This window comes from Panthera leo, chromosome C1, assembly GCF_018350215.1.
Source record: "Panthera leo isolate Ple1 chromosome C1, P.leo_Ple1_pat1.1, whole genome shotgun sequence".
Taxonomy (NCBI): domain Eukaryota; kingdom Metazoa; phylum Chordata; class Mammalia; order Carnivora; family Felidae; genus Panthera; species Panthera leo.
In genome coordinates this window covers 12,911,978-13,195,284 of record NC_056686.1, presented here as the reverse complement: position 1 = coordinate 13,195,284, position 283,307 = coordinate 12,911,978, and the positions used below count along the sequence as shown (strand labels likewise).

Sequence of the window (283,307 nt, the reverse complement as noted above, 5' to 3'; positions counted from 1 at the left end):
CCTGTTTTGCCCGCTCAACAATTGTGGAAGGTAGACATTCTTCTCCCCATTTTACAGCGGGGGAAACCGGGGCTTGGCTACAGTCTTAGAGCTGAGCAGAGCCAGGATTCTAAGACGGGCCTGACTCTCAGGCCTCTGCACCTGTCTCTGCCCTTCGTTGCCCCACGAGGACCACAGTTCTACTGGTTGATGTGAGGGTTGCCTTGCAAATGGTCACAAAATGCTGTTGCTTTGCAGGGGGCAGGCGACTGGAAAGAGCAGTGGTTTCCAGCCTGTTTGGGGTGATTCAAATCCCCAGGGAAGAAACACTCTCACGGGGGTTTGTTCCTATTCTAACGCCCATCCTGTTCACACTCTCCCAGACATTGTTGCCATTGTAGAGTTAACCTTGAACTTACTTTAATGCATGTATTCTTTTCTTTTTTTATTTGAGAGAGAGAGAGAGCACAAGTGAGGGAGAGGGGCAGAGGGAGGGAGAGAGGAAATCCCAAGCAGGCTCTACACTCAGCACGGAGCCCGACGCAGGGCTCGATCTCACGACCCCAGGATCATGACCTGAGTTGAAGTCAAGAGTCAACACTCAACCAACTGAGCCACCCAGGCGCCCCAAATTCATATATTCTTTAGCGGAGCAATTAACTTGCAAATGTTTACGCCCTGCCTCTTGTTAATAGCTAAGAGCTTGGGGACTCCCGCTGGTGGGTGTGTCCCCGGCCCCAGATTGAGAGCCAGGAAGGGCATTACAAAAGATTTTGGAGCTGTGGACAATAGCCCTTGAAAATCCCCACACGAAAATTCCTGCATCTGGATCAGAAGAGAGACCTTCAGCGGATCTGGTTTTCCCTCTCTTTCCTGGGCGTATAGAAGACTACAATTCCCAGCCTCCTTGGCAGTCAGACAGGGTCACATGACTAGTCCTAGCCAATTGAATATAAGCAGCTATGTCACTTGCAGGCCAAGGCATTTAAAAGCGTGGGTGACTTCTCCACACTCTTGCCTTACCATGGAGACGCTGGAAGCCACATGTTGGGATGGCAGCGTCACCAAGTGGTGGCACCGCCATCAGCCTGGGCTCCTGAGTGACTCTGGACACATAACCTCAGAGAGAAAGAAACCTTTGTGGTGTTGAGTCCCTGAGAGTCCAGGGATATTTACTACTGCAGCAGAGCTTACACTATGCCTGATTGTCACATCCCTACCTTAGAACCCGGCCCCCGGCCGTGCTCGTATTTTTTTTCCTTGTCCCCTCCCTGGCTCAGATAGGCACAAACCACATGCGACTAGAAAGGGCAGGTATCGGGGAGAAAGATCTCACCAACATGGGCAAAAACCTGTTGCCTTAAGACAGAGCCTTCTGAAAACCGCAAGGGCTGTACCCTCCCAAGTTCTGGGTTAAGAAGAAATTGCTCTTGGTTGATAGCAAATAACAGATCATTTTCACACAACACCCCGAGAGGGTTCTGTGGACATGATTGTCTAAACGGTCCTACCAGAAATGCTCCTTCCTCACTTCCCTTGTGGGGACTTAAGTGGCCTCATTACTTCGTCCACTGCCAGCCGAAAATGCTATCCTGAGAATGACAGAGAATCAAAATCAAAGGCTTTGAATCCCAGAGTCAGTGCCGAACGTTTGCTCTGAGATAATTCCTGGCGAGGGGACATGGGGTTTGCGACGGTTATGTGTCAACTTGGCGGGGCTACTGTGCCCAGTTTCTTGGCCAAATACCAGTCGAGATGTTGCTGTGAAGGTACTTGATAGGTGGGATTAACATCTCTGGTCGGTTATCTTTAAGTAAAAGAGATTACTTTCAATGATGGGGCAATTGCAAGCGGTTACCAAGCAATCAAAGGTCCTAAGAGCCAAAAACTCGGAGAACTGCTCTGCCTCGAGGTCATCACGCTGAAACCCTGCCTGGGCTTTCGGCCTGCTGACCCTGCCCTACAAATTTTACACGCGCTAGCCTCTGCAATCGCACGAGCTTATTCCTGAAAATAAATCTCTATAAATCTATGTCTGTAGCTACATCCGTAGCTGTATCTTATTTTTCTGTGTCTCTAGGGAACCCTGGCCAATACGGAGTTCGTCTCTCAAGCTGGTCTGATTGGTAGTGGCTGCCTCGAAGGCTGTGTTGAGAAGGATTCTGAGACCACATCGAGGCACGGTGAGTGAAGTGAATACGAGCTCTCCAATAAGAGCAGAGGACGGCTCTGTCTTGTAAATTGTGTCCCCAGTCAGTGTCTAGGACCCCACCTATGGCGTGGGCGGTACCCTGTGATGATAAATACGTTTTGTGAAGGAATGAATGATCTTTTAGCAATGTCTGCCAGGGACACAGCAGTGGAGAAGCGGACCATTGCTGATGCGTTTCACCAGAGGGGAAATTGAGGCCCCAGGAGGACTTTGCTCAAGGTCACACAGCTAACTGAGAAGTGACACGTTCAAGGGTTAAACACACGTCTTCTGACTCTCTCACCGCAAAGCCCTTCAGTATCCTGTCTGAGTAGGGATTTGAAGGGAACAGTTTTCAGGACAAAGGAAGCACCTGCTGGAAAAAGAGGCTCTGTTCCTTGTTTAAAAGATTTTTTTTTTACATTTATTTATTTTTGATCGAGAGACAGAGCACGAGCAGGGAAGGGGCAGAGAGAGAAGGAGACAGAATCGGAAGCAGGCTCCAGGCTCCCAGCTGTCAGCACAGAGCCCGACGTGGGGCCCAAACTCACAGACCTCGAGATCATGACCTGAGCCGACCCAGGTGGCCCCTCTTCCTGTTTGCTCCTCTGTTTACTCTTCGGGCCTCTGTGCCCTGAACGCCCCACACTCTGGGAGCCTCCCCACCTGGCTGCATTCTACAAGTCACCCTTGCACCCGGCCTGCTGCAGGTTCCCTCCTAGAAGGACATTGCCGAGTGGCGGTGAGGGGCTCCCCACCACAGGCCACGATGCCCACGTCCCTCAAACACCTCTGGCTTTGCCCAGGCCTGACGGCTGGGTCCGGAGGTCCAACCGGCCCCTCCGGGAGCATTGCCTAGGTGGGTGGGGCTTTCTGGGTTGTAGTAATGGGGTGGGGGGCAGGGGAGCCTGACAGCACGAGGGCCTACCTCGGAGCCTGGCGTGCAGTGGGGCTCCGGTGGAAGTGTGCGGAATGACTGAAGGAACATTCAAGACGGATGGACGTGGGAATCGAGAGGAGGTGAGGGCCACTGTGTTCGCTCCCTACTGCGTCACCCAGCTGGCCTAAGCGGCTGGCTGCTGTCATTTCCAAAGGATGGGACTGGCTTCCTTGCTAGGGGATGGCCCTTCGTCCCCCTCTCCGTGTCCCTGTGTCCCTACCGCACCGTGGGCCTATGGGGATGGCCGTTTTCCCCTGTAGGCCAGGACCCCGCTGGGTTTGAGTCCTGGCTCTGGAAGATAGGGGGCTGCTTAGTAAGGCTTCATGTCTGCGTTTGTAGAAAGAAAATGGGAACCGTAATACTTGCTTTCGAGGGTTAAGAATTCAGCGAGTTAATATAGGGACAGCTCTGCAAATTGAGGCTGATAGGTAGGGAGTGTTCAACTAACGTTAACTACCGTGATGGTGGTGGTGGGGACTGCCACCCGTCGTTCAGAGAACATTAAGGCTCAGAGAGGTTGAGTAACGTACTTCAGGTGAACCAGCTCCTAACAGATACAAATGTGCCTCCACATCCGTTTCTTCCTCAACCCAGAAGGCGTGAGCATTCCCAGGGTCCAGAGAAAAGTTTAGGAGGAGTGAGTGGGAGTTCCCACTTCTCTTGGAAATGCTAGGAATTCTGCCCCCCACCAGGGTTCTGAGAAGTTCCTGCAGGTGTGAGAAGTGATTTTGGTTCTTTCCTGGGAAAAGCTGGGCCAGTGTGTGTGTGTGTGTGTGTGTGTGTGTGTGTGCACGTGTGCAGGTGCACCCATGTGTGATCGTGGTGGCGGGGAGAAGCTGTTCTTTGTTTCTCCGGAGACAGATCTGCCCGGCCAGAGCGGGCCCGATGGCAGATGGCGGGGCAGGGCAGGGGTCTAGCCGACCGGAGGACCGCTGCAGACCTTTTCAGGGTCTATATCTGGGGTTGCTGTGCCCTCTGGGCCCCTGGATCCCAACAGGGGCTGGCTCTTTGTGTCGGCCAATTTCAAACTGTTAGATGCACCCCGGGGGTCACGCCCCCAGTGGGTGCCCAGGGCAGGCAAACTCATTTCAGTATTAGCTGACGTCGGAGAGGATTCAAAAGTGAAATCTGTGGTGGGGGGGGGGGGGGGGGCAAAAATTAAGTTCATCGAATGCATTTCAAAGCCAAATAAAAATGGCTTTTGGGTCCTCTCCTGTTTTTGGATTATCCTTGCCTGGATTCCCATCTGCCTGCATGGATTATCCGTGTCTGTGTGAATGGATGGTTCCTGGAAGGGCTGGGGAGGGTGGGGCTGTGACACCAGGCTCGGCTTCCTTGCCAGCGCAGGGCCCAGCGGGTGAGGCAGGTCAACCTCTGTTGGCAGCCGGATTCTGTCTGATGGGCTCGGGCGATGGGAGGGAAATCAGGGTCCTTTGATGGAACTCCAGGTGCAGCAGCAGAGAGGGACTGATTGGAAGGAAGAGGCATCTGTTCGGAAAGGCAGGTTGGGGAGAAGAGAAAGTCTAATCAGGCCGTGGATGCTGAACTCCGGGCTGGTGCTCATCAGGGGGCAGGTGAAGGGACAGGAACTTCTCCAAGCAGAAGGAACTCCTGGCCACCGCCGTGGCGAATCTACTGGTGGCTCAGGGGGAGCGGAGAGGTATGAGCATTTCCTCTGTGCCAAACAGCGTTCCAAGCACCCTGCATACATTTTCTCATTTAACTTCCAAAACAAGTCTATTGTTACCTCTGCTTCTCAGACAAGAAAACCCAGGCAGAGGGAGGCAGTTTGCCAGGGTTACAAACTGGGAAGTGAGGGATGCTGAAGGAGGGCTGAAGGCTGGGGGGAGAGGGGTGCTGCTAGCAGGAGGGAGTGGCTTATGCGAGCCGTGGAGGTGAGAGGGAGCAGCGCCGGGACAGAGAATGCAAGGGCACAGTATGGGGAGCAGAGAGGCTGGGGCAGATCCCCGATTCCTACCTTGAAGGGAGGAGGACAGTCTGGGAGGGGCAAGGGGGAAGAACCCCAGAGCTGAATTATACTCTGGGAGGACAGCAGGCTAGGAACACAGGTGGAAACTCCCCGGGCCCCAGCTGGCTGTGAATTCTCCCGGAAGCTGGGGACCTAGCTTAGACCTCCAGGGAAGGGGAGAGCCCCAGGGAAGGGGAGAGGTTGAGGGAAAACTCCATCCCCCCAAAGCAGGGGCAGGCACGGCTCCCAGTATTGTTGTATCACTTAGAAGGGGCCTGCCGCTTTGCTGTGTCCCCAAGAAGGGAAAACGCTGGATCCTGGGATCCAGTCCTGGGATCTAAGCAGACAGGGAAGGCTCCCAGCCTGGTCACCAAGAGCCCTGGAGTTCGAGAGGTCTGGGGTCCAAGCCAGGTTTCCCCGCACATGAGCTCTATGATCTTGGGCACATAACCGAAGTTCTCTGAGCAGACTCTAGAACATCTGTGACACAGGGATGATAATGCTGTGGTAGATCTCGTTGGCTGCCTTCCCCAAATCCACTGCCCCCTTTCTTCTTCCTAAGGACACTCCTGTTTTGTTCAGGGATTGATCGCTCCTTGATGAAGCCCGTTTCTAGAGGGGAACAGACCCTATCCCCAAGACTAGGCATATATGACCCTATTAGAGTCATCAGACAGTCATGGTTTCCAGTAATTGGTTAGGAGTCTGCGCTTAAGCTGATGAGCACCCCAATGGGTGGTCCTGGAAGACCGGAGGAAACATTTGGGGGTGGGGAGCGGCGGGTAGAGACTCTCTATTTCTCTGTCTCCTGGGTGGGAACAGGGAACCAACCCTCTTGCTCCCAGTGCTGTGGGCAGTCATTGCACGCCTTTGAGAGAAGCCGGTCTAAGAATAAGTCCCACGCTTGGAAAAGGGCCGGGCTGAGGCATCCACAGACAAACTGAGCCAGCGCCCTGGTCGCCCTATACCTGGAACCCACCCAACCTCCTGACCCCATTATGTGAAATAGAAAAGTCCTCATTATTTAAGCCAGGCTGGAGTCTGTCTTCTGTTATTGCAGCCAAAAAAGAACGCAGGGGCATTTCTCCAGGTTGTTCATTTTTGTTTTCATTTATTCAGTCAGCCAGTGTTTATTGAGCACCTACTAAGAACCAGACAACGCACCAGCCACTGGGAAGGCAGCGTCCCGCATGGGGCTTCCTCTCTGGCTGGGAGGGGCATTGAGGCAGGGGCCCCACCACCATCAGAGACAATTACCAGAGCAGCGTCTCAGAGGAAGCCGCTTTCAATGTTGAGTAAGAAGGAGCCGACAGAAACCCAGTCATGGAAAGCCTTGTAGGTCACCGTGAGAGGTTTGGATTTGTTCTGGGGACACGGGAAGGCCTTGGAACATTCCGAACAGAGGGACGGCGTGCTCCGGGGTGCATTTGTAAGCGATCACTCTGGCTGCCGCGGGGAGATGGGACACAACCCGAGGGGAACGACAGAGGCAGGGAAGTCACGGACAGTGGCCGCAGAGGAGACAAAGGCGGACAAAAACATCGGGGTGTATTTGGAGGCATAAACACCGCATTTCCTGGTGGACTGAAGGTAGGAGGTAGGAGAAGGGATGAACTGAGTCCTCGGGGTTTGGGTCCGAGCAGCAGGTGGAGGTGAGGATGTGGCCGAAGGAATACCAAGAGGCCGTACCTGACGACACAGCAGAAATGTCTACACTCTGCCCGCTCTGCATCTGTCAGAGAAGCTGGTTGTGCCCGGGGATTTTAGGCTCCGCCTCCGAGGTGGGCTCCACAGGGGCCAGACCCAAGTGTTGGGCTTTTGCGACGACCTGGAAGGAGAAGAAAGAGGAAGAAAAGCCAGCAGCTCAGGGGGAGGGACTTGGGGACACGGGGAGAAAAGCCACACCAGGAATCCTCCCGGCGGGGGGGGGGGGGGGGGGTGGGCGGTGGAGAGGACAGCGGAGAAGTTAAGAGTGGCTGCTGTGGTCCACGTGTCCTGCTGCTGGAGACACGCAAAGGATTTGAATTCTTTTGAAAGGACCTTTTGGTTGCCGGGCTGGGTTCCTTCGGTCTTGGCCTTGGCGTGAGACTGGACCACGGTGGCTGGTATTTTATTAGGGTTACGGGCGTAAGCCGGGGCCAAGGGGTGACTGGTATCACTATAGAGACTCTTCCCAAACTCGAAATGGGGGGGGGGGGGGAAGCGTGGAGCAAACACCCCCGGAGCCCACACCTCCCCATCCTTGGTGGTGGGTGCAGTTCTGGGCTGACTCTGAAGGGGAGTCCATCCAGTCGTGCAACACCCTGACCTCCCCCTGCTCCCGGGAAACGTTGTCCCCCTCTGACACACACACACACCCCAAAGCCTTAGCTTTCCCTGTATAGGAAGAGGTTGTCCCCAGGAGACCATTTCTCTCCCTGCAGGTCGATTAAGATGAGGACCTTAGGCGCCCCTGAGTGGCTCGGTCGGTTGGTTGAGCGTCCACCTTTGGTTCAGGCCGTGATCTCGTGGTTCATGAGTTCAAGCCCCACACCGGGCTCGATGCTGTCAGTGCAGAGCTCACCTCGGATCCTCTGTCCCCCTCTCTCCGCCCCTCCCCCGCTTGCACGCTCTCAAAAAGAAACACACATTTAAAACAAACAAACAGACAAAAAGATGGGGACCTCAGATCAAGGTGGAGGGCGGGGCTGGGAGAGGGAGGCAGCCTGGGCGTGTGTCTGAGGGGCAGAGCTGGGACTAGCGAGGGCAAGTGACGCATGTAGGCTCTAAAACGGAAGCAGGCGCCCACTCTCGGGCCCCGAACCCGAGAGTGAGTACCTCCCTGGGTCTGTATGCCGGATGCCTCATGTGCCCCACCCCAGTCCCCGCCCTGCCGCCGGGAGGAGAGATAGGCCCCCACTGCAGCCCTACAAGTGTCTCGCCAGCTGACCTGGGGAAGACACACGTCTCTCTGAACTTTGGTTTCTCTGTCTGCAAGTCGGGTGCTGATGCCTACCTCTTAGGGCCCTTGTAATAGTTTCTAACTAATGGGACGGCCCAGGCAGCAATCGAGAAACCCGGGAGGCTGGGATTATGTTCCCATTTTACAGTTGGGGAAACCGAGGCAGAGAGAGGTTAATTGACTGGCCCAGGGGTGCACGGCAGCAATCACGAAACCCGGGAGGCTGGGATTATTTTCCCATTTTACAGTTGGGGAAACCGAGGCAGAGAGAGGTTAATTGACTGGTCCATGGTGCATGGCCACAATCAAGAAACCCGGGAGGCTGGGATTATTTTCCCATTTTACAATTGGGGAAACCGAGGCAGAGAGAGGTTAATTGACTGGCCCAGGGGTGCACGGCAGCAATCACGAAACCCGGGAGGCTGGGATTATTTTCCCATTTTACAGTTGAGGAAACCGAGGTAGAGAGAGGTTAATTGACTGGCCCAGGGGTGCACAGCAGCAATCAAGAAACCTGGGAGGCTGGGATTATTTTCCCATTTTACAGTTGGGGAAACCGAGGCAGAGAGAGGTTGACTGGCCCAGCAGTGCACAGCCTGAGAGTGGCATGGCTGGGCCTTGAACGCACACTCCCAGCAACTATCGCGTGAGGTTTCTCTCCCTGAGGCAGAGAGAAGGAGAGCTGAGAGGGACGGCCTATGCCAGGCAGCAGGGGACGTTGGAGGTGATCAGGGATGGGGTCCCCAGGGACGGGGCCCTCCCGAAGACAGGCTGGGGCGTTTTGTTTTAAATGTACAATTTACTACTATTCAGGGACAGTAATGGTGAGGTCACCGGATCAGGGGGTGGCCTCTGCTGGAAGACAGTCACAGATCCCCAGAGGAGGGGCACGCCCCCCAGGCCACAGGAGGAAGCCCCAGGTCGGTCAGAGGGCAGCCAGACAAGGGGAAAACACGGGCCAGATGCTTTATCATGGTTTTCGCAGGAAGGGATGGGCGAGGCAGGCCAAGCAGGTTTAGGACTGGCCAGTGGGAATCATTCCAGCAGACTCTGGGGTGTGAGGAATGCTTGCCTGGCACCTGGCCCAGGGGGAATGGGGCAGGGGTGACATGTGAGAGCCCCATGGAGGAGGGGGTGGGGGTATGGCTCTGGCTCGGTTGGCGCACGTATGAAAGGCACACGAGGAAGGGGACTTGCTTGCTCCATCTAGGAATCCGCTAGCCCTGTGGGGACCTGCCTCTCTGCTGTTGGCAAGGCCCCCAGGGCGTCAAAGCATCAAGAAACCAGGGAAACTGGAGGAAGTAATAAAACGTAGTTGATGCTCGTTTCTGAGCTGGGAAGCGCTTGCTTGTTTGGAGAGTTTGGGAAGGAAAGAGGAGAAATGTTTGCGCTCTAGAAACACCTGTCAAACGAGGCGCTTAGCAGCTCCCGAGAATTAATTAGGCTGAGCGCTGCTGGGAGGGGAGGGAGGCGGCCAGGGAAACAGAGGCACAAGCGACCCGAGGCTGCTGGTTCCGCTGGATCACAGCTTTGCCAGCCACTCACCACCGTGTGCCCCGGGCTAGCAACTTACGCACCCCACACTTCACATTCAGGTCGGCACTGGGGTCGTGGTTCTGGAATCTGGTCCAGACCGCCTGGGTTCAATTCTTAACATCCACCGCTTATTAGCTTGGTGACCTTGAGCGAGTTGCTAAACCTCTCTGTGCCTCGATTCCCTCACCTGTAAGAAGGGGATAATGACAGCATCAGTCATACAGGTGGTCGTAATGCAAAGTTAACACGCATAAGACATTTTATGCGTCTATGGGATGCAAAGCCCATGGTGGCCCCACACGTATGTTGGTGGCTGTCATCATTAGCCGTGCAGATGGCCGTCACTGATTTGGATATTCATGGTGGCACCACGGGACAGGGTAGGGGGGCGGGGTGGTGGTGAGAATCCAATTTGGTGACACATTCAACCAGGCGCAGAACGAACATTCCGTACATGGGAACTAACTTTACTGTTATCCTGCCGACACTTTACAATTAGTGTTGCCCTAGTAGAAGTAATTCAAGGGGCTTCTGTCCCTCAGTCACCCAAAGCCGGTGTCTTTGGACGGCTCTTTCCTCTTTAAAGGCTCCTTGGGTGATGCCCTGGCCTCTCCCACCAGCGGGACCCCCTCCCCCGCAGGAACCGCTCTCAGCACCCCCTCCCCTGCACCCTCCCAGAGTGGGATCGGAAGCACGGGCCAGTCAATTGCCTATTCATGCTCCTCGAGTCCTTGTTAATGTAGAACCTTCCAGAGCCTCTGAGCTCTCATCAGAAAATGAGGATCAGAATGCCCAGCTGGCCAGGGAACGGTGGGGATTTAGGAGAGACGGGAGACACAATGCCCGGCGCCTGGCACATAAGAGCTTCAACAAATGTTCTCTCGAAAAAAAAAGCAAGCAAGCAAGCAAAAGTGCTCTGTAAACAATGGTTCTCTGATTCTCTGCCAACAGAGGGATTGCGTCGCTAAGCAAGTGGAGAGGAGACATGGGGTCCCTCCTGGGGAGGTGAGGAAGGCACCCGGTTTGGCTCTGGTTGGGCATAGTGGGCTGCAGCCGGGCTGGGCCAGGGGGGCTCAAGGGGGTGGGGCTGGGGCAGAGGGGTGCAGGCTGGGCCGTTGGGGTGGAGGGGCTCAGAGGGTTGGGGCTGGGGCAGAGGGGTGCCGGCTGGGCCGTTGGGGTGGAGGGGCTCAAGGCGGTGGGGCTGGGGCAGAGGGGTGCAGGCTGGGCCACTGGGGTGGAGGGGCTCAAGGGGGTGGGGCTGGGGCAGAGGGGTGCAGGCTGGGCCGTTGGGGTGGAGGGGCTCAGAGGGTTGGGGCTGGGGCAGAGGGGTGCAGGCTGGGCCTTTGGGGTGGAGGGGCTCAAGGGGGTGGGGCTGGGGCAGAGGGGTGCAGGCTGGGCCTTTGGGGTGGAGGGGCTCAAGGGGGTGGGGCTGGGGCAGAGGGGTGCAGGCTGGGCCGTTGGGGTGGAGGGGCTGAGAGGGTTGGGGCTGGGGCAGAGGGGTGCAGGCTGGGCCTTTGGGGTGGAGGGGCTCAAGGGGGTGGGGCTGGGGCAGAGGGGTGCAGGCTGGGCCGTTGGGGTGGAGGGGCTCAGGGGGGTGGGGCTGGGGCAGAGGGGTGCCGGCTGGGCTATTGGGGTGGAGGGGCTCAGAAGGTTGGGGCTGGGGCAGAGGGGTGCAGGCTGGGCCGTTGGGGTGGAGGGGCTCAGGGGGGTGGGGCTGGGGCAGAGGGGTGCCGGCTGGGCTATTGGGGTGGAGGGGCTCAGAAGGTTGGGGCTGGGGCAGAGGGGTGCAGGCTGGGTCGTTGGGGTGGAGGGGCTCAGGGGGGTGGGGCTGGGGCAGAGGGGTGCAGGCTGGGCTGTTGGGGTGGAGTGGCTCAGAGGGTTGGGGCTGGGGCAGAGGGGTGCACATCGGCCTCCCAAAGCAGGAAGGTCTCTGCCCGGCAGCCAGGGTGGGGTCCTGGTGAAGATTCCAATATCCAGGACCCAGGGTGATGCTGGGGCTCAATCACTTCTGCATCCTGAGGTTGGTCAAGGAGATGTGTGGCTGCTCCAGTGAAGGGACCGTGTGCCCCCCACGACAGCACTGCTGAGACAGTGGGCTCGGAGTGGGGACCCGAGCTGGGGGCAGTCACAGCTCCATGTATGGACAGGTGCCAGGAAGATGATGGTGAACAGACAGGATCCCTGCTGCAGGGCGCTTACCTTTCCAGTGGCCCCAAAGGAAGACCCTCTTCTGCCTGCCCCTTGCCGGGTGAGCTGGAGGGGAGAGACTGGAGGCGGGGAGGCCGGCCGGCGCGGGTGAGGGCCTGGACGGTGAGGGCGGCGGGAACGGAGAGAAAGGGCTGGAAAGAGAGGGCTCTAAGAGGCGTCGGGTGTGGAAGGAAAGAAGGAAGACGCCTGGGTTCATGGGAGAAGGAGAGCTGGGGCGGAGGGCACAGGGCATTGGGGAGGACGGGAGAGATGAGTTGGGGGTGCGGGGGGTGGGGGTGGAGAATCCAAGGAGCATTTGCTTGGACAAGGCGGCAAGAAAGAGAGCGGCCCCTGGAGGGAATCTGCTGCCAGCCTCTCTGCCAGGGCCCAGAAGCGCCCTTTGGATGGAGGTGAGATCTGGGGGCGGGGCGGGGCGGGGCGAGGTGGGTGGGAGGTGGGAGGGACCTCAGTGTGGGACATTGAACTACTGGGAGCACCCGGGCGGTGGAGACGCGGGTTCTGGAAAGCCAGTGCCTTCCTGGAACCCTGGGGCGTCTTCAGCACCCCCAGGGGCTTCTGGGAATCTTTTGATATACATCAGAACTCCTGAAATGATCCAAACGCAGCCCAAGTGGGAGGTGAGAGCATTACCAGGCTGCACAGTAGCCTGCTCGCAGCCGAGAACCCCCACTGTCAGCCGGGGGGGCCCCTGGGGGCCCCTCTTAGAAAGAGAAGGAATTCTTCCTTTCCTGGAAGTGAGGTGCAGAGGGGTTGAAGGACTTCACGGGGGCGGGGTGGGGGGGAAGACTTGAGGGGCCCTAGCCAGAGTGGGCCGTGAGAGAGTAAGGAGGGAGAGGAAAAGGGACGTTCAGAAGCTTGGGGACTAAACTTTGGGGCGACCTCGAATGTACCTTGAGAGACTCCAGTAAGCAATATACTTACTTTTAATTACCTCTGGTGGCTAATGCGAGTTTTGGCAATTCAACGCGGCTCCGGGATTGAGCCACAGAGGTAACAGGGGCAGCACTGGAGCCCTAGTAATTAGAACCACCCCCATTTATCGAGGGTTTTTGAGCCCAGAGACCCTGGGACCAGACCGCCTTGGGCTCAGCCCCCGGGATGCCTCGGTTTCGCAACCAGGAATGACAATACCACCCTTCTGGTTACCTGCAAAGCAAATCACCCCACGACTCTGTGGCACACAATTCCCACCACTTTATTGTGCTTATGGGTCAGGGCTTTGGAGAGGGCAGGGAGGGGATGGCTTGCCTCTGAGATCTTGGTTGGGGAGGCGTGAATGGCTGGAGGCTGACACAGCGGGAGTGCTCCGGTTGGGGGGTGGGCACCCCAATTTGGCCTCTCCGTGTCTCTTGAGCTTCCTCGCAGCATGGCGGCCTCGGGAGAGCCGCGCTTCATACGCCGAGACCCGGCGCCCCAGGAGCCACCGTTCCCGCCGGCGAGGCAGAAGCTGCTTTTCTTGGGCTGACGGAGCTTTGAAAGTCACACGGCGTCCCTTTCTATTGGTTGGAGTGGTTATAAGCCCCGCCGACTCAAGGAGGGGAAGGGGACACAGACCAGGGCTCTTGATGTTACAAAATCTGCAGTCAAGCTTTACAACGGCTGCAAGTAATTACCGCACAGGGTTGTTGTGGGGATTCGATTAATTAGTTAATCCGTGGGAGGCGCTCAGAGCCTAAGAGCTCAGGAAGTGGCAGCCATTATGGTGGCCGCCACTGCTGTCATTGTCAGACGCCCCAAGTTCGCACAAGGGAGGCAAAGGGGCTCAAGGTCAAGGGCTGGGCTGCGGCTTCCTTTAGCCTGAAGGTCCTCGTGCCCAGTGACTGCCTTCAGATCGCTCCCCGCTGGGTGCCTGTCCCCTTCCACCCTGAGGCAAAGACGCCCTGGGAACCACTCCTGGCTAATACACTCCATTCCAAAAGCACCCTCTCAGGTCTGTAGCACCATTGCTATTAATTAAAACCGAACCATTATTAGCAACCCCTCAAGCAGGTGGATGGGGCCCCGCTCCAATTCCAGCAAATGAACCTGCCTCTCGGCGGACGACTCTCGGATATGGACGTTAGTCGTTTGTCTTGGGCCTCCCTGGCCCAGGGATGGGGTGCTGGGACCCTGGCCTCAGCCTGCTGCTGGGGTGTGGACGGCACCGATTCCCAGCTGGAGAACCCAGGTTCCTGACAGTGGCCGCGGTAGGCACTACGTGTCCGTGTTACTCAGTCCCGCGGGAGCCTGGACTGGGTATCTGAGTCTCAGCTCTGCGGCTCCTGAGCTGGGTGACCCTGGACAGGTCCTTATCCCCTCTAAACCTCAGTGTCCCCAGCTGTGAAAGGGAAAGGGTGTGGATTTCTGCCTGGGTTGCTGGCTAAAGTTTCGGTTTCTCGGTTCCCACCTGGTCCTTCCCTTCCAGAAGGAGGGGAACTTTCTGGTGTGTGGAGGCCTGGAGGAAAACGGAGCAGGGATCTGGGCTCTAGGATCCAGACAAAAGCCACGATGAGGCTAGAGAAGGCCTGGAAATGCAGAGGACAGGAGCTCGCGGGAGGAGGGGACCTTCTCTCCCTATAAATCTAGCTTTTCAGTTCATCGGGAAACTTGAATGTGGGCGGCCGGGCAGCTACGCGGCCAGGCAGGCCCCCGCTTCTCTTGGGGCCTCAGCTCACTTGGGAAACCAGATGCCTGGCCTCAAAGTGGTTTGACCATCTTAAATCTCCAGCAAGACTGACTGCTCCTCGGCACCCCCCGCCCTCCTCCCAGCCTGGGCCCCCGCCCTTCGCACAGAGCCGAGCGATGAAGAGCCCAGAGCAGGGAGTCCATGCGGCTCAGTCGGTGAAGCGTCCGGCTCTTGATTTCGGCTCGGGTCACGGCCTCACGGTGGGAGAGTTCGAGCCCCACGTCTGGCTCTGCCCTGACAGCACGGAGCCTGCTTGGGATGCTCTCTCTCTCTCTTTCCCTCTCTCTGTCCCTCCCCTGCTCATGCTTTCTCTCTCTCTCAAAATCAATAAACATTAAAAAAAAAAAAAAAAAAAGTCGCAGAGTGTGATGGCTTCAGCGTGAACCTCTGCCCTGACACTCCTTTCAGCCGTGTGCCTCTCTGAGCCCTGGTGGTGGGGGGTGGGGGGTGGGGATCATCTTCCCTGGCCCCCATCACACAACGGATCCAGACTCCCTTAGCAAACCGGCAAGCCCCTCGGGATGAGGGTAAGGAGCAGGGACCCACCGAGCACGTGAACAAGGGGACGTGTCTCATGGCAGAGGCCACTCAGCAGGCTGACAATGAGCGGAAGAGTCACCGCCTCTGTCCCCAAGCTGCTCCCCCCGCCTCCATAGTCCCGGTGAGTCCTGTGGAAGCCCTGACTGCGGGGTTAGCCCCGGCTACACGGCTCTCCTTGGCCCTTTCCCAGCATCTCCACTCACAACATCCCCGGGGGTCCAGGGGAGGCGCGAGTGACGCCCCAAGAGCCTGACGCAGACACAGGGAGAAAACAGGGGGCCCCGGACAGCGGCCGCAGAGGTCAGGGAGCGGGGTGGTGGGGGGGGGGGGACGCAGCCACCTAAAGAGCCCCTTACAGCCCCAGAGTAGCCCTCACCACGCCCGGCTCAAAGTCTCCCATATAAACGTGAACGTGATACGGGTGTGACCGGCTTGCCCCGGTTTGCCTGGGACTTCCCTGCTTTTATTGAAGGTCCTGTGGCCCAGGCCAACCAGACAGTCAGTCGGTCCCCCTAACCTTGGAGCGTGTTGGGTGAAAGCACAGCTCAGAAGCCCGAACTCCCCGGGTTTGAGTCCCACCTCTGCTGCTTGCTGCCCACGTGACTTGGACGAGTCAGTCGCCTTTTCTGTGTTTCAGCGTCCTCATCTGCAAGATGAGGTAAGGCCCCGCTCCCAGGGGAGGTCCTGGTGTGTTGGCTAAGCCACGCACGGAGGACAGTTGGAACGGGGTCTGGCGTCCAGCAGCTGCCATGAAACCCCAGCCCCCGTTATCTTTCAAGCCCTCCTTCCCGCAGGGGAGATGACGTGTCATAGGGACTCACTCGCCTGTCCAGCACCCGAAGGCGCAAGTCCTGCTGGGTCCCGCCCACGGCGGGGAGGCGAGGGTTGTAATACCTACAGCTAGACGTGGGTACCTGTCAGGGCGGGGTACAAACACAAAGGCTTGATCTTTGAGTCTTTCACTTGGCACGGGTGAATCTTACGGCACGTACATCATGCCTCGGTAAGGCTCCGAAAAGAAAAGCAAACCCAGACCCATAAACAAAGGCTCTGGTGGCCTTTCAGAACGGGAGGCACTTGTTCCGATCGGGGAGATAGTGATCGTGGAAGGCTCCCCGGAGGAGGCGACGTTTAAACTGGATGTCTGGGAATGGGGAGAATCTGGACACGGGGGGTGATGAGAAGTGGGGACCCTGGGCAGTAGTCTCCGTGCGGGAGCCTGGGTTGATATCCACAGGCTGCTGCTTTCAAGCTGTGTGACCTTGGGGAAGATGGCTTTTACATCTCTGAGCCCCTACTTCCCTCATCTGGAAAATAGAAAGGGTCTCAAGGAGCATCGAGAACAGCTCCCCAGAGCGTCTGGCCCAAAGATGACAATTTTTCAGCAACAGGATCGTCAGAGGGGCCGGTGGGGGACGTCTTTTGTTCCCTCAATAAGCTTATATGCGGTGTGGCCGAGCCATGCTGGCTCCCAGACCCTACATTCTAATGGGCGTCCGGCAACGAGGACCAAATGGAGAAGGGCCAACATTTTGGACGGGCTGGAGCCCAGGGGTGCATGGGGGGGGCGTAGAGGGAATAATGTGGGGAGAAGCTGAGGTTCAGTGGAGGGCCTTAAAAGCCGTAGCCTTGATTTCTCTCTGTCTGCGTTGGGAAAGCAGAGAAGCGTTTGGAGTAGATTTGCAATCAGCCCTCCCTCCCTGCCTTCCTTCCCTCCTTCCTTCCCGAAATTTCGCGTGCCAGCCCCGGGGTCACCAGCCACAGTCTGTCTTCGTGAGGCTCACGCCTAATCGGGGAGGCAGACGCTAATCAAATAATCCCGCGAAGAAATGTGAACTTTGTGAAATTGCAAGTCTGATTAGCAATAAGAGAAGGGGGTCAGGGAACACCTCTGGCAGATGCGGCCACGGGGCCAGATCCGGAGGAGGAACATGAGACCCAGAGCAAGGGAGGCTGGGAAAAGGGCACCGGGTAGCAGGCACAGCATGGGCAAAGGCCCTGTGGCCAGGCGGTCATGGGAACACCCGGGGCTGGGGGGCGGGGCGCATCACAGGAGATGGGGCCGCAGGAGGCAGAGGCTTCGGGCTCTTGGAGGCCACTTTTGGGTTTTGCTTTTATCTGGAGAGTACGGGGAAATCTCAGGGGGTTTAAGCGGGACAAAGACGTGACCAGACGCGTGTCTGTGAAGATCATTCATCCAGTGAGGGGAACAGAGTGGAGGAAGCCGGACCGGAAGCTTGGAACCACTCAAAAGCAGAGCTGAGACCCCGACTGGGGGGGGCAGGGAGTTTATCTGGGAGCGGGCCCTCCCCCCTCCCACCCCCTGGGAACAAGAGTGACCAACCAGGGGGACAGGACAGCCATTGCCTGGGTGCTGCCGTAGGCCACAGGGGCTCCATCTTCCTGAGAAGGGAACCCAAGGCATTCCAGAACTGCCCATCCGCCCCTCGGGGGTGCTGGGCACGAACCCAGACACCCCAGGGTGAGAGGTGCCCGGGACCGACGGGAAAGACACTTCTGGAGCACACATCAGGGTGCAGTGATTCGAACCCCGCAGGCGCCCGCCCTCCACTCCAAAAGGTGAAATCAGAGGAGAGGAAAGGTGGGGGTTGGGGGGGGGGGGCGGGTGGTGGCTGCGGGGGGTCGTGGAGGAAAGTGACGGATCTCAAAATGCCCAGGAGGGGAGTCAACGGGTCGCGGTGATGCAGCTGGGTAAGGGTGCTGCCCGGATCGCGGGGTGGGGAGCACCGCGTAGGGACGCCGGGAGGGCGGGGGGCGGCCGGGAGGTCACGCTGGAGGTGCCTTTGCGACATCCCGGAGGTGTTGAGAAGGAGGCTGACTAGAGGGACGGGGGGCTCCGGGGAGAGGTCCCGGCCGGAGCCATCCATGCGTTGAGTCATCGGAGGCCCGGCGAAGCCACCGGGAAGCGTGAGATCACCTGAAGAGAGAGGACGGGGCGGGAGGAGCCTCCGGGCCGCGTCCACCTCCTTCCCCTCCCCCCGCCGGCCTCTCACCCCCGCCCGCAGCCTTTCCCTCCCCGCCCCCCCCCCCGCCCCCCGGCGGCCCCTTCCTCCCCCGCCCGCCTCCCAGGAGGGAGGGACATTCCAGCACTTGTGATTCTAATTGGGTTTAATTGTCTCCTCCAAGTTGCGCTAAAACCCTTTCAAAGTCCCCTGGAATTAGGGAACATCGATAACGCCGCTCCTTGGGGTTTTAATCTGTGTCCTCCCCGAGAACGGTGATTAATTTTTTACAAGCTAATCATATCTCTTAGGCAGGCTGTCAGCAGAGGACCCGTCATCTCTCATCAATAATGAAGCGATCCCAGCTCCCGCGCTTCCCGCAGCCTCCTGCATAATTCACCAGGAGGGCTTCCAACAAAGAAGGGGAAGGGCGGGGTCCCCTTAATCGGTGGCCTTCATAATTAGGCCCGGGTGCGGGGAGGGCTGGGTGGGGCGGAGGGGGGCGGGCAGGGGGTATAAAAACTGATCCAGGGGCCCACAGCTGGCTCCCCCTTTCACCGTGCTCTCTCTGCCTCCGGATCCCCCTTTCTGCCCAGCTGGCCCCCGCCTGGGGCCACCTCATCCATACTCTCAAGGCCCCTGCCCTCCCCACCCCTCCTTTCTTCCTGGCCGGGACACCACTGCACGCCCAGGCTTCATCCTTTGGCCTCACAGCCAAGGTCCCGTTTGACAGATGAGTACGCTGAGGCCCAAAGAGAAGCAACTTGCTTAATGAAGGTCACAGAGCAAATCAGGGGCAGTGAGAGCCAGACCTACAGTTCGGGGTCTCCCAGATTGGTGCTCCCTCTGTCCCCCTAAACCTTGGGCCAAAGGAGTGGACGGGCCACCCCCCATCCCTTCCCCAATACCGACCGTGTCTATCCTTGGATGCTTAAGAGGAATCTGCCTTTTCCTTCCCCACCCACCCCGGCTCAGGCCTCTCCCCGGGGGACGTGCCGCTCAGCGTGCCCTGGCCTCTGTCACTCGTGTGGTCCATCTCCGAGGACAAAGGTCAGAAGCAGACAGCGGCTGGAGACTGAGGTGGCAGGAAGCGAAGAGATCGCGGAGTTAGAAACAGAAATCACTTGCCCTTTCTCGTCTTTGGCGCCATTGAACAGGACTGCGCACGCTGGCCTGTTGGAGAGATTCCAGAAACCAGGGGGAGCCTGAAACTCCCCCCATGGGAACCGGATTTCTTGCCTCTAGGCCCTGAGCAAATGCCCCGCGAGGACCAGTAGCTAACGTGTTTTCCAGAGAAGAGAAGCGTCGTCCCGGACCCCCACTCAGGAGGCGGGCTCTCTCGTGTCATGTGTCTGTCCTGGGAAAGACCCCTTCCTGTGGCTCCCGCGACTGAGCAGATCCCGAGGGCCCCTCCGTCCCCTACGAGCGCACCCCGAATCTGGGCCTCGGGCCTGACCTCCTCGTGCCAAAGCAGTGGCCAGGCCTGCTCCTTGGGGACCCAAGTCGACATGTCCAAGAGTTTGTCCATCACTCCCCTGGCTCCCCACCCCCCTGTCCCCTTGTCGCTTTTCCGGGTCACCACCAGGGTGACCAGTTGTCCGGGGCTGCTCAAGACGAGAGAGCGTCTAGGGACGCTGGACTTGGTTTTCAAATCGGGAAAGTCCAGAGCAAACCAGGGTGACTTGGCCACCCGAGCGTCCCCTTTCTTCCAGGCGCTGACTGGAAACGTCAGCGTCAGAGAGAAGCAGACAGGGCTGGACAGCGTGTTCCCTGTGCTGGCCGCTCGCTCCGCCTCTCCTGGCTTCCGAGCCACAGTTGACTCATCTGAAACATGAGTAAGAGTAATAAAAACCAAACTAGATTGCTCGGAGGAAGGAGCGAGAGGGTGTATGACTCAGCACAGCACCTGGCACGCAGCAAGTGCTCTGTGAACGGTCACTCCCGTGACAGTGGTCCCTGACACCCCCCTCATCACGTCCTCTGTTGCCAGATCCTGCCACACTCACCAGAGTTTCCACTGCCTGCAAAATACAACCCCCGTTGTCCTAGTTTGGCATTCAAGGCCTTTACAGCCTGGACAGCGAACTTTGTTCCCCGCCCCCTCCGCCTCCTCCCCCTCCAGCGCTTCTCCTGTAACTGCCACCAGCAGGGACCTCAAAGGGCAACTGCCTGTTCCCTGTCTGTGTCTCACACTCTCCAGCTGTTTCCTCTCCTGACTCCCTCCCTGCCCACCCCTCAAGGCCCAGGACTAGGGCTGCCTCTTCCAAGAAGCCGTCCTAGATTTAATCACCAGGGGATGACATCTGAGTCCCCTTGAATCCACTCCTACCCACCCCCCCGAACCCCGCAACCCCCCAGCCACTGTGTAGTTTCCACCTCTCGGGGCACTGGCACTTTCTTTTTTAATGTTTATTTATTTTGGATAAAGAGAGAGAGACACGGAGGGTGAGCAGGGGAGGGGCAGAGGGAGAGGGAGACACAGAATCTGAAGCAGGTTCCGGGCTCTGAGCTGTCGGCAGAGAGCCCGACGCGAGGCTGAGGCTGGAACCGTGAGATCATGACCTGAGCTGAAGTTGGACGCTTCACCGCTTAACCGGCTGAGTCACCAGGCGCCCCCAGGCAGTTTCTGAATGTAACTAAGCGTAACTACTACTAACTATCGCTGATATCTGTCAAGTTCTTTCTGTGCGTCACTCTCAGTTCTTTGACTTACGTTAACTCCGTTAGTCCCCGGATCCGAGACCCTGTGAGGTGGGTGAGATTATTATACCCAGTTTAGATGCAGAGGCAGAAGCCCAGAGAGGGCAAGTCAGGGGCCGAAGGTCACACAGGAGCTGAGTGGGAGAGCCAGGAGAAGTCCTTCGGGGTGTGGATCTGGGGTCCGGCAAACTGGAGTTCCGTTCCCACCTCTAGGACCTTCCCCAGGAACGACCTTTGAGGGCTGTTCGCCACCCCCCCCCCCCGCCGAGGCTCAGTTTCCCCTTTAGAAATAAGGATCCTCAGGGGCACCTGGGTGGCTCAGTCGGTCGAGCGTCCGGCTCAGGTCATGATCTCGCGGTCCGTGAGTTCGAGCCCCGCGTCGGGCTCTGTGCCGACAGCTCGGAGCCTGGAGCCCGCTTCGGATTCTGTGTCTCCCTCTCCCTCTGCCCCTCCCCTGCTCATGCTCTGTCTCTTTCTGTCTCAAAAATAAACATTAAAAAATAAAATTAAAAAAAAAAAAGAGAAGGATCTTCAGACCTACTTCACAGCGCGTTGGATGGAACAGGTTTATCCTCTGCCGGGCACAAAGTAGGTGCTCACGAAAACGGTCCCTCCGGCTGTTAGCTTGGCTTGAGTGGTGGCTTCTCACTGGCTTTCCATTCAATGACTGTTTCCTGGGGCCCAAGCCAACTCAACTCAATGGCTGTTTCTAGGCCCTGGGCTGGGGAGACCAACAGGAGTCTGGCCTTCCTAAGGCTGGGGATCGTGTCCTGGCTCCAGGTTTTCCAGAGGGGTGTGTGTGACCTTGACAAGGTCGCGCTGCCTCCTCGGGCCGGAGGCTAACATCTGCACACCCACTGTGGCCAGAAGGGGCAGTGAGGACGGAGGAGTGCGGCCCGGGGTGGGCCCTGTCCCCTTCGGATTAAATGCCCCCCACCCCCACCCCGGGGGGCCCAGCCTAGCGGGAGCTACCGGACGTGATGGCTTTAATGCCGCTCAGACCTTTGGTTCCGGGCGAGGACCCTGCATTTGCATTTAAATGGAGGTTTGCAAGTCTGTAAATCTCCATTTCCCTACCGCCGAGGCCTAATGGTTGTTTAATCATGTTTAGATGAACCCCCGGAGCACTGGGGATTGGTGCCTCTTAAATCCTTAAGCGCTGAGACAGATCAAATGAGGGGCATTCGGGGCAGCCGGTTCTTCTTCACCGCCAGTGGGGGGCGGAGTGGGGGGCGGGGGGGATGGTGGTGGTTCTCTCCTCTGGCCTGGGTAGACCCTGACCCCGCCCCTTCCAGGAAGGCCTCCGGGATTGCACAGAAGGAGCCGTCGCCCCCAATTCCCACAGCCTTCCCTCTAACTTGCAAAGAGGAGAACCCGTGGCTGAGATGTGGCTTCAGAGGGACCTGGAATGGAAGCCGGACCAGGCCCCCGGGGTGGGGGGGGATCCGTGGCTGTGGGCAGGGCGCTCACCCGTTCTGGGCACCCCCGTTCCTATCTGGAACCTGAGGGGGGGGGTGCATACCTCCAAATCGTGTATGTAAAGCACCTGGCACATAGTAGGGGCTTTTCACACAGTGGTCAGTGTAACTCCAAATTGCCCTTCACCTTGAGAAGGGTTGGCCTTTGGGGGACTGCTCGACGTCTTGGCCAAGGGCACCAGCCGCAATGACTTGTCCCGCTTGTCCCGGATTTCGAGTGGCACCTTGTGTCCCTGCTGAGGGCCTGCATTCTCTGTGATCAGAATAGCGCCTGACGCTTCTGAGGCCCCGGACAACGTATGAAGCCCGTACCTTTAACATGACACAGCCACACGCACTATCTAGCGACGGACTGCCAGAACCCCCGCTCTACATGGGCCACTATCCCTTCTTTGGGGATGAAGACGGGGGCTCAGAGAGGGAGAGCCACTTTCCCGAGGTCACACAGCTGGGGAGACGAACTCAAGCCGGATGGGTCTACCCGCCTCCAGGGCTGCGTCCTGGGTCCTGTGCCTCCTTGCCCAGAGCTCCTCTTTGAAGGAGCTTTCGCCTCCAAAATTCATTTCTTTCTCCTGTGACTTGTGACTTCCTCGTGCTCTTTTTGTACCTGTTTCTGCAGCTCCTACCTGGAACCTTCGGGGAGGGGGGGGTGCGGTGAGGGAAGGCTCGGCAGGTGGGCTCCAGGGCTCCCACCCCCTGTCCAAGCAGACAGTTCTGCTTCCGTCTGCCCTACATTTGGGGATTTGGCATCAGTGTCTTTTTCCCGCCCTTCCCTTCCCTTCCTTCCTCTCTCCATACCTTCTTTTCCTTCCTTTCATTCCTTCCTCCCTCCCTCCCTCCCTCCCTCCTCTCTCCTTCCTTCCTTCCTCCCTCCTCTCTCCCTCCCTCCCTCCTTCTTTCCTTCTTCCCTCCCTCCTTCCTCCCTCCCTCCTTCCTTCCTTCCCTTCTCCTCTCTCCCTCCCTCCTTCCCTTCCTTCCTTCCTTCCTTCCTCCCTCCTCTCTCCCTCCCTCCCTCCTTCTTTCCTTCCTTCCTCCCTCCCTCCCTCCTTCCTCCCTCCCTCCTTCCTTCCTTCCCTTCTCCTCTCTCCTTCCTTCCTTCCTTCCTTCCTCCCTCCTTCTTTCCTTCTTCCCTCCCTCCCTCCTTCCTTCCTTCCCTTCTCCTCTCTCCCTCCCTCCTTCCCTTCCTTCCTTCCTTCCTTCCTCCCTCCTCTCTCCCTCCCTCCCTCCTTCTTTCCTTCCTTCCTCCCTCCCTCCCTCCTTCTTCCCTCCCTCCTTCCTTCCTTCCCTTCTCCTCTCTCCTTCCTTCCTTCCTTCCTTCCTTCCTTCCTTCCTTCCTCCCTCCCTCCCCTCTCCCTTCCTCCCTCCTTTCCTGTCTCCATACCCTCCTTCCTTCCTCCCTCCCTTCCTCCCTTCTTTTTTTTTTTTTTACAATAGTTCTAGATTCACAGCAAAGTTGAGGAGACAGTACCCGGGTTGCCTCGATGCTCCCTGTCCCGACACAGGCACAGGCTTGTCCACCGGAGAGGCACGTTTGTCATGATTACTGAACGTGCACGGACACATCATTGTGAAGTGCACCGTTTAGTTCACTCGTGTTGTCCACTCTGTGGGTTTTTTTTTAAACGTTTATTCATTTTTGAGAGACAGAGCATGAGCGGGGAAGGGGCAGAGAGAGAGGCAGACACAGAATCCGAAGCAGGCTCCAGGCTCCGAGCCGTCAGCACGGAACCCAACAAGGGACTTGAGCTCACAAACTATTGAGATCATGACCTGAGCCGAAGTCAGACGCTTAACAGGCTGAGCCACCCAGGCGCCCCTCTCCTCTTCAGGGCACTAATCCCATCACGATAGACCTACTCTCAAGACCTCAACTAACAGCTAAGTATCTCCCAGGGCCCCGTCTCCTAATACCGCCACACTGGGAGTAGGGCTTCAACCTGCGAATGTGGGAGGGGGCAGAAACACAGCCTGGAACCGGTCGTTTTCCCCGCTGCAGATGAGAGAGCCGCTGGGTGTCCACAAGGCACCTGTCGCAGCTTTTTAAGTCTGGGAAGCAGGAAGCAGACGCTCAAGGTTGAAATCATCCAAGACCCGCCTGGGCCAGGGGCCGGTCCGCGCCAGCCCTCTGCAATTCACCAACACCTCACCTCGTAGGAACCCTCGGGGAACCCACTGCAACCCTAGGAGATTGTTTTTTTTAAAAGAAAACATTTTTTCTCTTATTAGAAAAACCACGCTTCTTTAGTGAGCAAACATTAATAAATCTAGATTAGCAGAAAGGAAGTCAACATCACCGGTGACCCCACCATCCGTAACGACTGACGTACCTACGGTGGTGTTCAGACTTTGTGTGTTTTGTAAGCAAACATACCTTTTTCTTTTTCCTTTTTGTCTTTCGACAAAAATGAGATCTGGCTGCAACAGGGCTTGGTGACCCAACTTTTTTTTTTTAACGTTTATTTATTATTGAGAGACAGGGTGTGAACAGGAGAGGGGCAGAGAGAAAGGGAGACACAGAACCGGAAGCAGACCCCAGGCTCCGAGCCGTCAGCACAGAGCCCGACGCGGGGCTCGAACTCACGAACCACGAGATCATGACCTGAGCCCGAGTGGGATGCTTAACCGACTGAGCCCCCCAGGCGCCCCTCCACTCTGTGAGTTTTGACAAATGTAAAACGACACCCACCCACACCCGCTGCTACAGTCTCATCCAGAAGTTTCCCTGCCCTAAACATCATCATCCTGACCCCCCAACCCCTGCCAACCACTGATCTCTCTACTGTCTCCATAGTTTGCCTTCTCCGGAAAGTCATACGGTTAGAATCGTACAACTTCTCCGACTGGCTTCTTTCACACAGTAATATGCATTTAAGTTTCCTTCCTGACCTTTCAGGGCTTGAGAGCTCATTTCTCTTTCGCGCTGAATAATATTCTGGGGTCTGGATGAACCACAGCTTGTTTATCCATTTATCCACTGACAGGCTTCTTGGCTGCTTCAGATTTTGGCAATTACGAGTAAAGCTGCCATAAACATCCGTGGGCAGATGTGTGTGTGGATCTGTGTGGGGGAGAGAGAGAGAGAGAGAGAGAGAGAAAATCTCAAGCAGGTTCCATGCTCAGAGTGGAGCCCGACGTGGGGCTCGATCCCACGACCCTGGGATCATGACCTGAGCCAAAACTAAGATTTGGATGCCCACCGATTGAACCACCCAAGGGCCCCTTGTGTGGCTTTTCTCTAAATCCCAGTTTGGGGGACTCTGTGGTTCCCCATGTCCCCTCTGCGCAGGAATTGTGTGGTCAGGACCTCCAGGTGGGGTGGGTTCCCGGCAGCGGGGGCCTGACTCCCCTCTCTCCCACCCTCGGCAGCCCCCTGTGCTCGGCCACCGATTGGAAGTGTTTGCCGAGCTAGATCGACTTGGTTCCACTATTTCAGAAACGACACAGCCCCCCGGGAAGGGCGGAACCCACTCAGAGGAGCTGGCGCCTGGAGAAGTTTTCCTGAATAAGAAGGAAATACCCCTGTGTCCCCTCTTCCCCAAGTAAGGCCGCGCCCTCACCATAGACCAGAGCTAAGGGGCGGCAGGACCCCGGGGTCCTGCCGACTGAGGTTGGAATCCTGGCTCCTCCCCCGCCCCCAATTGAGAGATCACGGGCAAGTTTCCGCTTCTCCTCCACGCCTTGGTTTCCGCATCTGCAAAATGGGAAGAATGATAGTATGAAGATTCGGTGAGACGCCACCCGCAGGGCGCTTAGCACAGAGCCCAGCCAGCCCTTGTCCCCCCAAGCACTCAGTGGCGCTTGTCAGCAGTACGATTTAAAACAATTTTTTTAATGTTCGTTTTTGAGAGAGAGAGACAGAGCACAAGTGGGGGAAGGGCAGAGAGAGAGGGAGACACAGAATCCGAAACAGGCTCCAGGCTCCGAGCTGTCAGCACAGAGCCCGACGTGGGGCTCGAACTCACGGACCGCGAGATCATGACCTGAGCCGAAGTCGGACGTTCAACTGACTGAGCCACCCAGGCGCCCCCCCCCCAAAATTTTTTTAATGTTTATTTTTTGAGAGAGAGAGAGAGACAGAGCATGAGTGGGGGAGGGGCAGAGAGAGAGGGACGCCTCAACTCGAATGTGGCCCCTTCTGTTTGGCCTGCCTTAACCTCCGCAGGCAGAATTAGGTGCCGCCTGCGTTCCCGCCCTTCTCTGTTCGCCTTTTCTAGCCCTTATCACCAGTGTCTTACGTACAGGTCACGGGCTTCTCAAGGGCAGGGACCCTCTCTCATTCCTAGCCTGGCATGGAGGCCTGGGGGCCTGGCACAGACTAAGCGCCCAACAAACTTGAGTCGTTGCTTGGCCGTGTGCAGCAGTATTCAGGGACGTTGTCTAGCTTAGTGGTTAAAGGCACAGTCATCAGACCTGGGTTTGAATCCCAGTCTTACCCTTTATTACTTATACGAGCATCATTAGTCCTTTAACTCTCCGCCCGGTTCCCTCATCCGGGAGGTAAGGGGCAGGACTCTGCCGGCTACACAGGGTTGCCATAATCCACTGTGCTTGAAGCAGGTGACAGGGCAAGAGCTCAGTAAAAATGGGGGTTCGTTGAATCAACAGGCCCTTGGTCTCGGAGTGGAAGGGCAAACACTTCCCCCCCGTGTCTTCAGCGAATTTAATAAACCTTCCATTTTCTCATCTGAAACACCAAGATGGTGGTGTTACCGTGGGGTCCTTGCGCCGATCAGATAGTGAATTCACGCAGAGCACTCGGGCCGCTGCCCGGCCCACGGCAAGCCTCCGCTAGGACTCTGCCCTCCAAGAGGCTCTGCCCTTGCCTCTGCCTTCCCCTGCGGAGGGGGGCGCCCTGTGGCTCCCCTCCGCCACCTGCCTCCTCCCCCTCCCCGGGTCAGAACCCACTGCCCAACCCCCCCCCAAGCTCCGTGCTCCCAGCCTTGGGTTGTGCTCTTCGTGGCGGCCCTGACTGCTGGCTGGGGGTCTGTTTTATTTCTGTGCCTGCCCCTCCCCCTCGCCCCTCTGAAAAAGCAGTTAAACTTGTGTTTCCCAGAGAAGGGGGCCGTAATCTGTTGTTTGCCCATCTTACCCTGTGGAGCTGCCCTGCTTTGCTTAGGCTGGGCCCGGAGATTTGCATAATCAGTAGAAATGGAACTGGGAAAAGGGGGGGAGGGGGTGTGGGTGTCAGGCCGGCAAATTGGGAGCACAGCTCTGGGGGGGGGCCCTGATGGACCTGGGAGGGTTGCTGGGTGGGCGGGAGATCCCTTTGCAGGGTCTTGTCTTCCTGTCCCTACTGGGCAGGACGGGTCTCCTCCATCTCTGACCCGGCTTGGTCCGTCCCCAAGGGCCAGGCCAAGGCTCAGAGGGGCTGCAGCTGTCTGCTGATCACCCCCCTCTCTGCATGCGGCTTTCAGTGGCTCCCCAGTACCGCGGTACCATGTTCCCGCCTCATTCTGTCCTCCCCCCCCCCCCCCCCCCCCCGAGTCCTTCCAAGAGGCCAGCACAGCAGAATGGAACGCACGCTTGGGATCCCAACTCCTGGGTGTGCCACGGTCCCCTTTACGTTTCCCCAAAGCTGACCTGGAGACAGGGACTTGTCTGGGAGGGGGTTTCAGGAGGCTCAGCGAGGCAGTGCGGAGGGGAGCCCGGGAAGAGAGAAAAGTCTACCAAAGACGCGTCAAGCGGTGGGTCATAGCTGAGGGCAGCTGGGCTCAAACTCTCTGGAGACCCCCTGAGAGCCGCACAGAACGTGCCTTAGAATTGTCCCGTTCCAGGTTGAGGAAGCTGGCCTGCTTGTCCACGGGGGTAGGCAGCTCATCGATGCCACCCCGCACGACTCTTGCCTCCCTGTGTTCAGCCTGGCAGAGGCCTCATCCACGCCGACGCTTCGGCCGGTTCCCATCCGGCAAGGGCACTGTGTTCCCGTCACCTCAAACAGCTCCGAGGAGTCCCATGAACACCTGCTGGAAGAAGGAAGGAAGGAAGGGTCGGCGGAGTTGAAATCGAGTAGAGATCAGCCAGGTGAAGAGGGGGAGATCTCCAGGCAGGAAGAAGGACACCTGCCGGGGCCGGTGCGGCCGGAGTCGAGGTGGAGAGCGGGGTAGGTGAGACCTCGGAGACCAGGCGGGACCTCGGAAACCCCAGGTGGCTCCCTGGAGGGGGGCTTTATCACATTCGCTATTTTTCGGGCCTCGATCAAAGCAGGAGGAGCTTGACGAAGGTTTGCTCGGGAGCTGCCGCCCCTCCTTGTCCCTGCCTGCCCTTCGTCCCGATTCGTCTTCAATAGCTTCTCGCCGGGAAGCCTTTACCAACGCCCACCCCAGGCGCCGGCCACTCTGGGTCCCCAGGGACGTTATTCCCTGTGATTGTGCATCACACAGTATGGTCCGCTTGTGATAGTGCTGGGCTCACGTCAGCTACACAGCTGGAGTTTCCTTCCTTTGTTCGCTCTGTTCCTCTCTTTTCCTGCCCTCCTTCCCCCCCTTCCTTCCAGCTCCCTTCCTTCCTTCCTTCCTTCCTTCCTTCCTTCCTTCCCTCCCTTTCCTTCCTTCCTTCCTTCCTTCCTTCCTTCCTTCCTTCCCCCTTTCCTTCCTCCCTCCCTCCCACCCCCTTCCTCCCTTCCTCCCTTCCTCTTTCCCTCCCTTCCTTCCTTCCCCCCTCCCTCCCTCCCTTCCTTCCCTTCCTCCCTCCTTCTCTCCTTTCCTTCTTTCCTCTACATTCACTGAACCTGGCACCCAGCTCCCCGTCAATATCACCCTCCCACCCCCAGCAAAGAGGTGGCGTGGGAGAGGGGACAGAAAACAGTATTTGGGGCCAGAAGATTATGAGTTTGGACCCAGCTCAGCTGCTTTACCAGCTGTGACTTCCTGTCAGCCTGAGCCTCAGTTTCCCCCCCGTAGGACGGTATGTGCATCTTACAGGACCAGCATAAGGAGAGGGCACAGCGTATGTAGCACCCGGTAGATGTCCAGCAGGATAAGTCTGCTTTAGTCCTAGCGAGAGGATGGGGAGGAGGCAGCCTTTCGCCTCTTCTTGGAACTCACGCAGCCTGGTGTCCCCGGGTGATGGAGGTGCCCCTTCTCACATGAGGAGCTGGGCTGAATCGGCTGTCCTCCTGGCCTGGCTTGCGTCCCACTTTCCCTCTTTCGTTTGTGAAGCCAGTTAGGAGAAGACAGTCCTTTGTTTTGCTTTTTTTTTTTTTTTTTTTAATTAAATTGAAAAAGTACTACGGGAATCTTTGAAATGTTCAGATCGGTGGCTTTTTAAAATAAAAGGGAAGATAAAGGACGCTGTCCCAGTCCCTGGGTCACACAGGAATTGCATGGCCACACAAACATTGTTTGAAACGACAACCGTTGCCGCCATCCAGGGACCCGCTTTGTTGTAGAGAGAATCCTAGGGTTTGTTATAAGGGGTTTGCCCCCCGAGTCCTCTCTGGAGAGCACTTCCAAGGAGCTGTGCATTTCATATCCATTACGGTTTCACTTGTCAGATCAGGGATGTTATAAAAGCAGTCTCCGATGCTTCGCGGAGAGTGTTGGGTGAGGACGATCGGATAAAGTTAAAAGTGTTCGACAAATGTGAAGGTATTATTAGCGGTGGCTGGCATGCCCCGAGAAGGGAGGTGATTTTCCCAAGGTCACGGAGCAAGGGGGCCGAAGAGCCAGAGACAGCAGGGGAGCCTCCTCTCCATCCTGAAATTCCGAACCCTGTGTCGTTTTACTCACATTGTATCCCTGGTGCCCCCACTCGTGAAGCTTGTTCATTCATTGACCAACGAACGGACGAATGCATGAACGGTGCTCCAACAGTCCCAAGAGCACGAGGGATCACTGTGACCCATCCCTCCAGGACCCTCCAGTGCCATAGTGAGCATCCCGGACTGGACTTCAGTGTCTCCTGCTTCCTCTGGCCTCCCGCCCCAAGGAGCAGCCCCTGCCCCCTTCCCAGGGCCCATCTGTGGAAGACTGGGATTTAATCCCGGTTCTTCGGCCCTCCCCGCATCTGTGCCCTTCGCCGTGGGACCTTGCAGCTTGTCCCGTTAAAAGGCAGGGGATACGGCCTCCCCTCTGGCCTTGAATGGGGCGATACGACTTGCTTTGGTGGCTAAAACGAGGCAGAATGGACAGGGAGCCTTACTCTGAGTCTGGGTCTCAGGTTCTGATCGCCCTTTGGTCCTCTACCAAAGTCTCAAGAAACACATGGCTGAGCGAGCCCGCCGACCCCAGAAGGAGGATGACGGACAGGTGGGGGCAGAGCTGCTCCGCAACGGCCACCACCACGCCCTGGAACCCAGCCCGTTGCACAGCTCCCAGCCCGGCCTGCAGACGAGGGGGCTGGATGGGTGCTCTTTGGTGTATATCACTGAGACTGGGTGCTTCTTTGTTACACAGCGTAAGCGAGGCCAGAGTTCACCGACACACCGCCCACATTCTCCAAGTCCTCCCCAGCCTGGGTCAGCATTTACCTCCTCTGGGAAGCCTTCCCTGACCTCCCCAACCGCTTACATTCATTAATGCGTTCGTTCGTTCACTCACTAAACGCCCGCCCTCTGTCAAGCCCAATGCTGGAAGCTGGGAGTGATGAGAAGATATAAGACAGTGCCCTGAGGATCTCCAGCCTGGAGGGGGAGACGCACGCCAGCAGATGTCATGGTCACGACCCCGATTATTAATGCTCTTAATATATTAGCTACCATTTGCTGACCATTTCCTGCACGGGGCGCTTTGTATCCATTACTTCCTGTAATCTTCAGAATAATTCCAGGAGACTGTTCTATAGTCACCAGTCGGGGCGGAGACCCGGCACCCGTAGTTCTGGTGGGTTCCCCGGGTGCACCTGCTGCTCCTTCCAATTGAAAAGCCTTCCTGCTCTCCCCATGTCGGCCCTGCGGGTACATCCTGTCCCCTTCCTCTGACCTCTCTCATGACTCCTTGTCATCGTCCCCCAGCTTGGCATGGACTTGCTCTCTGAATGTGCCCCCCGAGCGTCTCCCCGCCCCGGGGGGCGGGGCTGGGGGAACTGTGCTCGTCCCAACCGGAAGGATGCGCACCTGGCTGGACCGGTCAGTTGCTCGAGGTAGTTATGGAGTTTGAAAAGGTCGGGGTGGCCCTCAAGAGGTCTAGAGTCTGTTGAGGCATCATTATTGTCCTTAAAAAAAAATACTGTAATTATAGAGCACATCCCACTCTGTCGCTTTCTCCATGACTTCATGTCTTTCTTGCAACAGAGTAGTTTCCCCATCTGTGAAACTTGCCACGGTCTCAGATGGAGCTGGTAAGCCAAAGACCAGGGGTCCTTATCCTCTCTAACCTCCCTCCTTGGCAGGGGCTTGGAGGTAGGGGCTGCGAAGCCGGGAACTTTTCTGGGAAGTGTGGGGGTCAGGTGCAATCAGCCCCCACCCAGCCCTGGCCGGAGCAGAGGGTAGAAGGGAGGGTGCCTAACCAGGCTCAGAGCCCTGAGTTCCAGCCCGGCCTTTGTCACGAAGCGGCCAGGGCACCTTGACAAGCCCCTCCCGTTCCCTGCCTTGGTTCCGGAATCTGGGATAAAGCCCGCTAAGCGTCCGACTTCAGCTCAGGTCATGATCTCGTGGTTCATGAGTTCAAGCCCCGCGTGTTCCAGCTCAGAGCCTGGAGCCGGCTTCGGATTCTGTGTCTCCCTCTCTCTGCCCCTCCCCCACTAGTGCTCGCGCGCGCGCGCTCTCTCTCTCTCTCGCTCTCAAAAATAAACATTAAAAAAAAATAAAGAAATAGTAGCTTCAGGCCCGGGCGCGGGGCTCTCATTCAGAAGGGGAACAAGGTGGAACGTGGTGATGTGGTGCCACGAGCACACCTCCACAACATTTTCTGGTCCATTCCCCTGCCCCCCTGGTCCCCCGCAGGTGGCCGCGCGGAGGTTTTCAGAGGAGGCGGCTCCCCGGGCAACCCTTTCTTGGGCGAACTCTCCGCGCCAGGGAACGAGTCCATGGTGTTTCTCAAAACAAAGCGGGCCGGCCCCCCCTCCTAGAACCACCCAGAACGGGTGCAAACCTGCAGATTCCTGAGCCTCCTCCAGACCCCCTGGATGGCAGTTCGTGGGGCAGGTGACCCAGACTGTGTGTCGCAATACCTCTTTGTGTCGGTGGGGGGCGGGGGGCAAGACCACCTCCAGCTGGTTGATTCATCAGGAGGACCCTCAGGTCGCCGCCACACTTGTGGTCGCGACCGACAGCGGAAGGACAGAGAGTAAAATCAGCAGAGGGAAAAGGCCCACGGGGAAGTCCGGAGAAAACCAAACGCCGGCTTCCAAGAGCCCTCGCCCTGGGGAGTCACTCACCACGTGCTTAATTCCTCCCGCAACGCGTTTTGGCTACACCCGTGGAAGCTCGTCGTAGACCCGGTGCCCAGGGTTTTGGCTGGGGTCTCGTCGTGCAAGCGCCTTCTTTCGGGCTCGCTCCAAAATTCCAGACTCCCAGAAGACAAGCAGGCAGGACACGTTGTTTGCCCAGGGCCAGGCTGGCAGGGACAGCAGTCTCAGCCGGCTTCGCAAACACCTGTCTGCCCCACCCACTTCCTCCCGAGGGATTCTTAACACACATCCAAGTTTGAGAGTCACTGGTCTGGTGGATAAAGCTGGGTCAACAACTCTATTTCTGGTTACTGCGCGACTCATGATAAGCTGCTTGAGCATCCTGAACCTGACGTCCTGATTTGTACCAGAGAGGATATATTTCCTCCCCAGGAGCTTAAATCCAAATCCCAGGTAACCTCTTCCAGAAGTGAGCAGAAGGGAGAAGAGCCCTCCTTTAAGGGGTCTTGCCTTACCTAGGCTGCTGGAGCAGAACTTGACCCCGGAGGCATGGAGAGAAGGAAAAGAGCAGAAGCAGCGGCAGGAAGGGGGCGATTCTTCAGATATATGAGGATGTGGATCCCCAATCACCCCTCTAGTGCCCTCCCTGGGGGGAGACCCGGCACCCAGAGACCAGGCTCCCCTCTGCATGGCTTGGTCACTCAGGTGCGGGTGACAGGGCCACCGAACTGAGCAAGACCAGGTGCCGTCCTTGAGGATGGGTGGGGCCCTGGCCAGGGATCAGGATCTTGGGACACCAGGAGGGACCCCTGCTCAGGCATCGGTGGGACCGGAGACGTTAGACAAATCACGTCACCTTGTTGAAGCCCAGTTGCCTCTTTTTAAAAATGGGGCTCTGATGCCCAAAATCTAAGGGAAGATTGTGAAGATTAAAAACGACAACAACAGCTTTGTGAAAAAATGACAAAGCATGGTTTTGAAAGAGCTTTAGTAACCCCTGGAAATTATCTATGAGCAGATTTTCACCCTCCTGACCTCAGCCTTAAGCAGAGGAAAGAACCCTTTGTTGATGTTTAGGACTGGCTCTGTCACAAATTTTCCTGCTGACCTGGAAAGTCTGTCTGTCTCTCTCTCTCTCTCTGGACCTCAGTTTTCCTCATCTGCAAAATGGGAACAGTAATACCCTGCCATCACCTTATCAGCATTGTAAGTTCTTTCCTTTTTCTTTCTTTCTTTTTTTTTAAAGTTCATTTATTTATTTTGAGAGACAGAGAGAGAGAGAGAAGTCGGGAGAGGCAGAGAGAGAGAGAGAGAGAGAGAGACAGAGAGAAACCCAAGCAGTCTCCCCACTGTCAGCGCGGAGCCTGATGTGGGGCTTGAACTCACACACAGTGAGATCATGACCGGAGCAGAAACCAAGAGTCAGATGCCTAATCAACTGAGCCACCCAGGCTAACCGGTTCTTTCCTTTTTTCATCTTGTTCCAGAACTGCCAGAGACACATCTGTGTTCAAGGATGTGGACCAGCATCTCTTTGAGGAACATTCCAAAGGAGAGTGGAAAATAGTCTTGGAAGGGCCATTCTTGGACCCTTGTGGGGGCACATTAGCGTCATAAGGGCTCTGACAAGTCCTGCAGGAAGGACACTGTCTCAAGTTTTTATGCTCAGGGAACTCCTTTGGTCAGAACCCCCACGGGCACCCTACAGAACAGTCCATGGCATTCTCTTGGGGGTTGCTAGGCGAGGAGGACTCGAACAAGATGAATCCCAGTTACGTCCACCAGACACAGCCTTCCCAGGTCGGTGGCAGGCCATCCTTGCCCTTGGCCTCGGTCCCCCTTGGGAGGTGACCTTGAGGCCGGCCTCACGGTCTCAGCTCCAACCTCTAGCAAGTTTTTTGTTCCCAGATGCCTGAAAGTCCCGGAAAGTGCTGCCTGAGCCAAAATTCAAAAGACATGATGAACCAGGTTCATTTTAGGGCCGTGGCAACAAGCAGGCATGCTCCCCAGTGGGTTGCTTGGATAAATGAGTTAATTTTGTCCAAGCTCCAAGCCTCTCGAGAACTTTGGTGCTGAGGGTGTATATATGTGTGTGTGTGTGGGGGGGGGCACGGCATGGAATGTGCTCTGGGGTCTTCTGGGAGCCGACAAAGGGGGGCTGCATACTCAGCCCTGCAATGAGTGGCGGTAATAATGGTGCAGGGGTCAGTCCCAGCCAGGGAGCTTGACAGGTGGAAAAGCCTTGGAAAAGCCCACATCGGCAGCTTTGCCAGGGGGAGCTGGGAGAGGGGCTGACTGGAGGCCTTGGCGCCTCATCTTGAGGCTGAGCCAGGCGGTCCGGGGCAGCAGAGGTGGGGAGAGGTGTCCTTCCGAGGGACCTAAGCACGGGCAGGGACAAGAGCAGGGCTTCTGAGGCAGACAGCACTGGGTCTGAGCCTTGCCCGAGCCCCGAATGAGCTGTGTGTCATTGGGCAGGCCCTTGGCCTCTCTGAGCCTGTTTCTTCATCTGCAAACGGAGACAGTCAGCTCTCTCTCTGAGTCATGAGTGGGACGACTTGGGCAGAGCGCCTACGTATCCCTGGCACACAGCAGGTGCTCCGTGGACGCCGTTTCTCTCCTTGTCCTTTGGGTCGGCGCTGAGACCGGCAGAGGCTCGTTTTTTTTCCTCTTTTAACTTTTAATTGAAGTATAACATGCACGCGGCAAAGTGCGTAAATCTCTTTTGTTTTTTAATTTAAGATTTATTTCAACTCTTCTGGGTCTGAAAATGTAAAACCTTAAAATAAGCCTCCAATGATTTCCTGGATGGCATTAAAAATTGCTTTGAAATAAGACTCACAAGGAGTTGCAGAAATAGGACCGGGTTCCCCTTTACCCAGCTTTTCCCCGACGACAGCTTACAAAACCACGGGACACCGTGAAGCTAGGGAGTCGATGTTGGTACAATATTATCAACTAAGATAAAAAGTGCGTGGGTCTTACGTGGACAGCTCAGTGGGCTTTCACGGCCCTGACACCAGCGTCCAGACTAAGACCACGAACATGACCAGCACCCCGGAAGTGCCGCTGTACCTCCTCCAGTCCCTGCCCCCTCCCGGAAGTGCACCGCTGTGCCTCCTCTAGTCCCCTACCCTCTCCCGGAAGTGCCCCCCCACGCGTCCTCCAGTCCCTGCCCCCTCTCGGAAGTGCCCCCCACCTCCTCCAGTCCCTCCCCCCTCCCGGAAGTGCACCGCTGTGCCTCCTCTAGTCCCCTACCCTCTCCCGGAAGTGCCCCCACGCATCCTCCAGTCCCTGCCCCCTCTCGGAAGTGCCCACCCTGCCTCCTCCAGTCCCTGGCTCCTCCCGGAAGTGCCCCCTGTGCTTCTTCCCATCCCTGCCCCCTCCCGGAAGTGCCCCTCCATGCGTCCTCCAGTCCCCTGCCCCCTCCTCCAGGGTGACCTCGGTGGGTCCTCCCTTCCTATAGCGTAGATTCGCTTTGCAGGCCTTTGAACTTTCTGTGCCCGTGTTCCCGTGTACAACTCCTGCTCACCTTCCCGTCCAGGGGCTCCGCTCCCCCTGCGGCGGGTGCTCGGAGCTGCCTCGTTCCCGCTGCTGTGCCGGCAGAGTTTTAGAAAGGGGTGGGGCGCCTGGGTGGCTCGGTTCGATTTCAGCTCAAGTCGTGACCTCACGGTCCGTGAGTTCTAGCCCTGTGTCGGGCTCTGCGTGGATGGTGAGGGGCCTGCTTGGGATTCTCTCTCTCCCTTTCTCTCTCTTTGCCCCTCCCCTACTCTCTCTCTCTCTCTCTCTCCCCCCGTCTGTCTCTCAAAATGGATAAATAAACTTTAGAAAAGAAAAGGGGACAACCCTGCGTGACTGTGGGACAGAGCCCTGCCCCCCGTCCTTAGCAAGGTCCTTTGCCGCCCCAGTCCAGAGAAGCTGGCCAGATGGCCTCTCCTCCAACGGGTGGCGGTGTGGGCTGAACTGTGTTCCCAGTTCCCCAAATTCGCGTTCAAGTCCTAACCCCCAGTGCCTCAGAAGGTGACTGTATTTGGAGACAGTCTTTAAAGAGACAATTAAGTTAAAATGAGCTCATTAGGAGGGACCCTGAGGCAGTGTGACTGGTGTCCTTATAAGAAGAGACTAGGGCACAGACACCCCCGGAGACACTCAGGGAGAAGGTGGCCGCCTACTAGCCAAGGAGAGAGGCCTGCACCCCCCGCGGGCACCCCCGACTTCCCGCCTCCAGACGGTGAGGACCTGAGTGTCTGTGACGCTGTGTCGTGACAGCCCCGAGCACACTGGCCGGGCGTCCACTCTCTGGCCATCTTCTCAAACCCCTGGGCTGGTGCTCACAGATGACAGGGGCACAGGGCCTTTCCGCCGTCCCCAGGCCTTGCGTCTATAGGCCCAGTGGAAGGGGAAGCAGCGATTGTATCTAAAGTCTCAGCACAGGGGCCAGAGAGTGTCACCCGGTCTGTTCCCTCGACCCCACAGGACGTCAGGGCCACCCTGCTTCGGCCTCTGGAGGGTCCCCCGGGGCTGGTCCCTCGTTCTCTCACTCTGGCTCGCCCTGCCCACCACGCTCCTTCCTCCAGCTTCTCCTGACCCCACCAGGCTCCTGTCCTGTGCCCTGATCCTCGGGTCACCTCACTGTCTCGAGCAAAGGCAGCCCTAGGACGCCGGGGGAAATGCGCGCCTCGGGCTTTCTGTGCGGCTCCCTGGGCTTCCCCTTCCTCCTGTGGGATTAGGGCTGGGGCAGGGAGGCTGCCCCGCTGTTGGAGGAAGATGTGGAAGGCCTCCGGGGACCCAGGCGTGACCCACACGAGGTGGCAGGAGGAGGGTGCTGGGTGCAGAGGGGTCTGGCCCTCCCCTACTCACCCCCTGACCTGCAGGCTGGCAGGAGGTGGAGGGGAGCCTCAATGCCGCGGAGGGTTGAAGCCGGAGGCCTCGGAGAGGAGGTGACTGAGGCAGACGGTGGGTCCCAGGTCCCTACTGCGTTTGTGCGTGTGTGTTGTGGGATGCGGCGTGGGCGGGAAGGAAAGCGTGTGATGAAGATGTTCGTTAGAAGTAAGGCTGGTGGTGATTGACGGCAGGGCTTTGTCCCCTCTCCTACACGTGCTCAGGACAGCTTGCTTTTCGTCTCTCTCACAGACAGGCGTCCCACGGTACATCGGTCAGCTGTGGCCGTGCGACAAACCACCCGGAACCTCGGTGGCACCGAACAAGAAGCATTGGTTTCTTACTCACGGCCCATCGGGCTTCAGCAAGATCGAGGCTGGACCTTGGCCTCCCCCTGAGGGCCGGGCCCCGGTCTGCCCATGCGTCCCTCTCGCTCTCTTTGGACGCGGCTACCCAAGGCGTGTTGTCCCAGTGATGGCAGAAGGGCCAGTGGGAAAGCCTCGTGGGCAGGCACATTCGAAGGTGCTCATGGCGTGGTCACCAGCATCCCTCTGGCCAAAGCAAGTCACATGGCCATGTTGGACACCGACAGGTCGCAGAAAGGGAAGTGCGCATCACCTTGGAGGAGACGGGCAGGGAGAGAATGTTTTTTGCCCAATAATCTCATCTGTACATTCTATAAACTTTAAAAATATTTTTAAAAGTTTGTTTATTTTAAGAGAGAGAGAGAGAGAGTGCGAGTGGGGAAGGGGCAGAGAGAGAGAGGGAGAGAGAGAGAATCCCAAGCAGGCGCCGCACCATCAGCACAGAGCCTGACACGGGGCTCGAACTCGCGAACCGCGAGATCGTGACCTGAGCCGAAGTCGGACGCTTAACCGACTGAGCCACCCAGGCGCCCCTGACAGTGGAACTTTTCTAAGCGTTTTTTAAGTTTTACTTTTAATGTTATTTATTTTTTGAGAGAGAGACAGAGCGCAAGCGGGGGGGGGGGCGAGAAAGGGGAAGACACAGAATCCGAAGCGGGCTCCAGGCTCCGAGCTGTCCGCACAGAGCCCCACGCGGGGCTCGAACCCAGGAACCGTGAGATCATGACCTGAGCCAAAGTCGGACGCTCAACCGACTGAGCCACCCGGCCGCCCCGAGAACTTTTGGTCTCGTGAGGATGAAGTTTGCACAAGAAAGTAAAGCCCTTAGTCGAATTGTAGGAGCCCAGTAGGCTTTTGGTAGGTATGAGGGTACAGCAGTCACACGCCCCCACACTGGGACCCACCATGTCCTTCCAGGTAAGTCCTGTGATGCTAGCATTCAGCCACCGAGCTAACTGGCTCCGGGGACTGCCCGAACCGCTTCCTGTCCTCTTATCCCAGAGCACGGACCCAGGGCGCCTTGACTGTGGCCGCCACAAAGATGCCTTTCCATGGGTTCTCGCCACCTGTTCAGGGACAGAGCCTTGAATGTCACCTCCACTTTCAAATCTGCCCCCTTCTGTGGGCACGGACCATCTGGTCCCGGCTTAGGATCAGAAAAGCTGCCTGGAGGCTGCCTGGCACGCACCTGGGCGCCGTGGGCAACGTGGCCCGCATGCCGAAGCGGGCAGCAAAGCCCCGGGCCCAGCCTGGCACGGCTCGAACGTGCTGGCGCACTGCGGTAAGACCGCCTTCGACTTAATATATGCTAATTCGATTTTAATGGCATTCAGATTTCCAACAGTAGTGCGGCGTTAGCCATGGTAAGTTATAATCATATCTAATTGGTAATTCTAACATAACAAATTTCTTGGATAAATTATTCTTAGTTAATAGTCCCCCAGGAACAACCTCAGCGCGTGCACACACACACACACACACAGGCATATATTTTAGGGGAAACTGAGAAAAAAAGAACAAGGTGGAAGCAGGCTCGCGGTGAGGCAGACTTATCTCAGACCTGGACTCTTCTCGGGACCTCAGCCAGAGCCCCCAGTAACAGTCTTCGGAGGTGTTAGAACCCGGGACCCTCGGAGCAGCTGAAGGCTGGGCGTGGTGTTGCAAAGTCAAGGCTGTTGTCCGACAGACTGTGCCCAGGCCCAGGAAGGGGCCACCAGGCTCAGGCCTCAGCCCCCTGCTGGACCCTGTCACTGGGGAGGCCCGCCTTGGCTGCACAAGCTCCTCCCCCAACCAGATTGGTCCGCCCTACAGGTCTTTCCTGGCACGGATTCCAAGATCCGCCCCCCCGCCCCCCTACAAAGGAGCCAAGTTACTATTTTCTTTACCAGGCAGAAATAGCTCAGTTGGGTGTAATTCCAGAAAAAGGGATGGGGGGGGGTGAGCCCACCCCGCTTCCCGTCTGCACTTTGTTGCTTACCTGCGGTAACCCCTGGGGAGCTGCCCGCGACCTCAGTTTTCCCGGCTGTAACATGGGTTGAAACTCGACATCCCTCTCTGTTTCAGCTGTCAGGAAGAGGCCTTTTCTCTGGTGTTGGGGTGAGGAGGCGGGCCCTACTGTAGCAGGCAGAGGGTCTGCCCCGGGGCATCCGTGGAGAATGTTCTCTCCTGTTTCTTTTGGGCCGCCCCTGGCCACAGGAGAGGGTGGCATTCATCTCCCGCTGGCAGGGGTTTCTGGCTTGTGCCCGCAGAGGGCGGGTGTCAGGGCGGCCACGTCACCCCACCGAGGGGAAGCAGGAAATGGGGGAGAGAGTCACTTCTTACCCATAGCTTGTGATGCCGGGCAAGTCCCCTCTCCCCCTTGGCCCTCCCTTCTTGGTCTACTTATGACACGAGCACAGTCGTGCTCACCTTATGAGGCTGTTGCGTGGACTGACTGAAACAATGCCAGCTGGTAGATGGGCGTTTCTCTCTCCTTTATCCTTTTTCCTTCTCCATCCCCTTCCCCTTATGCTGGGATGATCTGAGGGCACAGCATGACCTTGGGGGAAGGGGAAGGAACCCCACGAGGTCCCTTTTGTCTAGCACTAAAACCTGGAGACCGATATTATCATCTGTGAGAAATGACAGGTAATATTTATTGAGCACGTACTACATGCCAGGCAGCATTCTAAGTACTTTCTATAACCTCTGCCTTTCGGCCCTAAGGGCAGGTACGGTTATTACCCTCATTATACAGACAGGCCACTAAAGCACAGAGAGGGTATGTGAGTGGCCTGAGGTCGCACAGCTAGTCAAAAGCCAAGCCAGAAGGTGAACCCCGCAGAGTTGGGCTGCAAAGCTAACCTTCCTAACCACCGCACGGTACTGCCCCTTTCACCGGCCAGCTTGCGATCATCAGAATATTTAGGGGAACCATCTGCCTCGGTCCATTTCACAGTTGGAAAAACAGACTTTAAGAGAGGTTGAGCAGTTGGCCCGAGATCCCGCGGTGGGAATACGGCAAAGCTACAGTTATTTTTAAAAAATGTTTGTTGATTTATGTTGAGAGATGGAGAGCACAGGGGAGGGGCGGGGGGCGGGGGGAGAGAGAATCCCAAGCAGGCTCTGTCCTCTCAGCGTAGAGCTCAACGTGGGGCTTGAACTCACGAACCGTGAGCCCATGACCCGAGCCCAAGCCCAGAGTTGGACGCTTGACCGACTGAGCCACCCAGTCACCCTGGCAAGGCCTGCAGTTTGAACCCGCAACGCTTTCTACCCCCAAGGTCGTTGCATCCCTGGCCCTCACTGTGGATGGGGTGAGCTTGGACGGGGCAGCTCCCGGGCTTCTTCCCGCCCGGCTCCAGAACATTCCCGCCCCCGCCCTGTGCCATCCAACCCCGAGGACATCTTCCTCACAACGAAGCCCCTTTCTGGGTGACGTTCACATTCCAGCCGCGCCTGGTAGCTCTCCGTGGGCCTGGGCTTGGGCTGCCTCGGGGTCATTAGGCCTTGGGGCGAAGGGCTAAATTAAGCCCCTCCCCCCAAACTTCCAGCGTGGGTTATCCATGGTTTGGCACGAGTGCTTTATCCCGGCAGACGTGGCCTCGGATCTCAGGGCTGTGCCCGTGGGCTGTGTGACCTTAAGCAAACGACCTACCCTCTGAGCCTCTACCTGCTCCTCTGTAAGATAGGGGGACACCTGTCCACAGGGCCAGCGCGCCGGAGCGCCTGGCAGACGGTCCGTGCTTAACGCCTGTTTGCTGTTCTCCGGACACATGAGGCCACGTCGGCACCCCGCTTGAGCCCCAGACCTGCCGGAAGTCACCCGGAGCACGGCCCTCCTTCCGCGCACTCAGGGTGTCCAGCGTCAAACTTAACCACCGTCCCCCTGGGTTCTCATTCCGGACCCTTTATTCCGTCTCTGGCTGTGCGGACCAAAGGACCTCTGGCTCGTGATCACGGCTCCCTCGCCCTCCCTACCCACCCTTCCCGGAGGTCTGGGGGCCCCTCCTGAGGCTCCTGCCCTCCCCCAGCCCCACTGCCTGGCCCCACCCCTGGGATCACCCAGGCTGCCTCCCCGGTGCTGCTGCGCAGGGCGTGTTGGTGCCTGGGCGAGTCCCACGGCGCCTCTGAGCTTTGTCCCTGCGTTTGGAAAGTGGGGGACAGACAGCATTGTTTCAAGGGCTAAAGCCTCCAGCCCAGTGCGTGGTACATAATCAAGGCTTCGCACACCCTTCCCCTCCAGCCGGCACCGCTGACCTTCACGGAACCCATCCCGGGAGCTACTTAAGTAAGCACCTGACTGGCTTCCCTGTGCCAAGAGCAGGCGTCTCAAACTTGACTAGGCCCACGAGCATGTGGGATCTTGTTAAAATAGCGCCTCGGATTCAGCGGGTCTGGGGGGCGGGGGTGGGGCCCAAGGCTCTGCACGTCTGTCAAGTTCCCAGGGGACGCCGATGCTGCTGGTGCAGAGACCACGCCGAGGAGCGAGGATCTAGAACTCTCCCCCGGCAGTACTCTCCTGTCTGCTTCTGAGCATCTTCCATGATTCTGATGCTCTCACCCCTGGCTCGAAAGTTTCGCTGGCTCCCTAGTGCCTTGTGAGGATACCAGTAGCTAACGTTCACGGAGTACTTCGGCCATGCCAGGCCTCATCCTAAGTAAGAGCTCCCCAGTCTTTCATCTGACTCTCTGGGATGAATGCTGTGAACCCTGGCAGGCCCATTTTACAGAAGAGGAAATGGAGACACAGAGAGGGTAAGTCGAGGGCCCGTGTCACAGCGATAGCGACGGAACTGGACGTCGGGCCCAGGCCCGGTCTGTGCGCTTGGCCGCTCTGGGGGCCCCTCTTATGGCGTCGCATCCCCCCTGTCTGGGATTTAAGGGACTTTCCCTTGGGTCGGAGAAGGAAGTTCCTGCAGGAAGTGGAGTGTGGGCATCAGCTTAGGAAAGGACTCCTCCAAAATGCTTTCTCTCTGTGGCCTTGGGGACTCCAGGGTCAGTGAGATTCGAGGCGGAGGGGGGAATGTGGGCCCGGGTGGGGAGAGGGAGAAGATCGGGGGGCAGAGTCCGGGCGGTGGCCAGGGAAGCTCCGCCCCAAGGTCAGTGCAGCTGGCAGCCGGGGACTCCACTGTGTGTGCTGACATTTCGGCCTGTCGCTGACAATTGAGCCCGTTTGACAAAAATGCATGTGTTTCGCGCATCTGTTTCCTTCCACCTATCACTTAGGGCTGTCGCTCCCGGAGGAGGCCAAGGGCGTAATTGCTGACATAACAGCTTAAGTGCTTTCTGGAAAACTCTACTCCCGGCTCTGGTCTGTGGCTCTACTTTCCTGGCTGGGCTGCAGGATCAGGCTCTTTTGTTCCATCTCTGTCCCTGTCTCTCTCTCTCTCTCATTCTCCTTATTGTCTCTCCCTCTTTGTCTCTGTGTCCTCCCCGCCCCCTCCTCCTCTCTATCTCTCTGTCTCCGTGTCTGTCTGTCGTCTATCTCGTCTCATTTCCATCCGCTCCTGACTCTTCAGCTTTCTCCTTACTTCATTCAGTCCCGGCGTTGGTCTCTTTCTGTTTTGCAAGAGCCCAACTGGACGGGAGGGTCCTCTTCCAGAGTCTCCTCTGAGTGACCCCCGTCACTGCCCCCTCCATCCGTCATCTGCAAGTCCCTCTGTGGAGCCTCCTGTCTCCCCAAGATCTCTGATCCCAGGGTGAACCTGACCACAGTGTCCCAAGCAGGCTTCCTCGGTCACCAGCCCTCCCTCTTCCACCCCCTCCTCCCCGCCCCAGCTTTCCTTTTTGCCAGGAGTCAGGGCTCCTGGCCGAGTCTCCCTGACGCTGGCCACCCATCCGTGCTGCCCTGGAGAAGGATGGGTGAGCATCCAGCTTGAGGGACCGTCTGGGGCTGTCAGCACCCCCGCAGGGGCAGAGACCCCCCCCCCCCCCGGGCCCTTATTTTTGGTTTTGTTTCCCCAGCTGTGTGTATACTTGTACATTCCCTAAATCCTACAGCTTTTCAGGACAGCGACTCTGAAAGGCTGGGTTCCTGTCTTGGTGTGACACCAGAGCCCTGAGGAGGGGCTGTCCTCATCTCCCCGTGGACAAGGAGGCTGTGAGCCTGGGAAGAGAGGCCGGCGGTGTAGGCGGGTCTCCAGATCCGCTCCTGCTTGGCCAATGGCTCAACCAGGGCAGAAGCAGGAGGGGGGACCGTCTCCAGTCTACGGAGGCACAGGGCAGAGGAGCCATGTGACCCCCCCCCCCAGGGTCCCCATGGGAAAAGAGCAGATGGTGACAAGGGACTGCCAGCAGAGCCGTCCCCGGCCCTCCTCCCCAGAAGGGGCAGCAGCGGGGTGAATGTTATGTGCCTCTCCCACTTCCTGTGACCCGAGTGATGGGGGCACCCCCGGTGTCCACAGCTTGAGAACCCAGGCCACAGAAGGGTGGTCCCGTCTTGGAGCCACGGCAAGAGACTGCGAGTGGCAGCCGTGAGCACTTGCCGTTGACGAGCCCAACTCGGAGAGCCCCACGGACCAGGAGGAGGTGGGCTGCCAGCCTGGCCGATGGGCTGGGGGGGGGGGGTGGGGATGGGAGTGGCCTCAAGGGGCCTCTGCACCTGCCTGGCTAGCCAGGCACCGCGATCAGCGGGCATCACGGGAGCCCTCTGATGGCACGGCCTGGGCCAGGGGGAAGCTCAGTGTCCGTCAGCGGAGTGACTAGACAAGCAGACAAAGAAATGAAGAATCCACCCGCCCTCTCCGGCTGGGCTCCGCCCTACTCATCCCACCTTCCTTCCCTTTGACCCCAGCTTGGAGAAACCACCATTTCCAGTCTGCTCGGGCCGCGAAGTGCTCAAGTTCAGAGCCCGGAGCGGGCGGCCGCCCCCATCCCTCGTGGCACTCAGCTGGCTTTCTTCGGGCGTGTCCCCTGCCACTTTATGCAGTCCATCCACTTGCTGCTGAGATATTAATGCGCTTCAGGGGTCAGTGGAGGCCAACAGCCGTGCTGTTAATAGGGCAAAGCAATTCCAATTTCATGCCTACATGGGCTTCCCTCTATTAAGGCAAAGAGTGGGAACAAATCTTTTTTTTTTTTTTTATTCTTTCCAGAAAACAGGCAAAGGCGTCGTGTGACAGAGGCTTAGGTGAGATGGCTGGCAGGCAGCAGAGGGGGCAGGTTGGCTCATGTGAGACAGAACAGAGCCTCGAGGAAGAAGGAAGTAGGGTGAGGAGACCGGTGGCACTGTGTGGTTGTGGCCTGCTGATCCGGCCTGGATGTTTATCCCGATGAACATCTGACAGCCCCCAACCCTTGAAAGTCATGTGCTTCAGTGTTGCTGTCAACCTGCCAAATGCAGGTAGGCAAATATTCACTGAAGGAACGGATGGCGTAGGTGGCAAAAAATGGCCCTACGTCTGCCTCTTGCCCCGTGTCCACACAGTATGCAATGGGACTTAGCAGCTCTTCTCAACAAAAAGTCCAGTCTGTTTCTCTGCCCCCTGAAGCTGGGCTGGCCTTGTGACTTGCACTGGTGAGTGAAATGTGGTACAGGTGACGGAGTGCGGGTTCCCCGGGATCACAAGAGGCCTGTGTGCTTTGGCTCTCCGTCTTGCTCCTCGGCCCTCCGTGGGCTGGCCTGCTGGAGGATGACAGACGGGACAGAGCTGGGTCATCTCAGTGAAGGTGACCCTCGACCAGGCAGCCCCCGGCTGACTGCAGACACAAAAGGGAGCCCAGTCTCCATCAGCTAAGCCTGGCTCAGCTCAGCAGCGTGACGAAAATATCGAATGGTGGTTGATGTTGACGATTTGGGGATGTTTGTTACGCAGCAGCATTGTGGCGATCGATAACTGATACAAGAGCCGCACGACGGTGTTCCTACTGAATCTGCAGCCCTCGTGCTCCTTGACCCATGGTGAGGACTTCATAAACATTTGTTGAACAAGTTGATGTACTTTTGGAAGTGCTGGTGTAACTACTTGCCTCTCCCCTCAGTGCATAGTGAATTGTCCTACCTCTAAGCTTTTGTTCATTCTGTTCTCTCTGTCTAGAATATTCTCTGCCTGGCCAGCCTCTCTCTTTCCTTCTGGCGTCCGTTCTCTTTGGTTTCCTCTGACCCATCTCTCCCACCCCGGCAGAATGGATCTCTCCCACCTCAGTGCGCCAGAGCTCTGGGGAGGTGCTGAACACTCATCCCACTGAGTCACCTTGGTTAGTCGGGTAAATGTCCTCCCCGCTCTAGACCATGAGCTCCCTCAGGGTAGAGAGAACATCTTGCTCATCTCCACAGCCTGGATGCCTAGGACAGGACCTGGTCCATAGCAGGTCTTGGAGAGGTGCTGATTCATTCATTCATTCATTCATTCACTGGCTCAAGAGTTGTTAAGCACCTGCCATGTGTGAGGCTCTGGTCCAAGCACTGAGGACACAAAAGTGAATGATACAGACGTGGCTCCCACGCTCAAAGGCTGCCATTCTGGCCAAGGGTAGGGCAAAGGCCCTGAGGCAGAAGTGGGCTTGAACAGTTTGAGGAACGGAAAGATGAGCGTGAACGGAAGGGGATGTGTGTGAATGAGACCGGGTCACCAGGCGGGGCTGCGTCCCATGTGGCTTGTAAAGGCTTTGGATTTATTTCCTGCATGGGGGTGCCTTAGTCCAGTGGGGCTGCGATAACAAAATACCACAGACTGGGTGGCTTACGAACCAACAGAAATTTATCGCTCACGGTTCTGGAGGTTGGGCATCCACGATCAGGGGTTCTGGTGAGGCCGCATTTTCCGGAGGCGGACTGCTGACCTCTCGCCGTGTCCTCACACAGTGGAAAAAGCAAGCTAGCTCTTGGGGGTCTCTTTCTAAGGGCACTGCTCCTATGTATGAGGCCTCTACTCTCATGAACTCAGCACCTCCTAATACTATCCCGTTGGGCATTAAGTACCAACACATAAATTTGGGGAAAGCAGAGACATTCAGTCTGTGCAGTTACTGGAAACTGCGTTTTCTAGTAAACCATTGGAAGGTTCTGACCTGGAGGGTGCTGTGTGGTGATTTCTGTTTAAAAGCATCCTCTGGCTGCTGTGGGTGGGGGGCTGGGCAAGAGGGGAAGCTGAAGACCGGATGAGAAACCCAAGGTAGTGTCCCAGGCAAGAGGTGGCTTTGCGTAGAGGGCTGGCAGCGGAGAAGGAGGGTAGTGAATTCGGGATGAGAGTTGAGAGTCAACCCAACAGGCCGTCGGGTCGGACGTGGAGAGACGAAGGCAAGAGGTGGACGGATAAAAGCCAAATGTTTCGCCAGGTCAACCGGGTGGATGGGGACCATTTTCTGAGAAGGGCGAGTCTGGAGGAGGAGCATGTACGGGAAGGCAAATCCAGAGCTGAGTTTCAGCCCCCAGGGAGTGGGAGGGGCATGTTAGACACCCATGCGGGGAGGGGCCAATTGTAGCCAATTGGCTTTCTGAGCCTGGAATTGCAGGGAAGTTAGGGGGGTAGAGATTTGGGAGGCAATATGGAAATGAATAGAATTGGCCATCCAGGTCCTGACTTGGCCAGAGGCAAAGGGGCCGTGAAGACAGCAAGGGGGGCAAAGCCACGGCTTAATTCCCAGCCTGGCATGTCTGGGGTCTGGAGATTTGGTAGGGATGCCCCCCCCGCCCAATTCCCCAGCACAATTCCTGGGAGAGGCACAAAGAGCTCACTGACGTCATGGGGCAGAGGTGGGGGCCACTCCTGGGGACAGGGCCTCCCCCTCTCCACCCCCGTCCTGTGCTTCTCCGTGGCAGACACAATGCTCTGTGCTCTCCGCTGCATCTCTTCTCCCAGGGTACACAGGAGACCCATTTCCCAGCCTCCTTGCAGTTAGCTGGGGCCACGGAAGTACGTCTGGCCGATGGGAAGTGGACACAGGTGGCCCGTGGCACCACCAGGCCTGGCCCCTCAAAACACCCTGTGTGATCGGATGGTTTCCCCGCGGCTGCTGTAACACATTACCACAAGCTTCGTGGCTCCAAACAAGGCACATTTATTCCCGTAGCGTCCTGGAGATCGGAAGTCCGGAAGAGTGTTTTGGCACGTGAGTGACCGCAGAGGGCCAGCTCCTTCGGGAGGCTCTCGGGGAAAATCTGCTTCGGTGCCCTCCTGGCTTCCAGGGCCACCTGCACGGGTAGGCTCCTGGCCTCTCACTCCAGTCCCTTGCTGCGGTTGTCACATCTCCTGCTGCGGACATTGACCTTCTCGCCTCACTCTCGAAGGACCCTTGGGATCACATGGGACCCACCTGGAATAACCCAGGTGAATCTTCCCACCTCAAGATCCTTAAATTAATCATATCAGCAAAATGACTTATGTCGTGTGAAGTAACATATACACGGGTTCCGGGGATTAGGGTGTGGACGTCTTTGGGGGACCATTGTCCTGCCTGCCGCGGCGAGCCTCCGGCCCTCCCCTCCCCCACCCTGGAGATTCCAGAGGCCCCATGTTCTGGTTAGTGTAGCTACAACATGCAAGAGGCTGCCCGACCTGCATGAACCCCAAATAAATTGTTATTAGGCTAAGCCAGTGAGACTCTGGGGTTACTGTGTTACTGCAACATGGCCTGCCCTATCCAAACTAATACAGTCCTCTGTGGGGTCCCCCCGATGACCCTCAGTCTTGGCTACAGCTCAGAGGGGCCAACCCCAACCCTCCCCAGGGTCTCTCAGTCCTTCCCTCTGAGCGAATAGCCGAATGGCATGGGGAATCTTCTCATGGTCGGGTAGAAAGTTCTGGAACCTCTGCCACTGGCTTTTGCGTGATCGTGATTGATGTTGGCTCTGGCCAGGTGACTTGTTTTGGCTAAAGAAGCATTCATAGACACGACAGGCAGATGCCTTGCCCTTGGCTGTGGGGTTTGGGTTGCTCCTTGAGCTTTGGTGAGCCGCCGTAAGAGCATCAAATGTCGGAGAGCCACTGCCCCTGTAGCCTGGGCCTAGAGCAAACACCTGTGGTGGAGACCTGAACCCGACCATAGCCAAGAGTCCAGCCCAGTCGACCTGTCGCCTGAAGCAAAGCTGCCCAACTGAGCTCGGACTAGACCAGCGGAACGGCTTCATCGTGAACACAAGCGTACTAATAAATGCGTGTTGTTGCGTAAATTGAGGTTGGGTTGGTTTGTTACGCAGCAGTACTGTGGCAACAGCTGACTGTTACACTCGGCCCCGAAGAGCCTTGCATTTCCTGAGAGTCTCCGGCCACTTCTCGCATCTGGTCGCTTGGACCGAGACAGTAAGCCGCACCTCCGCTCCTCTTCCCGGAAGGAGCGTGCCTTCCGTCCCCTCTGTCACCCCCTCCCCAGGGCCTGTCCTGACACTGGGTGCCAGGGAGTGCCAGTCGCTGCCACAGAACAAAAGACGAATTCAGAGCCACAGACTAAGGTGGGGAAAATTGTTTCGTTTTAATTAAACTGATTGAAGAAGCCAAGACATAGACAGAAAGAGACGAAGAACAGACTGGAAATAGTTTAGAAAAGAAAAGAAAACCGATCGCGGCGAAGTCAGCGCGGGGTGGAGTGGCGGGAGTGGCGGCCGGGCCTTCACGTCAGCTCCAGGACCACTGTCAGGGCGAGCACCAAGGTGAGCCGGACGCCAGCAGGGCCAGAAGCGGAACCTGTGTCAGGGCGGCAGGGAGCGGGGTCAGGATCAGGGCCGCGGACCCTGATGGGCGGGGCAGGAATGGATCCCGGATGGCAGAGCTTCAAAGGGCCCCAGCAGAGTCTGGATTCAGCCACGGGATGCCCTGCGTTCAAATCCAACCTCTGCCACCTGTCCCACCAAACTGGGCGTGACCCCTTCCCTGCCCCGGGCTTGCTGGACTGAGCTCAGGCTCCCTGGTGGCCACTGGGACCATCTAGTGGGGACCGGGTGTGGGGGCCTCCATTGTGAAATGTGAGATCAGCCCAGTGTGGGGAGGAAAGGGCTGGTGGGCCAGGGAGCGGTGTTTGGGTCCCGTGGACCGGTGCTCAGGTTGGGCAGGAGCTCAGGGAGGGGGGTATAAGAGTCTCCAGCCGAGGCACCTGAATGTGCTCCCCGCTGCCCTGTGGAGTGGTCCCGAGCCCGGGGGCACAAGCCCATGGTCAATGGCGACACATCCTCTTAGGGCCAGGGCAGCTAAGTCCTCTGAGCTGAGCGACCTAGAGTCATTGTGGATGGTGGCGAGGGGACACGCTAGGTCCCTGGAAACCCCCACTGGCTGATTTCGGGGTGCTGAGTCCCCCGTAGTGCCTCAGCACCCGTTCCTGACCACCCTTGACCCAGACTCTGTTGAACCAGAGGACAGCCGCCCGCCTGAGGCTTGAGGCAAAGGCAAGGGTACACGAACGGGCCGCTGGGGAGACCGGGGCTGCCCGGACCCTTGCAGATCCCTTGGGTTTTAGCGAGAAGCTCCGAGGGTGAGGACGTACCATTGGAGTCTTCCGTTCCTCTTGGAATATTTGGGTTTTCTGTTGGAAAGGACGGAAAGAGAACCGGCTTGGGGTGACATTCAGAGCTCCGCAAAGGAACCCTCCCGTTTGCGGCACCTGCCGTGTGGAATCGCGGGCGCCCTCTCGGGGCAGCCCAAAGCCCCTGTGCGGACGTGGCATTAGGTCTGCTTCACAGACGGAGAAATGGGGGAGGTCGAGCGGCTCGCCCCAGGTTGCCCGGCTGTGAAGTGATGCGTCCGGGATCCGAACCCAGAGATCTGGCTTCAAGCACCGAACTCCGGTGCCTGTGTGTGGGGCATCCTCGCAGGCAAACTTAGGGGCCCCGGGCCCCGGCCGCTCCCTCGTCCTTGGGACGGCTCCAGCCAGGGCGCCACCCCTGGTCGCCCTCCCAACCCCCGCTCAGGGCAGCGTACCAAACACGATGAGCCGGGTGTGTGTGTCGGTGGACCCCAGGGGGTTCTGGGCTGTGCAACGGTACATGGAGCCGTTGAGCTCGGCAGGAACCCGCTCCAGCACCAGCTCCTTCCCGTCAAACTCAGTGCTGCCATCCAAGAGGCGGCTTCCGACCCGCGTCCAGGTGAACATGGGCTCCGGGAAGACTTCGTTCTATGGGTCGGGGTGGGGGGGAGAGTTGGGTCACAGGGGGAACCATTCTGCCAGAGCAGGAAGGGGTCAGAGGCATGGCCTGGCCGGGGCTGGACACACGCTGCCTGCCATGCGACGGGGCAGGAGCGGCTGCCCGGAACCCCAGCAAGAGAAGGACTCCGGGGCCGGAAAGGATGCGAAGTCCGTGAGCTGGGTCTGCGCTGGGCTCTGGGTGGAGAGCAAAACCTTGCCATTCCTCACCGGAGGCCATTCCGCCTCACCGGCTGGGGGACTGAGGTCAAGGGAAGTGTCTTAGAGGGATACCGGTGACCAGTGGTGTCCCTGTCACCTCCCACCACCCTTCCAGATGCTCGGAGTCAGGCCGACCTGAAATCCGTGGACCAGAATCCTCACTGTGTCCCCGACCCGGGCTCTGCTGGGTGTCATCATGATTTTGGGTCCTTTCGGGGCAACTGTAGGGAGAGGAAGGCCAGGTCAGAGAGGTATGCGTATATATGGAGAAGGGGAGACTGAGCGAGGAAAAGGAGGCACGGGGAAAGTGGGAGAGAAAGTTCCAGTCCAGCAGCGAGCATCCTTGGGGGGAGCCGCCACTGAGCCAGGAGCTCTGACGATGCCCATTCATCCATCCACGCCTGCCTTCTTGTGCACACTCAGTCCCCGAGCCCCTGCAATCAGTCCGACCCTGAGACCTGGGATTCAGTGGTGGTGCTCAGAACGCGACCCTGGCCTCGTGGGGTTCACTCTCGGTGTGGATGAAAGACAAGCACAAGGGGCGCCTGGGTGGCTCAGTCGGTTAAGCGGCCGACTTCGGCTCAGGTCATGATCTCGCGGTCCGTGAGTTCGAGCCCCGCGTCGGGCTCTGTGCTGACAGCTCGGAGCCTGGAGCCTGTTTCGGATTCTGTGTCTCCCTCTCTCTGACCCTCCCCCGTTCATGCTCTGTTTCTCTCTGTCTCAAAAATAAATAAACGTTAAAAAAATTAAAAAAAAAAAAAAAAAAGAAAGACAAGCACAAGCCTGATCAGGGTCAGGTCAGAGAAGCCCAGGGGACGGTGGAGGTGGGGACGCCCAAGAGAAGTCTACCCCACAAACGACTCGGCTGTTAGTGGCAGGAAGCCTGTCCCAGCAGCTGCGACGGCTTGAAGCACCCCAAACTGCCACCCACACTAAATCCTCATGAGGCGGGACTCTGCCGTTATCACCCCCTGCACGGCTGGGTTAACCAGGCCCAGAGAGGGCAAGGGACTTGCCGAAGGTCACGCAGTGAGTAGGAGCCAGGACCAGACTCAGCTGTCTCCCTTCTGACCCGATGCTCCTTCTACTAGGTAATCTGCCCAGTGGGGTTTTTCTGGAATCCCTAGATTGGAGGTACGGGGGGGTAGACAGGTGTGTGTGTGGGGAAACCATCTCCTCCCATCGGCCCTTGTCCTCCCTGCCTCTTTCCTCACCTCCTGTATCACTTCTTTCAAGGCCCTTTATATCGTGAGCTTGGGGGACAAGACGCCCGGGGCCTTGCCGTCCTGCGCACAAGAGAATGTCAGGGCTGGGAGAGCCACCGGGACCTCTGAGCCCGTCCCCTCAGGATCAGATTGGGAAACCGAGGTGCACGAGTAACAAAGGGGCTTATCCAAGGTCACCCACGCGGTTAATTTCCCATGTTTCCTGGAGCTCTTTCCCCCAGACTCATTCAGTCATTCAACAGGCGATTAGCGAGCCACTCCCGTGCCAGGCTCTGGGCGGTGCGGGGGGCACGCAGTGTGGGCAAGCCAGGTGCCTGCCGGCTGGGAGCTCACACTCGAGTCGGGCACACGTTCCACGCACAAGCAAGTGCACAGACGGGAAACCAGTATGCAGATGCTCTGCTCACGCGGAGGGTGAGTGCCGGCCAGAGTCTCCTCCAAGGAAGGTGACATTTCAGTTGAGACACGAAACTCCTGAGGAGGGTTCCGGGGGGGAAGGAGGAGCCAGGTCCCATGGGCACTGAGGCCGAAGGTCAGGGGTCATGGGGGAGAGGCCTCCCCAGCTGGAGGGAGGCCTCAAGGCTTTGGTTAGAGCGCCACACCCCGTGCCTTCTCTGCGAACATCTTCCAGGGGTGACGGCAGGAGAAAAGCTGTGTCCCAGGCCCTGGGGCTGGCCTGGGCTCTCCCCGACCCACCCCTGCCTCCTCCCCAGCCTCTCCTTCCCGCTCAGCTCTCCAAGTGGAAATCAGAGCAGCCCGCAGATGCGGGTGGTCTCCCTGGCACTGCGAAGTTCATTCTCTGAGAAGGAAATGAAAGGACTATTAATTAAACCACGAGCCAGGCGTCTGAAGTGCCACGTGGGGCTGAAGGACGCACGGGTGGGAGGAGTGGGGGCACAGGGAGGGCTTCCGGGGCCGCCTCCGCCAGCCAGCGTCAGAAGGGAGGGAGGCTGGGGCGGATTCCGGTCTAGCGTGCGTGGCCTTGGTTGGGTCACTGCACGGGGCTTTCCCCAGGTGCATGATGGGAACAATGAGAACAGCCCGGCCTGCCGGCCCCCCCCCCCCCCCCCAGTGCTAGCGGCCGCCCCTTCCAGCGGAGGCCTGGGCCTAGCGAGTGAGGTGGGAGGAAACCTCACATGCTCTACACTCCTTGTTACGCCTATCGCCCCATCCTCAGGGTGCTTATGAGGCAGGGTTGCATGAAACCCATTTTGCAGGCCATACACCTGGCCCTCTGGAGGGCTGCAGCTTGCCAGAGGCCGCACAGCAAGGAAGTGATGGGAACAGGGCTCAATGGGTCTTCCGAGGGAGGCCCCGAGGCCAGGGCTGGTGGGGAGGGAGGGGTGCTGTCTTTCACTCGGGCAGCCAGACTCTCTCCGTGGCTGCCTGAGCTGTAGGTTCCCAGAGGCTCCTGTGTGGAGCTGACCCTGGGGGACGAAGGGGGGCAGGTGAGGGGTCTGTCCTGCCCTCACTCTGAGCTCCATCCTGGCAGCTGCTGACCAACCAGCACCTTGGCGGAAGATCCCACCCCCGCCCCCGCCACTGCTGCTTCCGATGCTGCTTCCACAAGCCAGGCCAGCTGCTGTCACCCTCCCCACTCACACCCCTACCGACAGCCACCAGCAGCTCCTGGCAGTCAAACTCTGCCTCCCCAACCCCCACCTGCTCCTAGAACACAGCACTGAGAGTCTCCAAAAGGAATGTTCTGAGCCCCTGGGCTTTCCCTGCCCTCCACCCCTGGATACACAGAAAGAGTGGGGGTCCAGAGACCCAGGATTGGGGCCTAGCCTTCTGCTCTCTGACAGCATGACTTGGATGTATCAGTTCAACTTTGTTGGGCCTCAGTCTCCTTACCTGTAAGTGGGGGACAATAGGTTAGTACACTTTTTGAGGAGTTACTCTGAAAATGATAATGGAGGACAGATGGGAGGCTATAATGTGAAATGGAAAGTGGTGTGCATCTGTCTAGGGGAGTATAAACGATCCTGATGATATAAGCTGCCCTCCTTCTTATCTCTCCTGAAGATTCCACTGGAAGAACAGCCTTGTGAAATCTCATGGAAAAGCTCCTCTAGGTTTCCCCCAGGAATTCTGGGTGTTCACTAAAACCATCCATCCATTCATCCATCTATCCATCCATTCATCCATCCACCCATCCATCCATTCATCCATCTATCCATCCATTCATCCATCCACCCATCCATCCATCCATCCATCCATCCACCCACCCACCCATCCATCTGTTCACCTTTCTGTCCATCTATCCACCTGTTCTTCCATCCATCCATCCATCCATCCATCCATCCATCCATCCGTCCATCCATGCATCCATTCATCCATCTATCCATCCATCCATCCATCCATCCATCCATCCATCCATCCACCCACTCACCCATGCATCCATGCATGCATCCATCCTTCTGTCCATCTATCCATCCATTCATCCATCTATCCATCCATTCATCCATCCATCCATCCACCCACTCACCCATGCATCCATCCATGCATCCATGCATCCATCCATCCACCTACCTACCCAACCACCCATCCATCTGTTCACCTTTCTGTCCATCTATCCACCTGTTCTTCCATCCATCCATCCATCCATCCATCCATCCATCCATCCAACCATCCATCCCTCCATCCACCTTTCTGTCCATCTATCCATCTGTTCTTCCTTCCACCCACCCATCCATCCATCCACCCACTCACCCATGCATCCATCCATCCACCCACCTGCCCACTCATCCATCCATCCATCCATCCATCCATCCATCCATCCATCTGCCCACCCGCCCACTCATCCATCCATCCATCCACCCACCCACCCACCCACCCATTCATCTGCTCTATACATCTAGTTATTTGTGGTTCACCTAAACTGTGCCGATTACTGTGCAGGGCAATGCTGGGGCTATAACAATGAATATAACAGTAGCTGATATTTACTGAGTACTTACTCTGTCTGTCACTATGCTAAGCACTGGATATGTACTGCCTTATTTAATCTTCACAACAACCCAGAAAAGTATGACTTAATTCTTAGACAGGTGCTTACTGAGTAATATGTTAGGGATCATTCTGAGCCTTGTACCGTGTGAACGAGGCAGGTAGAGACCCTGCCCACACGGACTTTAAATTCCAGTGGGAGATCCAGGGAATAAGGAAACACGTAATATACCTGCAGGTTGAGCGAAAAGTGATGCCAGAGAATAAAGTGAGATAAGCAGCTGATGGGGCCAGGAGGAAGAGGCTGTCTGAGATACGGTGTTCAGGGAAGGACTTTCCGAGTAGAAGATCTGAACAGGGGCCTTAGGGACAGAGGGCTTAAGAATATCTGGGGCAAGATTATTCTAGGCAGAAAGGAAAGCCGGTGCAAAGTCCGTGGTGGGCCCGAGCTGGGTGCATTCACGGAAGAGTTAAGAGGACCCCGTGGCTGGAGCGGACAGAGCAGAGGGGGGTAACGTACGGACATCGCTGGGATTTGGTTTTAAATATAATGGCAGTTGTGCAGGGAAATGCACTCTTCTGAACACGACTTAGCGAATCCTAATGCGAACACCTGTGTAGCCACCGTCCCAATCAAACTCTAGAACACCCCCATCCCTCCGGAAGGCTCCTTTATGCCTCCTTCCACCCCACCCCCACCCCCCATAGGTACACACTGTTCTGACTTCTCTCACTGGAGAGTTTTGGTAAATGTTCTAGAAGTTTACCGTATAAACGGAATCCCGCAGTGTGCACTCTGTGCCGTCTGGCGTGTTGCACACGGTATAATGTTTTCTGAGCTCTGTCCACGTGGTTGCGACTAACAGGAGTTCATTTGTATTGATGAGAAGTAGCTCATCGTAGGCCGATAGCACAGTTTTGTTCTCCCCCCTTCCCAATTGCGGACATTCGGGTTCCTTACAGTTTTTATTGTCGTTGTTGTGAACATTCACCTCCAAACGTTTGTGGACATAATGTTTCCATTTGTCTTGGGTAAACACTTAGGAGTGAAATTACTGGGTCATAAAGTAAGGGTGTTTTCATCTGGGAAAGCAAGTGCTAATCGTCCAACATGGTGGCACGGTTTTATGCTCGCACCGGCGACGCACGAAGGTTCTGATGGTTCCACGTCCCTGTTGGCATTTGACATTACCCGTTCTTTCCACGTTAGCCGTTCTATTGCTTGTGCCGCGGTACCCCACCGAGGTCCTAATCTTCATTTTCCCGATGACTAATGATATTATAAACCTTTTCATATGCTTATGGGCCATTCGGACGTATTATTTCTTTCTTTTCTTTTTTTTTTTAATGGAGTTGTCTTACCATTCGTGATCTGTAGTAGTTCTTTATATATTCTGGATACAAATCCTTTGTCATAAATCTGTAGGGAGAGTATTTCTTCTCAGCCTCTATATATATTCCTGAAGGTGCCTTCTTATGAGCAGAAGCTTTGGATTTTGACTCAGTCTCATTTACCAGTGTTCAATTTTTCATTTGGTGCCTTTTGTGACCTTTAGAAGAACTCCTGGTCTACCTCGACGTCACAAAGCCAGATTCCTATGTGTCGCTTTAGAGGCTTTATGATGTTGGATTTCACGTTTAGGCCTGTGATCCATCTCAAATTAATTCTTGTGTGCGCGTGAGATAGGGGACTGGGGTCATTTTGCCCTTAAGCGTCTCTGGTTGTTCAAGGCTGTCTGTTAAAACAACTTCTCCTTCCCCATTCAACAGCCTTGGGGCCTTCATCAAAAATCAAGATGGACTCTCTCTCTCTCTCTCTGGGTCTATTTCTGAATTCTATTCTGTTTTGTCCATCTGTTCGTCTACCATTGGAGGGGCTGGGGTGGGTGTGTATGTGTGTCAGGATCTGATTTATATCTTAAGCTGATCAATCAGCACGAAGAGCAGAATGGACGAGGGTGGGAGCGGAAAGACCAGCCTGGCGGCTGCGAAATCCAGGTGGGAACTGGGTGGTCGGAGAGGAAACCACCAGAAGCAGCAGGTGTGGGGGCAGGTTCTTGAGGCTTAGACGCGGAGCATGGGAAAAGAGCGGGAAAAGCAAGCGACTCTGAGGGTTCAGGCTCCGCCAATGGGAAGAACGTAGTCGCCATCTACTGAGATGGGTTCTGGGACCACCAGGCATCCGTCTTCTTGTGGGGAGCAGTGTCTGAGCTGGGGGAGGACATCCCGGCAGAGGGAACAGCAGAGATCGCGGGGAGGCTCTGGTCCGCCCTGGCCTGACCTTCAAAGTCCTGATCAGATGATTGGATTCTGTGTCCCGAGGTCACCTGCCCATCCTACTGTCTCCCCGCCGTGGCCAGAGGGCGGGGTGTCCTCCACTCTCCCTCGCCCCGCCCCCCAGCTCACAGCACGCTCCCCTGGCCACAGCCCCAGCAGATGGCACAGTGGTGAAGAATGTGGGCCTGGGGTCGGACCTGGCTGGCTGACCTAAGGAGAGTTACTCCAAGCCTGGCTGGCTCCCCTCACTTGTGAAACGGGAATAATGACAGCGTCTCTCCCTGCCCCATAAGCTCACGGCACCTGTGCCAGGAGAACTTGTAGGCAAATCATCCTGCGGAGAGCCTGGTTCCTGATATTTATGAGCTTACAATTATTCTCTCCATTCAACAGGTCAGAAAACTGAGGCTCGGGGACCTGAGGCCTGAGATCCCACCAACAGACGGCAGCCAAGGTTGGATGGGAAGCCAGCCCGGGGGTCTGTGTCATCCCCCCGATTTGGCACCTGCGTCTTGGCAGCCTTGCAGTGTCCCCCGCTCCCCGCTTCCCCCGGGGGTGCACACACATGACCGCGCATGCCCACTGCCTGCGAAGGGGCCTTGCCCTGGCTCCGATGGGGGGGCGGTGGGGTGCACGCCAGCACGGCTCCGGTCAAGGGAACCTGCTGCGGTCAGGGAGCGGGCAGGCGAGTCCTTAATCTGGCTTGGGGTGCGGGAGGGCAAGGGGGTGGGGCAGGCCAGGGGCAGCACGCCCTCATCACTGCGATTTTATCTGTGAGCTGCACACTCACTTTTCCAGCTGCTCTCAAGTCCTTGTCTGACGCGTCCTTTCCCCGTGTCGGTGGGGGTGGGGCAGGGCACCATCCCAGGGAAGCCGAGCTTTGCTTGGGCAAGAGGGGCAGGGGACGGCTTTCCTGGGGGAAAAGCGAAGGGGTGAGGCTGCTCTGCCTCCCAGCCCGGAGCAGATGGCATCCTGAGGTTCACATTCGCCAAAGGACAGTGGAAAGCGCGGGGGTCCGGAGAGGGTGGTAGGGCAGGCTGCGGGTTGATGAGGTCCCAGGGCCTAGCACAGGGCCGGGCAGTAGGGGGAGCTCGTGAGGTCTCCAAGGAATGACACGTGAAAGTGCTCGGGGGCAGCTGCCCGAGACCACGGATGTGGCACAGCGAGAGGCTAAGAGCGAGGCTCTGGGGCCATAGTGTCCACCTTTGAACCCTCCTCTGCTTAATTACTCACTCAGCAAACTTCTTCGACTCACATATTCGCGATACTGACGGACCAAATTCCCCTGATTTCTAGTGTTCCTGACCCCGTCCAGCAAGCTCTCCTGACCTCCCTGTGACCACCCACGTTCCCCAGTCCAGCTCAGCAAACCTCCTTAAGAACCCAGGCCCTGATCTCTGGGCCTGCCCCGGACGCCTCCTTGCCCCACCCCTCCCCACGTCCGTGGTGGCCGGCGACCCAAGGACCCAAGGCTCCCTGCCCCCCAGCTCTGCAGGGTCCCCGCAGAGCGGCACCCACCAAGTCTTACCCAGCGTGACCTCTGCCTGCATGGGCATCGACAGCGCTGGGTGCTTGACCTCACAGCTGAAGAGGGCCTCATTGTCGATCTGTGGGTTGAGCGTCCAGGTGAGCAAGGCACGGACCTCCACGGTGCCGTCACTGCCCGGGGTGTGGCTGTGGCGCAGGAAGTAGATGGGCTCGGCACTGTGGACCCAGCGCGGGAACTCGCGGCTCACCACCGTCTCTGGGACGTTCTCGGTGGTCGGCTGGAGGAGGACGCCGGGGTCCGGGGTCAGGCTGCGGGCGGGGCGCTCTGTGTAGGGGCGCCCGCCCCGGTTCTCGGCGTCCAGCAGAGACAGCGACCTCTGCATCTTGGTGTCATCTAGGTCACGGTGCAGGAGGCTGCGGAAAGGCCTGCTGTCCTGGAAGGGGCCAGAGCTTGCCTCCAGCGGCTCCGTCAGGGGCACGGCATCGATGGGTTCGCCATCGCGTTTGAAATAAACCTGAAATTACAAGGAGGGTGCGGGAAGCATTTCATGACCGACGGTGGGACCTCAGAGGACCTGGCCACAGAATGCCAGTTCTTCCAAGGCCGCCTCCTCCTTCCGGATGGACTCTCCCTCATTCCTTTCCCTCCAGCACCCCAAGTACTCTGAGCCAGCTCAGGTCGAGGGGGACACACACAGCTCCTAGTGGCAGAGGCCAAGCCCACCTCCGTCTTTACCAGCAGGTGAGCCTCTTGGAGCCCCAGTTTCCTTACCTGTAAAGGGGAGTAAGGACAGCTGCCCCGGGGGCTGTCGGATGCTTCAATGAAACAATGTACTGAAACAGGGGCCCAGGGCACAGCCCCAGCAGCCACCTGGGCTGCGGGGGAGAGGTCTGTGCCCACCTGGGGACAGCATTTGGACGAGGGAGAAGGTAGGAAGGCGCCTGAGAGGAAGTGAGCCATCCCAAGAAGAATGAAGAGGAAGGGATCTCCGTGGGCGCGTTTTGGAGGTTTGCAACCAGAAGGAAGGAAACAGCTGCATGTGTGGGAGACAGCGAGGTGTGGGGATGGGGTGAAAGCAAACATCTTCTCGCTTTCTCTAATGGGGAACCCAAGTTTTGAGAGGCGGCATTTAATTTAATTTGCTGTCTTTTATGTTGGTACGTGTGCCCAGAGGCCTGTGGGGATTGGGTGTATTTTTTAATAAATCAGGTAAATAAATCGATGGGAGACAGGGAGAGAGGAGGGCAGGAAGCAGCTTTCTCAGGATGCTGGTGCAGGTGAGGGGAGGGAGGAGGATGTGGGGGAGGAGAGGAGGGGGGCTGCGGGAGAGGGGAAGGGGGGGGGATGAAATGTGGGACCCAGAGAATCTGTCAGAGTTTATAGCTCCAGCGAAGGATCTCATATGCACATAATAGCCTGCTTTGGGTTTTTCTTTCTTTCTTTCGTTTTCTTTTGAAAAGTGCTTCAAAAGCAGGTTTGTAATTTATACCAAAGAATTCTTTTAAGTTCTGATGTCCCAGGCAAACGTAAGATGCCTGGAATGCGGGGAATTAAGGATCTTGTGTGTGTGTGTGTGTGTGTGTGTGTGTGTGTGTGTGTGTAGAGAGAGAGAGAGAAATGTCTTTTACATCTATGTGCAAGTATATATATATGTGTATATGAATATTGAATATTTTATTGCCATATCTTAAATGGCAGGAGCAGGCAGGGGTTGGGGGTGGGGAGTCTTCCTGCAGCCCCAGGGCCGTGGGGAGACTTTCTTTGTGTCCTCTGGGAAAGAAGTTGTTCTTTGGAGAAAAAGACCAGCTTGTCTGATTTTAGAGAGGCCAGACCTCTTTATGGGCTCCAAAGGGGGAAACTTGGGGACCATTTCCTGCTCTCACCAATCGCTGGGGTTGAAGTTGCCTTTTTATCTATCTGTCTCCTTGGGACCATGAGGTATGGGTGCAGGGAGATGGGCCTTACCAAAGCCTTATTTAAGCACCCCTGTCTACTGCCCCACTTGTGTCTTTGCACACCTGCTTACTGCCCCACTTGTACCTATGCAACCTTGCTTACGGCCCCACCTGAGCCTGTGTGCACCTGGCCACTGCCCTGTATTGGGTTTCTCTGCACCTGTTTACTGCCCTGCCCTGAGAAGCTGGGTCTGTCTAGGTCTAGATCCTGGGGTGAGACTGGCCTGGGTCCCCAGGTAACCCCACTGCATCACGCCTATGAGACAGAGTCTGGAATTCATTGTCTCCCACCTTGAACTCTAACCCTACCTATCCTCCGCTCGAGCCCAGCCCCTCACTAATCCTAGTGATACCTGAGACTCACAGTGTCAAGTGTATTATACAATTCTCGTGGAGGGAGCCTTCACAGCACGTAGCGTGTGGATTCTCAATATGGGTTCAGGGAATCAAGGGTTCCACACAGGTGCTTCGGGGCTCCATAAGGGCAACCTGACCTTCCTTCACTCTTACATGTTTTACACGTGGGGCTTCGTGTATTTCATTTGGACCAAAGAGGTCCTGGTGCTGCTAAAAAAAAGCTGAAAATGTTAATGTTGTCCACTCCCTAAGCCTCTTTGCAGAAACTGGGAAGCAGAGGGGAATCTTTCTGCTTAAGGCAGGGCAGGGGCTAGAACCCAGTTCTCTATGTTAGCGCCCCCACCGCTTGAAGTGGCCGTGACGATAATGCATGAGCTAGGCTGGTGGACCTCAAAGCAGTTAGGGTGGGTCGGAGCTGGTCCAAACAGGAATTCTCTCTCTTACCTTCCTTCCGGTCTTCCTCCCTTCCCTCCCTCCACAGTGGAATTGGAGCTGGAGGGCATGAGCTTGAGTCCCACGTCCGTCAAGAACATTGTAGGTGACTCCGAACACGTCCCTTCCCCTCTCTGGGCCTCATTTGTCCCCATTCTGTCCGATAAGTGGGGCAGGGCTCTGCTTGATGCTGGGCTTCCCTAAGGACCCACTGTGCAGTTCTGGGACCCCAGGGTCCAGGAAAAGTGGGGTTCTGTGCTGGGATCTTAGGAGCAAAGCAGACACCTCGGTGGGTCAGATGAGTAGATGGGGTCAGACCAAGGCAGATGGCTCAAGGCAGGGGCTCCCACCCTCTCCCCTTTATTCTGCAAGTGGAGGCCACGGTGACCTCTGCACCTGGACAAGTCACAGAGCAGGGTGGCCCGGCAGGGACGGAGGAGGAAGTGGGCACTCCAGAGGTACTCACCATGGGCGCTGGTTTCCCTCCGGACACAATGCAGACGAGCGTGAAGTTCTGGGCTTGGTAGCGGCTGAAGGGGGCGGGCATGTCTGCGGCCATCACTTCGATGGAGGTGGGGGGAGCTACCCAAGAGGGAAGGACAGCGAAACAAAGGTTTAGTGGAAGATTCAGGAGGAGATCCCCTGAGATGGGCCAGGTCCCGTGCTGGGTGCGGGGAGCAGGAAGGGGAGGAGGGTTGCGTGACTCCAGGTGGTGTTACTGGCACCAACTGCAGTCGGGACGATGTCCCTGCCGGGCACACGGACAAGGGCTCGACCTCAAGGGGCCTACAGCCTGCTGGGAAGAAGGGCACGAATCAAGGGACCATACAGTTAAACGTGGGAAGCGCATCAGGTGCCGGGAGGTGTAACAGGAGGCAAGGGGCCCCTGCCCGGGTCTGAGCAAGTTCTGTGACCCGAGGAAGCAACCCAAGGTAAAGGACAAGTGTGGCAGTTGGAGGGAACAGCATATGCGGAGGTCTGGAGCATGTCAGCCCGGGGCAGGCGGCAGGGGGAGGGCAAGGAGCTGGGGATGGGGGCGGGGGGGCCCTGGGAAGTGTGCGGGGTGCAAAGCAGAGCCGCTGACCGTAGGTTACCGCTTGCAGTGGTGCGCTAGGGCCGGTTCCTAGCAGCGCCTGAGACCCACATGTGCCATTTCCAGGACTGCTCTGGTAGCCTGAGATCGGCCACAGTAGGCAGCTTTACGCCACGGAAACTGGCCACCACCACAAATCAAGGCTTTTTGTGTGTTCTCTTCTCTGCCCCAGCCCCCCGAGAGGGGGTTTCCCAGCACGCCACTGGTCATGTGTTTTCTTCTTTGTCTTGAGAGCAGTGGGGAGCCATTGAAAGTTTTAAGCAAGAGCAGCGCCACGATCGGAATTGCATTTTGGACGCTGAAAACACACAGTGTGACTCAGGCTAGACGGGCTGTCCGTTTAGAGCAGGGTGAGGGCAACAGAGAGGAGGTGACTTTGAGAGGCATTTAGGGCCAAGAGCTGCCTCTTTCCTTTCTTTCTGGAAGTTGGTGTATTTTGGCCGGTCCTGCCTCCCACTGGCTCACTCTGCTCAGCAATCACTGGCTGGTGTGACAAAGCCAGGGCTCCTGGGTGGGCACTGTGGGGTAGTGGAGAGGACACCCGTGGAGCCTTTGGGAACCTCTGGATCCAAATCTCAGCCAGGTCGCCAAACCTCCACGTCCTGGGGCAAGTTACCAAAGCTCTGAGCCTCAGTTCCCCAATCTGCTAAATGGGAGTAAAACTTGGCAGATGCATGTGAAGGAGGGGCCAGCTCCTAGGTGTGAAAGGGCTTAGCACATGGTAGGAAGCTGCTATTCTTTTTTATTCTTTTTAATTTTTTTAAATATTTATTTTTGAGAGAGAGAGAGAGAGAGAGAGAAAGGGAGAGAGCAGGGGAGGGGTAGAGAGAGAGGGAGACACAGAACCCAAAGCAGGCTCCAGGCTCTGAGCTGTCAGCACAGAGCCCTACGTGGGGCTCGAACTCATGAACCACATTCTCGTCCTGAGCCGAAAGAGGACGCTTAACCGACCGAACCACCCAGGCGCCCCAGGAACCTGCTATTCTTCGGATTCACACTATTATTTCCGCAGTCCCCTTGCATTCAGGAGGACAGGAGCCAGGATCTGAGGACTTCACTTGGGAAGGGCTGTCCATTTTGGCTTACCCAGCCTGGGGTCAAGCGCGGCGGGGGGAAACGGAGAGGATGAAGAGCCGGGGCCTTTCCTTCCTGCAGGGGGTTTTCACTCCAGGTAAGTTTAATTAAGCTCAACGAACATTTCCTGACACCTACTAGGTGCCGGGCATGGTGCCAGGCGCCCGCTGTAGGCGCCCGGTGATAAAACAGAGAAGCTCACAGGCTGGGGGGTGGGGGTGACAGCCGCCTGGCCACTCTATTTTGAGGTCTGGTGAAAGGAAGCCAGGTATGAGCCATTCATTCATTCGCGCAGCCACCACGCGCTGTGCAATTGGCAAGGGAAGCGGCATGAACAGGAAACAATGGGAAAACAACAGATGCAGAATTGTAATTAAGTGTAAGATTGTATAAAGCAGGTGGTAAGTGGGGTAGGAATTCCGCGAGGGGAAACATACAGGGAGCGCTTCAATTACCCAGAAGTCCCAGGTTCTGCCATCGAACTTACTCTAAGACTCCAGTGAAACACCTGGGGCCCCACAGCAAGAACCCACGATGCAGCCAGGAGCTGTGCTAAGCCCTTAGCCTGGGTGAACGCATGCAATCCTCCCCATCAGTCTACGAGGTGGGTGTGTTTACTCCCATTTTACAGACGGGAAACTGAAGAGGTGCGGGAGGCCGTCCCCGGGTTCACAGAGTCAGGATCTGAACCTGAGCGCCCCGACTCCAGAGCCCCAGCTCTGACAAGAGGCTGCGCCTCCGTGGTCTTTGGAAAGAAGAAAAGAGCTCGTTTCTGTGGGTGCCTTTAGGCCCATGTGGGCACGTTTGAGCCACGGGGAACCCTCACGGACGCCTTGTGACCCAGATCCCTCGGGAGCTCTCCTGTGGGTGGCTCTACTTAACTCGGCTACCCCGGAGATGAAGGGACCACGCCAATCAGAGCTTTGGCGTAAAACTCGGGCACCGCTCGTGGTCGTGTGCACGGATGTAAGTATACCCTCCAAGAATCCGACAGGCTCAGAAATGACACGAGGCACCTTCGATATCTCTCATCCTTTCTCACTTTCATTGAGACCCTTAGAACCTTCCTCGATTGGACTGCTCTGGGGAGCAGAGATGATTCTTACAAGATGCCTGGGGTGGGGGGGGCAGAGTCTAGCAGTTTTCATTATTATTTGCATCGCTATTATCAGGAGGTAGGACAGGACAGTGGTTAAAACTGTGGGCTGTGAATCAGCCTACCTAGAGCTCAAAGACCAGCTGTCCCACTTACAGGCTGTGTGACCTTGGGCCAGTTACCTAACCTCTCTGAACCTCAATTTCCGCCTCCACAAAAGGGGATTACAGGGTACCTGTGATGATTCAGTGACATAGTACCTGAAAGGTGTTTTGAAAGTGCATCCTGTACGTGTCATCGGCACTCATTAGCAGGATTCATTACTAACGTTCTTTCTGGAGGCTCCCTGCTACTGGGCAGGAGAATGAAAGGTCTCTGCCTTCGGGGGCATTCACAGGTAAGTGAGAAGCCCAGAAGGTGCCACGGGGCACCTTCCAAAGCAGGAGTCACTCACCCCATGTGGCTGTTGTGCACTCGAAAGGCGTTTTTGACTTCCTGTGTGCTGTCAGCGTAAAATACCCACTGGAGTTCGAAAGCCATTTTAAAAAGAATGTCAAAGGTATCGCTAATATTTTATAGTGGTTATCTGCTGAAGCTATATTTGGGCTCTACTGGACTTCATATATTATTAAAATTAATTCACCTTGCAACGCTTTTCTCAATGTGGTGATTGGAAAACTTATAATTACATACGGGACTTGCATGGGGTCTCTGTTGGACAACACTGGTTGACACCTTCCATTTTACAGGTAAGCAAACTGAGGTCAGAGAGGGGGAAATTTGCCTACAGTCACACTGTAGGTCCGTTGGCAGAGCCCAGACTGGCACCCAGCACTTCCAAAGCCTGGCCAGGGTTCTCTGCAGAGCATGGGCGCCCCTGTCCCCAGTCACACGCACGCGCACCCACACACACGCACCTTCGTGCGTGCCCACATCCCCATTCCGGAGATCTGCACCCGCGTCAGGCACGCTGCCCACACAGACCCTGATTGGGAGACGTGTCCCTGTCCCTCGTTATGTTTCCGAGCAGGTGTTAGCAATGTGTACAGTTAATCAAGCTCCTAAGACAATAACAGATTTCGGTTGTACGGCCGATGACACAGCAGAGCTGTAATAACTGTGGACGCTCATTTCTGCCTCCATCCCTTCCCAGACCCCAACGCCATCCCCACGCTCATCCCCACACCTGTCCCTCTTACAATCTCTGGCCGAGGTCAAAGCAAGCAGCCCCCAATGCGCCCCCTGGGATTGGCCCCGCGGCCCCGGGAGCACTTGTCCAGCCCAAGGCAGATGGCCAGCGGCGGCCCAAGCATAACTTCCATGCAGCTTCCTGGACAGGAACAATCCCGAGGTCCAAGCTGGGCTCTGGAATCAGCACGATAAAGCAGGCCACCTGACTGTGACCCACGTGGCATAGAATGGCAAAGAATCCACCAAGACCCCTGGCTCAGCAGTCTCTCCCCCGACTCTTCCGGGCCAGGGTCCCGTGCACCCACCAGGAGTGTCTCATTCCTGTGGATCTGAGGGTGCGTCTTCAGAGGTGTCTGTGCCGAGGCAGGGCTCTCCCGGGGGGCGGGGAGCACCCACCTGCACCGTTTACCTGAAAGGACCGTCCTCAGGTGAAGAGACACCGAGCAGGTGTGTTTGGATCGGACGCATGGCTGCGGCCACGGCAGTAAGAGCCCGGATATGGGCGGAGCTTCAGGGTTTACAAGCCACTTCCGGACACGTTAGCGCACGGTCTGTAGGAAGACCCCGCCCCCCAACCCCGCCTGGCTCTACACGTCCATGGTCAACACAAAGACCGCCACCACCAAACTCCCCCGGATCCCCTGTCCCCAAGTCCAGCCGGTCAACGTCTCAGTTTTGTCTGACTTCTTTGTCTTAAGCAGAGAGGGTTGCTGCTGGAAGTTTCTTGGACCCATTTTCTCCAGCATCGGGACAGGTAAAGTGTGCCTGCCCGTCCGTCTCCGCGGCCGCCACAGAACAACTTCTGCTGCCTCTGTCCCACGGCCATCCAGGGATGCCGTTATTTTCTCCTTCACAGTTAACATCGACACAGTGAGGTAACGGTCGGGTGATCAGTTTTATGAAATTAACTCTGAAATATTGCCTGTCTTTATCTTGAAAGCAGAACTTTGTTTTGGTCATCGTAACTCACTTTGAAGATAATGCGATCGTTCGCTGCTCTGTAAACCGTCTGGTGGCCTTTGAAATTCGGGAACACAAACCTGTCCTCATACAAACCCCAGCAGGCCCGTGTCTAATTGCATCTCCTAGAGTCGGGTTCTCTCCCCACCCGTGGGGTCCTCTCCAGCGCCTGCCGGGGTCCCGGCTCGGAGAGAGCCACACCGAGGTTCCGGTGCAGGCCCTGCTTGCTACCAACATCACATGGGACCACGGGCAAGTCAGCTGACCCACCGGATGTCAGTCTTCCCATCTATAAAATGGGTTCAATAAAACACACCCTGCCAACGTGTCTGCTTCCAGGATTTTTGAGAGGAGGAGCAAACGAGAAAATGGACACAAACCTTCTATAAGCTGCAGGAACAGAAAGGGACTATTTATATTACCCCTTTGACTGACCACGCCCCCTCCTGGGCTGAGGGAATTTCTTTCTCTTCCAGGAGTGGCCCTTGTCTGAGGGAGGGATAATCCGTCGTTCTCTGGGTACCGCTGTGTGACGGTGCTGGGCACATTCCTGCTCTGAATGTCATTTATCACGGGGTGGTAATCAATTAGACGTGGGGAGGGGCGGGGGGGGGGGGGAAGACAAGTTCAAAATTGTATTATTTGCAAAAAATCCATTCTTTTCTCTCAGCATGCCTGCTCTATTGACTGCCTTCCCTTCAATCAGCAACCAGTCATTATCCCGAATTTCAAGGAAAAAGAAAGCCACCCTCTTAATATATAAAAGTGTCCATGCGTGAATACAAATGTCCCTCCACGTTCCCTATTTTTTAATTTCTTCCTTTTTTGGGAGGGGGGTCTCCCATCACAGTGTCTTTCCATCCTCTCCACCGGTCTCTCCGGCTTCTACAAGACGCTGCTCGAAGGAGCACCTCCTCCAGGCAGCCACCCTGCTCCACACTGAGCTGCCCAAGGTTCCTTCTGCAGCTCGCCTCCTCCGTGCCCTGCACAAAGCGATCCTTCTGCTGGTTAACTCTGCCTCATCCTTTAGGGCTGGCCTTAGGGACTGCCTCCCTCGGCAGCCTTCTAGGACGCTGCCAGACTCGGTCAGGGCTTATCCTCTGGGTTCCTGGAGCACTGTACACCTGTCATTCTCACAGGTGCCCGTCATCCTGTCCCGGGTCCACATCTGTTTCTCCAGGAGACTGTGCTCCCGGACGTCTGGAGCTTCGTCTTTTGCCCACCTAACCTCAGAGCTGGCGCAGGCCTGCCGCACAGGAGTTCAAGTTCAATTCTTGTTTTGTTTGTTCCTTCCCTCCTTCCTTCATGTCTCCCGGCCCAGGCAAGCACACAGCCCGTTTGTGGAAGGGATCTCTCGAGACCCTGGAATGCTGTGGGCCCTGCCTTGCTTTGACCAAGGCCACCTTCCCCAACGCCATGCTCTGACACACTGAGAATTTTGGGGGAGGTCCGTGAACACCCTAAGCTCCTTCTAACCCCAAGGCCTCTGCATCTGACACCCCCACTAGAATGCAAGCACCATGAGGGCAGGGACGCTTATCTATGGTCACATCCCGAGGGCCGGACACACAAGGATTTGTTCAGTAGTTATTGGTCAAACGAATGAGTCGGGGGGAGGGACCCAAGGGTCGTGCCCCCCCCATCCCTGCCCCATTTGGAAGGGCTGAAATCTCTGGCCCCGCCCAAGGCCCTCCCTCCTAGCAGGAACCCAAGAAGGAGGGAGACCCCACCAGCGGGCGGGGGCCTCCAGCAGGAAAAGAGAGGAGAAAAGCACAACTCTTTGGTTTATGGGAAAATTAAATATCGAACTGAGGAGTAATAGCAGCCCAGGGAAAAAAAGGCCTGACAAAAAGCCCCCGAATGGAGCCAGACAAACGCCGCGTCTGTGCTTCTAGGGGCGGCAGGAGGGGGCTCGGTCACGCGACAGCTGTTCAGCCGAACCCACCACCCCCTCCAACCTGACACTGGGTAGAAACCCACGCGCCGATGCCATCAACGGATGGGGACCTGGGTCTAGGGCGTTGCCAGTGTGGGTGGGCCCTGCCCGGGACCCTTCCTGCCCCGGGGTGGGGGCCTTTCTGAGCGGATGGGGTCACCAGGGGACTTCTAGTAGCCGCGGGCATAATCCGTCCCCCCGCCCCCAGGCCTCCCCCCTCCGCGGGAGCTGGCTGGCAGCATCGGTTCACCTGCCTCGGCCCTCCCCTGCCAGCTGTTGTGCTTTCGCAGTGGCGGAAGATAAAATTAACAACCCCAACTGGAGGCTCTGGCTGACTGCTCTGGGGGAGCAGGGGGGGTGCCGGAGGACGGGGGGGGGCGCAGCCTGTGAGGCGGAGAATCGGTGGGGCTGGGACAAGCAGGACCCAACTCGGGTTACTGCTGACGGAGAAATAAAAGCCCGCATGCACGCGCGCGCACGCGCACACGCACGCACGCACACGCACACGCTCCGACACACTCGAAGGGGCGGCGGGGAGGCCAGGTGCAGAATCGTAGACGGCGCGCTTAACCTGGTCGCTGTCACAGTGTGGTCCCCGGACCAGCAGCATCAGCCTTACCTGGAACTTGTAAACTGCAAACTCCCGAGCCCCCTTCCAGACCGGCCGAAACAGAACCCCCGGGGGCGGGGTGGGATCCGGGCTTCTGGGTTTTAAGAAGCCTTCCAGGAGATTCTAATGCGAGCTCAGTGTGAGAACCACTCTTTGACGCTTGTGAGCCCCGGTCTGCTCATCTCTAAGTTAGGGGTACTAAGACTCACTGGGTGGTGATGTTAGGGGCACCAAAGACTTGGGCCACAATAGGTGCTCGGTGAACAGAGAAAATTATTGCTGGCTGGGACAGCAAGATTCAGGCAGAGTTAGAGAACCTCTATTCGGCTTTTCCCGGACCCAGCAGACAGGGCAAGGGTAGAACTCTCTGCCCTGAGTCAAAGGGCCTCAAAACCCCCAAGTCCCACCCCACAAGCAGTTCAACTTCAGGCTCATGCCTTGATTGGCTGCTTGGCAATGTTCCCCGTTTTTTTTTTTTTCTGATTGGCTTCCTAGGCCACCAGTCCCGTGTGGACCCTCCCCCTGCCTGGGGTCTCCTGGCTGGAGGCAGCCTCTGCCCAGCAGCCTGTCTGCAGCCACGCCATTGTAGTTTATGTGGCAATAGAGCAAATGTGTTCAGGCCCATGATAGGTGCCATTTCTGCAGAGACGAAATCTATGGGGTGTGACATGAGTCCGTTTTAAATAGCAGCAAGGCTGGCTATTCGGAGGATGTTTTCAATGTATCCCAGAGGTATATATTACACACATGGGCGATTTCACCAGGTGCCATATTTGCAGCTATATGAAAAACGCCTGTGGAAGCTTGCAGAAGCCTGGGGAGGCCCTGGCTGGTGGGGAAGCACGTTCGAGGTCTGGCCAGGGGCAGTGGCATCCAGCTCAAGTTCTTTCTGCTCAAGTTCAAGTTCAGCCTGCTCTCTACTTTTCTCCCCCACCCCCACGCCCACCAGAGAGCAGTGGGCTAGAGCTTAGAGAACAAGTTTGGAGGAAGCCCCCCCCCCCCCCCCCGTTTCCCCCCAGAAACCTCTGTCCTTTCCAGCAGAACTGAACCCCCAAGAACCGGGGCCTTTGTGTTCGGGGGCTCAGAACAGGGCTCACCCTTGGCCTTCCCCACCCAGGCCTGGGGCACTTGGCCTGAAGCCACCGCCCTCCTTAGGCACTTGCTAGTTTCCTGGCCTCACCCATAGAGCAAGGGTGACTCTGGAGTCACTGGCCCATGCGGGGTGCTCGTGGGGACTGAAGAACATAGCAGGTGCCACCCCAGCCAAGCTCCCAGCAGGGCCCCAACTCTGCACCCCGGCCCCAGGCTCTGAGCTGTCAGCACAGAGCCCGACGCAGGGGCTCGAACTCACAAGCCACAAGATCATGACCTGAGCTGAAGTCGGACGCTTAACCGACTGAGCCACCCGGGCGCCCCAAGGATTGTGTCTTTTTAAAGAGCTGGGTGAGGCAGAGCCATGCTTCATTCCCAACGGGACCAACTCTTGGCTGGGGTGGAGGGGCTCGATTTTGGTGGGGGGGCAGCACGTGCAGCCTCACCAGGGCCCCATGGGCGGGGCCAGGGCCACTTATTCATCTCTGACCCCTCTAACCTCGTCCCTCCCCAGGTTCCTTCCCACCTTGGTTCTCTCATCTGTAAAGCGGGGACTGCCATAGTACCTAGTCACAGGTGTTGGTACCTTGTCACAGTACCTGGGCGTCACGGGGCCATCGTGAGGGTGAACCGAGCTCGTGCTTTGCAGGATGCCTGGTACTGGTGAGACCATACCCCCACCGGCCATCATATGTGTGAACAGCAGCCTCTATCGCTGGCCTGGGCCAGTGGCTGGCCTTTGCCTACACCACTCACTCTGGCCACCGGCCTGAGAGGCCCTCACGCTGGGGACACTTGTTCATCCTGCTGACCGGGGGCCCCGGGCGTGGGGGGCACAGGGCAGCCCTCAGCGAGCATGCGATGAGTTGATGTTTGCAGGGGTGACTGGGAGGAGGCTTTGCTCAGTGAGCATCCCCCTGCACCCAGAGTTGAGGGCCCGCGGGGTCCCCAGGCACACAGTGGGTGGGGGTGAGGGGTGGGGAGAGCACTTGACCAACATCTCCACTCACTGGTGAGGCAGTAACGGGGCTGGGCTGGGTCACTGCTGAGGTCTACGGCTCAGATCTGGGCAGAAGCTACAGCAGGAGGGCTGGAGATTAGAGAGGGGGAGACGGTCCTGAGCAGCTGTGTGTGAGGCAGTGGGACTGGTCAGCAGAGTGGGGCCGGCCCCTCCCTGACGGCGGCCCTCAGGAGTTGGGGCCTGTCCTCTAATGGGCCCGGGGTCCACAGGAGAGTCAGCTGGGAGGGTGTGGCAGGGGCCATCATTCCCATCAAAAACCTTCTCTACCCAAACTCCTGCTCTCAAACCCCAGGCCCATCCGGCTCCCATGGCCTCCCTGGACACACGTCCCTGGATTCGGGGCCCTGTTCTGGCCTCGCCTTTCCTCTCTGCCCGGGGCCAGGCCTGGTGGACGAGGGCAGGCAGGGCCCGCGGTAGCCTGACATGCCAGGACCGGGCACAGTGGCTGGCCTCATACGGGCTCGGGGACCAAGCTGCTGTATCCTGGCCCTACCACCTGCGAGCTGGGTGACCTTGGCAAGTCACTTCCCCCCACCGTGCCTGTTTCCTCATCTGTAGCGTGGGGATCATCGTATCTATGTGACAGGTTCTTCTGTAAGGTATTTAGGCCCTGGCATGGCACCTGCAGGCACTGAATAGAGGTCAGCCATTGTCATGACTGTCCCCTCCTTACCCCGGCCTTGGGGTCCTGCCACACAGCAGTGCTCTCCACTTGCCAAGCTTTCCCTGCTCCTACAGCCCCGCCTACAGGGCTCCTTCTACCTGAAATGTCCCTGTCCTGTCTGCCCCCAGCCCGGCCTACGAGGCCCAGCTGTATACCACCTCCTCCATGAAGCCTTCCTGATGCCTCCTCCTGGAGGAGACCCTCTCCCTGGGCACGCCCACAGCTTGCAACCTAGCCCTCCCCTTACCTTCACTTGCCTTCTGCTCGGTTCTGGAAATCTGCACTCTTCTCTGTCTCCCCTGTCCTTCGGTGACTCCTTCAGGGACTCCCCTATCCTGCAGGGACTCTGCTCTGGACGCAGAGACAGGGGCTGAGAGTCTCCGTTCATCACTTGCTAGCCGCGGGATCTCGGGGAAAGTTGCTTCCTCCCCCGGAGCCTCGGGCTCCTCGTCTTTGAAATGGGGATACGTACAACTGCTCTCCCCCCGGCACCGGTGAGAATCAACCACGAGAGTGTTCGTAAAGGACCCGGGGCAGCGCCTGGCATGTAATAAGCCCTCGGTCGGTGCTAGTTTCTGCTGTGAAGGTTATTGTGATTATTAGGACTTATTTGCTTTTAAGATGATCACTCCTAGAGCGCGCGTGAGGTATTCCTGCCTCCTCAGGTAACAGATGGGGAAACTGAGTCCAGGGGCGCCCTGCAAGCTGGCGGCAGAGACAGGACCGCTGACTCCCAGGGCAAAGCAACCTGCGGAGTTGATCTCAGTGTCCCCTTCTGTACAGGGAGGGATTAGGTCCCTCCCAGGAGCGTCTGTCCACAGGAAGCAGACCCCGCTCCAGGAGCCGGCTCACTGCCTCCCTCGGCGCCCCTGCCCTCTTTCCCAGCTCCGATATAGCTCTGTTAACTCCTGTACCCTCAGACTCATGCCTGCTCCTTAAATCACTGGGCCCGAGGCACCGCAGCTTCAACGGCCACATATCACTTGTAATTAAGGGGCCTGTCCCAGGGACGCGAAGTTTACCTTCTGCCGGAGACACTAAATCCAGCTCCCGGTGGTGGAGGGGATAAGGCATCGCACTGACCTAACACCTGTCAAGGTTTAATGATGCGCCTGCGGGCCTGCGCTGGCGGGACCTGGGGGGGCGGCCAAGAGGGGCAGGCAGTAGGTGGAGAGAGACGACCCCAGAACAAGAACTGAGCCTCCTGGTCTGCGAGACACAGGAAGTCCAGGGAGCTGGTGAGGGTCTCGGGAGGCGGCAGCCACCTGCCTGGACGGTTCAGGGAGCAGGTGACTCTCTACCGCTTGGCTCAAGAGGGCACAGAGGGCCATTCTGTGAGAGGCTGCAGACAGGCTCCTTCGCCAGGCGGTCTGGGTTTGAATAACAAGGTCTGCCGCTCGCTTGCTGGGTGACCTTGGGCAGGTTACTTAACCTCTCTGGGCCTGTTTCCTCATTATCAAAATGGAAATGCTACAAGTCCCTACCTCCTAAAGTAGTGAAGAGTAGAGGAATTAACATACTTAACATATTGGAAAAAGCGTGGCATATGGCGGCTGCAAAATTCACCTTCATTCTAGTATGATCTGGCCGACCTACATGAACACGAATCTCTCTCAGTCGCTCCCCCAAGGCAGGCACATGGTGGGGGCTTATGATATTGGGTGAAGCGGGACGTGTGTGCATAAGGAATCAATGGGCAAACGGTCCGTTTCCGTCAGAGAGAGGCCGGTCACGTCAGCTCCACGGCCCTACGGATAAGACGGGCAAAGCAGCACAGGACGCTTGGCTAAGCCGTCTGCTCCTTCCAGGCTCGTCTGCGGATCAGAGAGGTCACGCAGCTTTCCAAATCACACCCAGCGTGCACTTCAGAGGCCTTGCCTCCACCCCAGCCTAGGGCTCCGGGCCCCCCCCAGAGGAAGAAGTCGGAGAACATTTGGGTTCTTACTCTAGGCTTCCCTTTATCAGCAGGCTCTGTTTTCTCTTCTGTGAAATGGGGACACTGATCTTGCTGACTTCCCAGACGGCTGGAGGAGCGGCCGATGATGCAGCCCAGGTATTCCCTGCTGTCTCTGTTGAGAGGCTATGTGGCCCAGGCCCCTGTGGCAGCCCCATGGCCCCACACTCGGAGAGGAGAGGCGTCCCTCCGTCTTCCTGGCAGCCTCGTGTAGCGGGGAAAAGGGGGGGCTCCTCCTTCCTGCAGATCTGAGCTCAAATCCCATCTCACTCACTGCTGTGCGACGTTGGGAAGCTTCCCTGCCCTCTCTGTGTAGGGCATGTAGTACCCACTGTAACTGAGGCAGCATAGGTCCCATCCGGGGCGGGGAGACCAGAGGTGGGGCAGTGGGTAACAGAACGCGCTGGGCCCGTTGCCGAGTACACAGTGAGCTTTGGTCAAGGGCGTGCCTCCTTTGCAGGGCTGTGTTCAGTGAGGGAGGGACGGAGGGTTCCAGAAGCCTGTCCAGGAGGCGGTCAGCCTGCTCGGGCCTTTGGGGCTGACACTGGGAAGCGACCGTCCTTGGTAGATGACCCAGTTAGCTCCAAAGTGCTCCTCTGAGCCGCAAACCCATCTGTCTGGCCCCTCTCTGAACGGGCTCTCGGCCGGTGACCTGAGTTAGCTGCAGGCCTGTGGGTGGGCGGGTGGCCAGGGCAAGCATCCTTCCTCCAGGTCCCTGGCCAGGCTGAGGCGCTCAAGACGGCCGTGCGCAGTCTCCCAACATGTTCCGCGGTCCATCTTGGAAGACCCTGGCCGCGCTGGCCCCGGCCCTCTGGGCCGCAGCCCCACTCCAGCAGCCGAGCCCGGCCAGCTGTCTCAGGCCCCTGCTGCCTCTCGAGCTGTCCCCTCGGAAGCTCCAGCAATCGGGACGGAGGCCTGCAGACGGCCTTCAGATGGCGGCCCCGGCTTCTCCACCCCTCAGCCCGTTTCCTGAGGTCACCGTCTGCTAAGCGGGACCGCAGGTCTCCTTGGTGACTTCTCAGGGACCATCTCCATCCGGTGCCGGGTCCTGCTGTCTCCTCCACATCTGCTCCCAGCTTTCCAATGGGTCCCCAAGTCCTCTGGCTTCTGTTCGGAAACCCAAGGCCCGAGCTGACTGGTGCCGTCCCACCCGCTGTGGCTGCCCGCCCTGCCCTCCGACCCAGGCCGGGTGCCGTCCGTATTCGTCATCTCGTTTACCCCTCACAACAGCCCTGTGGGAGTAGTGACCTTCACTGCCCCAGTTTCCAGAAGACGTAAAAGAGGCTTGGAGAGGACAAGTCACAGCGAGACTGGGGAGCGGGTGGGACGGGACCACAGCTGTGACCCCGCTCTTTCCTGCCCTCCTCTACGAGTGCGAGCGTGGGACGCCATGGTAGTCGCTGCCTGGTGTCTTCCTGCGGCTCTGACTCCATTCCCTGGCCTCACTGACACTTACAGGGGGGAGGTCAGGACACCATGGGTGGAAGGTAAAAAACGACAACGGTCCTGTTTAGGGGTGCTCACTAGGAGCTTGGGACACGGGCCCAAGAGGGGAGGTGCTACGGTAACCCCATTTAGCAGACAGGGAAACTGAGGCTCAGGCGGGGAAATAAACCACCTGCCAGCATAGTGTGGTGGCTCAGCTGAGGGCTCTGGAGCCAGCCTGCCCGGGTCTGGATCAAGCTCAGCTGTTAGTTGGCCCGTGCCCTCGGGCCCATTTGTTAGGGTTTCGGCTTTCACACTTGTCAACTGCGGAAGGTAATAGTGGGGCCTCCTTAGAGGGCTGTTAGGACAATTAAATGAGTTAGCAGGTGCGGGGCAGAACTGTGCCTGGCATACAGCAAATGCTCAATAAACATTTGCTGCTTTTATTATCGGGAGTTGCAGAACTGGGTTTAAAACCTCTTGCCTGAATCTCAGGTTCATCCCCTTAAATACTCCCCAGCTCTCTAAGGGAGTAAACACTGTTTCTCGTCAACCTACTTGGATAGAGGGCTCATTCTTCACTGGGGACCTCCCAGCCTTCTCCTGGTTTCAATTTGGAGGACTTTGGTCACTCACTGTCACTTCTCCAGATTGAGGGGGGGGGAAGGGGTGGGGGAGGGGAGGGGGCTTGGAGGGGGGCCTGCCTGGATGGACATTGGCTTGGGAGACGAGAGTGCCCAGGCCTGGTCCTCAGGACCCTGGGGGCTTCGGGAGTGGGACGTGGGGGTTTGCGTTTGCAACCCGTCAGCACCCCAAACTCCTCTGCGGCTCTGGCGTGGATCCCAACCCGCCACGTCTCCTCCCCCTCCCTCTCCCCCTCCCCCTCCCCCTCCCCCTCCTCATAGCAGCCTTGCTCCCTGGAGCCTGTGGCCACTGCAATCGCCTGGGGCCAGTTCATGTAATTAGCGTAAGCCCAGCAGGCAGCTTATCCGCTCAGGCTCCAAGGCAAGGAAGGAGCCGATCATTTCCCACCAGGCAGGCATCGTGGGCTAGGGAGGGGGCTGCGCGGCAGCTCTGAGTCTCGCCTTCCAGCTACCCTGCTTGGGGTCCCCCAGGGATTCTCAGACCAGCGGCCTCCCTTCATTGACCTAAGCTGTCCCCTGGACCGCCATATACTCTGAGCAGGAGCTGGATCTGCCTGGGAGATACACATCTCCCCACGGCTGTCCTGCACGCAGGCAGGCTTCCCGAGACGGGGTCTGCAGACCGCCGCCTGCTTTTCCGCTCGCGTCCTTCAGAGAGAAAGTGCTGTGTTTCTCCTTTTTGCTCAGGCCTATGGCGGCCACACCAGGCCTTTGAGGGGTGCAGGCTCAGATCCCCCATCACTTTTGGAGCCGTGGACATTTCTCCTTCCCAGGTCAGGAGAGGTCCTTGACACTCCAATTATTGGCCCTGGGAATGTGCTGCTTCTTCCAGAGAGGAGCACTGGGCTGGATGTCCAGAGAACAGAGTTCGAGCATCCGGTCCCAGAAAGCAGAGCTCCAGGCCTCTAGAAATCCTAGGTTCTGGCCTGGCCTCGTGGAAGTGAGCTCAGCTCCATCACCCACAGCGTGCCACAGTCTCGTTTCCTCTGAGAGCACCGGCCAGCCCAGGGTGAGCTTCTTGTCACAGGGGAGCTCGAGCAACTGGCCCCAGGAGGACTTCCTGGGGACCCCCCCACCCCAAGTCGCACAGCAGGGGAGCAACAGAGCCAGACTGGAGATGGCCAGATGGCTTTACAAAGCATCAGAAGTATGTAAGGACAGACGTAGAGGTCAATGGAATAGGAGGGAGAGTCCAGAAAGAAACCCTCACATTTATAGTCAATTGATTCTTGGCCAGGAGGCCAACACAATTCAGTGGGGAAAGAAGAATGTGTTCCAAAATGGTGCTGGGACAACTGGTCACCCACGTGCAATTGAGGGAGGCCGACCTCTCCACAGCACGCACAAAAACTCCCTCAAGATGGATCGTACACCTAGACGTAAGAGTTTAAACTATTAAAACTCTTAGAAGAAAAGCAGGAGTGAACTGTGACCTTGGGTTGGGCAGAGCCTCCTCAGCTGGGAGACCCAGAACACAAGCAACAGAAAATGAGTAGATGGAGTGAACCTTACCCGGACGAACACCCTCCGTCCTTCACAGGACGTCAGCAAGAAAGGGGAAAGGTAACACACCAAAGGGGAAAATGTACACAAATGTGACACACGATACGGCCCTCACATCTGAAATAGAGGACTCTTAGAGCGTGATGATGAAAAGCCAAATCACCTGGTTGAAACGAGCAAACGATCTGACGGTATTTCTGCAAAGCAGATCTCCGAAGGGCTGCAAAGCCCCCGAAAAGACCATCAACACCATTAGCCATCAGAGCAGCGCAAATCGCATCGCAATGAGAACCGCTTCCCGTGCGCTAGGACGGTCGCCATCAGACAGACAGGCAGCAGGTGCAGGTGAGGATCTGGAGAGACGGGGACCCTATGCCGCTGGAGGAAAAGTCAAAGGGCACAGCTGCCTGCCCGCCCTCAAACGGCCATGCACAGAGTTCTCACTCGATTCAGTAATTCTATGCTTGGGTCTGCACCCCCCCCCGCCCCCCCCCAGAGATCTGGAAACTATCCGTTCACACCAAAAGCCTGCACATAAACGTTCACAGGAGCATCATTCGTAACAGCTGGAAGGTGGAAATGTCCATCAACCGGTGAATGTACAAACGGAATGTCAGGCATCGTGCAATGGAATATCATCCAGCCACGACGAGGAACGGGATCCCAATACGTGCTCCAATGTGGATGAACCTTGAAAACCTTACACTAAGTGTAAGAAGTCCCAAGAATGACAAAAGACCACGTTTTGTATGACCGCATTTCTAGAAAGTGTCCAGACCAATCCACAGAGAGACCAAGCAGATGAGTGATTGCCTAAGACCGGGCGAGGGGTGCAGGAAGGGGAGTCATTGCTGATGGGTACGGGGTTTCTCTCGGGGGCAGTGAGCATCTTCTGAAATTGGTTACACGACTAAACGTGTTTGCAGAACTTGGTGACTATGGTAAAACCCATTAAGTTGTATCCTTTAAACGAGTGAATTGTACGTCATACGAATGACAGCTCAACAATATAACTTTTAGAAAAAAGCACGCCGAATGCACGTAATAAAAATTTAGTGAAGGGGCGCCTGGGTGGCTCAGTCAGTTAAGTGTCCAACTTCAGCTCAGGTCATGATCTCCCGGTCTGTGGGTTCGAGCCCTGCGTCGGGCTCTGTGCTGATGGCTCAGAGCCTGGAGCCTGCTGCAGATTTCGTGTCTCCCTCTCTCTCTGACCCTCTTCCACTTGTGCTCTGTCTCTTTCTCTCTCTCAAAAATAAACATTAAAAATTTGGTTCTAAAAATTCAGCAAAACATACCTAAACAAACAAACAAACAAATAAATAGCAAGCAAGCTATGCAAAGTTCATTAGCAACTGTTCCCCGGGATGGGACCTGTGTCCCCTGGCCCCACGTTTGGAAAGCATCTGGTGTGGTCTGGTGCCACTGTGGTCTTGGGTGCCAAAATTCTACCTTTATCTGCTGACCTCATTTGGAAGCCTACGGAAGACAGACAGGGATTCCCGAGGTAGAACGTTTTACGAATGCTTATTAATATGTCGTGACTTCTGGTAGAGCGGAGTGGTTAAGCACGTGGGATGCCCTTACCCTTGCTTGGCCGCTGGCTAGCTGGGTGTGCTGGGCAAGCGGTGTACCTATCCGTTTCCTCACCTGGCGAAGAAAGGGCAGTACCCATCTTTCGGAGCTTTTGAGATGATCTGATGTTAGTCTATGAAGACCTCAGCACAGTGCTTGGCGTGGCAGTAAATCCTCAGTGAAGGGTGACCTAGGTGGTCGGGAGGAGAGTGTCGCCTTCAAAGTCAGAGGGTGACTCCTCCACTCTGCCCCCTCCTGGCTCAGTTACTTTTGTGGGTCAAATGGTCTCCGCAAAAGATGTGTTGAGATCCTAACCCCCAGTACCTGTGGATGGGACCTTACTTGGAAACAGGGTCTTTGTCGATGTAACTAAGGTCAGGCGAGGTCATACTGCCTCAGGGTGGGCCTTGATCCAATGCCTGGTGTCCTTATAAAAGGGGAACACGGACACCGAGACACCGACCCATGGAGGAGGACGCCCCGTGAGGACACAGGCAGAGAATGGAGGGACGCATCTACAAGTCAGGGAGGGCCAGGCATTGCCAGTCACCGGCAGGAGCTGGAAGAGGCAGGGAAGGATTCTTCCCTAGAACTTTCAGAGGAAGCGCAGCCTCGCCAATGCCTTGATTTCTGGCCTCCAGAACTAGGAGAGAAGATAGTCTCTCAGTGTCCTCATATCCCCTCAGTGTCCTGGAGCCCCCACCGCCTCAGCTCTGCACCCCGCCGCACTCTCTTGACATCTGCGTTACTAATAGCCTTTGTGTCAAAGGGGGGACGTGTCCCTTGGGGGCTCAGAGTGGCTGTCAGGCTCTCCAGCTCTGATCTCAGGCAGCCTGGCGGGACCCCCGGCTCTCTCGCTCCCATGGGTGAGCCCCTTAAACTCTCAGAGGCTCGTTCCCTCGTCTGTGAAGCAGGGGGGGTGACCGGGCCCGCCTTGGAGGACCCTCGTGAAGGTCACACGATTGGGTTGGACACTCAGCACACAGCCACACATTCAATGCTTGACGGGAAGCGGCCTTGATCATTAGCCGTGGGTCCAAGGGGTGGCAGAGAAACCTGGCCTCCCGCTCTTCCGGTGGGAACAGGAGAGCAGCGTCTTTTGGCTTTGGTGCGGGTGGGGGTGGGGTGTCCGGGCTCACATTTAATTGATTGTAACATCGCACCCTTAACATGCTCCCCCGCATCACCTGCACCCCCGAGAAGAGCCGCGGCAATCCTTCCGTGACTGTGTATAATGCGTTCCTGGGGCCCAGCACGCGACTTTCAAATTGGCTTACAATTTATCTGCAGCTCGGATAAAAACATTTTAATGACTGTGTGCGGCATGAACCCTCGGTGTCACCCACGGGGCTCCCAAATGTCTTTTCCCACCACATAGCGGGGATGTTATAGGCGTGAAATTACAGCCGCTCTCGCATTTTGATCTGCACCCCGAGGCCTGTGGAAACGGCGCATTAGAATGTGCTAGATGCAGAGGCAGCCTGGGTGCGGGCTCTCCAGCACAACTGCTCCGTGCTTTTGATGCACGTGGGGCCGTGCAACGTGCCCTGCGCCTCATCTCCCTTCCCTCCCCCCACTGCTGTCCTACGAAGCTTCCCTTTGACCCCCAAATTGGGGAGGGGGCTGTCTCACCCCACCGTTGGCCGCCACAGTCCTTAGGGTCCCTTGGTGCATAAAGGAGACCCCGGCTTTCAAAGGCCTCCACTCACTTGGAGGGAGGGTCTTGGTGCATGTGTGTGTGTGTGTGTGTGTGTGTGCGCACGCGTGTGTGACCAGAAAGGGTCTAAGGTATGTCACAGATGGGCCAGAACAGTGAGCAGATCGTAGTGTTCGAAATTTCCCTGAAACATATTGAAAGGGGAGGGTCAAGGAGGAGGAGGGGGGAGTCACACAATTTTCAAGTCTTTCTAATTGTGCCTAATGTTTAAAAAATTTGTTTCAATGTTTTCGTTTATTTATTTTTTTTTTTCCAACGTTTTTTATTTATTTTTGGGACAGAGAGAGACAGAGCATGAACGGGGGAGGGTCAGAGAGAGAGGGAGACACAGAATCAGAAACAGGCTCCAGGCTCCGAGCCATCAGCCCAGAGCCCGACGCGGGGCTCGAACTCACGGACCGCGAGATCGTGACCTGGCTGAAGTCGGACGCTTAACCGACTGCGCCACCCAGGCGCCCCTGTTTTCGTTTATTTTTGAGAGGCCCAGAGAGACAGAGTGTGAGCAGGGGAGGGGCAGAGAGAGGGAGACACAGAATCCGAAGCAGGCTCCAGGCCCTGAGCTGCCCGCACACAGCAGACATGGGGCTCGAACCCACGAATGGCGAGATCCGAACTGCTTAACCGACTGAGCCACCCAGGCGTCCCTTATTGGGCCTGACGTGTAAATGACATGAGGCCTATTTGTCGTGAGAGGCGCTATTTACTGAGCACTTGGAACGTGCCAGGTGCTGGGCTCAGAACACTCTGTTCTGGGGATCATCTCACTGAATGGCCCGACCTTGGCCAAGCCACTGCCTTCTCTGAGCCTGGGTCTGGGCAACGGACGCAGTGTAGTTTCTGCCTCACAGGCCCGCGCAGCTGCTGGAGCCCCGGAGCTGTCCCCGGGGGGGACAGCCTCACACTCAGCCCCCTGTCTCTCCCAGCCCGCCCAGGACCTTCCCGACCTTGGTGAGCCAAGGAAGAAGGCATGCTGCTCTGGGACGGGGACAGCCACAGCCCCGCGGGCCCAGGCAAATCCTTTCCCTTTCCCCAGCCCCAGTCTCATCCTGATCCCGAGGGGCTCTTGTCAAGATCAGGCAAACCCCTCCATTGAGAGCACTTTACAATTGGCAGAGCTGGCTGAGTGGGAGGTGTGGCTGTCGTTATCAAGGTCAGGGTATGTGCTGGCTCCTCCCCTAGGCCTTTGGGAAGAGGCCAGGAGGACGGGTAGCAGAGGCCCGCTGTCCTGCCACTCCCAGAACCAGGGCAGACCTGGGTCCCTTTGCAGGGACTCAGCGCACGAAGCTGTGAACACTCCGTTCTCAGACTGGCTTGAAGCTCCTTGGAGTCATGAATCGTCGACGAGACTTCCAGGGGCAAGAAGGAAGCAGCCACCGCTGTGCCCAAGAGGGGGCAGGGCCCGCGACAATGACCCTAAAGATGCTGAGGTCTAACCTGACGAACCTTGTGGCTGCCTCGTCTGGGTTTGGTGCTTTGCAAACTTTATTTCAATAAGAAAAAAAACCTCACAGCCACTCTGGAGGGTAGCCACCCTTATCCTTATTTCACAGATGGGAAACTGAGGCCCGGGGAGGCTAACGAATGCAATGACCGATCTGGGATTCAGCCCGAAACCTGCGTGTCCTAAGCTTGTATAAAGGGATTATAAGATCTCCTGGCTCCCAGGGCTGTGGCCGGGATTCCGTGAGACAATGTGCATGAAGCCAGGAGCTCACGCCCTGTCAGGCACAGGCCAGGGATGGGCAGTAGCTGTGTTATCAGTTCAGCTACAGGCTTAGCGAGCACGGGGGTACCTGCCGCATCCGGGGGACAACGGGGCAGGGGCGACCGCTGACAAGCACAATGACCTCTGAGCAGTGGGTCAGTCAGAGGACTGACCAAGATGAGTGAGTGCTATTTCGGGAAGAACCCCGCCCGGGGAACACCCTGAATTTCCAGGGGTCAGAGCCTTTCCCTGGGTTGGGAGCCACTGCGTGGTCCTGCCCCTCCCGGGTCCCCACTCCCCCACCCCCCCCCCACCCCTGCCAGCCTTCAGCCTCCTGTTCAGTAACTGGGATCACATCATCTGTCTGTCCCATCCCAGATGGCTGCCACCTTGCATCGAGAGGACCCCAGAGGTTCACCGTTCCCTGCTGCCCGGACAGTGAGACCCGAGGAGAGGATTCTCAGCTGGCTCATGCTGGCCAGGAGTATACCGCCTTGCTCAGCCAGGACCATCAGGCCCGCCGTGCGGTTCTGGTCGGCCCCACGAGGTCTCTCTGTGCCTCAGGTGCTTGCTTAGCGGACGGGGTAACAGACTCACGGATGTCAGAGCTAGGAGGACGCTGAGGACCGTCTGGTTACACCCCCTCACCATAAGGAGAGGGAAACTGAGGCCATAGAGGGAGAGTACACCTGCACAAGGAGCTCTGGTGAACAAAGGAGGGAGCGTAGGCCTCCTGGAGGAGGTGGCTTTTGAGGATGCTGTCCTTGCTCACATAGAGAGAAGCCTCACCTGGAGCATCTACACCTGTTTTCAGGGGCGCAAAAGGGGGTGTGGGAGTCCAGATGCCTGGCTTCTGGCCCCAGCACCGAGCTGCTATCACAGGAAGATTTTGTGATCCTGGCTGGGTGACCTCAGGCAAGTGGTTTGCCCTCTCTGTGCCTCCACACCTGTGTGTGCACCTATGCACGTTTTATGTTTGCATCGCGCACTGGATGCAGCTCCCCAAGGACCTCGTCCTATTGAAGGAGCGTGTCCATTACCTAGCGCGTAGTAGGTGCTCAATAAACATCCGATAAATAAATGGTTACGTGCATGTCCCTCATCGGACTGGGGCCCCTTGACGGTGCAAACCGAGTTTTGTTCTTCACCAGATTCCCCGGGGCGACCAGCCCTGGGCTGAGCACCAAGACGTCTCCTTCAGGGAGTCGCCGCGTCCCCGCCGCGGCCCATCCCCCAGGAAGCCAGAACACCCCACGTGCCGCCGCTACGGGAATCAATGTCCCTCTGGAGGTCTGGCCTTTGGAGGTTTTCCATTTCCCCAGAAGCTGTGGCTTTCCACGGGGCCTTTATGCTCTCACTGATTGCCTGAGTACGACAAGCTTTGTTTCCCTGGTAAATATCATTTGATAAGAAAATCAGAGAACCCTGGGGCCCGGCATCAGGGCCGAGTCCCTAGAATTCTGGCAGCAGAATCGGAGAGTGTGGCTGACGAGAACGTCAGCACTGGCAGGGGCTCCTGAGACCGCTTGGAGCCAGGCCCTTGATTTACAAGGGGAGAAACCGAGGCTGGGGTGGTGGACAGCGCCACCCAGAGACGGGCGCTGGCATTACTATCCGCGTGTTGCAGATGGAGGCAGACACAGGGTCAGAAGGCGGGACACCCCGAAACCCAGTCCCGACACCCACTTTCTCACTGGTCACTTGATGCTTCAATGTCCTGGGAAAGGCCGTAGGAGGTCCAGCATCAGAATCATTCTCCATAGCAGGTGTGTATCACCTCCCCCAGGGAGGCTCCCAGATTGTCCTGTCCCTGGGGCGGGGGGGCGGGGGGGGCCTCACCCCCCTGCACCGTCCCCACAGGCACTTCTATGAACGTGGCTCTTGTCTTCCGCCTGGAAAGGTACTCCCACAGGTGCCCCCACAGTGTCCAGCTTCTTCCCCCCCGTGTCCTCATGGGGTCCCAGGGCCCAGAGCTGGGGGTCCATGAATGACCCATCAGGCCTGCATCCCACCCCTGCCTTACAGAAGTGGACGCTGGGGTCTGCTGCCCCTCGGGAAGCCCTCATTCCTCCTTCAGTCCCTCAATTGTCCCAGTCAACGTGTCAGTTGTGCCCCTCCAAAGTGCCCAGGCCACGAGGATCTGGGGACGAGCCACAGCCCTGCGTCCATGAGGTCAGGGTATATCAGTGCAGGTCGGAGAAGGGGTTCCTGAGAGGAAACCTTTGGGTGGTAAGGCCACACCTGTCACACCTCGGCAAGGCCACTCTCCTCTCCCCTCGGAGGCAGGAGTGGGAAAGAAGAGCGTTCCTAGGACAGCCCCCCTGTGCACACGCACATGAGCAAAGCTCCTCGCTGGGACCCCGGGGCCAGGGCCCCTGTGCTCACCCATGACGTTGAGGAAGATGTTGCCTGATGCCAGGACCACCTTCTCTCTCGTGGCGCGGTCGTAGATGCCCACGTGGCACTCATAGGGACCGTTGTCTGAGATGCGGACTTCGGGCAGCCTGGGGGAAGGCAGAGGGACAGGATGAGGCCCCATCGTCCGGGGCTGGAAGGCGCAGCCCCCCAAAACAACCCCCAAACCCCACTGTTCAGCCTCGGATCAACAAACGCTTCTGAATCGATCAGGTGCTCATGCGCTATGCTGGGGGGAGCAGCAACATTTATGGAGCACCGACTGTATGCCAGTCCCTGTGTTTTATTCTTCAGGAGGTGAAGGGGGTGGGGGGCTGTGTTCAGCCGGAGTTACACCTGTGCTTCCATGAACGGCGGATGGTAACAGTGCCCACACCTAGAGGGCCCCGAGTAGGACCGGCGTGTGGTACAGGCTCAACACTGCCCTAGGGCATCACATCACTCAGCCCTCCACAGAGGATCGCCATTCCCGTCTCATAAGCATGGAAACTGAGGCTCCAGAGGGGGCACGGGTAGCCCCCCCCAAGCAATATGGCTCATAAGAGCCAGGATGGGAATTTGAATTCCTCTTCCCACACTGCCTTTGCTGTCCCTTCACGCCCAGTCTTGGGGGCTTGAGAAGAAACACAGCCAACTTCTCATCTCCAAGGAGCCCCTGTCCTGGGGGACAAGGAGGCAGGGAGGCAGCCGCACTGCCAGGCACGTGGAAAAGGGGGGGGCCTCTCTGAGCACAGAGCAGGGAGCAGCTGGTCCTGCCTGAGGTCGTCAGGAGGGAGCCTTGACCTGGAGGCCGCCCGCTGCTGGGTCAGGGAAACCTGGGGGGTTCTCTGGCAAGTGCCAACCTTCTCTGGGCCTAATCATGCGGCCGAAGGACAGCCTCTCTGGCCACACCTCAGAAGAAGCGGGGTCTCCGTCTCAGAGGTCCTTGCACCACAGCACGACACAGGAAGACGCTCACGGTCAAGGTCACGGTCACGGCAGCCGTAGTAAAGGGCCAGCGTGGCGCCCTACCCACCAAATTGGCCCCGTGGTCTGATCAGAGAGGCCCCGGCCGGGGAAGGCGAGGGTGGTGGCTAAGAGCACAGGCTCTGGGTGTGGGTCCCGCCCCCGCCCCCCCCCCCCCCCCCGAGAAGGGGGTTCCTTCAATCCAACTCTTTGTTCCCACCCCCTCGTGGACACATTTCCACCCCACTCAGCGAAGCTGCCCGCTGCGATCTGCTTCTGCTGGGCAGTCTAACCTCAGATTCCCTTTCTTCCCTTATGTCAGCTGCCACGCCCCCCCCCCCCCCCCCCCCCCGCCCCAGCTTTGCCTCCGAGCTCCGGTTCCCTCCTGACTCAGTGTCCCCCACCTCCCTGCACCTTGCCCCCCACACCTGGGCTCTCAGCCTGGGTTCCTGCTGCTGGCTCCGCTCTGAGCCAGCACGCATTAGCATAAACACCTTCATTTACATAGAATACGCAGAGGTTGACATCTGGTCTACCGACTGTCATAAAAGGACTCCGAGAGAACAGGAGCTTCTCACCAGGGAAACTTTGCGGGGAGAAGGCTGCCCTCCTTCCCTCCCTTCCGTGCTCAGGGGGGCACCGCGTCGATGGGAACAGCGGGGGCCTGTCTTCCCTTGGGAGCGATTTCCTTTGTTTGTAACCCGGCTAGACTGGAAAATCAGCCCCTCTACGGGCACTGGTGCTGAGCCACAGTCGCCTGGAGTGACATATTTAGGTGACACTCATAGGGATCAGTTATAGGGCCGACCTGCTTGAGTGACTTGTGTGCAGGCAACACGCTCAGGGGACAGCCCCATAAAGACACAGGCTCAGGAGACGCGCGTAGCTGGCAGGCGCCCAGGTGATGTAAGAAGGTAACAGTGACATGGCGGGCACGCAGGTGGAGACGCGCAGGTAACCGCCATGTGGGGGACACACGCAGATGCGTTTATGTGACAGCAGCACAGGTGACATGTTTAGGCCATTGCTCCGCTGATGGCACGCTCAGGTGACAGGAACATAAGCGGTGTGTGTGGGCGACTCATGTAGATGACACAGCACAGGTGGTCGAAGACGTGACGCCTGGACTGGCGCCTCGTGAAGAAAGCGGCTTCCCACTTGGGACTGTTTCTACAGACTCGTGTGGTCCTTCACGGGGCTCCTTAGCTCTCCCAGCGGGTCCCGGTCCTGCTGCTGGGCACCACCGTCCACCTCCGCCACCACTCAGGGACTTGAGCACGTCCCGGTCCTGCTCTATCTCCTAAATGCACCCTGGATTGTATCCACCTCCCTCCAGCCCCACGGCCACCATCTTTGTTCACCTGGAAGGAGGGCCGGATGGCCAACTGGTTTTGCTAATCTTCCTCAGATCCGTTCTGCGGGTAGAACCCAGATCTTTGCAAATGCAAACGGAATTAATGGCACTCCCCTGCCTAAAGTCCTTGGGAGACTTCTCTGGGCTCTTCAGATGAAGACGGGAATCCTTATCTTGGCCAACCAGGCCAGCGTGGCTGCTTCCTGCCACATCTCCAGCGACCTCTTAGCCTCGTCCTCCTCTAGCTACGATGGCTTTCTGTCTTTCCATTCCTCTCATGCGCCAAGTGCCTTCTTAAAAAATAGACTTAATTTTGGAATCGTTTTAGATTTACACAAAAGTTGCCCAGACAATAGAGCATTCTCGCCCATCCCTCACCCGATTTCCCCCATGGTTAACCTGTTCCAAGACCACGGTACAGCTGTCAGACTAAGAAACCAACACTGATACATCACTGTTACCTCAAGCCCAGACTCCTTCCGGGTTTCCCCAGTTTTTCCACTAATGTCCTTTTTCCGTTCCAGGTTCCCATCCAGGACCCCTCAGAGGTGACCCTTACAGGTGCATTTAGCCCAGTGCCTTGTTTGATTCAGTGCTTTCGCTTGCAATGTTCTCTCTTCCTGGGGCTGCTTCATTTTCTTTCCCTGGCTGCATCCTTCCGATTACAAAGGAACGGTCGCTTTCTTAGCCACCACCCGGACCAGGTGGGTGTGGGGAATTGGTGGCATTGGTGGCCCTGATTAATAGCCTCCCTGCATCCATGCCTCTTGCAAACAGCCTCGATAGTTTCTCCTACCTAGGAGTGGAGTCTCTTTCCCTATCCTTGGCCTTATGACCTGCGGGTCATAAGGTCGGAAGTGACGGTGTACAAATTCCAAGCCTAAGTCTCAAAAGAACTCTCTCTCTCTCTCTCTCTGTAGCCCCACCTCCCCCTTTCACTCTCTCTCCCTTTCCCTGCTTCTTCCTGAGAACAAGCCTCTGATGTGGACAAGAGCGCATGGAGACACGGAAAGAGACCCCAGCTGGCCCAGCCTTTCCAGCCAAGGTCACACTCAACAGTGAGCCTAGCCAACCCCGACTCATGAGCAATCATTCATGGTTGTTGCTTGACGCCCATCCAGGCTTGGGATGGCTTGTTATGCGGCAACAGCTGACTGATACAGCAGTACTGGTCCAAACTGTAACTTGATGCCTTTCCTCTGTGACTCTCGATCACCCTCCTCCCCTGCCACGCACGGTAAGCTCTGCGAAGGTAGGGTGTGCCCCTGTCTGGGTCGCCGGCATGTCCCACGGCCTCGTGGGGCACTTGCCATCATGGTAGGTACTCAGTCAACATTCAGTAAATGGGTGGCCTGGGGCGAGCACGGAGAACCCCGTCTCCCCCTGTGCTGGAGAGCAGGCACAGAGTCTAATTCTTACCTGCGGACCCCAGGGCTTCCAGGGAGCTGCTTTGATTTGGACCCAACGCCTCATCTGAGCTTGTGCGCTCAGTGCCGTCCTTCTAAAGTGGATTAAGCAGCCCAGAGATGCCCTCTCCCCAGATTTGAGCGGCATTGATCTGCATGCTGCATAAAAGGCCTTGCACAGATAGCGGGGCCCCGAGGGGGCTGGGGTAAGAACACCAACTCTCATCAGCGTTGGGCTCCGATCAATAAACTATTAATAACTGCAAAGGTTTCTGGCAAAATCAGTGTAATGCAGTTTAGCGGCTGGAGTTTACCAACACTGACAGCAGCTTCGAAAGCCATGTAATTGTGTTTTTGAGAAACTGGAGACCCAGATAGTGGGGGCCCCGCTGGCTGTCCCCGGGGGCCGCCGGAGTTCGGGTTAGGCCATGCAAGGGCTGGTCCCTGGGTCGGGCCGAGGGCTAGCACGAGTATGTGCACCTACTGTGTGTCATGCCTCGTGCCGAGCCTAGGGGCCGAGCGGCCGATGCAGAGATGCCAAGGACTTGGTTCCTGCTCCCCCGCCTTTGCCTGGGCTGTTCCCTCTGCTTGGACCCGTCTTCCTCTCTTGGCCACATGGCAAGCCTCTAGCCGTCTTTCAAAGCCCAGCAGGTGGGTCTGACTTTCCCCACCTGTGATCTCACCCCATCAGAGAGTTGGGTTTAGCTCAGAGCTGACACGGCGCGAGAGACCAATGGACTAGAATCACTACGTACCGCAATCCTCAGGTTCTACATCGAATGCCACCTCTTCCAGGCAGGCTGCCCTGACTGCCTGCTCCCTGTGCCAAGGCTGCATGCCTGGGGGCACCTACCTGTCCACAACACGCTACATTGTTACCTGTCTGTCCTCCCTCCCAGGGAAGCATAGAAGCTCCTTGAACGTGAGCCTGGCCACGCGGTGGGTGCTCAGGGAAGAGCCACCGTACGGATGAAGGCGGCGGAAGCAGTCTAGGCCAGGAGGTGGGTGCCCTCGGACTAGTCTGGGCTCTGCACCCAACTAGCTGTGTGAGGTTGGACAAGCTCGTTTGGCTTCTCTGAGCTTGGATTTCTCCATCTGATAAATGGGTGTGATCATACCGGTCTTGTGGGATCACAGGGTAATTTTCTCCCGAGAGGAGTTATGCTCAGCCTTTTTCCGCATCTTACCGAATCCTCGACGGGACCTTGCTGTCACGCAGTACACAAAGTATGCCCAAATATACTAGAGAGCCATCATCATCTTATCGTCCCTACCTTGTACAGATGAGGAAACTGAGGCACCCACCCAAGAGGTAACAGAGAGTAAGCAGGTGGGTGCCATGATTTGGAAGCAAGAGCTGAAGACGTGTCTTCGGGCCCCATCGCCCCGCCCCCGGCTGCTCCTCGGATCTTCCTTTACCAACTGGCAGGTGAATCCAGGCTCCTTGGTTGCCAGGATTCGCCTCCACGGCTCTTCAGTGCGTTTCTATTCTGGGCCCTACCACTCTCCAGGTAACGAGAACCATCTGCTTCCTCCCTGCTGGGAGGAACAGGACGGCCTTTTATTTCCCTAAATTCCCTCCCTCCAGCTTCCAGTGGGCCCCTTAATTCCGCTGACGGCGGCTCCCTGAACAAGTTGTGCTCACATTCTCCACACCTGACCCGACTTCACAGCCTCCGCTCGCCTCTCCTTTGCGCGCTTTGTCTCTCCACTGGGAAGAATCCCAGATTCTCACAGAATGGAGGTGGTGGACGTGGAACAGGGGGCAGGACTGGGAGCAATCCGAATGCATCTCCGAGTTTCCCCGTCCTGTATCGCTGGGGAATCATGTGGTCGGGCGAGGGACTTTGGCTGACAGCAAAAGGAAGCCTGAATGAACGAGCTGGACCCAAGTATACTTAGAGCAGAGCCTGGTGGGTGGCAGGCGCTTGTCAGATTCTTCCCCCTCCACCGTTAAATGATTACATTTTTAAAGTGTATTTATTTATCTTGAGGGAGAGAGGGAGCGAGCAGGGGAGGGGCAGAGAGAGAGGGAGAGGGAGAGAGTCCCAGGCAGGCTCTGCACTGTCAGCACAGAGCCCGATGCAGGGCCCAAACTCACGAACCGTGGCGGGGATCAAGCGTCAGATGCTTAACCAACTGAGCCACGCGGGTGCCCCAAATGATTAAATTTTTAAACAAATTATTAAGTGCCTCCCAGATCCCAGGCACGGTTTGCGGTGTCGAGTACGAAGCAGGGCATACACGGCCACCGTTTTCAACAGCAACACTGTAACAACATCCTTTCCATCCAGCCTGCACCTATGCCTCCCTGCTTCTTGGAAGAAGAGCGCTGGACATTAATGCAGCTGCCCTAGGATCAAGGTCATCATGAGAAACATCAGTCTCACCTCGCCACGTCCTAGGGGTAGAGCAGCATGTCAGGTTAGGTTGTCCCTGTACTACAGGTTCCTGGGATCTGTGCCTCTTAAAAAATATTTGTTTTCATTTATAGATTCATTGTGGTTTAGGGGCGCCCGGGGTGGCTCAGTCATTTAAGTGTCCGACTTCGGCTCAGGTCATGATCTCACGGTCCGTGGGTTCGAGCCCCGTGTCGGGCTCTGTGCTGACGGCTCAGAGCCCGGAGCCGGCTTCGGATTCTGTGTCTCCCTCTCTCTCTGCCCCTCCCCTGCTCACGTGCTCTCTCTCTCTCTCTCAAAAATAAATAAACATTAAAGAAATTAAAGAAAAGATTTGTGGTATAATTGACAAACAATAAGTTGTACAAAGGCTACATATTCGATGGGTTTTGACCTATGTGGACACCATTGAAAGCACTCGCACAATCAAGATAAGGAACAGCTCTAGCACCCCCCAAAGTCTCCCTGTGTCCGTGCGTAACCCCCCAGCTGCCCAGCCCCAGGCAACCACCGATGAGCTGTTACTGTAACTCACATTTCCTAGGATTTCTGGTCAATTGGTTTTCTCTGAGAAAAGTATGCATGGCATTTGTGCAGGTGCTTCTGGCCCTCTCTTGCTCTAATCTCTCAGGCGAGGGGGGTTGGTTACAGGGCAGGTCACAGACACCCGGTCGTTTCCTTCTCTCCATTCTGCCGGTGCTGCTCTGCCCGGAACCTTTCCACCTGTCCACGCTTCTGCCAGCTCTCGCTGCCCGAGGCTTCTCCAGGCCATCCCCTCCCTACCCTGCTGCCAGAGTGACCTTATCACACAGCGAGCTCTGGCGGGTCCTTTTCCGACTTCGAACCTTCCCCTGGCTTCCATCCACTGGAGCATCAAGTCCAAACTCAGTGACACTGACACCCTCCCTGATCTGGACCCAGAGAGGAAGGAGGGACGGGAGGGAGTTGGGGGGAGGGAGGGAAAGGAGTGTGTGGCCTCTCGCCAAAACTCCCCAATTAAATAAGAAGACTTGTCAGGACCAAACTTTTATAATCCACCCTATTTAAAAAGCATTTTGTAATTCAGATGTCTTCATTTATATACACAGTGCCTCATTCTGGGCTAATGGAGCAGATTCAGGTAGCGATTGGTCCTTTGAGGCTTTGCTTTAATGAAGAGAGGAGAGAACCTTTTCATTTGTGTAGCCATTGTCTGCATGGAAACGGAGCTTCTGAGGAGCCGGGAGATACTTCCTTCTTGCAAGTAGGTTAAACACCCCCCCCTGCAATCTGATTAGCCTAGCGCCTGCCTCAGCGCTGCTCTCTGTCACCCCTGCTGGAAAGATCTCGAGTGGGAAGTAATAAAGTTTCACTGTTCGCACATCTGCCACGCTTCCCCCATTGGCTGCACAGCCCCTGAGGTCCAGACCTTTTCTCTCCCTCCCTCAGACACCTGCTTACTCTCCAAGTTCAGGGCCGTGCCCCTGCAATGCTGGGGCAACTGTTGTAGAATGCCCACTGCGAGGCAGGACTAATAAAAATGGCCATAAAGTCTCTGGCAGCCATGGGGCTATACTGGGATGTTTGCTAGTAAGACACTTGGAAAAGGTTTGCTGCTCTCTGGAAAAGGGCAGGGGCGGTGGGGGAGAGCAGGGATGGGCCCAGGCCCCCTCCCTCGCACCTGTGCAATTTGCAGAGCCTGGCTGGGAGCCCGAGGGCAGCTCAGGTCCGTCGGTTTGGCCCAGTGGCCCAGGTGAGCACCTGCTCAGCCCCAGCCCCAGCTGCTCCCCCTTCCCAGCTGCTCTTGCTGCTTCTGGATTTTCCTTCGCCACCCCGGGTGGCTGCGTGAACCCCTCAGTGCGAGGAAATGGACTGGCTACCAGCGGGTGGGGTAGCGTTTGAGGAAACCGGCAGACCCGGGAAAGCGGCCAGGGACAGGCGAGAAAGCGCCTTGTCTTGAGATGGGATCCTCTACGGAGACTCTGGGAGGGTGCGGGGGCACAGGCCTCAAACTCGAACGTACTCAAGACTCCCCGGGGGTCTGGCTCAAATGCAGATTCTGGTAGGTGTGCGCCGGGCCTCAGAATTTCCAACAAGCTCTTAGGGGACCCTGTTGCTACTGGCCAGCAAACCCCAAGTCTCAGGTTCTCGGTCCTTCTCCAACCCCAGTAGGTCCATCCGTCTGTTTGATCTTACCCTCCCCCACCAGACACACTGGGTGGTCCCTTCCATCGGTTCCACCAAACCCCAAATGCCAGAACCTAGAGTTTGGAAGGTCAGACGCACACCTGTGTGTCTGTTAGTGAGTACTGTTGAGTAGACATTATTTGAGGAGAGATTTTGCCCCTCTACGTGGGTCCTTTAAACCACCAAGGGGCACCTGGGTGGCTCAGTTGGTTAAGCATCCGGCTCTTGATTTTGGCTCAGATCATGATGTCATGGTCGTGAGTTTAAGCCCCTCGTTGGGTTCTGTGCTGACAGTGCTGAGCCTGCTTGGGATTCCCTCTCTCTCTCTCTCTCTCTCTCTCTCTCTCTGCCCCCCCCCACCTTGCACACTCTCTCTGCTCTAAAATACAAATAAACTTAAAAAAAAAAACAACCCATGGGGGCTGCCACAAAGCTGGCCACACACAGAGCATGGCCTCTGTCCCCCTCATTCTGCCCTCCCGGACCACATCCTGCACCTGCTCCCTGTCCTCCCGCTTCCGAGATGACAAATTCTCAAGCTTTCCTGGCCCCCTGCAGGGGAGTCTAAACTCAAGCTCGCCCTGGAAAGTGGAACCCAGACCGTAGGCTGAGATCAAGGCCAAGTTGTGTCTCCTTCCACTCGGCGGGAACTCGGCTAATGTCACCTAAAGTGGTAAGACCCGAGCCACCTGTCATGAATACATTCCCCGGGGAAGCTGCCCGTGGAGAGAGACGTTTCAGCCCCAGTGGGATGGGAATGGAACATTCTGAAACCCAGAAACCACTCCCTCGCCTCCTTTTGGTCCATTCCTGGAGTTTCTCCTCCAGCGAGCCCTCGAGAGGAGCGGACTGGGGAGACGTTTGCCCTGGGCAGGTGTGGAGCCACAGGGACTTCACCGGCAGAGGCGCCGGTGGAGGAAGGAGACTCTCCTCCCTTACGCGGTGGGACGTGTCCCGTGGGCACAGGGTATACGAGGAGGAGCCTGGGACTTTTGCTCCAGATTTCCCAGTGCATCCTGGTCTTCACCAGGGCGACCAGCTAGCCCTGCTACGTCTAAGACTCTCCCCTTTTAGCACGGAAATACCCACGTCCCAGCAGTCCTTCAGCTCCAGGCAAATCAGGCTGCTGGTGGCCTTATATTTGATACACGAGAAAACTAAAGACAGACGAGACACCCGCCCCGGGCCAGACAGCAGTCAGCAGCGGATCAAGGATGGAGAGGCCAGGCTGCCTGTGCCTGCTGATCCAAGAGGGACCCGGGAGGGAGACGGGCCACAGGTGGCCCCTCTGCAGCGTGCCTTGAGGATTGTGAGAGCGTTACAGACCCCTGGCATGGGCCCAGAGGATCGGCTCTGGAGCCACGGCCGCTCCCAGCCAGAAGCCTCAGTGAGTCGGGGGCTCAACGAGCCTGAAATACCCGGGGCTCTTTTCGTACCACAAAGCTGGAGAGTTTGGGGCCAACTTCTCCTGCCCCCAAGCAAGCAGGAGAAGGACAAGAGTCAGAATTGCTGTTTGGGGGCTGGAAGCCCACAGCACCCCGCCCCCACCTTCCGGCCATTCCCCAGCTGGGGAGCCAGTCAAGGCTTTGTCCAGCCTCAACGTGGTGGGCTTACCTGAGAACATTAGGGCCGGCACCAATTAGGGGCGAACAGGCTGTCTTGAATGGGGGAGGCCCAGGGACCAGGGGGCAGGGGTGGGTTAAGGAGAGGGAGGCAGCGGGGGCGGGGGGGGGGGGGGAGGAGGGGGGTGTTGGGACTGCCGGAAAAGCCCCTTCGCTAAGGGCCAAGCCCCTCCCTCAGCACTGAGAGTTTCATTACCTTCTTCCTTGTGTGTTTTTCCCCTTTCTTTCCAGAAACTGCCTGAACTCTTTTTTTTTTTTTTTTTCTTTCTGGGGCCTTTGAAAAGCCATTAGCGATTTCTATCCCCCTTTCAATCCGAAAATGGTTTCCATCATAAAACTGCTCAGTGGGTGCAAAACATCTGTGGCTCCCAATCAAATTGCTGGCTGGGAGGGAGGGATAATGGGGAAGCAGGGCAAAGGGTGGGGGGAGGAGGAGTTCCAGAACATGCCAGCCCCCTTCGGCCCTGCCCCCAGCTCGCCTCCCCAGTCCAAGGAGCCTGGAGGACCCACCTCAGGCCCTGCCTGGCCCCAGACTTTGTGGGTTGGCAATCCCGGCCCCTGAGCAGTTAAGGAGGTTTAACTGGGGCCCCAGCGCTGCAGGGGTCTGGCCAGGCAGTGGGCGGTGAAGGGTGAGCCCCCAGGTGAGGCCCCAGGCGGCCCCTCCATTGTTAATCTTCCTCTGCTCTCCCCCTGAGCTGCACCCCCCCCTACATTCTAGCCTTTCATTCCCTTTCCTCCTGGACTGGAAGGTGCTGGGCGCTCATGCCAATCTGGCTCAAGCTCCTAGGGGCGCATGACCTCAGACAGGTCACTACCCTCTTCTGGATCCGGGGGAGCCTTTGTTCTGAGGCTCATATGAGGTCTCTGGGGAAGGCCCCTCACCCTTGCCCAGAAGAGTGCTCCAAGGATGGCCGCTGTGACTTCCCAGGTGCCACACGGCAAGTGACCTGTTTCCGAGGTGCGAAAACACCTCTCAGAAATCAGATTTTATCCTCCCACGATGCATTCGCAAAGGAAAAACCTCAGAGCCTCGCCTGGGATCCTTAGACTACCCAGACCCTGGGAAGTGAGTACCTGGGACCCTGGATGATGACAGATGGGGGCTCACTGGCCGTTGCTGCTCTGGCCTCCTTGACCCCCGGTCGGTGGAAGGTGGGGGTCGCTGCGCCATCCATCCCGGCCTCTCCCACCCCGTTCAGCCCACTCCCACCCCTACTCCCGCTCTGTGGACCCCATTGTCCTGACTCTCTGGTCTGCCACCTCCCCCTCCCCGGGCCTCCCCTTCTGACCCTCCCTCTCTCCTCCCCCTCCCCTTCCTCTCCTGGCCTCTCATCCCCAGCCTCTAGCTGCTGCCATGGAAACCTCTTCCTCCTCCAAGTCCTGATTGATCCATTTCTCACGGTCAGGGCTCAGCTCAGGGTCTGGGTGGGGAGGCAGGCAAGGGCGGGAGGGGCCAAAGGTTCAGGGCGATGCTTCTGTCCGCTTCACCCCGTGCCCCACCCCAGGCCCGGCAGGCACAGGGTGTGGGGTAGGTGCCGCCTGGAAAGACATTGGACGGTGGGGAACCAGAAAGCAGGCAGTGGGCCAAAAGGAACCCAGACAAAGGAAACTGGGTGGTGAGCAGCTAGATGGGAGGCGGAAAGGCTGGTGCCACATGTCTGCGCCCGCTGTCCCCTTTCTGTCCCTGTGAATGCTTTGCTTTCTTTTTTTTTTTAATGTTTATTTATTTCTGAGACAGAGAGAGACATAGCATGAACGGGGGAGGGTCAGAGAGAGAGGGAGACACAGAATCCGAAGCCGGCTCCAGGCTCCGAGCCATCAGCCCAGAGCCTGACGCGGGGCTCGAACTCACAGACCGCGAGATCGTGACCTGGCTGAAGTCGGACGCTTAACCGACTGCGCCACCCAGGCGCCCCTATTTTTTATTTTAATAAAAAAATTTTTTTAATGTTTATTTATTTCTGAGACAGAGAGAGACATAGCATGAACGGGGGAGGGTCAGAGAGAGAGAGGGAGACACAGAATCCGAAGCAGGCTCCAGGCTCTGAGCTGTCAGCACAGAGCCCGACGCGGGGCTCGAACCCACGGACCGCGAGATCATGACCTGAGCCGAAGTCGGACGCTCAACCGACCGAGCCCCCCAGGCGCCCCGTGAATGCTTTGCTTTTTAACAGAAATTTCTGCCTCCCTGCTGGGCGGTGGTGAGACCCCCAAGCCCCTTAGGATCGAGCTTGCCTTCAGCAGGAGCAGGAAGGCGTGGGACGCGGCCTTTCTCGGGCTCCCCACACTTCCTGGCACCAGTGATCACTCTGGTCTTGTTCGGTGAACACAGCCGACCCCCGCTGTGTGCAGGGGCGGGACTGGACCGCTGGACCAAGGGTTCTAGGGAACGGTGCATGCCTCGTCCCTGCACACCAGTGGTTCATTGAGTTGAGTGACCCGGGACAAGTCATTGTCTGTGCCTCGGTTTCCCCATCTGTAAAACCCAATCCTCACAACCATCCCACGAGGCGGGTATTCGTGCCATCATGCCGATTTCACAGACGAGGAAACCAAGGCATGGGGATGCTGTTTGGAACGTGTTGGTGCCCACTCGGCCAGACGATGTCAGAGATGGGGCCCGTGTCCCGGCAGCTGGGCCCCAGAGGTGAGGCCCCGAACCCCCACGCTCATCGCTGTTAGAGGTGAGAGTGATATAGGCTTCTGCAAGGTCAGGGCCGGGGGGGGGGCGCGGAGACAAACCTGCGCAGACCCCCTCCAATACGGGACCGGAGTGGCCCCGAGGCCGATCTCTTCAACCACAGTTTGAACAAGGGATCAGAAAAGAGGCTCAAAGACATGGTTGTTGACCCCTAGACGGGCAGGCGGGCGGCGCACCAAAGCCCTGCAATTCACAGAAGCCTCGTCGGCCCTCCAGGGCGACCATCAAGCAGCCCAGCCTCCTACAGGGAGATGACTGGGGGACATATTCTCCGGGGTCTGAGATGGACACAGCAGCCAGCCGAAATTCTTTCATTTAGTCCCTGCAGCCGCCCCGCGCGATCAAATGACGAACCGCTTAGCGGATCAGGACACTGAGGCCCAGAGAGGCCAAGCAACTTGTCTAAGGTGTGCGGCTAATGTCTGTAAGAGCTGGGGCGGAACGGCAGGTGTGTGGGGCCCCAAGTGTCCAGCAGGAGGATGAAACGCGAGACAGTGGCCCGCAGCTCCCCTTCTCCTCCGGGATGGCCCCGGGGGTCGCTTCAGAGCAGGACCAATTACTCCGGTTGAGTGAAGAAAGCCTTAACTTTCCCCGAAAACCTGCAGCCAGGCCTGGGGCCTTGCAGGAGGCCTGGCCCATCCAGGTCAGCTGACGGGCGACCCGGGGCCGAACCCGATTCCTGCTGTTTCGTCAAAGCTGAGCTGAAAACAGCCTTGCTTTGGCGGGGGGGGGAAATTGAAACTCCCAGCCTCCTCTTAAGGCTCTTAAACAGGTCAGCCCACCAAAAAACCCAATCCTTCAATCTGGGTTCTCTTAAAAAGTAGGGCAGGCCAATTATGTTTTACTGTCCTGAGCATGTGGGGCTGAGTGCGGGGAAGGTCAGGCCAGGGCGCCTGGGGCTGCCGGCAGATGGGAGCCAGTGGAGCCAGCCAGCCTCTCCCATCAGCCTCTTTGTCAAAACAAAATTAAAACGCCCGGACTCTTGCTGGCACCGAGATCCCATCCAAGGTAATAGGTATTTATCTTAGTGTGTGCGGCTTTAGGCCCGATGCCATGGGGATGTGGAAACTGGAAGGGATCTTGTTCCCTGCTCGGTCTCTCACCCCAGCGCCGTGTCTCCCACCCAGAGGACATTCTAGAAGTATCCGTTCATTGGTACACTCGCTCGATGTGTTTTTACTGAGGACCTACTACGTGTCAGGGCCTGACGGAGGTGCTGGGATGCAGCTGTGGACGATGCAGACGAAAACCACTGTCTTTGTGGTACTGACGTCCCAGATGAGGGAGACCGGCCAGTCCCAGATGAGGGAGACCGGCCACAGACAAAGCCATTAAAGAGGCAGCATGTGGGTGGTGATATGTGCGTGAAATAGACGGGCAGCGAGAAAGAGTGCTGGGGGCGGAGGTTGGAGCTTACGTTTTAAGTGTTCAACTGCAGGGTGGTCGGGGGAGGGGACACTTGAGCAGAGACCAAAGGACGGGAGTGAGTGAGCCGTGTGGGCATCTGGGGGGAAGAACGAATGTGATTGGAAATCACTGCACTGACACCCAGCGCCACAAATTTTGCTAGGCACGGCTCCATCCATCGTCTCCTTGTGACTTCCTTGGACGGACTTTACAAGATGAAGGACAGTATGCAAATTACCAATGAAGTAACAGAAGCTCAGAGACAAAGTCAAAGACAAAGTGTCCTCTTCACGGGCTTACCTTCCGTGTAAGGAAGTTAACAGCTACTCGCTTTTCATGGTAAGAGAACCCCTGACAGCTGAACGCATGGCTGCCTGAAATAAAGACTACATTTCCCAGCCACCCCTGAAGCAGTGGCTCAGCTGGCCATGTGACTCCATTCTGGCCAATGGGCTTTAAATGCAAATAGAGGTACTACCTACAACTTCCTGAAGGATCCTCGGGAGGGGGCGTGTCCTTCTCTTTCCCCTTCCTGGTCCTCCTGGCTGGAATGTGCTCCCAAGAGCTGGAGCTGGAGCAGCCTTCTTGGACTTGGAGGCGACCTTGAGAATGGAAGCCAGTCACAGGGGAGCTTCAGGAGTGAAGCAGCCTGAGCCCCTGACACCATGGAACACCCCCCATGCTCTGGACAGGCTACACGGCCTCTCAGGAAAAAGAAGAATAACCTTTGATCTAGTTTAAGAAGCATCTACTTTGGGTTTTGGTTGCATGTAGCCCAAACAAATATTAACTGATTCAGTTTCAGACAACAGAAAGTGGGTGGATGGTGGGGAATGAAGACAGGATGCCCTTGTTTAAATCCAGCCACTATTGATGGCAGTAGATTTCTAATTTGGAAATAACTGGTAAAAATTGGATTTCTAATTTGGAAATAACTGGTAAATTATTTCTAATTTGGAAATAACTGGTAAAAAAGGCCACATCATAAGCTTCTTTTTTTTAAATAAAGTTTTTTAACGTTTATTTGCTATTGAGAGACAGAGAGAGACAGAGCACGAGCAGGGAAGGGGCAGAGAGAGAGCAAGACACAGAACCCGAAGCAGGCTCCAGGCTCTGAGCTGTCAGCACAGAACCCGACACGGGGCTCGAACTCACGAACCATGAGATCATGACCTGAGCCGAAGTCGGACGCTTAACCGACGGAACCACCCAGGCGCCTCACATCTTCAGCTTTTTAAAGAAATGTCGAAAATGAGGATACGGATGTGCGATCTCTTGGTTTTCAAAAGTTTCCCATTGATGTAATTAAAACTTTTTTTTTTTTTTAAATTCACAAACCCCCTCAGTGCTGGTCAAACAACTTGTTTACTGGCTGGCTTTTACTGCCTTTTACTGTGTGCCCCCAGTTTGTGAGCGAGACCCCATGGGAGGAAGGACTTACAGGAGAAACCTAACGGGCAAGCGAGTGGCAGAGCTGGGACCGCCAGGTGCTTGCTGGAGCCTACCGTGGAAGAGTTAAGGTGGCTGTCACCTGCGTGGGCAGCGTCCATGAGCCTTGCTGAATTGGAGTCCTGGAGTGGGCACCAGGGATCCCCACCAAGGCCAGACAGAAACAGTTCTGCTCAGCCAAGCACACACACACACACACACACACACACACACACACACACACCCCTTCTCAGTGGACACAAAGCCCCAGAAGTGAGCACTGTCTTGGCCGGCTGGTGCGTTTGAAGGGACACGTCCCTCTCAACCAAAGGCTCCACTGTCTGCCCCTTCTGCTAACTGCCAGGGTAAGGAGGAGATGTGCTCTTGGTGGTGGTGTTGGAAAGTGAGAATGAGGAATGGAGTAACTGTCCACCCGCCTGTGGGCGTGGGGGGAGGGGGCAGGGGCTCTCCCTTATGCCCACAGCAACGTCACGTAACGCTTGCCTCGACCCGGGACAGTGCCGGCAGTGGGGTGTGGGGTGGTCCCCAATCCCGGCCTGGGAAAAGCCATCTAGAGTCAACACGTCCACCCCCCGGCTCTGGGGAAGGCCTTTCATTTTACGGGTGGCCTGTCCTGGGCGTTCTCCAGACCCACAGCTCATGCCCGTGTGGACACCGTGCACACCAAAGATAGTAGAGTTCAGGGGGCGCCTGGGTGGCTCAGTCAGCTGAGCGTATGACTTCGGCTCAGGTCATGATCTCATGGTTCATGAGTTCGAGCCCTGCATTGGGCTTGCTGTTGTCAGCTTGGAACCCATTTCAGATCCTCTGTCCCCCTCTCTCTCTGCCCCTCCCCCATTTGTGTGCTCTCTCTTGCTCTCTCTCTCTCTCTCTCTCTCAAAATAAATAAGCATTAAATGGGAGTGCAGCCACTCTGGAAAACAGTGTGGAGGTTCCTCAAAAAATTAAAAATAGGTCTACCTTATGACCCAGCAATAGCACTGCTAGGAATTTACCCAACGGATACAGGAGGGCTGATGCATAGGGGCACTTGGACCCCAATGTTGATAGCAGCACTCTCGACAATAGCCAAATTCTGGAAAGAGCCTAAATGTCCATCAACTGATGAATGGATAAAGAAATTGTGGTTCATATACACAGTGGAATGCTACGTGACAATGAGAAAGAATGAAATATGGCCTTTTGTCACAACGTGGCTGGAACTGGAGAGTGTGATGCTAAGTGAAATAAACCATACAGAGAAAGACAGAGACCATATGTTTTCACTCTTATGGGGATCCTGAGAAACTTAACAGGGACCCATGGGGGAGGGAAGGAAAAAAAAAGTTAGGGAGAGAGGCAAACCATAAGAGACTCTTAAAAACTGGGTTTTTAAGGGGTTGATGGGGGATGGGAGGGAAGGGAGGGTGGGTGATGGGCACTGAGGAGGGCACCTGCTGGGATGAGCACTGGCTGTTGTATGGAAACCAATTTGACAATAAATTCCATATTAAAAAAAAATACGGCAGTGCTTAGAGCAGCAGGCTCTGAACTCCAACTCCTCTACTGACGAACTATGTGACCTTGGGCAACTTACCGCACCACTCTGCGCATCTGTTTCCTCACCTTCAAATCTGGGACCATAACAATACCTTCCCTCTGGGCTTTTGGGCTTTTGGAAGGACTAAGTGAGATAATACGCGGACAGCACGGAGCGCACTGCCTGCCCCGAAGCTGCCTGTTCATTTTTACCACCATCATTAGCACTGCTGTTCACACTGCCTGGAAGTCACCCAGCTGTCCTCTGCTGTCCCTTGAGGGGCCTGGGGAGGGATGTGGACTCGCACCCAGGGCCTGTGTGGGGGAAGGAAAAGGACCAGGGGGTCCTGGAGCCGCCAGGGTGCGCACAGAGAGATGTGGGGGGGGGAGGGGGCTGCCCTTGACCCCATTCAAGACCAAACAGTGAGAATTCACTTTTTCCAATGAGTCTGGATGTTCGAGGCTTTGTCCTGGCGCGACTCTGGTGGTCCTGATTCTCGGAGCTAAGGAGTGGCTTAGTGGCCAAAAGCACAGGCGGGGGCCTCTGAGAGAGGTCACCTGTGGTCACCTCTCAGCTCTGCCACCTGGAAGCACCGTGACCTTGGGCAGGTTGCTGACTCTATGCTTATGCCTCCTGATCTGTGAAAGTGCGTGTCTGCCTTGTCAGGACCGTGGCGAGGAGTGCGATAATAGGGCTGGGAAGGATGGAATGTTCTCTCCCTGTTCTTAGACCCTGGAGTAGAGGGGTGGGTGCCAGTCCTGGAAAAAGTTGGCATGAATAAGACTAACCACCATTTACTGAGGAGGTACTGGGTCTAAGCACCACACTCGTTCTACCGCTGAATCCTCACCGAGACCCGGAGGGGCGGGCACTGTACACACGGGAAACCGGGGCTCTGGGTTACAGGACCTGCCTCAGGTAGACACGTCATCAGTCCTGCAAAGCGGAACAAGGGGTGGGCCCTGCCCGTTGATGTTAACTCCATGAGCCAATCTGTCCACCTGTGTCCCCAGCATCTAGCACTCTGCTAGGCACGTATCGGTGTTCAATGTCTATTTGTTGAATAATAACGCAGAACACACAGCGCTTAGCGTGCCAAATACTTCCGCCTAGTGGCTCCTCGAATCTTCTAACAACCCTGTGGCTGTGACTATGCAGTTACTACAGGATGCACATTTATCATCTCCGTTCCACAGCTGAGAAAACTGAGGCACAGAGGGTTAAGCAACATGCCAAAGATCCCACCGAAACTCAGTCTCTGGCTCTGAGGAGGAGGGGACAATGACAGCTCTGCTCTGACAGGGCCCACGGTCTCCAGGGCATCCCACCCCCACTGCTCTGCATCATTGCTTGGCAGAGCCCAGGCCTGGTGACTGGCACAGGCTGTGGACCCCAACTGGCTCCTGTCATACTTCTGTCTCGGGCTGACCCTGGGTCTCGGTTTCTGATCAGGGACTCTGACTTCCAGAAAGTGAGCCTGAGAGGCCGACAGCAGCATGGCCAGACTTTGTGTTTCCAACCACAGAAATACTGAAACACTTTTCTGTTCCAGGCACTATGCTGGGGGCTTCTACATAGGATCTTATTAAATCTTCGGTGCATCTATCTATCCCTTCACCAGTCCATCCTTCCATCCGTTTGTCTGTCCATTTATCCATCCACCCATCCATCCATCCATACACCTACATCTCCACTCATCCATCCCTCCATCCATCCATCCACACACCTCTCCATCCATCCATCCATCCATCCATCCATCCATCCATCCACCCACCTCTCCATCCATCCATCCATCCATACACCTACCTCTCCACTCATCCATCCATCCATCCATCCATCCATCCACCCACCTCTCCATCCATCCATGCATCCATCCACCCACCTTTCCATCCATCCATCCATCCATCCATCCATCCATCCATTCATCCATCCATCCATCCACCCACCCACCTCTCCATCCATCCATCCATCCATCCATCCATCCATCCATCCACCCACCTCTCCATCCATCCATGCATCCATCCACCCACCTCTCCACTCATCCATCCATCCATCCATCCATCCATCCATCCATCCAACCACACATCTCTCCATCCATCCATGCATCCATCCACCCACCTTTCCATCCATCCATCCATCCATCCACCCATCCATCCATCCAACCACACATCTCTCCATCCATCCATGCATCCATCCACCCACCTTTCCATCCATCCATCCATCCATTCATCCATCCATCCATCCACCCACCCACCTCTCCATCCATCCATCCATCCATCCACCCACCTCTCCATCCATCCATCCATCCATCCATCCATCCATCCATCCACCCACCTCTCCACTCATCCATCCATCCATCCATCCATCCATCCATCCAACCACACATCTCTCCATCCATCCATGCATCCATCCACCCACCTTTCCATCCATCCATCCATCCATCCATCTATCCATCCATCCACCCACCCACCTCTCCATCCATCCATCCATCCATCCACCCACCTCTCCATCCATCCATGCATCCATCCACCCACCTCTCCACTCATCCATCCACCCATCCATCCATCCATCCATCCATCCAACCACACATCTCTCCATCCATCCATGCATCCATCCACCCACCTCTCCATCCATCCATCCATCCATCCATCCATCCATCCATTCATCCATCCATCCATCCACCCACCCACCTCTCCATCCATCCATCCATCCATCCACCCACCTCTCCATCCATCCATGCATCCATCCACCCACCTCTCCACTCATCCATCCATCCATCCATCCATCCGTCCATCCATCCATCCAACCACACATCTCTCCATCCATCCATGCATCCATCCACCCACCTTTCCATCCATCCACCCACCTCTCCATCCATCCATCCATCCATCCACCCACCTCTCCATCCATCCATCCATCCATCCATCCACCCACCTCTCCATCCATCCATGCATCCATCCACCCACCTCTCCACTCATCCATCCATCCATCCATCCATCCATCCAACCACACATCTCTCCATCCATCCATGCATCCATCCACCCACCTTTCCATCCATCCATCCATCCATCCATCCATCCATCCACCCACCCACCTCTCCATCCATCCATCCATCCACCCACCTCTCCATCCATCCATGCATCCATCCACCCACCTCTCCATCCATCCATCCAACCACACATCTCTCCATCCATCCATGCATGCATCCGTCCATCCATCCACCCACCTCTCCATCCATCCATCCATCCATCCATCCATCCTCCCACCTCTCCACTCATCCATCCATCCACCCATCCATCTAACAAGTCTACACTAAGTGTCTACCATGTGCCACTCAATGCCCTTGATGTGGGCACTAGCACTCCCATTGTACACATGAGGAGAGGCCTCAGGGAAGTTATGTAATGTGCCTTGCTGCTGGGTCTATCCAAGCTCATCTCTGGCGAGAACAACATTATCAAACCCTGGATTCAAGTGTGGCCAGTCTTGCTGGCTGGAGGCAGAGTTTCCCTCATTCCTTGGTTCCAGGTGGTTCCAGGTGAGCCAGCTTGTGTCAGCCTAGGGTGTGGACGGACCAGAGCAAACATCCCCCACCACTGAGGTCCCTCTCACACGGTGCTTCACACTCCCCTGCCTTCACTCCAGCCACTGGATGCCCGCCTGGCTTTTGCCCCTACTGTGCCCCCCAACTGGAAAGCCTTCCTCCTGTTTCTTTGGCCATTTCCCACCAAGCATGGCCTCTGATAAACCGCCCAAGCCCCTCCCCCTCCTGCGCCTCTGTCAGCCAGGCCAGGTGGTTGCTTGGGGACTCCCAGGGTCCCCACCAGGCTATGAGTGCCTCCCACAGTTCAAGAAATGTGTCTCATTGCAGCCGGAATTCCAAGCCGCTCTCCCGGGCCTGATGCATCACTGGCGTCTGTGCAAAAGCTTGCAGAGAGATAGGGCGGCAGAGGGTGAGGACCAAGGCTTTGGCCTCAGATCGCCCCGGCTGGTCATGGCTCTGCCAGAAGTCATTCTCTGTGTGGCCTCAGGCAAGGCACTTGCCTTCTTGGATCCCCCATTTGCTCGTCTGCAACGTGGGGTCCATGAAGGATGACCCTCACGTGCGTATTATGGGGCTTCCACCCGGAGCAGAGGGCCCAGCCCACAGTCGCGGTCACACGCACTCAATAAATGTTAGTATCGTTATCACTATTAATTAGGTGTGAATCATCTTTGTCCCTGACAGACGGATGACCTGCTACCCTCCAGAGAATGAGTCAAGTCTCTAAAGGTGGAACGTGGCAAGAGACAGCATCCAGGCTGGGCTGGAGGAGGAGGAGCAGGCGGGCTGAGGCTGACTAGACAATGTCTTTGTTAAAAAAAAATAAAAAATACAAAATAAAAAAAATCGGGCTACGTTCACGGAAGGCACATGCATGAGAATAGGTTTATCAAGGTGGTTTTCAGTTCCACTGTAATTTAAAATAAATAAGTCAATTTAATGTGTATAGAGTGAGTTATGCCTTATTAGGGACACGGTGAGCTGAGGAAACTTGGCCAAGGCGAAATTTGAGAAATTGGCCCCGGCCGCGAGAGTAATTACGGCAACACTTTAGTGCAGTCCTGCCCGATGATATTTTCATTCTGTCTAATTTATTAGTTTATTAGCTTTATGGTGAACGTAGAAAGTTAGACCACAACACGGGTCTAATTTGATCAGAGCCAAATTTTCACGTCTTCCCGAGATGGCTGTAATAAGGCAAGAGACCCCTGCTTCGGAACCATTTCCAAGTGTTCCAGAAAGATGCAGGGCAGAGTTCCAGGCCTCTGGGTACTAAGGATGCAAATCAGGAAGCGACAGAGGACCCGGGTCCAGGCAGAGCGCAGACCATCTGGTTTTTAAATGCCAGCGCCTCGGCTCTCCAGTCACGTGACCTCAAGCACTTGGGATGCGTGGGTCTCAGTTTTCCCACCTCTGAAATGGGACCAATAGTGATTCCGACCTGAATGGTAACGGAGAGCCCTGTGTAAGCAGGGCCTATGTGGGGTTGGTCACCACTGTCTCCCTAGAGCCCAGCACCATGCGTGGTCATCACAGGCATTCAGTAAAGGTTGCTGGGTGAGTGTGGCAATGGCTGACGTCCGTGTAAGGTGCTTAACCCACAATCGTCACCCCACTCCTGCTTCAGGTGCTTTGTGCCAGTTCTAAGAGCTTTCTGAGCTCATTTAAGCCTTGGAAGCATTCTTACAAGGTAGGTACTGTTATTATCGTTAGAGGGGGGAAACTGAGGCACTGTCTAGGGTCCCATAGCCAGGGTGGCAGGGCTGGGATTCAGACGCCAGGAGCCTACCTCTAGGGTGACCCTGTCATGCCATCTCCTGTCTTCAGGGTTCCTTATGTTTTGGCTTGATTATTTCTAACAAAGGCTCAGTTCCATGACACCCTGGGGGTGTCGAACTCGAACCCTTTCATTTGGAGCCCAAACCCCGCCTGAGCTGGCCGCCTCTTCCCTCTCCAGCTGCCATGCTTTCTGCTTCCTCTCTCCCTCCGAACTCCTCCCCAGGCCCCCACTTCTCTACTCAGGCAGTCTCTGCGCCGGCCCCACCCAGCACCCAGTAGGTCCACTCAGTTCAGCAAACGCCTTTGAGCCGCTCAGCCTGCTGGGCCAGCCCAGGACAGTGTGGGGAGGGGGGGCATGGGGATGGACAGCAAAGCTTCTTGTTCTCAAGGAGCCCATGCCCAAGTTCGTGAGCACCTACTGTGCGCCAGACCCTGAAGAGGGAACTGGAGATACAGAACCGGAAGGGATGGTCCCTGCATCTTACATACGGTCTAAGGGGCTTCACGGATGGGGTTGAGTATCCTGAGATGGGGAGGTTCTCCTGGACTATGAAATCACGAGTCCTTATCAGAGAGGGGCAGGACGGTCAGGCTCAGGGAAGGAGAGGTGATAACAGACGAGCAGGTGGGAGCCACGTTACTGCCACAGGGGGACCGTAAGCCCAGGCATGTGGGCCCTTCGAGAAACTTCAAAAGGCAAAGAAACAGGTTCTTCCCCGGAGCTTCCAGTAGGAACTGACCCCCGATCTTAGCCCAGTGAGACCCATTCCAGACTTCTGAGCCCCGGAATTGTAAGATCCTAAATTTGTGGCATTTGAAGCCCCTGGGTTTATGGTGATTTGTGACAGAGACGGTAGGAAAGGAATGTAACAGCCACATGGATGGAGTTAGTTGCTATTGCGTTAAAACCCGACCAAGCGAGAGATCTCGTTGCATTTCCCAGCGGCCACCCTCCCGGGGGTAAGCGGGTGCTCACCCCATTCTATAGATTCAGTTGACTCGTTTACTTAACAGGTGTTTATCGATTGCCCAGGAACCTTCCAGGTGCCGGGGATGGAGAGGGTGAGCAAGAGAGCAGAGGAACCGTGATTTCTAGAAGACGAGGGAGACAATAACCAGGCAAACCTAGAAGTATGTATCACAGCACCGGGCAGTTACATAGATATATTCTATGGGGGGAAGAAAAAGGCAGAGTAGAGGTGGTGATGGGGATGCTGTGTTAGGCAAGGTGGTCAGGGAAGGCCTCTCTGCAGAGGTGACAGCTGAGCAGAATCTCGGATGGACCGGAGGAGGGAGCCACGTGGACGTCTGGAACGTTCTAGGCAAAGAAACTGATCGCAGTGGCTCCTACTGAATTTGGCCTGGGCAGGTTCCCAGGGGCAGAAATGGATGAGTTTGGCCTGGAAGGACTGTGGGGGATGTGACAGGCAGGGGTGGTGGGTGCCGTTTCTGCGAAGTCAGGTGAGGGAGAGGCACGGTGGCTGCTTTAAGAAATGGAGTCACCCCTGTGGCTGGACCAAGGGCAGGAACACACAGGATGTAGAGCGTCTAGAACTTTCCTTCCCTGCTGGTGGGGCTGTGAAAGGGGCAGTGTTGTAGGCTGAACTGCGTCTCTCCGAAATATAGGTCCACATTATAACTCCTGGTACCCGTGAATGAGTTGGTATTTGGAAATAGGGTCTTTTGTGGACGTAACCAAAGTAAGATGAAGTCATACCGGATTAGGGCCCACCGGAACCCGCCCTAATCAGCGTGGGCCCTAATTTCTACTGTCCTCGGCCACCCAGCTTGTGGTATTTTGTTACCGCGGCCCGAGCAAATTGACACAGGCTGCTTCCGCTGAAATCGAACACCTGCCTTCCCGACCTTCCCGAATCTCCTCTCCTGGGGACGCGTCCGAGAGAAACCCAACTCTCACGTTCAAAGCGACTGCCCTTGCCAAACCTAGAAGCAACAACCCCAACGTCCCTGCGCGGAAGGACGGACCAAGAGACGGTAATCGATCGGCGCCACGGAGCGCTACGCAGCAGCGTGAAAGGGTCACCCGCCGACGCGCGCAGCCACGCAGACGAACCTCCCAGACGTCACGCCGAGCGAAAGGAGCCGGACGCCGCAGGTGTCATTCTATTTACGTGCGAAGCAAGGGCGGGAGAAACTAGCCGAAGCTCATTCGAGAGTTCGAGTCCTGTTTCCCTCTTGGAAGAATACCGGTGGGACGCTGGAAATGTGCTGCGTCCTGATCTGTGCCGGGGGCGGGGCGGCGGGGTACATGTGTGTGATTCCCTGAGCTGGACCCTCTACAGGAAGCACTTTACTGTGTGTATGTCTTCACGTAAAAGGGAAAGAAAGCGATGGGGATCCCCAGGGTAAGGCCTCAAAAGTTTTACAGAGGCCTCTGGAGTTGGTTTTGCTGGTCTCCAAGAGGCTGGGGATAGAGGGATGCTGAGCAGAGGGCGAGGTGCAGGCAGCCGTGGGCAGGACTGGGGGCATTTAGTGGCATCGAGAGAGGATTGATGCGTCCAGGCCCCCCCCCCCCCTTCCGACTTGGCCCAGAATCAGCTGGAGCAGCCGGCAGGGCCTCCATGTGCCTGTCCCCACCCCAATGGCATCACAGCCTGGGCGAGCAGGGGAGAAACAGAGCAGAGAGAGGTAATGATGCGGAGACAGCCCGGGCTCTCTCCCTCCCCTGCCAGCCTCTCCTTATCAGCTCGCCGCTGCGCCCCGCTCGGTGCTCATCAGCTCCCTCCCTCCCAGGGCGCCCTGGGGTTTGCTGTCAGACCTCTGCACCCACCCGCTGGCTGCTCTGGGACCCAGCCTTTGTCACGAGCCTCCTCCACGGGCAAAAAGGCCTTCGGCAGCTGGCTAGAGGCAGGGGATGGAACACCCCTGAGTGGGGCTGAGCGTGGGGCTGAGCATCCTGTCACGGGACGGGTGGCAAGTGCTTGGCCCCACAGCCCCACAGCCCACGGCCCTGAAGGGGCAGGCAGCTCTGTGCCCCCCATTCCGGCCAGCCTCACCCCAGAGCCCGGCCCCTCCCCAGAGGCTGCGCTCAGATGAGTGAATGAACTCACAGGCCAGTGGTGGTGCGGTCTCGTTCGGAAGGACACCTGTGGACTGCCTGGGTTCAAATCCCGGCACGTACTTAACCTGGGGCAAAACATTTGAGCGCTCTCGGCCCCTCGGTTATCCTATCTGGGAAATGGGACCAGTGGCGACATTTTCTCCAAAGCTGTGAGTTTTTACCAATAACGTGCATGGGCTTGGCACCCAGGCGGCCCCAGCCAAGTGCTTGCTGTCGTAATTAGTGTGGTGGCTACAGAGACGAAGGCCACAAAAGTCACCTTTCTGCTCGGGAGCCCTTTGAGGACCTCAGACCCACAGACAGAGTCTGTGGGCGTCTCTTCTTTCTCAAAGTCTCATGAGGGGGAGAAGCTGGGGGTGGGAGCAGGGTTCGGTGAGGGTGGGGGAGGGTGGCGGCTCAGGGGTCACAGCAGAGAGAGGGGCCCCTCCCCATGCTGGCGGGGCCCTGAGGCAGAGCCCAGACACAGCCTAGCTGCAATGTGGCCGCGTGAATGCGGGGTGTCGTCGCTATCTGGCACCAAGGGGGACCCTAAGCCTGAGCTCCAGCCATTCGCGGCTGCCCTGGCCCAGCCTGACGCCTGCTTCAAATTCTGGGCGGTCCCTGCAGGCTGCATGGGTCCCGGGTGTGGATCTGGGCTCTGCTGGGTCCACAGATCTCAGAGGGTCATATCGGCCATCCCCCTGCCTTCTCACCGCACTCATGTCAAGCCAGAAAAGCGGGCTTTTTCTGCCCCTTGTCAGAATCTCCAGAGGAGGGCCCCCAGGCAAGGTGGGAAGGGGGGCGCTGGGGCTGTGGGTGTAGAGGAGACAGCACCCTCCAGGCAGAGAGCAAGCACCCAGGTGGAGGCTCCAGGGGCTGGGCCTCTGACCCCTCCCCTCCCATTGCCTCCAGACCCAGGCAGCTCTCGTACACTCGCTCTGCAACCCTGGCATATGGGCAGCCTGGGCATGGAGAGGCCCCGCCTGCATGCCTCGGGCCTCCTGCCCATCCCAGGGCCCCACACGCGGTACTGGAATGGTCTCTTTTCATGTCTGCCTGGGCCTCAGTCTCCTCATCTGTAAAATGGGGCATGAGGCACACGGCCTGTCTCCCGGGGTGATGTGAGGCTGGAATGAGAAAATCCATGTAGACTATTCACTCTCTCTCTCTCTCTCTCTCTCAAAATAAATAAACTTAAACAAACAAATAAAAAATTCCTACAACCTGGGCATCTGGGTGGCTTAGTTGGTTGCGCATCTGACTTTGGGTTTCGGCTCAGGTCATGATCCCAGGGTTGGGGGATCAAGCCCTGCGTCAGGCATGGAGCCTTGCTGAGATTCTCTCTCTCTGTCCCTCCCCTGTTGATGTTTTCTCTCTCTCTCTCTCTCTCTCTCTCTCTCTCAAAAAAAAAGAGAATCCCTACAACCCTCCCCACTGCCAAGGGTGATGGGGTCCCATATCCCCATATGCCAAGCCTCCTGGGGCATTTACAGAGCACTGGCTGAGAGCCCAGTGGCCTGCTTCTCCCCTCTCATATGGCTCGGGTACTCACCTCCTGTGTGACCTTGGGCAAGTCACTTAACCTCTCTGAGCCTCATCCTTTCACCTACAAATGGGGATAGTAATAGCCCCCCCCCCCCCCCCCCCCCCCCCCCCCCCCCCCCCCCCCCCCGCCAAACTGAGGATTTGCAAGTCAACGTGTGTGAAGTGCTTACAGCAGTCAGAGCTTGACAAACACTGGCCTTAGCTTCACTATTAGTCCTCAGATCGCAGGGCTCTGGCGGTATCATCACTCTCGTGGGGGAAGCAAAGGTCCAGGGAAGTTAAATTAAAGTGCTCGAAAGCCCCTGGCAGGGTTGGCGAGTGGGGGTGGGGGGGAAGAGTTATGACTGGCTTTGGTCCCATGGTCCCCACAAAACACTCAACATGCCCAGGAACATTAACTTAGCAGGGGAAATAGAAAAAAGAAAACACACACACACACACACACACACACACACGCGCGCGCACACGACCAAACAAATGCTCTGTCAAGGAAGGAAATATGTAATCAATTAACCGAGCCTCCCCAAACCTCTCCAAATAATAATTAGGACTGTCAGCCTAGCTCACAAGGAAACTGCCATTGCAAGGGCCCGTCGCTCCCCTGAGAATCCGGACGAGAAAACGCAGGACCCATTGGGTGCCGAGGTGGGATCCCGGCACCTCTCAGGACTCTGGGCTTCCTGTCTCCCGGGCCCCAGCCTTGGCTGTGCACGGAGACCAGTCACCCTGCGGACTGGGTCCCCCTCCTGTTCCCACCGAGAGTACAGCAAGGAAGCGGCAGGTAGGGATAGAGCTGGGAGGGATGCCCATCACCTAGTGCTCCCTCCCATTTGTGCGCTGGAAAAAGGACGTTGGGGCTCAGAGAAGCCGAGACCCTGGCCACTGCAGACGCGCGACTAGGCTCCTGGGCTCTTGTCTCAGTGCCGGGCTGTGGTCTAATAACCCGACCCTCTGACCGGGAGTTCACGTCTCTGTATAAGAAGTTATTTATTGGTCGCTGACTACACAGATGCCTGGCATCGACTGGACACCGCGGGAACAGAGGAGAGCTGGAAAGACCAAGCAAAAGCGAAACCACGTATGCAGATACATAAAAGAGAGAGTTGCACTGGAGAGTAGTCAAAGCCATGAAGAGCAAAGAGCAAACAAAGGGCAACAAAGGACTGGATGGGGGGAGCCCTTCAGATGGGGGATCAGGGAGACATCTAGGCAGAGGTGACATCTGATCTGAGACCTGGCATGGGAAAAGAGTGTGCTTGGCAGAGGAAAAGCCTGAGCAAATGTCCTGAGGTAGGAAAGGCCGAGGTGACCAGAGGATGGCCAGGGAGCAAGAGGGGTGGGCCATGAGGCTGGCCATGTGGCTGGGATCACCTGGGATCTTGCAGTCCTGAAGCGACAAGAAGCCAGGATCCTCTCCCAAGCGAGTTGGAAAGCCCCTGCGGGGGCTTCACGTAGCAGGTGACGTGATCTGAAAGCTCCCTCTGGCTGCTGGGGGTAGAAGGCACCTGGGCAGTGAGGGGCCCAGAGGCGCGGAGAAGGGACGCAAGCTGTCGGGAGCCGGGAAGAAGAAGCTAGCACTCGACTGGACGCCAGGAAGCCTGGGTCCTGGCTCCTTCATTGCTACTGGACTGTGTGACCTGGAAGAAGTCACTCAACCTCTCTGGTTGTCTCTTTGGCTTTTTCTGAAATGAGAAAGACCTCCCTGGCCCGCGGCCTTGTTGGTGCTACTCCTTCATCTCGGCTGTGGTCGGTGTTACCTGCAAATAGACACGTGTCTATTTCCTACTAAAGGCCAAGGCCCCCCCCCCCCCCCGCCCCCGCTGTCTTCTCACTTAGTTCTCTCCCTGGCAGGTGTTGGGTGACGCCTTCTCCCTCAGTCTACAGCCACCCAGGGAGCCAGCTGGGCACGCTTCCTCTGTTCACTCATTCTCTCCCTCCCTCCCTTCCCTCCTTCCTCCCTCCCTCCCTCCCTTCCTTCCCTCCTTCCTTCCTTCGCTCACTCGCTCATTCATTCCTCCATTCATTCCGGCACCTGCCATCACTTCAAGCCCGCTGCGAGCTCAGCAGCGCGCACACGTCTCCTGCCCTCTCCTTGCCTGACTGAACTTCCAGGACCCTTAGGCTCACCAGACCTTCCATTCACCGTCAACCCCCCCCAATCCTCACCTCCTGAAACAAAATTACCTTCCGAGGCAAAGAAGATTCTCCCAGAACCTAGGAACTTTATTAGGGCTGCAATAATATATTAAAGAGGAGGTCTGAATCACCCAGAGCAAAGTCTAATGTGAAGAAATACCGCGGCGACAAATACTTTGTTCTGAACCGTTTACTAAATTAAGTCTTTCCTGGACATTTTTAGCCTTCAATTTTTTTTAATACCAGTAATAAAGTAGTTGCATAATTAGTAATAAAGCTGACAGCCCAGTTACTGATTTTTTACTTAGAAGGAAAAGGATAGTGTGTGTGTGTGTGTGTGTGTGTAGATAATTTCTAACAGCCCTGGTTGTCTGACTGCAGATATAGAAATGATTTGCTATCTCAGCAACTCTGCCCCAAGGGCTGGGGTGGGGGAAAGCTGCGCTGAGCTCTGTGGACACGGTTGTCTAGGCTGTGGACACGGTTGTCTAGGCGTCAGAAGATGAGCTTTGGTTGCCCAAAGCTCTGTGACCTCAGGGAAGTCATCCACCGTCTCTGGTCTTTTGGTTTTCCCACCTGGAGAATGAGGGGGTTGGGCTGGGTGATGCCCGAAGGCTCCTGGCAGATCTGCCCGGAGTCTGGGAGGGGACGGTGACTTTCAATGGCATCTGTGGCTCCTATAGTTGTACCTCTTGACGGAAACCTCTCCCCCGCCTTGTGCTTCCATCCACCTACTTGCCGTCTTTGCTCAGGGGTCTCGCAGACATGCCTCACCTGGCCCAAACAGAACTCGGGAATCCTGTACCTGTCCCCAGCCCAAGCTGGTCCTCGCTGGTCTCCCCGTCTCGGGAAGGAGCCCCTCCACCTACGTGCTCTGGCCATGGTCCTGGAGGCCACGCTCAAGCTCCTGTCCCTCTGACGGCCTCCACTTCCAGTCCATTGGGTTTCCAAGCCCTTCCCCCATCACTTCCGCCCCCTCGGCCTGGCCAGCCCAGCCCCTCACTTCCTCAGCTCCCTGCCTCCACTCCAGCATCCTCCCCAGCAGCCCAGGCAGATCTTCCCACAGCCCAAAAGTAGAAAAGGGATCAATCTCAATGACTCCTCCTCACTTCCGGAATACAATTCAAATGCTAATGACCCAGAATGTTCTACAACAGTTCTTAAACTTGCCTGCCTATGGGAATCCCCTTGGGGAACTTTGAAAACCTGAGGTCTGTGTCCCCACCCTCTTGCCCTCAAGGTTCTGATTCAACCGCTGGGGCTTGGCCTGGGGGTGAGGAGTGTGCAAAGCTCCCTGGGTGTTTGTAATGGGGGCTGCAGACCGCAGTACTGGGGTCACCTGGGAGACGACCAGAAACACAGCATGGCAGGGCTCCCCATACCCCGCCCCTCCACTGAATTTGACCAAGCAGGGCCTGTGCGCAGTCAAGTTCAAGAGGCCTGCTCCGTGAGATGTGGCCTCATCTCCCACACTCCCTGCAGAGTCCTTTGGCACCCCAGCCACTCGGCTTCTCTCTCCTCTTCAATGACACATCAAGCTGGCTCCCAGCTCAGGGCCTTGCTCTCCTCCTCTGCCAGAATGCTCATTCCCTGACCTTCGTGTGGTGGCTTCCTCTCTCTTCCGGATCCCAGAGAGACCTCTCCCCCAGCCCCTCCCTGTGTCACAGCCCCGGGAATGTTGGCTCCATGGGCACAGGGACCTTACCTCCCTTGTTCACCTCTGTCTCCTGATGTCCACGGGTCACAAAGAAACACTTTTCAAACGGCAAACGAATAATTAGGGCGAGCCGTACCCGAGGTGGTTGAAACGTTATCGCGGTGCGTGGGACACGTCATTGGAACTATCCCCTGCCTCCGGCCCCAGGGTCTGTGTGATGTGAGTCTGCAGCTCCTTGTGGTTGATTGTGGGTGGTGGCACTGACTCTGGAAGGCCCTTGGTAAGGACGGCTTGTTCCCGGAAGAGGGGAGGGTTACCCCAGAGGCCCCCATTCCACCGGCACAGGGGCTCAGCCCCATTCACTGGGGAAGCCTCTAGGGGAGGAAATTTCTGCTTGACGGGGAAGCTCTCCCAGCTCTTGGGCTAGTCACCCCCCCTCTCTGGGCTGAGCTTAATCCCCATAAATAGGGTCTGAGATCTGCACTCTATAGGTTGTCGTTAGGGTTTAGGCAAATGATGAATGGGAAAGAGTTTTGCTGACCGTTTGAAATAATAACTCCACATTTGGATAACCTGTCAGATCGTTAATTTAACAAATCTCTACTGACATCCCGTGCTGGGCACTGACGCTCTAGAGATGAAGAAAGGAATGTTCCCTATTCTTAAGGGACAAGACCCATCCTGGGTGATTGGAGGGGCCACAGGCGGGGCACCCCCTATTGCAATACCCCAGTGCATCACCAGAGGGCAGCAGACAGCTTTGCAAGCATTTCCCTCCCCAGGGGGACCGACCTCTGAGAGAAGGGCGCGTCCTGGGAGCCCCAGGGGCCTCCTCACGGGTCTGGGCGCAAACACAGAGTGGGGGCAGCGGGTGGAGGAGGCTGCCCAGTGCTAGCTGCCCGCTCGGCAGGGCACACCTCGGTCCCCCGCATCAACTCTCCACCAACCCCAGACCCAACGTGGAGAAGTGCTCCTGCCCTTGTCAGGGAACAAGAGAAAAGAGGGTGGGCCCCCCTCCAGGCCGGAAGAGAGGATCCTGGGGAGGCTTGAGCTGAGGACGCGTCTGTGGCGAGAGGGCCTCGGGGCCTGGGTGGCGGGGGCATCTGTGTGAGCCGCCCAGGGCCCCCTGGCGCGGGAAGAGCGGCGATGCGCCGCCCAGCGTGCTCCGGGAGCACTGCCACTGGCAGAGCACTTCTGCCGGAGGGAAGGGGCTGGGGGCGGTGCCGGGAGGGCTGTGCGAGGCCTTAGGAGCCTGGATCCCAGAGGCCAGAGCAGGACTGGCCAGGGCTGGGAAAGGAGGGAAGTGGGGAGCTGCGTGACGCCCAGGACAAGGGGCGGTGGCGGGTGTTGGGAGGAAGGCCACAGGGCAGGGGGAGGGACCTGGGGGGGGGAGGGGGGCAGGAGGCGTGTCCCGCTTGGGCCGTGGAAAAACGCAGGTTAAGCGGATCTCTCTGCCAGTCAGTGGGATTGACACCAACAGCTGAGCGGACGGGCGGCTCCTGGAGACCCACTTTTGGAGCCGGGACTGGGCATCACTTGGTGTCCTTGGCGGGGGCATCCAGGGGCCTGGAACTGCCAGGCAGCAGCTATTTTTAAAGTGGAGACTGACTCTGGCAGCTTGCTACCTGGAGGCACCAAGAATCTTGGGCCACAGATCCAGTGTGTGTGTGTGTGTGTGTGTGTGTGTGTGTGCATGTTCACCATGTGCACGGGGGGATGGACACACAAGGTTGCATGTCCTTACTAAGTTCCTCAGTCTGGAATGCCTGGTGCTGGTCCTGAGTGGGTAGGCACTCCGTGACTGTGTTGAACGAGCCTGCCCCCGACGGCCCAGAGACCCAATCTGGCCTGGTGTGTGAACCCAGACTTCACCATGTGTATGCTGTGTGACCTTGGACAAGTGACCACACCTCTCTGTTCTTCTGTGCCACCACCGACTACAACAGGATTCCATGAGTCTGAGATCTGTACTCCCCGGGATGGTTGTTAGAGTTAAACCAGATGCTGGGTTGGAAAAAGTTTTGCTGTTTGAAACGATAATTCCACATTTGGATAAGCTGTCAGTCTCTTGATTCGACAAACCTTTACCAAGGCCCTGGGTCCCCCTCGTAGGCCCTGTGCCAGGCACTGAGGACCTAGAGATGAACTAGGGAGGGCGCCTGCCCTGAGAGACAGGCCCGGGAGGGAAGGCTGAGGGCCCTGCCTGTGGGTCTGACACGGACACGGGTCCAATAACTCCTACTCTGACTGGTACACTGGGGGCAAGAGGCCTGGGGTTGGGTCAGTAGAGCTCCTTTGGGGAAAGTGCCAGGGGGCTATAGGGAGGGCACCTTGCTCCTGGGCCCCCTTGTTCCCTAGCCAAGGCCCTGTTTTCTGAGAAGATTAGCACAGGGCCACGCACACACCAGCTGTTTTCGTTTCCCTGGTGACTGTGCCAGCTGGGCATGGAGGTATGACCCGGGCTCGGGAACTGGTGGGTGCCTGTGAGGTCACTGGCTGGTCGACTATTTTGTCACCTTCGACCTGAACGAGCCTGGCCCCCGGGGGCCTTAGGACAACCGTTGGTTGGCCACCGGCTATCAGCAGGACCTAGAGGTGTCTGTGCCTTGCCTCTTCCCCCTGAGTCCTCTGGCCCCAGTCTGCATATCGGAGCAGGTGGAAGGTGTGTGGAACAGATGCTGCCAGAAACTTTATCCGGAAGCCTTTTAAAAAGACGGATTCCCCGGGCCCCGCTCCAGAGGCCTTGAATCAAATTCTGTCTTGGTGGACCCAGGAATTGGTATTTTTAAGCAACTCCGAAGGCGATCCTAATGCAGGTGGTCTGGGGGGGGCTTGCTGCTGGGGCTGAGTGGGGGTGGGGGGTGAGGAGCGGGGGGGGTGGGGGGAGGGAACCTTGCAGCCCAGGCTCCGAGTGCGGGGCTCGCGGCTGGAAACGCCCCCAGTGGCCGGGAGGAGAACCCCTGGGTTTCAGATGGGGACCCGGCTCCCGCTTGGGCTGTTCAATCCAGATGCGGATAAGAGGCATGATCTGTTCTGAAAAAAACTGAAGAAAAGGGCTCAAGGTTATCCTCACGTCACTCTGGCTCTTTTGCATTCCTAGAGGCTCACTGGGTAGGAGAGGGGAGAGGGTTTCCAGTGGGTCAAGAACGGGGCGAGACCTAGCACAAGCCCGGCACGTGAGGTACTCGGCGTGTATTTGCCGAGTGGTCAGATGAGCGAACAAATGAACCGCCGTTTCGTGTGCTATGTGAATCCTGGCGAAAAAAGATGCACGGCTCATGATAACATGCAGAAAAGGACAAGGACGGAACTCAGACTCTCAGATCAACCAGGGTCCGACGGCCCTTTTCTCTGTACGGAGAGTGAAGGAGGAGCTTGCCCTGCCCCTTCGAGATGAGTCTGCAGAAGGGCCAGTTACCTTCCCAAAGGGAAGCAAGCCCCTCTGCTCTTTGGATCAAACCGTGCATGTGTCTAAAAACCAGCACGGTGTTCCGTCGAACAGATCCCGGGGGCCTCTTCTCTTCTGCGGTCTCTGCCTGCCTGCTTCGAGTGGTCCAGTCCTTAGGTCCAACGCCTCCCCTACCCGCACGCTTTTGCCCAGGCAGTGCTCTCCGCCTGGAGTGTCTGTTCCCCGCTCCTCTTTGTCTAAAACCTACTTCTGCTTCTAGGGCCACTTCAAACGCCACCTTCTCTGTGATTTCCCCGGTCTCTCCAGCTCTGATTCATCACCGCATTATATCGGAATCTTTCCTATGACAGCCATCACTTTATTACGCGAATTGTTAGCTATTTATCTCCATGTTTTATCTCCCCTTTCTCTCCCTTCACTCCACAAATATTTATTGTTCCTCTCTAAAGGCCGGGTGGGGGCCTGGGGTTACTGAGATGGAAAAGACAGAGCGGAGCCTTGGGGGAGCTTCTGGGCAAGTGGGGGTGGGGGCAGGGGGCAGGCTTTAAGCTCCGAGGAGGCTGGGGCCGCATTCTGACCGCCTCTGGGCGCCATGCCCCAGCTCTGTGCCTTGGATGCAGCAAATGTTCAATACGCGCTGTCTCGAAGTCGTAAAGGAAGTGGCATTTCTTCCCGCGTCTTTTCTCCTCCGGGGTCTTCTAGCATTCACTTGATTTCTCCCACATCTCCCCCCTCTGATAAATATGAATCAGGGAGATATAACTGTGTACTCGCGCTCTCCACGAAGCCCCCAGGCTCCTCCCCACCCACCCAGCTGTTCTCCGCCTCCTGCTACGGCTCCAGGGGAAGGCGCACGGGTTCACGGGAATGGTAAGCAACCCTTGGAAGGAGAGCTGGCTCTCTGGCACCCCTCTGCCTCCTGGCCCCTGCCAGTCCCATGCCCTCTCCCAGCTCACTCAGACTTGGGAACTTAGTCCTGAGCAGAGGCTCATCTGGGGAGGGCTTTGTCTTCCTTCCCGGACATCTCCAACCTGCCTTCCACTTGGCAATGGGGGTGAGCTTTACAAGATACATATCACATCAGATCATGACCTCTGGTCGCTTCAGCGGCTTCCAGGACACTGAGAATGAATGCCAGCTTGCCCCCTAACTCCGGTCACCCGGCCGTCCAGTAGCCCCGAGATCACGTCACGCTTCCTCACCTCAGGACCTTTGCACTTGCTGTGCCCTCTGCCTGGAATGCTCCCCCTGCCACCCCAACCCTGCCAGTGACTTCTTTTTGTCCTACAGATCGCTGTTTCGATGTCACCTCCTATGAGACACCTTGTAGCCCCGCCTCCACATAGTCCGTTATTCTCGTCCTTCTCCCATCCAAGTACTAACCAGGCCCGACCCTGCTTAGCTTCCGAGATCAGACGAGATCGGACGCGTTCAGGGTGGTATGGCCGTAGACTGTTCCTGTCCTCCTCTATCACGTTACCTGATTTCCTTCACACACTCCTCGCCAGCTGTCAATATTTTCCCTCATTCTTTTAAACGTATTTTTATGGTCTGTCTCTCCTCACCCCCTACACCGTAAACCTCACAAGAGCAGGTCTGATTATGTCTTGCTCACCATTTTATCCCCAACACTGTCCCTGACATACAGCAATTGCTCAATTCCTTGGTGATGAATGAAGGGCGAAAACGTTAGAGAAGGCACGGGGGCCTGAACTGCTCCCTCCTACGTTCATCTCGCAGCAGGGACAGCTGCGGTGGAAGAACGCCAGAAGAACTCACCCACTCCACGAGCGTCTACAAACTGTCTTCAGTGGGGTGGGGGTGGGGGCGCTGGGCTGGGGAGACAGTGGGGAAGGCCACAGACCCAAGCCCTGTCCACGGGGCTTCGAGTCTAGTGGCAGAAGCAGACTTTGAACTCCTAGTTGTCAGGGCCGGGAGTGTACGGGGGGGGGGGGGGGGGGAGCACCCTAGGGTATCCGACCCAGTCTGGGCGGTCAAGACTGGCTTCCTGGAGGAGGTGGGGTTTAAGCGGGACCCGAAAGGATGCTCAGGCCTTGGCAAAGGGAGGTGGGCGAGGTGCGGGAGGGGCAGGAGCACACTCAACCCCTTGAGTCTAGATTTCCTAGACAGCGAAGGCTGCTTGGCGCTCCTCACGACATCCTGAGCAGACAGAACGGGACAGGGGAAGCAGCGGACGCTGGGGCATGGGTGGGCGCGTTCTGCAGGGATTAGTGAGCCTTGCCCACGCGGTCTTCCCCTCGGTGGGGGGGATCCATCCATTTGGTCCAGCTGTTCTTGGTCTGGTGGGACGGGTGAACGGGTGAACGGGGGCCGAGGCAGGGCCTGAGAGGGCAGGTGTGGAGGATGGCCACGCGCAGGAGGCCAGCTGGTGGGACTGTCACCCACTCAGGGCGGCCCCTGAGAAGCAGACCCTGTGACCAGGGATTCCGGAGCCAGTGGCCTATGTGGGAGGGTGTCCCAGGAAGCCAGGACGGGAGGGAAGAAGCCGATACAGGTGCATCCCGGAGGGTATTGTGGGCAGCCTCTCAGCCTCAGTCCTGCTGGGGAGCTCGAGGGGACAGCGAGCACCTGTCTGAGTGGTCCCAGCCAAGGGGCAGGGGGGCCAGGAGATCCATCCAATATCTCCCGTCGGCCGAGGCTGCTCTGGGGATGCTAGTTCTCTGGCACACCCGCCCCCACTCCTTGAGCAAGCTGAGTGGGGCTACGGCTGCCTGAGAAGGCTGTCGAGGGGTCAAGGGTGTGAGTGGGTGCGGACACCTGCCACATCGCCCTCGTCCCTACTGGGATGGCTCCTTCCCATCCCTCAGGCCTTGGCCAACCATGTGGATGGCACCCCAGCACGAGGGTCCTTCCCGGGTCTGCACCCCGCTCGCCCCTCATTCAAATTCACACCTTTGTGGAATGTCTGCTGAGCCATTCACTTACGTCTCACCCCCCCCCCCCTTGTTTACTATCTTCCCCCCCACGAAGGTTTAATTCCCCACTGGATTCCCCAAGACACCTTCTACCATGCCGGGCTCCTAGTAGGTGCTCAATTAAAACGTCCTCGGAAGGAATGAATTACTGCCAATTCCAAGCTGGGAAGTTCTGGATTCTGAGGCTCATTCGACAGACATGTGATAGATGGGGCCTCTGGGGCACTGGGAGGGGCAGTGACTTGTCCAAGGTCATGAACCGGGGTGCTACCCCAGGCGGCAGAAGCCCCGTCACCCCCACCGGATGCCCGCCCCTCCGGAAACCCCACCAGCAGGCCGAGACGCTCTGGGAGTCCCTGGGGCTCCTTCCGCTGCCTGAGAATTGCTCTCTGCCAATTCTTGGTCATCCAGGCTTCCTTCTCCCCCTACTTTTCCCAAAAGCTGAAGAGCAAGCAACTCAGACAGCTGTGGAGCTGGGACTCTCTCTAGTTGAAATGCATTAATTTGTAAATATCTTCATTTATATGTAAATGCGGAGTCCCCGCGCCCCTCCGCCAGCCCTAATGGGGCCCTGCAGCCTGGAGACGCAGCCTCCTTCGGCACGGCTGCTCTCCGTGATCCGATTAGACTCTTTCCTTCCCTTCTGCTTTCGCTTCCCCCAGGCTCCTTGGTGCGCTCCACCTGGGAGGCCACCGCCGGAACCGAGGCTGGGGAAGGAAAGAACACTGGCCACGAGTCAGCACTGCTGTGTGACCTCGGGCAAAAGCCACCTCCCTCTCTGGGCTTCCGTTTCGGTCAGGCGTGAAATGGGCAGGGCAGCAAGGTGTGGGCACAGGATGAGGTGGCTTGGGATCCGATGGGGTCTGTGTCGTTCCAGCAGGGAACCCTGGGCCTTGCGGAACTTTGACCCCGTCTGTAAACCAGGGCTAGAGAAAACAGCAAATCTGCCTGCATGTACAGGGTTGTTCGCGGGGATTAGCAGAGATTCAGGGCGTATAAGACGCCTTTATGAGATGTGAGGAAAGGTGGTTTTTTTTTTTGTTTTTTTTTGATGGTGGAAGAAGGAGGGTTTTTTCTGGGCAAGAACAGCAACACACAGCCATCGCTCAGCGACTGAGGCAGCGCTTTATGTGAATTAACGCGGGGACCCTCCCAAGGCTGGAGCGAGCTTCTTACTGTTGTCATTGCCTTCTAGAGACTGGGGAAACTCAGGCAGAGTCCCCAAGCCCGGGTGACACTAATGCAAGGTGGGCGGAGGGGCAAGGATTGGAAACTCAGGCCGTGGGACAGAACTCTCCCTTAAACCCCACGAGGATTGTACGAAGCAGATCCTACGAAGTCTGTTGACAGGTGAGGAGACTGACACAGAGAGGGGTGAAGGCCCTCGTCCAAGGTCACTCAGTCGGGAGTGGCTGAGCTGTGTTCTGGGAGAGGGTGGGGGGGGTCAGGGCTGCTCTGGTGGTCCCGGGCTTCCTTCTGGGCGTAGGAATCAGATGGAGGGGGGGTTGGAAATGATGGGACAGTCTGTGGGGGTGGGGTGATGGTAAGCACGTGGGGAGGGCGCAGAGGGGGTGGGGGTCTGGGAACCGTGGGGGGTGATCTGAAGGTGCACTTGCCCCAGCATCATCTGTGGTTCCCAGAATAGTTGTTTTCTTGTCCAAAATGAGTTTTTCATCCGGACTGTAACTGGCTTGTCTTAGGTGTGCCTTAATACCTTAAGGTGCCCCAAATCCTTTTTGGAAGCAGGTCCGGGGAAATCATAAACGTCAATAAAGGCATCTGTGCGGCCATTTGCCCCCCGCCTCCGTGTCCCTTCGCGCCCACGTGCTCACCAGACCTCCCCCCGCAAGGGCTGGCTGGTTCTCAGCTCCTGGCACAGAGCCCGGAGAGGAGGGGGACCCAGGAAGGTCCCACCTTCCGGCTTACAAAGTGCGCAGCAGATGATCACCTGCCAGAATCCCCGTGCCGGGCTGGGTGAGCCCTGGCCAACCTTCCCGTCCCGTTTTCTTATCTTACCCGCGGGGAGACTGAGGCTCAAAGGGACGAGGAGCATACGCAGGGTCACCTAGCCAAGGTGCAGATTTCACTGTGCACCTACTACGTGCCAGCCCTGCACACTGCTGCCTTCTGCCTGGGCACTGGGCAATGCATTTGCCTGTGTTGTGTGGAAAAACACACATACACGTGTGTGTGTGTGTGTGTGTGTGTGTGTGTGTGCAAGACTATGCCCGTTCAGTGCCAGTCTTTAGCTTTTCATCAATGCAGCGGGACTCCCACCCCTCTCGCGGAGCCGTCGGCTTTGGGGGAGATTCACTCTGCTACGGCGGGGGGGGGGGGGTCGTCCGAACAAGGTGTCCTGAAGGAAGGCGTCTGCTTGAGTGGGTCCTGAAGCCTGGTGGGGAGTTTACCAGGTCGCCAGAGGGAGAGGCACACTGGGAAGTAAGCGTTAAGGGTTCGAGATGTAAAACAGGACCGGGGCCTTTGGAAAGTGCACGAGAAGCGTGTGGGGGCGTGGCACCCACACACCTAGAACACGGCAGCGCATGGGATGGGATCTGCTTCCTTCCGGAAAGAGGGTAGGGGTAGAAATATTAAGTGTCTCTGTCCCCGGGGGCTCTTCCTCCCCAACCTGCTGCCGCTTCCGACCTGGGGTCCAGTTGTTTGGGGTCGGTTTTGCTTGCCGGGCAGGGGCCTGTGGGGACGGGGAGAGCGTATTGCACGGGCTTCAGGACCAGGCAGAACTGGCTCACATCCCAGCTCTGTCCTTCCCGGCTGCGGGACTTTGGGGAATGTGGCTCACCCTCTCTGGACCTCAGTGTCCCCACCTGAAACAGGGTTTGGAAAACCCACTTTGCGGGACTGCTGGGAGGAGCTGGCTGGGGAGGCTGACGTCGAGGGGCACGCAGCAGGGTGGGGACGTGACCGCTTTCCTGCTCTTCCTTCCAGGGCACGTCCCTCTAGGCACCGGGTTCCCTTCTGCAGCACAGCCCCCAGCCCTGCCTTCCAAGCCCATGGAAGGTGATCCAGAGAACCGGCAAGAGCATCGCAGGGCAGATAAGAAAGGGCTGGGGAAGTGGCCCCCAGCCCCCGGCCCCCAGCCCCTGGCCTCGACCCCTAGCCCCTGGCTCCTGGCCCCCAGCTCCCAGCCCCCGGCCCCTGGCCCCCGGCCCCCAGCCTCAACCTTTAACCCCCAGCCCCCGGCCCCCGGCCTCAATCCTTAGCCCCGGCCCCCAGTCCCCAGACCCCGGCCCCTGGCCCCCAGCCCCCAGCCCCTGGCCCCCAGCCTCGACCCCCAGCCTCCGGCCCCCGGCCTCGATCCCCAGCCCGCGGCCCCCGGCCTCGATCCCTAGCCCGTGGTCCCCGGCCCCCAGCCCCCGGCCCCCAGCCTCAATCCTTAACCCCGGCCCCCGGCCCCCAGCCCCCAGCCCCCGGCCCCCGGCCCCCAGCCTCGACCCCCAGCCTCCGGCCCCCGGCCTCGATCCCCAGCCCGCGGCCCCCGGCCTCGATCCCTAGCCCGTGGTCCCCGGCCCCCAGCCCCCGGCCCCCAGCCTCAATCCTTAGCCCCGGCCCCCGGCCCCCAGCCCCCAGCCCCCGGCCCCCAGCCTCGACCCCCAGCCTCCGGCCCCCGGCCTCGATCCCCAGCCCGCGGCCCCCGGCCTCGATCCCTAGCCCGTGGTCCCTGGCCCCCAGCCCCCAGCCCCCAGCCCCCGGCCCCCAGCCTCGATCCCCAGCCCCCGGCCCCCGGCCCCCGGCCCCTCACCTCACGGTGGACTGGTACACCAGGTCCTCCCTCTTGCGGTAGTTCTCCATGTACGAGTAGTTGGTGGAGAACATGGCGTCGAAGGTGAAGATCTTTTGCTTGATGGTGCCACCGTCCGTCACCTGCAAGGCAGCACAGAGGCAGCTACAGGGGAGCGCTCGGCCGGCCTCGCCCCTTTCCCCCAGACAGAGCGCGGATGCAGGGACACTGGAGATGCAGAGCCAGGACGCCCGGCCCCCAGGGGCCCTGGGCGAGGCCGCCAGGAGACACGTCACTGCCATCACCAGAACGCTCCCAGGTCATCCCCACTCCGCTGATGTGTAAGCCGAGGCTCTGGAGCAAAGTGACTTCCCGAGGTCCCACGCCGGGAAGGAGCACAGCTGGCTCTCCTCTCTGGCAATCATTTCTGGTAAATTCTGTAAGGGGCAGGCACAGAATGGCAGGGGAGCCCAGGCAGCCCCCGTCTGGGGACGGGGTAGTCACAGAGGGCTTCCTAGAGGAAGGGATGTCTAAGTTGCCTTCTGAAGGGAGAACAGGAGGCAGGCAGCCTGGCAAAAGGTGGGAGAGCTCTGTAAGCAGAGGAGACAGCAGGAGCAAAGGCCCCGTGGTAGGAAAGAGCAGGTATGCTCAGGGAAAGAGGATTGTGTTCAGCGTGCCCGGTAGGCAAGGGAACTCAACTGTCCCTGCAGGCAACGTGGAGGGGGTCACCTTGGATTCCATTTACAGGTTCCTTCAGGCCGTAGGGTGACGATGGTTGGAGGGGCCTGTCTGGGGGCAGGGGGCTCTTAAGAAGGCTGGGGAGAACCCACTCTGCTGTCACGGGGCGGAGGGAAGAGGACAGCTTGGGGGCTCCCTCTCCTCCAGCTGCCCTCGGGACGGGAGGGAGGTCACGAGGCCCCCACCTCCCCAAGCACACGGAGGCCCAGAGAAGTCAGGGGACCTCCGGAGGTGACAAGAAAGCCTATAATGGAAAACAAAGGCTGTTCCGGTGCCCAGCTGTTTGCGGCTGATTGAAGGCCGGACCCAAGTGTCCCGCGCTCCAGCTCGCCGCCCGGCACATCCTCCCGCCTGCGCTGCCTCCAGCTAATGAAAGTGTTACTCCACAAAGCAGCAAGGTATGTGTTGTCACTGTTTCAATTATTTATCTGTTTACTCGGCTGCAGTTTTCCCTACAGTTTTCCGCCTGCGTCAGCAACTCTATTATAGACCGGGAGCTTGCAGCCTCTCGCTGCTCAGCTGGGCTCCGCGCTAACAGCCTGCGACCAGGGAGGCCTCATGCCTGGGCCTGGAGAAGTGGAATTAACTCCCCGTGGCTCTGCATGCTGGAGGCAGGGGGGGGGGGGGGCTGGCTGGGAGGGCTTTCTCCAAGGGGCTGGGCTGGGGGGCACCCTGGAAGCTGCTTGGATCTGTAGCCTTCCTGGGAGCCCCGGCCTGGGTGCAGCTGGGCCCCTCTGGGCACATCTGGCTTGGACCACATCTGTCTGGCCCAGCTGGTGTCGTTACTGGCTTAGGGGACACAGGTTCAAGGCAAGCTGGCTAGCATTTATGGGGCGCCAGCTGTGTGCCAGGCACGGGTCACATCAGTGCGTGTCACCCCCACCCCCGCCACGGTCTGCAAGCTCATGACGAGTCAGGAGGCCCCTGACAGTCCCGGGACCCCCAGGGAGCCCCATAGGCAGGGTCAGAGTGATGATAAGCTTCCGGAACCCGGGGTGCAGGATCAGCGTTGGGACTCCCCTCTGCAGGGTTTCTGCTTACCCCTTGCCAAGCTCAGGTCTCTCTGACTCTCCTCTGGGCTTATCTTCCTTCAGCTCATACTTTTCACTTATCTTCCCCTCTGGGGGCTGTGTGCTCCCCTCTGGGGGCTGTGTGCTCCCCTCTGAGGCTGTGTGCTCCCCGCTGGCCTCTTCCGCAGCACTGGGCCTGGCTTCCCAGAGAGGGATGGCCGAGACTGAAGGACCAGGGAGGAAGAGGAGCCAAGAACCTTCAAACCAGGACCCTCGGTGGTGGGGTGGAGGGAGGGTATGATATTGCCCAACCCCCAGGGGACAGTTGGCCACAGGTGGAACCATCTTTGGTGGTCACAACCCAGCGGGGGCGCGGGTTTCGTACTGGCATCTAGCGGCAGAGAGCGTGGATGCTGTAACCAGCCCACGATGTGCAGGACGGCCCCAAAGGTGATCTGGCCCCCCCATGAGAAATGTGCCTTAAGCCTTTGCTTCCTGCTGGCACACAGGGTCCTGCGGAGGGAACGGCAGAGACAACAGGTGGCCCGTTTTGCAGATGAAGAAACTGTGGCTTGGAGAGGAAAGGAGATTTAGCCACGGTCCCACGCGGGGCCCCTGGCCGGGCTCTGGCTCCCACGGGGCGGGCCCCCAGGGGCTGAGGACAAACCAGCCCCCCCCCCCGCCCCCAGCCCCCATGACCCTCCGCTGTCAGCAGGAGGATGCCTGGAGCCCAGCGGAGGTTTGAGGAATTTTCTCCCGAAGTCATAAAAGTGGAAGGCGTCCTGCCCATTTGACTTGCAGCCTTGCCTCTTCTCTCAGGTACTGCTTTTTATCTCCTCCTAAAATGCGGCAGCCCTTATCGTCCCAATCTCGAAATTCACTCCATTTTTTTTATTATACAAAGGAGAAAAAAAACCTGTCGGTAAAACTGTCTCCACAAATTTATTCGCAGGGACTGAGGGTTTTATTACTAGGAAAATACACCTGCACCCCACACGTCCACACATTCCCACACACCCCAGATAAAGCGCGGAAGAATTATCTGAGTCGTAAATCACTGTTTCAGGCCGAGGGACAGGGGAGTTTCAAGGACGCACCTAGTTTTCCTTTGGTTTTATTTACATCTTTTTTTTTTTTTTTTTTTTCTTTCCTGGGGCCAAGTCTGGGGCCTTCCTGTCAGCCTAGGAGGAAATAACTGCTTCCCATTAAAGCAGCCTGGGACAGCCAGAGCCGGAGGCTTGTGATGTCCCTTCCCTGGGGCTCAGGGAAGGCTCTGGAAAGGGACTGCCTTGGAATGCACCGTCAGGCCCCAGGCCATGGGCCAGTGGCTATTTGCGAGGAGGATATTCTGTGGTTCCTGGTGACAGCAGTCCCTGAGGTGAGGCTGGGTGGGGGGAGAGGGGTTATCACAGGCCATGGGTGGGCAGCGGGTGTGATGAGTGACACCTTCTCTTTAATTCTGGAAACATGTTCCAGGCCTAAGACTTTCAGGCACTGTTCCAGGCCCCGGGGGAGAGGATGAACCACATTTCAGATGTGGCCGCAGTCCGTCTGGTGGGGATACACAGCCCACAAGGACCTGAGACAGCAGAGCCAGGGAAGGTGAGGCTGTAGCAAAGACATTTGCCAACTGTGACCTGACACCCATGGAGGGGCCAAGGATTCTTCTGGGAGGAGGGGTGATCACAGAAGGCTTCCAGGTGGAGGTGGGCCTCTTCAAAGGGTGCTTAGTCCCAGCCTGGTGCTCCCGGCCTGTGGGAGGCTTTCGGGCAAGAAGCAAGGCTGATTTTCTCCACCCCCAGTCAAATTCTTGATTTCTGTTACTAACTTTCTGCGCCTCGCCTCTTCAAGCCTCAGCTTCCTCATCTGTAAAATGGGATAATGCAACCTACCTCTGTCCCTCTCAGGAGGATTAAATGAGATGACATTTGTAACAGCACCTGGTGTGTGGTAAGCGTCCGTACAGACGGTTATTTTTACGCATGCTAACACTTTTCCGGGTCATCCCTGCTTCTGGGTCCCTTCCCACCATCCAGAGCTGGGGCTGGAAGGCAGAACAGTTCTTACTGGAAAGTCCGAGGATGTAGAATGTCAGTAAGTGACAGAAGGGGGCCTGCCTGGCAAGCACGGACTGGAGACCCGGTGGGCAGGTGGGCGCGTAGAGCCGGGGCCCAGAGACTTGTCCGCACTCATGAGATCAGCCCAGAGAGAAAATGAAGGACACTCCGAGCAAGCACCTGGAGGCAGGCTGGTCCCTGGGGCTCTGACACGCTCCTCTGGTGCCATCGCGGCTTGGGACCGTGAGATCATGGCAGGCAGAGGAAGGCAAGGCTGGTGGGAGCAGACGAGGTGCTGTCCTGGAAGGCCAAGGCCCAAGCAATGTGTGTGTGTCCCCTCCCTGGAGGATGAAATGCTTGAGTGTTCATTCACTCCTGCGACAGATTTTCACCGAATCAGTAAATAAGTCTTTGCGTGTGAGCTACTCCTAGAACATAAACCCTACGAGGGCCAGGCCTTTATCTGTCCCGTTCGTTGCTCTGTCCCCAGAGCCCGGAACATGGTACTCGCTCAATAAATATTTGTTGGATGAATGAATGAATGGAATTGAGTCCTTACCACGTGCCAGGCACTGGGGTACCACGAAGAACAAGGAGAACACTCCTTGCCCCAGGATGGCCCGCTGTGTCCACACCCCGATCTGACCGCGGCTGCCTGGTGGGAGCGGGCTGGTCCAGCTGGGAAGTGGCCTCGGACCGACCACGAGGCAGTGATCCCAGGGGGATCAGCAGGAACCTGAGCTGTGGTTTCTCAGACGTCCACCTGCTACAGGAAAGCATCCTCCTTGTGCAAAGGGCCCATTTGGACCGCAGAGAGGAGGCTGCGCACACACTTCTGCAAAAGAATCCGAGTCTGAACTGGCATGTACCCGGCCTGGCTGTACTGCTCGGAAGGGACGTAGGAGGCAGAGACCCGGGTTCTGCCTCCCACAGGCTGGCCTCTGCACTGCTCCCCTCTCTGGGCGTCAGTTTCCTTAAGTGCTCAACGAGGACGTGTGCAGGGTGACTTCTGAGGACCATTGCTACTCTGAACGCCCAAATGCTCTGGTGCTAGAACAGCCCGCCCTGGAGACCACAGCCACTCCTGCTCTAGCCTTGCCCTCCAGGGCTCGGCAGCCGCCCACAGGCCCCGAGGCAGCAGACCCTGTCCCAGGGCGCTGGCCGTCCCCCAAATCCGGCAAATCTGGCTTCAGCTAGGTTGGGTTGATTTTCAAGCGAAGCCACCAAAGCGTGGCAGACGGGCTCAGTCCAGCCAGTTGCACGGCCGGCCGGCTGGGATTTTTCATTTGAGAAACTAATGCCTCCAAGTATACCTCCTCACCCACGTCCCCGGGTGCCATCATCCGGAAGAGAGAAAAAAAAAAGAAAGAAAGAAAGGGGGGAAAAACTCACCTCCCCCCCCTTCTCTTTGTGTTCCACAAAACCAATTACAGGTTGGAAATAGCTGTAATAAACTTGATATCCCACTTATGGGCCAATCCCGCCGCGGCTGGAAAGTGTAATAGTGGCAGAGAGCGAAAACTGCTGGTATATTTTGCCGGAGCTGTTTAAATTGCCTGCCTACATTATCCCGGCTCCTCTCCAGCCGGGAAGGAATTTGCTCTCCTGGAAATGGAGCAGCTAAGGTCTCTGGGGCTGGGCAGCGAGGGGGGGCGGGTGTTGTTGCAAGGAAGGTTTTAATGAACTGATTAGACGTGGAAGACGGACGGCGCCTGGGCTCTCGAGATGGGCGACCCGGGTTCGAATCCCAGCCCAGGCAGCTTCCAGGCAGAGCCCTTGGTGTCCAACGGGCAAGAGCCATGCCAGCCCCGAAAGGCTCTTGTTGGGGGGAAAGGGGCATTTAGTCGGACAGCGCAGGTGGGCGGAGTGCCGCGCTCACCCTGAGCCTCCTCGGGTCTCGGGTCTGCCGTGGTCGCTGTCCCTGCCTGGCTCTGAGCCTCAGTTTCCTCATCTGTAAAACGAAAGAAAGACAGTAGCTGAACCCATGCCCCAGAGTTGTCAGAAGTACTCAAAGAAAGGGAAGAATAGATGTGAATTTACTGCTCCGTCCCTCGTACTGTGACAGGCGATGAGCATTCTAGAAACTTCTGCCGTGAAGCCACGACCGAGAAGCCCCTTCCCGCCTCACGCAGCCCCACATGCAAAGAGGACAGCAGACCCACTAGCGTTCCTAACGGGCTTACTTTAGATCGAGCCAGCCCCAGAGCAGAGCTCAAGCCGTCGCGCTTTCCTTTACCGACTGAGCTCTTCTGTGAGCCGCGCCTGATTCGGGAGCACAGCTGGGAACACAGCCCGCGCAACGGTGAAGAAACGCAACCGCCTCACTTACATTTCTGCGGCGGGTGTTTTCTAACCCCTCCACCAGCAGAAGGCGAGCTCAGGAGGCTGGGGTTTCATCATCTCGTTCGGTGCTGTTCCCCAGCTCCCAGAGCAGAGTCTGGTGCAGAGCGGACTCTCGGTCCATATGTTTCTAGAAATGAACACCCTGTTTGCGGGCGCGGAAATGGGGTCCAGGGAAGGGCTGCCACTCGCCCAGGCTCCCCAGCCGGTAAGCGGACGAGCGCAGATTCAAACCCGGGTCTGGTTCCAAGGTCCAGATAGGAAGTGATCCAGGCAGCGGGGTCAGATGAAGTGTCGGGCAGGGGGCATGGAAGGCAGGGGGCATCTAGGCAGAGGGTAAGTTGGGCAGGGGCGCAGGGCAAGAGGCCATCTGCTCAGGGAGGAGGGAGAAAAAGAAGGCAAGAGGCAGAGGGGCCAGTGAGGCAGCCTCCCCATAGCCTGCTGCGGAGGGCAGGGGCACAGGGCTCCCGGCTTCTTGGTTGCCATGGTGACTGGGGTCGGTCATCTTCCCCTAGATGACCCCTGCCCACCTGCTCTCCACCGTGGGTCTGCTCTTGAAGCTCCTGGGCCTGAGAGCCGGGCCAGAGCCACCCCAGGGAGGGCCTGGGGGAGGAAAATGCTGGATTCCCAAGGACAGACGTTGGGGGGGGGGCATCCTCGAGCCAGGCGCCACCTACCTCCCCGGATGGCCTGATTCCACCCCTGCTCTGTCTCCCTTGTGAGTCCAGGCTTCCGGCAGGGACGGGCTCGGGGTAATTGGCTTCCCCCGTGTGTGGGTGGCAGATCCGGTTTTGACAGAGACAGCTGGTGTCATAAATTGCTCTGTCTCATCTGCTTACTGTGGGATGGCAGACAGCAGCTCAGGGATGGGGAGTGGGGCGGGCCGAGGGCCCGGGGGGCTGGTGAGAATGGCAGGCAGGAGCGCGGCTGCTGGCTTCGTGGGCTCCGCACTCGTGGGCAGGTGCTCGTGCAAGCGTGAGGATGTGTGTGTGCCACTGGCGTGAGCCCAGGGCTGGTTCACGAGGGTGAGCCCCGGTGCAAATGAGGAAACCTGTGGTTTGGGGGTGGGGGTGCGGGTGCGCGTCGGCAGGGCTGAGTGTGCAAATCTGTACGCTCTGGGGCTGCATGTAAGGACGGGCGCCTGTGCGGGCATGTGCGTGTGTGTCCTGTGTGTGCAAAGGCGAGGGTCTGTGGGTGTGTAAGAGTGACTGTGTGTGTGCGCGTTCAGGGTTGTGTGTGTCGGTCTGTGGGTTCGTGGAGCGTGTGCACGAATGATGCCTGCACCCACAGCGTGAGAGTTTATACACCTGTTCCCTGCCCTGGGCCACGGGGATAGGGGATGTCGGCTAGGGCGTGCGTGTGCGGCCTGTACCTTTCTTTCTTTTTTTTAAAATTTTTTAATGTTTATTTTTAAGAGAGAGAGAGGGAGGGAGGGGCAGAGAGAGAGGGAGACCCAGAATCCGAAACGGGCTCCAGGCTCCGAGCTGTCAGCACAGAGCCCGACGCGGGGCTCGAACTCATGGACGGTGAGATCACCACCTGAGACGAAGTTGGGCGCTTCGCCGACTGAGCCACCCAGGCACCCCCGGCCCATATGTTTCTGAGAAATGCCAGCCTGGGAGGCACCATCACGCCAGCCTGGGCCCTGGGCAATCTCCCAGCCCCGCCAGTCAGATGCAAAACCATAGGTCAGGGCCCAACCACCTGAGCCCTTCAGACTCCACCAGGCGCGGGCTGCTCTCAGACCTCCCTCTTCTAATCCTGTGTACCCCCAAACCCACACTGCGGGGCTAGTGGCCAAGAAGCTGGGGAGACCGGGAGGACGCATACAGATGCTAGATGCTCAAACTTCTGCGCGCAGCAGAATCACCTGGCCAGGTGGGAGGAGGGTTTTAAAAATGTCAATTTCTTTGAAAGCCCCACCCCAGAGGTTCAAATTCAGTGAGTCCTGGGCAGGACCTGGGTTTTGCATTTTTTTAACAAGCCCCATTGGGTCGGTTGGATGCAGGGGTTGGGGACCACAAGAGGGAGACTCTGCCCTAAGCCCCTGGAACCCCCCCGCCCCCAAATAGGGCCTCTCTGCAGTTTTCCCAGGTGGCTGTCAACTACCAGACTCTGGATGTCCTGGGAGGCCCTGGCAGCAGGAGGGACCCCTGACTGCCCCTCTAGACCCTTTCTCTACAGAAGGCTAACCTGAGGTCCAACCAGGAGAGGGACATGCCCAGGGTCACACAGGGAGGAGGTGGCAGGGCTGGGGTGGGGGGAACCAGGTCCTTGGCTTTGAAGAACCCCCTCTTGGCCCTGCACACCTCTGATGCTTGCAATCCAGACCCCAGAAACCACACGTCCCCACTGAGTGCCGTATAGCTGTGGCACCAGGGACATTCTTGTCAATCGGGGTGTCGTATCCTGCTCCCTGCCTCCTGACGATGAGCCCCAGCATTAGAGATGGTGCTGGGACAGAGGAGGGAAGAGGGATTGTCCCATCTCTCTCTCCCCGAAGGTCACTCCTCACTTCCTGCCATTTGCGTTCATTCCTCCAGCTCAAGTGACCTCAGCTTCTCATTGGTCTATTTCCTCGTTGGTTCATTCAGCGCTTCATGGGGGTCGGGCCTGTGGCCAGATCGTGGCATCAGACAGGGTCCTGGTCCTCAAGAGCTCACAGAAAGGGCGGGGCAGGGGCATCACAGAGAGAAACACAGGCAACCTGTGCTCACCCGGCCTCGGCCACAGCAGCCTGGAGTGCAGGGGTGAGGGGAGGGCTCAGGGCAGGCCCCGCACAAGAGGGTGCGCTGAGTGGTGCCTTGGAGGATGGGGAGAGTCTGCGGGCCAGACGAGAGGCGGAACAGTCTAGCCCTGGAGACGGCCAGGCAAAGGCACCAGGGCAGACAAGAGTGACCGAGGATGCGACCTGGGATCCGTGGGGTGCGGTGGGGGTGCAGGGAGCACCCTGGTGGGGGTGGGGGCGGAAGCAGGATTGTGGAGGGTCGTGCTTCACACCGACGGAATCTGGGTTCGGCAGTCGAGCCCCTCGGTCTGAATCTCATCCAAGTCATTTCACGTCTCCCTGCCTCAGTTTTCTCTTTATAAAATGAGGATAAACAGTAGCGCCACCCTGTTGGTGGCTGGAGGACGAACTGACGTCTCCGGGGAAAGTGCCCGAAGAGTGGCTGACGTACAGTAAACGGTATAATTGTGCGTTAGCTTATCAGCGGCAAAATGCTTAGCACGGTATATTGTACATAGTAGATCTTGTTTTTGCTATGATTTCGTGGGAGGGAGACAGGGAGCCACTGAAGGCTTCAGGCAGGGGAGGGGAAGTTCCCATCAGGGTCAGAAAGCCCCTCTGGCTGCAGGGTGGACGACAGATCCAGGGGCCAGCGGGTCTGGACTTGGGAAGAGGCCTTGAACGCAAAGAGAAGCGACCATTTCCCCCCAGGCCCCTTTTCAGGGTTACAACTAGGCTTTCGGGTCCCACAAGCCAGTGGGGCCGGCGTGTCCTGTCTGACTCTGGTGTCTGTGTATCTGTGTGGGAGGCTGTGGCCCCCCCCCCGCCTGTGACACCCCTGTGATGTCCCTCAGGGGCCACGCTCGGCACTCGGTGCTCCCACCACCCCCGGGCTGCCCGTCAGCGAGCACACCTGTGGGCTGATTGTGGGGGGACAGATGCCAGCTCGTGGTCGTCTGGCTGACCACGGCAGTCAGGAGGGCCGCCAGCCCTCAGGGAGGGGCCCCGCCGTGCCAATCCGGCCTGTGTCAGCACCATCAGCTGCCCGCGGACCGTGGACGTGGCCCATCCACTGCCTGTGCCAGCCCGCCCACCTGCTAAACAAGGGCGGAGTGTGCCAGTGAATATTACTAGGCTGGCGAATCCTGCCCACTGCCATTCGCACGTGGCCTTGCGGGCAGCCCAGCCCCGGTGGAGCCCGTCCTTCCGTCCGTCTGCAGCAGCCCCGTCAGCCCCAGCAGCCTGCTAGAGAGAAAGAGCACTGAGCGGGGAGCCAGGAGGCCTGGACCCCGTCCCTGCTCAGCCACTCACGGGCAGTGGATGCTGGGAAATTTGCATTCTGTCTCCGAGCCTCAGGTTCCCCATCTGTTAAATGGGGTGGAGAATGGCCCATCTCTAAGCTCGCTTCCCGGTATTCCGTGCAGGTGGGGCTGGCAGCGGGCAAATGCTGGGTGGCAGAATTCTGCACTTGAGCGGTCACACCAGAGCCGATCCAGTGGTGTTCATTTATTCCTTCCTTCAGTAAAGACTCGCCGTGTCCCCGCCATGTGCCGGAGGCTGTTTTAGGTGCAGGGGATAAGGCTGCGAACGACACCAAGTCCCTCTTCTGCTGGAATCCACACTCCAGTAGGAGGGGACGGATAACAAATCAAATGAAGGGAGATCGAAGACATGTATCAGATTGGGATATGTGTCGTGCAGACAATGCAGGGAGAGTGACGGATGGACGGAGTGGGGGCCACGGCAGATTAGGTGGCTGGGGCGGCCCGTTTCAGGAGGCCACATTTCAGCTGCCACTGCAATGAGGAGGCAGGGTCGGTCTTGCTTCCCACCTGCTCCCTGTGAAGTCCTGTTTGTTCAAGCTTCTGGCTTCTCCTTTAATCCCTACGACACCCCTCTGGGCAGTGCTGCCTGCATTTTACAGATGGGGGTACAGGTCTCAGAGAGGTGAATGGATTCGCTGGCGCGCCCTCAGTCCAGACCCAGCTCGGCATCTACAACCCTCATTTTATTGTGTCTTCACAACCGATTTTCGCTTTCCCGAAGACCAGTCTTTTTTTTTTTTTTTTTTTTTTTTATTTGGAGAGATAGAGAGTGCGAGCGTGTGTGCACGCAAGTTAGGGAGGGGCAGAGAGAGAGAGGGAGAGAGGGAGCATCCCAAGCAGGCTCCGCACTGTCGGCGTAGAGCCCGACGTGGGGCTCGATCCCTCGACCCTGCAGACCGTGAGGTCACGACCTGAGCCGAGACCAAGAGTCGGATGCTTAACCGATAGAGCCACCCGGGCTCCCTCAAAACCAGTCTTAATGTTTGCGAAAGGCTGAGTGACCTTATACAGATCGCTGGTGTCCCACTCCCTGGCTTGGTCCTAGGGCTTCATGTCTTATTCCGTCTAGTGTTGGATCGTGAACATTTTCAAACATACAGAGGAGCATAAAGAATTTCAAAACCAACAGCCATACACCCGCTACCTAGCTTCCACAAGGGCTGTCTGGCCACACCAGTGCATCACACGCTGCTCCTTCTCCTCCTCCCTCCCCATCCACCTGCCTGTGTTCTTGCCGGGCATCCGAACGTCGCGGACATCAGTGCTCTCTACCCCTAAGTGCTCCGTTAAGAGTTCAATGTTTACTTACGGTTCTCTCTTTGGAGGTTTCGAACTTGCGTGCAACGAAACGCACAAACCTCAACGATAAGCGGCATACATCTAGGTAACACAAACCCCTCTCACGATGTCGAACGCCACCATCATTCCAGAAAGTTCCTTCTTCCCCTGCCCCGTCAGTCCTCTCCCCTAGAGGGCGACCGTGATTCTGAGATTTCTCACCCCATTTATCCCTGTTCTAGTATTTCATAGAATGGGATTACGGCACGCAGTTTTTGGCGAAAGCTCTTGGTTTTTTTTTTTAAACCTATGTGTTTATTTCACCTGCTACTGCTTTGTTGGCCAAAGGGTCAATTTGATTCAACAAGCGTTGCCTGAGAACCTACTATGTGTTAGCCCCCCGCTCCCCGCCCCGAGAACCTACTAAGTGTCAGTGACCCCAGCCTGGGCAGGGGTCTGGGGCTCTGAAAACTCTAAGCAGGCACAGAACGTCAGGATGAACGGGACCCGGTGCAACAAAGACCCTGGAAGGTTCTTCCTCTTAGCCCAAAATGCAACCAGAAGCCGGCGGGCAAGGAAGCCTAGTGATGCCACTGGTCCTTTGTGCCTCTGGGCACAAAGAAGGATGGAAAAAGATGAGGTGAGTCAGGGAAGATGTCCACAGAGGGACAGAAGGCATGGACGTCAGTCTAGGGATCCAGCAGGCTGAGCCTGAGTGGCTGCCTCGCTTGGGGGTTTCCATGAGATGCTGCACCTTATCTGGCTCTCTCCCAGCCGGGTAGAGCGGGGTCCCTGCCCCCTCCGCTCCCCTCATTGGACGGCTGCTGATGAGCACACGGAAAACAGCACTGTCAGAGAGATTCCCATAGACTGTCACGTTTCTTCTCACGGCTGCCTCACGTCTGATCACCGAGCTGCACCCAGCGGAAAGACGGGGCTGGGCCCTTCCCCGCTTTTGCATCACAGCCGGGCCCTGTGAGGTGGGGAGGCAGGGGAGCTGAGAAAGGAAGGCTGGCTCTCCACTCCCTTGGCTTGGGACTTGGAGACTCTGAGCCCCAAAGCAGAGCCCCGGGTGGACATTTCTCCCCATAACCGCTCCCAGGATAGTCTTCCGGTTTTCCATGGGAGAGGCCGCCCACCGTGAGGTCAGCCCCACCGTGTGCCGTCCGTGTGCCCACACAGGGCCCTGTCTTAGACGGCCTCGTGCTCGGTTTCATGCTCTGCTGTTGCCTCCCGGAAATTTGAAATTTGTAACCATTTTTGAGGGAAGGACCCCACATCTTCCTTTCCTACCGGGCCATGCCAATTAGCTAGTCAAGCCTATGTCCAAGCAAGCAAGAGTTTTCTGGGCCTTCCCTTGGCCCGATTCCTTAAACTAGACCAGGACTCCACAAATCTTCCGTACTTGTAGATATTCTAGAATTTTCAGGCTATACAGTCTCCGTCACAACCAATCAACTCTGCAGTTATGGCAGGAAAGCAGCCACAGACCATCTATAAACAGATGAACGGCCGTGGCTATGTTCCAACAAAACCTTGTTTGTAAAAACAGATAGATGATGGGCTGGATTTGGCCTGTAGGTCATCGGTAGCCAAGCCCTGGTCTAGATTGCGAGCCTCTCCTCTCCTTGTCTGCCTGTCTGATTCTGGCTCATTCTTTATGACTCCACTCAAAAGCTTTCCCTAAGGTCTTCGGGGATTATTCAGCAATCCCTCCCACCCCTACCACCACCAGCACCTGTACATATCTATTTACTGAGCCTGAGCTAAGAAACAAGCTCCGTGCTAAGCACGGGGGCCATCGTGGTGAGCAAGGAAGCATAGCCTCAGCCTTCACGGAGCTTTGTGGTAAACGCCTGGGGAGTCCTGCCGAAGGGCAGGGCTGGGACCAATTTGTTCAATACCGTGCATCTCCAATCTTAGCATAATAATGTGTTAGCAACACGAGTGAACCGATACCCAAATGCATGGCCAAATGCTTACAACTCTTTCCTTTGAGTTGGACCACTTGAGCCCCTGGATCATCTCTGAGATGGACCTAGTTGATGTCTTTACCAGAGAGGTTGAGCAGCTTGCCCCAAGACACACAGCAGCAGGCTAGCGACAGAGGTGGGATTCAGACTCTTAGGTCAGGACCGTTTCAACCATCGTCAGGGGCTGGACTTAGGCACTGGTTTCCTAACAGAGCCAGGAGGGCCACACGGGCAGCTATTATCTCCGGTCTCAAGGAAGGACATTCCTCTCCCCACTGGGTCAGCAGGAGGGCTGGATTATTTCCTCTGAGGGAAAGAAAATTGAAGTCTGGTGCTGGGTCTTTATTACAAGGAAACTGTCCAATAAAAATCACCCAGTATATTAAAAAGAAAAATCTTTACCTGGTGTTGAATGAACACTTGGTGTTATTACATCCCCCCAAAATCCCATTTGCTTTTCATTATAGGTCTGGTTGTGTTTTGTTTTCTGGTCCCCAGAGAGCAAGGATTTCACCGGCCGGGTGATTAAAAAGAGGAAAAAAACAAAAAACAAAAAAGGAAGTGGGCTTTGGAGTCAGACCATCTTGGGTCCAAATCCCAGCTTGACCATAGAGTCACTGAGAAACTTAGATCATTCATTAACTGCTGTGAGCCTCAGTCTTCCTGTCTATAAAATGGGAATATTGCTCCCTTTTTCCCAGGATTGAGGCAAGGAAGAAAGGGTGATGTAATCGATAGTTGCCACGCTGTGCCCAGCACCTATACAGGAGACGGGGCCCCTGATCTCAGGGAGCATACATTGTACTGAGACACCGATCATGCCCACAGACACCAGAAAATCAAAAGAGGAGGGGGCGACCGGGTGACTCAGTCAGTTAAGCGTCCGACTCCTGATTTCAGCTCAGGTCACGATCTCCCGGTTCTTGATTTCGAGCCCTGTATCGGGCTCTGCACTGACGGTGGGGAGCCTGCCTGGGATTCTCTCTTGCTCCCCTTGTCTTTGTCCCCCTCCCGTGCTCTCTTTCTCTCTCTCTCAAAATAAATAAACTTAAAAAAAAGCAAGTCAAACGAGCAAGATGATTTTGAGTGATGCTCGTGGCTACGAAGCAAACAAGCCACAGCGAGGGGCCAGAAGGTGACCTGCGGATTCCGTAAAGGCCAGAGGCGGCTTCTCTAAAAGCTGAATGATAAGAGGGAGCCAGCCTTGGAGAGGCCAGGGAGAAGAGAATGCCACGCAGGGGTCAGAGCAAATGAAAAGGCCCTGAGATGGATCAAGCTTGCTCTACGAGGGAAGAGAAAGGCAACTGGAGGGTGGAAATGGGGTGAGTAAGGTGGAGAGCGGTGGACCCTCTTCTGTTCAGGGAGCTACCTGAGGCCAGATCACATAAGACCTAACAAGCTGGTGTGAGGAGGTTGAATGGTTTTCCTGCTGTAATGGGAAGACACAGGAGGGCCTTGAGCAGGGGAGTAATCTGACCTGATCTACAAATTTAAAAGATCCCCCTGGCTGCTGGTGGACAAGGGACCGTGGGGCCTGGGGAACTGGGAGATCTGGCCAGAGCCTCCTCAGTCATGATGCAGATAGCAGGTGCCATCTGAGGATGGAGCGGACAGAGGCCCTTGATCCCTTCCTTTGGTGGTGTCGTTTTTTCCTGCACATTCCTGCCGTCTGAGAAGTTTCAGTGCACACCTGAGGGCCAAACGGAGAAGGTCCTGAGGACCTTCGGACCTGGGGTAGCTTGGGATTAAAGTGCCTATTTTGTCCATTGGCAAGACTCAGAAGCTCGGGAAGGCCCCTCCCCGACTCCAGGCAGCCAGGCCCCCCCCCCCCCCCCCCGGCAAGAGATCCAATTTCTTCCGAATCACACATTCCAACACCAGAAAATGCAAGAAGCCACTGGCGTGGTCACACGGGCAATGGACCAAGCAGCCTCAGGGTCACGATGACATGACAGCGATAATGACAAGGGCTGAGACGCGCTGCGGCCCACGAGCTTACTCGGCGCCAGGCACGGTGCTCGGTGCCTGAGTCACTTGCTCAGCAGGTCCTCCAGGACCTGTTAAGTAGGGCTCGTACTCTTCCCACCTTGCAGATGGGGAAACTGAGGCCTCAAGAGGTGAAGTGACTGGCCCAAGGTCATGCAGCAAGGCTCTGGCGGAACTGGGCTTGGAGCTCAGGCTGGAAGGGCAGCCGCACTGCCCGACCTGTCACTCAGACCCTGGGAGTGCGTTCACAGCCTCACCTGCCAGTGTCTCGGGAGGCCCTCCTCTCCCATCACAGTGACTCGCCGAGCAAGGGCCCGCCTGTCTCTGTCACTCATGAAGCAGAAAGAGAGTTAATGTGCTGACGTCATCAGGTGACAGATACCCTTAATGTCAAGACCACCCTTTCTAACTGACGGAGGCACTCAGAGATGGAATGGAGTATGTGCAGCGGGTAGTGAGCTCCCTGTCGTCGGGGGCATGTAAACAACAGCTAGAGGATGCTTGGTAGAGAGCCCCCGAAAGTCCATCCTCCGTCCCTGTGTCTGTGAAGCGGGCAGAGAAGTCATGTCTCTGTGCCGAGAGGCACTGTTAGGACACCCCCCCCCCCCCCACCAGCCATTTGAGCTTCTCTTGGGCCTGCTGTCTGAAGCCCGACTCCATCCCTGCCTCTCTCCACGCCTCACCGGCCCACTAAGTGAGGCCTGAAAATTACTTGCACGGTCAGGTAAATATTACAGCAGTCAAAGGTGCGGCTTCGGTGGGGAGAATGATGTGTAATTTGCAGAAACGTTACTAGTGCGTCAAATTACACACGCAGCCCAAGAGTGGGGAGCAGTGATTGGCAGTTTCAATAGCGCCGGTTCGGGTAGTTGGGTGGTTTCTTTTTTCTTCCCTTTTAAAATGGCTGATAGACTCCGATTCGAAGGAGACGGAAGCCCACCCCCTCTGGCGGTGGAGTCTGCCCCGAGGGCGGGAAGCCCAGTTTCCACCTGGCCTGGCCTTGTAATCGCCACGGTCATGATCACAAATCTGGTCGCTGGTTAGTGGCCCTCTCTGCGGGGGAGGGGGCCTGCCTCTGCAAAGCACCTACTAGGTGCCAGCTCTGTGCTGATGTGGCCCCTCTTGCTCCAGCTTCCCTGGAGATGAATGAAGCACGTGCCGACTGTTGGGAGACGCTTGGGGGACATGAATCATCTGGGGACCCCCCCCCCCCCCCAGTCCTCTTCCCGTTCTTCCTAGAATATCTGCAGCCGGGGAAGAAACAAATCGGGGGGACCTAGCCGAGTGAGTGGACTTTCTCAGAATTGCTTTCTCTCTGGATTGAACTGAGGTCTTCAAAGGAGCCACTTCCCCGAGCTTTGCGGGAGGGAGGAGGTGAGGTGGCCGGGCAGGGGTCCGGAGTCTCTTGATTTTGGTTCCCTACAGGGCTGGTAATTCAGCCCCCAGGAATGCCTGGCACACACAGAGATGGGCAATGAAGCTGCCGCCAGCCAGCACAAGACGTGCAGCCGGCCTCAGCCTCGGAGCCAGAGTCCTTGAGGAGGGAGGGGGGAGATGCCCGAAGGGGGAGGATGGCGGGCGAGCGCCGAAGCAGGATCCCTCTGGAAGGTGAGTGGCAGGAGGCGCACAGAGCCAGCAATATGCTTCTGAAACGCTGGGAAGCCTCTTGGTTTAGGGGGGAAACCCAGCTCCAGGGAGGGGAGGGGACGAGCCTAAGGTCACACGGCAAACAGCTGCTAACTCAGTGGCTGTCCTTGGCTTCTTGGAAGCCCTCTGCTCTTTCCCAACGGTCCTGGGGCCATGTGGGGAGGTGAAGGCCTGGGACCCTCTGCGGAGAGCAAGGAGGGAGTCTCCTTGCTGCCGGGTGATGGGGGAGACACATCCTTGACCGGGGAGATTCAGCACCTGCCCTCTGGGGGCTGCTGGTCTGATGGCACACATGTCCTCCCCAGTCCTGGGGAACTGCCAGACTGATGGGGGAAACACAGCTCTGACTCTCATGGAGCTCCCAGTCTGATGTGGGAGACAGAGCTCTGTGTGAAAAGGTGCGGACTCTGGACTCGGGGAAGCTTTCAGGCTGAGAGGAGGCCTGCAGTGAACGCTACCTGAGAGCTTGGTGATCGTCCTCCTCCTCCCCCTCTTCCTCCTCCTCTTCCAGGAAGTCCTCCTCAAGACTTGCATCCCACCCTCGACACACGATGTAGGCGGCCTGGATCCTCCTTTGTCCACCAGGAATGGACTGACAGTCACCCCAAAGCCTGGGCCAATGCCCCAGCAGTCCCTCGGGGTGCCCTACCTGTCCTAGGCGTTCCCCTGGCCTATCACCCCAAGTCCCATTAGCCTGGGGCGGTCTCCCCCACCTGCGAATGATGTCAGAGCCCATCAGAAGCTGAAGTCACCCTCCTGCCACCAGACCCTCCCTCTGCAGGGTGCCCAGGCCTCACTGTGCCAGAAATAGCTGCTTCTCTCACACTCTGACATGTTTATTTACAGCCCATTTGCTCCTGGACTAGGAGGTTCGGGGGAGGGGGGGCTGGGGACATCAAGAACAATCGAGCGGCTCAGGAAAGAGACCGCCCTGAACTGACACAGGTGAAGGATTCAGGGTACACAAGGCCCTAGAGCAATTGCAACGTGAGGCAAACCTGTGTGCATTTCAACCTGTAGAATCTGCCATCGACAGGGCTAAGGGGGGGCGGGGGTGGGGATTCCTGCCTCGTGTGGCCCAGGTGTGACAAATGACTTTCCTCCACCCAGAGCGACCTGCGGGACAGTTGTCCAGCTGCTTCCCTGGCCCCTTCTGCACGAGTCCCCCAGGACTGAGGCTAGCTCCAGGCTTGATGTCTCCTGGACTTTCATCTGCTTATAGCTCCGGGAAGAACTAATTCGTTGTTTGTTTTGCAAGTTGGTGACAAGTAATTTCCTCTCCTCCCAAGCCATATGGGTGGCCACCCTAAGCAGGGCTGGAGGAGAGACAAATCACAGCCCGGGCCTCAGGACCTCCCACCTGAGTGCACACGGTGTTCTGGACGAGCCACAGGCAAGCTGGGAGCCCATCTCTGCTTTTGCTTCACTCCCTAGGGACCTGGAGTCTCTAATCCCACCCCCCCCACCACAACCCCACAGTATGTGCACCCACTGGGCACCCTCTACGAAACACCAAAGAAGGAAACCTCAAAGCGGATCATTCAGGCAGCAGGGAGGGAAGCTTCGGAAGCTTTGAGGATATATTCCAGAAAGAGGTCTGAGATGCGAGCCTGGAGACTTGGGTCTCAGTGCCGGCTCGCTGCTGGTGGGCTGGAAGACTAAGGCTGTTCACCTTGTCCTCTTCAAGTTCTACTTCCTCAACTGTGAAATGATCAGCCCGGGCAGAATTAAACCAAGGACCAGAACAAAATTGCTTCGTGGGAGGGGAAGGGGATTCCTTCTTCCACCACGGGCAGTGCGTGTTTGGGATCATCAGCAGGTGGGGGAAGGCGGACAGACAAGAGGCCATTTCTGTGTTCAGCACACATTGATCAAGCACCCACTCCCTGCCAGGTGCATTTCTGGGCGCCGGAGACAGAGCAGTGAACAAAACAGACAAAGACACCCCCACCCCCCACCCCCGCCGGCCCCCGGTTTGCGGAGCTCACGTTCTAGAGCAGGGTCACAGAGTTTTCTGTAAAGAGCCGGATTGAAGCTATTGGAAGCTTAACAGGCCACATGGTCTCTGTCACAACTACTCACTTCTGCTGTTGATCAGTGTAGACAGTACAAAAATGTGTGAGCATGGCCGTGTTGAAATAAAATATTTTTTACAAAAGCGGGTCGTGGGCCATATTTGGCCTACGTTCCATCTATTCCTGAGGCCTGTTCCAGGGGACCCACCCTGGAACATTAGCTCTTCTGTCTCTAATCATGGAGCCAGACACGGCCCAAAGAACAGAGCCTCAGCCCTGCGAGAGCTCGTGCCTTGAAAAACCAGCAGCTTCCAGCTGCGGGACCTGTGCTCCCTCCCCTCCCCTCCCTCCTCTCCTCCCTTCTCCAAGTTTCACAAAGGGGCTTGGGACCTCCTTATCCAACCCCCTATACACTCTCCCTTTGAGCCCAGGGATGTCCTTTCCCACAGTGGCTGCCGTGGAGAGAGGGAGGTAGAGGGAATACAGAAGACCCTCAGAGAGTGGGTCCCGAGTGCGAGGCCAGGCCAGGGTACGTAGGAAGCTCACAACAGGCCAAGGTGCTGGGAAATTACCTCCTCCAGCCTCTTCCCCTGTATTCCCTGACTCCACCTTCTCACCCTTGCCCAGCCTGGAGCTTCCTCTGCCTCTCTGTGGCCAAGTCTCACCTCCTACAGGATGCCCACCCAGGTTGAGTCTCTTGGATCAGGTCTTTCTTGTATCTCTCTGAATCAGCCGGCCCTCCACACACAGTGACATTTGTTTCCTGATTACATGAGTGCCCCACCTCGGCCCGTGTTCCCATGAGGGTGAGGGCAGTGTCCGTACCACCAACAATCAGCCAACACACAGAGCATGTGAGCAAATACAGCCAAGAGGACAGACATCTGCCTAGCTCATCACTCCAGATATGTGAGCAAAAAGTGCTTACTGTTATAACCACTGAGACTTCCTGGCCATTTGTTATATACAGAACTGTCACCACAATAGGTAGCTGATATATTTATGGTTACAAACTTGGACGCTGCAGTCCAATTCCCTGGGATCAGTTCTTGGCTTCACCAAATACTAGCCGTGTGGCTTGTGGCTTGGAGCAAGTCACCTAGCCTCTCTGGCCCTCAGTCTTTTCATCTATAAGGGAAAGGTAATAATACAACTCACTTCGTAAAGTGTTGAGAGAATTAAATGAGATAGGTCATGTCAAGTGCTTAGAATAGAGCCTGACACATGGCAGATGGTCAAGAAATACCAACTCGATACTGCCGTTCCAGAGCTGGACCAGAACCTGCAGGGATACATTTCCGGGCCATTCCCACTTCTGCACAGTCTGATAGAAAGGGACTCCCACCCCCTGCCGCTCCTGGCTCGACCAGAGTTACAGTGAGTTACTAAAGATTCTTTCCTCAGTGGCTGCCTCGAGCTCTTAATCTCTGCGGCTCAGGAGAAAAGCCTCCTGGAGAAGACGCCAGCCGAAGACGCTCCAGCACCTTGGACAGAGCCGATTGGTTGGGCTTCCGTCCACTGGCTCCTCCGCCTGGGAGCTTAAGGAAGGAGCAGGCTTTGCCTCGGAAACGCACACGTCGGTGGTGAGATCCCGGGCCGCGTGGACCCAGAGCCAAAAAATCTGCGTGAAGAGCAGAGAATTCGGCCAGCAGCGCAGCGTGGGGGAAGGCAAGCATGTGGACGTCAGGCAGGGCGGAGGACTCGCCTTCCAGCTGCCTGGTGGGCGCGGACATCGGCCTAGAAATAGTGATGAGGCAGCGTGGTAAAAGGGAGACTCAGCATCCCGAGGAAGCTGCCGCTGAGCGTGTGTGTGCGCGCGCGCGTGCGTGTGCGCGCACGTGTGCGTGTGCGTGTGGGGTGGCGAGGAGCTCCGTTCAGGTCCGTGCCCTGAGCTGGATTTCCGTGCACGAGTCTGAGACGAGAAGACAGCTGAGTCCCGACTTGCCAGGAGTGGAGGCTCGCAGGAGGCACACAGGGACACACAGGGGAGAGAATCTGGGCCTGGCCGTGACACCGGCCCCACAGTCCCCATCCGGAACCTGGAAGCCAGGCCTCACTCTCTCCGGGAGGGTTATACGGTGCTTGCCCAGTGTGTTACATCACCCGCCAGCGGGGCTGAGGGATCACTCCGTAATCACCCACATCGATATTTCTGCAGCGAAACGTCTGGACAGAAACACTAAGTGAGATAAATAAACACCATAAATAACCTCCCATCGGCTCAAGCTGGGTTTTGCCACCAAATCAGTTCGAGTCGGGTCCAGTCTGGCCACCAAATGGATCACCAAAAAAAAAAAAAAAATTTTTTTTTTTTTTTTTTAAATCTCAATTGTCAGATCTTTTCCGATTTCGGGGTTGCAGGTAAGAGGTTGCGTTGTGGATTCGTGAGAACGAAGTAAGAATGAAGGCATGGTTTTCGGTGGCCCCTCCGTTGAGTCCATGTGTGAGGTCGTCCACCAGGAGGTCAGCCCTGCTCACAGGCTGGCTGGAATGTTCATCATGGCCCTAAATCATGGGCGTGGCCTCCTCCATTTGGTGGAGAAGGGGAAAGGCAAGGTTGTCAAGGTTATGGGAGCACCTAAGTCACCACACCTGGTAAGAGGAGGCAGGGGCATAAAAGAAGCAAGATGTACTCAGAGAATCATCTGGAATGACGTACTTAGGAAGCGAGTTCATTCAGTATGAACTAAATGGCTCATCAGCTGAATTTGCACCCTGTGGTCTGTTTCTGTTTGTATACAGAGTAAGAGAAAGACGAGGCCTTAAGGACACCTGACCCTTTTCCCAGGGGGCTTCCCTATCATGATGTCCTCCTGGAAAGAGATGCCAGCAGACTGATCCCTCCTCTGGGCTCGCTCTGTCCATACCTTCTCTCCCCACTTCACAGCTGGAGAAACTGAGGCTCAGTGCACAGTGTCCTGAGGGCCCGTGTTGTCTTAGCGTGACAAAAATCGTGGCATTCGAATGCGCCACATATGATATTATGAATAATGACATTTATGCATTAGTTGAGCACTTATTATATGCCAGGCCTGGTTCTGTGTGCTTTATGCGTATTATCTCATTTAATATAAGCTGTGGGGCTGGACTGGAAGCAAGTTTGCTAAAGGCGCTTTATAAATGCTTGGCTTCTAGCTGGTGGGTGTGAACAGGACGCTCTTGAAGCTGGAGTCAGATCAGAGATTAGACCCCAGGAGACAACGGGGCGGGGCGGGGAGAGGGGAGAGGACCGCCCCCTATTCAGAGGGAGGGAGGGCAGTGCAGGCTCCTGGCAATGTTAAGATAAATGAACAAGGAAAACAATCACTTTATTTAAATGAATTGAGGAATATTTGGTTTCACTCTGTAAGAAGAAGCAGTTAAAGGGGTTTTATTTTATTTTTGGCCCTAATAATATTACAATCTCCAAGCTGGTTATTATCTGTCACTTTCCAGAGAAGATTGAAAAGAAAATAGTTTTATCCCAGGCAATTGCAAACCGTTCCGTTTGATGAGTTGTTGTTCCCACTTAGAAATTACATGCGCTGGTGTCGGGTGACCTGGCCCGGCTGGGTGGCTTTGCTTAACTGGCTACAGAAGAGAGGGAGGGTGAGGACGGTCTCCTGCCTTTTCCTTTTTGACAGGAGTCCCCAAATTGCAGTGTGTGTGAGAGTCCCGGGGATGGGGGATGGGCAGGCAGGGAAAGACAACGCAGCCCCCGGTGGGACCTGGGAATCTGCACTTTTTCACGGGGGCTCTGGGGGCTGTGGCTCTGGGCCCTACTTAAGCCTGCCTGGCTGGGACTGGGTACGGCTCTGAGAGATGCCTAGAAGATGAAGATTTGGAAGCTGCCAGAGCAGGAAACGGGGCTCAGAGATAATCTGATACATTCACATCACGGGTAGAAACCAGAGCTCCACGGTCCCATAGCAAGTAAGAGGCTGAACGGGGCCAGAACTCGGATGCTCAGGGCCACACTGGTTCCACGACACCATGACGCCTAGACGGGAAGCAGGGGGACTGCAAGAACCCCAAATCCTTCCTTCTCTTTCCTCGGGTTCATCTCAGCAGGAGAGTCACAAGTGAGGACAAGAACCCAGTTGGGAAAGCGCAGCCTATCCTGGGCATCAGATCAGGGCCATTCCCGAGGTGGGTTCTCAGCAGCATCCCACAGAGGATGCCGGCATTGGGTTCTCTGTACTGTCTACCCCCCTCCTCAGTCCACACCTCTGCTGGTGTCTCGAGGGTGCTGAGCCCTCCCTTTGATGTCTTCGAGATGCAGAGGGCAGGGAGGGGGAAAGGAGGGCTGTGGGCTGACCTGGGATGGGAGGGGAGGGGGCTGATTAGTCCCCTTGCCGCATCACTCACTGTGTGGTTACAGCTGCCAACCGGATACAGACTCGCCACCGGAGCCCCCCGCCCTGGAAAGCACAACAGGTCACGAGGCCAGGTTTCTGCCAGAGCTCTCCTGAGATGGAATAGACTTGGCCCTCAGCCAAAAAGAAGACCCTCCCTCAACACACGATTTGGTCCTCAAGGCGGTGAGGCACGTCAGTGCTCCGATGGGACTTGCACTGGTTTCTGGCCCCCAACCCGCTCTAGGATCCAAAGCTCGCGCACGTCCAATCGGGAACCATGCTGCTACAGACCCAGCAAACAAACTGTGCACCTACTATGTGCCAGACACGCATGCTAGACTGACCCCATGAAGTCCCCATAGACACACTGACACTGGAATTACCAGCCCCACTTTCTGCAGGAGGCACTAAAGGGATTACAGACCTGGCTTGAGTCCTGCTGACTTCAGAGAGCCAAGCTTCAGACCCGAGCCCTCTGACTTGGTACAGGTGCCCACCCACTCCACACCCACGGCCACGTGCCCAATCTGCCGCCCCCGTTCACCACCCTCTGCCCGGCCCGGGTCTTCGGCTGCCCAAATAATAGAGTGTCCCCACCCCAGAAGCTGTCCTCAGTAATAGCAGACAGGTGCCCAGAGCCCCCCTCCCCCCGACCCTGGCTGGGGAAGGGCCACGCTCTGTGCAGCGTCAGCATCACCTGAGAGGTGGTTAGAAGTGTGAACTTGGCGCCCCGGCCCGGACCTAGACAACCGGCATCTCTGGTGGGGGGGGTGGGGGGGGCGGGGCTCCAGACGTTTCCTTTAAAAACCCTGTCAGGGGATCCTGGCACACACCTAAGTTGTAGCAGGTCCTGCCCTACAGCGTCTCCGGAAGCCCCTTGGGGTTGGAGGCGGGTGTTGAGCCTCGGTCCCCAGCTGCTCGATAGCACCCTCCTTACCGGCCGGCCTCCCTTCCCCGTGTCACGTCCCCACTCTCCGAAAACGCTTCCTGGGTCACCTCCGGAATAGAGGAGTCAGAGTCAAATCTTTGTGCTGAAGAAGGAGCGCAGCGGTTCAGGCTCGTGAGGACAGACCTGATCCCCAGCTCCTTCTATGGCATCTTAGAGGCAAAGGTGAGGAGAGGCCTTCTGGGTGCTGGGGTGGAGGGTGAGTTCAGAGAAGTGCCAGGTCCTCCTGTTCTGGCCCCAAATACCCGAGTCCAAGACCCCCGATGGACGTTTCTTCTCTCCCTTCTCCTCCTTCATGTCTGACATTTATGGGGCGTTTCTTCTGGGCCATTCTGACACGTATCATCTCATTTAACTGCAACAACAATTCTCTGGAGTAGGCGCTGGGATTAGCCACCTGATAGGAAGGGACTGAGGCAAAGTGAGGTTGGCTGGCCTAGGGTCCCCCCGCCGGGAACTCCGGACAGTCTGACCTCGTATTCGAATCGGCACGAGGAAGCGATGATTCGACAGGAAGTTGCCTCTGGCTGCTTCTGGCCTGAAGGCAAAGGGATGGCCCCCAATCTTTTCACCTTGGCCCCATATACTCACCCCTCACCCTCCACACATTCCGTCACGCAGGTGACCTCAGTGAGCATCGCGTGGTCAAAGCCCACGCTAGCCGAGACCAGCCCGTGTATGCGAGTTCCAAGCATGAGGCAGAGCCCCCTCCAGCATCCCTGCGCCTCTTGGTTCGTGACAGGCCTTAGGTCCCAGGACCAGCCACTGGCTCTTCCCTTGACACGGACAGGGAGTCACTTGGGAAAGCACATTGGACTTTTATTTCCTGGGACCACTTCAGCATCCCTCCTTCCCACCCCTTCCCTGATTCTTCCCTCACCCCCTCTGTATTCCTCCAGCCCAGAGAGGAAAGGGAACTAACATTTGCTAAGAACATTCCAAATGCCAAGCACCATACTAGAAGCTTCTTTTAAACCCACCCCAAAGCAATAAGGGGGCAGCTATTATATCTATTGGAGAAGGGAGGATACGGAGGCTCAAAGATGAAGAGATCTGACCAAGGCCATACGTGTGGCATGTGACAGAGCTGGACCCTGGACCCAGGTTTGTCTGTCACCAGAGTGTGTGCATTGCCCAGAGCGCCATCATTCCCTGCCACGCGTGCACGCAAATTCCTTCCCGTGGCTACCCCTCCGCTTGAGGGCTTGAGCCCGCCCTTTCCTACACGTGCTGGGGCCTTGTCTCTTAATCCCTTCCCACCTTCACCACCAAACTCTCCCATCCATGCCTCCTTCTCCCCAGCCCGTGGGGATGGCTTCCCCGTCCTGAACATACACACACACACCCTTGAACCCTGACTCTCTGTTCTTCCTATTCTTTAACATGAAATGTCAAAAGAGAAGACCCTATCCAGCAGCACGGGGGAAGCTAGAAGGTTCTGGGAAGATGAAGACACAGTGAAGACAGCTCATGGGTGAGTCTCCACCAGGAGCTTCATGGCACCGAGCCCACTGGCCTTTCTCAGACCACCTCTTTGTCCCCTAAAGTTAACACAGATGATTTCATTAATGAAAAGCTTCTCTTTTGTTCCGTGGTCTTGGGGGCTCCTGGGAGATGGTGAAATACCAGCTTGTATCGAACACCCACTGGATGTCATGAACTTTGCCAGATACTTTCTCTCTAATCCTGACCGTTGTAAGGTAGGTATGGATCTTCTCATCTCACAGATGAAGAGACCGAGGCTCAGAGCGGTCCCCTTCACCATCCCGGGGATGCCCAAAAGGAGAATCAAGAATGCAAACTCAAGCTAGCCTGGCCCCACAGTGCCTGGTCTTTGCAATAAGCCACACTTTCTCTCATAAGCTTGGCCTCGGCAGTGCATCCCGGCCTCCAGGGGATCTGGCAGATACCCAACTCCGGGGCGATCTTTTCCATTTTGATGTTTTATTTATTCATCCTAAGACTCAGCAGCCAGACCCATTTCCTTTCTTTCAACACTTATTAGTGTTTTACCTGCTTTCAAAAGGACCCCACCAGAGGCTGCAGGGAGAAGGAGGGAGAAAGGGGCTCTGCCAGGCTCCATGCCTGGCTCTATACACCATGGAACTCAGATGAACACTTAGGTTCAGGCACTCTGTGGGATTTCGTTGCAGAAAGCTTCTCCGGATTCATGAGAAGGGGAGAGACGGGGACGACTGAGCCTTTAGTAGGTGCCAAGCACTGAACCAGAAACCTGATATCAGTATATACCCAGTCCTCACAAAATCACATGGAAAGACGTATCTCTCTACTTTATAGATGGGGAAACTGAGGCTCAGCGAGGTGGAACAAACTGCCTGAGCTCACACAGCAGCAAACGTGATGGCCAGGACCCGAATGCAGGTCTGAGCTCTTCCTGCAGAACACGCTCCATACCAGCGGCTTCACTTCACACGTGGGGAAACTGAGGCTCGGACACGCCCAAGCTCAAACTGTGACAAAGATCAAGGCTAGGTTTCCTAGCTGCCAGTCTTGTGCTCTTTCTGCCATCCTTTCTGCCTCTGCCCAAGGCACCACAGGCCAAGATCTGGAACCCCAAAGACCACAGGGTCCACCTGGCCCTTCAGGGTCATTAAATCCCTTCTCCCGCCTCTGGCACATTCTCCTCCTTAATCAGCCAGCCTTGAAAGAGAAAGGGAACAATGAGTGTGGTGGAGAGAAATCCTTTCAATACCCAAACATCCCCTAGAAAGGATTTTGCAGAGAGCAAAGCCCAATGCAAGGAAAGAAGCTCCCTCCCCCTCCATCCCTTCTGTCTTTGCTTCTGTATCTTTGGCGAATGTGTTACCTTAGGAAGCTGGCAGGTTCAAGGCAAGTCAAGGAGCGTGGCTGTTCTGGGGAGACTGGAAACCACCAACTGAGCTGCTGCCTCCCTACACAAAAGGTCCCTGGGTTTTGCAGGAGAGCCAGACGTGCTGATTTACAAGTTGTACAAATACAACTCAGCAGTCTACAGCCCCAGTTCAATGAAGAGTGTCATTCACTTGTGAGTGAGTGGGAGACTGCCTCACAAAATGAACAGGTGAAGGGTTCATGGGGAGGGTCCAGAGGGCTCCTGTGCCCTCTGTTCTGGGACTGGGCAAAGAGATAGCAGGGGCTTTCCTCTCAGCTCTTCTCCCCTCCGCTTGGCCTGCCTGAATCCCCAAGGGCTTTAGTTTGCAGACTGACACACAGTAGGCCCTCGATAAAAGGCTCACTGGCCCGTAGGCTCAGTGCCTCTGCCGCAGAGCAGGAAGTGAGTGTTTGTTGATTGGAATTGAGCTCCATGAATTAGGCATCGTGAAAACTGAGATCGGGTTCTCTATTTCTCCTCCATCCCCACCTCAACATAGGTCTCTCAACGTAGTCTAGGAGTCTAGACTGTCACTTGGGAAAGATGCTTGTCCTGGGTGCCTATAGTGTCTCCTGGGGGAAAAATTAGATGTCCTTTATATAGATAAAGTGTAATGTGTGGCCATTCCCAGCAGCTTTCATGTGCATTCTCTCCTCTAACACTGTTAGGAAGTCTTTCCTAAGGTCTAACTTCCATCCTGTTTAGTTAGGATCTATGTATTCCAGGAAATGTAGGCTAGTGCACCCAAAACTGGGATGGCAACTATTGGTCCAAAGGAATGTGGAGATTAAAATAAAGTGTGCCTTCTTTTTAAAAAAAAAAAAAAAAATAACTTCCTCTACTATTAGCAGCTGTTCAGAGTAAAGTGTATAATTTGCTTGACTGCCCCGGCCCATCGGCTTATCACTGAGGGCCTGGCAACTCCAAGAGGGGAGGATTATGCAAATAGAAATCAGCTTTCAAGAAAGTGGGCTAATCCAATATTACAAAGAGGGCTGAGTTGAGAGGAAAAGGGGAGGCAACTGAGATGGGTGAGTTACAGAGATAGCAAACTGGTTCCTGGCAGGGTGTGGGGCCAACAGGCTGATGGGAGAGAGGGCCCTTGCTGGCCTCTGAGCTAGGGGTGTAGGAAAGGGGACCTGGTCTCCATTTCCCCGATACTCAGAGAAGGAGATGGGGCTTAAGCTAGTGGATGGAGATGCTCTTTATTAAATTATTTGTTGCTGGGATGGTCCCTTCTCCCAAGTCTGGCCGAATGCCAAGAATTAGGTGTGGTATCAGGAGGCCTGAAGCTTTCCCACTGAGCTTACTGCATAAAGGTGACCCAAATTCACCAGTGGAGCAGACTGAGAATTCAGAAGGTCAGACCAAGGCCTTTCCCTCCCCCGTGGGAAATATCCGGGAGCACAGGATACCTCCAAGGTGATGTCTGAGGAAGGCCGCTCCTCAATGAAACATGGGAGCCGGCAGCACCGTGGACAGCTCCCAGCAATGCCTTTAAGAGCCTGGCTCCCATGGTGACCTGGGACCCTGACTTAGGGATCAGCCTTTAGGCTTTCCTTTGGGAAACTGGAAGCCTATTGTACCCCAACCCCTTGTGGCTTCAGCGGTGGAGGCAGACAACTAAACAGGCAATTCAGATTCGCTTTGATAAGTGCGATGACTTAGAGGAAGCGGAGGGGATCGTGGAAATGCAGAACTGAACATCTAACCCAGATTTGGGAGGGGAGGAGAGACTGCCAAACTAAAGGATGAGTCAGAATAACCCTAGTAAGAGACAAGAGTGAATATGTTCCAGAGAGAGGAACAGCACGGGCAAAGGCCCAGAGGCAAGGGAGGCAATGGCTTATTGAAAGAAGCTCCCTAGGACTGGAGGTCAGGTGGGAGGGTCTGGTGGGGCTGGTGAAAGATGAGGTGGGGAGGTGGGCGGGGGACAGATTCCGTAGGGCTCTCTGTGGCCTGGAACAGAGCTGGACTCCATCCTGAGGCCAACAGCAGGCTGCTTCAGGGCTTTAGGCGACGAAATGACATGCTTAGATCTGCATCTTGAAAGTTCCCTCTAGCTGCATGGATTGGGGCCAGGCAAGCCCACACCACTGGGCATGTCAGGAAGTGGCAATCATTCTGACCAGGGTGATGGTGGAGTGGGCTAGCGGGTGGGGCCTCAGGATGGAGGGCAGCGGGCACACTGGAGAGAGATTTAAGAATTGGAATCGGCAAGGTGTAGATGGTGTGGAGAGTGAGGAGGAGGGGGCTTAAGGATAAGTGTCAGTGTGTGTGAGCGTGAATAAGAAGAGAGAGTCAGAAAAGGGAAACGGGGTGGAATCAAGAGGGAGGTACAGAGAGAGAGAGGTGGAGTGACTTAGAACAGAGATGGACAGGGAAATGAGAGTGAGGAGCACAGGGAAAGGGGAGGGTCAGGAGAGAGTGTGGGGCATGACAGCACCATCAGGATTAGGGATTCGAGTCTTTATTCCGTCACCCATGTACCCCGCCACGGCGTCTGTCCATAATCACAGCCTCGCAGCAGGACCGCACAGAAATGTGGGCAATGTTGGGCCTGACAAAAGCTACTCTGCTTGGATGCACAAGGGAACCCCCATAAGCCCAGCAGGGGCACCACTCTGGGTGGGCACGGAGCAGGTGGCCAGGGGACCAAGAGTGGGGTTTGGCTCTTGATTGCTCAGCCCCCTCCTCCAAGCCTTAGTTTTTCACTCTGTAACCTGAGTGTTGGGACAGTTCAACCATTCTCTACAGCAGAAAGGGCTAGAGACTGAAAGACCAGTCTGAGCAGATCCAAGCTTGTCATTTGTCCTGGAGTCAGTATATTTTACTTTGTGGATTCAGAACATCTATCACTTGACAAAGCCTAAAGGCAGATGGGCTCTGAACTAACTTCTCCGTTTTCTAGAAAGTCCTGGTCTACAATGCCAAGGGCCCAGCGTGAGGAAGACAAAGTCCCTGGCTCTAAATATGTGCTGGTTAGATGGGTGAGTGGATGGATGGCTGGGTGGGTAGATGGGTGGGTGGATGGATGGATGGAACAATGGATGGATGGACGGACAGACAGATGGATGAGGTGAATGGACGGTCAAACACCTGAATGATCACCGTAGTCTTATGGGCTCTAGGCATGGACAAAGTCCCTTTGGAAGATTGCAGAAGTGTGACAGAGACACTGGCCTTAGGCACCTATGTCCAGGAGTAGTGTAGGCATCTGTCTATTTGGTGGTTGATGACAAATTCCAAGGCCATCAGCTACAACCATGTGACACACACTCCTTTGGGAGTAACACAGTTTTCAAAGGCACCTGTTAGAACAGCAGGGAACTAGACAGCTGGTAAGAGGCGCTGGGGCCCAGGCCAGGTCAGTTTAGGTGGTAGATCCAGATCTGGTGAATGGGTGGATGGAGAAATAAATGGGTGGATAGAGGTCCTTGGGAGGCTCAGAAAGAGGGACATGAAGACCTGTGAGCTTCAGATAAACATAAACTCTACCAGCTTCATGAATCCCATACTCGTGACCCCAACACATTTCTCTCCCACTTCTTAGCTGAGGCGTTAAAAGCAGAAACACAGAGGGGCGCCTGGGTGGCGCAGTCGGTTAAGCGTCCGACTTCAGCCAGGTCACGATCTCGCGGTCCGTGAGTTCGAGCCCCGCGTCAGGCTCTGGGCTGATGGCTCGGAGCCTGGAGCCTGTTTCCGATTCTGTGTCTCCCTCTCTCTCTGCCCCTCCCCCGTTCATGCTCTGTCTCTCTCTGTCCCAAAAATAAATAAAAAACGTTGGAAAAAAAAATTAAAAAAAAAAATAAAAGCAGAAACACAGGTCATCTGCCTGGATCTAGTCCAGGTTCCAGTACCTACCAGAAGCATGAACTGGGCTGACGTACCTATGCCTCAGTTTCTATATCGACAAAATGGTGACAATAATAGAACTCACGTCACCAAGTTGTTGCCGAGATTAGAGATTCTTTATGAAGTGCACAGCACAGCTCCTGGGACATAGAAAGGGTCCCCCGATGTCATCAATTAGCCCCTTAACCCTGCCTTTCCCCCTGCAGGGCCTCTCTCCATTTTGCCCTAACTGTTCCTACCCTTCAAAGCCCAGTTTAAAGCCTGCATCTTCCAGGACACCCTCCTTGACCAACCTCACTCCACTGTGTCATATCTCTCCACTGCTCTGCGAGCTCCTGAGGGCAGGGGAACAGTCAAGGGGTCCTTCGGCCTCTCCGTAGAGTGTTCAGTGGGAAGCGCCCAGTAACTATAGACACCTGTCCTGTCCAGGGGAGCTGAGATGATGGCCCCAGATCCTTCAGTGTCCACACCTCCCCCGTGACTTCTCTTCAAACATAAAATGCTAGTAATAAAGTCATGTTGAACTGGCCTGTACCTTTAATTGGTGCTTTGGCAAAGGACGGATTTCCTGCTAAGCATTAAAAGGCTTTAAAGTTCTCCTTATTGAACTACCTCTGAGAGCCCATGCTGGATCCCAGGGACTGGCAGGATCCAGCCTGGAGGTTCCCTGGTCAGGACCAAGGAGAGATGAAGGGGTCCCTGTACCTGCCACAAGGCTCCTATACCTTCTAAATTTGATCCAAGGCAAACAACAGAAGTCTATTTAAGGATGTTTGCCTGCCAGAAAATAGTGCAGCCCCTCAGACGACTCGGGACGGTTCGGGTTCGCCGTGGTCCCTCTGATCTCCAGACACGGTGGCAAGGATACTCAGCTGCAAGGCCCCATGGACCCTGTACAGTGGATGAAGATGCCAGGAAAGTCTGTCTACTTCTCGGGGAAGGAGAAAGCGTTCACCATGGCAGAGCGGGCCCCTAAACTTGTCCTGATCCCAGAGGAGCTTTGACAAGATGCTACAGAGTCGGCACCCAGGGTCGTGGGTATGAGGGGTTGGGGCAGAAGCTCTCAGTGATTATTCCCATCGATTGAGCACCTACCTCCCGGGTGCCAAGCTCTGAGCTTAGGCCTTTTAACCTACACGATCTCATTAGCCCCCTTCCCTATCAAAGGTTAAGTAACCAGCTGAAGACACAATGGTGAGAAGGTGGCACAGGGTAGATTCGAACCTGTGGCCTTTCTCACACCCCACACGCTGTTTCTCAGGAGCATGGAGACAGGGAGGAGAGAAGCAGCAGGCCTCGGTGAGCAAGCCCCAGCCCACCCCCCCGTCCTCTCCCCCTCCCCCCCTCCACTCTTAAACTTGCCGAGGAAGAAAAAAATGCAGATGTCACGTGATTGCATAGAGAGGCACGTGGAGTGTGCAGACCCGGGCTCTGGCTCCAACCCCTGGCCTCTGCTTAGCTAGTAACCTCCTCCACATCTGGGGCAAGTCCACAGACTCCTCTGGGCCCCTCTTCCCACCTGACAAGCGCGGAGGGCGGGCTTGGACCACTCTAAGAGCCATGCCAAGGCTAAGGCTCTGGGTCTTAAGACCAGGTCTTTTAAAAGCGTCGGTCAGAGAGTGCCTCAACCTATGGACCTTTGGAATCAGAGAAAAGGCCACTTGGGGGAATCGGACTCCATCCCGAGAAGGAATATTTACATGTTTTCACTGTAAAGGATTATAGTAAGAGCGATCGCTCAGTGGGAGCCTATGGGTCGAGCATAGTGCGAGGTATTGTAAGAGTGTTACAGTTTGTTCACTTCTCTGCATCCCTGTCACCATCGTCCCTGTCCAGGCCACCACCTTTCTTCCCCTGGGAGGCTGTGAGACCCTCCCGACCCTTCTCTCTACTGGCACGTGTCCTGAGCAGAGACAGTGGGGGACGATCGCCAAATCCCATAGTGCTCTCCTCTTCCTGCACAGCCAATAAGGCTACCTTTTCTAGCCTCTCTTGCAGCAGCAGCCGTGTGGCTGGGTGCCAGCCAGTGGAATGAGAGCAGACAAGACCTAAGCCACTCCCAGACCGGCCCATAAGAGCAACTGCATGACTCTATTGCCCGTGTACCCCCTTTTGGTGGTCACATGCATGACAAGAGGGTAGGACCATGATATGAAATGAGCCTGGATCCCTGAGTCATCTCGCGGAGAAGAGCTGCCCTGGACAGGCACAACCCACAACCACATCCACATTTGCTGCATCTAGCCACAGAGCCTGGGGGGTTATTCTGTTAATGCACCATAACCAAGGCTGTCTGGCCGCATACACTCTCCTCTAGCCCAGTTTCTGTGCAATAGCCAGAGGGTTCTTTTCAAAACATAATTTGGGATTCTTTTCAAAACATGTTGCTCTCCGGGGCGCCTGGGTGGCTCAGTCGGTTGAGCATCAAACTTCACTCAGGTCACGATCTCACGGTTCATGGGTTCGAGCCCCGCGTCGGGCTCTGTGCTGACAGCTCGGAGCCTGGAGCCTGCTTCGGATTCTGGGTCTCCCTCTCTCTGTCTGCCCCTCCCCAGCTTGCGTGTGCGCGCTCTCTCTCAAAAATAAAATAAACATGAAAAAAAACCAAACACGTTCCCCTACTTGAAAGTCTCCACCAAGTTCCACATTATACTATGAAGAAAATCTACAAAGTCCTGGAAGGAACCTAAGTGTCCATTAATAAACAAATAAAGAAAATGTGGGGTGTGTGTGTGTGTGTGTGTGTACAATGGAAAATTACTCAGCCACAGAAAAGAATGAGATCTTGCTGTCTGCAACAACGCGGATGGACCTAGAAGGTATAAGGCTAAGTGAGAGAAGTCAGACAGAGAAAGACAAATACCATATGATTTCGCTCACATGGGGAATCTAAAGAAACAAAACACATGGGCAAGTAAAGCAAAACAGAAGCAGACTCAAACTCAGAGGAACAAACAGGTGCTTGTCAAAAGAGGGGGGTGTGTGGGGGGGGGGGACGGGTGAAACAGGTGAAGGGGAATAAGAGGTACAAGCTTCCGGTTATAAAATAAGTAAATCTCCAGAGATGAAAAGTACAGCACAGGGAATGTAGTCAGTAACACTGTAATAACTTTATAAGGTGAAGGGGGTAACTACTGAGCATCTTGTAACGTATAGAGTGTCAAATCACTCTGCTATATACCTGAAACTAACATAATATTGTACATCAACTATACTTCAATTAAAACGAAATTTAGGGGGTGCCTGGGTGGCTCAGTCGGTGAAGTGTCCGACTCTTGATTTCAGCTCAGGTCATGATTTCACCGTTCGAGGGTTCGAGCCCCGCGTCATGCTCCTTGCTGACAGTGTGGAGCCTGCTTGGGACTCTCTCTCTCTCCTCTCTCTCTCTGCCCTTCCCCTGCTCACACTCTCTCTCTCAAAGAAAATAATTAAAAAAAAAATTTTTTTAATCTACAAAGCCCTGTGTAAGATATTGCTGCCTCCTCTCTGACTCGTGTTCTCTTTTCCCTCTGCCCTCCATGTCCCAGGCACATGTCTGATCTCGGGGCAGTGCACCTGAGCTCATCCCCTCCGTACGTGTCCTCCCTGCCTCTCTTAGATCTCTGCATGGCTCCAATGTCACTTCCTAAAAGGCACCTTTTCAGACTATCCAATCTAAGAAGCCGTGGTTACTTTCTGTCACATCATCCGAAATTACCTACACCATACTTATCACCGTCCGATATTTTCTTGCTAATTGATGAATTAATGGTCTGTCTTCCCACCCCACCCCTCCTAGAGCAGGGATATCATTTGTCTTATTCACCATTATATTCCAGTCCCTGGCATAGCTCCTGGCACCCAGTAGACACTTTGTAAGTGTTTGTGGACTGGGAACATTAATTTTTATAGCTCTGTGAGATGGGAGTTACTATTCCCGCATAGCCCAGGAGGAAACTGAGGCCCAGAGAGGTTAACACCAGTCAACGGCAGAGCTCAGATTTCAACCTGGCTCTAACTCCACGGACATCCTCTTTCTACACCATAATTGTTGCTTCTTTCGAAGGTATTTTAATTACGTGGAGTTTATGACCCAACACAAAGAAGGGTGTCTACTCTGTCTTCCATAACTTCTCTTTATTAAGTCCTTGCCCTCATGGGTTCCCGGTCTGATGGGGGAGACGGGGTCCTTTTCTCCCGAAAGAACACACAGTCTGAGGCTGAAGGCAGCATCCCAGCTCTGAATCATCAGAGCATTTACAAAGCAACATGTCGGTGAGAGTAAATGGACAGATGGACAGAGCACGTGCGAATTTACAGGGCACCTAAAAAGTCTCATCTGTACAGACTGAACCGAGAGAGAGCAGGAAAAGGAGACATGGAGGGAAACAGCCAGAGGGACAGAGAAACGGTGACAGAGAGAGACAGAGACAGAGAGCGCTGTGAGCACTGGGGTGTCCCCTCCCCCCCGTGAGGGCAGAGCAGACCGTGTCCTGGGCGAGCCTGCAGAGGATCACACGTTGCCGAGGCCGCCCTGGCAACAGAAGTGAGTCTCCAGACACAAAGGGAAGGTGGTCGGGAGCCGGGGTCCGGCGGTAGGCTCTGACCGTCACCAACGCATGCGCCCGCGGGTTTCCATCACGGCACCGGCTGCCCCAGCCCCTCCTCTGTTGCCCAGTGTGGGGAAGGGGAGGCAAAATCTACGATGAGGACACACGATGGCAGGTTTTACTTTTGTAAGGCTGGAACTTCTTCTCTTGCCACGTGGCTCTGGGCCCATTCCCCGGTGTCAGCCAGAGAGATTTAGGGGCACAGGGAGGGGAGAGATGGGCCCGGGCTTTGGAGTGGCGATCGAGCTCTGCCGGCCAAGCCCTCTGAGCTCAGAGAGGCTGCCCGGGACACCCACATGCGGCTCCCCCTGCCCGGACCACCTTTCCATCCCCCTCACCGTCTCTGTCTGGCGAATCGTCGCTCACCTGGATTACCGCACCAGCCTCCAACCTGGGGCCCTCACCTGCCCCGGGCGCCCCAGCCTCCCCCAATCCTCATTCACTGACCTCAGAGCAGACGGCATTCAAATAGGGCGGCGGGGATGCCCCTTTGCCCCTGGGGTCAAGTTCAAGCATCTTAAATAGATACAAACTGACCCAGGCCCCACTGACCCCTCCAGCTGCATTCTGCTTCGCCTCTCCCTGGCTGGCTCCAACCCAGACGGCCCGCTTTTTTCCAGGAGTGCCACGCTTCTGCACCTCAGGCTTTTGGCTAAGTTCTCCTCATTCTTCATACCTTAGCTTATGCTTCCCTCCTCCAGGAAGCCAGCCTGACCACTCGAGTCTGGGCTGGGGTTGGCGGGGGAGGGAGGGGTCCGTGCTACGTCCCTATCATTTGACAAGAGATTCTGGTCCATGCCTTCTCCATCTCCCAACAGGGTGTCAGCTCCTCGGGAGCAGAGAGAACCTGTCTGCCTTGTTTGGGATCCTATTCGTAGCATCTGGCACCTCGTGGGCACCCAGAGATATTTGTCAAGTAAGTGAGTGACTTGGGGGTGTTGAATAGTGAATGATTTTTGTCCGGAGGACCTTGCACGGGACAACGTACCAGGTGGCATCATCGGACCTTGTCTTACCAACACCCCTGTCCCAGGGACCATGGCAGGCAAAAGTGAACACCCTAAATGAATTCTCAAGGCCCCACGGGGGAGGCTGTCTGTCTGCTTCGGTAGCATTTGCTCAGCCCCCCTACCCTCTGACCTTCTAGAAAGCCACAACAGCAAGCCGCCCTGTTCTAATGGAAATTCCCATCACCGTTTTTCTCTAAAGGCAATCTATAAATCACGCTGCAGAACGGTACCAGCCCCGCAGAAGTCAGCCTCTGAGCGTCTGCCAAACCCTCCCCCGCGTCCACGTCCTGCAAAGTTTGGAGATGTACAGAAGGGTTTATCCCAGAGCCTGAGATGAGCTGCAGCGTCGCCTTCACAGTCAAGTTAGCCGGCATCGGCGGGACCCCAGTGCGCGCAAGGCCCCGCGTGGGGAGCACGGAAGGGACTGAGCGAGGGAGGAAACGCCAGCTCAGCTTGCGGGAACCCCGTAACCCCAGGGAGCTGGCTGCCTCCCCTTCGGGCGGTGTCATGTGGGCATCTCTCTCCAGGGCTGGGGAGCGAGCCTCCCTGCGGTGCGGGCACTTCTATTCTTGGGCTTTTCCATCTGAGGGTTTACTTCTCCCGGCTCCTGACTCTTATCTGCCTGGGCGGGCAGCGTGTGGGGAGGTCCCAGCACCTGAAGTACTTACTAAAGAGGAGTGTGGACGCCGAAGCCGAGACGCCAGGGGCCGATCCCACTTCTGTCACCTACCAGCTGCGTGGTCTCGAGCAAGTGTTTGCTCCTGAGCCTCAGTCCCCGTTCTAGAAAGCCGGGCAAGGGCGGTGCCTACCCCCAGGGCTGCTAGGAGGACTGAATGAGCCAACATGTGTGAGGTGCTGAGCGTCTGGCCTAGAGTCAGTGGCCTGTAGGAAATATTAGCTTCTCTTTCTCTTTCTATTGGCCACACACTTCAGCAAACGCTCGCCGGAAACATGTCATTTTTTTGCCCCGTAACACCCCACAGGGGGGCTATTCTTTCCCTCATTTTCCAGGAGGGGCCGGTGACCTGCCACCAGGCTGGCTCCCGGCTGACAGTTCGCGGGCCGGAGCCCGGGAGCAGCCGCGTGAACTCCCTCCCTCCTTCCCGTCATCTCCCGGGACCCACCTCCACCAGGCGGTCCGGAAGCTCGCTCTCAAAGGCGATGCCCTCTTTCGCTGCCACCGCACTCAGGATGACAAAGACAGGCAGTGGGTGGGGCTGCGGCGGTGGGTGCCGGGCGGGGTTTCGATGAGGAGAAAGGCACAGGCTGGAGCGCCAATCTCACGTCTCCGGAAGCCTGACAGAGCTGGCTCCAGAGTCAGAAGGACTTGGGGTCGAGGCCCAGCCCTGCCACTTTGGGGAACTCACATCACACATTTGAACCTCAGTTTCCCTCTCTGTACAATGGAGCCGCTCACAGCTCCTGCTTCGGGTGGCACACGGACAGCTCTCAGCTTAGGGCCCGGCACGGCGTGAATAACCAAGGAGTTTCTTGAGGGGGGACTCAAGGAGGGGGGACTCCTCCTTGAGTCCCAAGGAGTTTCCAAAGCCAGCCTCGGCAGCTGATGGATTTGCTAGAATCTTCTGAGAGCCCGGGGTGGGGGTTGGGGACTGAGCCCAAGGGCTGCCTGGGACGCCAGGAGGCTCTCAAGCTTGTGGCTTGTGTGGGCAGGACAGCTCTTCGGTGCCACGTGGGAGACAGGCTGTCACCAACCCACACAGAGGTTTGGTGTGAATTAATGAAAGTGTCCAGAGCATGGGGCTCGCTGATTAGGGCCCACGCTGAGTCGGCCCTTTTGCCTTCTCAGTGGGGCAATGGGTGGGGCCAAGTCCACGGCATCCACAGCATGATGTCCGGGGTGGGGGGTGGGGGGTCAGACTGCAGAGGGTGAGTCTGAGGGCAGGACCAGGGCTCTGCATGGATGAAGGGGTTGTCCGGTGGAGGTGAGGGGAGATTTCGAGGTACGTGCTCCTGGGGATGTGAGATGCGGGGAAGCGGGAAGGGGGCCATCTGTGCAAGATGAGATGGGGTAATTAGCTTAGAAACAAGAGCGAGAAGACAGCAGGCAGGAAGTGTGAGGCCTGGGGCCACAAGAGGCCAGCCGGGCTGGCAGTGCAGCCCGCTGGGGACCGAGATGCCAACAGTCTCTTAGAGACATGAATTCAGGAGCAGGGGGCGGCGGGGGAGGGGGGATGGCGCGGAGCATGGTCCACAGGCGCAGGGGGAAAGCCTGCCGGGAGTAAAAACTAGAACTGAGACCCTGTAGTTTTTTATTCCAGGCCAGTCCCAGATCCAACGGTAAAAAGAGGGACAGCAGGCTGGCCCGTTCAAGGCCAGGTGTTAGTGTAAGGGCACCTGTCTTCACTTTATCTGCGAGAAATGACCAGTGCGTTTCCCAGGTCTGGCTGCCCCTTGGGGGTCAAGGTTAATTACTCCTGCCCCCACGAAACGGGAGAGTCATCAGTCAGGAGGCAGCCTGGCCTGAGGGTTAATGGGGTTTGAATCCCGATCACAACCGAAGGGGCTTTGGGACCTGGAGGGATTTCTTCCCTTCCTCGGGTCTCTGTTCTCAACATGTCAGTGGAGAATGTACCCTGACCCTCTCATCCTGCCAAACAGTGACAAGAGTCATGGAGGCATCGAGGGGACGGAGACTAGTTCGGTGCCCTGCACACAGTAGGCACTTAACACATACCTGTTCACTGATGAATGCAGTATGTCTGAAAAATACGTGGAAGGAAGAAATAAAAATGTCAGGTGGGGAGACTGAACGCCCAGACAATACAAGGAAAGCCACCACATGCTTATTAAAGAGAATAAATGAATTCATCTAATTTGTAGGATACAAGATAAAGCCCACAGAAAAATCAATTGCTCTGCATTCTTACATCCCAGAAACCCACAGAAAATCCGATGAAAAAGATTCTATTTATAATAATAAAAAATAAATACTAAGAGTTCTTTTAATTGGGGACACAAGATATTTGTGTAAAGAAATTATAAAAACCCAATAGAGACTCAATATTAGGAAAACCATCAACATAATTCATTACATTCTTAAATTAAAGGAGAAAAAACCATATGATTACTTCAATAGATCCTTAAGAAGCATTTAATTAATTTTTCTTTATAAAAAGTCTAGGTAAAATTGGAATAGAAGTGAACTTCCTTTATATGACAGTAATAGTATTTATCAGAAACCAGCAGCAAATATCATTTGCACTGTTAAAATAAATGCAGTCCTATGAAAAATATCAATAAGAGAAGGAAACATTTTTACAAGCATTCTGGAGGTTTTAGACACTAGAATAAGGCAAGAAATTATAATAAGTTTTATAAGTAATGCCAGGCACTGTCCTAATTTATTAGGTAAAGTGCCAATGTTGGGGCACAGAGAGATTTAGTCACTTGCCCAAGGTCACACCATTTCAAAGTGGCAGCGTTAGGGTCTGAGCCCAAGTGATCAGGTCCCAGGATATATGCTTTAAAAAAAAAAATTTTTTTTAATGTTTATTGATTTTTTTTTTTTTTGAGAGAGAGACACACACACACAGAGCAAGCGGGGGAGGGGCAGAGAGAGGGAGACACAGAATCCGAAATGGGCTCCAGGCTCTGAGCTGTCAGCCTAGAGACCGACGCGGGGCTCGAACCCACGAACTGTGAGATCATGACCTGAGCCAAAGTCGGATGCTTAACCGACTGAGCCACCCAGGTGCCTCCCAAATTTTTTAATGTGTATTCGTCTTATTGAGAGAGAGAGAGAGAGAGAGAGAGAGAGAGAGAGAGAGAGAAAGCCCATGAGTGGGGGAGGAGCAGAGAGCAAGAGAGAGAGAATCCCAAGCAGGCTTCACTCTCAGCTCACAACAGGGCTCGATCTCACAATTGTGAGATCATGACCTGAGCTGAAATCAAGAGTCAGACGCTTACCCGACTGAGCCACCAGCTACCCCTAGGATATGTGCTTTTTTTTGTTGTTGTTTATTTATTTATTTTGAGAAAGAGAGAGTGGGGGAAGGGCAGAGAGAGAGAGAGAGAGATTGAGTCCCAAGCAGGCTTCCCTCTGTCAGCACAGAGTCCAACACGGGGCTCGAGCCCACAAACTGGGAGATCATGACCATGATCAACAGTCATATGCTTAACTGACTGAGCCACCCGGGCGCCCCAGACATGTGCTGTTATACATCACGAGACACTGTCTCTTGGGTGTTAGAAAAGTTGCTGTTATTTGCAGATCATATAATTGCAGAGCTTAAAAAAAAATCCCGAAGATTGAAATTTTTTTCAAAAGCCTGACAAGTCAGTAAGACGTCTGCATAAAAGGCAAATATGTCCACATCACAGTTTCCTGAATTCCACCAGGGGAAGAACGCCTAGAGCAGCGCCCAGCACCCTGCCTGGGACATGGTGGGTTCCCAAGAACTATTTGCTGAAAGCTGAATCAACAGAGAGTCTGCCGTCATCTGGAATGACGGCAAACTGGGTCAGCGACGCAGCTGGGTTTCTCAGAGGGATCCGCTGAAGGACTTCCCTCCAGCCTCCAGCTGGTCCCCCTCCAGCACGTGCTCTTAGATGCAGAGGAGGCCTCCTCTAGGGTCCCCGCAACAACCCCCTCAAGCCAGTGAGGCCGTCCCTGTCCCGTCTCAGCCCGACAGCCGGGCGGGAACAGGGCACTGTTGTCCCTGCTGGAAAGCCCAAGTCAGCGCTCTTAATCCAGCGGGCCAGGCCCCCTCCCTTTTCCCCACCGATGCCCAGGGCGTTCTTCGACCCTTGGCAGTGCATGGAGCGCTGTCCTTGAATCTGCCCCATAGCCTGTGTCCACGGAAAGGCGGAGGGCCATCGTAGGAACATAGGAAAGCTGTGCCCATATCAAGCTAACATAGGAAAAGCACTTCCCGCATGCCACATTGGCAACCGCGCGACTCATCACCCAAACCAGGATACTTTTGAGACTGGAAGAGGGATGCTCTTAACCATCGCCCTCAGATAGCAAGCACAGCCTGGACTGTTCCAGGCAAACTGGGGCGCACGGCAACTCTCACTGCTCTTCGACGAGGTCGGAGCCCATTCTGCAAGCGCGGATGTGGAGGCCGAGAGGTTGTGACAGCGGGAGAGGCAGAGCCTGGGACTGACCTCCGATCTCTCTGCCTCCAGCATCCCTCAGGCTCAGCGGCCTCTCCACCTCTGGTCCACATACTCCTTGGGGCACAGGCTGTTCTTCTTTGACACACCAGCAGACACAAGGTCTTGAACATCAGGAGATCGAGTCGGGTCAGCTTGGACTTGCGGGGGTGTTTACGGAACACTAATAAGGCTGGGGTGGTGGAAGCCTGCAGGGGGGAGGAGGTCAGGGAGGGGCGGGGCCAAAGCAGGGCCCCGGGAGTTTCATTCTAAAGCTAAGGAATGACTCGAGCTGGTTCTGTCTCTAAAAGGGCACTCTGGCCACTGTGCGGACACTGGACGGGGCAGGGCGGGGGGTGGGGGAGAAGGGGGGGAAGATTAGAAGCAGGGAGTACAGTTAGGGGCTGCCGATTCTTGGTGGGGATAGAGGCTTGGGGAGAGAGGGGCGGCCAGGACATAGGAAGAAACACGTGCATTCAGGGCAATTTTTTGAATGGAAAAATGAGAGGGCTGTAGGATGGGGGTGGGGGGGAGGAAAAGGAAGGGAGGAGACAGGAGAGACCCCTGGGTTTTTGGCCTCAGTAACCAGATGTCATCTATTGAGATGGGGAGGAATAGGGGGGAATAGATTTGGAGGAGAAATCCAGAATTTTCCTTCGGCCTTGTCAGGTCTGAGATGCTCATCCGATATTTGTAAGGCCGTGTCGAGAGGCTTTTTTGCTTAAAATTCTTCAAGTGTTCCTTGCGGCTATCATCCAAGCTCCATTACATGGGACCCCAGATGTGGAACGTTCTTCTTGAGTCCCTGACTGCCACCAGCCCCCTCCCCCTGCTCCAGCCCTCCATCCTTCACCAGTGCCTGATGGGATTCCAGTGGGCCGCCCTCTGGGCCTTGCACCTGTCCTTCCTCAGCTCGCCATTCCCTCAGTCCCCTCCTCCTTCCAGAATGGCTCCAGACCAGGATGGGGGCCCCTCGCCTGTGCCTCTGTGACATCCTGTCTCTCCCAGCACAGGGTGAGCCAAGGACCTCACCCCTGCGGGGCGCCCGCGTCCCGCACAAAGGGATATTCATCGAGTAAACAGGGTCAAAGGGAGATGTTTCAACCACTTAAGGAAATAAGCAGCTTTCTAACACCCTCAATTATTTTGGAAGCACCTGCTCACATATAATTAATGTGCCGATTCAAGTGATTATTATCGCCATTAAAGCGGGTCCCCCAAGAACCACTACTCAACACTTGTTTAGACACATCTGAATCCCTCCACCGCCTGCAAAATAATCACAATCATCCAACTCAGATTTCATCCCCTGAACTAGAGTCTCCAATTCAGACTTCCTGCTCCTCTGGGCTGCCCATCTAACCTCACTAGCAGGGTTCCCGAGGGCTCTGCGCCACGGTTCGAAGAAGACCCCTCTTCTTCTGGACGGAGCCACCAAACGCTTTCCCACAGTTGCCAAAGGGACCCGGGGCAGCCGCCCTGAGTGAGCGAAGAGCCCGGGGTGGGGGCAGGTCCTGTCCCCTCCACCTGTCTGCTCCGTGCGTTGGTCTCTGGGTGGGGGAAGTGTGCTGTGGCCTCAGCCCTGCGGGTGGAAGCTGTTTTCCCTGGGGTCCTCCTCTTAGGTTGACGGCCACTGCACGGCTCTGCAGACGGGCCCTGGGCTGTGTCACCATGAGAACAGCCCCAGGCAGCCTGACCCGGACAGTGCCCACCCAGCCCGCCCTCTCCGAGTGGCGGGGGTTCCGAGCTTCCCCAAAGGGGATCCAGACGGCCCCCGTCAGTCCCGTGGACCTGCCCTGGCACTGAGAGGGTGGGGCAGTAGGGGAAGTCAGACAAGCTGGTATACGAACCCGCTCCACCTTACCGTCTGGGAGGCCGGGGGCCAATTACTTAACGTCCCTGAGCCTCAGTGTCCTCAGCGCTAAAGTGGACAACAGTACCCGCATCCAGTGGTTTCTACGGGAATTCAGTGAGGTGACTCTGAACGGCTCTCACATGCCTTGCCTTGTGCCACAGGGATGGTGTCAATGGGGATTAAGGGGGAGAGACAGGCTCCCCAGGCCACAGGGGTTCACCCCTTCCGAGGGTCCAGCCCTCGGGTCACCTGTCACTCTGGGGAAGTCCCTCCCACCCAGCAGTATGGCATTTCTGCCTTCTGTGGAGCCTTCCAGAAGGCATTGCTCTTGGAGTCAGATGGCCGGGTTCGGAGCGTGACCGGCCGTTCCTCGGTCGCACAACTGCTACGCAGCCTAGCGTCAGGACCCCAGCTCCGAAGTGGGAATGATGGTGTCCAGGCTGCAGGGTCCGTCCTGCCCTCCCCCAAGGCTCCCTGAGTCTCTGAATGCCCCAAGATGCTTCGCTCACGGCAGCACAGGAAGGTGAGCCCGCAGAGGACGCAGGGGCCACAGCTTACGGTGACAGCAAGGATTCTGGTTTCCATCCTGAGAACAACAGGGATGCTTCCTTGATGTGTTTCAAGCAGGGGAACACGGACACAGGCGTGTCTTCAAAGGCCTTTGGCTGCAGAGTGGCCTTCTGGATCCGATCTTACCGATTTCCTTCAGGTTCTCGCCTCCTCTTGGCTCCTAGGGGTCTGCCGTTTCGTCCCCTTTGAAGGTTCACCTAAGGGTGGGGCACCCACATGAGTGAGATTCTCAGAACACCCACAATCCACGGCTCTCCTGGGGAATCTAGAACTTTCTGGAACGCTGGCGGCCCACACTTGATGCGGATGCTCCATCCCTACCTCGTCATGATGTCACTGCTGGGCAGCTGGACTTGACACAGCATAGAATATTCCAGAGCTGGAGTGAACGGCATCACCCTGCTCTGTGCTCACTTGGGCCACAGGAAGCCCAGAAATCCTTTGTATTGCATTTCTGACCGGTGACCATTCTAACATTTGCTTAGACGCTTCCAGGCCTGGGGGACGCTCCAGTCCCCAAGACACCCCATCCAAAATTGATAAGCTCTTAATTGTGGCAAAATCTGTTAGCTCGTCCACTAAGAGTTTACCTTTTGTCCCTCAGAGCCACATAAACTGTTCCTTCCTTCCGTCATTCATTCACTCACTCACTCATTTATTCATTGTCTAGGTTATGTGCTCAGACACAAAGACAAAGGACACTGGATCCTTACCAACAAGGGGTCCCATTCTGGGAGAAAGACATCCCACTATTATAATTAATCACCCCATTGAGAACTCTCGGCTAGCAGATGCCAGTCCTTTGGGGGGCAGTTACCACAGTGTCCAAGCATTTATTTGATGACCTTTCATGTACTAGCCATTGCCCTGCTTAGCCGCAACAATCATACAGACAAGGCTATGTTGTTCTTACTCGGTGCTCTATTCCCAGTGCTTGGCACAAGGTGCCCAAGAAATACCTGCCCCATCGATGAACACATGAGCCCAGCGCGTTAAGTCACGAGGGAGGCTTCTCGGCATGTTGAGAGCATCGCGAGACTCTAACTCAGCCTGGTCACGTGATTGAATGAATGGGGAAGCAGCTGGAAGGGGAAAACGGGCTGGGGGGAGGGAGGTTGCTGGGAATGACCTTGTAGCTGACCTTCAAAGGCAAGTGGAGTTTGCCAGATGGCGCAGGCAGAGGGCAATGCAGCACGTGCGTGGGCACGGCGGTGGGAGAGAGCGTCTGCACATTCCAGAAGCTGCAAATGGGCCTTAGGATGGGAGCGATGGGAACTCGGTAGGAAGCAGTGCTGTAGAAATCAGCTAACACAGCTTGAATCACGAAGGACCTAGTAGGCTGGGCCAGTGACCTTGAACGTGATCCTTAAGGTGATGGGACGCTCTCGTAAAGGGCGGGGTCTGAGGTGGGAGTGCAGTCACGTATGATCGTATGATCAGTGATCGGCTGTGCATTCTAGAAAAGTGCCGGGCTGTGCCTGTGTGCAACAGAGAGACTGTCTGATTGCCCACGGGTGTCTCTGAGTCCCCTGGTAAGAGGGCACAGTGGCCCTTCACACGAGCCTGCGACATCCAACTATGAGATGGGCCGAGGAGGAGCAGGAAGGACTTGAAGGGGAGGAGGACCCCGGGCTGGTGTTCTCGGAAACATCCCTCATTTCAGTCACATTACTTTCTTTCAACGGCGGGCGGGAGCACAAGTTCACCTTTAATCCTTCTGTGACAAGTTAAGTCAGCCCCTTGTCACTTAAACCCAGCAGGGCTAAGTCACGCCAAGCCTGCTGGAAATCACACTCTGGGCCCAATATAGCACCCAGCGTCCACAGGCTCAGAGGCCCGACAGCAGGTCGGGGCCTCTCCACCTCTGAGGAAGAGTGTCCCAGCCTCACCTTGAGAGCGCCCCGAGCAAGAAGTGCCAGCCTCTTCCCCCAGCCCAGGGTCCCCTGGGGGAAGGAGAGAGGCTGGTTGCAAGGCGGGGAAGGGGTAACACATTCTAGCCACATCTCACTTCGACCCTTTTATTTTACTGAAGATCCTGAGGCTCAGAGAGGGAAACTGGTTTTCTCAAGGTCACACAGCAGGATGTTTGGTCCCGGAATCCCCCTCTTTTCTCTTCTGTGCCCTTGGTAAGCAGGGGCAAACTCCCCAGACCGAGCTAAGTCATCAAAATGTTCACCTTGGACCTGCCAGTCTACCGTATCTTTCATGTCCATCCAATGTGAGAGTTTATTCCTGGGGGAGGAGGGGTCCAAGTGTGGCCCAGTAGAATGTCTTGTCATCTGGGGGTCCCTCTCGACACTTTGGGAGCCAAACGCCCTTATCAGTCTTGTATGAAAGTCTCCAGGCAGAGAACTCGGTCTTTTTGCCAGTATCAGAAACCTGATCTTAATCCCCCAAAGAGAATGGATTTCTCCGGTCAAAACACCTTCCCTTGTGCCAGGGAGAACAGCGATCTATTGCCAAAGCCAGCCTTTCCTTTCTTGCATCCTTATCTCCTTCTCCCACCCGAGGGCATCTGTGCACACGTCCAGGCTGACTGTCCTGTGGCGTCTGGGCTGAGCCCACCCGCCCGACGCCCTTCCCATGTAAGCTTGACTACGTACAGCTCCCTCTTCCCGCCAGGTCCCCGGAAAGCTCGTGGATCACGGGCTCTTTGACCCACCCTTGGAGCCCCTTGGTCTCCTAGATCCACCCTGAGTGGCGGCCCTGATGACCCAAGGGTGGAGATAATGACCCCCTGCTCATTTACACTCACCAGCACCTAGACACCTGCTACTGTGGTCACAAGGGGATGGCACAGACCCCTTTGAGAATATTCAACCCCTTTCCTCCCCCCCCCCCCCACCCAAAACGCACATCACATTTTAGGCATACTTTCTGGGGTTTCAAGCAGAAGCCCCAGAAGCTTATCTCCCTCCTCCGTAGGGATCCAAAGATCCCACATAAGGACGCTGGCCCGGAGTCGGCCAGCACCACAGCGCCTACCGGAGAAGCAGATAAATAAAACTCAGCAACAGACGCAAAGGCCGGATGAATAACTAAAATACCAAGTGATACCTCTCTAATGGAAGTGCGTAGAAAATGCTATGGAACTTCGCAGGAGGATCTCTTAATTCTATCCTGGTAGGCGAGGTCAGAGGCCTCACAAAGGAAAGAATGAGTAAGGCCTGGCCAGGCGGAAAGAGAGGATTTAGTAAGCTAAGTGCAGCCCTATTTCCCTGCTCTGCGGGTGAAGGAAACTGGCTTGTCTGCAAGACATCTCCTTTGTTTCACACAAATCCCTGTGAGATGCTGGGGGGGTGGGGGGAAGGCGAGCAAGCCTATTGGGCAGAGGAGGAAACAGATCTTTACAACTTAATGAAGCTGGACCCGGAGCTCTCCCCTCGGGGGAAGCGGGTCCACCTCACCCTTTCTCTCTCCAGCCCAGAGTATCGTGCCCAGCACGGAGCAGAGACTCAGGGAGGTTTTGTGAACGGCTTTCACCCCAAGGCCACTGAGTTAATCAGTTGGTAGAGCCGGGATCTCTCCCCCAAACGCCAAAAGCACCGCCGAGTTCCTCCAGGATCCCCCAAACATTCTGGGAGGAGAGCAAGTCTGGATTGCAAGGCTCGGCAAGTTTGGAATAGATAATGTAGCTGGTAGCTTATGAAAGACATACAGACGGAGAGGGACCAGGTAGAAGCAATTGTCTTTATGTTACTGCAAAGGTTTGTCCAGAAGGTCAAGGTCAAATCCCCTGAATGGTTGAAACCTCGAGGCGTGCCACAGCTAGCCTCAGTGCTTCCTTCAGCCCACTCCCGGCAGGCTTCTGCCCCACTAACTCCAAGGAGACTGCTCTTTTCCAGGCTCCCAGTGGGCTCCATGTTGCAAATCCATGGTCATTTCTCTGTTCTTGTCCTAAGTCATCTTGCTGCAGCATGGGACACAGCTGGCTCTTCTCCCTTGGGATCTGGGACATCCACTCGCCTGGCTTTCTTCACATCTTGCCGGCTGCTCCTTCCAGCCTCTTCCCTAGTCTCCTTTTCTCTAAATTTTGAGCTCCCCAGGACCCAGCACTGTGTGCTCTTCTCTTGCCCGCCCCCCCTCCCCTTCTGCCTGTCATCTCACCCAGGCCCACCGTTCGTATCTGACGCCACCCCCCCCCCCCCCCCAAGTATAAATCTCCAGTCCTGACCTCAGTCCAGAACCCCAGACTTGTAGCCCCAGCGGCTGCTTGAACAACTCCAGCCCCACGTTAGGGGCACTTGTAACTTAACACAAGTGACAGAGAATCCCTTCCAGCCTTCTCCTCCCCTCCCGTCCTTCTGGCCTCAGGAAATAGCACCACTCCCCCCGCCCCAGCTGCTGGAGCCTGAAAGCCGGGAGTCACCCCAAATGCTCCTTGCCTCCCTCCCGTCAACACGTTAGCAAGCCCATTAGATTCCACCTGCAGTTTATGGAAGAACTCCATTCCTTGCCACCGTCTCCACTGCTGCCATCCTGGTCCCCACCCAAGCCACTGTCACCTCTTTCCTGTTACAGCTGTAACAACCTCCGCGTGGCCCCTCTGACTCCAGTCTTGCTCCCCTACAACCCATCCTCCACCCAGAAGTGACCTTTCAATAAAGTGAATCAGGTCCCGTTACTTGCCTGCTCCAAACCCTCCAAAGCTGCCCTTGGAATTAACTCCAGACCCAGCGCCCTGGGGCACATGGCCTGGCGTCAGTGGTCCTGCCCGTCTATCTGTCACACCTTACCTCTTAACTTCCCACAACCGGCTGCATTCCAGCCCCTCGGTGGACTCGCTCTCTGTCCCTTGAACACGCGAAGCTTGTCACCAACGCATGTTCTCTTCTCTCTGCCTGGAATGTTCCACCTCCATCCCTTAGCAAGGCGGGTTCCTTGTTGCCTTGGAGGTCTCAGCTTAAATGAACCTTTTCCTGACCACCCAATCCCATTCTACCCCGCCAGATTATTTTCATTATATGCACTGCCCTTATCATTACCTGCCATTTTTCCTGTTCGTTTATCTTTTTACCTCCCCCTGCCTCTAAGCTAAACCACAGGCGTTCGGGATCTTGCTGCCCTGTTCCCTGATGCATGCCCAGTGCCTAAGACCATCCTGCTTAGTAACTACATGCTGAATTAGTGTCGAATGACTGAATGGGGCAGCTAGCTCCTATCAGAGTTTACCATGCACCAGGACATGGTCCCTGGCTGGGCCAAGGGCATTACAAGATGCTGGAGTGGGCAACCCCTGCCCCTTTTAGAGCCAAGCCATCGTTGAAGACCTGGGATTAAGGGCCGCAATAACTGCAATTCACACTCTTACCTCTAGGGGGAGCTGACGGTTTCTCCATCACTCCACCCCCAGAAGCCTGAGCTTTGGGGGAAAAGGGTCTGGGATGGATTCAACCTGTTCCTGAGGGTGGAATAAAAGGATTGCAATGGGACTAGACTTGGAAATGTGTTCTGACTTCCTCTTTATGGGTGATTAGAGTTGTTCTATAATCAGCTGTCCTTTGGCAGGCCCTCCTTCCACTTATGCAACAGGGGTGACGAGATAGGGCATGGGGCATTCTTCATCAGAGACAGCCTGTCCCTCTGGAAGGCCAGGGGCGAGGGAGGGGGGCCTAAACAAGGCAGTTCGGACCAGCTTGGCTCCGGCTCTGTGAAGAACGTGTCTTGCTTTTCTTACTCCCTTCCTCGTCCAGATTCAGGAGCTGTAAGATCAGGTTGTGGGTCCAGGGTGGGAACAAGGAAGGGCCAGGTTGGCTCCAGGCCAGAGGGGCCCGAGGGGTGGTCCAGCCCACTTCTCCAGGACTTAGGTCCGCCTCTACCCATCACCAAGAGTGCACCTGCCTTCTTGCCCTTGCTGGTATCATTGGACTGTTATGTCCCCTTATGATCATCGCTTTCTATTTTGGTTTCGGACAACAAAACGTCGTCCAGGACTTACACTAGGAGAGAGCCAATGCCGGTAATACCCTTTTGAAATAACTCTTTGTTTCAGGGAGAGAAGAACTAAGATCCACTGAAAGGGCTTAGCTGTGTGATGACAATTTCCAAGAACTGAAATCCAGTGAGTTGGCCAGCATAACTGCACAGAAACAGAGTCTACCAATTTACATCGCCTCTGCCTGTCTGCCTGGGGAATGTAGGTGGTAGGATAGAATTCAAGGAATCCGATGATACTTGGTGATCTTCTGAAAAGACCTGCCACCCTCATTTTATGACTTTCCTTTCTCAATCCCTTATCCCTTAAGCTACCACGAGACATGGGAGGACAACGGCCACCATTTATTGAACAGGTGCCACAACAGAGCCAAGCCCTGGGCTTGTTTGCTTGCAGACATCATCTCATTGAAGCCTACAACGTAGGGGTTTGCATGCCCAATTCCACATGAGGTTTCTAGAATGCAGAAAGGTTAGGTCACTGCCCAGACACATACCCCGAACTCATATGCGCGTATCCTGACGCCTCAGCCCTCTATCTTCCTACCTTACCCTTCCCAGTCTCACGGTCCAGAGCAGCCACACCCCTACCCCGGAGGCATCGAGCAAGGCCCCAGGGCGGGAGCTCGCCCCAGCCAGGTAGCATCATGGAGGAGGCATTCATACCACAAAACAAACACCCAGGCACACGCTCCCCACAAGGTGACAGAAGTGAGATACGGGGTTCCTGAAAGCGGTGCGTTATCACTATTGACCAATCTCCTTCTCTATCTTGCTCCGTGGCTCTCTTTTCTGTGGCCTTGTAACCTGGGCCCAGCGCAGCTCTTGGGAACAGATTGTGACAGAAAGGGACAAAACAAAGGAGAGATGATAAAAACTTGTGAAAGGCTAAGCTCCCATGATTCTCTGTGGCTGTTTAATGGATTTCTATGATATAAACAGACCTTTGGCTTTGCCTGCTGGGCAGCTGACCTCCAACTAAATGAGTTTAGACAGTATTCCTTAATAAGAAATGTTCCTTTTTTCCCCACATCCACAAAGCCCCCTGAGCATACAATGACTCACACTCCCCTGCCAACAGATACCGTCGGCCGCACACATACGCCCACCTGAAACAGAAGTGGGCCACGTGCCACGGTCTATCAAAACATGCACATGCCTTTGTATTCACAGCTCTATCACTTGTGCACGTAACAAACATTTACGGATACAGTGGGGGGAAAAGGCGTGGCCTTTGCACTTGAGATGCTCGCAGTCCGGTGGACAGATGGGTGCTTTGGCACAGAGAGATAAGAGCTGGGGTGTAGATCCGAAAAGTGGAATCATAGAGGAGGGAGCGTCTAGAACTTTCTGCAGAAGTCAGGGAAGGTGACATGAGCGGAGACGCGGTCTCCGTGGACGGCCTTCAGTTTCCTCGTCTGAAGAACAGGCACAACAATAGACCCGACCTCACAATGCCAGCGTGAAAATGAAATGTGGTCACGTATGCAGTGCCTGGCACGTAGTGAAGACTCAATAAATATTATTGGCTAATAAGTCACTCAGATTAGAATTAGCAGCATTACTAAATGAGTCCCCAGTTATAGATGTAAATGGATAGAAATGATTAAGTAGGAAATGATTAAGAGGAAATTATCAATCATTTTTTTTCTGGAACCAAGTCCTGACTTTAATACTAAGGTAGTTTGCTTTTTAGATGACAGCCCCCTACTGTCCAACTATGAAATTGCACCCCTGCTCTATTAGCCACTGAATATTTCTAGGGAAAAAAAGCATGAGCTGCAGAGACGGAGCCTGGGAAACTCAAATCTGGGAGAGGAAGCCATGAAAAAGTGGGGAAAGCATGAGGGGATGGGGAGAAGGGCTGTGAGGCATCCTAAAGTTGGACAGGGCTTTTATAGACAGCTAGGAAACCCAGTCAGGTGCCTGATGACCTTCGTGACACCTTCTCTTTGTTTTCAAAGAGGTCTTTTGAGAATGATGGTCCCTCTTCCCATCCCTCCAACCCTCCAACCATCCCTCCCCAATCTAATGATGGCAGGTTACAGAACAAATAAAATTCATTTTTCTGAAATTCACTTTAGAGCAAGTTTGCCTGGAAAACTGGCCCCGTGAGCAGTGGCTTTTCCCTTGCCGGGAAAGCACAGTATATTCCAGAAGCCTCAGAAAACACTGCAAATAGCCATAGTGGATATCCAATAGAACTTCCTGTGATGATGGAAATGTTCCATACCTGCTCTGTCCAGCATGGTAGCCACCAACTGCATGTGGCTAGTGAGCTCTTGAAATAGGGCTAGTCTGAATGAGGAAATGAATTTTTAATTTGATTTGATTTGATTTGATTTGAATTGAATTCAATTCAGATTGAATAGCCACATGTGACTAGCCATGGCTGCCATATTGAATAACCTGGGGATCTGATCACATATATTTTTTTGAATCTCTTCTATAGTTCGGCAGATGTTCGGCATTCCCCCCCGCCCCCCTCCCCCCCCCCCCCGCTATGAACTGGGAAGATTATGGGGCATAGGGTCCAAGCTGTAGGCCCCGGCCCCCTCCTCCTATCCCCTGCCCCCACCCCATGCCTAAGACACCCACATGGCAAGATCTTCCCCGATGTCCAGCCAGAGATCTTGTGAACCCCAAGGGAGTGATCCCTTTTGCTTCAGGCAACGTCATCAGCTCTGCCAATCTACCCAAAGAATCCAACCCATTCATTCCATTTCCGAAAGCTCAGGATGATTCCATTGCTAAGATCATGTCTTTAGGACCAGAGGGGAGGCTGCTGGGCTTCACAGGTCTTGGGCCATTTTGTGCCCACTGGGCTGAGCGGGCAGTGGTGGCCTCATCACAATGCCCTGCTTTTCCCTTCTAAAGAGATTGGAGACACGGCCCTGGCTGGGCCTGTGTAATCTATTCATTTCCTTCCAAGCCGGGCTCTGTAAGCTCATTCACAGAGGATGGGTGAAGGAAGCCGGGGAAGCAAACAGACGTACAGAAAACAAACAACGCTGGGCAGCTCCCTGCTTGGTGGGGGGGTGGGGGGCAGGAGCTGCCGGGAAATGGAGGTGGGAGAATAGAGATGTAGGGACTTGTCTGGAGCGGGTGTGGGGGGGGGATTCTGACTGGAGAAGGAGAGCGGGGCTCCCATTGCTGCTTTTTTCACGTCCTCCAGAAGCCCCACCCCGCATAAGGAGCCTTGGCTTCTGCAGCCCCCATCTTGGTAAGCTCTTATCTCTCTCCATTCAGCTGGCTCCCTGGGAAAAGAGGCGATCGGTGAGGGAAGGCCAGAGTGGCGATAGGCAGAGAGAACTGGAAGCATGGAGCCAGTTCCCTGGAGCTCTCCCCACCCACCCCACCCCACCCCCTTGCCCTGCCACCGGCCTCTGCCCCCATCCTCACCATCACAGACAGGGCATGCGGGGCTCCCCTGGTCCCAAGGAGAGTTCCAAGTCAGCTGAGCCTGCTACCTCAATCCAGCTACAGAATCACAAGGGCCCAAACAGTTGGCTCCAGTGGGCAATTTGCATGTGATTTGCATACATCTGCATATACCCTCCCCACTCCAGAGGCACCGAGTCAAAGGATGTGAAATGAAGGAAAATAAATTCATTAGTGCAGCCTACCATAGCCCAGCACACAGGGTCCGCCACCATAAGAGATGTAACTGATTCTTAAGGCAATCAACGTGATCGCAGTCTGGGGGGCGGGCGGCGGCGGGGAGAGATGGGGGCGGTGGCGACGGGGGAGTCCCAGCACGGTGGGGGGGGGGGTGCAGAGACAGGAAGGGAAAGCCCGCGTCTCCCTCATCTTCAGAGAACATAGCACGGAGCCACGTGGAAGCCTGCGCCCGGTTTCTTACACCTGGCCCTGGCCTTCGTGCTGTCCCCACGTCGGCAGCCACCTCTGCAGGCAGACTTTCACCACCGACGCAGAAAAATTCCATTTCAAACACGAGTGAGGATGGTTGCTTCGAGGGCTGGGGAGGCAATGAGGTGTCGTCCACTGGTATTTCCCTGTCTGCAAGCTCCCTCCCCCCTTCACCTCCCTTAAGCGTTCCCATTGGGTCTCTCTGCCAGCGGGGCGGGTCTTTCACGTCCCCTCATTCCGATCCCATCTACGGATGGTTGGGGGAGAGACAGTCCCATCGTTAGCAGTGAGCTGCAGTTAATTTAGCACAGTCCTTCTGCCAGGTGCTAATGAGATGCTGGCTGTGTGTGTCAGCCAAGCAGCTCCCATATCATGTAAATACGCCTCTTAGTGATTCAGTTCATGGCACTATTTAACATATGCCTTGACTTTCTCTAGGCCTGTTGATCTATCCGGGATGGAAATCTTATCTAAAGCTGGGGCCCCCAGGGGTGTCGAGAGCATCAGGTTCACACCTGTGGGGCCCAGGCTGCCTGAAGAGCTTAGGTGAGGGGGTGGCTAGGGGCAATTTTAAGTGGGAGGGGCTACAACGCGACCTTGGAGAACAATGATCTTGGTTAAAAGGAACCCAAGGCGGAGTCAACAGCAGCGACCAGCAAGTGATGAATCAAAGACCAAGACTGCAAGAAGGAAGAGCAAGGACAGGAGGGTCCCGCCAAAGACTGGCGCGAGAGCAAGAAGGAGATTGAGGAGCGGAGTTCTGGGTCAGGGCATTGAATGGTGAGTGTGCCCCAGTGGGATCCTCGAACACAGGGTTTCCAAGCACCGCACCGTGTAAAGGGGCAAAGGAACCAGTTCTAGATGTGTGATTATCAACCTGCCCGTGCTACCTGCCCCCCCCCCCATCAGCTCTGTCCAGCCCCCACTCCATCAGCTCTGTCCAGAGCAGGTGCACTTGACCGTGTCATCTACTGGTCTCATCTGAGGAAAGGGCAATGCCGCAGACAGAGGTTAAAGAAGTGTGGCTTTAGATCGGGAGTTGGTGGACCACGGCCGGTGGACCCAATCAGCCCACAGCCTGTTTCTGTACAGCCCGTGAACCGAGAATGGTTTTTTCTTTTTCTTTTTACCTCTCTTGATGGGTGACAGAAATAAAAAAGGAGAGTGTTTTGTGACATATAAAAACTACATGAAATTCAAGTCTGAGTGTCCACGCACAAAGATTTCTTGGAACCCCGCCATGCCCTTCCATCGCCACGTTGTCTGTGGCTGTTTTCACACTAGCACAGCAGAGCCGAGTAGTTGTGACAGAGACCATACGGTCCCCAGAGAGGAAAACATTTACTATGTGGACCTCAGCGAAAAGTGTTGCCAAAGCCTGTTTCAGATCACGGAAGGGGAGTTCTCTGCCTAACCTGTTCCCAAGATGGCGGTACTTTGCTCTGTGCAATCCTGAGTGTGGCAGGAACATCAATTCCCAGTGGACCTTCTCCTGAGCCCGGCCAGCCCTGACTCCCCGGTGGCCAAGGGACACCGGGCCGGAATGCCCCGTCCAGACACGAGAAGGTTCCTATCGGTGGCTGGAAAGGCCAACACTTGTGCCCAACAGCCAGAGCGGGTCCTTCTGTTGCCAGCAGCTGGGCCCTGGACCAGTGAGCTTCTCTGTGTCTCTAACGGCGCCCCTTCTCAGACCCAGATCAGGTGCCAGTCACCAGGATAGTCCCATACGTAATTGAATTAGAAGGCAGACCATCTCTGTAATTCGTTTTAAGAGGGCAGGATGCCACGCTGCTGTTCTCGTTCCTCCGCCAAGAGGATTACCCAAAGCCCCCAGCCTGAAATCCCAACCTCCGATGTTTCTTGGTTGTTACACAGCAGTGTTCTTACTAACTCATACTTGGTACTGCTGGGGTCTCCTGAGCAAAGGGGCAAATTAGGGACACAAAGGAGACCAGAACGAGATAGTTCCTGAGGACAAAAGAGAAGGCTGAACAAAGTGGTCTTGCAGGAGGGTTCGGGCAGAGGATGGGAGCCTGGCAGAGGGCACCGGACGACATGGGGCTGCGTTAGGACTGAGGACATGGCCAAGCCTGCAAGGGTCTCCAGAGGGGCTCTGGGGACTCTACCTTCAGTCCTGGCCGTGGTATAGTGGGGACAACTGTGATCACTTACCCGGTACCACACGATCTCACGCATGCGACCATCTGTCTTGAAGTTACACTTCAAGGTCACGGCATCACCAGCCACCACGGGTGGGAGAGGTTCAATGTTGACAGTCAGGTAGCCTACAGGAAAAAGAAGAAAGGGGAGGTGAGGGCATGGGAGGAGTGGAAGGGCTGGGCCGACCGGGGAGGGGGGGAGGGAGCTGACCCGTCTGCAGGGGTGCTGTTCACACTGGAGCCTGTGTGATCGGTACCCGCCCGGCCTGAATGGAGGTCATTGCTCTCTTCTTCTTTGTCATTGGTGTCTCCGTCCTGAGAGCTTGTGGATCCCTCTAGTCCTGAAACACTTCTTGGGATCAATTTTCCCTTGAAAGTAGGACCTGCCGGCAGCTGGAGGTCATGCCTCAATGGACTTCTACAAGATGCCCGGAGAAAAGGTCCTGCGGTCAACCACTATACCTCTTTCCCCCCTTTTGCAGGGTCTTGATATGCATTAGCCAGTTAAGTCTCATGGGAAACGAGCCCGCCGAGAAGCACCTAACCCAGCATTTCCAAACCTATACGTGTCTCTTAGCCATCCCTGAAGTCCTCAGCCTCCTGTGCAGTCAGGGTTCCATGGAACCCACATTGGGACATGGTGCCCGAGGTGCCCGGATCCCTCCATTCCCAGCCTTCTAACCAAATCACTCCTGATGAAAGGGGAAGAGCTCCCTGAGGAACTTCTGTTTGCTTCCTGAACCCCCAAATCTCCCCCACCCCCCGCCAAATCTCCCATCTCACACACTTTGCCATCCGAGGGGAGAGTTGGTACCCCCTGGAGGCCATGGTGGGGAGGGGTGGTTATGAGCTGACCACCCTGGGAAGGAGTCCAATCCTCTGCAAGCACCAGGTGATGCGTCTCGCCCACCAGCCGCCCCTGGAGCCCCAGAAGCTAGGACTGTTAACCTGGTAGTCACACCCAGGGGAACACTCCTGTCTCCACACCAAAGTCCGGCTCGGGGGGGCCTCTGACCCTCTCCGCTGCCTCGCAGAGCCCCATCCCCAAGGGCCAAGCCCCATTCCAGCTCGCCAGGGGGCCTCATTCTCGGGCGATCGCCGGGGCCCATCTGATTGGCTTCCCGCCGGCTGATGTCCGGCCATTGATCTAATGGATCAATCCAGTCCAATTGTCTTAATGAGAAAACTAGCCAGGATGGGTTCAGGGATTTCAATTGTGCAGGCAACCTGAGCGGATCGAGCCCAGGGACCTGACTCCTGCCTGCAGCTTAATGGTTACAACACTCCCGGGGGGCCAGGGGGGCGCGGTGGGGGGGGGGGCGGGAAGAAATAAGAATCGACCTCCGCAGGATCGATGGGGAAGCTGGAGTCAGAATTGACCTGCGTGGCACCAGGCGTCAGGTCCCAATGGCCAGGGTGAGGAGTAAGGCAGGGGGCTCACCTCTAGGTAGCCTCAACCTCAGGCTGGAGGTCAGGCTCCCAGGAAGCCCCACGGAGCTTGCGTGGTCCTTGCGAGCAGTGACTGGAACCAACTGGAAGGATCAGTGCCCCTCCCACCTTTCCTCATTCATTCAGCCCCAAAGTTTGCTCCCACTTGCTCTGAGCAGGACCGTGATCCACGAAGCAGGGTGGTTCTAGCAGTGCCCTGTCCTCTAGGCGCGCACAGTTTGGGGACAGTTTCACAACACGGTCACACTCAGTGGGCGGGTGACAGTGGGGGCTGTGAAAGGAGGGGGAAGGAAGCCTTCCCGGCCTGGACAATCGGGGAAGTCCCCAAGCCCAGCTGGGTCCCAAACCACGACAAACAAGGAGGCTGCCCCTCAGGAGGCGGAAGGCCCATGACAGAGAGGACTCTGGGCAAGCTGATCCCGAGCGGGAAATAATAACGGGTCACATTTCCACAGCACCTACTCTGAGACAGGCTGCAGGCTAAGTGCACAACACGCCTTCACTCAACCGGCTGTCAGGGAATTCCCAGGAGAGAAGAGCCCGCATTCCTCCAGCTTTCCGAAGGGAAACAGAGAGGCAAAGTAACCTACCGAGATCCCGCAGCTCTAAGCGACAGAGCTGGGACTCAAGCCCCACCGACTGCTCCATTCTGACCGCCATGCTATCCACACAGCCTCTCTAATGATGAGAAAGGAGAGGGAAGGGTCGGCAGACCCTTCCTGGCCAGCACAGGGGAGGAGTGGGAGATGCTGCTAGGGGGCCGAGACAGGAGTCCAGGACCCGATCCTGTCCGCTGATCGCTCCCTGGCTCGGGGCCGACCCCTGGGCTCACCTTTCCAGCGTGGCTGCCCTCCTTGCGGGGGTGGGGGTCTCACCTTTGAAACGACGAGCCAGATGGCTGGGGAGCTCAAGAGCAGAGAAGGGCCCCCCTCCCACCGCAAGGAGGCGGGAAGGACACGTTCTCGGATGGGTGAATCTCGCAGCCGGCCTGCGGTGAGTGCAGATGGTGTGTGCGTGTGAGGCAGGCCAGGGCGGGACACAGGTGCCAGCTTGCAGGGTCGCCATTGGCTGGCAAGCCCCGGCGGAATTACAGGTGTGAATCGGTGGGGATGGAGGGGAACACGTGAAGCTCGGCTAACCAGGGGTCGTGCGACAGGCACACGGCGAGGTATAGCCGGTGTCCGGGGCAACAGGGCTCAGGGGCGTGCAGGGTGAGAGCAGGGAAGAGCCCTCTGCACAGCAGCGGGGGAAGGGGGTGGGGGGGGGGTGGGACTCCCGAAGAGGAGATTTCGAAGGGGGGCACCTGGGTCCGGGGGGGGGGGGTTGTGACACCTTAAGACAGCATTTCGCAGGGCGTGTAGACAACAGGGAGCTTCTGATAAATGTTTCAGGCAACAGGATTTCTATTCCCGACACTGCGTTAAACAAAATGGAGCACCCTTCTCTCCTTCAGAACCCTTCTCTTTTCCCTTCTTGCGTCTTGCCTTCATTCGTGAAAAAGAAAAAAAAATTGGGAATCTGTTCAGTACCAGGCACCGCTCCGGGCCCTAGAGATACAGTGCTGAGAAGAGACAAGCCCTGTCCTCCAGGAGCTGAGGCTACGGCAAAGGAGGCTACAATCAAAGAAGCGAACGAGGGGAAGGAAATACGGCCGGTGCTGATAAATGCCATGAAATCAAGGTAAACCAGGGTAAAGCGGCCCCAGGGAACAGAGAGCGGGGCAGGGGCCCCTCTGGACAGGGTGGCCCCAGGAGGCCTCTCGGATGGGATCCAGAATAAAGGCAAGTGTGAGCCATGCAGGTCTCTAGGGGGAAAGCGTTCCAGATGGAGAACGCCGCATGGGCAAAGGGCCTGAAGCTGGAGTGCGCTCAGGGTGTTCACTCAAGGTGGACCCGGGTAGGAAATCTGTTCATAACGTTGTATCCCCGGGAGCCCATCTTTGATTCAGCACCTTGCAAGACTAGAACCAGGGTAGGGGCCGAGGGGAGACAAGTGAGACAGATGGCTAGGGAGGCACTCACTCCCCTTCTCCGCAGCCCCTGAGTCACGCCTGCCTCCCCTCCTCCTGGCCTTGGCCTTGCTAGAGCCCTTTGCAACAAACACCAGGAACAGGACTCTAACCGGAAGCGGAAGGGACTGTGGCTCCCATTCCCCAGGACCCCCTGCTCGGAGGGCGGGGGCGGGGTGACAGCGCCGAGCCTAGCCACACTGGGGGCTCCGGCCACCGTGCAGGGACTACAATCTCCCTGGGCCCGTGGCGCTTTCTGGCCCCCATTCAGCTCTAGCAACAACCTGTGCGACATCAGATGCCGTGCTGGCTGCGTGTGTCACGCGGGAGTGTAATTGTCTGTTTGCACATCTGCCTCTCCTTCTGGAATGCGAGCTCCATTAATATCAGTAGAGTATTAAAATGAGATCTGACAAGTGCTGCCTTTGGAGCTTTCTTACGAGCAGGTGGGGACGATCCCGCCACGGCCCCGGGAGGATTTCTCTGTCGTAAAGAAGGAACTGAGGTTCGGGGCTGGTGGGGTGGGGGTGGGGGTGGGGGCGGGGGCGGGGGTGGGGGCGGGTAGGGCCTTGTCCAGTGACACCACCACCTAAGCAGAAAAAGCTGGGACCCAGATCTGCCCCCTTTGGAGGCCAGTCTCTTACCCCTGCCTCCTGGGGTACCCGGAGCGGAGTCGCGTGACCTGCTGAGGTCACATGCGGTTTCGGGGAGGGTAGCCCCGATTCGCCACTCCATTGACTGTGTCCCGGCCAGTGCAGGGGCCAGAAGGGCACACGGGGAACCCAACGTGGAGCGACGGAAACTGCGAACGGGGAGGCCTGGGCTTGGGATCAGGGAAGCTGGGCGGAGGGGACGGCCCACTCCCCCCAAGGCTTGCCATCGGAGCCTCATAACGAGCTGCAGGCTCCCAGATGGTTCCTGTCCAAGGCCAGGACGAGCCCTCAGGTGACTGTGGGCTCTAAGCCTCAGGTCTGGAGGGAGGGTCGCTAGCTAGGCAGGGAGGGAGAGCCAGGTGACAAGGCAATTTTCTGACACCTGTACCAGGAGCGGACCGAGTCAGTGCCGATCAGCACCTGCACCACAGGTGAGAACTCACCTTCCCAGACACAGGCACACACAGGAGGGTTCATGGTCAAGGAGGTTTTGGCAAAAGGAAAGCACAGAAGATCTCCTTTAGATCCCGGCTAACATCTCTCCGCTTGCTGTTCCACAAGATTCCATCGCCTTCCGAATGCCTTACATTGGTTCTTTGTCTGAAAGTTCCTCCCTCACTTTCCTTGCTTCTCCCACCCACACGCCTCCAACAAGTTTGAAGTCAGTTATCCAGTTCAAGTTTCTTGCTCTACTGCTCAGTAGTGACCTGGGCAAGTTATGTGGCCCCCACAGGACTCAGTCTCCCCACGTGTAATGTGGAGATGGGAATCATCACAGGGTTCTAGGGCTTTGTTCACCAGCCACAGCCCACCTAGGGCGGGTGCCCCCCGACAGGGTGAGGTGACACCATGCTTCTTGGCCTCCCGGACCATCATTCCTTCTCACTTCCCACTGTCTGGCTGAAGAAAGATGGTCCCGGATAGAGGTGGGAAGAGCGGGGTCTGATATCCGGAAGTTGGTCAAGGAGTAAAGGATTTAGAGATGACCGGGGATCCGGAGCCAGGAGACCCACATGGCACCCTTCTCCCGAGGCGGAGGACAGAAAAGCAAAGAGAGGAGATCTGCGAAGGCCCCCTACTGCCAGGACCCCTCCTCCCCACCTCCCCACCTCGCCCCTGCCGCCACGGCCCAAATCGGGCTGGTGGGAAGGGAAGGCTGAGCAGGCAGGGGTCAGGGGAGAGAGCCTCATCCACCAGCCAGGAGGCAGGGAGCACAGTCAAAAGAGCCTAAAAGACCTGAGTTCTGGTCTCCACTGTGCTGCCCACCAGCTCTGCGACCTCAGGCAGGCTGTCCCTCTGTCTGTACCTCAGTTTCCTCGTCTGCAAACTGAGGGATGAACTAGATCTTGGAGGCCTTCCAGCTCCAATCAACCCCAAGTCGGATGTTAATCGAGCCCAAATCTTGCCACCTTGGTTCCTGGTACAACTCAACACCATTTCACCGAGAAGTGCATCCGTCAATTAATCCGCCACCGGCTAAAGACGGAGCTCTGTCTTTCTCGGCATTAAATTTGCCACCCATCAGCCCTTTGCGTGAGAGCCCCCGAGCACAGTATCAAGAAGCAGGATCAGGAGGGGAGCCGGATTCATCTTAACGAAGCAGTTCATTATCCCGAATGCGGCCATCACTCTCCCCCTCTATCTCTGACATCATTTATACCGCTCCTGTTAAGATACGTTTAGCAAAATCACAGGCCATGTGTAGGCACCAGGCGCCCTCCCCAACAAGGTGATGACGAATAGCTCCTGCGTCCGGTAACTCGTCTTGTGATATCCCTGCGCCCCTCCTCTCCCCTTTCCCAGCTCAGAGGGGAAGCTTCCAGAAGGCCGGCTCACGTCTGGCCCCCTGGAAGGGGTGCAGGCCTGCCTTGATGCAGTGGAAAGAGACAGAAGTCATCTCAGGGTGACCTATGTGGATGTTTCAGTCTGCCCAGATCGAGAACTTTCCTGGGATGAGGGCTTTTAACACCAAATCACAAAGTCCCTGGGAAACCAAAACAAGGTGGTCACGTGAGTTATAATTCCACCATGGCCCATGGCTGGCCTGGTGCAGCGCTTAAACCTCTCCCTACCTAGTTCAACAGCGAGGGCGGCCATACCTCCCTTGACCAACTCGAGGACTGGCAGAGTAAAGGCTAACTCGTCCCTGGTGCTCGACCCCATACGGGTTCAGCAGACATTGGTGGTTAACGGAGTAGCGTGAGGTCGGGGTCTGGCTTGGACTTCCTGCATCCATTCATGCCCTTCTAGCATCCTCCACCAGCAGCCAGGCTGCTTTCTCTAGAAGGCACGCCTCTGGCCTTCTTAGGGACCTTCAGAGCTTCGAATCGGCGCATAGGAAATGTTGCGGATCCTCTCGGGGACATCTGGCACACGCCTAGTTCAAAATCCCCGTCCAGGCCCCTCTGCGTTCTGTTCTTCCTCAAGAGCAGCCCCGTCCCTCACTGCTGGGTCCTAGCACAGATGGTCCCCTCTGTCCTGAGCCCTCGCTCTTGGCTTGGGAAATTGCTATCCATCTTTCCAGGATTAATGGAAATCTCACCTCCTCGGGAAATCTTTTCCTGACTCCCCAGGCTGTCACAGTCCCCAAAACACCCCTTGTCCCCTACTGCTTAGATCACGGAACAGGACTTGTGACGGTGTAGTTGGTGAATGGTCACCACGACGTGAGGCCATGGGCTGTAACCAGGTGCCGTGTTACCTACGTGCCTCCGTCGGAGTCTCTGTTGGGTGAAGGAACAGATTAATTCTGGCCCATGCCCTGGACTGTTCCACAGAGTGGGTGCTGTGTCCAGGAGGGCTCTCGAGCCAGCACCCCTTCCCGGTGGCCTTGTGTGACACAGCCTGGGCCAGGTTGTGTCACCTAGCTTCAGGTGCCTTCTGCACCTGCCTCTCTGGCCACATTTGCCCGGACAGGCACTGGTGCCGCCTTAGAGTACCCAGGGGCCTCTCATGGAGGTCAGGCAGGAGGACTCTGTCCAACAGAAGAAATGAGCCCTGGGCGGTGAGTGGCCACCCCATCGGTCACGGGAGGATGTAAGGCAGACCAGCCGAGTCAGCAGACCGCACAGTGGGTACAGCAAAGAGCACAGGCAGCACGAGCCGTGGAGAGGCAGCAGCATCCATGCATAGTGGCCCTTGCTGAACCGCCATCCGGCAGGACCCCAGAGCAGCAAATAGCGTGCGTCCACTTGAGGGGGGGGACGGCCAGAAGTAGCAGGCTCACTGTTAGGGGACAGCGTGACTGGTGCATTCTGAATAGCGTCCCACTCCTCCTGGGGGCACTGTGCTGAGCTGGTGTCCCGTGTCCCTTCCTGCCAGCAGAGGTGACCGGGCACCTTGCAGCAGGTGGGTTAGGAACTCCGAACCTAGGGTCCTGCGTTACCGCCTAATGCACGCTTGGATGTCTGCAGGCACCTCAAACGAACCAAACGGAAGTGATGCTTCCCCCCACTTTTCCTTGGCTCAGGCAAGGCCTGCATTCTCTACAAAATGCATCCAGAATCCAACTCCCCCACCCCTCCGCTGCCACCCCCTGGGCCCAGTCACCACAATTTGTTGCTGGTCCACTGCAATGCCTCCCAGCTGGGATCCTTGCTCCCACCTCTGCCCTCTCTGATTTCATCTCCCCTCACTCTCTTCCTCATTCCTCCACCCCCCGCACAATGACCTCTGCCCGCCCCTCAATACTCCAAGCATATCCCCACCTCAGGGCCTTTGCACTTGCCGGTCCTGCCTCCCCAGACAATCTTTCCCCAGGCACCCACGTGGCTCAATCCCTCCATTCTGCTCTTTGGAGAGGCCCTTCCCAGCTATCTAATATAAAATCGTATCCCTGCCATTCTCTTGCTCCTTACCCTGCTTTATTCTTTTTTAAACATTTATTCCTGCCTGATACACATTTATTTGTTTGTCTACTGATCTTCCCCTCTCCCACCCCCTTACCCAACCAGGTTGGAAGCTTCATGAGAGCAGAGATTTCGTGTGTGCACGTGTGTGTGTATTTCAATCTTTTCTTCCTGGTGTTCAGACTGGATGGTTTCTATCGATCTGTTTCAAGTTCACAGACTTTCCTCCGTCATCTCATTCCTGCTACTGAGTCTATCCTGTGAGGTTTTTTTTTTTTTTTTTTTTTTAACTTTAGTTCTTGTATTTTTCAGTTCTAAAGTTTCTGCCTGGTTCTCCTTTATATCTTCTATTTCTTTGCTGAGACTTTCTATTTTAATACTTGTTTCAAGACCATTTGCGATTGTCCTTGTCAGATCCCTTCCAAGCCAGGTGCCATCTTATCAGTGGGGCCTGTTGGTTGTCGCCTCGTGTGAATTGAGACTTTCACAGTCCTTTTGTGACTTTGGTTTGTATCTTGGACATTTTCGGGATTACCTTACGAGAGTCTGGCTCATGGACGTGTTTATACTCATTCTTTCAGGGGGTGCTTTAAATTCCAGGCTTCTTCCCCAAACCGCCTGCAAGGATTTATGTGCTAGATTTTTCAAATAGGTGTCCATCCATTCTGTCCAGGTCTCACAGTTGTGTTAGCAGGAGGTAAAAGGAGCCTCAGCCCAAAGTCCTTGACTTTGTGGTGTTTAATCACGACTTTATCCCTAGAAACTAGAACCGTTCCTGGCATTTTAATAGGAATTCAATAAATATGTGTTGAATGAGCCCCAAACTGAGCAAAAACAGGTGATTGGTGCTGGGCAGTTTTCAAAGCATATCTGTAATTATTATCTCACTGGTTACCATAGCAACCCCGTGGGACAGCATCCCCATTTTACAGGTGAGGAGACAGAGGCTCTGCGATACAGAACGACTTCCTCATGATCACCCAGAAGCTGGCGTGGCAGGCCGGCCCTCTGACTCTACTCTTTCGCTCTCCCTCCTGCAGAGCCCCCTGCCCATTGCCCTCCAATGGGAAGCAAGGGGATAGCAGGGGTGAAGAGGAGGGGCAGGTGTCCAGAAGGACACAAGAAGCTTTGCTCCAGGCCGGCGGGATCAGACACCGGGCTGGGTCAGCAGGACACAACACCTCCACAAGGGGCAGCAGGATGACTGGTAGCTGAGGCCATGTTCAAGTTCAAAGCCAGCAGAGGATGCGAGGAAGGCCAGGGGAATGTGTCTGATAACTTTCCCAGGACGGCGAGAGACCCGAGGCCCGATGGATGAATTTGTTCTATCGCATCCCTGACATACGGCCCCCCGATCCCAGCTCTGGACAGTCACCTTGGCCCAGAAGTGCCTGTTTTGTGTCACTGAAGTCATCACTTGTTGAGGCAAAGTAGCGAGAGAGGAATCAAAAGCAGTGCCCATCGGACTAGGAGCTCCCTGTGGGCGGGCAGGGACTCCAGGACCCCTCTCCCTGGGGAGAATCAGCCTGGACTCACCAAGACGTGACTCAGAGCAGACAGACAGTTGGATGCTGGCAACAGCCCCACCAGCTGGATTTAAGGCCCTGCTGGGGGGTCGACCATGGGGGTCGGGGTCACATCAGTTCCTGATGACGCCCTCCCCTTTCTGTGGCGCTGGGATTTACCTCCATGTGAAAGCGGGAGCTCCGTGCATCACCACTCATGAAGAAAAGAGGTCACCCCACCTCATGAAGATAAATACCACAGCGTGGCACTGGTGACAGCCTCCCTGGGCTCCCTGTGCCGCGTAATTACTAGCATAATAAATATTATTACAGCAAAACAATTATTGCAGCCAGATCTTTCAGGCAGGTACAGAGGGTTCCGTGAAATACACCTTCCGTGCTGGGCTAACAGGTGCTCCCAGCCAGGGACCGGGGTGAGGGTGGCGCAAAGGGCGGAGGGGGCCTTTTAAGAAAAGAAAAGCCTCTGAGCGAAGAGGAGAGGTTACCAGCTCACCTGTCTCAAAGATGGATCAATTCTTCCTGCTGAATAGCTCTCCAAACTCTCTGCCCCGCACCAGTCCTGCCTTGGTTTAGGCCCCTAGAAGTCCTCCCCAGGACCCTGCACAGCCTCCAGCCATGGCCCTCCAACGCAGCCCCACCTGGGGTCTCAGTGATGTCTCTAAAATGCAAATATGACGACGCCACCTCCCTGGCTAATGCCACGCAATTTCCCTACCCCATTGCCTTCCAATTCAGGATCAAGTTCAGACTCTGTCATGGCCAACCGGGTCCCTAATGATCTCGCCTCTCTCAGCCTCTCCAACTCAATCAGTCTCACGCCGCGTCTGTGCCACCGTGGAACCCACCCACCACCCCTTCCACACCCCCTCAGGTTGTTCTTCTCGCCTGGGTTGCTTCCTCTTCCTGGAATGCCCTTCTCTGAGTTCGTTTAGGGAAATTTGTCCATGCCCTTCCAGGTTCAACGCAACAGTCACCCCTTCCTTGATTGATCTGAGTCTGATGTTCCCTCTTCTGAGCTCGCGGACCCTTGCAAACGTCTCCATCATAGCCGTCCACGCCGACGGTAATGTCACACACGGCTCTTTGTGTATGTCTCTGCCGTCAGACTGGGAGCTTCCTGAGGCCGGGGACCTGATGTGCTTGTCCGGTTTCCTGTCTGACGTTTGGCACGTGGTGGGTGTTCAGCCGGCACGCTGCACAGAGGAGGTAGTGAACGAGCCATCGCGCGGACATGGCATATGACGGTGCTTGGTGGCCGTGGTGCCCTGGACGCATGAGGATCATGCTGCAGCCCGGTGTCCTGATGTCACACACTGGGTCCAAATCCTTCGTCGTCTCCCCACTGCCTCTGGGATGAGGTCCAAACCTTTTCCCCTCACCCCCCTGGCCTGCCTCTTCCTCAGCTCATCGCTTGTCCCTCTGCCTTCCATAGGCTGAGCCTCAGCCGTCGGAATCACTCAGCGCTCCCCATATATACTAGACATCGTGGGGCTCCTGGGTCTATGCACCTGCCATCACTTTACCCTCATGGCTTCGATAGAGCCTTCAGGGCTTAGCTTGGACATCACTCACGCCAGAGGCCTCTCCTGACACCAGCCCCAACCTCACCTACCCCGCGCCCAGCACCCCAAGCCGGAGTTAAGTACCCCTCTCCTACCATCTATCGTAGCCCTAACACGTTTGGCTAATCTGTCTCCCGCTACCGCGGACTGTGAGCTCCTGAAGAGCCAAAAGCATGTCTCATGACCTGCAACATGAGGGCTTAGCATGCTGCTGGCTACACTGTTGGCATGAAAGGCATACTTAGTGAATGGATGAACGAACGAACGAACGAACGAATGAATTCATGGCCGAACAAATAAATTCTACAGCCAACTTCAGCTGGTCTAGCCTTGGCCATAACATCCGATTCTGTTGGGGCTGAAAAGTTTTTGTTTTTCTGCCTTAATGGGCTATGGGTTTCTACCCTAAATTTAGGCCATGAAAGAACACCTGGGGGGGGGGGGTCCCTACCCTCAGTCTCCTGGTTCTCACCTCCCCCAGCTCAGCTCTGAGCCCCCCCAGCCTTTGCAGGGAGACGTGCCTGCTACTTCCCGGCATCCATCCCTGCCCCAATCTCCAGGCTCTTGTGAAATATTCCCACTCTGTGATCTCCAGCCAGCTAATCAGATTCCCCTCTGTCAGACGCAATAGACGCTCAAAAGCCTCGTAGTATTAATGTATTATTCATGACGTATGCATTATTTATCATTAGTTTGTTTATTTATTATTAATTTGTGTTTCATTATTGATAATGACGTGGTTATACTATTAATAAGAAGGCTGGGGAAGGCTGTGCTGTGACCCTTTGCTGACGCCTGACGCTGCTCCAATTCCCTGGCGAGCCAAGACGGGGAGGGGGTCGTCTTTCTTCCCATTTTGTGGATGGGAGACACTGAGGACAGAGAAGGGCGGGATTCGTTCAGTCAGTCGCCTTGCCTCTGAGCTGTATACCAGGGAAGGTGAGGGGGGGCGAAAAGCTTCATTAGGCAGCGTGTCCTGAGTTGACAAGAGGGCCAAGGGTCTGGGTTCCTGCAGGAGGCTGATGCTCGTCTCCATCTGGAACCCCGTGCTCTGCTCGTCCCAGGCTCCTTCGCCCGAGTCCATCCGGGGCGCAGAAGCTGTCTTTGCTCTATCTTGTACACGGCACCTGCTCTTTGTGTGTGCGTGCTCCCCGAACCCTATCCCTCTTCCCCCGAGGGCTCATTTCCCAGCCTCCCTTGCGGGATGGTGGGGCCATATGACTGAATCCTGGCAGTGGAGTGTGGCTTCCAGGCCTGGGCCCTAGGAACGGCCTGTGCCATCCTCCCCACCGTCTCTCTGTGCCAGCTGCCTGGAGGGAGGGGCCGCCGAGGACCTGGAGAGGGGCAGAGCCGTCAGGCGGAAAGAGCCTGGGTACTTGAATGACGTCCTCCCGCGGTCCCCGATGGACAAGGATACGAATGAGGAATAAAACGTTACTGTGTCCAGCTGCTGAGATTTTGTCACAGCAGTGGTTCTACCAATACGTTCCATTAATATCGTGCACACAGTAGGTACTCAGAAGGGTCTCCGTGAAAACAAAGTGAGCGGGCAGATGAAGAAATAAGCCACAAGATCAGTCAATGGTTCTGGTTACATTGTCGTTGAGCTGGGCTCCCAAACCACAGATTACCATGCGGGAGTGGCCTTCTTGATCTTGAATCGGGGCCCTTCTGTTCTACAAATGGATAAACTGAAGCCCAGAGAAGGGAAGAGCCGTGGCCAAGGTCACAGGAACAATCGATAAGTAACTTAAGACCAGGACCCAGGTCTCCTGAAGCAGAGTCCTGGGGCCCTTTCTGCCAGCCCATCGGCTTCTTTCCAGCTGTATTTCATCGGACAGCCTGCCGTGCCCTCTGGAGCTTTCTCTGCATCCTTGGGGGCGGGTGAGGGGAACCACTGTTTCTCTATCCCTGGGTCAGGCCAGCATCCAAGAACAGGTGGGCCTTCCGGGAGGCAGAAGGCTGTGATGCGGGATGCCCACGAAATGCCCGACGAGCCCTGGCCACCTTGCAGGGCCTTCTCCAGGGCCAGGGCCCTCCCGGGCAGGGCTGGCTGTGCAGCCGACAATGCAGAAGCCACAGGCCGTGGCAGGAAGAAAAGGAAAACAGCTTCCGACCTTGAAGCCAAAGCCCTGGCTTGTTCTGCCGTGGACACACAGGGCAAGTCCCCATGCCTCCCAAGGCCTCAGTGGTCTCCTCTGAAAGAGGGGCTCATGGTGCTCACTGCTCAGGGCAATGGTGACATCAAAACGCCTTCTTTGTATGGGGATACTTATCCTCATTTCTGAGGGCTGGGAGGGCCGGGGACAAGGCAGATACAGGGAACTGATTGCCGTGCCCCTCACGAGGGGCGGGTGCAGGTGTGGACCACCCGGCCATCACTCCCCTGCCTCGGCTGCCCGGCTTCCCCACGGGCTCCCCTCTCGCACCAGCAAGACTGCTCAAAGGACTTTTCTAGAAAGCTTTGGGGCAGACGGCCCAGTTTGGGTTGGCCGTTGGGGCTAAGCCTTGGGAGCACAGAGGCTGAACAGGCACCGTCCTCCCCCACCTTGTACCCTCTATGGAGCACACAGAGCGCCTGGCTGACTTGTGTCCTTCACCTTCCTTCGAGAGCACGAGGACAGACTCGTGAGCCACTGGGAGGCCTCTCTGACTTAGAATAAAATTTAAAATATGGATCACACGTTATTAAGGAATATTTTAAAAGAAAAATAGTTACTACTCAAGGAACATAGTCTAAGCTAGGTTATAAACTGGGCTTAATCAGTAGAACGAGGCAACTTAATGAAAAAAATTACAATTTAAAATAGGCCCACATTAAATAATAATGCCTCAGAAACACAGAGGTCCTTTAGCCTATAAGAATTAATTGTTGGACTCGGAAGCTAAAGGCATGATAAAGGAATCCTTAATTTTTGGATCTTTTTTTTTCTCTCCCAAAAAGGCATCTTGCATTACACTAGGCTTCCTTCACTTCGGCACCCACGGATCTGGAAATTTGCAAAGGGAATCCGTTCAGTAGCCATCGTCTCCTCCCATCTGTGATTCGGATGGTCCCGATGAAGTGTGGCTTTGCTCACTGGATCTGCGCGGGTGCTAAATAAACTCACGTGACAGAGTTTCCCACTGATGATTTAGGGGATGGGCTCGCTTGGCAGAATCAAAGCCCCCGAGTTAAGGCTCTTCAAGCAGGGCGACTCAAGTCGTTAGGGAGGAAGCCTTACGGTCCATGCGACCTCCAACCTTCACTCTGGAAACCACTAGAAATGGTCCCATGGGGGCGCCCGGGTGGCTCAGTTGGTTAAGCGTCCAACTCCTGGTTTCGGCTCGGGTCATGATTTTGCGGTTCGTGGGTTGGGGCCCCGCGTCGGGCTCTGGGCCGGCAGTGCAGAGGCTGCTTGGGATTCTCTCCCTCTCTCTCTGTCCCTCCCCTCTTCACGCTTTCTTTCTCTCTCTCTCTCTCAAAATAAATAAACTAAAACTTAAAAAAAAAAACAAAACAAGAAATGGTCCCATAAAGCAGAGTGGTCTCAACCAGGGGCAATTTTTGCATTCCCCAGGGGACGTCTGGCAGGGTCTGGTGATCTTTTTGGCTGTCACAACTGGCATCTACCTGTCGTGGCCGGGGATGTGCAAACATCCTTTAAGGCACAGGAGGAGCCCGGCAATCGAGAGCCGTCCGGCCCCAAACGTGCCTCCGACAGCGAAGGAGAGCAAACTTCTGGAAGGTAGGAATGTGTGCTCAGAAGTTTGCAGGCACGAGAGCCCGAGAGAACCTGCACACATCCGAACCAGCTGTCTGAAGCCGGGAAGGTGGATTCTTGAAAACCTCCCCCTCGACACGACCCTGGCGCCTGCTGTGCCCAACGCCTCTCACCCGAGCTTCTTTACCACCGAAATGGATCAACTCATTCCATCAGAGCATCTCTCCTGCCCTCCAGAACCTATTTGGATTGTGCGATACAAGCATCCCAGGAGAAAGTTCTCTCACGGTCACCCTTGGCCAAATGCATTTATTCTGCAAAGCAAAGGAGCCCAAGCTCACAAAGGGGAGAGTCTGCAGGGCTCCTGCCTCCCAGGGGAGCACTCAGCGCCTCCCTCCTCGCCAATCTTGCTCTTCCTGCTCGGCAGAAGCAATCTGGTCCTCATATTAATACTTTATTAAACGCACGCGTCGTGCAAGATACACATCAGCCTATTACAGCTGTTCAGTTATAGAGCGCCTTCTTGTCACCCGAAGGCTATTCGGGCCTGATTTGCTCACCATCTAACTTCTTCCTGCTTCAGGCCAAGGGACAGATTGAAGTGGGGGGCGGGGGTGAGATGGGGAGGAAGTGGGTCGGTGCGGGGTGAGCCGGAGATATTTACTCCCATCCTCCGAGGCTCCAGGCTTCCTGCTTCCCAGGGAGGACAGAAAGGCATGGGACCTCGAAGGAAGAGTTGCACGAACCACGTCCAGGGCCGGATAAAATTCAAGAATGAGACTCCCATGATAGTTCTAGCTCAACTTACCCAAGAACAGCAAGCCTGCTGTGTGCAGGCATTGAGCAGGCCAGCCAGCCCTTCCGGTGGGAACGGGCTTGAGGCGGGCCGTGAAAACCGGCCGGCATCCTGCTCCGTTCCTAACTCCATGCTTTGGGAATTCGAGGCTCCAGTCTTCGTAATCCATCGAGCAAGAATCCTGATGCCTGCCTCCCGGGGTTGGACAGAATACATGCACAGCGCTAATGTATCACTCAATACACGGCTGACCCTAGCACGGTCGGCACGATTCTATTCCTTTTTAGAAGCAGAATTTATGGCAAAATGCACAAATCTCAAGTGAGCAGCTCGATGAATGTCTTCATATCACACGCTCACGCAACCCCCCCCGCCCCCCCCGGATCAAAACACAGAACATTCCCAGCAGCCTTGGAAGTTCCCTCGCGCTCCTCGCCAGGCCCCTGCCCCCACCCCAAGGGTACCCTCTGTTCTGGCTTCGCCATCACCGATTACCTTTGCTTCTTGGCCCTCACAGAAATAGAATCACGCAAGACGCGCCCTTGTGTGTCCGGCCACTTTGTCTCAGCACGGTGCGTGTGACATTCATCTATGAGTTGCGTTTATCAGTAGTGTGTGCCTTAAAAATACGATCCCTGGGTAATATTCTGTTGTATGAGATACCGCGATCCATTTACCCATTCTACCACTGAGGGATGTTTCAGGTGGTTTCTAGTTTGGGCGTATTATAAATAAAGCCGATTGTGTCACCGAAATATGAATCTTAGCCCAAGGGGACAACCGGCCAACCCCTTTCTTCCCGGGGAAACTGATCTCTGTCTTCAGCCAGGTCCTGGTGGGGAGGCCCACGGGTGGGTAATGAAGACAAAGGCTGCCTTCAACGTGCCCACGCAGCCCTCTGGGACCTTTGCCCTTCCTCTCAGGGGCACTCGGGATATCCCGTGAGAATGTTGGCCACTTAACTGCCTTTGATGGGAAGGGCTCTTCCCGCCCCTCCTCCCGCCACGGTCTCCTAGGGGCCCATCAAAGCCAATCTCCGACCCCTCCCCAAATAGATGGCACTGCGTTTGAAACTGCTTTGCTCGTCGCACGCAGACAAGTCCTTCTGTGTCTCATCGTCGCACAAGCCTGTGGGAGGGCCAATATCCCCATTTTTCAGGGAGGAAAACTGAAGCCCACAGATTCATCTACTTGCTCACTTATGAGACAAATGGTTATGAAACCCCTGTTAGCTGCTGGGCCCACGCACCTGGAAAGAGCCAAGAATTAAGCCGGTGGGAGATGCGTAAACGCAGAAGCACACCTCTCGGCAGACCGTCTCCCCTTCTGCATCCTTCAGCCCCGGGCGCCCTTGTATTCTCCCAAACCCTCCACCTGCTTTCTGCACCATTAGTCTCGGCTCCCGGTGAGATGCAATTCTCTGTGGTTGCTTTTCTCCCCCCTCGATCCTTCCATAATCCACAACAAGCCTTAGGAACACAGAAGCGCCTAATAAATGCTCTGAAGCGCACGATGGAGGGTGGAATTGTTGACCTGACGGTGTAATTCTGAATTTCCAAGTCTGCATTAAGAGAGGCTTGCTCACCCCCAAAGAGCCCTCCCCCAAGTAGGTGTCGCGTGTGTGGGGGGCAAAGCACGTCAAGGTCCAAGAAGCACCCGGCACGCCCTTGCTGGCTGAAGAGGGGATAGGCAGAGAGCCTACAGGGGCAGAGAGCAGTCCCCACGGCCAGCCAGCGAGCAGACACAGACCTCTCCCCCAGGATCTCCGGATGACAGCCTGGAAGGCCACCACCTTGTGAGGCCCCGAGCAGGGAAATGAGGCTAGCCCACGAAGACTGCTCGCCTACAGAAACGTGAGCCAAGAGACGGCTGTTGCTTTCAGCCGCCGATACGACATGCTTGTTTGGGACCACGGCAGCCGGTGGCTTCTGAAGGGCCAAGCAGACCGCACCACTCCCCTGCTCCAAGGATTCACGCAGCTCCCAGCTCGCTGGACAGTGAGAACCAGGGCCTTCTTGTGGTCCGGAAGGCCAGCACAGCTCCCTTGCTTCTTACCACACCCTCTGGCTCACTCCGTCCCAGCCACACTGGCCTCTTTGTTTTTCCGTAAACACCCCAAGCTCGTTTGTACCTCAGGACCTTTGCACCTGCTGTTTCTTCTTCCTGGAACGCTATCTTCCCAGCCTATGTGCATGGCTTGCTTACTCATTTCATTTTGATCTCTGCTCATTGTCATGCCCACCGTCCCGCCCACCCCCCCCCCCCCACCCCCGGCTCCGGAGGCCTTCCTTGGTCGCCCAATCTAAAATTCTCCAAAATGCCCACCTAACTTCTCTCCTATCCCTGAAATTGCTTTACTCTGCATAACCCTACGTCTCTGTCCGACACTGTGTTTTAACTTATGTGGATTTAGTCACAATTACGGATACCCTTCTATCCCCGCTGACCAGAACGTCAGCCCCACAAGGGGACAGGCTTTGTCTATCTGTTCACTGCAGTGTCTCCAGCACTGGGGACGGCATCTGGGAATCATCACCACCATACAGTACTTACAGTGAGCGAGGCGCTGTATTAGGTGCCGTTTACTACTTTCAGGAAAACGACGAGTCAACACGACCATCCTTCGACATTACGACAGATTATCCTACAGACCAAGCTTCCAAAAGAAAAATCCCACAGGCACGATTCTGTGCTTGCTCACGAATCCTTGACAGCTTCCAGGGTTTTCCCTGGCTCTGATTCTGGGCTCCCTTTTGATTAGAATCCTGTGCATAGGGCACCTTGAGTCAGCTGTCCTGGGGGCACAGCTGGGACTCTTAAGGTTTCAGCAGATTTGGAGGCAAAAGGCTCGGGAGGCACCCCCTGGTGGGGTTCAGATCCCAACATATGAATTTGGGGTGGACACAAACATTCTGTCCATAACAGCGACACCGTAATAATCTAACACCTTTCCCGACGAGCCCAGAGAGGGGGAGCGTTTCTAAGTCCTCTCGGATCCTGTATTTCCAACCTCAGTCTGTCTCAAACAACATCGCAAAGGGGGTTTTGAACACCCAAACTGAAACGAGACCGGCCTCGTGTTTTACTTCCAAAGCCGATTCTCGAGGTTAGCTCCCTTCACAATGGGTTGTTTGAGTCATGCTCCTGTAAGCTTCGCTTGCTCACAGCCCCCTTCTCCATCCTTCTCCCTGTCGGCAAGATAAGAAGGGGTCGGGTTAAGACCAAGGATGACAAATGTCCCCTGGACGCATGGGATGGTTTTTTTTTCCACGGAGAAGGCAACGTCCCACTGGGTTCTGGAAGAAGAGACCCAGCCTGCTCTTATCAATATTTTTATCTTTAATGACTTCTCTCATCGGTGACTTCAAGAATATTTGTTTATTGCAGAAAATAAATAATACCAGTAACAGTAAAGAAAAAAAACACCCTGTCCTCACAGAGAAAGGCATTGCTGATAGTTTGGAATCCTCACCCCCAACCCCCATCAACATTTTAGTGGGACTCAGTGACATGGTGTCATTGGACATGTAAACCCAAATTGTCTCATGCCCAATAATGAGGGTTAAGGTGGGTTTTTTTAAGTTTATTTATTTATTTGGAGAGAGAGAGAGAGAGAGAGAGAGAGGGAGAGAGAGAATGCAAGCGAGTAGGGGAGGGGAAGAGAGAGAGGGAGAGAGAGAATCCCAACCAGGCTCTACACTGTCCGTGCAGAGCCCAACTCGGGGCTCAATCCCAAGAACCGGGAGATCACGACCTGAGCCGAAACCAAAGGTCAGGTGGCCCCGTGAGGGTTAAGTTCATGCGTCAACTTGAAGGGGTCATGGGGGGCCCAGGCTAAACATTATTGCCGGGCACGTCTGGAAGGGTGTTTCTGGATGAGATTAGCGTTTGAATCAGGGGACTCCGCAAAGTAGCTTATCCTTCCCGGCGTGGGTGGGCAGCCGCCACTCCATGGAGGCCCAGGAAGAGAACGGAAGACAGAGGGAGGAGGAATTTGCTTCTTTACTGGCTCTCAGGTTCTCAGGCGTCTGGACTCGGACCGAATCACATCACTGGCTCTCCCGGGTCTCCAGCACGCAGACGGCAGATCGTGGGACTTCTCCGCCTCTGTTTCTCTGGAGAGCCCCAACTCACACAGATTCCTAGACCCAAGAGTGGGGTCTAGAGGGAGAGAATCTTGGGGATGAGTTTTCTGGCTTGGTTCTGGCGTTTCCGGAACTGGCTCTCTACTCTGATTGGAGCTGCTCTCACAGAATATCCCAGACCGAGGGGCTTATAAACCACAGAAATGAGCTTCTCACAGTTCTGGAGGCTGGGAATTCTAAGATCAAGGCGCTGACGCATTGAGGGTCTGGTGAGGGCCCCTTCTTGCCGCGTAGATGGGCTCTTGTCTCCGTGTCCTCGAAGGGTGAGGGAACCCTCTGGGGTCTCCTTCATAAGGACGCCGATCCCATCCGTGAGCGCTCCGCCCTCGTGACCTATCACCTCCCAGAGGCCCCACCTCCTCATGCCATCACCTTGGGGGTTCAGATCCCAACATACGAATTTGGGGTGGACACATTCAGTCCGTCGCAGCAACACCGTCACAATCTAAAACTTTTCCCAACCAGCCCAGAGAAGGGGAGCTCTCGTAAGTCCTCTCGGATCCTGTGTTTCCAACCTCGGGCTGTCTCAGACAACATCGCAAAGGGGGTCTCGAACACCTAAACTGTAAGGAGAGCACTTGCAACTATGAGGGAGTTTCTCCTGCAGCCCCCACCCCGCTGCCCAGCTCAACAGGGAGGCAGGATATGGCCTGAGAGGTCAACTTGTCCGTCCCCCTGCCTCCAGGCTGCAACCAGGCCACGAATTGGATGTGAGCCCCATTCCTCTACGACTTCCCCCTTCTCTCCGTTCTTGCCCCCCCTGCGTCTTTGTTGCCAGGACCGAGGGAAACCGATTCTCGTGCTCCCAGGGCAACGGGACGCGGACCCCTTTGTCTCCATGTTTGCAAATCTGAGCGACTCTTCCCCGAGACCCGACCTTCCCGGGACCTCCTCCCTTTCACTCCCCTCCGTCCCTGAGCCCAGATGTCACACCAAGCAGCTGGCACATAACACTAAGAAGTGGACACCACCCCCCGATCGGGGGGACCTGGGTGTCACCCGTTGCTTGGAGGCCGTCCGGGTCCTGGCTCACGTTAGGTGCCTTTCAGGTGGTTATGAATGAGAAGCGACAGCAGCGGGAAGCAGACCGCGGCGGCTAAGGGCCCGTACCCTGGGGCTCGACTAGCTGGGTTCGAATCCCTGCTCTGCCTTGGGCAAGTGACTGCGCCACCCTGAGCCTCGGTTCCCCCATCTGTGAAATGGAGACCACAGCAGTCCTTCATAGGGTCAGAGGAGTTCATGAACTCGTATTCTCAGAGCAGTGCTCGGTACCTGGCTAGCCCTCCAGACCACAGAGCTTTTACGATGCTGTTGTTATCATGGGCTGAACCCTGTCAGACACCTTGATATCTGCTGTGTGGACTCTCCACAACCACCGATAAGACAAGAGCTGGTCACAGCTTGCAGATAAAGGACACAAGGCTTAGAGAGGCACACGCCAAACTGCGGCCCTCCCAGGGTCAAATCCTGCCCGTCGCCTGTTTTCGTAGGGCCCACCAGCTCAGAATGATTTTTAGGTTTGTAAATGGTTTGCATTTTAAATGGCTGTGTAAGTACCCATGTAACATATTTGATTTTACCTCTCGGCCTGGAAACCTCTCTGGCTCTTTCAGAGAGCGTAACCCCAGGCTCAGAAAGGGCTACAGGCCAGGGGTGGCATTCCGAGTCCCAAACGTGTCCCTTTTCAGACAGACCCTGCTGTCCTCGTTCTAGCAGACGTATCCCCCCCCTCAGCCCATGTGAAGGAGATTCAAACACCTTTCACTGATTTACTCGTTCAATGGCTGTTTATCAAGGCCCACAGGCAGAGCCAGCCACGGGCCTGTCCTCACGGGCCTTACATCGCTTGATACCTAGGGCCGCCTGTGGTGAGCCTTGCCATACGCGAGCTCTGGGGTCTCTACTGAAGGATTCTGGGGTCTCTACTGAAACTGGATTGACCAGGAATCTCCTCTGGTGGCTGATAGGTTATGACCTTCAGGGAAAGCCCCCCGCCGCCCTCCCCACTCACCCCGAGAAGCTCAGGGATTTCAAATCCCACCATCGCACGCTGGCCCGACATATTCGGTTCCTCCCCAGGGCCCTAGAATCCTAGAGAGCATCAGGAGTGGTGTCTCTCACGTACCACGCGGCCCCGCGTGGGACCAGTGGGCCAGGCCCAAGGTGCCTCTCCCCGGGGCGGCCAGGGCTTAGCGGATGCCTGCTCTGTGCCCTCATTGAGTGTAATTGTTGACATTTCTCCCTTCCCTTGACTTCGCCGTCCAGCAGGTTCTGATGGTGTCGATCGGAAACGGATACGCCGATTTAGGCAGGGAGGAAGGGCCACCAGAGTGTAATCAAAGTGGTCGTCCAATCATCGAGGGCATGATAAAGGCTCCTGGTGTTCGCCGTGGGCCAGCTTCCTGCACCAGCCCCTGCCGGCCCGAGGAGTGTGAGATAGCATCGCTCAATCTACTTTGAATACATGGAGAGCTATAATAGGCTTATGAAAATATGGGTGTTTACAGCCTTGTTCTCGTCGTGGGAAAACTGACGCTGGGAAAGTGCACGATAGAAATCTGACATGCTTGGAGGATGTGAATGGAGTTAAAAGTGAAACGGGCAGGCGGGAGGCAGCGGGGGGCGGGGTGGGGGGGAGCTGGGCGGAAGGAGCCCGGCAGGCCCGGCACGGAATGTTCCAGTCGCTCAGTGCTCCCCGGGACTAAATTGGCCACTCCTGAGGTGGAAAGAGGGAGGGAGGTCAGGGGGAGGGAGGACTGAGGTCACAGATTTAATATCTGGCTCATTTGTAGGTGGGTTTAATCAAGATTGGAGGACGGAAATAAATGATTCCACTTACGCACAGGGCACAGAAACGGGCCCAGGTGCTTTGGAGCTCTTACCGCTGGCTTCTGGGAGGTTCCACTCAGAACGCTGAGGCTCGGATGTAAAACTTAAAATCTTGGGAGTGGGATGGGGGAGGGAGGCCTGTGAAGAAGGGCCGATCCTCATGGTCTAGTTGGGGGCAAAGGGGGCCAGGCCCCAGGGATAGGTGCCCCCCTTACTATTTCCCTGAGGAGGGACAATAGCTGGGTCCCAGCCCCTGGATATCCCGGATCAAGTCTGATGTCCATCACCAACGTGCAGAAGGAGCTGGGACCAGAAGTCTGTTGGTGTGGCTTACAGACCTGCTGGGAAATTTCTGGTCGAAAGATTTCTCTAGCTCTTTAATATTCCAGGGATAATTGTGTCCCTAGGTAGGAAAGCCTTCCCTTCAGCAACAACCTTAAAATGTTCTTGCTGCTGGATCAGTCCTCTGAGCCACAGTCCGGACGCCACCATTTCTCCTGCTCCACAACCCTCACTGGCTCCCCAGTGCCCCGGAGGCTGAAGTCTGCACTCCTCAGCCCTGCCAGATGTCAGTCCAGCTGCCCCTTAGCCTCTCCTCCAGGGAGCTCTGTCCCCCTCCCAGTACACGCTCAGTCCCTGACCCAGCCACCCGGGGCCGCTCAAGGACATCCCTTCCTCCAACATTTTGCTGTTCCCTTTGCCCAGAATGCCCTCCTCGTCCTTCGGTATCCTTCTGGGCTCCGTTATTTGGTCCCTTGAGGGCCTTCCTAATTTCACTTCCCCTTGGTGTAAGGGGAACACTGTATCTTTGCTTCCATAAATGCTCGTCTCTCTGGCAGGGTCCCCGTCTCATGTAAAGACTGTCACCTCTTTACACACCCATGCCTGGCTTAGAGCAGGATGAAGCAGTCGAGGACGGGATGGGGGTCCCATCTCAGCAACACCCTGCACGGGGCCGTGCTAAGGTAGATAAGGCCCACGACACTCCGAGCAGGGCCAGTTTAGTGGCAGAGGTCACCTCCAAGGGCACTAATGATCCCCACTATTCGAGTGAGGAAGGTCTGGCCGAAGGGTAGCAGGTGGGGTGAAACTTGTCCCCCAGAAGATACGTGAATGCCTTTCCCTTGGCACCTGTGAATGCGGCCTTTCTTGGAAATAGGGTCTTTGCAAACGCCGTCAAGATGAGGGAGGGCCCGGCCCCAATATCTGGTGCCTTTATAAGGATTGGGAAATGTGGACACAGACCCACGAGGATGCCATGTGGCGACGGAGGCAGAGACTGGAGGGACACATCGACAAGCCAAGGACTGCCGCAGACTGCCGGCCACGCCAGAAGCCGGAAGAGGCAGAGGGAGAATTCGAACCCAGGTCCCCTGCACGGGTCCCCCCCCACCCCCAGTCCCATGGCCAACAGAGTCTCGGGGGGTCGCAAGCCCTGAGGGGGCGTTCCCCAGGGGTGCCCGCCACCCCCCCCACCCCCGCCATCATCCCTCTGCAGGCTGTGCGATGGCCCGGGGGTGGGGGGCTGACTCCCCAGGAGCATGAGCCCAGGAGGCGGGACCACCTCACCTGACGAAGCGGGGAGGGGGGCGCAGCTCCCGATAAAACTTTGCCCATTTGTTAACATGTGTTCCAAGCCCAGATTACCGGGCGCGGAGCAGACAATGCAGGCGATTAAACAGCGCTTTTGCGAGCTCAGTGGCTGTGATTGCCAGAGATGACAGATAGTGAAGCATTGGAGCCGGAGGTGGGGGCGCCCGGGGGCGGGGGGGGGGGTGGCTGCTGGCTCCCTCAGGCTCCGTCACCACCACCACGGGCAAGGTAACAGAAGGCACAGTCCCCGTCAGGCAAGGGCAGCGTCGCCAAATCAGAGACCCACAGAGTCGCCGGGTCCGGGATGCTGAGGGCTCTACGGGCAGAGGACGCTCTATGCGACTGTCCCGCTGGGAGATGTTTGGAAGGGTGGTGCCCACGCTGCGCTCGGCAGACCTGAGCGATCTGGGAGGGGCCGGGGCATGAGGGAGTCCAGGGACAGTCACTGCTGTGACAGGACACTCATGGAGGTCTTACTCGGGTCGGACACCCTGCCTGTCTTATCTAATCTTCACTGTGTGAGAGGACTTCTAACGTTATCCCCATTTTACAGATGATGAAACAGAGGCTCGGAGAGGTCAAGTTATGTAAACACATCACCTGGCCAGCCAGTCAGTATCGGGGGCAGCACTTGAACTCGGGGGCACCTCGCCGATGGGACACAGAGTCCCCAAACTGCTCTAACTGGAGCAGGTCCCCTTTTACCTGTTTGACACAAAGTTGTGCGTAAAGCTGTGTGCTCTGGGAGGACATTGGTCTGGTTCATGCGCCTCAAGTAAAGTCCTCGAGCCCTGGAGCCACCGCCCTGGAGCCTCGTCCCTCCCTGCAGCCCGCGCCCCGAGAAAGTTGCTGCAGGGCCCCTCTCCTCGATGCCAGGACCGTCGGTCCCCTGTTGGCCACTGTCCCCGTCTGCCCCTCTGCCCTGTGTGCCACCTCCTGGTGCCCGCTGCTCCCTCTCTGTCCAGCCCTTGGGTACTGCACCTGGATTGCGTTCCTGATCTCTCCAAGATGCCCCTCTTTCAGGGTCCTCCTTGCCCCCCCTAACCCCCACACAGGCCACCAGCTTGCATCTGGCCCCATGCCTGGGGCATCCCAGCCTCAGTCCCAGACCCACCAACAAGAGGGATTGGGCAGATGAGAGGGAGAGAAGCACCCCCACCTGTCCCACGGAGCCTGTGTGTGTATGTGGCGAGGGCAGAGGGACCACAGAGGCCTTCCCACTGTCATTTTATGCCAGTTCTTTGCAAACCACAAAGCCTTTAACCTCCATGATCTCCTTAGATCCTTGCAACACCCCAAGAGTTAAGTGGGGCCCGGAGGGGGGGTGACCGGCCTCGGGTCACCCAGCTATGATGCGATGCCCAGGCCTGTGTTCCTCCTGGTACCTTCGCTTCAATACTCTGCCCTCCCTCTTGACCCCTACATTTTATACGGTTGGCCTCACTCCCTAATTTTAGAAATCTTCCCGGCCCGGAAGGACCACTGGTTTTGCTACAGCATGAGGAACGCGCCTTATCCAACATCACAAACTCATCTGGAGACCGTCTGTATTTTTCAAGCCCTGGCAGGGTGGTTTGTCCGTGTTTTATAGCTAGGAAAATAAAAAAAGGAGAGACAAATGAGGAATGTCCTCCCCCAGTAGCCTGTGGACCTGGTCCGCGCTCTCCTGGGTCTCGCTCTGGCAGCCGCCTCCCTCCCTGCACAGGTCGGGGCCACCCTCCCGCCCATTGGCAGTCCAGGAGAAAAACGGTAGGCGAGACACCTGCCCCAGGGCACTGGAGCTGGCACCCAAGACTGGGGCACGTGCGATGCCCCGGAGCCCGCTCTGGGCGCTCTCCCCCAGCCCTGACCACCACGGGCTCTTACTCTGGTAAACAGACACCCTCCCCACCCCGCGAAGTCGACCCCGACCGTAGCCCACGCACAAAACGGGACATTCTACTCAATCCCATGTTGATCTTGAGATACCTCGTCATCAATTGTCAAAAGACAGCAAAACATCATCTACGCTGAAAAACTGAAATTTTATTAAAAACCATCTCTGCGCAAATGTCTGTAAGGGATCAGGAGCCTCCTCTGTGGCAAGTATTTTAACTTGGACTTTTTAAATTCTCATTCCCTTTTACAGATGGAAAAGCTGAGGCTTGGGGAGGTGGGCAGGTCTGCCCAGGAAGCACAGCTAAGAAGCAGCCACCCCAACAATACCCACCCCTACTAAGAGCAGATTCATCTGCTGGGCATTGTTCTAAGCCCTCTGCTTTCCTCACAGCGCCCCCCTTTGAGATAATCTTGGTTATTTCCCCACTTGCTAGATGAGGAAACAGGCTCAGAGTAGGTAAGCCACAAACCCAAGGCCACACAGCTGGAGTGGCAGAGCCAGGACTGGAACCCAGGCAGGCTGCCCAATCCAGATCCTGGGTTCAAGTACCACCTGGTGTGGTCCAAAGCCCACCCTCTTGCCTTACACCCAGTGGCCTCTCAGGAAATTCTGCAGCCAGTCTGGGATTCTGAGCATCAGCTGACATCAGGCAAGCTCATTCATTAGAACATCTGGCTGGATGAATGGCCTTGCTGAAGGCAGCGTTTGTGGGGGGACTATGGGTGCAGGAGGATTCCCAAGGTCCAGAAAGGTTAAGTAACTTGTCCAAGGTCACACAGCTTACTGTGGGCTGACGGAGACCCACAGTGAAGTCTCCGGTCTTGGGTTCCGGAATCCCAGGTCTTGGGCTCTCACACCTCCTGCGTTCAAGGGATCCCTCCCGAGCCCACGGTCCCCCAGGCTTGCCATCCGGGGCCACACCACCTCTTTTCTCTAGGCCTCGCTGCCCTCCAGGTGCTGATGAGGCTGGGTTGCCTGCCCATGACCTTGGGAAGGGACAGGAGTGGTTTTAGCAATCTAAACACACTCCTTCCTCGCATCAAGACACCCGAGCACTGAGTGATTTGTATGCTTGGAGCACGTCACCTCCTTTCAGGAGACAGAGAGGCTGCCTGAAAAGTCATTTTTCAGCATTTGACACAAAGTCTCTTTCGCTCTCTCGCGAAGCCAGATAACCATCAGCAGCCAGGCCGATTAGAAAAAATATATACTTGGTACCGGGAAGCTGGGGAAAGAGAGGAAGCCAGCCCGTCAGCCTTCCTTCACTCATTTGGATGGGACGTGGCACAGCTTTCCCACTCGGCGCTGCGGCGGGGGCAGAAGGTTATCTTCTGGACAGATCGGCGTCCTGGGAAAACAGCGCCTTCCTGGGGTGGTGGCCCAGGCCTGGGCTTGGGAATCACGAGAACAAGAGTTCAAGTCCCAGCTCTGACGCTTCCTAGGGGAGTGACCTCGGGCGAGTCACTTCCCCTCCCAACGCCTCAGTTTCTCCCTCTGACAAATGGGCATAATAACGGGGCTGTTATGCGGCTCAGGTAAGATAATGCATCGCGAGCACCCCCATCAGAGTCTGGTGAATAGTGAGCCATCGATAAATGTCAGCTCTGATTTGGATCGTTTGGCGGGGGGGGGGGGGGGGGGGGGGGGGCAACTTTAGGACCCGTGGAGCCCCGTGCTAAGCTGTGGCTGTGAAAACAGGCCTCAGGCTCTCTTCCTGACGTCTAAGTGTGTTGGCTGTCGATCTCTGGGCCAGGCAGTATATATCTCAACACACTTCTGGGCCTGGCAGGCAAGGGAGAGAATCGGACCTCACCAGGCACAGTGGGTGGGCTCCACGGCCAGGAAACGGCAAACAGACCAGTTCTCTCTTCCCCTTGTGTGCCACCACCGCACCCCCACAGCAGAAACGATGCCCCCTACACTCAGCAGGGACTCAGGAGCTGTCCAAGACATGGCCCCTCCTCCCTGTGTGCAGATCAAATCGAATCCCGAAGGTCAATATAGAATCGGTTCGGTGAGCATTTAGTAATACCCATACCTCTCCCCTCTCTCCCCCCCCCCCCCCCACTACCCTGGCATCTGTTCAGCCCGCTGGCACCTTTCCCTGGGATCACGGGACAGCCTCCTTCCTGCCTCCCTGCCTCCAGCCTCGCAGAGCAGAATGCTCTTGCCAGCTTCGGTCCCCACTAAGCCCCTTCAATGCCTCCCCCACCCCAGTGTCTGTGTCAAGGGGAAGGCCACCCCAGGAGAAAGCCCCAGCCTCCTCATCTGAGCTCCCCTTGCCCACCTTCTCTCTGGACGCACCTGCCAGCCTCAGCGAGTGCCTGCAGTTCTGGAAGGCTCTGAGCTCTCACGGCTGCTGGCAGGGCTTGGCACCTGCTGCTTATTCCTTGTGCGGTGACCTTCCCTCTCCTTCCACATCAGCGCACTGCCTCACCTGTCACCTTCTGTGGGAAGCCTTCTCTGCCTCGGGACTGGGCTCCCCGCTGGCTCCCACGGTCCCCTGCGCTTCCCCCATGGACGGTCTCCATCTGCGTGCCTGTCACCCCTCCAGACGGTCTCTCATCCCAGGCTGTGTTTTCGGTTTCTGGCACACAATTGTGCTCAGTAGCTACGTGTGGAATGAGAGAATCCACGGGGCACCTACTATGTGCTGCTTCCCGTATCAGGCACTGGGAACACAGAAGAACCAAGCCTAGCACCTTGCCCGGGGGAGGTCAAGACTGAGCACCAGGGTGGACGCAACTTAACAACAGAGAACGTCAAGGTGCAAAGAGAACAGAATTCGTTCCAGAGAGACACAGGCAACAGGGCGGGGGCAGCTCGGCGCAGGGGCTGACACGTCCTAACGGAGTGAGGGCGTCTGGGGGGGCTTCCCAGGGAAGGTCCCTGGTAGGTGCTGAGGGATCCGGAAGGTGAACAAAGAAGGGAAAGGAGGGGTCCCTGCGAGCCTCCCATCTATCCTTGGAGCCCCGCCCACCTCCAGCCTCCTGGTGCTGTGCCGCTGGAGGCAAGGGGCGCCCGGCCCTCCACGGGAGACAGTCTGGTGTTGTGCAGGACCGAGCCCTCGCCGGATATGCTCCTGGGTTCGAGTCCAGCCCTGCCACTTTGTCCCCATGTGACCTTGAGTAGGACGTTTAACCTTCAGGAGGTTCCCTGAGATTGGAGTGACGTTATTATCCCCCTTCAAGAGGGGGCGTCCTGGGTTGATCAGGGTCCCCCAACATTCGCGTCCACCCCGCACATCAGAATGTGGTCTTCTCTGGAAGTAAGGTCTCTGCAGAGGTGATCAGTTACAATGAGAGCCCTTACTAGAAGAGGAGAGACAGACCCACAGGGAGAGTGCCGTGTGGCAGCGACAGACAGAGAGGGGAGTGTCCACAAGCCACGGGACACCAAGAATCACTGAGGACCAGCAGGGCTAAGGAAGGATCCTTCTCTGGAGCCGCTGGAGGGAACTCGGCCCTGCCAACGCCTTGATTTCAAAGTCTCACCTTCACGGCCGTGAGAGAATAAATTTCTGTTGTTTTTAGCCACCCGGGTGGTGGTAATTTGTTAGGGCGGCCCCGGAAAACGGACACGGGGGGAGTAAGAGCCAAAATACGGAGTTCGCGCAGTTAGCAAGGAGCCTGCACCGAGTGGACGCCCCCAACACGTTAGTGCTCGTTGCTTTTTATTAATCCAACAGGTGCGCCTCCCTTCCCTCCCTCCTCCAGGGGCAGAGGCCTCCTGGCCTTCCCCTACCGACCTGCCCGCCGCAGCTCGGTGCACACCCGGCTTCTTCCTAAATTCTTCCCATCATCTTACACGCGCTCCTGGTCCGGGGACTCCGAAAACAAGCCACAGGATCGTTTCTACATCGAGTCGGAGTCTCCGGGTCAAAAAGTATCTCAGAGGCTGACTCCTCGAGTTCTCTCCCGGTTCCTGAACGTCCTCTAAACCACAGCACCGTGTCCGTATGCGCGCAAATACCCTCCCTGCGTGTGCCTGTGCACACACACACACACACACACACACACATTCAAATCCTAACGGGCAGTATGACCCTAGTCCAGTTGCTGAATGTTGTTGGTCCTCAGTGTCCCCGCTGCGGACCGGGCTGTGGCCTCTGTCCTCTCTGGGCCCCAGGGCAGCCACAGGACAATGGTCCAGGGGTGGTCACTGTGACTGCAGCAGACATGGCTCTTCTAGAGACTTCACAGATACGTCACCTCACCGACTGCTCCCATCGACTCTATCAGGCGGTTCTCGTTCCCATCTCGTGGATGAGAAAACTGAGGCACAAAGAGAGGTTAACTGACATGCCCCGGCAGAATCGGGATGCAGCTCCAGGGGCCCGGCCCAGGGCTGTGCTCTCCCCACAGCACTGCAGGAGCCCCGGGCAGGTGACAGCATCCTCATTTCACAGAGGCAGGAAACAGGCCCCAGGACACTGAGCTGGTGAGTGACAGAGCCGAGGGGCAAACCCAGGCTTGCTCGGCTCCAAAGCAAGTACTTGGATGGTGGGGGCTCTTCTGCCGCCTGGAGCCTGGGGAGGGACAGACAGATGCACAACCGATAGCGAAAGGGACGCCCGTTGGCCCAGGACGCAGCAGGGGAAGGGACGGTGGCACCCGACTCTCAGAACAGGCAGGTGCCAGCATGCCCGGGGTCGGACGCGGCCAGCTCCTGCCACACAGGCCTTCTGCCCTGGCCCCACCCATCCCCTCCTCCATCCCCAAGACCCACTGAGGGAGCCAGAACCACCTACTGTCCTGCGACCAGAGGCCCAGGTTGCAAACGGCTCTGAGCATCAGGACACGGGAGGCGGGGACCGGATGGAGCCCCCAGCAGATGCTGTGTTCAAAAGAGAATCACAGGAAAGCAGTGACAAATGGGGAACTCAGCACAAAAGCATCTAAATGATAGGAGAAAAACAGAGCCAGATGGGCCTGGCCTCCCCAGCCAGCAAGGCTGTCACAGGCCAGCATGGCTCAGGCCGCCTGTTCCGGCACCGCTGGCAAGGGCCCGCCCCGTGTGTCCCCTGCCCAGCCGGCCTTTGTGGAGAGCATTCCCTTTGCCTGGAATGCCCCTCTCTGTTTATTCCCTCTTCCACCCCAGAGTCTTTGGCAAACCCTAGCACAATCTGCTCCCGCTCATGGAATCCCGCTCTGGTTCCCGGGACTTCCGTTATCCCCGTCTGTGTGTGATCCACGTGCAAGCTTATCCTTTGATCCCACGGCTCCCGTGGGCACAGGACATCAGTTCTCAGGGCAGGTCTTTCCCACCCGCTGCCTCCAAGGCCCCGATAATAACCCGGCCAGATGTGTGCTTATTCCCACTGGACACATGGGACCCAGAGAGGGCAAGTGACCGGCCTGAGGCCACACAGCTAGAAACCGTGAGAGGCAGGACAGGACGTCAGACACTTCCCTTGCAGTCCAGCGCCCTGGCCAGCCGAGAGGAGTGCTTGGCGCACAGCAGGTGCTCAGCCAGGAAGGGGAGAATGAAGGGGGTCGCTGAGGTTGATGCAGTCCCTCCCTTTTCCCCTCGGAATTTTCTCCTTCTGGGCTCCTAGAGTTTCTCGGGGTCACCCCGCAGCCTGAAACCCTGTTGCGGGGAAGGGAATAAGGAAGGGGGCTTGGTACACGTGCTACACCCACCTGCCACAGCATCACCCCCAGTGGGCCAGCCTAATGCCACCTCCCCCACCCCCCGGCAGATTTGACCGCTGCCCGCCCAGGACAACCCCAGCTCTCCCCTCAATCACAGGCCAAGATCACCCCACGATGAGGGCCAGCTGAGAGCACCCTTGCTTCGGGGAGATGGCGTGATATCCGGCCATGTTTTACAAGCTCACAAATCCGCGATAAGAGCTGGCCAGTCGGCTGGCTCCAGCGAGATAAGGAGATGCCCACCTCTCCCTCCCTTGGCCCGCTGAGCACCCACGCAGGGAAGAAAGATGCAGCCAGAGCTAACATGTGGGGAGAGCCTGCTGTGGCCCCCACGCACCCCCTCCCCAGCCCCCCAGCACCGGCCCCGCCCCCAGAGGAAAGGGGCGGAGCTGTTTGCTCCTCCCTGAGATCGCCCGTTGGGGGTTTGGGCAAATGTCACCGCTCACTCACTGGGCGCCGGGAACCACACGCCATCACTTGCTTGCCTCCAACAAAGCCTAGGGAGCCCTTGCTGGGCTCCAGGATACAGACCATGAGACCACGAGAGCTGCGTGCAGGGGGCCTTGCAGGGGAGCGCAGGAAGTGTGGGAAGGAAGGCAGGCGGAGGGGAGCGGGCTGTGGTCCTCAGCTGGCCCCCTGGGGGCTCCGGAGCTGAGATGACCCTGAACTGAGGCAAGAGGACAGCACCCTTGTGTCCCACCAAGCAGCCATTGGGTGGGGGATGAGCCCAGCCGGACCCCATGCCTCTCTGGGCTCTGATCCTAGGGTTCTCTGTCCCGATCGTCACCGCGGTGATCCAACAGCACCAGCGTATCTCTGACTTTCGTGGGGACTCCCACCCCTCACCCCTACGGCACAGAGAGGCTGCGGGGGCCACATGTCCCCAGCACCACAGGCCAAGGATGGCATCAGCTTGGCCAACCAAAGGGCAGTGGTTCTGGATAAAGTCCCGAGGGGCAGATGACCCAGGTTCAAATCTCAGCTCTGACACATTCTAGCATGCATCCTTGAGCGAGCGGCTTCCCTGCCCTGTGCCTCAGTTTCCACCTGGAACTGGGAACCGTAAATACATCACCTTCCTCTCGAGAACCGGAGGAGACAACCTTCGTGAAGCACTCAGCGCGGTGCCTGGCACGTGGGAACCCCACCGTGCACCAGCCATGACCACCACCATCGTCACCTGGCTGAGGATGCTGCCAGTGGGGGGGGGGGGTCTCCACGCTAAGTCGGTCCCCATCCCCGCCCCTCTGACTGACGACCTCCAAGAAAGCCCAAGTTCCAAAATGTCACGGTCATTAACTTACCTTCTCTGCTTTCTCTTCCTCCCCGTATATTCATATTTTACTTCGTGAGGATGTGGCAAAACTCCCCACTCCCAGCTAGCGACCCAGCCTTCCCTGCAGTGATCTAATCAAAGGCCATATTTTACCGGCATGCACTAACCCAAAGGCCATATTTCATGGGGGCGATCTAATCAGCAAACTGTATTTCCAAGGTGGAGATCTAAACCCATGGGTATATTTCATGGCTTGAGATCTAATCACGGGGCAATATTTCCTAGCGGGGATCTAATCCCAGGCGTATATTTTATGGTTGGGGCATCAGAGATGCTCAACGTGACTTTTTACCCTTCTACATTAAAATATATGTATATTTTTATGTTTCAGGAAAAGGGAAAGTATCCTAGCACGCCCCAACTTTGCCAACGGTTAGGCCACTGCTAATAAACGGTAGGTTGTTTTTTTGTTTGTTTTTTGCCAAGTGGGGATTTGTCCGGCCCTCTCTGGTGTCACCAAAACCTCTTGGGACGTAAGTGGGTTGGCAGGTTCCTCTCGCATCTGGGAAGGATCCGTCTCACCCCTCAGTGTCCAGGCAGCACTACAATTCCTTCCTTCATTCATCCATTCACTCATTCCTTCAACAAATGCTGAGTGCTTGCTGGGTGCTTGGAATCACTGACCCAGAGGGAACAAGATATATATACCACCTGCCTGGGCTCAATGTTTGTGACCCCTCCCTCCCAGATTCCTATGTTGCAATGCTAACCCCCACAGCGATAGTATTTGCGGGGGGGGGGGGGGGGCTCTGCGAGATAATGAGGTTTAGATGAGGTCCTGAGGTGGGTTTCCATGATGGGATTAGAGTCCTCGTACCGAAGAGAGACCAGAGCTCCCTCCCCCATCCCTGTCTCTGTCACTCGAGAGAACACCGTGAGAAGGTGGCCGAAGGCAAGCCAGGAAGAAGGTTCTCACCAGGAGCTGAATCGTCTGGCACCGTGGCCTTGGAGCCCCAAGAACACACAGCCTCCCAAGCTGGCTGGGCCACCTCCCTCGCCACCAGAGACTGCTGTACTGGGAGAGGCAGATGCGCAGCACACAGTCCCAAGTGGGATGATGGCTGTATTAGGATCTGTGCCCTGAAGACACGGAGAGAGAGGCTGTGAGCGTGTGGACCCCAGACCCAGCCGGGGAGGCCAACCTCGGCACGCGCCCTGGGAATGGCGACCGGTGGGGGAGGCATAGGAACCACCCAGATACATCAGATGACACGAGGTGGGGTCAGGGAGACCGGGAGAGGAAGGAAGGGAATTCTAGGTGGTAAGAAAGGCATACGCACAGGCTCCGAGGTCAGGTGGAACCTGTTCGATCCGAGGGACAGGAGAAGATCACTGGCTTGAGAGGCAGACGGACCCATGCTGCTGGGATAATGACCCAGGCCTGACACTTCTCAGCTCAGGCGCCTGGGGCCAGCGATACTCAGCTGGGCTGGGCTTCGGTTTCCTCACCGGTCAAGCAGGATAAGAACAGTACCTACTGCTGAGGATTTTGGACTCTTTCCTATAAACAAAGGGAAGCCTCCCGACGATTTGGGGAAGGATCAGATTAGCATTTTTCAAAGGGCCTGCTAGCCGCTGCTTGGAGAATGGATTCCAGGAGGGCAGAAAGGAAGCAAGGGGCCCCGCTAGGATGCGACTGAACATTCAGGGGAGAGACGCTGGGCTCTGTGGCGGAGGAGGGGGATAAGGGGGGCGGCCCCGAGGGACATTCTGGAAGGCTCTTTACAGGCTACGGGAAATGTACGTAGAGCGACCTCCAGGCAGCTGGCTTCGGGAAGGATGGGAGCGGAGGCAGGAAGGGTGTAAAGACAGTGAGACTAAGATCCTACAACCCGTCTCCTCAGCGCCCGGCAACTCCCTGCTCTGAGAGAGTCAAAACCCTTCGCTCCTGCCCTGCCCCGAACCTCTCTGCCAATTTCCAGAGAACCAGTCTCCCAGGTAGAGAACAGAAAGCTACGAGATGTTCCAACACAATACGTGTTTGGGGACGGGGGAATAAAGGCTTCTGGGGAGCCTAGAAGTTCTCATTTAAATATCACAGCTCATCACCCAATTCACTGCCAGCACATTTACACCGTCAGCTCTGCAACAAACTTTCGACGTGCATAACGCTTTGCCATTTTGCAAAGAGCTTTCACATACTCTATGTCACCTGATTCTCACGACAGCCACCCCCCCGCCCCCCGCCGGAGACAGGTGGTGGCATGCCTATTTTATAGATGGAAACACTGAGGCTCAGACATGGGAAATGACCCGCCAGGCTATGGGGAGACCCAGCGAAATGGCCACAACGATAACAGCGGCAAGCCCTTGCTCCGTGCCTCGTGCCGTAAAGACACTTTTGGACATTTCGTTCATTCACCCTGACAGCAACTCTGTGAGACAGGTATTATCACGAATCCCCATTTTCAGAGGGGGAAACTGAGGCACACAGAGGCAAAGGTATTCGCCTGAGGTCACACAGCCAGCGAGTGGAGGAGGAGCTGGGATCCTGACCCAGGACGTCTCACCCTGAGATCTGTATTCTGCATTCTCACAACCAGGAGGGAGGAACTCAGCTTGACCTGCCCAGTGTCTGTGTAACAATACTTCAGCTGCCCGTGGGCTACACGGCTCGTGTGTTAAACGCCTGAGAAAGGCCACTGGGAATCACAGATCCGTGTGGGTTTTGCTGCGGCCTGAAGAACCCCGGGGCAGACGCGAGCCATGTGTCGGTGTCTCTCCTCGATCACTGGCTTTTATTTTTGGAAACCGTGTCGAAGCTCAGTCAGGGGAATATTTCCTGGAAGGTTGTAGAAATAAGCAGCCAGCTTCCAAAGCCGCAGCTCAGGGAAAGACAGGACGGGGGACTGGGCGCGTACGTGGCGTGCCGCTGGCCCCCGATCCCGGGTGCAGGGCCCAGACGGGCCTCTCAGTCCCACCCATTTGTCCAGTCTGTGGGGACGCCTTGCTCCCTTTCTCCAAGGGTAACCGGGGGGTGGGACCTCTCCAGGCTTTGGAGCTGGACAAGGAGATGGTTTCTGACCATTTCAGAGCTGAACTGGAAGATCAGACACGTTGCATACAAGACAGGACGCACATTACCTGCGAGGGATAAATGGGGGCCGACTGCCACAGGGGGCTAGGCGAGGGAGCAGGTGGCGTCCCCCCGCCCACCCCCACAGAGAACACACAGGTCCAGATGACCCTTTGGCCTGTGGCAGGACCCCAGCAAAACCTTGGGCTGGTTCGTGGGACGGGGGAAGGCTCCCGAGGCCCCGATCCTCTTATCTCGGGGGCAGCCTGGTGCGCCCTCCCTGCAGAGCAAGGAAGCTGACAGCCTGTCACCGGGCTGCAGCCTGTGTACGGTGGGGGCCCCGAGATGTGTCTCATTTGAATCTCGTTCGAGGAAAATGATTAAAGGTTCAGAGGGATTAATTTACAAGGAAAGATTAAAGGAACTAAATCTGTGTAGCTTGGCTTAACCATGACCGAGATTGGGGACTTTGGGAACATTTCCAAACATTTGAAGAGAGCGGAGTAGAGACCCTGGGGAGGGGGAGCGGAGAGGATGGTCTGGCCCAGAGGAAGGAAGTGGGGGCAAAGGGCACCAGAAACAATGACAGCGATGGAACCGGACTATCTCTCATCATCTCGGAAACAACGGCTGACGTAGGTGCTCATTGTGCGTGAAGCCAGAGCCAGGAAGCTTGATGGCCGTTATATAATTCGATGGGCACGCCCGGCGCCTGCTTTTCGGAGGGGGAAACTGAGGCACAGACAAGCGGACAGTTACTTGCCCCAAGTCACATGGCTGATGAGTATCAGAACGTGGACCCGAGCTGGCCTCATTCTTAACTATTACTCCGAGTTACCTTGGAATCACCCGGACTATTATTCAGCAGATCCCTTGTTCCTTGCTCTGTGGGCAGAACATACCTCCCCACCCGCGAAGCCGGGGCACGGTCACGCGACCTGCTTTGGCCAGGGGGGGTGGTAGATGTCCGCAAAACCTCTCGCACGTCCGCCTTCCCCACGGGAAGAGCTTTCCCCAGGAGCCACTGCCCCCCTCGGCGGGGACCCCAGAATGAACCCACGTGGGGCAGGTCAAGTGCAACCTGGAGCCTAGCCCAGCTGGGCCCGCAGCTTAAACAGAATCGCCCGAGGAGCCGGTCCAGATGAGGCGACCCCCACCCCCGGCCATCGATCCACGGTTATCGGGATCAGTTGATGGTGGGCATTGATGCTTTCAAGCCTCCCAAGTCTGGGGCTGGCTATCCCACAGCGGCAGCTCTTACGGATCTCCCGAGAGTCGAATGCTGCTCCAGGCCTCCGGGGACCAGGACTCGCACCAGCTTCCTGGGCTCATCTCTGACCTCGTGCCCGCTGGTACCGTACTCAAGATTCTCGGGGTTCCCATAACATTCTTTTCACCGCCCTATGTCTTGCTCGCTCGCCTTCACTTTTTCCCAGCTGTATTGAGGCCCACCTTTCGCAAAGTAAAACTCGCCAATTCACAGATATGACCTGTTCTCACGGAGTGTGCGATCTAACGGGGGAAAAGGAGAGCCCCAAAGCTCAGAGCTGGGTGGCTTGGCTCCTAGGTCAGCGCCCTGCCCCCACGTTAGATCAAGATCGCGCCTCAGCTTAGGAACCACCTGGCTGCCTCTCTCAGGGGCTTCCGAGCTGCCTTTAACACAGCACACAGGGTTCAGGTCACTCTATTAGAAAAGGGATATTACCTGGGGGACCGCAGGCCAGGTGAGGAGGGGGCGGGGCAGCTTCCCGCAATGCCTCGGGCCCAGGAGGCAGCGGGTGAAGAAGGGTGATGGTGCGTCTGCTGGATAAGATCACGAGCACTAATGTGATTCATGGGAAGGACGAGAAATGAGGGCATGGGGGCCGGGAGCACGGGTCACGCAGATGGGCACAGCGGTGCGTCCACAGGCAATTCTGCCAGATGGAAAGGACTCCAACCCCGTACGGCACACTGGCCCCGGTCCCTCCTCTCTGGACTGGTGACCCCCCTCCCAGGCCGTCACCGAGGGGGGCAGCTTGGTGGGGGGATGAGAGGAAGGATTTCAGGAATGAGCCCCACGTTTCATTCACTCGTGCGTGCGTGCACTCATTCAACAATAACGACGAAGACAGACATACGGAGTCTTTTCTCGGGAGACTCTGGAGTTACCTGATCACAGCTCTGACGGCTGCTCTGAGGGAACATACAGGTGTCCTGTGACAGCCTGCAGCAGGTGGACGGGACCCAGGCCACCAGCCCAGGGGAAGCAGGAATGAGTCACCCTCAAGAGACACTTTCTGGTAGAAAGGAAGCATGACCTGCCAGACGCTCAGGGCTTTGTCCCCCAAAATAAAGGGTTTAAGAACATTTCTCATGTTGTTTATTTTTGAGAGAGAGAGGGGAAGACAGAGTGACCGAGTGTGAGCAGGGGAGGGGCAGAGAGAGAGGGAGACAGAATCGGAAGCAGGCTCCGGGCTCCGAGCTGTCAGCACAGAGCCTGATGTGGGGCTCGAACCCACGAACCGTGAGATCATGACCTGAGCCGAAGTCAGACGCTTAACTGACCAAGCCACCCAGGCGCCCCAAAATAAAAGGGTTTGAAAGGACGGTAAATGGGGGTGCCTGGCATGGCACAGACCAGGAGGAAGGGGAAGAAGTGAAGAAGGCACAGTCCCTTTCCTGGTGACAGGGGAGCACTGAGCCCATGGCCAGTGCAGGAGTCACAGGTGGGGAGTGAGGCCCAGAGACCGGAGATCGGCAGGTTCCATGGGGCAGGCGCTCTACCAAGGCTCCCGACTCCTGATCACCCCGGCATCCCCAACTTTCAAAAGAGCGCCTGGAAGGCTCTGAAGCAGACAGGGACTGAAATGCTGATTCTGGAGGAGGTGGGAGAACTAAGCCAGCTCCTCATGCCTCACCCCTCCCTAAATGCACCTCCCACACCTTGGACTTTCCATACTTTGTTTTATCGAAGGATGCTTAACCATGGTTGCTTTGGGGGCAACCTTGTTGGTCTTTCTAGGAGCCTCCCCGAAGGGTGTGAAACATATGGAGTCGTGAGGACCTAACACTCCAACCTGCGAGGCGCCATGATTGTTGTCTGGTACCTACTTGTGCCTGAAATGCCTCATTCATTCATTCACTCACTCAGTCACTCAACAAACATCTGTTGGGCACACACTGGAAAATAGGCATTGCTCTATATACTAGGACACAGACTGAATGAAACACAGCCTCTGCCCTCAAGGAGCTTATACACAGTCTGGAGGACCACAGCCACGTAAACACATGTGTTATATATGGTGTCTCTTGTATTCTAGGTTTCTACCTGTCACATAATGTGATATAAGGAATGAAAAGGGCTACGGGGAAAATTTAGCAGGGTAAGAGGACACAGAGGAAAAGCGGTCCTTTCTGACCCCGCGGAGGCAGCAATGTTAGAGGAGAGACCCCCAGGAGGTGAGGGAAGCGAGAATAACGCAGATACCAGAAAAAGAAGGTTCCCGGCCAACGGAGACAAATGCCAAGGCTCTGAGCCCGCAGTCAGCACCTGAGTACCAAGGAAGTTGGGGCAGCCGATGCAGAATGAGTTGCTCGTAATCATCATTATGATGACTTTCGTTGTTCACGGTAAGTTATTACTATCCCTTAATATAACGTGATCTGGACCTGAAAGATAGGGTCTGAGCTCCCCAATCCTCACCACCCTCAGCTGGTTCTGGCTTCCTGGAGGATCCCCACCCCCAGGCCGAGCCCTCCTCATCAGTCCCCTCCCGGGGGTCAAACAGCAGCCCCACCCCGGCCAGGACCAGCAGGCGGTGCCCAGAGCCCACGAAAATGTCCCGGCTTTGATTTCTTTTACAACGAGGGAGAGGGGAGAGAGAACAGAATAATAATGAATATATAATCACGAACCCAGCCTGGGTCATATTTGCCTTTATGCCAATGTGGCCACAAAATACACATTTTAAGATGTCTTCTATGAAGAAGGTGCCCACGGCCACAGGACTTCCAGGCAGGCCTGCGAAAGTCCCCATGTGGCTCCTCTCTGAGGGCGGGGAGGGGGGCGGGTTGGACACCTGCTCCACGCTTGGCCGCCCCCAGGCTGCCCCTCTTCCCCTCCGGGACCTCGGACCAGGAAGGCTGGAGCCCAAATGAGCTACCTGTTGAGATGCCACGAGTCTCTGCCACCTGCCCGGCCCCCCTGACAGATGGAGCCCCCGCCTGGCGACAGGAACCCGAGACCGATGGCCTGATGCCCCCAATGCCGCTCTCATGTTTCACTTCTCCGAGCCACGGGCAGCCGTGTCTCTGGGAAAGCCGCTGCCTCCATTTCTCAGTGAGTCCCCCTTCCTTCCCCTTAAATCTAGGGAAGCGGTGATTTAATATTAATATTTATTCATGTACTCAATTCTTTCCCTGTTAAATAATTTCTCAGCTGTCGGAGGCTTCTGAAGGCTAATTTAAAACAGGTGTCACGGTTATCTAACTTATGCCCTGGGATTCTCGGAGAGGAGGGGTGGGGGACCCGCATCCCCGCACACCCCCCACCCACACGGCTCCGCCTGCCACGAGGGGTCTGGGCAACATGGACAGACCAGTCCTCCTTGAGGCTGAGCCCCCGGGTGGGAGTTGGGGGGCGCCCACATCACTGGGGGGCTGGGGAAGGTGACACCAGGGCTGGCCTCTACAAGGGAGGGGGCGCTGGTGGGAAGGGGGTTGGAGAGAAAGAGAGAAAAAGGGCTTTCGGGGCCGTGCTGAACAAACTACGCACATAGAATAACAATAATAGACTAATAGCTAATCCTTGTACTGAATTTACTGTGTGCCTGGCACCGTTCCACGCATGTCACATGTATTAACTCATTTAATGCTTACCCAACCCCAGTGGAGTGCCGAAGCATCGTCCCCATTTCACAGGGGAGAAAATTGAGGCAACGACGGACCGGTTAGATAACTCATCTGATATCACACTCCAGTAAGAGGCGGATCGGGCATTTGAACCCAGGGAGACAGACGTGAGGTTGAAATGGGAGTCTCCCCCTGGGTGGCCAAGAGGCCTCTCTCTAAGCTTCTACCTGCCTCGTTGCAAAAGTGCAGGGCGTTACGAGGAGGGTAGCAGGCCTGGCCCTCAGCAGGCTGCCGGGAAATGGCTGGACACATAGTAGGGGTTCAGGCGACGGCCTCGCCCTCCCTCTTTCCAGCCGGCGTCCCCCTCTCCTTTCCGGCTGCTTTTGCTTTTTCCCAACAAACTTGCCACTTCAAGGTTGTATCTGTTACCGCTGATTGAAACCTAAGTGATCTCTTCGAAACTGGCCAATGAGAGCTTGCCACACAAAGGAGGCTTGTCCGGCGGCCGTGGCTCTGTTCACAGCCCGTCACCGAGCTGCAGTTCCTGGCCTGTGACTCTCCGGGAGGCTTTTCAACCATAACCCCTTCCCTCGCAGCTAAACTCACCGACCTCAGGGGCTCCTCTGTCCACACAATACCCCTCCCCACCCAGCAGGTTCAAATCCAGACTTTCATTGTCTTCTCCACCCACCAAGAAGCTTGATTTGCTGGAGGACATATTCTGAAGACAACAGCCTATGGAACCTTGCTTTCCAAAGCACATGGGCCATCTCCCCCCGTCCAATCTCTAAGATGCAGGCACCCTCCCTTGCAAAGGGTCATTGCTCTCCAAGCGGAGGGAACTGCCAGCGGGAGTGAGGGGAGGGGAGTAAGACATCATGATAAGCCCTCGGTGCTATGCAAACCTCTGCAAATTGAGCGAACGCAGACCCCATCCGTGGGTGTATGTACCCACGAGAGATGAGGGGACAGGGCAAGGCAGTAATCCGCTGGGAAAAACACTGCATCCCAGCAAACTTGCAAGTTGGATGCACATGTGAGGCAAGTACAGACAGATTCATGCATCTGCACCAACGTGCGTGTGCATGGACGAACGCACACACACGCACACACACACCCCCCCCCCCCCCACAGTTCTTACCAGCCATCTCTGGGTACACGCTCAGAGCTCTGTTGGACTTTTCTGGGCAGAGGCAAAACCTCAAGCCCTAGAACCCTCCTGCCCTGGGGCCCGGGCCCTTCAGAAAGTGCCCACTGATGGGACAGCTCCTGGTTCTTGATCCTCGGGGCCACCAGAGCCCATGCAATCCTCAGTTTATGGAAGGGTCTGTTCCCAAGGTTGACTTACAAGTCAGCTTCTTGGATTAAGCAATACATCTTCCCAGAGAAACAGTGTCAGCGGACGCAATAAACAAGGTCACGGTGAAAAAGCACAGACTTTGAGAATGGCACACTTCAGCAAATAATTGAACCACTCCGCTTCCTCCTCTATAAAAGGGGGGAGAACAAAAATATCCACCAACCTCAAATGGGTTGGAAAAAAAAACACGACATAATGCACGTCAAGTGCCCGGCACCCAGTAAGTACTCAATAAACCGTGGGTGCGGCCACTGGAATCACTGTAGCTGCACCACTGTCATTGTGGATGGCTCTTAGAGTCCCAGGGTGCCCCCCCCGCCAAGCCCTCACAATGCCAAGGGCAGCTGACAAAGTGCTGTTGGTGCCTGTGGTCACCAATGACTGAAAACAGTGTCCTGGGGAGGAATTGTGCTGTGTTCTAAATTCTCTGTTGGGACTCCTCCCCCCTGGCCAGGAAAAGGAGGCATAGTCCTCCAGAACCTTGGGGGCAGGGGAGAAAGGTGGGGGGTGGGGTAGAAACTCCCAGACATCAGTTACATGTAAACCCTCCATATGGATGGAGAGAAGAATTTCTCCTTGGGAGATTCATGCTAGCAGACCATCAGCCAGGAGGTGCTTCAATCTCGATGACATACCTGGGAGGTGGGCATCATTACCCCGTTTTGCAGATGGGACCACTAAGGCTCAGGGAAGCAGGGTCAGTTAGTGTCTACCCCTTAGAGCTGGTAGAGGCCAGGCTAGAATTCAGGTCTGTTTGGCTCCCAGAGTCTGTGCTCTCAGCTAACGCTCTTGAAAATGGATCCCACATGTCTGGGTTTTCACAACTCAGGTATTTGCAAGCTGAGGATGTCCCCCCATGTTCCTCCTGCAGTTGTCTGACCAAACGAAGAAAATTCTCTTTTCCAAAGCAGCTCCCCGGGAGACACTGCCTTGAAAAGCCTCCTTGTCCCCTCCTCTAGACATAGCGCGTAGCCTGGGGAGCAGAAGCCTGCTTCCTAACCAACCCGTTGCTGCGTGCCCATCATTTAGGTCTTTGAGATATATATATATATATATTTAATGTTTATTCATCTTTGAGAGAGAGAGAGAGAGAGAGAGAGAGAGAGAGAGAGAGACAGAGCATGAGCAGGGGAGGGGCAGAGAGAGAGAGGGAGACACAGAATCCGAAGCAGGCTCCAGGCTCCGAGGTGTCAGCACAGAGCCCAACGCGGGGCTCGAACCCACAGACCGCGAGATCATGACCTGAGCCGAAGTCCACACTTAACTGACTGAGCCACCCAGGTACCCGGGGCCTTTGATGTTTCTGAGTCTCATTCTGCGGGTTCCTCGGGCCAGGTCAATCACCAGATCCTTCCTTCTCCACAAGATGGGGGACACATGCCTGGGGGGTGAGCCCACACCCAGGGGGTGCTCAGGGACTGACAGAGAGCCAACATCCTACAGATTCACTGGTCTGGTGGGCAGGATCTGGCAGCAGGAGCAGGGAGTGGGCAATGGCCTCCACCAGGGCCCCCGGCACCTCTCCTGCGAGAGGGCTGGGAGAATTAATATTAGCACAATCATTTTAATCAGGGCATGATTAAGAGGCACATGCATAATTCACCCAGCTCTTCCCTCCGCCTTGCTCTTTGCTTTCGGAGGTGGAGGGAACGTGGCACTATCCACCTCATCCGCCACTCCTTTGTGGTGGGAGGAGAGGACCCCCCAGAGAGTGGGCCACCCTGGGAAGGAGGATTTGGATTTGGAGCCTCTGCTCCAGGGACCCCACAGAACGGACGGAAAACAGAGACCTCTTCCCCGGGGTCTCTCCAGGATACTTCTAGCCCAAGGGGAGGATGGTGGAAAGGTTCTAGGCTGACCCTCCTGTGTTCACCTTGTCCTTCTACACCCCACCCCCACCCCTGCTGTGTCTCCAGGGGCCGCTGGTTTACTCCATGGTCAACTTCCCCTCATCCTTCAAGACTCTCTTCTCCCTCCCTACCACCTGCTGGGACTAACTCTACTTAGTACTTCCCACTGGGTGAAACAGGGGGCCCTATTATCTGTCCTGGAATCACCTTCTCCAGCCTTAGATTTCACCCAATGCCAGAGCTAGAAGAACCTGTCTACATCAAGCAATCCCATCCCTCCAGACTGCAATGGGGAGACCGGCCCCAGAAGGGCAGGTGACTTACTTGTCCAAGGCCACACAGTACATGTGTGGCAGAGCCGGGGACAGAATTCTGACTTTTGGACTCCCAAGACAGAGCGCCTTACCCAGAATTCCAGGCGGGGGCGCACACAGCCATCCTGAGTGTCTGTTTCAGGGGTGGGGTGAGTGCTGGGGGCTTGAAACCTGGCTTGGCCGCTGACTGTGTGACTTTGGACAGGTCCGTCATCCTCTCTGGGCCTCGGTGACATCATCTGCAAAATGACCGTCGTGGGACGGGGTCCCACCTCAAGGGGCTTCTCCGCGGGTGATGAGCACGCCACGAGCATGTAGCCCCGAGCCTCACAGACCAGAAGGGCTCAGCGGAAGATACCATTCGGCTCCCGATGGGCCCCCAGGAGCAGAGCGAGACGAGGATTCGAGCGCATGCTGTGTATTCGAGGGGCGATTCCCGGGAGCACCATCGGAGCCCTGGGGGAGCCAGACGAGCGTGTTACCAGGCGGCTCGCCGCTGTGGGTGACTAGGGCTCAGTCCCCCGGCAAACGCTGGGAGCCTCAGAGTCACCACGCCCCAGGGGCAAAGGCGGTGGGGTACCACGTGGGCAGAGCGGGTCCTGCCAGGCACAGAAAGCCCTCGGGCAGAGAAATGCACCAGCTGGCGGCCCAAGCGGGCGGCGTGTCCCGAAGGGAGCAGAGAGGGGGACGGAGGGGGACCTGTCAGGCCGCTAAGCAGTTTCCGCCTCACCAGGGACGGGAGGAGGGACTCCTGGCTCGGCGTATCAGCACCTTCCCTCGCGCCTCCAGACCCACACGCTTCCCTCACTTCAAAGCCCCCGATCTGCCCGCGGCAGGGAGGACGGTAACGGAGCACGGAGGTTCGGAACCGGATAGAAACACACCTGCCCATCGGTGAAGATGCTCACACACCGGCTGGGAGGATTTGGGGAACGGGTGGGATCCCTTCCCCCCAGCGCCTCAGGGGCTCCCTGGGGACACCGGGGAGCCAGCCCCGATGAGACTCAGGGCACGGGCGCGGAAGGGGCGCGGCACAGTCCCCACCGCCCCCGGCCGGCCTGCCTGCCCGCGACGGGCGGCCCCTGCGGGAACGAGCCCCCCACGAAGCCACGGGACAAGCGGGGCTGAGCTTCCTGGAGTGTCCACGCGCGCGAGCACCCTCTTTATGTTCGGGTAAACGCAGAGCAGGTGCGTCCGTATCGTGGAAAACGACTCGGCAGTAAAGAGGGAGGACGGCGGGTAGTCACCGCCTACCGCGACCTCTCGGCCGTATGCCGAGTGGCCGAGGACGCAGACCGTCGGGCGCTGTTTCAGGAGGTGGGAGCAGGGAAAGGCTGGCGGGGCCTGGGGTGGGGACACAGGGGCATGAGGGGACTTCGGGGGGGGGGGAGTGAGGGACTCTTTCTGTGTCTTGATTGTGGTGGCGTTTACGCGAACGCACACGCTTGTCCAAAGTCCTGCCACTGAGCAGCTCAGGCTGGTGACGTTTCTGTAGGTAAATGAGTCCTCGAAATAAGAAAAATAAATAAACCCAACGTATCTCAGAGTGGGATGACTTGGGAATCAAGGCACACGCCCCACACGCCCTTGACTAGTACAGAAGGCACACAAACCTCGGATTCAGACAGATTTATGTTCAAATCCCAGCTCCGTCCCCCCGCAAGCTGTGTGACTTGGGACACGTCATGTCACGTCCCTGTGCCTAGATGTTCTTGTGCCCACGGTACTGCTGTGGACTGAACTGGGTCCCCTCAACACTGACGCCAAAGCCCTGAGCAGCAGCGCGACCGTCCCTGGCGAGAGGCCCTCCGCAGGCAATGAAATGATCGAGGGCAAAAGAGGCCGTAGGGTTGGGTCCTAATCCAACAGGACTCGTGACCTCGTAGGGACACGAAGAGACTTCTGCCCCAAGAGCACGCAGAGGCAGGGGCAGGCGGCCGCACAGAGAGAAGGTGGCCATCTGCGAGCCTGGAAGACAGCCTGTCCAGAAACTGGCCGCACCGGAGACCCTGAGGAAACCAACGTCTGCGGCGTTCCGCTAAGGCAGCCCACGCTAACTACGGCTAAGGGACCCAATCCTGCTGTGTCACCGTGAGGGTACCATGAAACTATGTGTTCATAAGTGCCTTTGGCCAGGACACCCCTGTGCTTATTTAATACAGGGTGTCAGGTGGATGCTGCCGGCTCAGGGAACAGGAAACCTCAACTTGACCTGGCTGAAACAATGTTGCGAACAGATGACCTCACATAAGAAATCCTGAGTGACGGGACTCGTAGGGCTGACTAACTCAGTGGCCCAGGCCCTCAGCGAGGTCCCAGGTCTCATTACTTTTCTTTCTTGCCCTCCTCTGCCTGTTAGCCTAATTCCCCTCATGGCTACAAGATGGCTGCGTCCACTCCAGCCATCGCCGGCAGACACAACCCTGTCCTGGGAAGAAGAGGGTCCACTTCTCCCAACTAGAAAACATTTGATACATAGTAGGTGTTTTACGGATTGAATCCGACTCTCTGAACCCTGCACTCTGTATTTTTAGGTCTTGTCCCAACTGGGTTGTTTGGGGCCGGCCAGCAAGGACTCAAGGTTGGCTGTCAGAAACCCACCGCTCTGTCTTGTTCTAGAACCCCTCCCCAGAAGTGGTCATTGGCTCCCTTTTGGCCATAAAGCCCCATTCCTCAGCTAGACATCTGGTCCCCAACCTCTCTCTCCCACCTCACCCCCACCCCCTGCCCTTTTCTCACATCCTTTCATGCTGGAATAGGATTCCCCAAACGCGGCACGTAGGTTCGGTTACGCCTTTGCCCATGCTGGGCCCTCTAACCGTGCCTTTCCTGTGACAGCATCATATAGCACCAGTTGGCGGGTATTTGCTGAGTGCCGAGGCTTGTGACAGCCTAGGTGTGAGCACAGAGCTGTGTGGCCCCAAAGCCCGAGCCCCGAGCCATGGCTGTGACGCCTTACACGGCCGTGACGTCCACTCTGTTCTGTTGAACCTCTCCCGGTCCCGTCGGCAGAGAACGGTGCTCCCCAGCCCCACTCAAGGAGACCCAGCCCCTCTCCTGGCTTAGAGCCCACACACCCCCGGCCACCCAGCAGACGGCCTACGGAGACAAGCAGCAAGCACCCGCACTGTTCACCCCAAAACTCTGCGGCACCAGGAACCCCATTTACAGTCCCTTCCCCATCCCCCGGCACTCTGGGGTCGGCAAAGCTGGGTCCCCCCCACCAGATAGGCACAGCACATACTCCCTGGCAATATGCTTGTCTTCCCTGATTGTCAGTCAGAAGTAACTAGAAGTCTCTGTGAGACCTTCCCCCCTGGGCTGGGGGCCGCGGTGGCCGGGGCAAAGGTGTTCCCGGCCATAAGCAAAGACACCACCGTGGCCACCTGCGCCACCGCCCTCAGGACTGCGGGAATAGCAATGGAGGTGGATGGTTTCCCTGAGGTCTTAACGACAAAATGCAATGAGCTCTTGAACCCCTGTGCTGCCTTTGTGAGTGGGGAAGAGCGGGAGACCCCCGCACAAAGGCTGGGGTCTCCGGCGGTGTCGGAGAGAGGGCTGGCGGGGGGTTACGGGAAAGCAAGAAGGAAGAAACGCTATCTGGGCTTTGTCTTCAGCGGGTCCTGGGCGGAGACGGAAGTCCCCAAGCATGGTGACAGGACTTCGGCTCTCTGCTCTCCACCCACCCCCCCCCTCGCCCAGCACTAACTCTGGGCCAGGCGCCCCCAGTGCTCAGCCTGCCTTCGGACACGCCTTCACGTGGGGCCCTGAGCCCTCCGCGGAGGGAGGTCAGAGAGGATGGCTGAGTACACAGCAATCTTCCCACAGCCAGCGCTGCTCATTAAATATTAACACTGTCCATTCGCTTGTATGTGAGTGCACCTGCCGGGTGAGCAAGCCGTTCTCTCGGCCGCAAAGCCATTGACAAGCCCTGAACTCTCCCTTCCCGCCCTCCCGTCCTGCCTTTATAACCCCCACGGGGCTCCTTGGGGCCCCTGAGCTGTCCACCGGGGCCTGTCCCCACCCCAGCCCAAGCCCAAGAGCCTCGTGTTTCTTACAGACCGCCTCCAGGCAAGGCACGGAGGCACGGTTCAAATCCCAGCTCTGCCACTCACGAGCGGGGTGACCTTGGCCATGTTACTGGACAGCTCTCCTCCTGTGCAAAAGTGAGGGTCCGCTGTGATGACACGTGTACGGGGCCTGGCATCTACTAGGTTAATTCCGATACAGTCAATGCCTTTTCTCTTCCATCCCCTGCCGGTCACACAACAGGCAGGGTGATTGAGAACAAGGAGCGGGGAGACAGAGGAACGGGGTCTCCTGGTGCGTCCAGCTATGGCGACATCATGGGGATCCAGGGGTCCAGTTCTGGGCCAATGCCTCTGTCCTCAGTGTGGCTCCTCCCAAGTGGCAGTGCCTCGGAGCACAGGGAGGGGTTCGGTGCTGCTAAGAAGCCCTGACACAGAGTTGAATGATGCTTTGATATCACAGCGATTCGTATTTATGCAACAATGTGTGTGTTCAGCGTGCTGCTAAGTCCTTAAGCTGCCCAGTACCAGCCATAAAAGCCTCCATATATCACCCTGAATTCCCTTCCTGGGTAGTTTAGGAGAATGAGAGGTGACTTAATGGCAGTGTTTAAGGGTTATTATATATAAGTTAACGGCCAGATGCCCTTCCACGGCGGGCAGAGGGACACGGAAGGGGCTCCGGCAGGAGCACCGGAGACCCTCACTGGGGTTCAGAGCATGGATGGCATCTCCGCCCCGCCCCCGTCCCAAAGGCAGCATGATGAACCCGCTGGACTCTCAAGCTCTCCGCCAGCCCTGGGAGACATTCTGGCCCACGATGCCGAGCGGGTGGGCCTCCCACCAGGAATGGGAGCTTCAGAAGGAGAGCAGATGTCCCTACAATACAAGGGATAAAGATGTTCGGCCAGCTTGGAGCAGGGAGAGCAAGGGACACGTAGAAGACCTGGCCCTGGGGTCCGCAGGCAGACAAAATAATTCTGAGTGGTACCCGGGACCCCCACGGACGGTGAGAGCGTTCCCCGTGCCCCCGCCCAGCTCCTCCCGCCACGGGGAATGGAGGGAGCGGGGCCCTTCCTCTCCTGGGTATCAGCAGGGGTGGGGGGCAAAGGTGGGACCCAGCACGTGCTCCCCGCATCAGGTCACGAGGGTGGAGGTACAAGGTGAGCTTCCGGGTGGAAAGGAAGGGGTCCTTTTCGCCTAAGAAGGGAGCCGAACGGGGCCCACCATAACCCCGTACTTGCTTAACCAGATCCACTCTCCGTGGGAAAGGAGGGGATTCAGCACGACAGATGGTTATGGTTTGGGGCACTGGACCCTGACATGGGGACTGCTTTCCTGACAGTCACCCCTGTCTGAGACCCCCGATGCAACCGGCACGGGGGTGCACGGAGTGAACGCAAACACCCTGGGCTCTGAGCCGGGCTGCCCTACCTGTCCCCTAATTCGACGGTAGGCAACTATTTGATCTTTGTGTCAATTTCCCCCTTGGTCCAACAGGACCATTGTGACATCCACTCTGCAGGTTGGAAGCAAGAATCACAGGAGATAAAGTGCCAGGCACTGGGGTCCCGTCTCACGGTGTCGCTGAGCCACCTCCACTCCCCTGTGGTCCCTGGGACCGGTTCCGACCTTCCTGCCCATGACTTTGGCCACCCCCTCCTCCGGGGGCGACACACCCTTGTCGGGTCCTCAGCGGCCGGTGCCAGGCTGTGCCCTCCCTTGCGTTAGCTCAGCCGCAGCCGGGACGCCGAGCCCACATGCTGAGCACTGATGCGCAACTTAGACATTTGCTCGCTCACGTGGCTGCTTACTCAGCAAGCAAACTCCATCAAACACTCGTGGGGTCGGCTTTGCTTCAGGAGGAGGGGGTTCTGTTTCCCCCAGAGACGCCCCCACTCCCATTCTTCTTCCCAGATCCCTCCCAGAGTGGAAGGAGACGCGACCCCTTAGGGGTGATCCCCACCTTCCTGCTTCCTGCTCGTGGGCATCCTGGGCCCTTCCCCTCGCACCTGCAGAGACCCTCCCCCACCTTCAAGACTCAGATGTGACCCCTCACACCCCTGAATGCCTCCCTTCCCCATTTCAGCTTTGGAGAAGAGCGGGGCCCTGCCCAGGTATTCCAGCTGCCCTCCCCACGCGCCCCCTCCCAGACCAGGAGCCCCCGGTCACCCAGACGCGCCCTTCCCTGTGCCCTGCATGTCCTGGCTGCTTCATCAACAGGGATTGTTCCTCAGAAAGGAAGTCGCTACAGCTACAGTATATCGAACCTCCGTTATTGGGCCAGACACGGAGCTCCATGTTTTATAGACATCACCTCATTTTATCCTCAGACCTGCCCTGCCAGCTGGCGATTAATAGCGTCATTTATACAAGTGAGACCCTGAGACCCAGCAGAAGTGACTTGCCCAAGGTCACTCTGTCCCTGCAAAGTGCCAGGACTTCAGACCAGGTCGGAGTGGCTCCCAAATCTGCCACACCCTTCTCCCTGGGCCACGCTCCCTGGGATGACAGATCAAGGGAACAGGCAAAGAGAACGCTCATTTTTCTGGATCAGTCCTGATGTCAGACACTCATATTCAGGAATTTGAGGAGGCTTTACAACATGGTAAGGGAAAATATACAAGGTCATATATAAAGACAAACAGAAAAAAAATGGAGGATGGTTAGGGGCTGAATTTTGTTCCCCCCAGAACTCATATTTGGGGAAACTCTTACCCCAAGTCCTCTAGAATGTGACTAATTTGGAGATGAAGTGATTAAGTTCATGTAGGGCCATTAGGGTGGGACCTAGTTCAATCTGACTGGCGTCCTTAGAAGAAAAGGAAAATGGGAACACAAGGGATACCAGGAATGTGTGTGCGCGGAGGAAAGACCCTGTGAAGGCACAGTGAGAAGGCGGCTATCTGCAAGCCAAGGAGAGGCCTCAGAAGAAATCGAAACTGCCCGCACCTTGAACTTGGACTTCTGGCCCCTAGAATTGTGGGAAAATAGATTTCTGTGGTTGAGGGTGCCTCATCTGCAGTATTTTGTTATGGCAACCCAAGCAAACTAATACAGTCTCCTATTACGAATAATAGCCTTAATATATAAAGAGTTCCTAGAAATCAATAAGAAAAAGACCAACAAGCTGATGTTAAAAACGTTCAAAGAATATGGCAGGTATTCACAAGAGAAAGAAATACAAATGGCTCATAAACCTACAAAAAGGTGCTCAACCTCATTCATGATGAATTAAAACTGCAGAGAGATGCCATCTTTCTCTTATCAGGTGGACCTGATTTCCAAAGATCTGCTAACACCCCTTTGGCAAGACTGTGGGGGGATAAGGAGGGACTGGCCCACGTGGCTGGCAGGAGTCAAAGCATGCAAGCCTGTAGATGGCGACTTGGCAGTATTGAACGGAAAGAATGAAGGAAAGAAAAGGAAGAAAGGAAGGGAGGGAAGGAAGGAAGGAAAGAAAAAGAAGGGAAAAACTTGGGTCCTGGAGTCAGTCAAATCTGGGTTCGATCCCAGCCCTGCCGCGGTTTAACCTTGGGCGGTTGCTGACCCTGTCTACGCCTCAGTTCCCCATCTATAAAGGAACGGTGGTAGTATGTTCCACACAGATGGGGCTGGTACGGTTCCATCATTGTCACTGTCACGATCCTTCTGTGTGCCATCACTGGGTATTCGTGCCGGGGGCTCCGCACTTCCTTTTACCTTCTTGGCTTGTTTTTCAGTAGAGTGATTCCCCAAATCCGTAACTACACTGAACTGGTAAAAATAACGTCGATCACTGTGCTTCCCTCTCCATATAAATGGACTTTCAGGAATCAGAAAACTTTTCTCGTGAGATCCCCAGCCCCGATTTGGGGTCCGGAAGTTATGATCTCCACGCTTAACCCCAGGAAGCGCCCCCGGCCTCTCCTCGGGTGATGACGTCAATTAAGACCTTGGTGAACACTTCGATTCCTTCCCCCTCTCCACGCCCCCCCCCCCCAACAAAGGGGCAGTGGCTGGTGAGGACACAGTTCCCACAGCAAAGCTGGCTGCACGGGCGGTTTTGGAGGGGAACTAAAACCGTGCCGGCCCTCAACACAGACGCAAAGTGGATGGAAAGCAGGGGGGCTGGTCTCAGGAGCCTTGCCTCCCGCTGGGGCGACTGACGCCAGTGTGCGTGACCTGTGCAGGCTTGTCCAGAGCGAGGGTTCACATAAAAGGATCTCCTCTCCAGTGCCAAGGAAATGATGCTCTAACAGAGACCCATCTACCCTCCCACACACCCAGCTACACCGCCCCCCCACATCCTCGTCCTCACGCATCCCCTTTGAAACTCATCCCCCATCATCCACCAGCCCATGTGCCAGACCTCCCCGCCCCCCGGGGCCATCAAACACCAGCAACACGCTAATAGCCACGATTTTCGGAGCATTTACCGCCCACCTGGCACTTTTCTTTCCTTTCCTCCTTTATTTCTTTATTTTTTTGCAACAACCCTACAAGGTTCGTCGTACTATCCTCGTTTCACAGTTTGGGAAGCAGGCTTGGAGACCTAGAGCGGTCTTGTCCAAGGTCAGCAGGTAGTCACCAGCAAGCTCAGAGCTCAGGCGGCACCCGGCCTCTGCTGCGATGCCATCCGGCCCCCCGGAGAGGGACTTCTTCAGCTCAGAAGTCACCCCAGAGTGATAGCCTCCCCACGTCCACTTCCTGCACGCCCACCTTCCAGTTACCACGCCGACAGGCCCCTCCCCCAGTGGGACACCATCAGAGGTCCTCTTGAGCCCTCACCTTCACTGCCTTGGCCACCCCAAGTTCAAAGCCTGCTCCATAGCCCTCCCGCCTCCTGGATCCCACTTTGCGCCGTCATTCCTGGGGCGTGCCCCCCTTCCATCAGCCTCGTCTATAGGGTCATACCCTCAGATCGCTAAAGCCTCTGTAATACAGGGAAGGGAACACACATGTACCGAGTGCGTTACCGAGTACTATGCTAGGTCCTTATTATATATTAATAAATCCTATAAGACGGGTCTGATGACTCTCCTCCTACAGCTGAGAAAATCGAGGTTCAGAGAGGTTAAGTGACATACCCAAGGCCACACAGCACTCAGACGGGAGGCTGGGATTGAACCCCACGCCTGCTTCATCTGCTTGGCCCTGAAGTCTCTGTGCCTTTGGCCGCATCGCTTCGCCTCTGGCCGCGAGTGTTTAATGAATCTTTGGCCACTTTGCACAAGGACGGAGCCCGTTCCCACCCCCGCATTAGATGGCTGTAGTGCGGGTTGGGAGCACATCTGTCCGGCATCTGCTTTCCTTTCAAACAAACGTTTTCTTTTAACGCCCGTTTCATGGCTTTTCTAGCCTTTAAAAACCCTGGCAGGCCTCTCAGCCAGGGGACTCCTGAGGGGCTCAGCCTCGTTTGTTCTCCTGTCACCGGCAGGGCATCTGGAACAAGTGTTTGCAACGCGAGCAGCTGCCTTGGCTTCTGCCTGATAAGCCCCAGGAAGGCGGGCTGCGACGAAGGTGAATACGGCTCCTGGGGACTCGGGTAGGACCACGGAGCAGGCGCCCGCAGGCGCAGAGGAGAGAGCACTGCGCCGGAGTCAGCGGGCCCGGGCCGGCACCCCAGCTCCAGATTCATCACTGTACCACCTCAGACATGCTGCCTCAGTTTCCTTATCTGCCGATTACCGCCTGCTGCCCACGGACGGTGTTCAGTGAATGTTGGCTGTCCCTCCCTCCTGACGCTTCGGAGGGCCCCGGGGACTGTGGGTGGGAAACGGAGGGCAGAGGTGGTGGGAGCAGAGCCAGAACCCGAGGCTTTGCGCCCACCATCACTTCTTGGTGTCCAGCTGGGTGGAGGGGGCCCAGGAGGGCACAGCCACCTCCCAGCCAGCCAGCACAGTCGGCTGCCAGGAACGGCCACCTGAGCCCGGTAAACCACACACCTGGCACTTTACAGTTTAGGAGACTGCATGGTGACTGCTTTTGCGGTCTTCGCGAGGGTTCCGTGCGAGTGTCTAGGCAGGGACTCTGATCCTGGGTAGAACGAGGGAGCCGGAGTTCGCAACGGGAAAGCGACTTGCTTCGTTCCCTCTAAGCCACAGGAGCTCACCGAACATCAGGCACTTCCTGGGCAGTTAGTTCCTTATTTAAGCGTCCCCAGACCCCGTGAGTATGTGCCACGGGACTCCCATCTCATCAACAGACACATTATGACGTGGGGAGGGAAACAGGCAAGGTCACCGGGCTAGCACGTGACAGAGCCAGGTAGGTGTGCCCTGAGTTGAACACCTGTGCTTCTCCCCAGGAAGCTGCACCCAGGAGAGCAAGCCCAGACTCCCAGGAATTAAGTAAGCATTCTCTGTCTCTGTCTCTGTCTGTCTGTCTGTCTCTCTCTCTCTGTGTTGTGCGAGATCTAGTCACAACACCTCTCATTTATTGATCACCTACTATGTCCTGAGGATTGGAAATGCTTCACGTCATTTATTCTTTCAACACAGCCTGCCAAGTAAGTTTAGCCCATTTTACAGATTAGCCTGTTGAGGCTCAGAAAGACTACAGAGCTGGCTAGGTCTCAAAGCCGGTTTCAAATGCCAGCGTCTCCTTCCAAGGAGACTATTCCTTGTCTTACAAGGGACCTAGTCTCCAGTTCTCCTTGTTGATAACACTTCTGAAGCCAGTTCAGCAGAATTCCCGGTGAGAAGAGATTCCTTCTCCCCGCTGAGCCCTGCCCTTCTCAATTCTCACTCCCACTCCGCCCAGCCTAGAGGATCCCTAAGTGCTTCCGAATTTGTCACCTGGAGACTTGGGACCATGTCAGGAGTCAGATGCTCAAAGCGGAGGGAGGTGAGAGACGAGGCAGAGGGAGCCCACAGAGATGCCACAGCACAGTATTTCGTCCGCTCCCTGTTTAGAGTCCTGCATGGCTCCCCAGTGCCTGCCCTCTCCAGATTCCCAAGGGTACCCTGCCTTGGGACACCCTCAGCAGACAGATCCAGCCTGAACCGGGCCCAATTTGCTGCTCATTCTTTCATCGGGCAAAATTTGCCTCGGACCAGCAGAGGGTCCCAGAGCCACACTGGACACGGGGCCACGGGGGGAACAAACAGAGCAGCCTGTACTCCACGGAGCTCACACCTGGACGGTGGATGCAAAACGTGCAGTGACAGCACCACGTGACAGACACTATGATGTAGGTGGCAGGGGGCAGGCAGAGAGGCCATCAGACCCAAGAGTTCTCCAGTAACCCAGGGCAGGGACCCTCAACCAGGCCCCAGCACCCCCCTAACTCGGGCAGCGCCCATGTCCCAACGCGCCCCACACCCCACACTTCCCTCTCCTCCAGGTTCCACCCGGGCTGTCCCCTCTCCATCTCTTGATGGTTCAGGATCTCCACCCTTCTGAAAAACCTCTTCTAACCGCACCACCTTGCAGGTTTCCCACTGCCCCTCATCCATACTCTTCGGCACTTGGCCAAGGCTCAGAGAGGGAAGACGTGCACAGTGGGGATCGAGGCTTGAGCCCCAGGGCCCTGCAAAAGGCAGAAGGGGCGTGGAGGGGGGGTGGGGGAGAGAGGACAAGCCTCCAGTAGAATTCCAAAGGCAGAGACAGAGGGATGGCCGGCATGACCCCTGCACAAGGACAAGGCAGGAAGGCTCCCAGAGGCACAGCCCTGGGATGGGTCGGCAGACACCTGGGCCCGGGTGGGTGGGCAGCCGGGGCTCAGACATCCCATCAGAAGGATATTAACAAGCCGTCCATCCAATTAGGAGCCAGTAATTAAAATTCATCTTCCTTCCTACTGCACAGTATTAAACCACAAACACTTCATTATATGCCTCTTACCTCGCCGATCTGCATAAATGGGAAGAAACACTTACCAGCGGCAACGCTAATTAATGCCCGGGGTGAGCTGTGGCTTAGCGGCCCGTTGGCAGCTTCTGCTTGGGCCGAGGGCGAGTCATGGGCAGAGGGTCCTCGGGCTGGGGTGAGGTGGGGGACAGGGCACAGGCGGAGACACTGAGGGACTTCCGACATACCCTTGCCTTCAGGGAGCTCTCAGTCGGATGCAGGAGGCACCCAGCTTACCCTTAGGAAGATCTCAGTCTGCTGAGAAAGCAATGACCCCACACTAGGATATGCCCAGTCCGGCGGCGAAGACAGGGTCCTGCCTTTGGAGAGTCCCAGGCTGACTGGAGAGGCACAGCCTCTGCCCTCAGGAAACTTCTAATCTACTGGCAGAGACGGAGTTCCCGGAGTTCCCGCTCCGAGCAAATGCCTGTTCTATGGAGGAGACCCAGCTCTTTCCCCAGGGAGCCTAGGTCGGCTGGGAGAAACATCCCTCCCCTGGAAGATCCATCCATCCAAGAGGCAACCTGAGCAAGTGGGAAAATCACGGGGTGTGGAGGCCGACAAAGCGAACACGTGACCCCGGGAAAGTTACTTAACTTCTTTCAATCGCAATATACTCATCTGCAAAATAGGCACTTAGCATCCCATTCTCGGCTGCACCCCCGGGGGAGGAAGAGGAAGAAGGGCCCGACCGGCAGGCAGCATCCCTGAAGGTGAGCCTCAGTGTTGAGTACCAGGCCTGCCGAGAGGCAGGAAGCCGGGGCGCACACACGCCCAGAAGACGACGGGAGACCACGGACGGGGGGTGAGTCCGCCTGCCCGCGGAGTGCCCGGCTTGGGGGCTGCCCAGCAAGGCCCTGGCGCGCTGGAAGGACAACGAGAGCTCACCGCCCGAACTCACTGTGCAGAGGACTCACCGCGACCAGGTTCCTGCTCAGCCCAGGCCAGGAGACAGCCAGCCAGGCAGTGCCGGAGCTCCCGAGACCAGGCTAGAACCTTCCACACCCCAGAAAGTCCTTGAGGGGCAGAGAAGGCTGGAGGGCTGGGGAGTTCCGGGCTAGGAAGGCACAGCCGGAAAGCCAGGAAGGTCCTTTTGAATCTGAATGTTGTTCTGGGCACACCCCCTCCAAGGCCTCAGCCCCGCCCACCCAGCCCCTCCTAGCCCCACACCTGCTGTCCCTCACACCAATGACTGTGGCCTCCTGGCCATGCTGTGCTTCCCCTCGGAGATGAGAACCGTGCAGCCTGCTAGTCGGGGAGGCCAGAGCGGCTTGAGGTCTGCCTTCAACCTCCCTCTTTGACACCTCGTTTCTGAGCTTGCACATTACGTTAGGGAGAAGGACCCAGGATGCAGCAGACCTCCCTCAGCATCTTCATTACAGGGGGTCCTGGGGCGGGGGCGGGGGTGGCCTTGCTCTTGTCTTCCCCCAGGAAACAGCACTCAGGCTTGGAGCCTGGTGGGCCTGGATTTAAATCCCAGCTCCGCCCCCCTACCATGGGCTGTGCATCCTTAAGCAAGTTACTCACACTCTCTGAAAGTGTTTCCTCCTGGGCAGAGAGGAGGGGACGGACGCAGAAAGCAGGAAGCGGGGTCAGGTGCGAACAGCGCTTAGCCAGCAGTGAGCGTTCAACCCACCCGCTCTTCTTGCCAGCCCGGCTGCCGCCTCTTAAAGGTCGGTGAGAAAGAAACCACCTTTTCTCCCCACCCAGGCAGAATGGTCCCTGGCGGTGCACGGAGCCCGGCCCCTCCCGCCAGGGTGGCAGCCGGCCTGCCCACTTACCCAGATTAGTTCCCAGCTGGGTAACTATTTACACAGGCTGCCAGGCCAGTGGTACATCGTAATTATATATTATATGTATTAATACTTCACCTTTCACCAGCACGGCATCTGGGCCCGTCAAAACATGAACCAACATTAATCAATTAAGCTTCCAGCCTCCGCGACCGACTGTGGTTATTAGCTTCTCTTTCCTCCCGGAGGGGGCTGGGAGCAGGGCTCACCCAAGGTTACGGCCCGGCCCTGGCTTGCCCTGCTCCGGCCCGCGCCCCCCCCCCCACTGCCGCCACACTCCAGGCTGCACCCCGGGGCTGCTCATCGGCCCCCGGGCCGGTCAGTCTTTCCTGATTTCAGGGTTGCTAGGATGACCCGTGTGTCCCTATCCCTTGCTTTTTGGGGTGGAGCTAAGTCCCTCCGTGAGGGACCCCAGCTCTTTGAAGAGCCTGGATCCTACATGCCCTGTGCCCTTCCCCCTTTGGGGGCCCAGAAGAATCGCCCTTGAAGTGGTGGGGGGGGGGGGGGAGAGCTGGCCCGGGGCGGGTCTGCTTTCTCCCTCTTTGCTACAGTTACTGCTGCATGAATCCTGAAGTGCCAAGCTCATGGCACACGGACGCCAGATCTTATTGCCATGGCAACCGTACAGAGCCGGTAAGTACTGTTATCCCCATTTTAGAGATGCAGGAGCAGAGGCCTCGAGGGGCTAACGGTCCACCCAAGGTCACAGGACCCCAACATGGCAGAGCCAGGACTAAAACTCTGATCACTCCTGGGGCGGCTCCCATGTGCGAGTGAGGGTCTCTCCGGGCCGAACCCTGTGCTGGGTGCTGGGGTAAGGGGTCAGCTCTGTCCTCCAGGGGTCCCACTGTCGTTAGGAGGCAGAGACAAAGATAAGGGATGAAATCCAGGCACAGGCAACGTGCCGTGGGACCAGGGAGCAGAGGGAAGGGAGGAGGGAGTCAGAGCAACAGCTTCTGGGCTAGAACTTGAAGGATGTGGTTAGGGTGGGGTGCGTTCCAGGCAGGAGCACTCGAGCTCAGCCCCTTAGGCCCAAAGAAAATGCCTCTCCCCTCCCCGGTGCTCACTCCTCTTCTTCTTCTCCCACCCCCTTTCCTCTCTTCTTTTCTGTCCTCTCCCTTCCTTAGGGGAGGGACTCCTGGAGACTCCCGAGACCAGTTGGAATCTGCAAAGGTCCTGGAGGGCTGCCTGGAGGAAGGGTAAATCTAGCGGCAAAGGTCCTGGAGGGCTGCCTGGAGGAAGGGTAAATCTAGCGGCAAAGGTCCTGGAGGGCTGCCTGGAGGAAGAGTAAATCTAGCAGTCCTGATCTCTTGGCTCTAACAGCCTCAGCTGGGACCTGCAGGGGGCATCTGCCCAACCTCTGCCCACCACCAGCCCCTCACAGCTGGCCCTCCCTGGGGACAAAGTCCCTCTCTCAGCTCTCCCTAGAAGGGAGGCATTCTCAGCACCAGGTGCATCATGGTCAGAAATGCATGTACGTTCTCTCAGGGCAGGACCCAGCACAGAGTCAGGGAGGTGACAGGGCTGACCCTAGCCTCCCCCGTCCAGGTATTAAGGTCCGAGAAGAGAAGCCTGTGTGGCCGTTAGCTTCTCTCTTCTGCTTTCCTCCATCCCTGAGCAGAATCTGAGGAAGCTGCGGGTGTGGGGGCTTTGAATGGGAAGGTATTTGCGGGAGAGGGAGGTTTAAGCAAAGATATAAAGTGGTAATTGGGGCTGGCAGGCCTTGAGGGCAACAGTGTGCTCAGCGTAAGGGAGAAAAGCACAAGGCCAGATGCCATCAAAGTCCACCGGAAGGAGAGCCCAGGCCGGGAGGCAAAAGCAGATGGTTATCAGGCAGGAGATATGACCGAGAGAATCAGGCCAGGGGAGAGGCATTAGGGAGTGGTGGGGACTGGGGCGAAACGGGGAATGTGTGCTCAGAGGGTGGGAACAGTGACCTGAAAGCCATCGGACCTAGGAACCGACGGGCACTATAGTTCGTTCACCACACGGCGGTGGAAGGGCCTCCCCTTCTCTGGGCCTCAGTATCCCCATCTGTTAGATGAACACACAGGCCTGATGCTATGTGAGGGCTGCTAACCTGTCAGTAGCCAATGAAACGGGATAAACGCTGGCTCCCTGGGTAAATGGGGGGTTACACAGACACCGCGTGGGGTGGTGCCGCTCTCCCTCCAGGGCCACACGGCCCTACTACTGCCACTTCTGGGGGAGGGGGTCCTTATGCCCCCCCGGGGGCTCTCACCCAGGATCCCCAGACCCAGCGCTGTCATGTTGCTGGAGATAACATCGCAGCTATCGGGGCACGTCTGCCCCGTGCTACCTTGAAGCTATGGGACGGAGCCGTGCTGGGTTCTTGCGTTGAATGATCTCTTTAACCCTCGCCTTAGCCCCGTAAGACACACATCCTGGGGTGGCTGGGCCCATTGCGGTTTGGGTCTATGCAGGTGCACACAGCCGCTAACTGGCCGAGGGACACTGCAGGGAACCCCATTAAAGGCTCCCGCACGGGGGTCTTGGGAGCTGTCCTTGGCGGGTTTTGAGGGGACGCCTAACGAGCAGAACAGCACCTCTGTGTCCCCTGCGTGGCCCAAAGCCAAAACACACGATGATGGAAGCCAAGTCTGAAATCTACGCCAGAGAAACACCGGCGACGACTCGCGACACTTTGCTGGGTCCCAACCAGCCTGCCGGGCTCATTCGGGCAAGATGGCCTTCAGACATCACCTCCAGCCTGCAAAGCTACAGATGCTCGGCCTCACTCTCCAAAGGTGGGGACTGAGGGCCAGGGAGGCCAAGCAACTCACTCAGGCTCACACAGCATCTAAACGGCGTCCGTGGCATCTGCTTTCTAGACACCCTCTGCTCAAACATCACCTCCCCAGCGGGGCTGTTGCGACCCCTCCTGGAGCCCCTGAATGTTGCCTCCACCCCACCCCCCCCACCGATGCAAAGTCTGTTTGCTCCAGTGGAGTTCAGCTCTGGGAGGGCCAGGGACACTGTGGGCGAATGCAGAGCCGGTCCTCAAACCAAATCTGTGGGATGATCGAGTAAATCCACGCATTCATTCATTCGACAAGCACGTGATGAGCACCTATTATGTGCCGGGCCCAGGCCCAGGCACTGAGGATAGAAGCATACACAAAAAAATCCTTGCCCAACCTGACCCTACACCCTAGGGGGAAAGACAGATAATATAACAGCGAACAGGTACGTGGGTGGGAGACGTCACGTAGAGACAAGGTGACAAAGAGCAATAAAGCAGGTCAAGGAGACCGGAGTGATGAGCAGGGTGGCCACACATCCCGGGGTAGCTGGGCCGACTGTGGTTTAAGACCTGTGTCTGGCGGATAACCATTAGTGACCCCTTTCCCCTTAACACTGTCCCATCTGGATGACAAATTTCCACGGCCACCCTTGTGATAGGAAACACTACCAGGCTATCTTTGATTAGGTCGTGGGGCAGAAATGGCTCGTGTCCACCAGGATCCAGACAGAAGTGTTTCCCAGACACCCTGCAGTCAAGGAGAGCGGGTGACTGGGTTATTTGTGGTCAACGGAAAGAAGTCCTGAGCGTCGTGTGTCACTTCAGGGCCTTTCTGTAGTCTTTCTCCTGAGTCTGCAGCCGGCTGAATGCAAAGCATCTGGTGGGGAGCCCCAGGAGGCCTGGGGTGACGGGGCGGGCGGGGGGAGACAGAGACACAAAACAGAAGAGCCTGGGATCCCTGAACCACTGTTCAGAGGTGAGTCATTCAGGGGAGCCTCTGAGTAAACCTCTGAGTAGGTATAAACGCTCTTGACTTTGCCTGAGCAAGAAATACACTTCCTGAGTTAGGTCACTGGAGTTTGGAAGTTTTTTATTACAGCAGTTGGCATTAATTACCCTGACAATTATAAGCCGTCAGTGAAGGCCTCTCAGAGGACAGAACATGGGAAAAGAGATCTCAGGGAAGTGAGGGACTGCATAGCACGCGCAAAGGCCCTGGGGACTCAGAAGCCCCAGTGACGCACAGTGCTGAGTCTCATCCTTCACCATCTGGCCACATTGCTTGGATTATACACCCTGCCCACAAATTTGTCTTCGCCGGCATTAACCGGGACAGGCACCGCCCCTGCTTTGTCCCCTGCAGGTTCAAGGTGGAGGGGCTGATGTGGTCGCAGCTGCGAGGGGGCTTTGAGGGCAGGCCGCTCTTGCCTCAGCCAGCAGACCAGACGCTCTCCATTTTGAATGGCCCAGAATGTGCTGGCACCGTGACTCCACATGTTGAGACCATGGGGGAAGTGACACCTGCCCCAGGAAGGTGTTGCTGGCCCTGATGGGATGAACTAGATCACCCGGCCGACTCTGAACTCAGGGATGTCAGCCCCCTGGGAAGTGCTGAGACATCAACTGTGACCCTTCTGGAATCCAGGGAGAAGGGAAGGCCCAAATGGTTGTGCACCGCCTGGTCCTGAACTAGGTACTTGTGCACCTGTCCCCACCCAGCGTCCCACACAAGTCTGCAAGGAAGCCAGCATTCCTGTCCCCACACTGCCTCCAACGCCCGGAGCTAAAACGGAATCCTGGGACAATTATCTCCGGCGCTGGGCACAGTGGGTGGTGCCCAGCAGAAACCCAGCTTTAAGCCACCGTAAGTATCTCGAGATTTCCCCCCACGCCCTGGTGCTGGGTGTTACAGATGCACTACCTCTAATCTTCCCAATCTCCCATGCGGCAGCCATTATCCTCCTTTTCCAGATGAAGAAACTGAGGCTCAGAGAGGCCCACGTTCAGACTGAGTGGCAGCGGGGGGACTCTACCCCCAGATCAACCTGGGTCCACAGCCTACATTCTTGCCACTGAGTAACGGACACGCGTATCGCCACGGGCATTTCCCATCTTACAGATGAGGAACGGAAGGGGAGCATGACTTACCCAAGGTCACACAGCCAGAAAATGATGCAGCCAGGATGGGGAGATGGGAAAATGAAGCCAGGTTCTCGGCAGAACCCTCACAAAGACGCCCAAGATCTCCATGACCCGCCCACATCATTAGGGCAAGCTGCGGGGGTTGGCCTGCCACCGAGAGCCCACGGTGCGTGGACTCAGCTATTTAGCTGAGTGACGCTGGGGAGGCAGGTCCGTCCCTGGGCACCCAGCCAAGGCGGGGGAGGCAGGATATATCGCCCCTTATTACTAGCAACATTAGCTCCTGATTCTCGGGCACTCACGGTATTGACGCTAATGATTAGCACAGCAATGAGCCTGAGCCTCCGGACCGTGCCGGAATGCCCACCCCCTCCCTCTGTGCGTGTCAGCCTTGCCCGGCAAGGCCCGCTCGAGTCTGTCCCTCGCCCTGAGGCCTTAGGGACTGTCCCAGGCCCCATGGTCTCCCCTGAACCCCAAGTGCTCCCCACTGTGTCCACACACCTCCCCGACAGGCTCACCGGTCGTCAGCACCGACTGGCACAGGGGCTGTGCCATAGACCGGGCACACGGGTGCGGGTGCCCGTGGGTGGTACACAGCTGGCCGGGCTGCGGGCTCAGGTGAGGCGGGGTGCAGGGGTGCTTCAGGGAGCGCACAGACCCCTGAACCCTCTCCACGCGCACGGCCCGTCGTGGGTCCCCGGGATGCTGAGCATGTGTCCTGTTGCCGTAAGAGCTCATGGGCACGTAGTTCAGGCATTGGGTTTACGCGCTGGCTTTTTTTTTTAATGGGCAGAAAACATTAACTCGTTTGCACAGGGGCAGATGGGCCACTCTGTTCTTGAATAGAAACCACCTCACTCACTCAAGGATAAAACGTTCATTCTTCAAATGATACGGGCTTGTTTTTCTCTACTTCTTCGTGTATTTCCCTGTTCCTTCTAAGCAATGAAATAAGCTGGAATATGAGATTTCTTGCTCGCTGTGGCCTGCACAGCTTCACCCGACCAACCACCGCTGTGCTGTGTACCTTCTCCGTGCCAGACCTTGTGCCAAGCACCGGGGACGCAGGGCGGGGAACGGGGATCGGGAATCCTGCCCTGATGCGGCTTATACTCAGGTGTGGTCACAGCCAGGATTCTAGAGCTAGGCTGCCTTCGAATCCCACTTTGAGCACTAACTAGCTGTGTGGCCTTGGGCAAGTTACTTAACCTCTCTGGGCTCCAGTGTTCTCATCTGTAAAATGGATATACTAATAGTACCTCTCTCACAGAGCTGTTGTGAATTTAAAACGAGTCATGTGTATCCATGCCTAGAACAGTCCTGGTACGTAGGAGGGAGAACATTTTCAATAATAATAACAAACTCTCCGGGGAATCAGATGATCAACAACAGACAAATGACCAAGCAAAACACTAATGATAGCAAAAAGCACCCTAAAGGATGGCCCAGATGTGTTCATAGAGGAAGAAAGTGGGAGAGAAAGAGAGGGACAGAGGGAGAGAGAGAGAGAGAGAGAAAGCATTTTGGTGGGGTGGCCGGGGAGGAAGGACATCTCCTAGGTTTTTTTACTGAAATTGAGCCCTGCAGAAAGGGGAGGAAGCAGCCGTGAGAAGATCCTGCTACAAGTGATCCAAGCGGAGGGAAGGGCAAGTTCAAAGGCCTGCAGGCTGGACAGCTCCTAGCCCGTGGAGAAGAAAGCAGGAGGCCAGAGTGGCCTGAACAACGTCAACATACAGGAGAGGGAGACAAGGTGAGGTCAGAGAGGGCGGCCACAGCTGGAGGAGGCAGGGTAAGGAGTGGGATTTGGCTTCAAGTACAATGACGGGCCTTGAAGGGTTTTAAGCCTGGAAGCAATCTGATCTGATTTACATTTTAATAACATCTCTCTGGACACCAGAGGAGCTGAGCGCTGGAGGGTGAGGGGGGGCGGCCACGGAGACCAGCTGGGGAGGCCGCGGCAGGTGCAGACCCACGGTGGCCTGGACCAGGGGTACCAGCCACAGTGCCCAGAAGCAGAGAGACTCGGGATGCGCTGGGGGAAGCGTGGCCGGGACTTGGTCTCTGGCCGGACTGGGAGAATGAGAGAAAGAGAGGAATCAAGGCTGACTCCATTTTCTTTGTTGTTGTTGTCTTGACATTTTTAGGAGACACACATTTTATTTCTGACCCTGCCATGAACTCGCTCTGCGATCTCGAGCATGTCACCTAACCTCTCTGAGCCTTGCCTTGCTCATTTATTAATTAGGGGTGATGTTATCTGGGCCCTTACAGGGCTTGCTATGAGGATCAATCAAGATTAAGGCACAGAGATGCAAAGGCTCTGAACAGAGAAGCAGAGGAGGGGGCTTGGGGGCGGCAGGCAGGGATGTTGGGCCGGATTCCGGTCTCACCTGGGACCCTCGGTGGCTCTGACTTTGGCCAGAAACCAGTTCTAGGTCCCTCGCCCAGCAAAGGAGGCTGAAACGGAATGATCTTCTAGCTTAGAGGACCCACCCCGGCCTGGCCCCAAAGCAGGACTTCTACCCTGCAGGTACGGGGAGGTGGCAGGGGTGTGGCTGGGCTGGCGGGGGGCGGGGGGGGGGGCAGCCTGGCCCTTCACGGCTGCCACAGCCCTTCCTTGCCTTGGAGCCAAGCTCTCTGGAGGGACTCTGCCAAGGTCACTTGCCAAAAAAGAGCGAGGGGCAGTCTCCAAACCTGGGATCTGTCTTCCCTCACCGTTTACCGGCCACTGGGAAATGATGGAGGGTGAGGAGGAACTATCATTTATCATACAGGCCCCCTCTGCCCCGTATGGCTCCCAATCCTTAAACACTCTCCTTCTGTCCGTTAGATGGGGGTCTAAATGGGATCAGAGAACGCGAGAAATGGCCCAAGGTCACACAGCAAAGCCAGGTTCCGCGCCAAGCCCTAGCAGCAGCCACACATATCTGCACTTAAAGACCAAGCTGGGCTTCTGTATCTTTCTGCCCGGGTGGGCTTGGGCAAGAGACCGAACACAACCTGCAAATATTTCCTGAAGGGGCGAACAAAGGAGTGGCTGAAGTCCTTCCCACTTCTGCACCCGCCCCCCCCCCCACAACAGAGCCTTGACCTTGGCAGGGGAGCCCAAGGGCAGCCAGCGGGGGGATTTATCTAACCTCCGTCCTCAGGCTAGCGAGTGCCCCTGCAGATTATGAACGTGCTATGTTCTCTGCCCTGAGAAGCCGACATGAGAGATGCCATTTCGTTAGGCCCTCCCCACCCCTCTGTTTGGATTCCAAAACATCTACATAAATTATAGCCCCAATATTTATTGCTTCTGGGTTGTGCTGGCAAGAACGTGTGTGTGCTCCGTGTCCTGGCAGAGCGAAGGTCACCCCTAGGACTCTCTCCCTGCCTCAGTCCCTGTCCTGGGGCCCAGGGCCTGCTGGGGCAGCAGGGAGCCGGAGCCTCAAGGGGACTGGGGGGGGGGGGGTGGTGCTGGGGCACTCAGGGCACCGGGGAGGGAGGGAGGCGGGGTTTATGGTGGCTCTTCACATGGTTGGTTTTACCATTAACTTTGAATGCCTTTGTGGGTCTATAAAGTTCCCCATGGTGGTTTATAGGGAGTATGAATCGACGAAATTGGTGGCAAAAACAGGGTAATGGGCGGCTTTCAGACACTCACACGAGGGTCAAGGAACAAAGGCAAAGAGGCAGCATCTTGCCACAAAAACCATTCCAATGATAACTTAAAAGAAAAATTCACATAAATTCCTTTATGTTTTCGCCCCCAAATTCCGTGCCTCCGGGCAGAGAAATGGCCGGCAGGATAATCACCCCAGAGTTAATGGTGGTCATCTCTGAGTGCTGGTATTTTCTTTTCTGTGCCTTTCTAAATGCTCCAAATTATTTCCAGCTTTCGGGTATTACTTTTGTAATGGGAGGAAAAAAGTGGTTTTTAAAAAGTCAGATAATCCAATGCAGCAGGAAGGAAGGTTTTCTGAGGCAGCCACGATTCACTCACAGTAATAACCCATCCCTGGGGCTCCTATTCGGGCACCTCATTTTGTTCGCAACACGATTCTCCAGCTTGAAAGATGGGGAAACCGAGGCACGGAGATCGAAACGTCTTACTCAAGGTCACACAGAAAAAGGGGCCCAACGGGAACCAGCACCCTTCCCCTCCCAGCACAGCCTTCACCCTTCTCTGTCCAGGCTCCCTGCTGGCCCAGGGGCGGGAGGTTGCAGCCGGCAATCCTCAGATGGGGTGAGGGGCTTTCACTTTGGAGGGCCCCTGGCATTCTCCCTGGGTGGTTCGAGAGGCTGTTTAGCAGAGGTTTCTCTGGTCAGACTCGTGACTCTGGTCACCTAGAACCTGGTGGTGTCTTCAGGGGTATGGGGGACGGGATCTAGATGCTTCCAGAAGGTTCCAGACCCAGGCTAAGCCAGGTCACGTTTGAGCAGAGGCAGAGGCTGGGTGTGGAAGGAAAAGGGGGTCAGATGCCCTCAGGGATGGGGAGTGGCACCAAATCAGCTGCTTCAGTGCAGGCAGCTTAGGCAGGGAGGAAATGGGGAGCAGCCCCACCTCTGGGCAGGGTCTGGCTGGAGGAGGGTCCAGAGGAGGTGTGGTCTGTGACTTGACCGGGGAGGACTGGAACCCCCGGTCAATTCAGGCTTCCTGGGGGTCCCGGTCCTCCCCAGTCAATTCAGGCTTCCTGGGATGTTGCCCTGTCCCAGGGAAGGGGTATGACGTAGACCCTGGGCTGGGGGACAGAGACCCCCTCATATCCAGCCCTCCTTCCTCTGCATGCGTTCTCCCAGAGACAGCCATGTGAAAACATCACGGACCGGACACAGAATGGACATTCACGTTCTCTTTAGATTGAAATGTGGTAAGGTGCTGGAGGGCTGACTCTACCTTCAGGGGGCTCCCACTCTGATGTGGGGAGACAGAACCCCTGACATCATAAGTCTTAGTCTGATGGGGGAGAGACAGTCCTCCCTGGGGAGACACAGACCTCCCTGGGGAGGTCCTGAGTCTGATGGGAGAGATACAACCCTTCCCTGGGGAGGTCCCGAGTCTGACGGGAGAGACACAGCCCTCCCTGGGGAGGTCCCGAGTCTGATGGGGGAGACACCACCCTTCCCTGGGGAGGTCCCGAGTCTGATGGGGGAGACACCACCCTTCCCTGGGGAGGTCCCGAGTCTGATGGGGGAGACACCACCCTTCCCTGGGGAGGTCCCGAGTCTGATGGGGGAGATACCACCCTTCCCTGGGGAGGTCCTGAGTCTGATGGGGGAGACACAGCCCTCCCTGGAGAGGTCCCGAGTCTGATGGGGGAGACACAGCCCTTCCAGAAGAGGTCCTGAGTCTGATGGGAGAGATACAACCCTTCCCTGGGAGGTCCTGAGTCTGATGGGGGAGACACCACCCTTCCCTGGGGAGGTCCTGAGTCTGATGGGGGAGACACAGCCCCCCCTGGGGAGGTCCCGTGTCTGATCGGGGAGACACAGCCCTTCCAGAAGAGGTCCTAAGTCTGATGGGAGAGATACAACCCTTCCCTGGGAGGTCCTGAGTCTGATGGGGGAGACACCACCCTTCCCTGGGGAGGTCCCGTGTCTGACTGGGGAGACAGAGCCCTTCCAGAAGAGGTCCTGAGTCTGATGGGAGAAATACAACCCTTCCCTGGGAGGTCCTGAGTCTGATGGGGGAGACACCACCCTTCCCTGGGGAGGTCCTGAGTCTGATGGGGGAGACACAGCCCTCCCTGGAGAGGTCCCGAGTCTGATGGGGGAGACACAGCCCCCCCTGGGGAGGTCCCGTGTCTGATCGGGGAGACACAGCCCTTCCAGAAGAGGTCCTGAGTCTGATGGGAGAGATACAACCCTTCCCTGGGAGGTCCTGAGTCTGATGGGGGAGACACCACACTTCCCTGGAGAGGTCCCGAGTCTGATGGGGGAGACACAGCCCTCCCTGGGGAGGTCCCGTGTCTGATCGGGGAGACACAGCCCTTCCAGAAGAGGTCCTGAGTCTGATGGGAGAGATACAACCCTTCCCCGGGAGGTCCCGAGTCTGATGGGGGAGACGTGTCCCTCTACCATTTGAGAACTTCCAATCTAACAGAGAAGACCCTTATCCAGAAAAGAGATCTTTAATATAGACACAGAAATGCAGGCATAGGCCCGCTGGAGTATCTGTTTTACTGAGTTCCTGAGGGACTCAAAACCCAGAAAGAGGGAAAGGCACAAAGAGCATCCAGGAAGGCCTCCCTGAGAAGGGGATTTCTCCGGCCCCTGAAAGTCCAACCCGGCTCTTCCAGCCTCTCCGGTGATGGCAGCTAACAAGACTGGCTCCCTGTCCCCCAAGGAATTCACCGTGTGGAGGAGGAGGGTGCTGGACACTAACAAGGAGAGCAGGGATTGGACAGCCATGTAATGGGTACAGGCCAGGTTGGGAGTTTGGACCTGACGCCTGGGCACTGGGGAGCCATGGAAAGTTTTAAGCAGGGGGGGAGAGCGATCAGATTTGTGATTTGAAAAGAGGGCATGGGGAGGAGTAGAGAGGCAGGAGACTCAGGGACTGGCCCGAGGGCCTGGTGGTGGGGGACGCTGGACAGAAGTCCTGAAGCTCTGCCCCCTGAGCCCCACCTGACAGAGGGGTGATGAGGTTCCATGACTGCGTCTGCACGGCTGCCTGGCTGGACTCAAGGACACAGGCCCAGGGTCCTCCTCTGTGGATGCCTATTGGTCTGTGGGAGCCCTCACAGCTGGACAAGGATATCCCAGGGTCCCCCAGATTGGGAGAGCCAGAGAAACATCAGACCACAGCCTCTGGTTCCCGCATCCAAATCCTCAGGTCCTGATTGGAGCCTTCAGCTGCCAAGGCCACGGGCCACCCCTGCCTGCTGGGCCCTCCATCTGGTTGGGCATTCGTCCCACTGGTTAGTAAAGGCTTCGGGCCGTGCAGGGGTCAGGCCGAGGCCTGAACTGACCCATCTGGGAGAACAGCTAATAAGCTCCCCAATTTGCATATATGCAAACAAGGCTCCACCGTCCACAGAGCAATTAGCATTGCCTACTGCCTGGCCAGGCCACCAGGGTTGGCCGCAGTGCCTGGGATCTTATCTGTTGGGCTCGGAGCCTGGCTTCTTCTCAGCTGAGGCCCGGCTGGGTGGATAGGTGATCAAGTCCCAGATTGGGCCTGATGCTCCCCTCCAGAGGGCAAATGAGCCTGTGCAGGGCCTTCTGGAGAGGGGCAGGGAGGGCCCAAGGCTCTTGGTCTCTTATCTTTTATTTTGGACACCGGGAGAAGGCCATCTTGGGACTGAACACGAGACGTGCAACCATCCCAGCTCTGCAAATACGGCAAAGGGGAAGAAGCTGAGGCTTTGACTCGGAGAAGCTTGAGTTCTAATCCTCACTCTATACCATTTGCTGCTGTGTAACTCTGGCTAAGTTAACTGACCTCTCTGGGCCTCAGCAGTTTCATTTGTAAAATGGAGGCCATGCCTCCCGCCAGGCCCTTGAGAGGAGTAAAAGCGCCCTTAGAGGGGTGCCTGGGTGGCTCAGTCGGTTAAGCACCCAACTCTTGATCCCCGCTCGGGTCACGATCTCACCGTTTGTGAGTTCAAGCCCCACATCGGGCTCTGCGCTGACATTGCAGAGCCTGCTGGGGATTCCCTCTCTCTCTCTCTCTCTCTCTGCCCCTCCCCGGCTCATGCTCACTCTCTCTCAAAATAAATAAATAAACATTTAAAAAAGCCAGTCCTTGGAGGGGAAGTGCTACAGGTATAGAATCGTTGCTCATTAAAAGGCATCCCCTTGTCACCAGAACAAGAAGCATATACTTGGTTATCTCCAGCTTCTCCTCCCCTCACTCCGCTGGGTTTTGTTTCGCTCGTCTCTGATCTCGACAGTGTTTTAAATTGTGCGTAAAGCATAGTTCTACCCCGACGCCTTAGGAAACTGCCCGTGAAGCTGGCTGGGGGGCGTGTCCCCATTTCACAGATTAAGACACTGAGGCCCAGAGAGGTGAAGCAACTTGCCCGAAGTCATCCGGCAGCTTGGCAGCAGGAAGGGGCATTCGGTCTCCAGGCCCCTCCCTCTCGTGCCCTTTCTGGCCACGGCGGCTGGCGGGGAGCCGCGGCACCCACCCTGCCCCTCTGGGCCCCGTCCTCCCTGCCGCCTCTCTCGCACCTCTCAGGCCGTCATCCTGCCCCACGTTCCCTGTTCCAGGCCCTCTTGTCGCTGCGTATGCCATTCTGCTGACTGCCTGCGGAGGACGTGGCGACGGCCAGTCCCGCCCAACCAGAGAGCGGGAAGTTACTTCTCGTGTCCGACTGCAATTTCTCTTGCTTTAAAACCAACTTGTATCCTTTTTTTTTTTTTTTTATCTTGGGCAGATGGGGGAAACTTTGGCTCAGCATCCCCCTCATTAAATAGCCATTGTTATCATCAAAATAGAAATGAAACAAAGCAGGCCTCAAAGCTTTCGGCACCCTCTCTGCCTGTCTCTCTCTCTCCGGCTTCCTCACCAGAGGATGCCCTGACCTTAAGGTTCTTGATCCTTCCTCCCCAAAGCCGGTTCTCATCATCCTGGATGTTCGTCTCTTCTCCGAGGTCCCGCTGCCCCAGCATCCTGTCCCTCATGGTGACCCCAGGAGGTGGTGGGGAGGGGGGAAGCGGGGGGAGAGGAGCTGAGGGTCCGGAGTCCTTCCCGTGTGGGCTGGAAGCCACCGTCCCTCCGTGTCTGCTGGGTCCCTACTCTGTGCAGACACGTGTCAAGGGCTGCCAGGAGCAGACAGTGTGTAAGACACGTGCACACGTGCCCACCTTCCTTCCCCAAAGGACCATGGAGCAAGGACGTGTGGTCTCTGACCTCGAAGAATGGATGGCGAGAAGGGACAGTCCGCAGAGGATTATAATCCCGGGTGTAAACGCCAGGAAGGAAGGACGCCTGTGGGAGCACAGAGTAGGGAATCCCCTCACCGGGCAAGTGTAAATAAAAGGGTGGTCAAGGACCTCTGAACGGAATCCGGAGGCACAGCCTGGCACGAGCCAGGTCAGGAGGAAGGGAAAGGCAGAGCAGGCAGAGGGAACAGCAGGAACAAAGGCACAGAGACGAGACGAGACGGCAGCACGGAAGCATGCAGGTAACCAGGGCCGGATGACAAGCCAGCACACTGTGGGGCTCAAACCCGGGGCCTGCAATCCTAAGCATGGAGCCACGATGCCCAAGAGCGGCCTACTCCTGACAGGAGGCACCGAAGGCCAAGACTGCTGGAAGGAGAGGGGGTGAGGTACATTGCCTAGGGAGCCCTGAGATGTTCCAGGCCCTAGGGAGGGGCTGGGGAACCCCAATGACCTCAGTCAGTGAGGCCCAGATAGGGGCTCTCTGGAGCCCTACGTTCTGAGGCTGAATTAGGCTTTCTTTCCTTTGGTTCGATGGCCACGTTTTCCCAGCCCAAACTAGAATTTCTTGTTAGACACGGCTTCCCCGTGGAGAAGGAAGAGTGTATTTATTCATGCAAAAAGTCTTACAAAGGTTTAAACGTTAGCATGCATTTGATTCTATATTTCACAAATTGTCTTTATTGAAAAGAATTAAAAAAAAAGTACTTGCAACTGGGGCCATCCCGGAGAATCTAGAAAATACAGTCTCTGTACCCTGGAGGGACGAGACTGGGACCACACAGAGAGGTGCCAAGGTCAACGGTTGTGGACGTGGGTTTTGTAGTCCCAGCCAGGACTGATCACACGACAGGTGTTTCTCAAGTGCTTGATAATGAAGTGTCTGGGTCTGAATGTTACCCTCCCACAGATTCTGTGAGGGGCCCTCACTGTGCCTCAGTTTCCTCACCTGTCAGTCCTACAGTCCACGGAAAGGGGATTTAGGTGCCATAATTCAGAAAAAGCCTTTAGCAGGAGGCTGGCTCATAATAAGTGCTCAGTTAACAGCAGTGGCAGGAGCAGGAACACACTAATGGGGTGAGGAAGTGGATGCTGGGCTGGCATCCTGGGCATCCCCACTGCAGAGGAGACCCCACCATGGCCGTACTGGGCCCACATGTGTAGACCAGAGCAACAACGCCCCAAAGAGATGTTCGTTCAATGAGGGAAGGGAACTGGTGGATAAATACCCCAGCTTCCACATTTGTAGGCGGGCGGGGGGCGGGGGGCGATCCTGAGGTACGTGCTGCACAGCTTCTCGGCCGGCCTGGCTGCATCTTGTACCGTCTTCCTTCCTTTTCTTGTCTCACTCCTTTCCTCCCTCGCTGGTGTTTCCTGAGGTCGCTCCCAAATACACTACCTGCACCCGAATCCTTGCCTCAGGCTCTGCCTTGATGGGAACCCCCAAAGCAAATGATACAGCCCCCAGCACTAAATACCTGAGAAGTGCACGACACGCAATAACGCCCTTGCTCCTGCTTACTTCTCAGGCCGTTCGGGGATTGAGTGCGATAAACAGCAGGACAAAGATGAGGAATAGAAGAAAGCGAGGCCACATGTCCTGGGAGGGATTATTATATTTCCGTGGTGAGATAAGGGTCTTAAAGCTCACTGATTCTGCAGCCGGCGTGTGAGGCTCAGGCACAGTCTCTAGTTCTATTAATCCCGGCTCGGCCCTGCCTGTCACTTAGGGCCCCATTCTCTTCAGCCTCAACCCTGGGGCAGAGGAAAGCTTCCCCAAAACAGATCTAAGCGCATCAACCTCGCTGCGGGACAAAGAGGCCCTTCCACGCTGGGGACCCGGGGGCTTCATTCAAGGCTGAGCCCTGCCACTTACCTGTAGCAGGTCCCTCCCTGCTCTGCGCTAAACCTCCCCAACCTGAAAACATGGGGACAAGAGAGCCTCAGAACAAGGGGGAAGAGCCAGGAGCTAGTCACTCACTCGCTGTGTGGCTTCAAGTGGGTGACTCACCCCCTCTGTGCCTCGGCTCCCTCATTTACAAAATGGGGAAAATAATAGAGCCTAACTCAGGGGCTTTTGAATGCAGGTTAAACACCTTAATATTTATAAGGCGTTTACAAGAATGCCCGGCACCCGGTACGTACTATGTAAATATTTGTTAAATAAACACCTATACTGTTTACCCCAAAGAGTTGTGGTGGAATCACAAGACGATAAATATGTGAAGATCCCTTGTACGTGGTAGAAATCCACGCAAATATCTCGTAGTTATGAATTCTCTTTCTATCTCCATTTCCCCAAAGGGGCTTCCCTCCGCGGGCTTTGTAGTGCAGAACACAGAGAAGGGACTTTGAAGTCCCCCGGCAGCAGGTGGGGGATACGGTGCTGTCCCCTCAGCCGCCGTGGGACCTCAGCCGCCTTCACACCTCAGAGCCTCAGTTTCCGCCTCTGGGGTAATAATGGCATCCATCTCTTAGGGTCAGGTGAACATGACGGGGAAGACAGGGAAGGGAGCCACCTGCCCCAGGGTCTGCCCCCAAGGGGCCCAGGCAGCGCGGCCTTCCTTCCCCAGATCCCCGAAAGGCAGTCACTTGGCATCTCTGGGGTTCAGCTCCTCCAGCCCGAGACGCCAGTTCACTGGCTGGTGGGAGCATGGGTGAGACTGGTACACGTGAGAGTTTGAGCCCAGGCCTGGGGGACGGCATATGTTCAGTGACAGCCCTGCTTTCCTCCAGGAAAATCGGTTGATCAATCTAAATCACCGAGAATCCCCTAATCTCCCAGGCATGGCCGTGGAGCTCTGTGTAGGATTTCTCTGCCTCGCCGTGATGGACTGAGGCCCCGTTGGAGCTGAGCTGTCTAGCTGAGCGGGCTGGTGGGGAGAGGGCCGGTGCAGAGCTCAGTCTTGCTGAACACGGTCCCGGGGGAGGACCGAACTCGGGTGCCTGGAAGTTTCAGGAGCTGTGGGTCCATCCTGAAGGTGTGGGTGCCGGAGAGGCCTTCGGGGTCAGGGGCAAGTGAGGAGCGGAGGCCAGCACCCGCGTCCGTCCTCCACGGCCGAGAGAAGCCCAGAGATGTTTATCAAAAGGCTCCGGTTCCCATGTGCCGGGCCTGGCCTGGCCTAATGTGTTTGCCTAAACGCTTATGTCCCAGATAAGAGGCCCGGGAGATGTGCAGATAGTGCCCGTGAGTAATTAACCCTCCCCCTTGGGAACCGAGCTGGCGTCAGAGTCAGACCTATGGAAGAACCGGACCAGAAGGGAGGTCCTATCTACAGGAACCAGTCAAACGGTTCCTCCCCAGTCAAAGGGAGTTTGAGATGAGTGCCCCATCCCCCACCTTGCAGATGGGAAAATGAGGCCCAGAGAGGGCCGGGTACCCCAGAGTGGAACCAAGTCTCTAGGCTGTCAGCATAAAAGGCAACTCCCCAGGAGATGTGTAGTGGAAGTGCCACAGGTGGGAGAGGAATCTCCTTCCATCAGTCATTCATTCGTTCACTCATTCGCTCATTATTCAACAAAGAGCATCTGGCGGGACGCTGTCCTAGGTGCTAAAACCTCTCCCACTAGTTGGCAGATGCTGGAAGGTATGGACCACACCTGTCCCGCTCGCTGCCCTCTCCCCGAAGCCCTGAATGTAATAAGAGCTTAACAAAGGTCTCCCAGATATGGGATTTATCACACTTAACACTCACCCGCAAAGAAAAGAAATTCTTATTCTCCTTTTACAGTGAGGAAAGTGAGGCTCTGAGAGGTAAAGGGACAGGTCCGTGTGGTCATTATGAATTCATTCATCAAGAAATAAATCCTGGCTGTGCACCTACAATGATGAGCAAGCAGACCAGGCCCTTCAGGGGCTCCCAGCCCAGCAGAGGAGTGGGCTGTGGTCAAACAGCCAATACCCTGACCTGACCGTGTGTGAGTACAAAGTGAGATGGGGGTCATGGGAGGAGGGCTGTTACTTCATATTCTGGGCTGTGTGGATCCAAAGTCAGGTGGAAGAGGGAAGGTCTGAGGATGAGAAGGTGGCATTTGTCAGCCACAGAAACTGGGGGCTCAGAGAGGTGAGGTGACTTTCCCAGGGCCACACAGCGGGTGTGTGGTGGGGCTGGAGTTCAAGCCCAGCCGCTCTGCAAACCCACTCTCCTTCCACTGTATCCGGGAAGCGGGAAAGACCCGAGACAGGGTTTGGAGCAGAAAGGGTGTGCTGGTCGGCAGAAGCCAGACAGGGCTGGAGGCCCAGGCTCCCCGTGATCTGGCCGACGCAGGGCAGAGGACTGGCTTCACCCCCAGCCTCAGTGAATGGACGTCTTGAAGCCAAATCCAGCTTTCTCCTCCCCCCCCCCTCCTCCTTTATGGAGACACTAATTTTAGGCAGCCACAAAGTCAGCCTGAGCTTTTAAAAACGGACTGATTTATGCTTTTCCTTAATTGCTCCAAAAGAGCGCTTTGCATCTAGTGAAAGAGAGAATGAATATAACTCTATTTAGGTTAAAAATTTAAAGCCAAATTCTCACTGGCCTGGCAAGAAGAGAGAAATGCACTTAACCCTGTCTCAGTGGACTCCCCGTCGCCCTTCCTCTGTCTGCTCAGAGCCTCCCTGTCTGCTTCACAGGCCCAGACTCTGCCAGGGGAAAAAGCAGGGAAACACCGGGGGCCTCACCATGAGGCCTGGAAACACCAGGGGCCACTCAAGTGAGGGCAGGGCACTTTTCAACGAATCCCTGGGGAGATCTGCAAAATCTCCCTTCCAGTAAGCAGTCGGGGCCCAAAATCCACTGCTGGGGCAAAGTTCTGCAGTCATTTCCCAACTTGGGGAGTCAGTGCATACACAGGTCTACTTGGCCATCCCTCTGCCTGCCTGCTGAGGCTTCCAAGGCTCTGCCCAGATTCAAATAGTGACCCTTCCAGAGGATTTCTAAGAATTCCATTCAACTGAAAACCATTTGCCACTTATAACGCTAAGAGATGGGAATCTAACAGTTGACAAAGCAGGAATGCCCCACAGGACTGACCATCAATCTTCGGATTCCCTAGTCATAGGTCAGTGTGGTTTGACTTTTAATTATCATTTCATCCATCCATGTACCCACCCACCCACTCATCTACTCACCCACTCACTCATTCACCCATCCTTCATCCATCCATCCATCCATCCATCTCCTCACCCACCCATCATCTATCCATCCATCCATCCATAGGTCAGTGTGGTTTGACTTTTAATTATCATTTCATCCATCCATGTACCCACCCACCCACTCATCTACTCACCCACTCACTCATCCACCCATCCTTCATCCATCCATCCATCTCCTCACCCACCCATCATCTATCCATCCATCCATCCATCCATCCATCCACCTACACTTCATCCATCCATCCACCCATCTTCCATCCACCCACCCACCCATCCATCTATCCACCCATCTTTCATCCACCCATCTTTCATCCATCCATCCATCCACCCACCCATCAACCCATCTGTCCATCCATCCATCCATCCATCCATCTTTCATCCACCCACCCACCCATTCTTCATCCATCCATCCATCCATCCACCCACCCATCAACCCATCCGTCCATCCATCCATCCACCCATCCATCCATCCATCCATCTTTCATCCACCCACCCACCCATTCTTCATCCATCCATCCATCCACCCACCCATCATCTATCCATCCATTCTCCATACAGCCATCTTCCATTCATCCATCCATCAATCCAAATATTTAATAAATGCATTCTGTGCTCACAGAATTCTGTTACAGAAATTAATAGGACAGGATAAATAAGATAAACAAGAACTCTATCCTTATTGATTTCAGGGAGTAAGTGAGGAAGGTAAGTAAATGGGACAGTTATTAAAGCAGAGACAGCAGCCGGCTACCAAAATTCCATGCACGCACACGCGTGCACACACACACACACACACACACACACACACACAGTGGCCCTGCCGCACAACACGGACCTGACTCCAGCATGCAAATGCCACCTCCCCATAGACAACATTTCCCAGATGCTTCTCTACTTTCTCTTTCCTCTCCCACTGGCTGGAAAGGACTACGAAGCCCCAGGAGACGGAAGGAGCTTGGCTCCCTGAGTCTCCACATGGAGGAAAGCCTCCTGCCTAGAAAGATGCCTGCAGCGTCTGCTAAAACCAACTTTCTACTGAGCTTGTGCCGTGAAATCCGGGGGGCTTGCTTGTTACATCATCAAGTGCTGCCCCGATACAATAACATTTGACAAAGCACTTTTCTGTAGGTGAATGAAGGCACAGAATCACGTCATTTGATTTTTATAACCACACGTGGTAGGTAATTGTTGCCCCCATTCATGGAGGAGAAAACCGAGGTTCAGAGAGGTGAAGTATCTTGCCCAGAGTCACACAGCTGGTAGCTGGTGGGCCGGGATTTGAACCCTGACATCCACTTATTTTACAAGGCGATATGTTTCTCATTGGGAGAAACAGACAGGGAGCCACAGGGTGGGACAGGAGGGGGCAGAGTCCTTGTCTGCCTCTGGGTGAAGAAGCTGGGACTGGGTGTTTATCCCTGAGCCATCAGTATGGTTTCTGTTACAAGATGCATGGAGACACACACACACACACACACACACACACACACACACACACCACAAAAAATCTGCCCCTGGTGGGGCACCTGGGTGACTCAGTCAGTTGAGCGTCTGACCTCAGCTCAGGTCATGATCTCATGGCTCGGGGGTTCGAGACCCATGTCCAGCTCTGTGCTGACAGCTCAGAGGCTGGAGCCTGCTTCAGATTCTGTGTCTCCCTCTCTCTCTGCCTGTCCCCCACTCATTCTCTCTCTCTCTCTCAAAAATAAATAAACATTAAAAAATTGTAAAAAAAAAAAAATAAAAAAACCTGCCCCTGGTGTCTCCCCTCCCCAAGCAGGGACAAGAGCTCCCCAGGCGGGGCCTCCTTCCTCTGGCAGTTGCTATCTTTCTGGGGGCTTTTCTCAATCCATACGAGGAGCCCCCTTCTTTCCTCCTAGGACAAGAGGAAACAAGGATGTAGACATACCAGGTTACCGCCCCCGGGAGGCACAAGGTTCCTCCAAAGGCCTAGTCCAGTCTCTGGCAGGCCCAGGCAGACCTCCAAGACATCCCCATTGGCCAGATCGAAGCCGTCAGAGACGAGCCCCTCCGTTTAGCTATCTGTAAAATGGGGCTAATAATGCTGGCATCACGGGACTCTGGAGGGGATTAAATCACATAGTAGGCAACTGATCATTCAAGGAGGGAGAAACACAGCCTTTGAGAACGTTCTAGCTCGCAGGGCCCTGAAGGATCTCATGGGGAAAACGAGGCCCAAAGGGAGTAGTTGTTGTTTGCCCTGGGTGGAACAGAAAGGTGGGTGCTAGGAGTTATCCTGACTGCTTTGTTTCTTTCCACCTTTTCCTCGGCATCCCTGGCTCCTTCCTACAGGCGCTTCTTGTCCTGGTGTGGAGAGTGGGACTAAGCCGGGGAGAGAAGGAGAAAGAAGGTGTCCCGAATCTAAGCCTCTAGTCACAACTAAAGGCTGGACCTCATGGGCTTTCCCACGGTTTTGGCTGGGGGAGGTCTGGTGCTCCAGTGGGAAGGACACAGGCTTTGGCCGCCCGGAGATGGGGTCAAATCCCGGCATGGCCATTCGTGAGCAGGCCCCTTCCCCTGCACCTGTCCCCCTCAGTGCGTAGGGACAAAGCGCCCCTCCTGATGGCCGTCGCCTGGAGGAATGAAAGCCACGCGCTCGGTGCCAGCTGTGGGGGGTGCTCGCCAGACGGCACCCCTGATCGCCGCCCAGCTCTGTCTTCTTCACAGCTCACACCTGCCCAGAGGTGCTATCCCGGCTCCCAGCCTCCGGACCTTCCCCACGGTGTGGGCGTGGCTAGGCTGAGCGATGGCATCACAGCCCCATCCGTGCCCCGCAGCTGAACCACTGTCCAACCCAGAGCCCTTGGCTCACAGGGAGGGGCGGGAGGGGAGCACGCCTATGGCAGAGAGCCTTGGGAAGAAGGCAGGGGTCCCCCCCTCTACTGACTCAGAACTGCCTCCCCACCTCCCAGCCCCTGCCTTTTCCAATGGTGCCCCCCCCCCGCAGGTCCAAGCCCCTGTCTCTTCACTCCCTACTTCCCACCCAGCCTGGAGAGTGAGGCATTCTCCCTCCTTGCTAATAAGATTAAAACGTATCTCCCTCTTACAGTATCGATTCATAGCACTGATTTACTGTTACTTCTCAGCTGCTACAAAACGGATGCGCGGGCTGCCACCTTAATCTCTATCCATCTCTTCACTGCCGGGGAATAACTGCTAATTAATACCTTTTTGCCTCCTGACACCCGCCAGCTTTGAGGGCCATCAATACTCTGGGCTCCCTGCCCCCCAAGCCCACGTGACCCCACTGGCTCAGGCTCCAGCCCAGCCCAGCCCCAGCCCAGAGGTGCTCTGGGGCCTCAGGGGAACAGGAGAAGGGGCGTGAGCTTCCCAATCCTCGACCTCCACGAGACACGGACGCATACGGCCAGCGGGCACAAGGCGGTGGCTAACTCAGGAGGGACAGACCCAGGCCACCCCTCCTCAAACCACCCATGAGGTTTTCATCCAGTCTCAGGCTCGTCACCCACAGAATGCAGAGAGCCACAGACCCACCTCCTACATGGGCAACAATTCAATAGGAACAGGTCAGGAAGGTGCCGAACGCAGGCCTCTGCCTCCTGCTCATCGGGTCTCTGGCCCGGGCGGAAGGGGGTACGGTCATGGACCAGCTGAGTTGGCAAGTGCTGGTGGCGGGGAGTGCGGGTGGCCAATTCCTGGCTCCAGAGAAGGCCCCGTCAGGAGAAGGAGTCAAACACAAATGTACGGACTGGCCGGGAGACACAACTCGCCCTGCTTCTCCTCTCCCCCTTTTCCAGCACCAAAGGCCACCTCCTCCAAGAAGCCATCCTTGACCACCCAACCTAGAGCAAGCACTCTGCTCCCAAGCCCAGCACTATGCCGGGACCCTGTGGGATTCTCCTCACAGCACGGCACCATCCGGAGTGAGGCGACTTATCTGCTTGTTCATTTCTGCCTCCCCCACCGTGATGTCAGTCCCAGGAGGGCAAGGCTCTGTCTTGTTCGATGCCATTTTTTCAAATGTACGGTAGGAGGTCAGTAAGTATTTAATAAATGAATAACAAGTTCCCCAGTAGCATTTGCTAACCATCATCATCGTCATAAGCAAGATTACTACGTCCTTCTTCCTCGAATGAAGATCTGATTAAATGCCTTCTCACCTTTAATGGGGGAATCCCATCGTGATCTCATGGTTTGTGAGTTCAAGCCCCGAGTCGGGCTCTGCACTGACAGCACAGAGCCTGCTTGGGATTCTCTCTCTCTGCCCATGCCCCACTCGTGCCTGCTCTCTCGCTCTCTCTCAAAATAGATAAATAAGCTCAAAAAAAAATTGCCACCGTGAACAAAACGTCTGCGAGGTGTAAGACCCTCTCAGCAACACAGATACCATCACTCCCATTTTACAGATGAGAAACTGAGGCTCACAGCACTTACATGCCTCGCCCCAGATGACACATCCAGCAGGTCACTCAGGTGCCATTCAGAGCCAGGTGGGCCACACTCAAAGCACTCCACCTGCCCCCCTGATACGGCCCAGCACCTCCCACCAGGACGGACCCTGAGGGCTGCTTCTTTATCGGCAACACCCGGACGCTGGGGCTTTCCTTCTGGCACCCGGATTGAAACCGGCAGCCTGCTGAGAGCAAGCCATTCCCTGTGGTCACCGGCGGCCAGCCTGGGGAGGGACGTCAGCCCGATCTTGCATTCGCACAGGGCACACGGGGAGAACCAAGAACAGAGGCCCAGGTGCCTCCAACGCGCGAGGAGCTCTGGACTTGCCCCTCCCCCTCTCCGCACCAATCCCCCCCAGGGGCACCTGTGGGACCAGATGGGGTCGGGGATGTGTGAACACCCAGGATTACGGCTCGACATCCCCCCAATCTGTCCTCGCCTGCGGGATTCCCCTTTATCTCGTAGACACCTGACAGCCGGGCTGGGGCCCTGCTCGGCGAGGGAAGGGGGTGGGGGGGAGGGTGGCAGCTGTCTGTCTCCTCTGGCAGCGAGGGGTGGGGGCGGGGAGGGAGAGGAAGCCCCAGGACTGAGCCCAGCAGATGTGCCAGCGGAAGCCAGCACGGGCACTTTTAATAAAACATAACGAAGCGTGGGATCGTAAACTATTTCATCTAATTCCCGGCCTCACGAGGGTGGGGCAGGCCCGTTGGGCTGGCAAAGGAGACAGGTTTATAGGGGGGGTGACCTGAGGCTGGGCTGGGGGACGGGCAGGCACAAGCCGGGGGCAGGAGCCCCAGGCCTCCTGACCAGGCTCACGGTGGCCTTTCCCTAGGCCTCTCTTCCAGCTTGGGTGGACACACGTCAGCCCTGGCCCCCTCCTGCTGGCGATGGGGGACCAGTCACTTGCCCGTTGGCCTCCGTTTCCCCACAGGTAGAGGGAAAGGAGGGTTGAACCTAAACAGGAAAGCTCCAGAAACTTCTCCAGCCCTGATGGTTCCCTCCATCACCCAGAACAGGCAAAGCAGGGCCCCCCGGACTCGCACTCCGACCCACATTCCGGCCTCCCAAAGCCGGGGGTACCTCCGTGGCAGGCTGGGGTTCCACGGAACACCGTTTGAAAACCACCCCCCCCCAGGCCCAGCTTCTCTCCCAGAACCTCAGTGTGGGCCCTGCTGATCGTGGGGCTCCCCTGGTCACTGCCACACGCACGTTGGCTCTCTCTCCATGTTAGCGTTTACTGCCGTCGGCGATGAGGCATCTCCCCTGTTTGCAGGGCCGGGCCGGAGGAGATGTCCCCGCCCTGACCCCGCACCTCTGCAAGGTAGCCATGGCTCCTTCCAAGCCTCCTCCCCCCTCACTGCAGTTATGACGCCCTGCCTCGCCGCGGACGTTCCTCCTCACGCGTGTGCCAGTCGCACACTGCAGAAGGTCCCGGAGGGCGGGCTCCGTCTCTACTCCCATCGCTCCTCCTCCAGCCCGTCTCCAGGGCCTCGCACAGTACCTGGAGCACAGCAAGAGCCCAATCTGTCAGGTGGACAGACGGATGCTCAAAAGGGAGTGAGGTCTCCCTTCCTGGCCCGAACGGGTACCGCTCCGCCAGGCCTAAGGGGCTCACTCGCATTTCACAGCGTCTTTCGTATGAATTCCAACAGAGGCTGTAAGCTCCTGGAGGGCAACCGTATCCTCTCTCCAGATCCCACAGCATCTGTGCGGCTTTTATTAGTTCCGTGAACACTTGCCGGTGCCTTCTCTGCACCAGGACCTGTGCCAGATCGGTCACCAATGGCCGGCGTGCCCCCCCAGTGCTGTGGACACAGTAGATACGCAGAAAATGCTTGTGGAATGAATAAACCAAGTGCCGTGCAAGTGAGACCTGAATAATGAACAGGGCTTAGTCCAAAGAAGGAGGTGGGTTCCAGCAGTGGGAACAGCATGTGCATGTGCAAAGGCCCTGGGGCAGCTAGGACCACCGTGTCTTCAGTACCGAGGGGGACGGCACGAGGATGGGGGTCTCGGTCCAGCTTTCTGTCTCCTCGGTGGTTCCCCTCGGGTGGCATCCATCTTCCTCTTTCCAGAACACCACACGATAGGTTCTCGCCGAGGCCACACTTGCTGGGAGACGGGAGGGAGGGGAGACCAGCTGCAGACCCGCCCACCGCCACAGACACATCTCCCTCGTCACCTCCAGGCCCACTGAACACTCATGTGCTCAGACCCACACACTGCACTAAATATAACCATCACATATGCCTCTTCTGTCTCCTTTCCGAGGGAAATAACATTAAGTAAAGCCCTTAAAATTTTAAAGAGCTGGGATGCGTGCTCTCTGCGGGAAGCTTTTAGCGGCACGCTGGAAAGAAAGAATAATAATAATGAGGCCAGAAACACCAGAGCAGAGCCTGGCTGCCACCCCGTGACCGCCAGGGCAGGGAGGGGCCGGGCCCGTGGCCTTCACAGTCATCGTGCAGCCGTGCGTGGGGCCCGGGCCCAGCTCTGGCTGCAGCTGGAGTCCCCGAGCCCCTGAGAGCTGTGTAGGATCACGATGGGGGGTCTGGAGAGTCCCGGAGGCACAAAAGGAAGGGATCTCTGGCAGAGAAGCAAGAAAGCAGAGAGAACAGAAAGCGGGTAAAATGCGAGACAACTTGGGTTCAAAACAGCACAGCCACTTAGTAGCTGTGTGACCCTGAGCAAGTGGCTTAACCTCTCTGTGCTTCAGTCTTTGCTGCTGTAAGGTGGGGGTGCTAGGGCGCACACCTCCGAGGGGTTATGCAGATGGCGCAGTGAACAGATCACACAAGCAGGAGCTTCCCATAGTGCCTGCACGCACGTAGCAAGCGTTCAGTACACGTTTCCTACTAATACCACTTGGCAGGTGACGTCCAGGAGGCCCAGGCAGAGAGCCTGGACCTGACCACACAGCTCTGTTGACTTCAAGCCCAGGAGTCTTTCCCTGGATCCACATAGCTGAGAGAGGCCACTTTGTAACCAGAGGCTGTCCCAGGTTTACAGGAGGGGGCATCTTTTAAAGAGATCAAGCCAGATTAACACGCGGCTCTGTCCCCTCCCCTACCCCCCACAGCATTTTCCCCTAGCTGTAGGGGGCAAATGGCCCCATGGGGGTTTTCAACTGGAAAGCAGGCTCCTCCTGGCCACTGTGAGTGCCAGGGACCTGGGGGTCCGGACTGGGAAAATCTGTCTCGTTGCAGGACTAACCCACTTCTGGCAAATGCACTCGATCGATCCCCCGGGTCACCTCCAGCCTCGCTTCTTTCCTGCAACTCATACCCCTTCACCACTGTCTCCCAGAATCTCCCAGATGATCCAGGCCCTTTCCAGCCTATGAATCTTTGTCCCTACTATTACTTCCTCCTAAAATCTCTCCATCTCCTTCTTAGCCCGGCAAACTCCTACGCATCCTTCAAGACCCAGTTGGGTGTCACCACTTCTCGTGATATAGAACTTTCCCCCAAACCTCAGACAGGTGGGTTATCCCCTGATCTGCATTCCTGCAAGGACTTGGCAGCTATTTCAATTGTAAAGTCTCCACTGTCATAACCACAATTTATTTGTTTGCCTGCCTCTCTGCCCCGGGAGGCTGCAAACCCCTTGAAGTCCAGCACTGGGTCTTACTTTTCCATGTAGTGCCAGCCTCAGCATGGGGCCCAACCCAGAGCAGGCGCTTAGCAAATGGCAGCTGCACGGAGTTACAATGAGGCTGTCAGTGTGGACCCCACACTGAGTAACCGGTAGGGGGCCCCTCATCATTGACATCGCTGGTCCTTAGTAAGCTCCGTTGGATGCTTCCAAATTCCCAAAGGTGGGAATTTTAGGGTAACGACACGTCTTAAAGGAAATATTTTGGACATAGATGAGACCCTCCTTCCCAACCCTATTACCCATCCCAGAATCTGAGACCTGGAACCGTCCAGACCCACCCCTTTGTTTTACGGACCCAAGACTCAGAGGAGGGGGTAAGCCAGTCACACAGTAAGTTAATGGAAGCGTTGAAATCAGATCCCGTGGCTCGTTAAGGCTGAGGCTGGTGCCCCTTTGACCCAACTGGCTTTTTCCACCGCGGCTCGTGACGATGCTGGGTCGTATGGGGAAGCTTTTTAAAAATTCAAATAGTTCCATGTTATTTTATTTTACTATGAAGTAAGAAAAAAAGTATAGACTCGCCATCACAAACCTAGACAGTGTATCTTTACATGAAACAAGTCAAGAGAGAGGAAATCAATTCAAATGTGATTGTAAGAGAACGACAACGCAAACAATGGCAGGGATGGGATGCAGCAACGACGAATATCGCGAAGGGGGTGACGGGCTGGGCAATCACGGCAGAGAGAGGTTCAGAGCCAGCCGGCCAGGAGGCACCAGCACCCAGGGAGTGAGGTCCCATGGGTGACAGAAGCTACCTCTGAGACCCCGGGGCCAGCCCAAGAAGGCAGAGTGACAGACATCCTGGGGCTAAGGTGGGGGCCATATGGCCCGCACAGAGAAAGACCCAGCCTGCGGGACACGGCCCCAAGCTCAGCTGGAAAGCCAGTCCTCACCAAAGCCCACGTGGACAGTCAGGTAGATGAGAAGGGGCCAGAACGAAAGAACGTCACTCTGGCCAACGTGGAAACCGAGGCCTAAGGGGGCCGTTGGTGAAGCTCTTCTTGATGAATACTTAACCCCAGGGAGCGACCTGTCCCCTCCCGAAGGGTGACTCTGCCGCGGAGCCAGTAGGCAGGGCTGAGACCGGCCTGCGCCTAGGGGCAGGGGGCGCCGAGGGGCTGGCGGACGATGGCAGTGTTGACAGATGGCACGCTGGCGAGGGGCAGGGGCCCTCCGTCTTGCCCGGAGCACATTAGAGAATGAGCCAGGGAAGAAATTGCCACTGGTATTTGTCACAGCAATTTCAGCAAAGCGCCGAATGTGTAAGCGTCGCATGAATTTCAACTGGCAGAATTAGTCCCCATCAAAGTCATTCTGAGCAGTCAAGGTAGACGGGGGAAAAGGGCCAGACAAAGGAGAATCGAGGGGCCTAAAGAAAGCCACCTCAGCCAACCGGGAAGCTGTGAGCTGAGGGGGGCTGTCGGTGGAAGGTTTCCCAGGAAATAGTCATCGGATTTGAAGCCAGGTGCTCCCTGAACTCCAGCTACGGCCCACAGAGAAGATGTCTCTAAAGGTGGCGATGGCACTTTGAGCCTTCGGGTGAAGGATAAAGATCCGGCTGGGGGTCCAGAGGGCTAACTCACTCACTGTTAACGCTCCCCCCGCCCCACCGCTCCCCCACCTGCAAGGGTAGAAGCCGCCTCCGGTGAGAGAGGCTGGCAGTCGGAGGGCACCTGCCTTTCCACTCGGAAGCAGGGAGCTTTGAGCCCGTTCATGACGGATGTCGAGCAGGCTGCCCACGGTAGGAGCCAGTGCGGATGGCAGGAAAGATGACCTAAATGGATGTAAGGAGAAAGCACCTCTCCGTGGGAAATAGGGTGGAAAATAGACTGGAGAATGACGAATCGGTGTGCCCTGGGAGTCATCAATCAGCGAGCTGGACCAGGGGACAGGGAGGTGTAGGGACACTGAATAGTCTAGGGCAGAGATGACGCATTGCAAAGGTCGACACCCGCAGTGGAGAATGCGGGCAGTTTCTCTTTACAAGTTGCGACATTGTCCCCGCGTTACCTGCTGCTTCAAGCCCACGTGCTCCTGAAAAGGCGGTGCCGCCTTCCCGAAGACCCCCATGCTCATATGCTGCTTTTCAGCTCAGGAAAATCCAGCATCCAGCCCAGGACTGGGCACAAGGATGGGCATTTTATTACTGCCACGGTCCTTGGTATACACAGCCACCCATCATTAGCACCGCACGTGGTCCCCTTCGTGGTCACAGCAACGCTACTGGGCAGGAAGCACAATCCCCACTTTATAGATGGGGAAACTGAGGCTTAGCGGGATGGTGCTAGATGTCTGCTCTTTGCACTCGGGCTCATGCTCCTCCCTTCTCCGCTCGCTCTGTAGAGACACCCGCCTGTTTGGGCTTCCAACTGGGTTTGGCCAACGGGCGGCACCAGGAAAACACTCAAAGGCAAGAGTGCGGGGGGAATGGTGGGTACTTCTCCCTCGAGCTCCCCCCTGCGTGGCCCTCTCCAGTCTACGGGTGGTAACGGCCACCCACTGCGCCAAGCCCAGAGCGACACCAGTCCCTGCTGCCTGCCCCAACCCCCGTGTACACTGTCCCCTTAATAAGCCCGCCTCCTCTGAGACTCCCCGCTTGAGCTTGGTGTTCCCCAACTGGCACCTGATTGATGTGGAGGGAAGTCACTCCTCCCAAAGTCACAGAGCTCACACACACACACACACACACACACACACACACACACACAGCGGCTCTGGAACTTGAACCCTCCTCTGCCTCCAAAGCCTGCGTTGTCCCATCCGAACGGGGGCTGCTCCGCGGCTGACATGCTTACCCGCCACCTTTACAGATTGGCCTTATCCTTGTGCCACCTGCTCTGCAGCGCATTTAACATTTTTCTTTAACTCGACTCATTTTTTACTTAAATAAGCCGTTTTAAAAAGAGAGAGAGAGAGAGAGAATTTAAATCACTGCCCCAAATGGCAAACCAGACTTCCTCGCCTTAAACAGAGGGTAACTGAAAGAGAATTACAATGAAAACAAAACGCTGTTACTACGGCTCTGGCTCCCTTGGGCTCACTGAAGGTTTGTTGCCCCAGACCTGTTTTTGTTGGAAAGGCAGATCAGCACGCGATAGAGGGCATTAAAGACATGATATCATCAGCCTGAGGCTTTCTCCTTGGCACCACTGGAAGGACGGGATGAGAAAGAGACAGGGGAAGAGACCCTCCCTCCCCGATTCCTTGTCACTTGTGGCCAATGCGCAGGCCCCACCGGAAGAGTGGCCCCAGGTCCGCTCGGTCCAGCAGAACTTTCTGTAACGACGTCCCGTTTCCATCCGTCCTGTCCGATACGGGAGCGCTTGAAATGTGGCTGGTGTGACTGCAGAACCGAATTCTGTTTAATTCAGTTACATAAAAGCGGAGACACTCTGTTTAGTTGTAAATGTAAATGTCAGTCCTCAGTCACAGCCACGGCCACGGGCCGCCGAGTAGTGAATAGTACAGTCCTAGACGGTAAGCCCCAGGGTGGGGGGGAGGGGTGGCAAGAACTTGCCTGTTCATTCTGCTCTGGATTTCTAGAACAGCACAGGGCTTCCCCCCACCCCAGGAAGCGATCAATTACCATTGGCTGCACCAGTGACGGAGTCAGTGAGTGAGTGAATGAATGAATGAATGAATGAACTACGTTGCATCCTGCAATGAAAGCGTGCCCTCTCTGCAACTCAAACCGTCCTGGGAACCACTAACTCTTCCCCATTAGGTACCCTTCCTGCCGGGGCTTGCCTTTCTCTGCTGACCAGGCCCCTCAGTCGGGCAACGGGGGCCCAGGGATTCGCCTTCCCAAGCCTCTTCTCCTCTGAGCTGGGCCCCAGCCCACTTCCCTGCTGCCCCAGCAAACAAAGAAGTCTTTGTGATGTGGCTGCTTTTGTCGCTCCCCGCCCCCCACCTGGCTCCCTCCGCCCTGCAACCCCCACCCCGTGCCCCCACCTCCAACATTAGGTGCCTGGTGACAACGAACAGTTAGTTTATCACCTGCGTGTATTAACTGGGCACCCGGCCTTGGGTTATTGTGCCACCTGAATGCTCTCTTGACAACAACCTGTGTGCCCGGGGCAGCGAGCACGAGCTCCAGGTGAGGACGCCGTCCACCCTCTGGCCGTGCCAGCCCTTCCTCACCCTGCGGGTGCTTCCGAGCCCCCCGCGTGGCCCCTCCCTGCCAGCCCAGCGCGACGCCAGGGCAGCCTGTGATGGACGCCTTCCTCCGGGGCAGCGTTCGGGAGATGGCGCTGGGGACATAAAGGAGGCGACGACTGGTGACAGACAACCCCATCGGAGGGGCACGAGTGCCTCTGCAGAAAGAGAAACAAAAGGGCAAAGGGAACAGCTTGGCAAGGGAACAAGAAACCCAGTGGTTCAGCTGCTTCTCTCCCTGGCGCCTCCCAAGCTGCTCCCGTGATTTATGAGGCTGGGGGGCGGGGGGGTCGCTCCCACCGGAGTGCCGCCGAGATCCCCACCCGAGTCCGGGGGACCCTGATGCTTCCCCACGGAAGGCTATGAGGGTGGTGGGTCCCCCTGACTGAGCCCCCGCGATGGCCCCCAGGACTCGGAGGGAGAAGACCAGTCCCCCACATCACACACAGGGTGTGCAGTGAGATTCTTCTCTGGCCTCGCTTTTCCCGACTTCCAATGGGAGGAAGGAGATCGTGCACATAATTTCTCAGCTCCCTTCTGGCTCTGATGCTCTGTAATTCCAGGCCTGAGGACTCGCTACGTGGGGACACCTACAATGCACCCCCTCAGCGGGGCACTGAGGCTTGCAAACACTCCCTCCCCTTCACGCTCGGGGGTGCTGCGCGAGCCAGGCCTCATTAGAACAGCAGCAGCCCCTTCTCACATGCCTACCATGTGCTAGGCACCGTGCGTGTGGACCCCGCCTAGTAGGTGATTTACCCTGCCCAGCTGCCCTCACCAAACCAGGCCCCAGCGACGAGCTGCGTGTTCAGCTGGAGAAATCAAGGCTGACAGCAATGAAGAGGTTACCTGGGTTCACATGCTGGAGGGGTGGTGGCAAGGGGAGGTGAACCCTGGTCAGACTCCGGAGCCCATGCTCCCTGGAGATCTAGAAGCTTCTCCCCATCGCTCTCCGTTCAGGCCCAAGGTACACGCTCCGCCTAGGGGCAGCCTTGCCGTCTCGGCCATAACTGCTTTTCCCCCTCGCCGGGTCTGGACACTCTGGGTGACACTCTGGGTGAGATACCAGCCCCCAAATTATGGCATCTCTTCCTTTAGGCCGTTGCGTCTTTGGGGGCACCCAGAACAGCCATTTATAACCCAGTGGAGGTTCCAAACAGTTGCCAGCTTCAGGTGGCCCCGAAAAACCAATTCATCTTCCTAGAACACTGCCCTGGGAGTGTCACTTTTCCCTCTTCAACTGTTCCCCACAATCCCCGGGCTCAAATCCAGGCCCCTGGCCCCGGGCACGCGGGCCTCCGCCAACAGCTCCAGCCAGGTTCATCCCTAGCTTCTCGATGAGCACCTTCTGCTCAAGGGAGGTCAGCTGGCTCACTGCCTCCCACCCCTCACACACCTACACAGCACTCTGACTCCCTCCCCCACCCTTTGGATGAGCTCTTCCCCTGCCCGGGATGCCCTCCTCACCCACCCAGAGTGTTTCAATCCCTCAGAACCTTCCTGGGCCACTCCTTTAATCCCCAAAGATTTATCCTTGGTATCCCTGTATTGGCCATTTATTATACACGATCGTTTATTGTTCTCAAATGAGTCTGTGTCGTGTGGGGCTGAAATTCCTCGAGGGACGTCTCTGCTGGTCCAGCTTGAGGTGAGGGCCGCCGCTCGATTAATGGATCCTCTGACTTGGCTCCCACATCGGCCTCCAGCAGAGGGAGAAGAAAGTGTGAGCCCACTTGGCCTATCAGAGGGACTCCAAGGCCAAATGATCCTACCCCCGGGGGTGGGGAGGAAGGGAGGCGCCAGTGGCTGGGGACCACTTTCAGGCCAAGTGCTGTCATGCATCGTTCTACTCATCCACACAACACCCTCCACTTTCAAGAGACAGGAAACCATGACTCAGAGAGGTAGCGGCTGGCTCAAATGTGCTCTGCTGGGAAGTCGTTGTGCTGGGACTTGAACCCAGTTCAGATGGAAACCTAAGTCCCTTAACAGCAGGTGGCTGTCCAACGGAGGCAGTGATCGAGGAAGGACTGGCACGCCCGGCGCCGTGTCGGCCGATGCGAACAACCTGCTCCGGGTTTGCAGGGAGCTCTGATCCGCAGTGTTTGCCAATTTCCGCGGTGTAAATGCTCCCGCCGTGGTCACTCTCAAGCCACAGACAGGATCAGCTCAGAGTTGGAAAGAGAGGTGCAAATCAACGCCTGGGTATGAATCCCGCTCTGCCCATCACCAGCAGTGGGACCTTGGGCGAATCACACAATCTCTCTAAGCCTTGTTCCTCATCTATAACATGGGACAGACCATCACCTCCCAAAGTTGCTGGGATGATTTAACAGGACATCACACGTGAACAAGGCTGGCACAGGCCTGGACACATAGGAGCAGCTCAAAGCATGTTTCTTTCCTTCCTTCCTTCCTTGGTTCCTTCCGTCCTTTCTCTCCCCAGCTCCCACCCATCACCAGTCAAGGGCCGCCCTCCCACACATACAAGGAGAAGCCAGAGGGAACAGGGAACCCTTTGGTCTTCCTACCACATCCCCCTGTTGGCTCGTCCCCCAGATGCCAGCCGTGATGCCAGTGTGAGTGATGGTGAGCAGTGCTGGACAATGGACACATTCTCACACCAGGACGTGCTTCCAGAGGTGACCGGTCAGGGCCGGGAAACAGGCCCAGGCCTGGTGTCCGGACTGAACCTCAGGCTCAGTGGGGGCGGGGGTGGGGGTGGGGGTGGGAATCATTCATTCGTTCAACAAACATGTCTTCAGGATCTGCCCAGAGCCAAGCCTTGTCCAGGGCTGGGGAGCAGGGATGCCCGCCATCAAGAGCTCTCAAATTGGTAGGAGAACAACTCTCGAGCCTCTCCAGCCCCAGAGGAGGGTCCTTCTAGCCGAGTGCTGCCCAAAGTGGCCATGACAGCACCCAGTCCACAGTGTATGCTTCTTGGTCCGTTGCCTGGTCTTTTGAATGGCCTGTCCCATTCCAGAACCCCGTAAGCTGAATGGAGCAACACTGGGTGGGCGGGAGGTGAGGGGGAATGGAAGGAAGGCTGGGCACGCAGCCACCAAACCCAGATTCCACTCTTGCCACTTCCTGTCCCCGTCTTTTCACTCCCCACGCCTGTTTCCCTGTTCTGTGGGCACAAGAGTAGCTGCCTCTGTGTCTTATGTGAGGGAGGACTCGATGACATGATGGGTGTGGAAGCACTGTGTCAACTCTCAAGGACGACCGGCAGGTAGACGGGAGCATCTGGAGCCCGAGCCTCCAGCCCTTTGATTATCCGCGAGAAACGCAAGAGTGTAGGTCCACGAGCAGAACTGAGCCAACGGAAAGTCCACCTGTGAATCCAGCCTAAATTCCACACGCTGTAAGCCTTTCCATACATTTTTCTGCAAAGAGTCTCTGTTCAACCAGGACACCCACGTCTAAAGGCCAAAGATGGTTCCTGCATCTTAACAGCCAAGTTTACTGAGCACCCACCATGGGCTTTGTGGGGAAGATTCACCAGCGAGCAGACCCGGCCAGGGCCCCTGCCTTCATGGGGCTTCGCAGGGTTGGGGAGGGGTGCTGGCCATGCCTTAGGCCTCCAGGGAAAGTCAGGGCACAGGTGGGGGGATCAGTCACCCTCGAGCTAGGGGACCATGAGTCACCTTCAGTGTTACTGGCAACTATGAGGCTCCCCATGCCTAGCGAGGGTTTGTTTTTTTTTTCAAGCAACCGAAACCAACTCTGGATAACTCAAGCCCCAAAAAAGTAACTTGTGGAACATTCTGGAAGTTCACGGAACAGGAGGGCAAGCCGAAGCTCCAGGCGCTATAAGGACCCACGGCCTTTGTGCCATAACAGTTCTGGCATAACCACGGTTCATACTGGTAATCATCAGAGCACATAGGACTGAGCCAAGAGCTTTGCATGTATGTAATGACTCGTCCCATCCCGTCAACAGCCCGGGAGGTAGGTCCTGTCATTATTGGCCTCAGGGAATTAGAGAAGTACAGTTTCACGGGGGCCCCCAGTGGCAAGGAGTACTTTCTGGTGGTTCTCAGTCTTCCTCTGTTCTGGATTCAGATCCCTGGGAGAGTGTCTGATGGGCTCATCTGGGGATGCTTTACCTGTCTATGCCACCTACCAAGATGACATACCATAGGGAGGGGCGGGGCGCATGCATAATTCCCCAAAGCAAATCCAGTATGTGAACAGTAGATGTACAAAGGACCGACAGATCAGATTCTTTGCCTGGGTGCCACCATGTCCTTTCCTGTTCCTTTGGGCTGCGACACTGTGCACCTCCAGCCCCATGGATTTATTCACTCCAGCCACGAAATCCTGGCCAGTAGGTCTTGGTGATCACGGGCCCCCTCTGCTACTGGACCCCAGTGAAATTGTAAAGTGGGTCCCAGGACTTCATCCCCCACCCCCTGTTGCCTCCCAGGAACCTCATCCTGAAGACAGATAGCCCTTAGGAAGTGATGGCGTGTGTTTTGCCACCACCGACATTTGTCGTTTAAAAGAGAAGGCTCTGCATCCTCTAGCAAGTGGTAGAGACTGTTGTATTCCTTCTTCCAGTGATGAAAAAATAAATAGTTTCTCCTCTCCTCTGGGAGCAGCAGTGTCTCCAGATTGCTTCAGACCTGGGTTTGAAACTCCCAGTTGTTCCACTTAATAATAATAAAAAAAAAAAAAGATCCTGAGCCTCATTCATTATTTAAGAAAGACAAGAAAAGAAAGAAGGAAAAGAGAGAGAAAGAGAAAGATCCCGGGCCTCTCGTCTTCATCTGCAAAACACGGCTCATGACACTGCCTCCCAGATTACTGAGAGCATTTAATGCATCAGGAACATCTAATAGGTGTGGAATAAATGGTAGCTATCCATAATATCACTCTCGTTTCTCCCAGTCCTCAAAAAGACTCTGGGGACACCAGTCTTGAGTTGAGCTAGTCCTGCCACATACAATCTCACCTCCAGCTCTTTGCTCAGCCAGGTTTCCCCCCTGCCACATTTTCTTCCTCAGCCCTTGGCTTATTCATGTCCTCTCTTTACTTCAAGGTCTCGCTCGAGTTCTCCTTCCTCTCTGAAGCCTCCCCTTGACACCCCCAAGGAATCACGCTTCCTCAAGAACTTCCTGGAGGGGATGTCAATCACTTGGACACATGTCCGCCTGGATAGCTATTAGTGTTCCACGAACTTGCCCAACCTCTCGGCCTGCGGGGGTGAGGGTCCCGGTGTTACTCTTTTCTGACATGCCCTGCCCACAACGGATGCCCATTCACTGTCTTGATGATGGCGAGGGCTTTCGGGGACAATCCCTTCCGCCATCTGTGCGGAATAACACTGGCTAATTCCCTCTCAATGAGGATAACATCCAGACAGGGAATTGCATACCCTGCAACCCTCCACGTGGCCGGAGCTGAGAAAGTGCCTGACGGCCATTCTCATCAGCAGACACCAGAGCACAGAGGGAAGGAGTCAGTCCTGTGTCTGAATCGCCAATTCACTTATTGACTGGATGGCCTTGGACGGGTCACTTAACCTCCCTCTGCCTCAGTTTCCTCATCAGCAAAACGGGGCTAATTTTACCTTCCAGCGTGCTAGTAAGGATTAGACGGGACAAGAATGATGAAGCTCAGGGAGGAATGCTGGCACACAGTGAGCCTTCAGTGAGGGTCAGAGGTACAGCCCCTGCCCTCTGAGTGAAGAAATCAATTTTCCGCTAAGCTGTGAACACCATACATGCAAGGGACTCTCTACTGTGTTCAAGGTCACGTTCCCAGTGCTTAGCACTCTGCTTGGCACATAGACGCTATACAATAAACATCTGTTGGGCACCCGAGTAAACACGTCAAGCGGCCTGGGGATGCTGCAGATGTGGGTAGGGTGGTAAGGCAAGTCAGACACCTGCGTGGATCCCAGGAAACCCAGCTAACAGAACTAACCAGTCTCTTCTTTGTTCGGTCTTTGTTTGGCCTCTGCCTTCCAATTCATGACTGCTAACCCAGAAACCCGAGAAAGTCACTTAAAGTGGCCCAAGAATGCATGCGACAGATGTTCTGCAAAGTCGGGTTAGCCAGGCCAACCTAAGGCCTCACCGGTGGCCGCCCCTGCCCAAGGGATTCTCTGTGCCCCACATAGAGGGAACATTAGAAACAAGGAGGGAGCCTGGGGCTGGGCCAGGTGGGAGCTGGTCGGAGCCAGATGTCCTGCCACCAATAAATCTTAACACTCTGAGCCTCAGTTTCCTAATCCGTGAAAAAAAGGAGCTTAAACCCATCTTGCAGCTGCATGAGGCCTGTGAAGCGGCTAGCACGTGCGTGACACGCTGCAGCTGATGCACACAATCGTGGCTATTGAAAAACCAGAATCCCAGCCAGAGACTAGGAAACGAGCAATCTCAGGCTGTTTCGGGAGACTCTCGTGTGTAAGGATCGCGCGGCGTGGAGCCTCCTCGCCCGCGTGAGCCCGGGCAGCTCTCCTTTTGCGCCTGCCGTCTTGCCCCAGGCGTTAGGATTTCAGGGGGGGGTGGGAATCAATTCCTACTCTAAGAGGGTCCTCCTGCTAAAAACAAAAACCAGGAGTTTCAGAACCACTGAATAAATGATCGCGGAAGTCGCTTCCAGCTCCGACATTCTCTGCGCTCAAAAGGCAAAAAATTACTTCAACCTCTCAGGAAAAACTCTAGTTTGCAGCTGGGGTGGGAAAGGGGTGGGGCTTATGGCTGTGGGGTGGGGCCAGGCTGGGGGCGGGGCGGCTGGGGGAGCAGGGGCGGAGCCGCCGGCTCTCGGCTCGGCCCGTCACTGCCCTGCGGGGGCTAAGAAGGAACCCAGCGGTGCCCGACCCCCCGCCCCGCGCCCAGAGTGTTGGGTGGGGGTGGGGAGGAAGGATAAACACTTAAAAGTCGGCACAGCAGCTTTCGCGCGCGCAGCCCCCGCAGTCTCAGTGCTGCGGCAGCCTCGGCCCTCCCCAGCCAGCCCTCCCACCCACCCACCTGCTGACACGCGGCTGCGGAGAGAGAACGGCAGGGCCGCTGGCTGGGGCCTTTGGCTCGCCCTACCTGGGCCTGCCTACCCACTACAATTCCAGGAGAAGTTCCTGGGGCCAAAGGAGGCAGGACCAAGAACCACTCTCTTCCCTACCTCCACCCCCCATCCCCGGTGCCCCCTCTCCCGGGCCACTGCACAGGGACAACCGCAGGACTTCCTTCCCAGAAGTGCCCAGGCAGGGGAAACTGGGGCCCGAAGACTTGAAGACGCCTCGGGGCGCTCCTGGGTGATCCGGAAAGCCGGAGAAATGTGGGTTTCTCCAATGCAGAGTCAGATATTGGGGGGGGGGGGGTAGTTAGGGGCAGGGGCTAATGGCCCAGCCAGGCCTGTGTGCAGCGGAGTGCCTTCTCCCAAGGCACAGACTCGCCTCTGCAAAGCTGAACGCTTTTGTCTGCGATCCTTAGGGGTACAACAGGGAAGGGGACGCTAGCCATGCCCCTACCTAACAGAGACCGCCATCGCCTTCTCCCCGCCCCCTCCACACCACCACTGGCAGGCGCGTTTCGGAATGCCTGCCCTGGATTCTACCCTCTCCGCCCTCCCGGGCGGCCCCGGGCAGGTGGCCCGGTTAAGCCAACTGCTAGGTGCACGGCTTGCGGTCGCATCCCGGAAGGGCGCCCTCCTCCGGCAAGAGAGCCTCTTACATCTCGCGCTGACCCTTTTCGTACCCCCGCCCCCTCGTGGGCACAGAGTTGGAACCGGGAAAGAGGGACCCCACCCTCGCGCACGCTCGCTTCCTCTGCGGAGGAGAAGAGGGCCCCCCGGCGGCCCAGGAACCCTGCCTGCGCCCCAGGCTCGGAAAGTTTCCCGTCCGTGATCCGAGTCAGCGCTCCTCCCTTCACCCTGAGCAGCGAGCTCTAGGCCACGCCGGCTCCCCCGGCCCAGACGCGCTCACCCGCGGCTCCCGAGCCCCACTGCGCCCTGCAGCCTGCAGAGGCGGGCAAGGGGAGCGGAGACACCAGGAAGCCGGGTCAGCTCTCCGCAGCCCGGCAGCCCGAAGAACGCCGCTCTCGGGCTCTGGGGAGAGCTCGCAGGGTGGGGTCCTGACGGAGCCGGGTTCCCCAACGTTGGCTTAAACCATCAGTCGCCAACCCCACCCCTGCCGCGTCAGTTCTGCACATTCCGGGGTGGGGGAAACGATGCTCCCCTCCTGCCCCCAACCCCCAATCCCTTCTCCCTGCAATGTCCAGGTGAGGGCTCCAGTGCCTTTCAACAAAGCCCAGTGCCGAGCGCTGGAACCGGGACCCACCCCCTCCACCTCCCCCCTCCCATATAACCTTTCCCTCTAGAGGCATCCGACGGAGGGAGCCCTCACCCCAAAGTTGGGGGGAGATTCTGATCCACTTTGGAAAGTCTTTTGCTCCAAAGGGTAGGGGACAAAGTATGGGGCTGACATTTCTTCTGGGTCACACACAACCCCTCCCCCTCTCTGCCAGCGAGACCACCATTCAGGCTCAAATTCTGCAGCCTCTCCCATCTGCAGACCCAGCACTCTCCGAGACCTCGTGGGCGGGGTTATTTTAGGGCGGGGTGGGGGAGAGCACCCATTCCTGGCAGGCACTCTCAGAGCCTGGCGAGGCACCTCCCGGTAGGGCAAGGCAAACAGAGTTGACCCCTACCATCATTATTGAGTTGGGCTAGGGGCTGAGATCCTACTGGCCACAATGGCTACTTTTTGGCACCCCGCACCACCCCCCCCCCCCCCGGCCCCCTTCACGGCTGTGACTCCAGAGGGGCCGATTCCGGGCGCCCAGGTTTAGCATTTGGTATTGGCTGGGACTCGAGGACGCGGACCCTCTGGTCTCCGCGCCCGTGGCTGTTCGCTGGTCCCGCTTTCCCCCTGCTGGGCTCTTAGCCCGTGGGTCGGCTCACTGCCCGAAAGGTGCCGGGGTCGCCAGGATGGGCTCCGGTAGCACGTAAGACCCACCAGGCGGCGGCGCCGGGCGCGAGGCACCGAAGGCGGCCGCGAGCCCCGGACCCTGGAGCTGCGGAGCCACGCATCTTTCGCTCTGGGGACCCCGCTCAGCTTCCAGCTTCTCTGAGCTGGTTCAGCCAGGACCAAGTCCTTGCGGGACACACACCCGACTGGTCACACCTCCTGGGCTCCCGGGCGCCTCCATCCCTGCCTCCTCACTGAAACCACACGCTCCATCGCAGGCACACACGCTCTCGGACCACGAAGCAACACAACCCCCACGCGCCTGCACCGCCACACATCCCACATACACGCATACTCCTGCCCAAGTGTCACATTCCCCCCCATCCTATGCACACACGCCCCCCCCCCCGAAATAGTCATCTGCCGCCGCACACCCCTGAAGAGACTCACACACTTGGGACCCGCGAGAAACGCCACACCTCACATACTCACCACCATTTAACACGCTCACACATACAATGACACAAGCTTTCACACTTCACACCTCACCGAGAAGCCGGCACCCGCTCACACCCCCAAATACTCTGGCTCACTCCGTCTCACACGCACACCTTCTCCGTGGAACTGACAGAGACACTCAAACAGCCCATCTGCACACTCACATCTCTAAATACACTCCCGCACCCTCTGCGCACACAGCTCCTTCCCGGACACCCTTACCCACAGACGCAACAAAGGCACACGCTCGTACACACACACACACGCGCGCGCACACACACACACACACACACACACACACACACACCCTGGCACAGACCCGCGCGCGCTCTCCTCGGGGGAGACCTCCTCCCTCCGTGGCCGAGCCGACCGACCGCGCGGACCGCCACGCCAGGACCGGTGCTCGCGCCGCGAGCCTCTCCGGGGCGCCCCGGGCCCGCGCCCTTCCCCGGCGGCCCGCCCCCGCGCGCGTCCCCCACCCCGGGCTCCGGCCGGGCGCCCGCGCACTCACCGCGCGCCAGGTCCAGGATCGCGGCGAGCAGCAGGCAGACGCAGCCGCGGAGGCTCGGGGCGGCTCGCATGGTGCCCGGGAGCTGGCGGCGGTGGCGAGGCGGAGGCGGTGGCGGAGGCGGCGGGTCCCCTCGCCATGGGCTCAGGCGCGCTCCTGCCTCCGGCCGCCGGCCGCGACGGTGGCGGGCAGCGCCGGGCGCCGCGGGGGCGCCCCCATGCCGCCGCGGCCGGGCCGCCGGGGCGCCGGGCTCCACTCGGCTCGGGCTCTGCGGGGTGCCGCGCGACCCTGCGCTCCGGGCGTCCTCCCGGCGCGCCGCGGCTCCCGGCTCCCCCGGCTGCGCGCGGCGCCCACCGCGGCCCCGGAGTCGGATCGGCGGCAGCGCCGGAGTTTGGAGCCGAACCGCGCTCCCTCTGCCTCGCGCTCGCCTCTCCCCGCGGCGCGAGCGCCCCCCTCCCCGCGCCCTCCCTCCGCCCCTCCCCCTCTCCCCGCCCCCCGCCCGCCCTCCCTCCCTCCCCCTCGCCGCGCTCTCGGCTGTATTATACAGACTTTTCTTTAATCCTTTCTGGGCTGTTCGGCTCTCGTCCGCTAAGCCGATTTATTGCGGGGAGAAGGAGAGCTCACCCCCTCCCCGCCCCCCGCCACCTCCTCCCTGTCTCCCACCCCCTCTCCTTACCCCAGGTTCCCTTCCTCACTCGCAACTCGCCGCGCAGTCCTTAGCTTCGCAGCCCTCCCCCAGCTGACCGAGCACCCCTGCCCTCCAGAAGTGGGATCCACCCGGTCCCCCTCCACTTAATCCCGTCCCTGGGCTCACCCCCCACCCCCCACCCCCTAGCCTGATGGAGGGAGGCAGCCTCCCTTGAGAGCAAGCCCTGCCTCCCCCCCCCCCCCCCCCCAGAGGAGCAGGCAGGGTGTGGCCCCAGAGGACTGGCCTTGCCACCTATTAATGCTCTCAGTGGGAAGCATTAGGGGCATCAGTCATCTGAAACTTCCTAAATTATGGATGGCCTCCCCCAGGTACCGACAGGAATGTTGTGTTTTCTCTTCTTCCAAAAATAGCTACATTCTTGAATCCAGCCAGGAATGGTTAAGGAACTGGTTGTTTCCTCCTGGCAGAGACCACATTTTCACCTTTTTGGCAGGCCTGACACTTTTTCTCCAGGCCCGAGGAGTGCGGTTCGGGATTTGTGTATCTTCTCTCTCTCTCTCTCTCTCTCTCTCTCTCTCTCTCTCTCTCTCACACACACACACACACACACACACACACCATTGAGCCTCAGGCCTGGCTATGAGCCTTGAGGTCTCCTGGGAGGGGAGAGGTACTCCAGTTGTTGGAGTGGGCTGGGGGCGGGGGTGGAGGTTAGATGGGGAAGTTCCCAGCAAGGAACCTGGCATCTGGCAGGGAATTTCACCCCTGGCAAGCTGAGGCCCAGAAAGGTCATCACAGCCAGGGGCAGAACTGGGGCTCAGAACTGGGGCTCAGGCCTCTGGGCTCTTGATCCAGTGTTCTTTCTATGACATTCTATGGAGAATTTCCAGCTGCCATTTCTGTAGAGAATTCCCAGCTTTGTCAGGCTGCTGCATAAGGCTTTTGCTCTGTTTACCTGGATGGGCAATGGGTATACAGCCAGGTGTATCTCCAGCAGCCCTTCGAGGGCGTGTAGGGAGTGAGATGGGCATAGGTGGTTGCTAAGCTGTCTCTTAGGCCAGCCTCTCGCAGCGATGCCCCATGGCAGGGAGCGGCTCCCTCCATCTGCCCTCTGGAAGCCTCACTACAGGGCTTCCCGAGGCAACCTCGCTGCAGCTCACGCCTACCCGCCCAGGGGAAGGAGCGATTTGCATTTATGAAGATCTGAAAGCATACGTTCACCTGACAGGCTTTAGAATGATCCTCTCAGTAAAATAATAATAATGATCGTAATAAACCCTTATAAATAGGTGTTTGATTACAGTTTGTCCCTACGTGGGTATTTTTTTT

The 283,307-nt window shown here is 56.5% G+C and overlaps 1 protein-coding gene and 1 long non-coding RNA gene across 3 annotated transcripts; one reads left to right on the top strand and one right to left on the bottom strand.

Annotated features, from left to right (window-relative positions):
* Nucleotides 1-34,027: 34,027 nt before the first annotated feature.
* LOC122227495 lies at nt 34,028-37,978 on the top strand. The gene is made up of 2 exons (XR_006206086.1): nt 34,028-34,197; nt 37,528-37,978. It is a non-coding gene; the product is annotated as an uncharacterized LOC122227495 (long non-coding RNA).
* An 11,038-nt stretch (nt 37,979-49,016) lies between these two features.
* IGSF21 (immunoglobin superfamily member 21) lies at nt 49,017-281,515 on the bottom strand. Of its 2 annotated transcripts, XM_042951724.1 has the most exons (10): nt 281,333-281,515; nt 182,251-182,363; nt 126,047-126,168; nt 85,222-85,340; nt 62,046-62,161; nt 58,875-59,349; nt 51,030-51,115; nt 50,471-50,663; nt 50,037-50,075; nt 49,017-49,243 (listed from the first exon to the last, which is right to left on the bottom strand). In XM_042951724.1, the coding sequence occupies exons 1-10, from the start codon at nt 281,400-281,402 to the stop codon at nt 49,170-49,172; spliced, it is 1,407 nt and encodes a 468-aa protein (XP_042807658.1). In that variant the 5' UTR covers nt 281,403-281,515; the 3' UTR covers nt 49,017-49,169. The 2 variants fall into 2 exon arrangements, with proteins under 2 accessions (XP_042807658.1, XP_042807659.1); XM_042951725.1 differs by lacking the exons at nt 49,017-49,243; nt 50,037-50,075 and having other exon boundaries at nt 50,516-50,663; nt 58,865-59,349.
* Between the last annotated feature and the right edge of the window lie 1,792 nt (nt 281,516-283,307).

What these genes read in the sequence shown, in the direction of transcription:
- IGSF21 (XM_042951724.1), bottom strand. Translation starts at nt 281,402, where the DNA reads ATGCGAGCCGCCCCGAGCCTCCGCGGCTGCGTCTGCCTGCTGCTCGCC. An exon ending in GTGAGATCGTGTGGTACCGG is followed by an intron (nt 126,169 to 182,250) that starts GTAAGTGATCAC and finishes GCTGCCTTGCAG; the next exon opens with GTGACGGACGGTGGCACCAT. An exon ending in AGGAACGGAAGACTCCAATG is followed by an intron (nt 49,244 to 50,036) that starts GTACGTCCTCAC and finishes GCCCTGACACAG; the next exon opens with GTTCCGCTTCTGGCCCTGCT.